The sequence below is a fragment of the Acanthopagrus latus genome, chromosome 7 (genome assembly GCF_904848185.1).
Source record: "Acanthopagrus latus isolate v.2019 chromosome 7, fAcaLat1.1, whole genome shotgun sequence".
Classification (NCBI taxonomy): Eukaryota; Metazoa; Chordata; class Actinopteri; order Spariformes; family Sparidae; genus Acanthopagrus; species Acanthopagrus latus.
The window spans coordinates 11784330-12021410 of record NC_051045.1 but is presented as its reverse complement, the minus strand read 5'-3'; the positions used below and the strand labels follow the sequence as shown (position 1 = coordinate 12021410).

At 43.3% G+C, this 237081-nt stretch overlaps 6 protein-coding genes across 28 annotated transcripts; 3 read left to right on the top strand and 3 right to left on the bottom strand.

Annotated features, from left to right (window-relative positions):
• The first annotated feature begins 1575 nt into the window (after nucleotides 1–1575).
• LOC119023459 (WAS/WASL-interacting protein family member 1) lies at nucleotides 1576–45233 on the top strand. 7 transcript variants are annotated; one of them, XM_037105399.1, is made up of 9 exons: nucleotides 1576–2112; nucleotides 31594–31799; nucleotides 33402–33456; nucleotides 33611–33701; nucleotides 33799–34241; nucleotides 34600–34752; nucleotides 36038–36199; nucleotides 38804–38938; nucleotides 41435–45233. In XM_037105399.1, the coding sequence occupies exons 2-9, from the start codon at nucleotides 31675–31677 to the stop codon at nucleotides 41939–41941; spliced, it is 1671 nt and encodes a 556-aa protein (XP_036961294.1). In that variant the 5' UTR covers nucleotides 1576–2112; nucleotides 31594–31674; the 3' UTR covers nucleotides 41942–45233. The 7 variants fall into 7 exon arrangements, with proteins under 7 accessions (XP_036961294.1, XP_036961298.1, XP_036961297.1 ...); XM_037105403.1 differs by having other exon boundaries at nucleotides 1578–2112; nucleotides 33614–33701; XM_037105402.1 differs by lacking the exon at nucleotides 1576–2112 and adding an exon at nucleotides 13446–13463.
• Nucleotides 45234–46191: 958 nt separating this feature from the next.
• si:rp71-79p20.2 (SLC2A4 regulator) lies at nucleotides 46192–89089 on the top strand. Of its 2 annotated transcripts, XM_037104485.1 has the most exons (9): nucleotides 46192–46679; nucleotides 48102–48337; nucleotides 69815–69915; nucleotides 72479–72717; nucleotides 76394–76494; nucleotides 78191–78464; nucleotides 79542–79682; nucleotides 81608–81735; nucleotides 82876–89089. In XM_037104485.1, exons 1-9 carry the CDS (start codon nucleotides 46422–46424, stop codon nucleotides 82985–82987), a joined length of 1590 nt encoding a protein of 529 aa, XP_036960380.1. In that variant the 5' UTR covers nucleotides 46192–46421; the 3' UTR covers nucleotides 82988–89089. The 2 variants fall into 2 exon arrangements, with proteins under 2 accessions (XP_036960380.1, XP_036960382.1); XM_037104487.1 differs by lacking the exon at nucleotides 79542–79682.
• Nucleotides 89090–92818: 3729 nt separating this feature from the next.
• On the bottom strand, nucleotides 92819–161566 carry zbtb46 (zinc finger and BTB domain containing 46). 8 transcript variants are annotated; one of them, XM_037105319.1, is made up of 9 exons: nucleotides 161270–161557; nucleotides 139858–140081; nucleotides 138470–139397; nucleotides 106086–106367; nucleotides 101019–101341; nucleotides 99558–99600; nucleotides 99320–99436; nucleotides 95480–95655; nucleotides 92819–93791 (listed from the first exon to the last, which is right to left on the bottom strand). In XM_037105319.1, exons 2-9 carry the CDS (start codon nucleotides 140041–140043, stop codon nucleotides 93351–93353), a joined length of 2496 nt encoding a protein of 831 aa, XP_036961214.1. In that variant the 5' UTR covers nucleotides 140044–140081; nucleotides 161270–161557; the 3' UTR covers nucleotides 92819–93350. The 8 variants fall into 8 exon arrangements, with proteins under 8 accessions (XP_036961214.1, XP_036961213.1, XP_036961209.1 ...); XM_037105314.1 differs by lacking the exons at nucleotides 92819–93791; nucleotides 95480–95655 and adding an exon at nucleotides 150744–150849 and having other exon boundaries at nucleotides 97408–99436; nucleotides 161270–161566; XM_037105316.1 differs by lacking the exons at nucleotides 92819–93791; nucleotides 95480–95655 and adding an exon at nucleotides 150744–150849 and having other exon boundaries at nucleotides 97408–99436; nucleotides 139858–140078; nucleotides 161270–161566.
• On the top strand, nucleotides 107724–110822 carry LOC119023409 (piggyBac transposable element-derived protein 4-like). 2 transcript variants are annotated; one of them, XM_037105321.1, is made up of 3 exons: nucleotides 107724–107821; nucleotides 108297–109284; nucleotides 109512–110822. In XM_037105321.1, the coding sequence occupies exons 2-3, from the start codon at nucleotides 108300–108302 to the stop codon at nucleotides 110297–110299; spliced, it is 1773 nt and encodes a 590-aa protein (XP_036961216.1). In that variant the 5' UTR covers nucleotides 107724–107821; nucleotides 108297–108299; the 3' UTR covers nucleotides 110300–110822. The 2 variants fall into 2 exon arrangements, with proteins under 2 accessions (XP_036961216.1, XP_036961215.1); XM_037105320.1 differs by lacking the exon at nucleotides 107724–107821 and having other exon boundaries at nucleotides 108266–109284.
• Nucleotides 161567–183479: 21913 nt separating the features above from the next.
• uckl1b (uridine-cytidine kinase 1-like 1b) lies at nucleotides 183480–202247 on the bottom strand. Of its 4 annotated transcripts, none has more exons than XM_037103011.1 (15): nucleotides 199084–199151; nucleotides 195464–195660; nucleotides 194869–194975; nucleotides 193528–193698; nucleotides 193117–193188; nucleotides 191972–192161; nucleotides 190693–190754; nucleotides 187891–187910; nucleotides 187067–187165; nucleotides 186870–186963; nucleotides 186330–186392; nucleotides 186058–186180; nucleotides 185437–185544; nucleotides 185187–185343; nucleotides 183480–185092 (listed from the first exon to the last, which is right to left on the bottom strand). In XM_037103011.1, the coding sequence occupies exons 1-15, from the start codon at nucleotides 199149–199151 to the stop codon at nucleotides 185013–185015; spliced, it is 1611 nt and encodes a 536-aa protein (XP_036958906.1). In that variant the 3' UTR covers nucleotides 183480–185012. The 4 variants fall into 4 exon arrangements, with proteins under 4 accessions (XP_036958906.1, XP_036958910.1, XP_036958907.1 ...); XM_037103015.1 differs by lacking the exon at nucleotides 199084–199151 and adding an exon at nucleotides 202107–202247 and having other exon boundaries at nucleotides 184952–185092; XM_037103012.1 differs by lacking the exon at nucleotides 187891–187910 and adding an exon at nucleotides 189048–189064 and having other exon boundaries at nucleotides 184952–185092.
• A 693-nt stretch (nucleotides 202248–202940) lies between these two features.
• Nucleotides 202941–233561, bottom strand: znf512b (zinc finger protein 512B). Of its 5 annotated transcripts, none has more exons than XM_037103007.1 (17): nucleotides 232158–233561; nucleotides 230488–230634; nucleotides 218939–219018; nucleotides 218654–218782; nucleotides 218137–218312; nucleotides 217739–218022; nucleotides 217563–217634; nucleotides 216247–216381; nucleotides 214537–214664; nucleotides 213311–213403; nucleotides 210936–211034; nucleotides 210101–210250; nucleotides 209659–210000; nucleotides 209307–209408; nucleotides 209089–209151; nucleotides 207615–207713; nucleotides 202941–206895 (listed from the first exon to the last, which is right to left on the bottom strand). In XM_037103007.1, the coding sequence occupies exons 2-17, from the start codon at nucleotides 230618–230620 to the stop codon at nucleotides 206551–206553; spliced, it is 2430 nt and encodes an 809-aa protein (XP_036958902.1). In that variant the 5' UTR covers nucleotides 230621–230634; nucleotides 232158–233561; the 3' UTR covers nucleotides 202941–206550. The 5 variants fall into 5 exon arrangements, with proteins under 5 accessions (XP_036958902.1, XP_036958901.1, XP_036958904.1 ...); XM_037103006.1 differs by having other exon boundaries at nucleotides 210101–210352; nucleotides 232158–233560; XM_037103009.1 differs by lacking the exon at nucleotides 218654–218782 and having other exon boundaries at nucleotides 210101–210352; nucleotides 232158–233558.
• Nucleotides 233562–237081: the final 3520 nt, after the last annotated feature.

Sequence of the window (237081 nt, the reverse complement as noted above, 5' to 3'; positions counted from 1 at the left end):
GCTTTCTTTATTTAGGCCCACGCTCATAAAAGTTTAAGATTATGCGCGTGCCCTTGGAGGCAGAGTCTGATCGGACGTTTCCTCGCCGTTTTTTGCCAAGAGGAAAGTTCCAGACTCAATGGAGAGTAAATACAGAGGCTATTATGAGGAGCATGTCAATAATTCATCATGGGATTATGCTTTGGTGAGGAAATGATGGTCCCCAAAATCATATTGCTGAACAGTTGGTGTCACTCTGATGCTGGCCGCCTGGGGGCGCTCGCCTGTGAGGTCGGATTTAATTTAATGGGTGCTTTCACGAGGTGCGTCAAGCCGGACACAAGATGGAAAGGACACGGGAAGTTGAGCAGCTCTCCTTAAAAATAAAAGCGTACTATTGTGTCCACGCTGTGGAAAATGAAACCATCGGTCAGGCTTTCTTCTGTGCTGTATTTAACCAATATAATATCATAATCTCAACTATATCAAGATTATATACAGGCTTTGGTCTAGATGCATCAATTGGATTGGTAAAAAGGACCAGAAAACTCCCAACCTAAAGAAAGATGGGAAAAAGGGCAGATCAATATGTATCAGTCAGTCACTGACCTGACATACATCCACATTAAGCCAGTTTATGAGACAAACACAACCACATCTGATTCAAAATCTACTTTCTTCATATCAAATATGTTCTATACATTCATGAAAGCTAGGATCATAATGTGCCAATACATTTCGATTTTAATTTGTAGACCTAATAAGATACAGTGGTTACATATCCTGTACTTAGAATTCTGCAGAAAGTAGTTCATACTGTATATTAGCACATTTCTTCGCCATTCTATCCTCAAAAAGGGTTCTGAGGACCTGGTTTTCCTCTGAGAACAGTTTGTTTATTCAGTTACAGAAAAATCATTCATATTAATAGTTTGAAAGTCTTCTCCAAAACTACATTGGGCCCCTTTAAAATATATACAGTGCATATGCACAGAGGGAATGTACGAGGCTCCATAGTCCACCTAAAACCAACCTAAAAACAGATTAACACACATTCTTCAATCATCTCTCCTCACATGTGAAAACAAAGCAAAAAGTTGAATTAGTTCAACAAATAAGCAGGATAAAATGAGAGAGTATGTTACAAAGTATATTCTATTGACAAACTTTAATACGCCCATCGAACTGCACAATTCAATGTGCTTTATGTACAATTAACATATAAAAATATAAATAATTATTAACATTAATTAATAATAACATTCACACATGCATATACACATGTGCTTGACCACACGTACATATACCTACATACAAATCTATAATACTTACATAACCTATTGTATAATGTAACATAATATACATAATATATATATACAATCTTATTATATAAGTAAAGTTATTACCCCATATTTATATTTTGTACACACAAATATCTATGGTATCTTTAGGTTGTTCATATAATATTGTAAATATTAATCACACTTACAAAGTTCATTGTGCATATTTGTGTGTGTGTGTGTGTATATATATATATATATATATATATATATACACACACACACACACACACACACACACACACACACACACATATAGTATTTAATGTATTTTTGTTGTCACGTGGCCTGTCAGGCACTATCTCGTGTGGATTTTTTGTCTTATTTTGAAATCCTTCACCGGAAACCCTCTCTGCCACACTTCGTGTCGTTCACGGCGGTTTCAGTCACATGGTGCTGCCTTAGCGGAGAGCTGATGGAGCCAGATGAGAGAGGCAGGAGGAGGCGAGCCCCTCCGGTTGCGCGTCAGCATCCCCTCAAATAGGAATCCGCCGCTGTCACTTCTCGTGCTCCACATACAGAGAGACGGACGGCTGTGGCCCCGAAACAGCAACTACAAAAAAAAGAGAAAAAAAAGAAGAAAGAATAGGCGATCACCACCTGGCGTACAGCTGTTTTTTTTTTTCTTTTTCCGTGTGATGTCAAAGAAGAAGAGTAAGGTGAGGCTGTGAGGAGGTGCTGGAAGCTCGGCAAAGAATGATAGTGAGGATCGAGGCGCGCTGTCCCAGGAGAAGTCATCTGAAGAGCTGGCCCCGAGAGACCGGGATGCTCCTCTAACGCACCGGCGGGGCGAGTGAGTACCACACACCCGATCCAACCCCCCAACCCCCCCTTCCATTTCTCCCACCCTGCCCCTCCACTTTAGGCTTGACAATCCGTGCAGTTTCGGTCGGACCGCTCAGCGTTTTGCCTGCTTCCTCTTTTACCGCCCCGCTGAATTATTCCATAACTCGATCCCACCTGTCTGATCAATCATTCATAGGCTTCTGGGTAAAGTGCAGCATAACCCGGGTCGGTCAGCGATGTGTGAAAGTTGCCTCGCTAATTTGGGGGAATGGTGCACTTCCCTCCTCCTCCTCCTCCTCTTCTTCTTCCTCCTCCTCCCTCTTGCACACACACCTAATGCATGCACGCATCAAGGTTTAATAGCATGCATGCGGTGCAGTTACAGCTGGTGATTGTGGAGGTCGATCGTGCAGGCCCCCCATCCCCCCCCTTTTTTTTAAGTTTTTGGATTGGAGGGAGCATGTGTTGCACGCTGCGGCCACACGGTCAGTGCGAGGGGCTAATTAATAATGTTAATTTTAAAAAAAAAAAAGCCTTTGTGATGGGCTCCTCCTATCAGGGGCACTCATCATTAATCCGCTGATGGCCCAGAGGGCGTGGGTTGCTGTACGTGACGATAAGGAGGAAGACACAAGTCCCACTTACACAGCAGGGTTTGATTAATTATGGACTCAGGACTGATGAAACTCAGAAGAGATGCACACACACACACACACACACACACACACACAGACACACACGTGGAATAGAAACTAAGGTTCTTAATGACAGTTTGACATTTGATTTCCATCTTTGATCTGTGACACTGAAGATTATTACTATTATTATTATTATCTTGTTTACTTGTTTACACAATTTCTGTTTGTTTGGGCTCCAGTTAAGGCTGTCTATCATCATGTGAGCTGCCAGCTGCATCAATCCTTTCTCCACAACCGCACGTCTAAATCAGGCAGTGGTGATGCTCTCACCTGTAATAAGCTCACGGCTGGCTGTGCTGCCGAGTGTGTGGGTGTGAGCAGAACTTCTACAGCGGGCTCGGTGCATGTAGATGAATGAAATCCACTTACTATGCAGCAAGGGTTCCCATATCCAAAGAGTGTGTGTGTGTGTGTGTGCGCGTGTCTATGTGTGCATCTCACCTCATTACACTCATTGTGTTGACTTAAGCAGGAGGGTCACCCCTGAGGCCCCCCCACCCCTCCATTCTCTACCCATATCGAGGAGCGATGCCCTGAATTACACCACACTCAGGTTCACCGCTGTTATTTTGACCCCAAGCATCATATGTGAACGTGATGTATGTATCGTTACACAATCACCAGAGCGATAAAAAAGCGGTCCCCAGCAGCACCACCACCACCACCACTCACCACGAGTGCGCTCCATTGAGAGGTGCTTAAACTCTGGGATCCTCGTACATTTCAAATTTGCGATGGAGCTCCGGCGCCGGTTCGAAAAATTCCGGGCAATTATGTTGACAAGCCTGCCCACGCGCACTTTGTACGGGAGCTCCTCTAACAATATTCCTGGTTGATTCTACAAACTGACACACACACACACACACACACACACATACACAAAATTTGGCTCCCCTTACATCCTGTGCACTGCTTTTTCTCCCGAGGCGTTCTCAATAGTCTCCCCGTGTGTGTATTAAACATCAGGCATGTCGTACTGCAGGCGGAGGGGCCGAGCACTTTAAGGCAGAGTCAGCCTTCTGTGGAGGGTGACAGAACAGTCAGATGGCCCCCACAGGGCAGAGAACAATTCCTGCTGCTGATGCACCCAAGGCGACAGGACTGGGGCGCTCCTTATCCTCCCCTCCCTCCCTCCCCTCTCATCCAACCACCATCCCCTTTCCCACCTTCATCTCGGAGAAACAAACACACTCTCTCGGGTTCGCACCTGGACCTCGGCTCTCTCCGCTCCAACAGCTACCTCCCCCTCCCGTCTCCTACACGCGCACACGCCCGCAAGCGCTCCCTCCGTCGTAAACACACATGCAGACGTGCTCGAAGAGTAATAAGCCTGCGAGGCCATTAGGTCATTACAGCTGATCCCACACTCAGCAACACTGTGCTAACCCATGCACACTAGCCTCTTACTTTTCCAGCATCCATAATCACCATCATGATCTACGTACGCTGCTGTTTTCCACTCACTTGCCACTTTAGCACCTACACCTGTGCAAAGCAAGCGATGACGCCGTTCCGCCTTTTATGGTATCTGCACTGTTCTCTTTCTTGGGACTGAATTCAATCAATAGTGGTGTTGTCGTAAACAACTGCATTGTTCTGTATGGTTTTTCATGTATGTACATATGGAGGGCAAAAAAACTAGAAAAACACCTCAGAATAATGTTGTAAAGTACCGTAATTCATTATAACGTCAGTTATAAACTTGCATCAGAATTTATCTCAGAGATTGAACATTATGAGATTTGCAGAAGTTGAATTTATGTCAAAGTTATTGTATTGAATGTGTGGCCTGTGTGGACTCCTTTTTTAGAAGGCCCAGATTTGGAAAAAAAAAAAATTTGAAGCTTGGAATTAAAAATTCTTTGGATGTTAAAACAAGGCACTTTTTAAAATATTTCTTTCTTTCTTTGTATTGTTTATTAGTTTTAGCGTTTGGAGGAGAAACATACAGTATGTACAAAAGAACAGGAAGAATAATGCAGCTTTTAAAACCTCTCTTAGCGCTCCCCACCTGCCCTCTGCTCAAACAGCCTTGGTTAAAACTTTTGAATGGAATAAATGTATTAATTCTGCATAGCAACAGACACAACTAATGAGGCGGCTAATTATCCTCCTAACAAAACGATCAAAGGAGTCGGAACGAGGTTGTCGGGACGCCAGTTTGAACAGGTCTGGCCCTGTGCTGTCTTCACAATGTCTTCAAGTTGATTTATACTCTGTATGATACGTGTTTAGACTTTTCCAGAACTTTCGTGTTGGTGCCATCTCATGAAGACACGAGACGCCAATTATAAATGTACTTCCTTCATAAAGAACTCTGCGGACACGTTGCGCATGTTGCTAGCTAGCATATGTACAGCCGCTACACCTGCTGGTTTTGTGCAAGTAACCAGACATCAAGGCAATATATGTCATATATATAATGTATGTACTCAGTAGGTGATCAGAGGAAGGATGCTATCCGCCTTTTGTTAGCAAAATGACCAAAATACACCCCTCCTGTGAGCCTGCCATTAAGGCTGGGCAATACATACGATATTGCCATGTTGCCGTGATACGAGACTGTATGTCATCTTCATTTTTTGGATGTTATTATGTCGTGATGTGGCATAAGTGTTGTCTTTTCTTGGTTTTTAAGGCTGCATTCACGCTGAAGTGATGTCATCTGCTGAACATTACATCCACATTATTTATCATTCATTGTATATCGGAAACCTTCTTGGGTTTATATTTTGTTCAAGTACCGGTAGTCATACCAACAATATAGTTGCAACACTGATAGCTTTAAAGGGCCTGTTTGGTCAAAAACATTGTGAAGATTAATGAAGCACTTCTTTGAAAGTATAAAGTTACGTATTGTTTACATGGCTTAAAAATCTTGTGATATTATTTTGAGGTCATATCGCCCCGGCCTCATCCACCATCCCTCCTCTTCATCCCCTAGAGGCAGAGGGAGTGCAGGGACAGGGTGGGTGTTTTGTCCGCCTGACTCATTGATCCCGTTATCTGACTGAGGTTAGCGCATGTTAGAAATCTATAGACCCGACAATGAGAGAAACCAAAAGAGTGAAACAAAGCCCGTCCATTCACCTGTTAGGGATGAACAAATCACCTAGCAACTGTAGTACTGGGAAAGTGTGTAGTGTAATGTGTGCAACTGAAAATAGTAGTATAGTAGTAGTAGAATAACATTAATGAAGTGTAAATGATATTTGCACTTCAGTTCCTGGTTGGATTGCAGCTAAAGGTAAATAATCAGACATATCATAGTTCTGTTGATGTTGTTAGGGTTAGGGTTAGGGTTAGCTCTGAGACTTGATTTAGATTCTTCTTGAAGCTTAAAACACTGGTAGAACTGCCGCGTACTGTAGCAGGTACAGGCTTTTTTTTTTTTCCCAACAAGGCTGTAAGCCAATCAGAAACCGAGCATTTAAACTGTCCTGTTTAATGAATCCACCCTTCTTTAAGAAAAAACCCCCACCATTTCCCACCACAGTCTGTTTTTTTCTCACATGCAGTTACGCCCTCTTTCTCACAGGTTAACGTACTCTCTTTCTCTCTCTCTCACACGCACAAACACACAATTCACACACAATTATAGTCTCTCTCTCACACACACACACACACCACTATTTTCGACAAAACACACCTTCAGTCTCACTTGCACGCCATTGTTCTTCCCTACAGTGTAATTCCTCATACTGTCTTCCGTTCTATCATTATAAAGAGAGAGTGCATGATGGTGCGTCTGAGGGAGAATTATAGTGTTTATGAGAGAGAACAGAGGACACAGTGCCTCGCAGACATTTAGGGGTTTTGAAAATGTCAGTCATTGTCCGTGGCCTTTGGTTCGCCAGAAAAAGGTGCAAACGTGCGATGCGAGCTTCTCCGATCACAAGGGGTAAATGGTCCGTGAATCCTCTAAGTGTGCGTGTGCACACGTGTGTGTGCATGTCAGCTGTGTGTGCATAATAGCTCAGGGATCGGGGGTGCCGTAGATTGGCCAGTCAGCCAGACAGATGTGCCCTCGGCTGGACTTGGAGTGCGGGGCCTCAAACTGGCCTGCCACCCAGCATTAGTGCCATGGATCCGTGACCAAAGAGCTCAGGGCACCAAAACTCACTGTCTGCATAAAATGCACTCAATTATTAATGCTGTGTATAGGGCAATAAGAGGCAGTGCAGAGGCCAAGGAAGGAAACAAGGAAATGGGCACTGAAGAGAGAAAGAGAGAGTGAGAATGAGTCAACGAGGGATGACAAGCAAAAAGTGGGATAAATGACTTTGAATCCTTTTTTTGTTGTTGTTAAACTTCTGTGTCACCCAGTGGTGAACTGAACCTGAACAATGAGCTCACATTTGAGCAAAAAAAAAGATCAGCAGAGATTTCAGATGCAAGGACTATTCGATGAATCGATTAGTCAGTCGCAAGAAAAATGAATCACAGACTGTTTTGTCAGTCGATTCATCGTTTCACACATTTTGCAAGCAAACATCACTAACATTAGCTGTTCCCAGTTTCTTTAATGTAAGGATTGCACGCTTTTCATTGTCATATATCATCGTAAATGAGTTTTTTTGGGTTCATGACTGTTGGTTGGATAAAAGAAGCAATCTGAAGATGTCCTTTTTGAAAATTTGACGATAAACAACTGATCGATTGTAACATTTCCTGGCAAATCAGTCGATAATGAAAATCGTCATCATGTGATGCAGCTCTGCCAGAGATCAAGAAAGCATCTATATAACACCTGAGTTCCTGAGTTGCTCTCCTCTTAGAAACACGAGAAGAAGAAGGACTTGGTTAGACCTTCATCTCTTTCACACCACGGCACATTTTATTCATTAATTCACACCCGTTACTGTGTCACACGTGCTCAACTTTCAATCCATTTCATGGATAATTACACAGAATCCTGTTAGGCGCACGGGATAGTTTAGTATCTGTCATCTCAGCGCGCACTAAATACATTTCAGGCTAGGTGCAGCACTGCAGTAGCTCGCCATTAGAGTTAGGAGCACTGTAATTCACAAGTATTGATTCATGTCTCAGCAGTATTACAGCATAATGTCCCTGAACATCACTATATACAAGAGCAAGCACAATAAATAAAGCAGCGAAGGATAACGTGACACAGACGTGTGATCAGCTCGTTGCGTCTAATGTGACACAATCACATGAAACATGAAATGATGTTCTTGTATTGTATTCTTTATTACATGTACAAAATGTCCTCCATCCTCTGTTCCCTTTTGAGCGGAGTGAAAAGGAGTTCCCCTCCTAAAGCTTGCGCATTACACTCCATCAGCAGTTTGGAAACCTTTCAAGGTCTCAGAAGCTGATGAAGTTAGAGAGCAGAATCATAGTTTTCACTCAATTTTTTTTTTTTTTTTCCTCAGGCCCTCGGCTCATATGTTGTATTAGCAGTGCTCTTTGATTCATCAGCCCTCTGGTGATGGTGTGTAAAAACCTTTTCAGCACATGCATTTTTGTCTTTTCACTTATCATTTATCACGGCCACCTGTGTACCTTCCCCGAGCAATTGCAGGTGAAGTGCAGTGCCAGTTTGTGCCTCTCGTGTGTTACCATTCTATTTGAGACACAGAGCCAAGTCTCAAATGTGTCCCCGCCAGCCTCTGAATTAAAGGTGGACTCTTGCCTCTCTTCCAGAGGTATTTATTTCCAAAACTAGGGCTCTAGGGTGTGACTATCAGGGTCGAACAGGCATCCAGAAACCAAATGTGACTGAACATTTTCATTGGTCACACCGCTGTCCCTGAAATTTTGCAGTTTATTTATTTTTTTTAATTATTATTATCACACGTAACTGTGTGTGATTCAAATGAAGAAATTACAGTTAGAAGTTGAATTCAGCCTTAAGATCTTTTCAGACAATCTGTTGATGTTTGATTAATAGAAGATGGTGAGGATAAAACAACCATGCTTAAGCGGGTTCTAAGTATCCCATGTGTAACTTACGCGCCAGTGATCTATAAATCTTCAAGTGAACCTTAATTAACGCCACCTGCCTTCCCTCTTATGTAACGGCGCCAAGAATAAGGGCTTATTCAACAATAGCCGCAGTCCAAAAGAAAACAATCTTTGTAAAAACTTTTTAGAAGACGAGATTGCTGTGATTCTGAAGAGTTGGCAGTTTTAAGCTCCTGCAAAGTTCCCTGAAGGTTCGGACGCATGTGTTCCAAAGTAAAACACCCCGACGTCACCAGCTGGGAAAATCACTTAGGCCAAGTCTCAGCTTTGCTGTGATAAGATCAATTCCACATCAAAGTAAGGTTTATAAATAAAAACATTCATACAGTCTCAAGCCATACTTGAGACCGTTTTATTAATGAGGCCCCAGGTATTCATTAGTTTGGAAAAATCTTATATTTATCCATTTGGCTAAAATGTAATGGCACAAACCGGAGCTAGCATGCCACTGTGTAAGGATCAGTGAGGACGTGCAGATGGAGACATCCAGCACAGCAAAGCTGCTTCCTTTTCCTTCTGCCCCGACTGTGGTGTAAAGATGTGTGCTGTAAGTGTGCAAAGACACAAAGTAATGAAAGTAATGTCAAAATGAATGCCTTTTCGTCTTTATTGACCTAAGGAAATTCAACCTCAGTGTGACCTTTTTTTTTTTGCTCCGTGGACACGCAACCCCCGTGACCTCAGTTTTTCTGCTGCCGGCAGTCGGACCTTTCCAGTTTCCAGTATTCGGCTCTTCGCTGAAAAAGCCTCACAGCCAAGACGGTGCAGCAGGATGCTCTGTGTTTGCACTGAGGAAAAAAAGAAGAGACGGTGTTGTTTTTCATTCTTAAAATTTGTCATTTTCTTCTGGGCGGAGAAGTGTTTTTATACCAACAGTAGTTTAATCTGCGCAAACAGAGCAAATCATCTGGGTCTCATTAGCGGAGACAGGATGCTCTTCTCCATTTCACTCCTGCTTTGTGTTTTTAATGCCGTAAGATCGGCGTTCTTAAACATAAATATATTGCCTGCTCTTGCTTTAAAGGGGGGGGGGAACTGTTACATAACCACCTTTCATGCTCAGATTGTGGCTGAGCGTCAACCCCAGCGACTCGCCGGCTACAGGTGTGTTTCATCAGACTCCGCTTTGCACTTCTTCTCAGGAAATTTAATATTAGACTCTGACTAACTGCGAGGAGCAGCGACAACCCGGAGCAGCAGCATGAGTGTGCACTAGTCATGACAAAACTCCCCTCCGCCGGCTCGCGAACGCGACTGCAGTCAGTGATGGGCTGTTGCATCAGCACACGGAGATAATTCGATGATGCCATCGTGTGAAGCGTCTAGGTCGCCGTATGAAAAACCCTCCTGTGAGCGAATATGTCAGCGAGAATAAGATAACTGTGACCAGAACACAGTCGGGAAGTTACACGTTCAAATGCAGTCCGTTGTATCTTATTGTATGTTAATGAACTGATAATATATTCATACATTCAGAATGGGCTGACTTGTTGTTGAGCAGGGCAGGATGTGTTGTAGTGCTTACAGTAAGACTGTGTGTGTCTGAGTAATTGTGAGTGTTTTCTGCACCTTTCCTGAGCAATCTGTCCGCATTCGCACGTTAATGGTGCGCCTATTTTTGTGTGGGTTTTTTTTTCCTCCAACTGACAAAACTGTCATGGCACCGCCATGAGTGCACGGCGTGCCATCACCCCGCCATCAGTGCCTCTTCCTGTTTGAGCCGCAGACAGACAGCCGGTGGGCGAGTTCACCTTTGCAACAGTAGCTGTTCATCGATCCCTCTGACAGTCACACAGGTGTTGGCGATGGAAGATCAGCCTCTGCACTCAGAGAGGCGCGAGGACAGCGGGGCATTCATGCCGACTGCTGTGTTTATTTATTCATTAACAGGCGGTTTGCTCCTCAGCTCAGCCTCGGAGGACTCGTTCTCACCTGTTCCCCAACCCCGTCATCTTGCCCCCCCGAGGTTTGAAATAGCAATGCGTCTGATTTCAGATCTGTCTCGAGCACGTTTAGGATCACACGAAATGCACACACACACATATACACACACAGCAGCATCCGCCTCACTCTCCTTTGCCAGCCATGAATGAGCGAGACTGGAGGGACAGTGAAAGCCAGAGGAAGAATGAAGGGTGGAGTCGAGGGGCTCCAGGGAACGTGGCAAGGCAGATCCTATTGATTGGTTTAGTAAGAGAATCCTCCGGCTTTTAGTGGTGCTGCTTAATAAGAGTGGCTTGTGGAAAGAGAGATCACATCGGCTGAACTTCACTCCAGAGGTTGTCTTTTTTAGCTTTGAAGAATAGTTCCCAGGGAAAAAAAAAAAAATCAAAACATAAGCGAGACGGTGGTTAGATCGGTTAAGGTTTTTGAGTTGTCGTTTTTTTTGTCTTTTAACAACTTTCGAGATCTGGAAATGTTTCTTAATGTGACATTTTCTCTGCGGGGTCAGTTAACTGCTCCAAAAGTGATTCAAAGGTCATAAACTTTATGTCACAAGGCCTTAAATGTTGAACACGCTGTCACAGGTGTGTGATCTCTCTCGAAAAGCCTAAGCAGCCAAAAGTGGTATCACGCAGCACACCAGCAGGATCACACAAAATCAGTTTCTGGATCTCGCAGCGGGTTTGTGCGCTCATCGCAGGGTGGATGTTGTGGGTTTTTTTTCACATTGACATCGTTTTTTTTTTTTTTTTTTTGCTGCTACATGCACCGTATCTGTCTATCTTGGTGTTAAGTGAGGAGCCCGGCTTCAGAGAAACACTGAGCTATTTCGGGAGGCAGCAGATTGTGTTAAGCAAGGAAGTGAAGTGACACAACTTGGGTTGAGATGTCTTGGTGCCTCAAAACCTTGAAAATGTCTTTATTTAGTACCTCGCTCCCCCGACACCCTGCAGAATGCACCTAGCTACCATCAGATAACGGCGGCTTCAGACGCAAGCAGCATAATCAAAGCCTGAAGTTACACAACCGCGTTCCTGATGATTCTTTTTTTTTTTTCTTTTTTATTGTAAAATGACATTTTTAATCAGGGAGACTGCTATCTCCACACCTAGGTTCTTTTTAATTCTTGTTTCACTGGCACAAAAAAAGAAGATGTTTTTTGTCATCACTTTGACATTTTAATATATAGATTATTAAATATGAGCTAATGTAACTTTGAAGAATGCGGGGGGTGTGTGTTTCTTTGTGTGTGTGTGTTATTGAGAGAGGAGTTGGGACTATTTTGGGCTGTTTTTGATGATTTAATTTTATTATTTATGTATTCACCTCAACATGAAAGGGAGCTGCGGTCCCAAGTGGTCTCTGTCTTTTTTTTTTTTCTCTCCTTCACACACACTTTTCCTTTCTCTTTCATGCAAAAAACACGCACTCACACAAATCGGTATTTATTCAGCCGTTTGCTGCCGTTCTTGTAAAATCACTTTCAGCACTTTTTTTTTGCGTTTTATTTGACGGGATCCATACCCCTTCCATCCTCCCTCTCTGCCGGAGCTGAGCAGACGCCGCGAGGTTCCCGCGTAATCCGACACGTTCGGCGTGGGTGTGCATGCGCAGTTCGCCGTGCTCGCATGTGCTCGCGCTCTTGTTTAATGAAAGCACCTGCTGTGTTTGTCCCCTTCACTCACCCATCGGATCGATGGCAAGCTGGCTCTGTCAGCGTGGTAGCTGTCATGGAATCTCTGCTAACCCAATTAACCAAACCGTGCACTAACCTAATTAGCTGAGGCCCTGCACTATATTAACCCGATACACAGCGCAGCACACATACGTCTCGCTGTCGTCAGATGTGCAAGGCCAGCGGGTCAAACGCAGAGTGAAATCACTGCTGATGTGATTTGCTTCTTTCACACTGGGCAGCAATCACTGTAAAATATTAATGTGATGTTATTTTTGGTCCCTTTTATGTTTTTTTTTTTTTTTCCTCATCGGAATCAAAAGTACTGTTGAGAAACTCACATTCACGGGAAAAAAAACAACAAAAAAACACATGCTCAACCAAACTAACTGTACCCAAGCACCAGACACAGATATACACTAGTTTTATCATCAACTAATCATTTTAAGTTCATTTTCAGGCAAAAAAAAACCCCCCAACCATTGGCTGGTTCCGGCTTATCAAATGTGAGGATGTGAAGCTTCCGTTACATGTGATAAGAAATAAAGATCAGCAGATTATTCTACTGATTATTGGCATATTGGCAGATCCAATATGTAGCATTTTTCAGATCAACAGGGATTGATTTTTGTCAGAAAAACCCTAACCCTAAACCCTAAAATCACATTTTTCTCCATTTCAAAATGCCCCACTTTGGCTCAGATGCCAAATAACCATAAACAACTAATAGTGATATATGATAGAAATTAATATTTTTGGTTAACTGAATTGAATAGAGCTGATAATCTGAAGCCAAGCTGCTTACATGGATTTCACCAGCACAGCATCGCCACACTGAAGGCCACACTTAGGTTAGATATGCCAGTGAACACTAAGAAGAAAAAGTAGACTAGGACAAGAAGAAGAGCATGTGATTGTTAGTGTGGAAGGGTTTTACAGTTTAAAGCAATATGCAATACACGTCCTTTACGGGTTTAGAGAGGAGGGGGAAAGTCTACAAGTTCTAATATAAGCAGAGCTGTGGAATATCATCAGGTTCGCATACTAAAGGTAAGGAGCGCCTTTTGAATTGATAAATGTTTAGTTATTATCCATACAAAGCAGGTCCCAAACTACTAATAATCTGAACATGCAAAATAACTAGCAACTAAAGTTTTCAAATAAATGCAGGGGACAAAATTATGGTAAAGTAGTAAAAGTACACTACTGGAGTGAATTGTAAAAATAGAATTTCCATCGTAAATGTTTATCATTTCCAGATATCAGTTATTGTTCTCACTGATTACTAACAATTGCTGTTGGTGTTGGCCTTAAAAAATCGTACCGGTTGATCAGTAGGAGGAAACTGAAAATCCTTTTGGACTGTTGGTTGACATGTCGGGGTTAGCCCTATGTTCCCACATTTCTAGGACATTTTCAAAATAAGGTCTTGTGTTCTTACATTTCCCTTCAATTTAAGGGTTAGGGTTAGGGGTTAAGGAAAGGGTTATAGTTAGCCCTAACCCTAACCCCTAAGGAAATGTGGGACCATAGGACCTAATTTTGGAAAACAAATCTTGGGAACATAGGCATGCTCCCAAGATGTCAACTTGTGCTATGGGAGATTATAAAGTGCATGTTTTTGACATTTTACGCTCAAAAAGTAGAGTCGAGAGAATAAGATCAATCAGTAATAAACGTCATGATATTCAGTAGTTGGTAACTCTAAATCCAAGTATGTAGCTGTACAGCACATGCGTACGCCATGAACATATAGCTGATGAAAGATTGTTGGTATCAACAGCTGGATATTAGCTTGTTTTGGACCTGACAACAAAACAAGCAGCAGGATTTTGAATTACAATTGTTATTACTCCGGCTCTGGTTGAAACCTGTGATTCAGCTGAATTAATCACTAAAGGCATCCAACATTCATGCTCTGCTGTTGAGTGCTACAGTGGTGGGAAAAAAAAAAAAACGGCGTCTTTCTCTGCTTTGTGAACAGTTCTGAATCGGGGGGGCCGCTGCGAGCTGCAGCGAATATACCCGGAGCAACGACACTGAATAGAGTCACGTTGACAGACAGTCCGACCGCAGTAAATATGCCATTCTTTGCGTCTAACATCACTCAACCAGGGAAGTAACGTAAAATAATAATGTCCTAACTAATGCGGCTTTCAGCTTCAAACAGTACGGATCATTTTCAGTGCAGCAGCAGGCGTTTTTCGGGCTGGATCACATTAGTCATCTGCGACTTTTTTCACCATGTCAGAGGCTGTGCGTAGTGTAATGGATGAGCAGGCGTAGTAACTTGGCAGTTTCTGCGCTAGAGTGGAGGTGTAAGGTAGGTGGCCTTGGACAAGAAGTGTAAAGAAAGGCAGCATGAGTCACCCGGAGAAGAGCCTGCATACTCCCATTGAGAAGCAACCCACAGAGCTCTCCCCGCTGTCTGCTCTCCATCTGCGCTGCCGTGTAGGACGGCCAGAGAAAAGAGAGAAGGGGAAAGGGCGGAGAGATGGCGAACATGCATGTAGGTTAACATTTTATTGCAGAATCCACCTGGGGTAATGGCTTTTCCACGAGCCGCCATTGTTGAGGCTGACCCCGGCTTTTAAGACTGAATCAAATCGATGGCTCCCTCCGTCTGTGGCTGGGAGGAGCGGGGCAGCCTCGCTCTGTCTGCACGGCCACGATAACACTGCTCAATGGGCGCTAACCACCTTTCAAATGGAAATGGAATATCCAGTGAAAATTGGACACAGCCATCTGGATGGTGCTTAGTGCGGTGGGATCCTGAATGGCAGATAGTAGCGTGACTGTCGGAGGGTGTGTCGCTCTTTGGCTTTGTTGTGTCAAGAGAAAAGAAAAAAAAATCGAGGTTCACATTGTGCTTTTCCTGAAGGGGTTCGCTCAAACTGATGCTCTAACAGTAAATGTGTTGCATGTAGTCACGTAAGGCTGGATGCAAGCTTGCAAGTGCACAGAGTGACTCACCCAAAACTACGGGGGCGTGAGCCACAGACTGTATGCTAACTTACAGTATACACTCATCCCAGTGCCAGTTCCTTCTTCCAGTGTCTCCCCCAATCTCTCTCTCCCTTCCATGTCTGCTGCCCCACCCCACCTCTCTATCCCTCATTAGCTTGCCTGCAAACACACATGCACACCCTGACAAACCCAGGCTGAAAGGGGGGGAGGAAGGCGGGGGGGGGGGGAGATTCATAAATTGCTGACACAGAAAGCGAATGCTGTGATCAGATTGAGTACCGGCTCTGTCCCGTAAAACCCCCCAGGGGATTGGTTTAAAATAAATCACTCGCGGATTCTGCCTGCCCTAAAGATTAAAGTGGAGGGAAGTGCGTGCGGATGCATGCGTGCGTCTTAAATGGGATAGCTAAGTTTGTCTGCACTGAATGCGTGGGTGTGGGGTACAGTTATACGCGCTTGTCTGTGTGAGAGTTACAGACTGTAAAGCTAATGAAAAGAGCAAACGGGGGCGGGTGTGCGCCATGGTAAACGGATGCATGGAAGTGTTGACATGTGTAACTGCTCCAATCGGCTCAGCCGGAGTTGTCCTCGGGGAAATAAGGGGCAGCGGCACGAGCAGAGATAGACTGCCGCTGACAGAAGAGTTATGTGTCTGTCTTACATGTGCACAGTTTCACTTGTTTTAAGTGAAAGATTGATGTTATGGGACGCAACAAATGTGCTAAATGTGCAGATATAGAGAAATTGCTCTTATAAATTCTGTTGCGTGCAGAGATGCACCAATTATCGAGGATCCAGCATCCTGTTTCTGTCTGTAGCATGGATGTGTAATGAGACCTGGTCACAGCATTCATCATTCCTTTGAAAGCTCAGTGTTGCGTGAAGCTAAAACAGCTAGACTTCCGAGGTGTGAAAATACCCGGATCTTCCGAGCTGTGTGGTCCTTGGAGCGCGCTCACTGGAGATGTCGCTGACTGGGCCGGTTAACTTGAACCGGGATAAAACAGTTTAATCGTACAGCTCTTCTAGACCGTCCAAATTTTATTGGACCCAGTGGCTTCAACTTTTATAGTGAAGCGAGTCATTTCGCTGGGGTTGAGAAGCTCCAAAAAAAATAAATAAATAAGGTGTCTACCGTTCTTTCACAATGAAAAGCTTGAGGGGGAAAGGGTGTTTTTGGGTCCCAGTGCCTCACATGATGCTGCTAGATCACGGTTTGGCCACTGACTTCAAACACTGGCGCTCTTCCAGGAGGGCTTGGTCAGTAGTCACCGACTTCCCGCCCACAACACCATCTGATTGGTTGGTATTGGCCTGTACACACTGAAATCTGAATCTTCAAAGTACCTAGTAACAAAAGCTCAATGGAGTGGATATACAGAGTAGCAGTATATGTTGTATATTATATGTTACTGCAAATACCAGCTCCGAATATTGGTTATCAGTTTCCAGTATTACTAATAATCTGTATTGGCACTGGTATCGGACCTGAACAAAACATATAGGTCAGTCACTGGTTGTGCACATGTATCATTCTGTGTGTATTTATGTGTGTGTGACCAGATTTAAATCTTCCCTGTCGGAATACTTTGCAAAGAGCTGTCTGTGTACATGTACTCGTCTTTACTCACATGTAGCACGTGTGCATATGTGGACAGGTGTTTGTGTCCGTAGGCCGTGTTTGTGTGCAGCGTGTTTGCTCGGGACCTCCCAGGACTCCATATGGTGTCAGGGGTGATGAATGTGCTCTAGGGGCAGCCCTCGGCAGCTGTTTGCAGACAAACGGCAATGCACACGGAGCCGTGGCCTTTATACTCTGCTGAGTAAAGGTCTGTGGGTAAGTGGGCATCTACCCACAAACCCGACACGTACTGATAAGTCCACACACTCTGTGGGTTTAAATCCACCCGGGTCACCACCTTATTCACACATCTCGCTGACTCTCCCTCCTCAACCGTCGTGTCTCGTGTGTCTGTGCTCGTTGTTGAAACAATGTCTGGCTGAACGGTAATGAAAAAAACGTGTGAGATACTGTGTGTGTGTGTGTGTGTGTGTGTGTGTGTGTATGAGAGAGAGAATAATGACAAGTACACCACGTCAATAACTGACTTGCGCTTTAGCGTCAGACCACAGGAGCACGACTGCACAAGGTGCATGAAAGGTCCTCCTTGTGCAGGAAGGTTGGTGCCACGGTAGCTGAGTTTCAGTTTTGCTGGTAATTCAAAAAGTATTTTTTTCTTTGTAACAGTTTATTGAGCTGGAGAGGATTGTAAAGGTGCACAGCTGGCTTAGAGAGAAGATAAGGGAACTAATTCCTTCCCTCTTCTCCCTCTGCTCTTTGATCCTCACCTCCCGCTTCATATCTCTTTGATTGCCATGTTTATGACAGCTCCTTTGCCTTTTCTCCCTCTTTTCCTTTCCCGCTGTGTGGCCTGGCATGTCAGCAGTTCATCTGCTGTTGGAGGGTCTTCTCGCACGCACAGCACGCGCACATACAGATGCATACAAACTGTAGACACGCACACATGGAAAACACACCATGAGCACGACACCGCGCCCCCCCCCTTATAGAGGTAAAGTGAGTGCACCAGCATCCGCAATGAATAATTGAGTTATCTGGCTCCGCGCAGAAATAGCAATCTCCCCACACAAGTGTGAAAACATCATTCGCCACCCGAGACCTGGGAACTGCCATGTGGGTCTGCATGTGCGTGTGTGTTTCTGTTTTGTGCCATCTTGTTGGACTTCTGTGTTTTTGTTTTAGGTGAACATTTAATCCTGAGCTCATTGGTCACTGTGCTGAGATGGTGGATCTTGGCTAAAAACAGAAACCTAACAAGGCCACAATGCAAAAATACCCCTGAAAACGGAAAGAGCGAAATATTTGCGAATTAAAAAAAGAAAGAAAAGAGGACATAAACGAGTCCCCCGTTGCATCTTTTTTTCATCCACTCGGGTTGTGATTTCGAGTCCTGCGGGCTGACATGAATGATTTGTGGGAGCGTGTGACTGCGACATGCTTTTGAGTGCATCTTGAGCGAAAGAAATGTACTAGTTTATGATCGCAAAACAACTGTTCACACAACTTGGAGCATAGAAAACATGTCCTATATGTATTTACGTAATTTATCTGGTACAGCTGTACAATCCAACACAATTGTGAAGCCTATAGTGGACCCAATGAGAATAGTTTGATGCTGTGATCATTTTAAGGGGGGCATGTTGTGCTGCATTAAATGTGTTTCTAATAATTTGTCCATCTCCAGTTATATTAGATTAGAATTTGCAGTAACAGCAAACAGTAAGAGCACAGTTACATTACTGTTGCTATTACATTACTGATATTTCTCAATTACAACTAAAACTACAGATAAAAAGAGTCCTTCAGTTGCAGTGCCAAAGTATTCTTCTCCAACTCTCAAACTACTCAGAGTATTAGTTGTTTTTTTAACCGTTAGTGCAGATGAAAGGTTGCCCCTTACTCAATTTTAATTAAGTAACTAACTAGATTACATGTTGTAATGCATACCTAAGTACTAGTAAAATTACAGACTTGGAAAAAATACACAAGCACCCCCCCAAAATGACTTAATTACATTAATATGAGTAGATGTAATTAGTTACTTCCACCCTGCAGGGAAGTACGTGCAGTTGTTCTGCTGATCTAATTGTACAGTTTGTTCATATGCACTGCCAATGCTACGAAGAGTGAGGCCTATTTTTACAGCCCCGTTCGAGTGTGGTGATGGCACCTCGGGAGATTATCATAGCTGCTTAAATCCTCCTAACTAGTGTTATTCGCCGAGCTTAGGAATCCTGTCTGTCTCCGCAAAGGACTGACCTGATGTAAATCAGCTACGAGGCCTGCCACACACTCTCCGTGCGAGCGACTCCCAGGAGCCCTGTGGAGCGATCCGAACGGTGACACGACAAAGCTGAGGGAGCAGAATCACAGCAAACTGACAAATAAGGCCAAATCTGACAGGCATATCCTCAGAGCGGCTCCGCGGTTTGACAGATCCTTCAGCAGGAGGAGCGCGAGCCAACGCCCTGCGCAGCGGCGCCGTTCATTAATGCTATTTCATAACACTACAGTGGAAACCTCTCGCATGGTAGCAAGGCTGCGTGGAGTAATGAACCAATGTTCAAGTGCCCGATATGTTACAGGAAGATATTACTGTACGGCAACAACTGTAAAGTGAGGTTGGTGGTGTGTCCACAGCCCAGAGGTAGCCTGCCAGTCCTCTGTTTAGTGCAGTATAACGTGGGCTCGGTGGTGGATGCAACCAGCTGTTAGGTCTAAAAGCTCCGTTGTGGGGAGACGGTAGCAGATTAAACAGCAATCCCACTGATCCAGCCCACACACTTACCCCTCCCCACACCCCTTCCCCTCCCTCGTACACACACACACACACACACATCCCTCATGGCAAGGAGGTGCTTCTGTGAGTGACCATTGCTGGGCTGTGATGTTTAAGAGGATCTGGTCTGTACGCGTGTGACAGCCTGCTGCCATAATAGGTAGCGAACCTGGAAAAGCGGGTGAGGATGAGACAGAGGCTGAATGTGTGGGGTTAAATCCGGGGCATGCTGTCCTGCGACGGACAGCGTCAACAGATGCCAGCGTGGATGCGGTGGTACGGGAAAGGGATGATCCTGACATTGTAAAGACCCCTCAGAGATGCTCGTAAAAAAAGATGAGGACGGAGCGTGCTATGAGCAAAAATGGTAGTCCCCCCCCCCCCGTCACCATGCAGTTATGAAAGTGTTTGTCTGACAGCATTCACACTGCTGCATGTTTCGCTGAGATTTAGCAACAGTGCACAGTTTCAGGCGAAGGGAAGCGAGCCTCAGGCCTGTGGTCTCTTGCTCCCTCTGTGTCTCTGACAGGGTTAGGAGTCTTTAGCGTGGAAATCGTCATTAATCTGCTCCGCGCAGACGAGTCAGGCAAAGCTGGGAATATCAAAAACATATAGGGAGAAGTCTCCCTGGATCATTTGAAATCCTGTTTGGATGTTTCACCACATTGCAGCTGAGAGTTTGAGCCATTCCTGCGCCCCGCTTTTCCTGCGTCTGTCTCCCTCGTTCTTTTGTTCTGGTGTTTTCCTCTCTCCTCTCCCTTTCTCTGTCTTTTCTCCTTCTCCGACGCTCTCGCTGTGACTTCTTTCTCTCTAGTCCGCCTGTCTCTTTCTTGCTTCTCTCCTCTTTTTGGTGCTGGCTGGGGGATTGGGAGGGTTCCTCCAAATTGGCACACAGATGAATAATGCATCTAAAGCGAAAGCACAGAGCTGGGGTTGGATATATCTGTCTGTCAGACTCTTTCTCTGTATTACAGTTATGTCGGGAGTTAGGCTGATACTTCAGAGGAGACAAAAGATGCTCATCGCTCGTCACCCGGCTTCCCATTTACTTTTCCCTCTGTCATTAGCTCATTTTCAGCAAACCTGCTTGTGCATGGTAACTTTGCACTGCGGGTGCCGTGTAACTTGCACACGCATGCTGTGCGAGATTCTCGGATTTTTGGAAGTTTTTCAAGAAGGCTAACGGTTGTTTTTGGCTACGACACACATACATAATGCATGTGTGGGATTTTGATTTCATTTGATTCTCTGTCGCTGCATGCATGAATTTCTGTGTGTGTGTGTGTGCGTGCGCGTGTGTGTGTGTGTTGTGTATGTTTCTTGCTATTCCCAAACTGCAGCGTTAAAAAGCAAACTGCACTCGTGAGCATAAGCTCACAGTAGCACCATCATTAAAGTAATGAGCAGGAAGTTAGCACTGAAGTCAACCATAAACAGAGGGATAGAGAGAGAGCGGGCGTGGACGAGGGAGAGAGAGAGAGATCCCCAATCCCATAAGGATAAATCTTAAATCCTGAATGTTGCTTCTGACTCATTCTGGTTAATTAAGTCGAGTCAAGTGAGAGGAAAATGGGGTCTCGCCTCGCTTCAGTCTGTGGGATCAGCACTATACTGTATGTGCGGCTTATGAAGTCTCTCACTGGAACTGTCCTCCGTGCACTCAGAAAGCGGCGATAGAACAAACTGTTTCCAGTCTGTTCCTCCTATTTTTTTATTAGCTTGACCCGCGCAGCCTCTTTACACATGGAAATCTCTCACTTCCCCCTCAGGTTTTTAAATTTACATACACGCTAAGAGTAAATGTGCCCATTCACAGTTGGTTTTTCAGGATGTGCACGCTAACAGTTTTTTATTTGTCACACTTCATCATTTCGCCTCCATTTATGGTAGACGTTATTTTTTTCGCTTTGCGCATCCTGCACTCGGCGGTTTAAAACACACACACACACACACGCACACATCCACCCCGAATCTCAGAGAAACAAAGAAAATCTGTCGAGCAACCTTTGGGATCGTCTTTGTTGTTGTTATGGTGGAAAGATTTCGCCATGCGACACAGGATGAGGCAAACGGGTGAAATGTCAAAAAAATCCTGTGTAACTCTAAAAATAACACGGCACAAGGGTTTGCCATTTGAGGAGATCACAGGAGCTCGATTGGGTGTGGAACAGATAAAACAAACAGCGCTCTATACCCAACAGCAACCGGAGTGGAGCTGCCAACTGTCCTCTGCTGAGAATAGCAGCGAGTGGATTTTACAAATGTTTATGTATTTAACATTTTAAGATTATGAATCTTTTTTTCTTTTTTTCCCTCCCAGTCTTCATGCCAGATATGAACGTGGCAGACGAACAGCAGGAGTCTGTGCGTTTGCTAAAATAGCACCACGGCTACACTGCAGCTCCACGTGTAGTCGTATGCAATACAAAGCCTGTAATTTATTTATGTACAAATTACATAATACTCTCTGATGATGCAGTGCAAGTGAAAGTTACCAAAATGTCAGTCTTAAAGGGGCACTGCGTAGCTTTGTGGAAGAGATTCAAACTCAGAACGTTGACATTTTACAGTATTAATGAGGTGATAATAGAAACGGTTCTCGGAGGAAAATAAGGGCCCAGGGACGCTGTTTGAAGCTAGAAAGGTGGCAGGGTCCGCCGGATATAAACAAAGTTAAACAGAGTGTAATTGTGTTGTCCTTTAAGGTCAGTTTGTTATTCAGTTTATTCAGTCATGAAAACAAAGAGAGTTTATTATTATTCGGTTTGTTCAGCATTAAAAAAAAAAAAAAAAAAAAAACCTCAGTCAAGTGGAGGGAGTTGATTCAGGTGAGGAGAACCTATGGCCACTGGATGAAGAGCTGGAGGAGGATCAAATGAAGGCCTGAAATGATAGCTGACAGCAGGGAGGAGACGGTTTTAAGTTTGACAGCAGAGACATGATCAGCTGACAGCGTTCAAGGCAGAATCTGGTTGGCTAAACGGATAGATAACGCATGAAGAAACGCCCAGTTCAGGTGAATGAAGGGAGCAGGGAGAGGGGCGAATGAAAAGATAGTGTTCCCGATTGAGTTCACGCTGAGCTTCATTTGTATTCAAGGAGGTAAAAATGGTTTTATTTTCAGATGCCGTGCCTTCACTATGAACATGCAGCTATCAGTTGGCAGTGAGAGAATGTAACGTACCAAGTACATATACTCACTTACAATATTGAGGTTATGTGCTGTACTTGAGTATTTCCATTTTCTGCTCCGTTATACCTCTGCCTTTGGAGTCAGTGCGTTTGTGTCGACAAAAGACAAAAACCCCATATATTTGGCGTGAAGTCGGGACACTCTTCAGCTGTGATTGTTGTGACAAAAACTAGTATTTTTATCCAAAATGTGATCTTTTCTTAGCCCCAACCCAAGTGTTTTTGTTGGGCCTAAACCTAACCACAGCATAAGCACAGCATTGTCACAACACTGAACCTAAAGAAAAGTACACTGCCATCATTTATTCTGGTGATTTGATGGGTACTTTTGACACAAAAGTACACTTGATATCAGATACTTTTAAGACTTTCACACAAGTTCAAGTCGTAGGGCTTATTTGCATGTTTTAACAAAGTGATATTTTAACGCGATATCTTTACTTTTAAGTTCTGACTCTGGTCATTTTGTCCAACTGGATATATGGGGCCATACATTTGAAGCATCTGGCAAATCAGGTGAAGCCCCATTTAGCTGTCAGCTACGCTCAGATTAATTAGCGTCAACTTGGATTTTGGCTGTGAGGTTAGCTAACACAACGGCTGGAGAAAAGAAGACAAGAGCAAATACTTTATTCATTTATTTATTTATTTATTTATTTATCACAAGCCATACCATCGTAGCAATATTAAAAAAATAAAAAAATAAAAATTCACAGATCCTCGCAGATATTCCTCGTGTCTTCCAGCCACAGAGGCCACGATCGTGTGTAATACTACTTGTTTGGAGATAACCCCTCACTCGTCACTTAATACTCCGCCTCATTAAGAGAAGGATGTTGCCACGAGCTTTGAGCAGACGCCAAATCATATTTTGCTTATGAGATTAGAATGTTAGGCCGGGACAAATAGCTGAGCAGGTTGTGTTATCTGGATGTGTTATATGACCGCCTCTAACAGGTCACTTTGGGATAGGCACTAAATCGCAAACTGAATTTCCAAGTGGCGGTACAAGGTCTTAGTCCTCAGTGTGTGTGCGTGTGTGAGGCTTAGAGATAGGCATTGCCGCTGATGGCTAAAATGTCAGAGGGTTAAGCTGTAACCCCCCCACACACACACACACCGCTACCACCACCGCTGCCGCCCTCTCTCTCTCTCTCTTTTTCCCCCTCTGTCTCCCCCATCACTCCGTGTTGTTATGCACAGTGCAGTGGTGTCCCGCGGGGCCGGAGATTGCCATGGACATGATGTGATTTCTCGTCTCCTCTCAGATGTAATGCGCTGTAGCCTGGGCCTCTGATGAACTTGGCTCGCAGTGTTTGGAACACAAGTCGTCCTCTGCGCTCACCATCTTTTTTCCTTCCATCATCGCCATTTATTTCCGTCCATCACAGATTACGCGCGCATCGACGCCTGATCTTCGGCTATAGCGTGATAGATGGAGGGCAGGGTGCCTCAAAGGTTCATATCCAGTGACAGGTCAGCGCTGAAGAGGTGATAATTGAAAATATGTCATACCGCCTGATGAGGATTTTTAAGCCTGTAACTGATGAGCTTGCGTCGGGCTCAGTTAATTTAATCTATTGAGCGAGAGTTGTGCTTCACACTGCCTCACGCACGCAGTAGTCTTCGTATCTCGGCCGCTCGCTCCATTGTTGCCCTTGATAATAATCACTTAGTTGGATTTGTCCTAATGTGATGACAGAGACTGAAAGCTGCGCTCAGGAACATGACGGGAACTTATCGGCCTTGTGAATCTCCGGCTACAATTAGGAAAATTGCATGGATGCCGGCTTTGTTAATCCTAAGTGGAGATGGGAAAAGGAAGCCTTTTTTCGGGTGAATCTTTACGCGGCATCACATGCGGGCAACTTTGGGGTGGGACGTACACAAAAGGGCAGTGACCAGTGGAGTGTGAAGATGAACCAGAGTTTTCTGTTCTCAGGTGAGGAGGAGCGCGAGGTCACACGGGTCACGTTCTGACAGTGGACAGGTAGGAGGCGGTCGTGGTGTTGTCAGCAGAGATGGAGAAAGTGCTCGGGTCTTCTGCTTAAGTAGAGGTGCTGACACGCCTGACAATAATCATATCATCATTATTTTGACAGATACTACCATTGGGATATGATTCACAATCACTGGGGATGATTAATGTTACGATGGTGTGATTTTGGCTGGGGGTCCGCACCAAACAAGCGTTTTCCCCCTAACATCTGGAGAAACGTGATTTACAGGCAGTGACATCTCTGAAGCCCCACAATGGCTCTTTAATAAAAGTGACACATTTTGCCTTTATCAACATTTTTTTTTAGCTGATTTGATAATATTTAATGAATCATGAGGCTCTTGTAGAAATGCCACTAGCAGAAAATTCTGCATTTGAAATGTCATTTGAGTACAGATGTAATCAAGAAAATGTACTCAACATGTTGAAAGTTAACCTCCCCACACGGTCTCGCTCACTGCTAAATTATTTATTTACACGTTTCGATCCGTCAAACCTTCATCAGGTAACATACGCACGTGTTGGAAGTTTTTATGAAAATAGTGAGAAATTCCGATCACAAGTTCTCGCCGCCCTCGCAGTGCTTGTTTTCTCCAAGCACCACTCCCAAGTCAAAATAATTGAAAATAAAATCAATTAAATTCATTAGATGCGTTATTTAGACAAATCCTAATTTGCGAAGTGAGCTGTAAATGAAACTGTGAAGCTGTTAGTTGGTGTGGGGCAGAAGTGGAAAGTTTTCATTTATATAGCACCTTTCAAAAACAATGTTACAAAGTGTTTTACAATAAAAGCATATGGTAACAGCAGTCCCAGCACTTATAATTAAGAAGGTATTTAAAGGAGGGTGGAGGAGGAAGACTGTCCAACACGTGATACAGCTTTTTACTGAAGTGGTCCCTCCCCTCTGTGAGCTGTGTACATTTTGACTTGTGGAGTACTGCGCATATGTTTTGGCAAAATGTCCCCATGAAATACTGTCTGTATGCAAATGAACACCTCCACAACAGTGACACCATAAAACTCTCCTCAGTCATGAGATGTGACCCCGCTACAGCTGAGAAAACACTTACTTCTCTGGAAAGTGAAATGCTAAAAATACATTTCTGAAGAACGGGTTTTACATTAGAATCCATCAACCCCTTAAGTACTTCCGAAACCCGCTGAGCAGTTGTCAGTTCACCCGAATCACACGTAAACACACGTTTTCTCTGACTCTACCTCGTGGCCATGTTGCAGACATTTTCACTTATCCGTGCTGAGGTTTTGAGATACCCATCTCTGCAAGTTCTGTCACTAATACAAAGGAATGAATGAAGGTTCGTTCTTGCTGTTCAAGGCTGTGAAGAACAGAAGCGTGGCTTTCAAGCTCTGACTGTCAACAGTTTTCACAGGGACTTGTTTCTTAGGTTGAAAGTAAATTCCAATTAAAACCGCTCTCAACAAGGCTTGCGGGTTATGTAAGTGAACAACTGGGGCCAAACTTCAGAAAAGAGACGGAAAAAAGTTGGAGATTTTTCGAAGTTGGTCTTTGTCTTGAGCACAAAAAAAAAAAATTCTCAATCAGCGCTGGAGTGTGCGATATTTTTTTTTCCTGATCACATAACAGAAACAAATGATCTTCACAGGGATGTCTTAGATATTTTGTGGGACGTTTAAAGCAACATTTTGTAGAAATTGGCATTTTGTGCAATGTTTTGGATCTACGGCTCTCATAATTTGGGTGCGTTGGAGAATGCAAACAGGAAGCACAATGTAGCAATGCAGTTAAAAGATAGCGATCTTTGGCTTACTTAAAACTGAAGAAAAAGACCTAAAAACGTGATGATGATTCTCCCCCCCACCCACCCACACACACACACACACACACACACACACACACACACACACACACACCTTCCTCTGCCAGTGCCAAAATAATTTTAAAAAAAGATATTCTTTTGTGTCCACTTGGAGCTCATGTGCACGCAGCATTTGAAAAAGACTGACTACAGTCTAATTCAGGGCAAATTATGTCACTGGTACAGGCAATGTAATATAACAAGTATTTGACCATCTGGCGACCCTTGGAAATGTAACTTTCAGCCCCCTGGTTGAGAACCAATGTGCTGGATGATGAAAGTCTGTCAGTCTGCATATTGTTCATCCATATTTAAAGGGAATCTTGTAACAGTGCTTATAATTATACCTTAAAAGCGGTTTTCTATAAAGTTAAAATGTACTGACAACCAATTACTTGATGTTGAGTTATTCAGATAAGTCAATCGATACTAATTAAATGATCAAAAAAAGTATCTTTTGACTCCATCAATTCCCTGATTGACCCTAATTCCTCTCTTCCTTATGCTTCTTCACTTGCTGCTCGGATTATTCTTTGCTGCTTGCTGATCAGACGTCAGAGTACCTGTTACCGTGGACTGCTTGAAGAGAGCCTCCCGGTACACAGAAATGAGAACGGCAGCTGCACAGATTCCTTTAATTTCAGATGACTGTAGGGAATCACCTAAGAAATGCTGAGGTTAACCTCAATATGCTTTATATAAACTCAGCCTCCCCAAAAGCTGCCCAGGTTATTCTTTGTGCAGCGTGCGGCTCCGTCGTTATTACACTCAGCTCTGACGTTCGCAGACAGAGAGAGAGAGAGAGAGAGAAAAAAAAAAAAGCCAAACCGACATCTTTTGTCTACTGAAGGCATAAAAAATTGATAACAGCTCATGATGTAATTGAAAAAAATGTTACTGTAAATGCAGCTGAAATCAGGTTACGCTGCTTATTTTTAAACCTCAGAGAAATGTCCCACTTTTGAAGATGCGCCGCGATCCGAGAGACCCCGGTAAGAAAATCTTCACAGTCAAAACGCATTCGTTGTTCGTAGAACAGCTTCTTGGTAAATAACGAACTCATTTAAATACCTAATTAAACAGATGACACGTTGAAACGCCGTGACGTATGCGTTCATTTTGCACGGGGAAAAACTCGGCGTTACGTTACCAGGGCTCGGTTGAATCCTGCTGCTGGAAAAATCCTTTTGGAGTTAACTGACATGTGGTGAGATCAGACGGAATGGGGAATGATAGACTACTTTAAGAAACTGTTACAGGCGCGCACACACACACACACACACACACACACACACACAAAAATCAAATGAAATGGGGGTCTGTTTGAGCTGAGAGCTGGAAATTAAGGATAAAAACTGACTATCTCAACAAAAAAAACCAAAAAAAACAAACAAAAAAAAGTTTTAGGGCGCATCAGATTGAGCTGATTTCTTTCCAACAATGCATTTTGAGTAAATAACTGGGTGTGGGAGCAGCAAGTGCAGGCCTGGCTTTTGTTCAGTATAATGTTGCATAATGAAGAGGCCTGTCAAACCCCCCTCTGTGGGTTAAAAGTACCGTCGGGTTTGACTTTTGTCGTCGCACGGTGATTGTCGTCAGTTTCGCAGCACAGCAGCCGCGTGCTGGCGCGCATGTGTCTGCGCTCTGTGATCTCAGAGGCGCGCAGAGGAAACCTTCCACCCTGTGGTTGCGCTGCACTGCTGCATCCTGCGCGCTGCTCTCGCCAGCTCTGCTGCTCGCATCCGCCCCTCGACGCCGTCTTCGCAGCTCTCAGTTTGACCTCATTATCGCCATCATTACCATCGGTATTAGTAGCTGCACCCTTCATCGTCTTCACCCCCCCCCCGACATCTTTATTATAATCACCAGCAGCAGTGGCGGCAGGGCTATCACCACCAGTCGTCATCATTCTCAATATGCTGCTATTATTGTTGTCATCAGTTTGCTCCTAATGTTCTGAAAACGGAGGCAGACGCTGGAATGAACACTCTCGCACCCTGGCTGTGTGTCACTGCTGTCGAGCGTGCTGCAGGGGCGTCGCGCAAAAGAGGTGGTGTGTGTGTGGGGGGGGGGGGGCAACAAAAAAAGCCTCTTCTCCTCCTCCTCCACGGGCTTGTTCGACACTTGTGAGCTTCACATACTGTTAAGTGCTCTGCTAGACATGTGCTCCCCGTCCCTCATTGTGTTGTGTTTTTGCTGGCGGTTTCTGAAGCGCGCCCCCTCCTTGTATGTTGTTTCTCCTCTGAATATTTCAGAAAGGGGGGGCTGACAAAATGCAGGCAGAAAACAGACCGCTGATGACCTCCTTCTCATCGCCTCCTCCTCCTCCTCTTTTTTTTTTTTTTACCCCCCTCCTTCTCCTTTCCCCTCCCTGCGCTCATCGCACATTCTCCCAGGCTTCCCCGCTATTTCTCTCACTGTCTTCATCTTCTTCGTCTCATCACTCTCTTTTTCTCTCTTCCCTCCCCCGCTGTTTATCGCAGCCTCCCCTCCCTTGCTCCTCCTTCGCTTTTTTTTTTTTTTTAAGTGCGCTCCCCTTCTTCCTCTCTCGTCTTCCCCCTCGGCGTCTTGCATCTTTTTTCCCACCTGTCTGTCCTTTCATCCCACTCGTTTTGCTCCTGTGTCTCATCACCCGTCCCTTACCCCTTCGCTTTCATTCACTCTCTCTCTTGCTCCACACCGTTGTACTCTGCCTGCCTGCCTGTCTGTCTATTCCATAAAGGGCTGTCTGAGGCCTCTGCTCTGCTAATTCATTCGCTGTGCATCGCCTCACATATCTGCAGGGTCAGGCAGACAGACAGAGAGGGAGAGAGAGAGAGAGGGGAGGAGGAGGAGGAGGAGGAGATCTGGTGGAAGAGAGAGGGAGAGGGACCAAGAAAAGAGGACATGGAAGGGAAAAAAAAAAAAAAAGAGATGCAGTTTTATCTCCAAGAAACAGAAAGCCAGAGCCAGATCCTGTGGTGGTGTATTCCACAATCTCGTATACAGTAGCTTGCCATGACCTCCTTCTGCTCACTGCCTGCTTTGTCATTTCAGATCCCCGATGTTCAGCTTTCTCTCTCTAATCTAATACTTTAACCACATTGCTGCCATTGTCTGTGTTTATAAAGGAATGTATGTCGCGTCTGTGTGTGTGTGTGTGTGTGTGTGTGTGTGTGTGTGTGTGTGTGTGCATGCATGTGTGTGTTGTTGTGCCCCTGGGATGTGTGCAGAGGCAGTGAGTGCAGGTATTGTCGGCCGTTTTTAAAAAAAAATTCCAAATGTCTCGCGCTGATAAGTCAGAAATCATGAACACATTCGTACCTCAGTCTGAGCGTGCTCTCCTGTTCAAGTGAGGCCCTACCTCAGGAGCCGACCGCGGAGAGCTCAGAGTTAGCCTACTTACAAAAGGGAATGTTTTCATGCTGTATCATGGAGATTTACACATCACTAATGAAAACAGGGGCGCACAACACAACACTTACGAGGTAAGGACGCGCGATGTGGATATTTTTCCAGCCGACACCGATAACTGTTAATTACCTGTACCACCTGTACCTGTACCATCACATCCAGTTTCTAAACTGTAGTAATATTCCAAAGCTCTACTTAGATACGTTCTTCTTTTTTTTCCTTCTTTGTCTTTGTCTTTTTCTTCTACTTCTTTTTCTTCTTCTTCCATGTCTCCTTCTTTATCGTCTTCTTCTTCCTTTTGTTCTTCTACACCTTCCTTTTCTTCCCCTTCGTCTTCTCCTCCTACTTCTTTTAGCATCTTTGTCTACTTCTGTGTTCATCGGATTGTCAACTAAAAGTATCGCTGCACTTGCTAAGTCCATAAAAAGCAATTTGTCTTCACATTATCATCTCTATCGGCTCTGAGTTCACATCCATAAAACTAATCCTTATGTCGAGATTAGGTGTAACTTAATATTTACACTCAGTGGATGCCAACTAGCTGACGAAACTCACATTGACTTTGCTAATATATGACCTGCTTATTTTGCAGAAATATACAGTATGTCAACTGCAACTGTCATATAAATCCAGCTGAGTAGAAATGCATGCAAATCCCCCTCAGTGATAATTGTGTCTGAAATGAGTCGAGTGTGTGTGTGTGTGTGTGTGTGTGTGTGTGTGTGTGTGTGTGTGTGGAGTGGCTGTGGATGGGTTTTCTCTGCCCTTGTGTTTCAGAGCGGTAGAAGAGAAGAGGTGTAAGAGAGGGTGAAAGCGCTACCTTGTTTGTAGCACAACAACTCACTACAATATGTACCACTGTTTAAAAAATTGAAAATCTTGTTTTTTGAGGCGTTTGAACCGCTGTTAATTGGAGGGAAAAAGGCAACGCTCTGCCAGGAAATGTGTAGCAGCAGTGGATCTGGTCCTTCTGTCAGTGAGACACTACTCTGGGGAGCTCAGTAGGTTTTTTCCTGTTTTGAAAAAGAAAAAAGAAAAAAAAACTAACACAAGAAGTCTCTCTGGCTAGTCAAACGAATGTTACGGTTATCATTTTGATCTTTTTTTAACAACAGAAAACGAAAAGGAGTGTGATGAAACCTTTTTTGGTGCGCTCGTGCTAGGCTGCCTTGTAAGGTGTTCTATTTTCTGTGCATTATCCTCCCAGTGAGTCAAAAATAGAAACTGATATGTCAGAAAGAGACAGTGACAAAAAGCCAGAGGCAAAAACCGAGCACACACACACTCAAACACACACCGTTTCACACCTCGCTCTGCTGCCGCATTTCTCCCAGTTTGCTCTTATCTTTCATGTCACTCATATGTTGCACTTTTTCTTTCCCTCTTCTCTTTCTCTTCTCTTCCTCCCACCGCTCACATGTCTGCAGGTTTTCCTGAGCAGACGGTCTGTGTGGCAGAGTTCGAGCTCGAAGTGGAAGTGAGTGAGTAAGCGAGAGGGAGTGGGTGTCATGGATGACGGAGCAAATGTCGAGGACCCGACCTATCAGAACTTGCTGCTCCTGGGAGCCATCGCAGCAGCGTCCGCCTTCGTGGTCACCATCCTGATCGTCCTCGTCTGCGTCGGCTGCCAAAGGTGAGAGCAACGGAGAGGGCGGGCTGAAATTTTAAAACAGCCGAAGGTTTATCAACTCTTGCTGTCAGCGTTCCGTGCCCTCCCGGATCACTCTCATCATGCACTCCTCCTTTTATGTGTCGTTACTTCTTCTGAACTCTTCTCCTCCCTTCCTACTCCTCCCTTCACCCGTCCTCTCCGTCTCTTTTATCCCCCACCTTGAGTGGAGTGGCAGTAATGAATGTTAATGGCTGCGAGTGTCAGATCAGATGAAATGATGTTTACAGGACACGGAGGAGACAGGCCGGGCTGAGGAGTCAGAGCAGCCTCACGTCACCCCTCTTAAGCTGACTCCTCAGCAGGCAAAAGCAATGGAGCACCCCGCGGTTTAAAGAGGATCAGACTCCCAGCCAGGCAAGAGCAATAGAACAGCCCAGGGTTTTTGTTTTTTTTTTCTTCTTCTTCTTCCTTTTCAGAACCCTCAGGGACCAATCAGAGGCTGCACTGTGGCTTTGTTGCCATGGGATACACAGATAAGGATGTAGAGAAATGTCAAAGCAGCTCATGTCATGGAAGTAAAATCACACAATTGTTAAGATCTAAAGAATGAAACATGTGCCCCCCCCGACCAGATGTCGGTAATGTGGAGGAGCCGAGCGTTCGGTAGTTCACCAGTTCATTCTCACTTTGTCATCTACAAATGCCATGAATTCTTCATTACTATTGATTTTCCTCTATTGATTCAAAAAGCACCCTCCTGCTCCGGTTATCTTAGATTCAGAGGATTACGGGAGATATCTTATTAGATTATGATCTAAAATAGAATACTTGTTTCAACTCCTATTTCTTCATGCCGTTTTTTACCTTCAGCCCCCTCCTGTGCCATGTTATTATGAACTCTCAGAGGGGGGCTCTCTCCTCGCCTTCTCGCGGTCCCCTTGGGGTACGACGGCCATATGTTTGTACGAATGAGTTCGAGCTCACTGGAGGAGACGAACGGCGAGCTCCAGCGGCATGGATCTCGCACAGCCGACCGCGGCACTTCTTTCATTGTCAGGCAGCTTGTGTGATTAGATGGCACACGTGTAGGGTTGCCTGCACCTGTTTGCAAACCAGAGATGCTATTTTCTGCAACATTGTGTCTTTGCAGCTTGCGTTGCTTGAGAGGTGGAGAAAAGAGGTGTGGCGGGGGGGTAGAGCAATTCTCACGTTCGCACCTGCACTCAAGAGCTTCTTACTTCATCTCTCTCTCTCTCTCTCACCATATCAACCGTTTCCTATAGCTACCAGCAGCTCCAGGGATCCGCGTAACACACCGCGCTACATGCATTTGTTGAACGTGGTGGCAAGTGCACAACAACTACAAAGTGTGAGTTTGCTCGGCCTTATCTCTAAGAGAAAAGGGAAAGCGAAGGACATCCTCCGCCTTGGCAAAAATCCTGAGTCACGCTCCGCCCGCTGTTTCACTGTGCTCTTGTTATTAACCAAGGACTTTTATGCCCCAACCAGGGTTGGATGCTGATAGTATCTATCTGCTCTGAGCGTGTCTATGTTCTCTCTCTCTCTCTCTCTCTCTGTCCACCGGCTCTCATTGACCTTCCCCACTTTGATGTTTGATGTCAGAAAAAGCAAGAGCAAGCACCCCCCAGCCGGAGAGAAAGGGACGTCTGTAAATATGGTGAGACATGCTTTCATTTTACTCCCCCGCCCCCCCGACAAGTCCTCATCTTCTTCTGCTCTTTGCCATGTGAGCTTTCTCTCTGGTCGAACACAGATGCACATACATGTTGTGCTGGCATGCCTGTATTAACCTGTCCACACGTCTGTGACAGCAGGGCACCCTTCGACATCCTAAACTGAACTCCATGAGCAAATCTGACACCAAGCTGCATGAGATCAATCGCTTCCCCTGCAATGGAAACTGTAAGTTATGAGTGACAGTCTGTGTGGGACAATTTGTGATATACAACCCAGAGCTGTTACTATTTCAGTCCTCCTCCTCCTCCTCTTTTCTGTGCAGCTGTTAGCAAGAGCCGTCCAGCCAGCATGGACCTCCTGCTCCTCCACAGTCGGCGCTCCCAGACAGACCTGAGGCCCTCCCATGGGCGCCAGCTACCCCAGATCCCCACCAGTCCCCAAGGATCTGGCCAAGGGGGAGGAGGGGAAGCAGGAGGAGATGGGGGAGGAGGCGTTGGCGGAGGAGGAGGAGGGGGAGGAGGGGGTGGGGGAGGAGGAGGGGAGGCTAGAGACCACACCTACACAGAGGTGGGCATACGGAACAACCCCACCCCGACCCACTGCCTGGACGACGGGCTGTATGAAAGCGTAGGTGTCCGCGAAGGTGACGCAGGCCCCAAGGTTCCCTCCGCCCCTCCGCCAACGTCACAGAACACTCCGGCTACAATCAGAGCGGCCCAAAGCCCCCCAGCCCAGGCCAGCGGGGATCGCAACGGGAACGGAAATGTACGTACATGCAGACTCTCTACAAGGGAGCACCACACTGTCGTTACTCAACAGGTCCCACACACATGCCAAGCTGTGCCAAGCTGTACCTGCAGATGTAGACGTGTTACCTCGCAGGCAATCAGTGTAACAGCTGTGACAGAATTTTTTTTCTTTTGCGTGTAGTTTGCATGAAGATGGCACGCGTCCTCAGCTTGTTTATGTAGGTAAGAAGTGCTGGAGCCCCAGATGTGCAGTTTCAATGACATTAGCTCCAGGCCCTGTTTAGAGTGCGTCGCATCAAGTTCTGTGTCTTTGCGTCTGTAACTGACTGTTAATACAAAACCTGATTTCGTATCCTTGTCTTTATTCCTCACAGGGTAGCAGAGGGAACGGCGCCATTAACGGGCCGATAACAGGAAGAGGTAATGGTGCGGGTGGGGTCAACAGGTCCCCTCTGTCTTCTGTCAACTCCCTGGCCATCCAAGATCCAACTGCAGCTGAGTATGCTTCCATACGGAAGTTCAGAAAGGTACAATTTTACCGAACTAACATTTTTATCAAGGTTATCCAGACGGTGACTTAAGATGAAAAAAGAATACACACATGGGAGAAGTTATCCTTTAAAACGTGCATTGAATGTTGTAAAAGGGTTTACGTCAATCCAAAACATTCTTTCCTAAACCCCCAAATTTTAGTTACTTAAAAGTGCAAAAACAATAATAAGTGAACAGTGTAAGAATATGCTCCAAAATGAAGGCACACCAATGTTTGCTGAGTGTCCTGTACTTAACACACTTAGCCACGTCGGCTTGCTGCAGGTGCTGACCTTACAAGTTGAAATGAAGGTCCCGGAGCAACATTAATTATGATGTTCCAGGACAAAACATTATTATGAGTCACAAAGCCGTGACATTACAACAGCGTGATTCGTCAGCTGCAATGATGGTCCTGGAACAGCGTTAATCACGGTGTTACAAGAACACCAACATGGCGATATCAGATACACCCACATTACATCATCTAACACACAATGAGAGACTCAATCACTGGTGTTTTGGCATTTCTGAAAGTTGTGTGATTTGATTTGATTGGATATCATTTACTACAGTGGTTTTGGAAGCGCATATGTCAACCACATTTGCAGGCCCTTCTAAAATACAAGGATTTGCTCCTTTTCTTTCTTTTTGATGATATTAAAAGTAATTCTCTGGGTTGTTGAACAGTTGGACAGACGGCTGGACAAAAAAGTGTGATGAGCCTTTTCCACAGTTGAGTAGCGAATAGGTTAATCATGAAAATATGGCTTCCAAAGTAGGTGTTAGTGTGATGTTGATCAGCCTGTAGCAGCGTGCTCTGATAGATACGATCAGCTGTGGTTAGCAGATATTGCAACATACACAGCCTGTCAGTGGCACAGTGTGGTGGCATCAGACCGCACTGAATCAAAAACGGCAACAACTTAAGTCTTGTGTAATTAACCTTTGCAGGTTTTGTCCATACCTTCCATACATCTTAGGAAGAATTGTTCAAGTTAGGATCACGTGTGCACTGAGTGGAGCGGTTTGTTGATTGCTAAACCTTCAAACTGCACACAGATTTATCTGGCTCCAAAAAAAAAATATAATATAATATATAAAAAGTAACATTCAAGTGCCCACGTTTGCTTTTAGGTAAAATATATGGCAGAGAAAAAGGAAAAGTCAGCTCACATCAAGCGGAGAGTCCAAATTTGACTTAATTATGTGGATTTCTTGCTATGTTCTTTGACTGACAGTGTTGTATGTAATGCTTTCACTGGTGACTCAACACATCAGGTCGACAAGACAAACAGGAAGGAAAATAACGGGGCCGACAGCCAGTCAGACAGCCAGTCGAGTGTGAGTGATTCACCCTCCACGGCTCCGCCTCCGCTCCATCGCAGTCAGGAGTTTCCACGCAAACCCCTGGAGCCGTTTCACCTGCACTCCTTCCCAAAGGTACAGAAATCATTGGATCGATGCGGTTCGCCAAACATCCTCGTGGTTCGTGTTGCCCAACCAGCCATTTTGGCAAACTGTAGGTCTGAGTGTTTGCCACCAGAGGGCGCTGTCCACAAACAAACAACTCTTTACAGTCACACTCGAGGATGGATATTAATTTAGTGTCATAATTTCTTCTCACTGTTTTTACCACACTTTTTATGGTAATCATTGTTGGTGTCAGTTATGTGTATGAGCAAAATGACAAACAGTAAAAGTCTTTTAAGATTTTGTCTTCTATTTGAATGTTTCAAACTAGGCCTGAACCATGTGCAAAAACAATAATGTTGGGATTATATTGACATGTATCGAGATCGCACTGTGAGTCACGATTTTGTGTCCCTGTGATGCCACAATGCTTCACACATAATACAAATGCTGTGACACATTTTACCTTTACTGAAACAAACTGCTGCTCCTGTGATTTGAATTTTGCTCTTGGCCATCCTACGATTTCAATTTAATTTCAATTATTATTTCCAGCTCCATTATAACCACATAATAGAGCTGTATTTGCCGGCTGGGACGTGTTTATAAACAGTCAAGGCCGCAGTTTGGGGAAATAGAAGGACAATGATCGGATAGTACTCAGCCTTTCCTGTGGGTTAGCTGGCACACATATCCATTTTTCATGAATGTGTGTAAGGTTATGTGTGTTAGTGTGTGTGTTAGTGTGTGTGTGTGTGTGTGTGTGTGTGTGTGTGTGCGTGTATATGTGTGTGTTTGGCCGAGCATTAAACAGGTGACTTTGCCTTTGTATTTGTGATTCAAGCAGAGTGATAATGGTGTTAAAACAGTTTTGTCTTAGCGTGGACATCAGCCCAGTTGTTGACCTGCACTTTTAATCTGTTCTTGCTAAATCCTTGTTACTGTGTGTACATGTTTGCGTGTGTGTGTGTGTGTGTGTGTGTGTCTTCCTTCCCTGTGCTTCGCACCACACGAGAGTGGCCAGAGTAAAGAGTGGAAGGATGGATTATGTAAGAGCTTGGCAGACTGCCAAGCTGCCTGTGTGTGTGTGTGTGTGTGTGTGTGTGTGTGTGTGTGTGTGTGGTGTGTGTGTGTGTGTGTGTGTGTGTGTGTGTGTGTGTGTGTGTGTGTGTGTGTGTGTGTGTGTGTGTGTGTGTGTGTTCCCGTTGAAGCTATCAGCAAGTCTATCTAGAAACGGCTAACAGGTAGCCGGCAGCCAGTGTGGGGATAAATAATGTCCACATATTGAAGCCATTTACTCTGCCCCAGCTTCTATTACTCACCCCCGCTGCACAGGAGGAGCATATAAAAGCTTAATCATCCTCGGTCGCATGTGCACACACCACCACACTCATTCTAATTGGTTGCTAATTGGTTTTGATCACCAGCAGTGATAAAAAAAAAAAAAGAAAAAAATTCAACAAGAGCACTTACTTGTTTGGTTATTGTTTTAATATGAAGTCCATTTTATATAAAGCAGGCATTTATTTCTCTTTTTTTCAGAAAAGGAGCACATATGCCTACTTCATAACAGAGGAATTACCTCTGCTAGAAGGGTTAAATAGGGGTTATGTCTCTGCAGCGTCGGTCTGTCACCAGGATATGTTTGACTGAATATATTTGCATAAGAGCAACTGATTAACTGTTGCTGAAAATAACAGCCGAGCAGGCGTTCCTTGACACAAAATGGCTCGTACAATCCAACAAGCCATCTAATAATTAGTTTGAACGTATTTTTCAAGCATCATTGTTTTTGAAAAGATACGGACTCAGGGATCATTTCCAACACCCACTCACTTTTTGACTGAGTCGTTTGTTTGTTTTGGATCACCACATGAAAGCTGGAGAGCAAAAAAGAAGTAAAAACGCCAGATTGGTATTGTGGAATACAAAAAAACCCAAACTTTTATGAATATAAGCTTAACTCCATAATTCTGGTTCCAGCAGTATTGATCAAATTTGGTAGTAGCTGTCCACATTAATCCCACAGTGCAAGTGTGACATCCATATATCTGACCTTCAAAACAAATGGACTCTCTCTCTCTCTCTCTCTCTCTCTCTCTCTCTCTCTCTCTCTCTCACACACACACACATGCACAGTTCGCCCATGCTGTGCAGCATGGTCACTATTTACCCGCTGAGCAAACACAGCAAATGAAAACTTCCACAAGTCACACAGACAAACACACACATGGAAAAAGAAAAAAAGAAGAAACGAAGAAAAACCCACACTCACTGTCAGGCACAACACAGCTCACCTCAACTTACAATAACATATCAATATGTTGGCAAAGAAAATGAAGGTAGCTATGAAACTCCATGTCTTAACTTCTGTTCACTTTCCCCTCATCATCCCCTCAACGCCACCAGAAGGAGTCATAAAGTTGTAAAAAGAAAAAAAAGCTTAAAAATACTAGTAAAAATATCAGTATTTGGCGCCAGTGCATCACAAGAGGAAGTGAAACGACGCATTCCGGATTTTATATTTTGCCTCCTCTCTAATGTAACAATGTGTATAACTGTGTGATTTATTTTTGCACAGTGATCGCAGTCAACAATACTTTCCTGAGCTCACCAATTGATTTTGTTTACCAGGAGGCAGTGTTCATGGGCAACGGAGAGCAGTACATCTGGAAGCCCCCAGAGGAAGAGGACATCATCACCTTACACCCGCCTCCACTCCGCGGAGAGAATGGACAGGGGCACCCGTCACCCCCAACCGCAAAGGAGGTAATGTGTAAATGTGTGTGTGGGACCACTGTACAGGGGACTGGATCTTACAGACAGATGGACAGATGGACAGGTCCCTGATTTGTGACTGCTGTGTTTACTGACAGGGGCGCCCATTTGATTCATAACACCGTTGCCCTGTGACCCACCTGTCATACAAGGTTTCTGCTTACAGCCCAGGGGTTGCGTTACACGGATCACAAATGTTACACAGTACACAAACTGACCTCTATACACACAAACACACACACACAGATAGATAGAAAGATAGATATAGATATTCTCTTTATATATATATATATATATATATATATATATATATATATATATATATATATATATAAAGACTCTAAGCCACTGCGGTAAGCATTATGTGGAGATTAACGGGTTAAATCTGCTGTTTGGCTTGTGAGTTTAACTCCTCCTCTGCAAATCTGACTGGTACACAGAGCAGCTGGCCTTGACTGTGTTTCTGCATTCTCTCTCTTAGACTCTTTCAAACTTTCATTCCTGACTTTTTTTTTCTTTTCCAAACTTTTTCTCTCCCTTAGTTGCTGTGTTTTTCCATTTGAGAGTTTGTTGTTGCCCTAACATGCCCCTATACTCTGTATCCTCTGGAGTTTGTCAGTTGCAGCCGTCAGAAGGCGTTGAGTTTCCACTCCCACCTCAATCTCTTTCTCGTCTCACCCTCCCTCTGCTCCACTCCCTTCGTGGCTATTAGGAGGCGCTGCCTTCCTCAACCAATCACGTTGCAAGGAGCATGTCTCACCAGATGAATATCAACTGCTTGCCGACCGTTTGGAAATGTCTGCCATATTTGCTATTCATAAAGTTGATCACACACAGATGCATCAGTCATGCATACTGTTGTGTTTCCATGGATAATCATTGCATGCTGAAGCAAAATGGGACTTCTCAGAGCTTAGCTCAGAGCAGAGAGCTAAAGAAGTTTGATAGGAGATGTAACAGAAAGGAGTGCAGGCGAGAGGGGAGGAGAAAAGACAACATACAATGCACTGGCTTCCTCAACAGCTGCAGCCCAGTTTTGAAATCCCCATCATCTTGTGACTTCCTTCCTCTGCTGCACAGAGTTGCAGATTCTGTGTGCACAAACGCACACACACACACACACACACACACACACACACACACACACACACACACAGCACGTTGTGTGCACACATTTGTAGCATACGCCAGGGTCTTTGTTTATCCAGAAAGGTCACACAAGAGATTTGTGGGGGCAGGGTGTGAATGTTACAGAGAAGGAGAGATGTGCATTATATTCCCCAAGCTCAACTAATGTTTCTTTTTTCTCCTATATAAGGCATGTAAAGTAATGGCACTGTGAAAGTAAAGGCCAGGTGAGTGCACACAGAGAACAGTCCAGCCCGTTGTCTCTGTGCTCTCAGGTTTCAGTTTTTTCAGGGGCAGAACAAAAACAAGGCCAATCTGTGAGTGTGTTTGGGAGGGAGAGAGTTTGCATAGCCAGTGTTTCTCAGGGCCACTAGAGCAGAGCTGCTGGTCTGGGTGTGAACACGGAAGGTAAACATTACCATGTCCCACAATCCTCTGGTCTTCTGCTCCCCCGGTGGAATTTTGACACAGAAATGCCAAAGGTCACTGCACTGGTTTATCAGAATCCTCTACAAGACATTGTGCACGTCACCCAGCTAGGAGTCGAGCAATCAAACAGGCTTCACTGGGAGCACACACTGCTCAGATACTGTACATGAATGCCTTTACAGACACATGTATACTCTTAACTCATAAACTGAACATGCACGCCTCATTTAAAACTAATAAAATGTAGGCAAAGTCCATCAGTGAACACTGCTTAGCAGTTGTTGTTTTTTTCCCAGTCAGTTGGCTGATCTCCAGATCTTTCACACCATACCCCGTTGTTCTGTTGCCAAAGCAGTTGTGGTGAAATTTTAACAGGTCCATCCACTGCAAAGCTAGCTCTGCCTCACTGCATAGACCTCAACAGACTGATAACACAGTTTACTCTGTCTTATCCTACCGTCAAAATAGGTCAGGTTACAGCACAGAGCGAGCTCTGTCAACACATGCGCACACTGCCACACACACCCACCAACCCACCCACACAGTACGCGCTCACATTCATTTGCACACACCGAATTAGCTGCATTATATGTTTACTCTCATTCTGACAGATTGAACCTTTATGTCTGGCACACATGCAGACGGACATACAGAAATAGAGGAAGTCAGCCTGTGCTCATAGCTGCTCATAAACTTGAGACTTAAATATGGGAACATGCAACACAGTGACTATTAATTTAAATCCCATCAGGATTTGAATCAGTCGAGGTTATTGACATTCACTCAGGGAGACGACGTTGTGAAAGAAGGGAATAACAGTCACCTTATATTTCAGGAGCTGCCACCCATAGACTGTTGGATGGAGCTGTACTGTAGTTCTGTGTCATTAACTGACACCATACTCTGCTTTCTTCTTGTGTGTGCGCTCAGATTGCAGACACCTACTCTATCGTGTGTAAAAACCAGAAGAAGAAACCTATGGAAAACAACGGATCAAAGACCCTCCCGCGCTCCTTTGGTGGAGACCGAAATGCTTCCCGGGGCCGAGGCCGAGGAGTCCAGGGCCAGGCGCGTTCCCAGGAGGAGCCCTGCTATGAGCCGGTAGGAGATAGGTCCTGGTCCACATGTGCCATGGCCGAGCCTGACCATGCGTACGCTACTATTGACCCCCATCGGAAACGTGAGCAGGCGGCAACCAATAACAGCACAGCTGGGGGTACTGCCACGCTGAAGAGGAAGAAGCAGACGCCGCAGCAGCAGGCAGCACCAGTGGCACCTCAGGGCTCAGGACCCGCCAGCCTTCCTGCCAGAGGCCTTCCCGGTGGGGAAAACTTCTATGAGACCATCAGCGATGTGAAACAAGGGGCCAACAGCTCCAGCACCACCACCATCTTCACCTTCAACGATGGGATGGAGATGTATGTAACTGGCCTGTAGCTGGCTGAGGGCCCACTGGTACAGAGTCATGAAAGGGACCCTCCTGTTCACTGGCCAACAGGTTGTTGTACATAGATACAAGGCCCTATACAGACAAACAACATGAGAATCCATTTTGTGATGACATCAGGTACAAACAGGGTCTTAATCCAGGTTCAGACTTCCTTTGATTGGTCTGTACTTCAGAACCAGCCTAAGCCTAGTCCACCCCAAATATGGACCAAATACATTTTATCTAAAAAAAAAAAAAAGAAAAAAAGAAATCTGGAATATACATCTTCACCTGTGTCACTGACCATACTCACCTGTTTGTGCATCATTTTCCATAATATCTTTATTTTTATATGAACACTGTACTCTTTAAAGAGTATGTGGTGTAACTCACAACTTTTAATATATATGGAAAAAAATAATGTGCATGTATTGTGCAAACTCACCTGAAAAAAAAAAAAACAGTAGTGGCAAGGAAACTGGGTGTGTTAGGAGTATGAGGCACACTGTTAGCTATTGTCACCCATATACACAGACACACACACACACACACACACACACACACACGAGCCTCATCTTCAGGAGACCTATGTAATATAAGCAGATGGATGTCACAGAGATTTGCGGTACTTAGCTCTCCCTCAGCAAACATCTGAAACAGGTTCTCTGTGCGCGCTGGCTGGATGCCCGGCAGACAGAATGGTGGTGCTTTGTTCAAACATGGGCCTAGAATTTGTAGGCCTGCTACACAGAAGTAATTGAAGGCTCTAGCCCCCCATTTCACAATAAACCATCGATGTGTCTTAAGCTTATCGGCAGTTATCAGCCCTCGTGATGACTATAAACGCTGACTTTTGATAATATCACCTTCGCATAAATTATTAGATTAGTCAACAAACCATGCTCAGATTCGACAGACATCTGCAGCCAGAGGCACAATGACACATCCCGACACACACCCCCATATCCCCCCACACACACAGATACACTCATACTTGGCACAGTCATGCAAGGTAAAGCAATCAGGTCAGGGACATCGAGTGGGTTGTACAAGAATTCCCCAAGAGTGATATGGGTGGCCAATTTCACAATGCAAGACCTTTACTGTATTACTATTAACAAATATATTATACATATGATTAATAAGAGGAAGTGTGTTCCTTTATATTCTAAAAAAAAAATAGGGAGTGAAAGAGTGTTGAAACAAATATGGGATGCTTCATCCTGTGCAGTTACTATGTCATGTCCTTTGGGCACTGTAAACATGTGATTTTATGACCATTGTAATTTTGCACTGGACAGCTGCAGGGTTGGCTTAATTACGCATTAACATGCTGTATAGGGCGTTTCTGAGCACAGTTCTGATTCGCTCTCAGGTCTCAAGTCAAAGCCAGAGCGCCGCGCAGCTCGTCAGACTTACGTCTGGTGGTTGAAATAGCAACAGAGGGCTCGGACTCCAAGGAAAATAAAGAGCTGGGCATAAAAATTACTAGCGAGTGTCTTTTGGAAGGTTGCCTCTCACCCGTTCCCCACCCTTGTCTCCAGCCTCTGCTCCGAGTTCTCTTCCATTACAAACAACATCTTTCCCATGTAGCTTTGGGAACAAAAAGGAGAGGAAGAAACGAAAAACATTAGATGCTTAATAAATGGGCATAAAGATAAGAGGCGAAGAGGGATGCAAACTGCTCACAGGCCGAGAGATGAAGGGTGCATTACAATGATCTCACTGTGAGACAACCATGCAAAGAGAAGACGGGTTTAGAAAGGTTAGTATCAAAAAATGTATAAATGCTACTGTGTCAGGAAGTATGTAAAAACAAATGCACTCTGTATTTTAATGCACTGTTTATTTTTTCTTACCTACTGACAATACCATTGGTTTAAAAAGCTCATGCCACTGCCATGAAAAACGAATATGTTTATGTTGTTGGTGCAATTTTTTCCTGCTTGATCAAAAAAAAGTGCATGCTTTAATATATGGAGATGAAAACAAATATTGTGGTACTTAATTGATCTCTTGTTAATCTTTTCTGTTGTACTTTTTTTTTCTTTCTTCCATGTGATGCAAAGCAGCAGTCAGTTTTTCCAAAGTCACAACTTGGAGGAGGAGGAGGAGGAGGAGGAGGAGGAGGAGGAGGAAAGAGAAGTAGAAAATAGAGAGAGAAGCCGCTGGGAGTTTTAAGGCAGAGCGTTGTTTATCCTCGGCTCTGGGGGAGAGAGAGAGCGATGGAGGTGAGGGGGAAGAGGAGGAACAGCTAGTATAAAGCTCGACGGGGATCACTGCGAATGGACACAGACCCAAAGGACCCTCCTCCTTCTGATCTGTTTTTACGTGCGCGAGCACACACACACACACACACACAACACACAACATCGAGCAATGTGCATTTAGGGGATGGAGCACACTTTGCTTCCACTTGGTCAGCCCTTGCTTATACTCCCTCCCCCAGCTGTGTTCATCCTCTAATAACCGACACAGACTTCTCTTTTCTCTGCTTCACCTCTCTCCCTCGCAGTTCAGGGGAGGGGCCTTTGATGTCCAGTTCTGAGGGGCTCAGGGAGTGATATGAAGGGGCTGGGGCGGCGGGGGTGGGGGGCTGGAGGGGGCGGGGGTCAGGCCAACCCCAGGCTGATATCAACAATGCACCAACGGCTCAACTACTGCCCGATATGAAAAATGGCTAACAGCTGAGGTGCTTAACAAGCTCTGTTGAGGCTTCCCTTAGACAATGCTGGCTGGAAATCGCTATCACACTTAATCCTTTTTCTCTGGCTGTCACTTTATGTGTCACATTTTCTTTATCCTTAGAGAAAAGCACTGATCTGATATATTTTGTCGAACACTGTTACACACTGAATCGAGACAGATGTTCATCGCACAAACAAATACAGTATGATGATGTAAATGTGTAAAATATTCAAATGTTGCTGTTCTGATGTTGTTCCAATGTAACATACAGTATACAGTATATTTGTTGCAAAAAAAAAAGAAAAAAGATGGTTATCACAGACACATTGTACTTTGTGGATGCAAAAAATGTTTTCATGCTTTCCATGCAGATACAGATGCTGTTTGTTAATTGTCTTCAGATATAATTATGGGCCAATACTGCTGTGACAGCTGTAGCTAATGTTGTATGTTCTTAAAGCACAGGGTTTAGTTTAAAAAATAAATAAATAAATATAATAAAATATAGTGTGAAAGTGCAGATATGCAAAAGATTGTAATGTTTTATATTAACCTTCATAAAATATTAAAGTGAGTTTTTACTTTTCTAATAAAGTGGCACATTATAACGTGTGTTTGTCTTTTGCCTGAAGTCTTATTGCTCTGTACACTCTACACAGCACTGCGGCTCTGTAGCAACCTCACAGTAATAACTGTAGCTTGCAATAAATGCCACTTGCGATAAAATCTGTATGTGTAAAATTAAGCAATAAAGCTGCCTCTGCAGGCATTTTAGCAAAGGTAGCATAAGGAGGCCATTGGGTGCCTCCAACTACTGGAATAAAAAGAAAATGTGTTCATATATCTTTCAGTAATCGCAGTTTGAAAACAGAGGGATGTGAAAAATATTACATTTGTTTTGTATATTAGGTATTATTAACCAAATGTAACACACAAAAGCACAGTGTCTCTGTTATCTTGTCCACCATATAATGCAATAAAATCAACATAACCAGCTGACCATCTGAAAATAGGCTGGATTTAAATCAAGCAAACCTGAGAGACTTGCTTCATGAACCACAGTATTTGCAGGGCTGTATTTTTGCATTGCATTATTCTGCATGCAGGACAATATGTCGACAAATAAGGGGGGTTTCTAACTTTTATGAGCAGTATTATTCTGACCGAAGTTGTTCATTTCAGCCACGACGAAACGCTTGCGAAGTAAGGTGGGTGAAGCGTCAACGTGAAGCGCCCAAATCACCGTTTGATTAGCGACAAACGTAAGTGCGCAGTTTCCTACTGAAGCCTGCAGACTGCTTCCTTTCCTCTCTCCAGCTCGCCTCGCAGACCGGCTCTCAGTCGACAGACACCGGCCGGTAAACTGCATGACACGCCCCCTCCCCTCTTCCACCCACATTACTTGGATTAAAAAAAAAAATGATTGACGCTCTGGAGCCGACCAATCAGAGGCCGCCTCGACGTGGAAGCGTGCCAGAGTGTAATGTTTATGTACGCGGCGGACCAATGGGAGTGAGGTACAGGGGGCGTGGCATTCTTTTGGAGGAAAGAGGCAAAACAATATCCTCCTGACCGGGCGGCTTTTTGGATATCCTGGGTAGTGTTGGTGGCGGCGGAGGCGGTGGTGGAAAAAAAAAAAAAAAAACTTTACATGTAGACTAGAATAGAAGTTTAAAGATACAGACGGCACCTATCAACTCGCGACAATCCTGATAAATGTATCTAACTCCAGCAATTTGCACTAAAATCTATAGAAAGCTGGTCTTCTTTCTTTAGTCTCCACTCGCCCCCTGTCTGAATATGGATGCCAGATATATTTTGGAGAAGTCGTCGGTTGGGACGAGGGTCGGCGGTGCGGACTTCAACTGCCGGGCAGGCCGCTCCGTGCTCCGCGACAACCACGAGAAGAACGGCCCCGTGCCGGCGTTCACAAACGGGCCCGTCCTCTACAAATTCGTAATGGACGGCGGCTCGGCGGCGGAGGTTAAAGGCGAGGGAACCTATTCAAAAGGGAACGGATTTTCACCGGTTGGTCGAATATTGCACGACGTGGAAAAAGTAAGTGCCGTTCATTCGTGTTTACGTGTACGCAACGTGACTCTGTGAGCCGGTAAAGTCAACTGCGCAGCCAAGTTAGAGCAGGACATAAAGTCGAGCGTGTGGCGCTAACCTGTCATTAGGCGGTGTACTGTGGAGTCTGACAGCTCCTCAGACCGCCGTTATTACATATTAACGGTCGCGGTGCTCGACCGTGAAGCTCACACGAGACCACAACTACTGTACATTGTGTGTGTGGTAGGCAGCACAGTTGCAACTTTCGAGCCCACCTTTCCCCCCCCCCCCAAGTGTCATCAGCTGCTGTCGACGCTTGCTTGTAATCGCGTCGTATTAAAAACCGCTTTAAATGGCGGCTCGTTTTGTGTGCAAAGTTTAGCAGAAAAAAGGGGGGCTGGGACTTCAAAACTACTAGCCATACCCCCTCCCCCATAACTCCAGGGTGGAGCTACAGCCCAGGCTTCCTGCCCGGCTTCCCTCAACACACTGCTGAACTAGTGACTGTACTTGTATGTCGTCGTCTGTCGTGTGTGTGTATATATATATATATATATATATATATATATATATATATATATATATATATATATATATATATATATATATATACTTGTGCAGAATTGCAGTGCATGCTTTATAACATTTTGTGGCCTGTCTGTGTTTTATCTGTTCAAACTCAGTTATTGAATCATGTCATATAGTTACTAATTAACCCTGCTGCATCAAGTATCCTTACATGGATAATTACCTCACCTACTTGTGGAAGTGGATCCTATGGCATCTTACTCAAATAATGAACTGGATGGCTATGTGTGTCCATTGGAACATGTTAATGGAAGTTGGGCATGATCCAGGGCTTCATTGTCCGTTTTTCTGACTTGAATAATTACATGATATTCTTTTTTGCTGCAACAATTATAAATTCTCACAGCCAGACATACATGAATTATACTTTAGATGAGCCGATAATGATTATATATCCTCATTTCTTCTTTTTTACGATCAAGTGTCTCATCTAGGTTGCTTTCTTATTTTAAGTTGCCATAAAACATAGTTTATCATAGTTTATCATATCAAGCAAGTCAAAATCAGAATAGAGGACAGCAGCTTTGACCTCAACCACAAGTTTTGCATTTATTTATTAAGTGCCCAAGTGTTTACACATACTTCTTGCATCTTTTGGAAACATATCAAAACAATCTGAAGAGGGCGACGAAAGCAGGAACAGGTTTTTTGACCTGGGATAGCCCTCGCTGTGGTTGGCTCCTGAAGGTTCATAAGGTGCCATAGTTAAAAACAGTTAAGGAAGAGGAAGATGGTTGTCAACAAAATGGTTAGTTTGTCACACAAAGCCTCTGATGGAGGCATGCTGATTATTGGCACACCAATAATTGACTTTACTGTTTTACTGCTTCATTTTTCTAGAATGGCCTGGGGGACCAAAAAGACACAGGTTCCTCTGGGATCCTGAAGAGGGGCAGTCCTACCCACTGCCCAGGCTTAAACGGGCACTTGCCAGGCGGCTTCATGCACTTGGACATCAGGAACCCAGGGAAACAGGCAGAGCTGGCCAACAACTACAGGGCAGCACAAGGGCGAAACATACCACCGACAGATAGACAGCCCCTCTCCTCCTCCCACATCCCGGTCCCTAGACACAGGTACAGAGAGGCTGATGACAGCCGGAGTCATGAACCCCTGCTGTGTCTACATTTTTGCATTGATTCAAGGTTGCATAATGTGTGAAAAGGGACATCATTTTCAAGCAATGCAGTCATTTTATGGGATTAAACTTGTGGCTGGGCAATACATCATTGTTATATTGTCTTAGATTATTAATATCATTTCTTAGGTGTTATCTTTCCCTAGTTTTAAAGGCTGCATTACATTAACGTGATCTAATAGTCTGAACTAATTCAAAACTAATATTTGCCTTAGCTGTCTTCATCATATCCACATTACTGATGATTGTTTATCAATAATCTCATCAAAGTGTTTTGCACTCATAGTCACACCTACAATATTGTCACATTATTGATATCGAGGTGTTTGGCCAAAAGTAAGCCAGAAAATATCACATTATTTTAAGGCCATACCGCCCAGGCCTCACTTGGCTTGACATTTAAACACAAAATTTGGGTGGATGTAAGATTGAGTTCATTGGATTCTGACCATTTTTGTGTGCACAGCTTTTGTTTCTATTCAGCCAAGTCAAAGTGCTAATTTGACACTGACTTAAGGGTGATGCAAATAATCAATAACTTCCATACTTAACTCCAAACCTGTGTTCAGTGTCTTGAATAAAAGTGGAATTCTCCCTCTGGCTACAACCGTACAGTGGTTTGGGCATGAATGTTGTGGGGGCGCACTGGTCAACTGACCACATGTTTGGTGTTCCATCCAGAACAGTTTCGAAATATGCCCTCAGAGAGCCAGAGCCGGAGATGAGGGCCGGGATTGCCCAATCACTTGACGGATGGAAAAAGGGGAGAAGGAATAGGATAGATACAGTATGTTGGTGTTGTTTACTGGTAAATCAGTTAAATGCTTTGAGTTTTCACAAATGAATCGTCTCACTGTCTCTGCAATACATTGGTAGTACAATCCACCATTGACCCTCTTTTGACAGGCCATGCTGGTGGATCTGCCAGTGTGCTGTGCTCTGTGTGTGTAAGGCAGGAGAAAAAGCTTCATTGTGTATGACTGTGTTTGATTCGATGTTAAATGTGCAGTTCAGTGAGTTTTTGCTGCCGTTGTTTCACATCATTTTGGTTCACACATGCTCATTTGTGTTCAGGACATTCTTTGATAGACCTTTAAGACAAACTTACGTGGGCATACTGATTGTTTCACTCAGAGGAAGGAGAAAATGCATCCAGGGACAAGCCTAGTGCACTGATGAGTGATTATGTAACAGCAGAGAGCACTGGGAGAGGCTGTGGGCGGTGCCTAGGCACCCTTTAGTTCATTTTACACAGCTATTGGTTACTGTCTCTGTCAAGTTGTTGTCTGTCTGCTAGACAGCAAATGTCTGGTGGCAGTATAGTACAGTCCAAAAACTGAGCAGCTCTTCATCAAATCGGCATAGAAACATCAGAACATTTCTTTCCAAGCCTATCTACCATAATTGTAAACTGATTATTTAGTCCATCAACAACTGCTGAGAGTCGTCTTGATAGTAGGTGTGGTGCGTACACAAACTATTTTTCATCCATCTCTCTTTATCACGTGAACTTCATGTGCTTCTTGTCATGTATGATCTGAGGGAGTGGCTGTGGGGAGCATGCAAGACTGAACGTGCTTTTAAACCAGTGTGATGCTCTGCCTTCCTCTTTGTGAGTGCCTGTACGAGAGTGTATGGCCACCACAGACAAGTTCTCCCCTCTCGATCCGGCTCTTAGCCAGATTTTAAACATCTCTTTTCCACAGTATGTTGGCAGTTATCTCAGAAAACTGCCACCACAATAACAAACTCTGAGTTGACACCACACAGCCGCTGATAGAGGTTGCATAACATTATATAACTGTGTGGTCTATTAGCCAGGCCTCTTTGTTGTTGCATTGCCCTTTTAGATTAAGTCCACATCTTTACCCTGCTAAAGTTGGCTTTTGTGTTGCAGTCAGTGATGAGAGGCTTTGCTCTCCTCTCTCACAACCAAACAATCCATTATTCATATTTTTGTTGAAAACATTGTATCTGTTTGGTGAATTGATAGTGCTTATCCCACCATTCTCTAGCCAGATGTACATACATGTGGCTGTGATCGCAGATTTATAAGAGCAGTTTGAAAATGCACAATAGTTGCATTGTTATTCTGTGTGAGCAACCATTTCACCAAGTTACATAGTTACACTACACTCATTCACACTAGTGGTTCGCAGTGGCAGCTATTTTTCTCCATGTAGTGGTCACAGTGGGGAGTTTGTGCTTGACATTAGTATGTGTGTGCAGTTTTGTGTCTGTGGGTGTATCCCTGATTGTGCATTAGCTGCACACAGTGCCCTGCTTTTGGATAATGTCAACAATACCATTTATTTCCATTTGCTCCCCACTAGCTATGGTAATACTGCCATTGTGTTACAGGATTAAATATGTTTAAATAGACCTTGGCTCCAAAGCTGTCTTCTCCTCCACACCTGTGTGTGTTCTACATTCACCACTGTATCAGTGGCGTGGTCTTTCTCCCGGACAATGTTGCGCTTTCACACCTTGTCCTGTCAGTTTGCATATGCTGCAAAATAGGTTAAAACCCTTTTAGACAAGCCCAGGCAAAGATCTCTCAGGAGTGGAAGGAGGAGGGAACCAATACACTCTCTGACTCACACATGTGCATATTCATATGAAAACATTCAAACATATACATATATTTAAACAGTTCGACCTGTCTTGTCACTCTATATGTGTGTGTCTCTTTCTTTCCCTTGTTCTGTCTCTGATTAAGTCACGCACACCCCAAAGCAGACCTTGTTCTACCTGTCAATACTCATCAGCAAAAGATCCAGTGCACTGATAACGGAACAAAGATGAGGACTGCTTAAGAGAGGAGGGGGCATTTGTTTTGATGAGAGAAAAAGCTTTTCTTTCTTATCTGTCCTTGGTCAGGTACACTATTACCACAGCAGGAGGATAACATGAATAGAAAACACTGAGCCCGCATAAACAGGACACCAGAGCAACCTACTGCAGTGAGGGGGGTCAGTGGTGGAGGGAAAAAGACGGCTCTGTTTTTAACATAATTACCGACCAGTCTCTGAAAGTCACCAGGAGGGTTTAGACTAAGCAGACAGGCAGGCTGGAGCAGAGTCCCCCACATCTCCATCCCCTTCTAACCACCCCACCACCAATCTTGTTCTCCCAAAGGAGACATTACAGCCGGTTGTTGAAGGTCAGAGTCAGAGGAGCAGCTACCTGCCCCCACTCTAGCCTGGGATGTCTAACCCACATCCCGACTGCTGACATGGCATCCCAAGTTGAGCACTTCTTCTCAGGTGGTTGTTTTCTTTTTATATTTTCCGTATAACGCAGAGTTGGTGTTAAGCATGTCAGTATTATCATTAGTTGCACAAAAATCCCTCTGAATGTGATGCTACATTAGCCTTGTGTCTTGCTTCCAGACCATAAGAGGTTAAAGCTCTTGCACTGACACAGGCAGGGGTGAAAGGTCGCCCTCAATGAATGGAGTCATGCAAGAGGGGAGGGTCAGACCAGGACACGAGCAGGCATCTGGCATGTCCGCTAGGTCAGGCTAAGCATCTGGGTTATGTGCTGCATAGACAATTTATTACCACGTAAGATTGTATCAGACAGCTCATCATCTAACGCTGCAGTGTTACTGTCTCCTGACTTGAAGGTGTGTGGAGGAGTGAGCATATAATATCAGAGATTTTTTTAAATTTAATTTGTGTTTTCAGGGTTCAGCTCTGCGGCTGGCTCTGAATCATTCATTCCTTCACTCGAATAAGATGCTCCAGCTAATGGTTGAAATATGTGCTCTGTGTGTGTGTGTGTGTGTGTGTGTGTGTGTGTGTGTGTGTGTGTGTGTGTGTGTGTGTGTGTGTGTGTGTGTGTGTGTGTGTGTAAAATGCCCTAACGAGACGTTAATCATCAGCTGTTATGCAGTAAAGAAGAAAGGCTAAATCGATTTCATAAGTGTGGAGAAGAGTAGGAGACTTGAAGGAATGCTTTCTGCAAACAGTCTGCTCTGCTGCAACAGTACTGTCAAGTACACAAAGTTAGGAATGGTACTAATACATTGACGTGGTTGTAGGGGTGCTGGAAATCCTTGAAAACGTTTGAATCTTAATACAATGCTTTCAAGGTTTGAAAAAGTGCTTGGATTTTAAATAAATCCCGGTGGATGAATAATTTGCTTTTTAGATAAATGTCACGTTGCCCTCTGTTTCAGTCACCCTGTTCTGCTTCAGTCTCAGTTTATTTTATGGTTTGTGGTTATTTTGAGACTTGGTTTGTAAAGTTAACAGCCCGTCGTGCTGTTGCGGCTGCCTTGCTCTGTGTACAGTCACTCGGCTACAAAACAAAAGTGTGATGAATGGTGAGCTTTTCTCCTCTCTCTCTGCCAGAAATCTATTTATGATACAGGATATGTAGTTAAATGGAAAAATGTGGGGTTTCAAACCAAAACACTTGGATGCTACAGTTTGATTGTGGATAACTTGTATTAAGTGGCAACTATACATTTCAAATATCAGAAATCGTTCATGTTAAATAGTGTATACTCCAGCAACGTTCCTTATGGACACAGAGAGAAAGAAACACTTATCAAGCGGGTGGGAAACTCTTGTGGAGCGGCTCTGGCACCGCTGCAGTGAAATGCTTTATCACTTGCTCACCCACACTAATAGACACTCACATAAGGCCTCCTGTTCTTAGAGATGCCATAGTCAACTGCCTTGCCTCTGTCTTCAATCAGTCTTTCTGTCCCTCTACTCTCTACACTGTTCTCCCCTTACCAACCAGCAGCTGCTGTGTGGCTTTCCCCCTCAGTCTACTCATCATATCCCTCCCAACGTTTTTTAATCTTTCTTGCAACTACTATCAAGAAATTGCTGTTCATGGTCCTAATATTTTACTTTGCTAGTTGTGTTGAAGCTGCATCTGTATGGAAGTTATCATTTTTAGCCTAAACATTGATTTTCCAGAGTATACGGCAGATAATGATAAAAAAAGGTCCTTGGTGATAAGGTTTGTGTCTAAGATGTTTCAGTTCTCTCTGCTTTGTAGAAATGTCCCCACCTCCCTTCTTTATCTCTTCCATGTTTTTTTTTTCCTTCTCTCTTGGGCTTTTGCCCTCTGCCCCTTTGTCTGAAGTACGACCGTCTAAATCCTACTCAAATCCAGAGGAGATGAAGCCCTCTGAACAATGCCGAGTCTCTCTCTTCCAGGAAAGATTATTCCATTCTCTTATAGACAATTCTGGTTCTAATCTGTCTGTCATGGTCACGTCTCTCTCTTTTCTGTCTCTTTGAGGCACTCATAAACACATGTCTGCAGCACGTAGGTGATACTGTTTAATTTTTACAAATTTTTCAGTGACTGTGTCCATTCAAAAGGTAGGAAAATTATAACATCCTAATGTCTGGAATGATCACAATATGTCTATTGGCACTGAAATTGCAGACTTGCAAACATTATATTCATAAGCCATAGAGGCAATTCTCCTCTGTTTGGCGTTAAAAGCTTCTTTTTTTTCCTTAAAATCACACTGACTAATCAGATGATGTCATTTTACATTCAAACAGTAGATTACAGCGATAAAGCTAATCCTACCGATTGTGTTATGTCTCACTGTGGCAGATTAATTTGCACAATGTGGTAGGAAAATTCTCTGAATGTACTGAGTAATGCTCCAGTGGATATGCAAATTGGTTCCAAAACCAGATCCGTGGTGGCAGAGAGTAAGGCTGAAGTAACTGTCTTCAAAATGTTCTGTAAGCCCTTAGTTTCACGGGGTTCGCTCTCTCCTGCTTGCAATTACTTATAAATATCCTCAAATACAAACACACACACACACACACACACACACACACACACACACACACACACACACACACACACACATACATACACAGTCTTGCGCAACTCAATCATAAGTCATCCCAGTCTGCTGATGACAAGCAGTGAAATTCAGCCCAGACTGCAAACAAGAGAAGTCTGAGAAACGCCTAACACTTTGTACTGTGCGGTGCTGAATGGCCTACATCTGCTTTCATGTTTTTGCTTTTTAATTAGTGTTCAGCATGTAGTTAAATATGCTCTCTCTTCTCTGTCAGGAAACGCTTTTTTCATTTAGGCAGCTTTTTTCCGATAAACATTAAGCCATTGTTTAGTTGTCTGTAGTTTATATGTTTATAGTTTTCAAATATTACCACAATTAAAGCACCCCCAGTCCTCTCTCTCCTCCACCATCCCCTCTTTCCCTCCCTTCTTGCTTTGTCAGTAACCAGTGAAACATCAAGGCTACCTTGACTTCACAGTGGCAGCATGTAGGATGTAAAAAACACAGTGCTGGCTGTGGTTTCTGACTGTATGCTGAGGAACGTCAGATGTCCTTGATCTCACTTATGATTAAAGGATTATCGAAAGCCCTGTCTTTTAGTTAAGTTATGGAAGAGAGCTGTTCTGAACTTCTGGCATCCCAATCGATTTTGTGTTGACACAGTTAAGCAAAGTGAGCATTGACCTTTCAAAATGCCTGAGCCTGGGCGCGGGATTGGATAAATCAAGCAGGAAAGGCACTGTTGAGATTAAATGGCTGCTCTACAGCTAGAAACTTGACTTAAGTACGTTTCAAAGATCTGGCTTAAATAAACAGTTGTGCGTGCCACACCCAGGCTGCTGGAACCCGTGGGCCCAGTTCTTCATAACCTCCTAGAAACCCCCTTTTTTACGCATCTGTCCTTAAGTGTGTGTGTGTGTGTGTGTGTGTAGACATGCATGTCCTTAACAATAGAGCTGTGTGAGCCTGGGTAATGTCCTTTACCGCCCTCAAAGGAATAGTGCTGTGGGACAAAACAATTGATCATGCAGCTTTACAAGTGAGCACTTGTTGTGGTTTTTATCCAGATTTTCCTCCTCAATCATACAGTGCACATACACACACATACATACACCATAATGGTGTACCCACAGTGAGGTAGTGAGGTTTCATTTAACACAGATCTGCTAGTTACACTGTCCCCCTGTCACCTCCTTGATATTGCACAAAAGTCCTCGTCCTGCTGAGTCAGCCAGCAGTATTCACACGTGTCGACACATCCACAAGTACATACTTTAAGTGACTCCTTATGTGCATGGCTACATATGATATTCACAAGCCGTCTGTGTAGAGCAATACAGAGAGAGAAGGAGGGAGAGAGGGGAGGGGGCAAGGATGATGACAGATTCTTGCTTTATGTGCACAGTGTTTGTTTTTTCACCCATTAGCTTGGGATCTGTGGTCTCTCTTGTTTAGAAAGATAAAGATAGATTTTTCACACAACTTCTCTCTTTTGGTTAGCTAAACCTCACAGATCCTGTTTTTTGTATCTGTGCTGGGTATTCACAGATCCTTAAAAAAGAGGAAAAGACATAAGTTGAAATTTGAATTATATAAAAATCTGACTGTGAAAAGGTGTTTGACGGAAGAGAAGCTTTTTGAGCCTAGACGTCTCTTTAAACAGGAGCAGTCACACACCCCCGGACTCCTTTGACTGCTGCCAAGATAACGTGGAGATTTCCGGCCTGGGGGGAGGTAGAAAGTATCCCCGCTTAATCTTAGTGATGGCGGCTTCCAGCACCAACATGCCACTGCACAAAGCATTGAGTGTACAAGGCCATCCAGCCAGGTGCATAGTAGAGCCTCGATCACTGCCCACATGAGCTCAGAAAGTCAGCTGTTCCAGGGTTTTGGCACAAGCAAATGATTATTATCATTGTCAATCAATCTGTTGGTAATTTTCTGGAATATTTAATGGGTTGTTCTGTGTATAAAATGTCAAAAAATTGTGAAAAATGTTGATCAGTGTTTCCCCAAGGCGACGATGATGACCTGAAATATCTTGTTTTGTCCACAACCCAAAGACATTCAGTTTATCATAGCAGAGTAAAGACACTAGGAGAAACTAGGAGATATTCACTCTGAAGAACCTGTACTCATCACTTCACACACACTGAATAAATGGATGTTAAAATAGCTGGTGATTAATTTGATAGTTGAAAAAGACTTGATTCAGTTTTGCCGCTCTAGAGATTTTCACAATGTAATCATTCTCACCCACACTTGATTTTTATCTGAAGGCGCAAGTGTCAACATTTCTTTCCCTGCTGTTTGGTTGATAAACCATAGGCATTCATTGGTGTGGTTCTTTCAAGCCTGACATATTTCATGGGGTTTGAATTGTCGAGATTGATGCAGAGGGTAAGGCTGGTCTCCAGTCTCTTGTCCAACAGCATTTGCTCTTTCCTCTTTCCTGTCCGATCTGCCCCGATCCGGTTTGGACCAAGAATCAACACCATGGTCACGATATATATACGAGCTGGTGTTTACGCTATGTTTTGTTCACCATAATTACACCATGAGGAAACGATGGAAGAGTGAGGGCGGGAGTGACACAGAGGCAAATAGAGAAAAAGGGAAGGGCATGGGATAATGCCACTACGTTCAAAAACAATTTGACATCTCATCATCTCCGTTGAATTATTGCAGCTGGTGCAGCATTAAGATGTCAAACCTCACTATCCGACTTTCAGAAGAATCCATTTGCTGCCTGATCCAGACTTGGAAATTGCCTGTTTTAGACAGATATACTATTTGTCTAGATAGTTTTCTACTGTGGATGAGTCAGCTATGTTGTAAAATGGTTTTATTTGTCTGTGTTAAGTGTGTTTATTGTTAATATTTCAAAATTCCTTTTGCTGTATATCCCAAGGTGCTTTATTTTGAAAGTTGCCTGGATGAACTATGCAGTTTTGCTGTCTGACTTCCTGTCTGGTTCAATCTGCTCTGTGCAGATTGGTGCAACTGCAGTCTGCTTCCATCAGAAATAGGCTTGGCAAGCATTATCTGCGGAGCAGAAAGGAGAGCTGCTTCTGGGACGGCGCAGTTGTTGGAAACAGGAGCATTGTCTAGAACAGCTGCAGTCAGCTCAGGCGAGTGCATTGTAGCCGTAACATGCCAGAGACAGACCCGGTGGAATCTGGGGGTTGTTCGATCAATTGCTTAGCCTGCTAGCAGAAATTTTATTGGCAGGTATTTTAAGAATCAATTTATTGTTCGTTTTTTTTTTTTTTTTAAAGCTGGCAGATAATGCTGTTCCAGTCTCTGAAATACTTTAATCTGATCTTTTCTCTGTTTCACATCATATTAAACTAAATATCTTTGGGTTTAGGACTTGCGATATTCAATGGCATTACAACAGATTGACTTTATTCGTCATTTCCTAACATTTGATACACCCAATGATTACTTGATTAATCTAGAGAATAATCTCCAGGTTCACTGATAATGAAAATTATCGTCATAGTGATATGAATTCATCACTTTTTTGCCCTGCTATCAGTCATGTGAGATCCCCAGGAGGACATGAAGAAATCCCTCACAAGCATGTTGACAAGATTTGATTGTACCATCCATTTTTTCTTCCATATTTTCTTCATTTTGAGTCTACTACAGTGAATTAATCTTAGGTATAAACATGTAAAGATTTTTTCTTTTGTATTTCTCAATAACTTGGTTCTACTGCCTAAACAGTACCTATAATTACATGGCATTCATTGTACGAAATATAACTGGGCTGTAACTAGGTGACAACAATACTGCTGTCAAATTAAGAAAAAGAAGAAGTGAAACAGGGAAAAGTAAGGGCATCTCTATACTTATATAGAGAGTGTTATTCATTTTATTGGTATGTTGAGCAGCTGTTTCTGTCTCTGGTTTCACTTCAGCTCTCCTTAACGGGGGCGGAAGGTCTCATGTCAGCTTCTTAACATTTGACCAGATTCACCAGAGAATGTAGATACACCAATGGGGACTCAAGGTGCCAAGTACGTGCATGTCTGCATGTCTTTTGTGTGTGTGTGTGTGTGTGTGTGTGTGTGTGTGTGTGTGTGTGTGTGTGTGTGTGTGTGTGTGTGTGTGTGTGTGTGTGTGTGTGTGTGTGTGTGTGAGAGAATGAATAAGGTGTAGTGGCATGTTGGTATATCTGAAACTGGATCTGTTATAAGCCTCTGAATCCTCACTAGCTTAACACAAGGCTCCTCTCTACTGTCCAAACAACATCATTATCCATCCTAAACCGTGGCTGCCCTAATTGGCTACCTCCTATCTGCCGATGTTTATGTAAATCTAATTTAGATATACTTTGCCATTCCAAGATTGACAGCTTGTTTTGTACTTTTGAACTGCAGAAGAAAATCCCATCTCAACTGAAGGTCCAATTACTCACTTGTTCCAGAGCTTTTGACCTTATCATGCAGCCGTCATCAGCAGATTAAATTTGCTCAGTTGCCATGGAACTGTAGATGTTCAACATTTCATGCTTCAAACCTTGCCAGTGTGTCTTTTCATATACCATTCTTAAGTCAGCAATTCAAGATTTTGCAGTAGTCAGTGTTCTGAATCTGTGTGTATCTGACAGTGAAGAGTTTTGGCTGTAGAGAGGCCTGACTGTTTGACAGAAAAACAGTTCAGTCTCACAAGGCATGACTTTCCCCGGGCCAGGGCGGCTTGCTGTGTCTGGCAAGCGCTCCCATCTGTCTGCTTGTCTGTTCGGGAGCCCTAATCTGTCCATTTGCCGGGTTTGGCCTTGATAGCAAATGCACAGTTCTCACACTGAGACTCATCATTTGCATCCAACTTGCAGTCATTCTCATCCTGCTTTGTGAGCCTCAGCCGTTATATTTTAACGTGTTTGTAAAGGATGTAGTCGGGTCCAGAGTCAGGGATTAATATCCTCAGATGTCTCACAAAGGAGCAACTCTCTGTCTCTTCAGAGCTGACTAGGTAGATGCTCAGTCTTATCATCATCATTATCTCTCCAGTGTTTCCATGATGTGCTTTAATTGCCTCCATTCGTCTTATTAATTATCCCATTGCTAGCATTGCAGGGTGGAAGAGGGGCCATTTTCCTTTGCTAATTCCCAGAAGTGTCACAGCCTCCACTTGCAGGATGTTGAAATACTGATAATTTGCAGAGAGGTGAATGGCTTTTGTTGGCACAGAACCAGACAATCCACTGGGAGACTTAAAATTTTAAAGGTGTGGTTTTTGTGGCATTTTTTTCTGCTTCCTTTATTAGTTAGTGTCCAAAACAGTCTGAATGGGACACTAAAGGCTTTGAGCCACATCCTGAATTTTAAGGCTCATCACTAGATGATGTTTAAAAATAAAATGACAAATGTGTTAATTATATATGGTCCACATAAAAAAATGCCTCCTTACCTGACCAGTGCACACAATAAGCACAAACTACCAGTGAAATGATGGTTAATAATATGCAAGTAACTGACATGTGGATTTGCTTCACTTATCGGCCATAAAAACGATGGTTATCAATTGAGTGTCTGGTGAAATCTGTACATACACTAGTCATTTTGCCATTGGACAATAAAGTTCATTTTGCTCCTTGCCAAAGCTGATTAGTTCTTCGTTACAGAGTAAACTCACAGGCTTTGACCCAATAGGCAAACACTGTTTACTACACTCACTTGTTAATTCCTCTTTTTCAACAGTTAGAGAAGATTGCATCACTTTAACAACCTAGTCTAGGTTTGTTTGGAAGAGTAAAAGAAAGTGGACATTGGACTTCACCATAGCCTGTATGTAAAATGCATTGCAATTTGACAAGTTATCGTGATCCCTGCCATGTCACCTTTGCATTGAAAGTAACATCATTAAGCATGACTGACCACATTACAGCAGTCATAAACATTCATAGAATGTAGTTTATACATTTGTTTTAATGACAACAAGTACATAAAGTATTACAGCATATATATTATTTATGATATATTAATATTTATTTTTATATCATTATTATCTAGTTTTGCATTTATTTTACCAGGAATATTGACATTAAGATTAGAAATCTTCCTTTATTAGTACAATAACCCATAATTTCCTAAGTACAAGTTAGTACAAGTTATTAACTAAGATGTCTATGCTTGCCAGTCACTGGTGTGGCTTGATGGCTCTCCCCCAACCCCCTCCTACTAGTTTAGCCTACTTTTTTCTCTTGGAGAACCATTATTGAGTAATATGAAAATATAAATGATTATCCGTTCAACCCTACTCATCACACTTACTCAAAGCATGCAGCCATCCATCCACTTACTGTACTTTTTTTATTTTAAGCGCTTTCTTCCTCTGAGATTCAGTGCCCTCACTTTCTCTTTCTAGAAAAAGATAGTGATCAGTTTATTTTACTAACTGGAGTCTTTGTCTGATGCTGCCCTGCAGACATTTGGCTTCGTGAGAGTAAGCAGAGCAGAGTGGCTTTGGAACAGCATTAGTTTGCTTTCGCAAAACACAGGAAACCAGGCAAAGGCTTGCTCTGGCTTGTGATGGCAGAAGGGCAAATCTCAAGAGCAGGCAAGAGAGGGAGTGGGAAGTAAAGAATGAGGAACAAAATAAGAGTATGAGTACTGCAGAGAGAGAACTGACCGCTCTGTTCAGGGCTTTCCGACATTTTAATCTGCTCTCCAAGTTTCAAGACATGTTTTCTTTGTGTTGGAACTATGGTTGTGATCCGTCCTTTCCTGCGCTGAATTTCACATCTATGTTTGTAATGTGAATTCCTCCCCAACTTGTTCTTCCTTATCGTGTTTAAGTCGAAGGAAAACAATCATAGTTGATGACCTGCCAGTTTAGCTTTTGTTACTTTATTTGATCTGGATTTCTTGATTCCATAGAGCGAACAGGCAGCTCAGTTGTCCACAAGAAAAATCCAAAATTTCGGTCTAGTCCATAATTTGAAAATACGATTGTAATTCATCATAGGCTAGGATAACTCTTTTCAGGAAGAATGTTAAAAAACAACCAAAACTTCCGCTCCGTTGACCTCTCTTGCTTACCCCATCGTCTCATGACTCAAATTAAAAATGTTATTAAAGAAACAGTGCTTTCAGCCAGAAGGGCCCATCTTGTTTATTCTCTCTTTGTAGAAGTGATGAACAAAAATCTTAGGTCATCGCTCTAAGAGACTGCCCTTCATTCCCCTGGCAACAATATTGTTAATGGAATGGACTGACAGAAGTTGTGAGGGAAGTTGCTATAGCTACAAGTTAATCTTGTCGCGTTGCCTGAAGGGATACTGGGGCAAAAGAGTAAGGCGGCGCTAGTTTCTCCGGAGACACGAGCATCACTGATGTTGTAAATTAGCATATTATCAAATCAAACAGGTATTTCTTCATCTATAGATAACTTATTATAATTTTCTTTGACATAATGTCACCTTTAAAATACTTTTAAGTCATAAAACTAACATTTTTAAGTTTAAAAGCATGTTTCTGTTCATGATATGAATTGTATGAAAGACAGGGTAATCAATTCAGGAGAAACACTGAATGTTGATAGCATCGGCAATCTATGTTAATTGTTTTTAAGCTCAATACACACATATGATATTTGACTGTAATTTCTCCCATTTTTCAAAGACATTAAAATCTTCCAGTACAAGTGAACTGGTAGCAATTTTCTGTAAATCCTGATTCAAAGGGAGGGAAGGCGATCCTGGAGTAGGACAGTTGAATGACAGCTGAGTCTCATTCCCAGGTCGTCAAATGCAGACAGAAATTCTAACCGAGAGCATTGATATCTGATGACCTGGGAATGACACTCAACATTTATCATCTTTCGCCAGAATTGTCTTCCCTACCTTAGATGTCTCAAAGTAGAAATTGTAGAAAGACTTTTTAAGGGGTAAAACCAGGACATGTCTGTGTGCTAACAATGACACGATTAATGTGCCTGAATGGTGTTTGCCAGCACTGGACGGACTTGTGTAAGGCTCACACTGCAAATGTAATGACACAATATCCCCATGGCTAGCTGTTACCACAAGATGTGGGCATGGCATGCAAGTCAGGTAATGCGTCATCATCTACTCTGTCGTCAGCTGGTTAATTGCTTCTGCTGTGTCAACATTTTCTCTCCGAGGAACGTGCACTACAAGCACGACTCTGAGCTTCGGGGGGGATGTCAGCACAGGTTGCAGCAAACGGAGTGACCCCTTTTCAGCTTGCAAGTTTGCTGGTAAAGTGAACATTTTTTATTGGATCCTGTCTTGTGTAGTTTATGACATAGTGTGCAGACATGGGGAGTCAGACACCGCAGTGGGAATCATGCCTTTTGCTCCGTGTCTATCTTCTATTATTTTGCCCAAACAAAGCTGTCCGTTGTTTGTGCTTGGCCCTAAGGCTACAGATTGCATTCGATGATCAAGAGACAGACAGAGAGGGCTTTTTGTCCTGCCACTGAATAGCCATTACATTCACAGCCCACATTAAAGAGACACGGCTCCTGTCTAACAGCCTCTCCCTCTCCAGGGGACTTGACCCTTGGGGACTTACGTAAGGGGGCAACATGTGTGTAGACTGCACTGCAGATGGTGAATTACCAAGATTAGGGATGTTCTAAATTTCAAGGTATTTGAACTGAAGTTAAAACTTAGACTTCTGTTGGCTCAGAAAACAGTCAAATAATCATAATATTTTTTCCCAAAGAACATTTTTTGTGTATTGTCCCGCTTTCTTCTAAATGCACTATAACAGAGAGCTCAGTACAACATTGGTTTGCACGATCACCATGGATAATATTGACAGTTAGAAATATATTATACAAAAAAAAGAAAAATACAATTCTACAAAACATGACACAAACTCACTTAATCAAAGTGAGCAAATAGGACTTATTGAAAACAATATTCAATGTAGCAAAAACAACATTTAGGAAATGTCCTGATCATAACAACAACGTTTCAGTAGGTTCATTTCATTTTCAATGGCGAACATCCCCTACAAAAATGCTTACCCACATATTTATATTGTATAACAAGATAGAAATACAGAACAGGAAACAGGGAGAATGACCGATGTAAACATGGAGGCTCAGGCTTGTGTTGGGTCGGGGGTTTAGACTGTTTACTGCCAATCACGGCCATCTGCCTGCAGAGCAAGCGAGGAAGTGAGATCGAGTGAGAGGGACTAAGGGCATTACGTAATACACTGGAGAGGAGGCAGGATGATGGGGGACGGAGGGAATGGAGAGCAGTGCGTGTTCTATTTATAGTGGGTATGGATGGGGCAGCTGATGGGGCTGCACAGCAGGCAGACGATCGTCAACACCAGTCTGGTCAGTTACAATGGCTTTAGTTGTCACAATTTTGCCTCATTATACAGGATATATCAGCTTGACAACGTCATACCATGCCCTGCACTGTTTTTACTTAAGATGTGTCACATTTTCGAAAGCTTTCCTCTACATTTTCATCTGTGATTACTGTGCTCTAGGATAACATAATCCAAATTCCCCTTAGAGCCAGCATCAGGATCCCTTTGCGCCTTCAACAGGCTGAAAGGAAAAAAGAGACAGATGCATATCAGATACGTGATGGTAAAATGGTTCACAAGGCATTTGTGGTTTTGTGGTTCCCGTCACTTTCTGTGTTATCCTCCTTCACATTCTCTCCCTCTGAGTATGCGTGAGGACGAGTGATGTGAACATGTGCTTTAAACAAAATCTTCGCCTTAGGAAAAGTCTATCTCATGACTGGGAACATTACTCTTAATTTTGGTCTCCGTATCTACATCACTGTGTGCATTTGCATTTGTTTGTGTTCAAGAGAGATAAAGGGAGAGACATAAAGAGACAGAAAGAAGTATGAAAACAGGGTCACTGTGCAGTGAATTTGCGTCCCTATCACAACCCAGAGTGGTGTTTGAAACTTGGACTTGTTTTCATGTGCTTGTTTGACAGTGTTTTTTCAACTCTCTTACAGCGAAGGTCATATAGCAGTCTCAATGCCAATCTGAGGCACACACAGCTGCTTTGGATATGGAGAAATCGGCCCACTTGCATACAGTACATACAGAGACACACAAATACACCCTGATGCATGTTTTGGGGATCACCTCGATCACATGATCTGGATGCATGAGAGCTATTTAAAGCGATCACCACTGGGGCTAAGAGGAGGATCAGAGCAACTAGTCCTTCCTCACTGAACTCTGCACAGCTTTGAATCATCCTGACATGAATCGGATGAGCTTTGTGGTTAGCCAACTCAAAACAATGAAATCTGCTGATACTGCCCAGCCCTTTCCACTTGGTCTTCCTCTTTTCTCTTGACCTTACGAAAGCAGTTTCTTCCAAGCAATTCACATGATACATATTTCTTCTCCTGGTAAATAAGATAGACCTCCTGTGTTGTCTAGGGGTTTAAATTGATGTCAGCCTTTTGAGAATGAAACCATCACCACATGTACCTGTAGACTAGAAGGCTCCATGCTCTGTAATATTCATAGTTTGCACTTTCACAAACAGTGAAAGCTGAGTGTAGGTAGGAGGTCATGCGAAGTCATGGTCTGGTAAACTAAGTCTTGGCTTTGCCAAACAGGTGGAATACACATGCGGGAGGGAGAGGGATTAGATAAGGTTCGGCAGAAAAACTGAGATGAAAAACACAGTTCAATGCACCACAGATAAACACATCAGGTATTTTATTTTTTTCTGCATTTGTGGCCTGCTAGTTGCCTTTCATAGTTATTGAGTGTGTTTTGTGGCCGTTTGTTGTGAACTGTCAGTGGGCTTGTACTGAGGGCAATATGTGCTATTAACCAGGCACATCCTGGGACTTTCTACCAGGCTGGTAACTGGAGTAGAAGGGCTGTGTTATATATAGAGGGAAGGCCCAGTCTTCTCCCCGACAACAGCAGAGAGCCCTCAGTAGTATTGGATGGGGGTGGTGGGTGGGGGCTGCCAAACGGCAACACGGCAGAATTGTAGCACCATTTGCTATATCAAAGTCCAAGTGTCCTATTAGGACAGTGTGAAAATCCACTGTGCTGTGAGTTTTCTTCCAGGTGTATCCAACTAATAAAAAGTTAAGCTTGAAAATCACCCTATAGAAATACTCAGTCTAATCCTTGAGTCATTGTAACTTAATTATACATTTAAATAGTTTTCCCCTGGGAATTAATAAAGTATTCTGATTCTAATATTGATTACACCTTGTATCAGATGATCTCATCTTCAAATCTTATCCCCTCATTGCACTCATTACAGAGATCAAACTTTAGTGTCGTCATGATACTGGAATTTCTAACCGTGATATGATACCTCAAAATAATTTAGATACGATACCACGGAGAAAAAAACGGAAACTTTAAGTCCATAAAGTTTAAGAGGTTTTTTTGAAATATCAGTTTAACAAAACATCACACCAAGGTACAACCTTCTTTTTAATTGTAGAGAGACAGTTAATTCTACAAAAAATGTTCTAGGTATGTGTCAACTCACTGTTGGAGAGAAGGCTGAGAAAGTGCGCAGCTTGTAGTGGAGTGTCGATACTGCAGAAAATGACAGTACTGTTTTGGCCAAGATTGGCCTCTTACAAATACATTAGTATTGTTGTTAATGTTGTCTGATATCTTTTTTTAAATGATGGAGAAAAAGATGCCAGGATTGATTTGTAATCATTAAATTCCCAGTGAGTTTCCGGTGTTAGTTCACTGACGTCAGTTCAGACAAAAAAGTTTATTGTTGAACTGTAAAATATCCTTCCTCCATTACTTATCTTCGTGACAAGTGTTTGATAACCTTAGTTGAGAGATCATTGCAAATATTGTGTGCATGTCAACCAATACATCAGAGGTGCTGCCCAATATTGTTATCGGCATCCAACTCAAAAATCAAGTAACGGTCAGGTCAGGCTCTAGTCTCACTCATTTATTTCTTTGCACTGATACTTAAAATGTTAATGGTTATCAAACACTTCTGAAAGTGATAGAAGCACAGTATTTTACAACTAAAAATAAACTTTACTGTACAAAATGACAGTGAAACAATAAACTTCACAGGGGATTTAATAATTATAAATTACGCCAAAGACCTTTTCTGTTCTGGAAAAAATATTGGATATATTGAGAACAATACAGCTGCAATAGGCCACTAATAATATAGGCCAAACAATATATTGGTTGGGCTCCACTGTACATTCATTACTCTCCCCCTTTCTGCAGTCTGAGCTTGTTGTTGCTACTTGCGCCTTGGCTCAGAGCAATAGTCTCTCTCTGTCTTTCTCTCTCTCTCTCTCTCTCCCACTCTGTATGTGCCTGGGCCTGGCTTGTTGACTTTAGTCGGCCTGTGTGTTGTGCCACTGCCAGAAGGGATGGTTCTTGGCCTAGGCAAGGCCAATAACAGTTGAGGGGGGAAGGAGGGTAGGAGGGAATGGTGTGGGTGTGAGAGAGTGAGTGTATGGTTTTGTTCGTGCATGTACTCTAGTTTGACAACCAGAATTGCACATACTACACACACACACTCAAACAGGCATGCAGGTACAGTACACGTGTTTGTCAGTGACAGGGCTTGTAAAACTTACGAGTATGAATGGTGTCACTACGCTACATTAATTACCTCAGATACCACATAAGTTTATGTGCCTACACATGTTCATCTGCTTATATGGGGGAGGACTGTTATGTTTATCATGTCATCATTAAATTTACTGCCATCCATAAATGTACCAGGGTTGGACTGAAAGGCTCTTGTAAACATCCAATTCTGGGGAGTGAAAAACCAAAGAGCCCAAACTCCCATCCCACCCCCTAAACACACATACATATCCCAAACGAGTGCACGCACAGAGCCCAACGTTGTTGACAGCGATCTCTGCTCTCCAATCAGCTCTTACTGAGCACTAAATAAAGGCATCCCCAGTTTAACTTCCACCAAAATAAAGCCTCTCCCAAGAAGATGCGGACAGATTTAGTGTTGCGTCAGTGCACTCGCTCTTTAGCCTGTACTTCACTCCCACCAACTTTAATGGCTCCACAGTTATTTCACAGACAGGCGAGAAGTTATACAGAGCGTAGTGGAGTGTGTCATTTGAAGTATCTGCAGGCAGTGATGTGTTCATCAGAGTAAGCAATGAACTGTTATCTGTACAAATTGGCCTTACGATGGCAAAATGTGGCAGCCATCTGCTTCAAACGTGGTGTAAACATTGATATCAAAGTCAGCCTGATAGCAGGATTCGATTAGCATCACTGCCATCAGTGTGAGTAAGAGTCAAACGGAAGTTGGACCTCTGAAAAACAAGTGTCCAAAACATGCTGTGTGCGTTGTTTATTGCCTAACACATGCACACACAGACGCACAGAAACACTTGCAAACAGATGTAGTGAAACTGTGGTGGAGTATCATGGTTCTGCCGGGAAGCAGAGGAAGGATAAAGCTCGATGTCAGGAAATCAGAGGGGGTTGAGGAGGGCGGGGGTATTAATGGGGTCTGGAGTGTGCTAGTATTCCTCCTGTGTGTGTGTGTGTGTGTGTGTGTGTGTGCATCTCTGTGTGTATACGAGAAAGAAAGAGAAATATCAAAGTTTGAATAACCTCAGGAATTGACTAATAGGCTGTCTTTACAGTTTCTTTTCTGGTATGTTTCACTCATGCACGCACACACACACACACACACACACACACACACACACACACACACACACACACACACCAAAAAAAACAGTTCTGCGTGACGTTCAGTGGTATGCTGTTAGTATACCACTTTTCCACACTGTAGACAGGCCAAATCTTAATTTGCCAAGACTTCAGACTTACATTTTGAAGGATAGAAAACAACAACACGTTGTCCATGTTTGCCACAAAATGAGAAAAGCAGCAAAGAAATGTTATTATGAAAGAGACAGAGGGCCATAAATCAAAACATGTCCCTGGTTGGCCCTGTTTAGTGCTGAAAACAAGGCTAATGACTGAAACAGGACACGGCTAATCTTGTTATCTCTTTATCTCCCATCCAGACTCTGTGTGTGTTTATGCATGTGTATGTGTGTAGTGTGCATATGTGTGTTACCCGCCTCTCCTCGGTCTTAGCTGCGGTGTGGACATTATTCTTTGCATGCTGTGATTAGCTCAATCTTGGTATTTTATGTTATAACTGTTTTGCAAACTGCCCGCATTGTATTCTGAACAAACAAACACAGAGGGAGACCAAGCGACAGAGACAGAGCAACAGAGAGAGAGACAATTAACCCATATTTCGATTGTTGGAAAGTAAAAACAATGTGTTTTTGCTCTTCACTGCAGTGTAGCATTCATATGGTCTCTGAGAGATTCCTTCATATCTGGTGCATTCCTCTGCGATTTGTTTGCTCCCCATCCAACATATTCTCATCAGCGTGGGAGCTGAGACGCTATCCAAAGTTTTTTACGTGTCGATAAAGCTTTATAGAAGTCCTGTTGCAACCTCTAAAAGTGTGACTCTGTGTGTTTGTTTGTGTGTGTGTGTGTGTGTCAGTTTACGTACACTTACTGATTTACAGCATACTCCTGTACAAGTTTGTAGACCAGAGTGAAGTTTTTTGCGTGTGTGTGTGTGTGTGTACACTGAGTCTCAAAGTGGATCTCTGCCAACGCTTAGGGCTTGGCTGAGAGAATGCCTCAAACCAGTTTACTCTGGTTGTGTAGTGGAGAAGTATGGGGGCGGGACAAGGACCTCTTAAAGCTGCAGACCATGTGTATTTCTGCTTCTGTCTCTTTTTGTGTATGTATGTGTGTGTCTGTTTTGTATTAATACATTGGTGTATCCAGTTACATTTTACAGCATTTTGGATTTGCATTTTATGGTACAATATAGCGGACATACATTGACCACATTGTCTTTGACAGCTTGCCTATTTCTGCATTTTGAATATGTTTATGTTTGTATGCAAGCTCGTGGGTGATTTCTTGGCCCTGCATTTGGCTTTAAAGGACAGAGGTGAAAAGTGCATAATAGAACAGATTAAGAGAATCTGTGCTTCACTGCAGGATGACACAAAAGACTGTTGTTCTGGTCACATTTTTATGAGAATATTGTGTGCCAAAGCACACTCCCTGGGCTCCCTGTGCATGCATATGTGCGACGCTGCTTGTTCCAGTGGGCAGTATAAATAAGGTTTAAGCTGAGGGTGGACTGCTCAGCATGGGGTGTACTGAGCAGGAAGGGAGGAAGCAGTATCTCTCCCTCTCGCTAAGCGAGGTTGCACAAGCCGTGCAGAAACACACCACAAAACCCCTTCACTGAAGAGGTTCTCCAATACATCCTCATGTGCACACACGTGTTACACATTCAAGCACATACACACAAACAGAATATTGCCCTAGATTTACTGTGTAACTCTCAATGCTCTTGCTATTTGATTTATCAGATTTGTTGGCTGCATTGTACATTTCTATAGTATGGGGGGTAAAGAATAAAATGTCACCAGTTACTTCAATTTCCTAGTTATCCAGTTTCATAGTAGGCCTCTTCTTGTTAAATAATTTTCCTCAAACTTTTTGAGTTTTGCTGAAGTTTGATTTGTTCAAACATATCCTGACAACACATGACTTTTTTTGTGTGGTCAATCTGTATTTGTGTGTTTTGCAGGAAGCCCTCAGGTCATGCTGATAAGGAGGTGATGGCTGCCACCGTCCTGACCTCACTGTCCACATCCCCTTTGGTGCTCAACCCTTCCTCTGCACCCACAGGTAACATTGCTGTGTCAGCGTCAGCTGTGTTCTACATTTAACTCACCTGCCGTGGAAACCACTCCATCAAACACCTAACAGACCTATCCACTGTTAAAATAAAGTGAGGTCACTCACTTTAAATCAGGCTGAGGGTCACTCACTGTCAGGTGACGTGGGGGACAGTGGGAAGAAAACTTATCATAAATCAGTTGATGTTATTTTACCAGGGCACAGGCTGATCTGCCAAGTTTTTAATGTCTAATTGGAGTCAATCTTATAGTATTATTAGCACTACTCCCTTATCTTTGTATATATGCCTGCTTTCCCAAGCCCAGACCTTAGTGCCAAATGTTCAGCCTTGACTCTATCACCACAGCTCATTTTGCTGCTTCCAGTATTCGTGTGGTTGCCATCACCATGCCAACCCTGCCAGACGGTCAAAGTCCTGTTGCCTTTCTTTTTTTTTTTTTTTGTAGCTCAGCTTTAAACCAAAGAAACTGTATTTGCTCTCAGTAAGGCAACATGTAGCAGTTCATTTCCTACACCACCCCATTTAATACTGCTGTGCCAATTCAGTAAAGTAGATGTAGAACTGTAGCAATTCAAGTTTTCATGGTGGAATTCAGCAATAATTAGATTTTGTCAGATGTTGTGGGTATGGGAGGACCTTGATGTTGCAGATAATGTTTTTTGGCTGTTGATTTCAATTTGTCACAGTTTGGTCAAGCCTCATAAAGACATCTGTTTGTCATTTCACATCTCCCTGACAGTCCTTGAAAAGCTAGCTTCAACATTAACATCATCAGTCAGTTTGTATTATTATATTTAACATGCTAGCTTTTTATTTTGTGATCGTACACAATGTTGTGTCTTAGGATGTGAAATAGGACAGACCACGCTGTGATTTGTTTCTTTCTTATGAGGGGGACTTATGGTCCACCCATGGGCTGTAGTAATATTGCCATAGTAATATTGTTGAGTAATCCTTATGCACAGATTGATCTATGCTACATATTCATATAAACTGGGATTTAGCTGCTTACATTTCTATATGAAATAGTTATTAGTTTGTATAGGTTAATCCCCAACATACAGTATGTGATTTTAAGCTTTTTTCTATTTCAGGGTTTAGCTTTATTTATTTGCTATGTTTTGCTAGTGAAAGTCAAACCAAGCCTGTGCGATTATCATTTTTTTATATATGAAGTATTATTGGATTGGTAGCCAGTAGGCCAAAGTGCATAAAGAGGGCTGTGGGCCAATATTTAGAGAAATGATATAGTACCTTGTCCAGAAAATGAAAGCTGTGGTGGGCTTAATAGACAGGGTTCAGTATAGCTGAATGGAAAATATTAGGGCAGTAAAGTCTAGAAGGGGAGACCGGGGATGATTGTAACACTTTCTGTCTCAGCTCCTATAACTTGCAGTATCTTTGTGGTAGGGCATTCAAATTTTGACACCGAGTACCCTCATTTGTTTTCTACAAATAGCAGTGTTCTTAACTTCTCCAACTATATCACACAATTCATTATTTGATGTCAAATGTAAGGAGTGCCATTGTTACAACTTCCCCCACTACCAGGGTTTGTTGTAACACAACTTAGGGTCAACTGTAACAGTAAGATTGAAAAACTAAAGTCTGAGACCACACCACAAAATATGCATCTGTATAGGTTTATTGTGCATGTGCCAATTCTAAAGCATCTTCCTGTGCTTGATTAAGATAAAAAACAACTCAGAAATCTTTAGCAAATGACCTCACTGTTTTACCCTGCCTCACTTCATCTGTTGCGACTTTAAGTACATGTGACGACACACCCCTGTTTGTTTCCCTCACCCACTCTCTTGGCATACTGAAATTGAAAGGGGTAGGATAGAGAAAATATGTGAGTTGTGATTCAGGGATGGTTGTAACATTTTCTTATAAGGTGTTACAACCATCCCCACCCCTGTCAGCCATTGTTTAGCTAGCTGTATGAGCGGGGTTGTTTGAAGTTATCATAGATGAAATTACTCACATTTTATGTAAGAACCTAGTCTTTAAACTAAAACCAATTACCTAATTCAAACATCAACCATATCAGTACTAATCAAAATATAGACTCGGTCCAAAAAATTCCTTTGTTACCTGAAAATGAATGTTTTGGCTGTAAAATCTGCATACCTCCTCTCACAGCCATACAAACTCAAAAGCAAGATCAGGGAGGGAGTGGTTATACATGAAATTGATGACACGACACGATTTTATCCCTTATTGGTTAAAGTGATGCTGTTACAATTTTCCCTTTGTTACAACCATCCCCGGTCTCCCCTATATCTAAGATATGAAAGATGTAAGAGTTTATGCATCAAACAGGCTATCGCGGTTTGGAGATTTTACATTTTCATTTCCATGACAGAGTTTGGATTTGGGTCAGGATTGTTTTGCATACTGCTACAACATGGTGTTCCCAGCATTGTTTTTATTTCAGGACTTTTAATGTAATGAACACAAACACCCCTGTTCACATTTGCCTGCCTTCAAATATCCTCTTTTAAGCCATTAATTAGAAGTTAACGGAGTGAATTCTTTAACTCACAGTCCCAGAACCAGCCGGCAGGGTTTGGAAAGAGGTGCTGTCAGCCAGCTACAGCAGTTCAACCAGTGGCAACTGGAGCTGGGATGCCAGCGACCAATCAGTGCCCTCTACACCGTCCCCACCTCTTTCCAATGACACCAACAAGAACTTCTTACTCTCGTCCCAGTGTGATGATGTCAGTGAGGATGTCACAGAAAGCACACACTTCATGTTTGAGGACCCCATACCTCGGAAGCGAAAGGTAAAGTTGGATGTTTATGTTCTGCTGCATCAGCACGATACAGGAGTTCACACATTTAATGTTGTACCCCATTATGAAATATGTTCAGTTGTTTTTTTGAGTAATATTCCACTTTTCACATTAAATCACAAAGCAGTGTGATACTTGTCATATTGATAAGTGGGACTGTATGAGATACTTATCCATAGTCAGTGTTGGTAGATGTCAGCTGACACACACCCAGTTGGAGAAGCAGCAGGAGCACTGGTATAGGAAACTTTGAAATGGACTACTGTCAGTGTTGAAGCTGCAAAAAGTATTTTACCCCCCTTGAAAAACGACAATAATCAATATCTGATATATATATATATATAGAGACTCAGTATGTAATTTTACAAATCCATCTTGCCATGCTTCAAGCTATACCTTTGAAGATGGTCAAAAAATTATTGAACAAAATTAGAGGTTGAAGCTACGGGCGTGCTTTAGATGTGATAACGGCGAGAAGTGACTGCTAGCCTGTAAACAATGGTGGCCCGCAAAAAGGTTAGCACATATGTTATCATAGCAGCATTTTTTTTCAGAAGTGGACAACCTTTCTTCATTAAAAGAAGAGTAAAGAATGGCACTGAGCACTTTTCTTGATAGAAAAGATGTTTTCGCTTCTCTTCCGACTTGCTGGGGTAAGAGTTTGATTTTGCAAATGGCGCAACTGGTAGATCTCTTCCACTGTTGTTCTGACTGGTTGAAGTTAGCCTGTGGTAGGCAGTTACATACAGATGGTTCATCCAATCACCTTCAAAGTATTTTTTTAAAGCACCTGTTCTTTCCAAACAGTGTATAGCGGCTACTTTCTGGATAGATTTGTGAAATAAATCTTTGCGAGAATCAAACCTTAATTATACAGTAAACTTAACTAAAAATGTAGTAATTCAAAATTATACCAATTAATCTTTCTGCATTGTAATCACTACAAAAACACTACACAACCACTTGTTGCATATCGGGGGACATAGATACAGATACTGATATATATGTGTTAGGGCACTATCAGCCTATAATATCGACATAACAGTTTTGCCCTACTTTTTATCTCTTTACCTTGTGCGACTGAGAGCCCAACCCTACCTTAAAGAATGAGAAAAAAGAAAGGTGAAAAGAATTGACATCTACATTTAAAACAGCTGAACACTGCCTACTTTCATCTTTATGCATTATTGGATTTTATTTGATTCAAAAAGCCACATTAGTTTTTTCGCCTTTGTATTTTGTCCAATGTTGTTTTGGCTAAAGACTTGATTATGACTCCTGAACAGCAGGAATGCTTTTATTGTGAAACATCTGCAGATGTGCAGATTAGGGAGGAGTTTATGGTTTGATGACACAGCACATTGAAGCAGCAGATCAGACAACACATCTGTTTATTATTATGATTGTACTTTATACACATCTGATAAGACAAACAATATGTCATGAAGATCATAAATTAAACCTAAACAAATAAGTTGAGAGCACAGTTTCGTCACACAGCCAATTTCTTGACACAGCTATGGTTTTGTGGTTATTACAGCCGCCCCAGATGCTGTCCAGTCCACTTTTAACTTATACCTAAAATTATTGCATGCTGAGTTACACTTCATGGGTACATTTGTAGAGAGTCAACTCTGATATGCGTTTGTTATTCATACAAAGTAGAAAGAGGGAGAGACCTTTAAAAACCCTTAAATCTAAGCGCCATGCAGTTTAAAAGCCTCTGAGATAAGGCCTGTCATTTTCTGCTTGTATGGATGATCAATTACATTCTCTCTTTTACCTCTCTTCCTCTTCTTGTTATTCTGCCATAGAAACAGTCCAGAACATCAGAACATGTTCAGTGTCAAGAAGCTTTGCATCCCATTTTCTGTCTTTCAGGGATAGAGGTGGGAAGGTTCAGGAAGAATGAAGCAGAGGGGACTGATGAGCAGCAGGAAGTGACAAAAGGTTCAGGGGAATGCATAAAAACGAGGACAGTCAGACTCTGTGGGTGTAAAGGGGGAGAGGAGAAATGAATCTCAATATTTCCTCCAGCCATACAGTGACAGAGGAGAGCTCATATACTGTACAATATGTGGGTGTTTGCAATTCATCCTCCCTGGAGTGGAGCAGCAGTGATGTCTATTGAGTTGCTGAATATATAAACCGTAAAGCCTGTAAAGACGATGCTGCCAGAGAGCCATGCCATACCATAGATAAGCAGACAGGAAATTAAGTGTGATGATGCTGGGTGGAATATGGACACACAAGCTGTGTGGAAAAGGGTCTAAAATACGCTAACCTGCTGGCTAGCTTTGTGTTGTATGCAGCTAAAGCTAACCCCAGAGGTCTAAAACTTCTGTGAGCAGCTGCCCCTTTGATTGTAGGCTGTTTGAGTTTGTGCAGGCAGTGGCTTAAGAGGATTATTAAACATGGCAATCACTGGTTTCACTATAACAGTGTTAAGATGCAAGAAAAAAACGCTTAGGGAATTAAGTGATTTGTGATTGTTTGTGGGATTAAAGACTTTGCTGTGTCGTGTTTATTAAGAGGGTTGTCTTAAACAGTACGGCGGGAACATGCATTGAGCAGTTTAATGGCTTGTTGCTGTTGAATTGAATTAAACAGAATGGATGTCAATTAGGAGGAAACGTAGTCACAGGTAGTTAACATGGCCATTGACAAAAATCTTCTTCACACTCGATCATCTTGCTCAGTGTTCCCGGCTCTCCCTTATTTTCTTGCCCTTTTTTCTTCAGGGGATGTTGAAAGATAATGAGAGTGCACACCCACTGTCTTTCATTAGCAGTGATGCAGGCCCCTGCCTGCTCATGGGACAGCTGCCAGCCCCCGATATGCGAAAAGAGAAAATGGATTGAAATAGACACACCCACTCCATCTCCTCATGGTCTGCTTATGAGCCAATGAGAGTTAACCTGGGTCTAATGTAGAATCAGATTGGAGAGGTATTAACAAAAGCTCTTTTTGATGATCAGAGGTTAAAAAGAGGTCAGTGTGGGTGTTGCAGGTGTGCAATGGGGAAGTACAAGTGAACATGTATGTATATTTAGCATTTTGTGAGATAATATCAAACTGTTTCCGGTATGATGAATCATGATATTGCATTCATGCAGCTCATCAATCTGTGAGTAGACATGAAAGTACTGTGAGGTGTGTTTCATTGTGCCTGTCTTTATCTGTCTCTCTCCTTCTCTTTTACGCTGTATGTGTCTGAACTTGTCACATATTGGGTTTCTATTTTTATAGGCTCGGTGCTCTAATAATGCTCTAATGAGGTGTAGTGTTTGGCCCCTTGTAGAGTGGCACTCGATCTCCCACGAAGGCCTTTGTATTGCAGCTGCCGATGAGATCCACACAGGGGAACATGACAACATATTGGTCATATAAATCTCTATTTCCCATCCAGACCACGTTAAGTTTCCTCACTGTGACTACTATGGCTGACAGCTGGAGTTTTCCCATCACTGTGAAAATGATTCATGAACCAAGGATGTTAAGTAAAGGATTAAATAGATAAAGGTAGATGTTTTTGCATAAAAGCACAGGCATCAAAGATTATACTATCCCATCACACCAATTCTCTCAAATTATTTTAGTTGTGTTGACATTGACACTTACAGGTTGTCCAAATCAGCCATTTTCTGACTGGTTTTGTCTCTTTCAGAACTCCATGAAGGTGATGTTCAAGTGCTTGTGGAAGAACTGTGAAAAGGTCCTCAGCACCTCCTCAGGGATCCAACGACACATCCGCACTGTCCACCTGGGGTGAGTTGCAAGTCAACACAAGAAAACCAAACACACACACAGCACCCAACCATTGTCTCCGGGGCTTTAACTGCCCCATTAACAGTCCTTTATGACAAAGTGTAATCTCCACATCTCTTGCAGGTCTGCAAAAAACTGGTTAAGAAACTGCTGATAAAAACAAAATATTTCAGGTTCCACTCCTCTCACATGCTGCTTGGTGGTGAGATGCACCCAGCCACAGTTTTTGTTATAGCTGAACCACAACATACACACCCACAGACACATGCACAGTCACCAGGCAGTGTGATGATGTCTGAGTCACAATGATGATCTTCATTGTAACACTGAACGTTGTTTTTTGTTTATATATATATATATATATATATATATATATATATATATATAAAATGTATTTATTTATTGTCAGAATCTGTTGCGTGAATGTCGATGCCTGTTTGATATTATAGAACTGCAGGCTTTGTATTTCACTTCACAAAGACCTTCACTGTGTCGTGTCACCTCAGTAATCCTTTCTCTACAGCTTCAGGGTAGAAGTTGTAAGGTCTGTGCTTTAAGTAATGTGGTCTGACAAGAACAGTGACATACATCTGACTTGTCACAGCTTGGATGCAGTCCAGCAACCTGTCTTTAAAGCTGAGTTCCTGAGCGCTTATATTACTACCAGTGAATACATTTAGATTGAATGGGATCGTATATGAGAATTTAATGTTTATTCATACTAGAAGCAGTGAGACAAAGAGGGTCCTACTTTTAGTTAAAGTGTTAGTTTAAAGTTGTAAGGGTTTTGAGGAAAGAGGCTCACTAACTGTCCTCACATTTATTATAATTTCAGCAGCCTGTTTGTTTTAGGGCATCTGCAGCACCCTGTCTTTTACTGCCCCCTGCTGCTGGGAAGAGGAACAACTTCCTTTTCCTTCCTTCCTCATCCAACGTATTTTTTGGTGACAGCTATGCTTATATTTATGGATATCAGCAGTAGAATTTAAAGTAAAATGTACCTAAATGCTTTCACAATCTCGTCATTATCCTCTTTGTCTTAGCATTGTGTGTTTAGTTTAGTTTATTTAAGAGCTGACAGTGCAAATTAATAAAACATATGGTTATACACAAATAACAATGCCAGAGTTAGTCAAAATCTGTTGTTTCTATCTGTAGTGTTGAAAAAGATAAGCAAAAAAGAAAAAAATGTTAAAACCCATAGTGACATACATACAGTACATATAGAATGACATTTCAAACAATTAGAACCTGTACTTAGCAAGCACGTTTATTACTTACATGTATATGTATAAAGCATCCAGTTAAAATAAAAGCTATCTATAGGTGTTTAGTTGTATGTTTACAGTTAATCATAACAAATAATGAGTATCAGCAAAATTATGCTAGCTGTGTTGAATTAGTTTGTTCAACTGTGGTAAAATTAAAGCTTTATTATTGCCTTTTGACAAAAGGAAAAATGCAAAAAAAACTAATTCAAAACCATTTTACAACTAAGATTAGAAACACCTGGTTACAACCGTTATATAAATGCAAAATTATAGGTAACAGACAATAATGAAGTGAATCATCATACATAGGTAGAATTGTAAAGAATTTTCTAGCACCCTAATGGAAGGGAAAAAAATGACCTTTTCTCAGAATATACCTGTCAAATATATTAATAGAGAGATTGTTCTCTGGTTCTCTCCTGCAGCCGAAATAGCGACTCGGACTACAGTGATGGAGAGGAAGACTTTTACTACTCAGAGATTGAGGTGAACATGGACAGCCTAACAGAGGGTCTGTCCAGCCTCACGCCCACCTCCCCCACCACGGCCGGTCCTCCGCCCGTCTTCCCTCCGCCGCTCACCGATGTCCCTCACTCTGAACACATCAGTATGAACGGTTCGCAGAGCCACGCCCCAACACTGCTCAGTCAGTCAGCTCCCTCCACGCTCTGCCACATCCGCACTGACCACGCCTACCAGGTATTTCACACACACACACACACACACACACACACACACACACACACACACCAAATATGATCTCTGACAAATTGATACGACTGCACACACAAAGCAGTAGTCCGTTTGTTTGCAAGATGCAGAGTTTCAGATCATATGGAATCTGCAGAGGCAGTGCGAAAAAGCTCTGAGGTCAGTTTGAATTACTTAACTCCTACATCAGTGTGGGAGTGTACTGTATATCAGGGAGAGAAAGGGAAAAAAAACTTTCTTGCAAGTATTAACATAAGGTCACATGAAGAATGCAGTCTGGATATTTTTTAAGTCAAAAAGTTTCTGCCATGAGATTTAATTATGCTTAAATTCCTGCTTGCAGCTCTTAATTTGAACTGCTCCGTAGCAACTTTGGGTATCCATGCCTCCTCCCGCCTTCTACTCATCATCCCTCCTCCATCCATTTCCCCTCGTCGTTCTTCTCCTTCTTCTTTTTTCTTCCACTCACTCAACAGATTCATGTGTACTCCCTACTTATATGCCCTTGGATGTAAAAATGAAAAGAGTTTCAGCTGGAAGAACACATTTGGTCAAAGAGTAAATCTTTCAAAATATTCAATATTGAATTCAGTCCATGGCAGTGGTTTGAGGGCGTATTGAACCTTCAGTTGCCATGACAACTCAAAATGCACATAAAAATAGACTTACATTATGCATATGAAACTACAATCACCACTTCACAAGTTCTGTTGTCTCAGTATTGCATTATTCTCATTCTCTCCTATTCAGTTGTGCGATCGTCATCTCTCTGCTGTTCTTTATGCTTTCCTAAAAACTGCTATGTGCAAGATTCTTTCTACAAGTGCCTGCCAGCTCACATTTTGTGCTTGTGTAAAATACACAGTTTTTGTGGTAGGCAATTGTAGCCCGAGGAGCATTGATATGAGGGCACAATTCAAGTTTTGGAGAAATGCCTTTCCTACTCCTTATATAATATTATTTTTCTGTACTCTCCCCTGCTCTATTTTTCTATCTGCACTTTCCCCTCCTCATCCTCCTTTCTGTCCTCTCCTTGCTATGGCGGGGTGGTTGTTCATGTTCCAGGCCACTGCTCCAGTGAGCATCCCAGTGGGTCCTGAGCTGGCTGGGTTAGGCAGTGGTAGAGGAACCGGGCCTGGAATTGGGACTGAGAATGGCATCAGTGTGTCGTGGCAGTCCCCTCCTGTCATTTTCAAAGGCGTCCCGGTGAGTGAGGCTCTGTCTCACGCCTTTTTATCTTAATCTGAACTCCTCTCCTGCTGTTTCCACTTATCGCCCTTCATGTAGTAGCATTTTGTAGCTATTTTTTCACCCTCCCTGCCTCTTTAAACCATCCTCTTAAGGCTTTCTTTGTGTAGCAACATTCATCCAAATAATCTATTAAAAGTGTGGAAAATATAATCTAGATAAGGACACAAAATCAAACGTGCATTCAGGTGCAAACGTTATAATCTTTGTCTCTGCCTCATTTATGTAAGATTTAGTAAACTAAATAGTAATAAAAAATGTATTAAAACATTAGGATTAAAGATAAAATGTGACAACAATACAGGTCACAGCTTTCAAATGTACTCTCCTACATTCTCAAGGCCACCGGTAGGCTTTTTCAAAGGCTGCGGCCATAATGGCTTAATGCTACAGCACCATGAATCAGAGTGTTGGATCATGGGGCAGCCAGGAGACAGTCGAAGGACCTGAGGGATCTAGGGGCCACATATTGTATCTTAAAAGCACATCAGGCGTCCTCAGGCGCAGAACTGTTTAAAGATTTACAAACCAATAAAAGGGCCTTAAAATCAATAATAAAACTGAGTGACAACCACTGGAGCCAGGGACAAAAGAAAATGTATGTAATGTGAGCTTTCCCTGTTATAGATAACAATGTACAGATTAATTTTGTATGAACTGATCTGTGGCTTTTTTTTCCGTTTTTGGGGGAGGTTGGCAGAACAGATAAGTTTGCTCAGATTTGGCAACCTTGGTCTTAGATGTGAACAATGCCTGTCTTGGAATAGTTTTTAAATGGTAAAAACAGTCTTGTATATGTGTAAAAATTAAGATTACAGCTCAGGATGACACACAAAACTTACTTGGAGGCCATCTGTGTGATGACTTTTGTTGTTGCCTGATGTCATGTGAAGTTTACAGAAGTTGCACAGTAACTCTGCTCCAAAAGATGTATTTGTGGCTTGCGTTGATCAAAGGAAATCGAGATTTATCTGCCTAAAGAACAGGATGTAAAACTGCATTGATATTGATAACAGACAAACAACATTGATACTCAACTTGTTCACAACTATCGTCTGGCTTCCCCTTGTGCTGTCAACCCCTCGGGTCCTGTTTTAATCACGTAACAACAAATGCAAAGCAGTATGTATAGGGTGCACAGACTGTGTTCTACTCTACCTGTAAATCTTTCTATTTCTGTTCATGTATGTACAGCAGTGCAAAGTGCAAAATGGGGGGGAGTTGACATGGGGATTAATCAACATATGTGTCTTGCTGCCTTCAGATTACTTAAGAAATGTAATGAAGTGAACTGAAAGAGAAGTGTTTCATCAGAGTAAAACAGTTCCAGGCAGCAAGATACCAGAAGAATGAGTCATTAATTACCTGATGAATGCAGACTGATTTACACACTTTCCGTTCCTTGATGCCAATTTCAACACATAAGCTACTGAAAACTGATTTATTCACAAAGTGCTTTGTTTGGTTGTTGACAAATTTGCCAGTGTGGCATCATTAATGAACTCACATTTCCCACCAAAATACAAAAACTCGCCTTGTGCTGCCTCATTTGAATGGACCCTCTCTTTTTGTTTATGCCTCTTCGTACACCCCTGCCCCATACACTGGGCACCCCAGTAGCAACAAAACAGGCAAAATGTCATTTTCATGTATTATATGAAAAATTCATTGCTCACCACAGAACGGCTTGGTGGTGGGTGCAGGAACAATGAGATAATGTATAATAAAGGAGGAAAAGGATCTGCACATACCTTGGTTGTACTATTGTAATTTTTTTAACTTTATTGTGACAGGGACAGAATCATTGGTGTGTCTTTCTGTATATCTGTGATCATCTTATGTAATTAAAAAAAAAAAAAAATGTAATCTCTCTACTCTTGCAGGGGCCTGTGACTCATGTCCGGACAGTTAGCATTGGCGAGAAGCGGCAGCCGGCAGCAAGCACACACACCACTGTTAACAAGAACCATGCTTTAATAACACCAGCTCCTAAAGCGACACCAGGAACCAGGTATGCATGTGACTGTGTGAGTCGGGGTTTTTTTAGATCATTCTGCTAGTTTTGCTTCAGTTATCTCTACTGATTTACAATTATGGAACAACGAGTTAAAGATAAAAACATTTCATCATCCTTTATTCATCTGTCTTGCCCTCTAAATCACAGTTGCTTCAAATGAGCTGCATGATTTTGTGACTATGGTGGTAGTTTGAGTGCAAATGCAAACTAGAAACATGCAGTGAATTGTAAGTGGCCTATGGCTGAAACAGTTGTTTCATCAAAGTTATTTTATAGTCTGAATTCCCAAATATTTACTGGATTCAGCTTCTCCAACTTCTCCAATGTGGTTCTTTTCTTGGTCCACCCATTTTACACATAAATGTGTGAAAAAACGTAGCTTTTTGTGGCTCCAGACGAAGCTGAATAATCTGATGAATGATGATGTCCCTCAGTTTCTGCGTTGCATTGGGGGTTATGTATGCTCTGGGTTTTGATAAGAAAGAAGAATGCATGGAATCAAAAAAGGTGGATTAACTTTGGTTTGCTGTATCGATTTCAACATTCCATAATGAGTTTAACATTGTTGTAGGAGTACGGTGTCAGACTAGTGGACTGTTTTTTATATTGTGGTGCCTAAATTACCCACAGTGCAACTCAGCTACTTGAAGCAATCCATTAGATAACATGCAACTTCCTTTGGTGTCAGCAAATTATTTTTATGATGCAGAAGTACTTCTCCAGAATGTAAACACACTTTAATGTATAAAATCAGAACTGCCCTTTAATAGCAGGAATTAGCCACTCTTGGGACACTGCACTGCTAAAACACTGAGTTTCTGTTCAGGTGCTGAATCCTATTATATTAGATCTATGATATCAGGTCACATAAAAATTACTAAACAATTCAAATTTAGTTCCATCAAATCATTGACTTCTTCACAGATGGCTGCCCTGTTTTAAATTCAGTGTATCTCTTGACTTTCAAAGGAAAGACGTATGATATATGTGTATGTGCGCCTGACCCTGCCCCTACATGTGCATGTTTATATATGCCTCCAAGTGCACTGCACACGTATGTGTGTTTTTATGCCTGCGTGGGCGTCTGGATGTCTGTGTCTATGTCCTTATGCTGTCACATCTGCTGTTACCAAGGAAACCCCGTGGGGAGGCGAAGAAGTGCCGCAAGGTGTACGGCATGGAGAAGAGAGACATGTGGTGCACAGCCTGTCGCTGGAAAAAAGCCTGTCAGAGATTCACCGACTAATCTGGTCCCCTTCCCGCATCCGCGAGATGAGCTCTTCCTTAGCTGAGAGCGACAGCTGGATGGACTCGTCCACCAGAGGAGACAGGGGGTGATTTCTTCACAGCGGAGCTCTCGGTGCTGCTTCCTTCAGCCCAACATAGGGATCGCCTTCTCTGTTTTACGTTTTCCAAGTACAAAGAGAAAAAAAAAAACTGGTGGGTAAAAACAATCAAAAAAAAAAAAAAAAAAAAATCAGCAAGAAAAAAGAACTTTGCGCAGGTTTTAAGACTTTTTTTCTAAGACTGAAACATTTTCACTTCTTTGATGAATGACGAAAAGCGAAACATTTTGAATTGGATTCTGAACCTTCTGATTTGATCTTTTGTTTTCTCACTCTACATTTTTCAAGGCCTCAACTCAAGACTACAGATAAGCTTTTTGGTATACTCTGTTGTTCATTATAGGATCATCATCTACTGTTTATTGGGTGGATCATGACTCTTTTTGGAAGTTCAAGGGTTAACACCAGATTTGCTTGGTAAGACCTCTGTAGCATATCTGTTTTTCGTGTCACTGTTCAAGGGAGTTCAAACCTACCAAAGGCAAAAAAAACAAAAAAAAAGCAGCCTGTTCACTTAATCCTGAATCTTGCATCACTGTCCCCTGCAGCCTTACTGGATATTGACTGTATGTTTAAATGCATATTGTCAAATTCAGCACAACCAGCTATACTTCTTGTACTTTTGTAAAGTTACACAAACCGTCACACAAAGAGGTACAAAAAAGTTTCCCCTTGACTTTCCAAAATGTTTTTGAGAGATGTACACAACAAATGAAATGTGTTTCCCTCTGTTCTTCTCTATACTTAGTACCCTTAGTAATATGCACCTTGAAGAAATTAGTTGTCTTTTAGAGTATCACTGTAACCACAGCGTTTGTCTGAGAGAGTTGGTATCTCTTCTTTATATAGAGTTTATATTCAGCAATGACTTGCTGAAGCAACTAGCAGTTGCACTGTGCAATCAGCAGAATTTCTTGCTTTGTGGTTGTCATTGTTATTATGGTGAGTCATGGCAGAAAGGCTCAGTTTCTTCCTGTTTTTTCCCTCTTCAAGGTTTCTGACAGTTTTAAGTGAAGAATGAACCCAATCTTTAGTCTTTCTGAATAACTGAATCATTAACCAGCATTACAGCATTTGTAGATACCAGACCTAATTTCACAGGAACCAAGCACTTTTTCCTAGATTTCTAGGTTTTTAGTTGATGTTGTGTTTTAGTCCTCACTAATAAGATCTCTCCCTATGGTCTAACATTAGAGAATGAAAGTGAGAATCAAATCAAGTCACTTCAGAACAGCGCTGTTTCAAAGTGTTTAACCAAAGTGCTTGTTTTTGGAGCTGACCTGTAATAAAAAATGGCAGGTCTGCTTTCCCAAGTTTTGGATTAAATATAGTAGGTTGGAACTCTACTTTTTAGTACACATCCAAAACAATCTTCTTCAGCATTAGTGAACCAAGGAAATGCACCCATTGATTTTAAAGCCCAATATTTTTGGCTAATAATTTCTAATAATTTTCCTACAATTACAGCAAGGAATAGAAAATACAAAGATGTTTGTGACCTGATTGCTCTTTATTAGAAATATTTCAAGAAAAGATAATCTCCTGCAACTCAGTGTTCCTGAGTGTTCCTGCAAAAGACAAGTTCCAACCTAAAGCCTCATTCGGACAGGGCTGGTATTACCTGTGGACTGCTAGTGATTTATAATAATTAATTTGGAATGTCTGTGGTCTTAAGGAAGTACAAATCTACCATGTCCTTCATTTGTAAAGTAAAAATTCTACTGCATATTATCTACCATATTTCGCCAGACACAGGGGTCATGTGATGATGTTTGCGTGCAAATCGGCATATTGGTGATTTGGGGTTGTACTTCTTTTAAAATCGCTGTTTGTGGTTGCCAGACAACTGGAAAATCATGAAATGTGAGCGTGGCTCATAATATGTTTAACGGCAGCCGACAGCTGTGCTGTGAGATCAGCTGTATTGATGTTTAAAAGTGATGACAGAGTAGGTCAGGAGCATCCACAACATCTGTTCCTTGATCTAAATCAGCTACAAATGTTTATCTATGCTTGTAACACGCGCAGAAAGTGGGCAGATCATCTGTAAACTGTATCAATAATGTGACTGCTAAAGAACAGATGCTCCGCTTATGAAACAATGTTACATGGAGGCTTGTCATCATATCCCGGAAATAATGTCTGTAAACACGAGTGAAGTACAGACTGCGCTTATTCCTGTGCGAATGTGCTACACGAAGCACAAACATGAGGTGGTAATTTCTAAATCACACAGGGTCCCCTGGTAATACTAGTCCTGTGCGAATAGGGCTTAAAACTGTACACCTGCAGGCTGAAGTGTATTTGTAATTGGCTGTATGACATGGATGGACAACTTAGTGATGATGTCTTATTGTTGACAATAATTCCAATTATAAGACAGAATTACAATATTTAAAAGTAATTCCTGCATTCAGAGATTCCCTGGAAGAGTTAAACTTCTTTTATAAAGTATTATGTTGTAAACACTAGTCAAACAGTTTATTTTTCACTAGTCACATTCATTTAATTTTGTTGCCCAAAATCACAAATGTTGCCTCAAAGGGCTTTACAATCTGTAAATGTGACACCCTCTACGCTTTGAGCCTCCATTTAGATCAAGAAAAAAAACTCATGTTAAACAAAAACTAACAAAAAAAATAGGGGTTTTCTGATCTGCTCTCAGAGGCAGAGTCATGACAGTAGATGTTTTCTTTAGAACAGATTCACTTGTGTATGTTTTCTTAGCTGTTTTTTGAATGTAGATTCTGCTGTGTGTCCTCTGCTCTCTAAGCGCTCCTGACACTGACCTGACCTAATCACCATGGCAGCGTATGATAAACACACACACACACACACACACACACAGTGCCTTTTCTCTCCTGTATGAGCAGACAGTATGACTTCAGACCTCTGCCGCCATAGGGTCACTCGTGCCGCCTGCTGCCGGTTGATAGCATGTAAAAGGCGACCAGTTCTCACTTCTTAATGAAAGCTGGGAGGCTTGACTGTTAATTGGTGTGCAAAAAAACACATTATAGTCATTACAGAATTCAATATCTTAATCACTTCCCGTTACAAACTACCATTTTGTTTTGAAAATGAATGATCCTGCCTGTAAGTTGTTAAGACATCCCAGATAAGCTAGGCCTCCGCCTCTCTCTCTCAGCTCTTCAGCGCGTTCTGCGGGCCTCCTTCGGTCAGAAACGTCACAAAGTGCCAATGAAAAGAACATTAAAAAAAAGGAAACTGACCTAGTGAAATTGCACTACGCTACACTGCGCAAAGACATGTTTTTATACATGGGTATTTTATACACACATTTTGAAGTGAGGATTTTATTCGATGGGGGTGGGAGGGATGTCGTCACTGCCCGGTTGGAATGAATGGGGTGTCAGGGACAGGGGTTCTGTACCTCTGGTTGTCCCCCATTCTTCATTAGTGATCTTGACAGTTGTGTGTCAGATTTATTGTGCTAAACATAGTAGTGCTGGCCATTTTTTAAAAGTGTGGTACTGCAAAGTACGGTGTGGTACATAGACAGTCACTTGGAGGGTTGCCAGGGGCTGAAAGCAGCACCTGCCTTGTCTCAGTGATGGGAAAACATCGGTCTCAGTCAGTGGCTACACATTATGGTCTTAATAACGGACGCTTTTACACTTTTTTATTGCCTTGAGGTTTTTTTCTCACAATACTCACACACTTTTTTTTATCTCTAAATTTCATCTTTGTGCTTCCTTTACTTCTATAAAAACAAGTTCCTGCTTCTTTACATTTTGCTGAGCTGAGGTAGTCACTGTGTAGATACTGTTGTTAGTGCTGGATACCACTTTTAGTCTGGTCGTTGGTCAAGTGTCAGATGCAACCCATCAGGTCTCTCTCCATCCTCAGTGTAAAGCGCTGTCCACCAGCATGGTTAGGGGGCTGATGCTTTTGTTGGCAGTGAATCAAACTGTTAGCGCGCGCTAAGTGCTAATGTTTGCTGGCCACTATTCCAGCTTTTCTCGAGTTGCACTAAACAGGCCTGTGACGAATACGGCCCAAGCGCTCCACTAGGGCCGGAAAGAAGTGGGGACAAAGTTGCTCTCGCGAACAGATCTCACACCAGAGAACTTCCTCGGTGAACTAGATCAAGAGCTACAGCTGTCACCTAGAATCGTGGGAGATGGAAGTTGAAGTTGACTGTTAATGGGTGTGATTTGCAGACACAAGACACGCAGTGACGATGCGGATGGATTTGCAGTTTCAGGGCAATCTTGTACATATGCAACATAAAGAGAACCGTGAGGCTTTTTTTTCATATATTGTTGTCGTTTTTCTTTGTTGTTATATCTTGTTATATGAAAAGTAAACTTTTTTTTTTTTTTTACATTATAGTTGCTCGGAATATTTTCTTTCTTTTTTTTAAGTCGATTGAGAAGCTATAGTGAACATAACACATAAAGATACAATGTATATTGTAGCTTAGAGGCAAAGGGGAGAAAAACAAAACATGTTGAATGTAAAAACCTACAAAAGTCTTTTTTGTCGTTGTTATATTTGCTGGCTAGTTTGTATTGCCTGTAGTGAACCTGTTGCACGTCCTGATTTCGGTATCCAAATCTCTTAACACCCACATACAGCTGTCGCTACACTGCTAAATCATATCAGATAACAAAACCATGCAGTATTGCTTTACTATCTCACTTTGTGCAATGAGACGCTTTATAATGGAACAAGAACTAACTCGAGCTTTTGGTGACACCTAAGCTTTCTCGCTCGCACCATTGCTGTCGTCTTTTGTCTTTCTCCCTGCCAAATAGTCTTTTTTTTTTTTTTTTCAGAACATGTGTGGTTGTCGTGGATGTTGTTTGTGGTCGTGACGTCAAGTTGTTGTTAGGCAGGATAACCTTTGACCTTTTTTGTCACGATGAATTTAAAACGTTGTGGGAATCTTTATCCTGCCCCGCACATTCCAACAGACAGCGCGCTTTTTTAGTGTCTTCCACTCGTGTCCTAATAGACATATCCTTCCCATTTCCTTCTCACTACAGTGATCGCCTTTCGATTTTCCTGTTCTTGTGCTATCCAGCTTTACTGTGGTCCCACCCAAGCCTTTACCCAGTATATTAAGCTAAACGAAAACCCTTGAAATGTGCATAAAAAAAGCCTTCATTTATTTTTCCACATATGTCAAAAGTGTATGTGCTGCGTTTTTTCTTGAATGTCAGTTTTCATTTGTGTGTAAACCAGCAGCAGCAAAGCCAATAGATCTCCTTCCAAATCAAATGTAATGTAATGCATTGCAATGGCAGCTCCACTCAATTCTCCGCTTCTTCTACTGTGTTCTCTTATTGTTTGTCCAGGCTTTTTACCCTGCGTCTGTCAGAATCTCTCATTGGATGACCTTTTTTTTTTTCTCCTGTCGTGTTTTTACCGAGCCTTACACTGGCTAGTGTGAAAACTGACTTTTGCTTTTTTTTTTTTTTTCCTTATCGATTGATTGATTGATTGTCCGTTTGAGTTTGAGGTTGTTTTGCATGTCTAGCATCGCTCTTTATTTTTTCCCTGTTCCTTTTACGTTGTTAGGAGAAATAACACTGAAGGGTTTTATGTGTTAGATTTCCCCTTTCAGTAACTGATAACCCAAGGCTGATGTAGTTTGTTTTCCTCTAAATGTTAAAAAAAAAGAAAATGCTCTTTACACACACACACACACACACACACACACACACAAACACACACAAACACATACGTGCACACACACAGCTTAAAGCATTTTGAAGGAAACGTGACGTCAGCCTCGGGTCTTCACTGGAGGGCAAGATTTTCTCCTGTGTGTGTGGGCTCGGCCTCTGGTCTTCATCAGCAGGCCCACGCACATGGAGGAAGCACTTTCTGAGGAGTGGTGCACTCAAGGAGTATTTGTGTGAATGTCAAGCCTATGACTAGTGCTTGAAAAGATGGATGACCATGTATGATGCTGATAATGTGATCTATGTGATGTAATGTGATGGAAAGAAAATAAACCTGAATGGAAGAAGCCTGAATTCTTTATGTTTCCTATCGATGTAATGGCGGTGAAAATGTGGCTGCAGGCAACAAATTGTTAAAAGAAGGCGACGTCTAATCGATCGACAGTCTTTATTCCTTTGTCTCTACTCTCTTTGACTTGTCTATTCCGCCCCCTTGTGGACAGAGGGTGGTGGTGGTTATGACCGCACAGGACAAGAAAAAAGGCACAGCACACAGTGGTCACTTCTTTACAGCAGCAATTTCAAAATTTATTGAGACTGATTGGTTTTTGCAAATAATAGTCAAGCTAATTTCTTCCACTAAACATGAAGTTAGAAAGAGGCTCAGACGGCCGACGGGCCAGCCCCAACATCAAAACAGGAGGCTCATGGTTGGCTGTAAAAATGTTTCGTGATCAGTACTATCAACCGAAAAAATATCTGCACAAGAGCACTTAAATCTGCCCGAAAACAAAACAGGTGTAAAAACAGGACAGTTTTTTTTGATTATTTAACACATTTTGTTACAAACACAGGTTTATGATAATCATCAATATAAAGTCAGTATCATATTGAACAATATTCCCAATGAAAATAAACAAACCTCAAGCTTCAAGTGCGACCTTTTACAAATTAAAGACCCTCTGAAACTTGAGAGAAAATAAATAATATATAATAGTAATATAAATTCATATATATGAAGGTATACACACATCACTCTTAGTAGAAGAACAAAATCTAAAGTAAAAAGCGCCAATTTGAAATATAGTATAATATAGATATACCCATATCTATGGCTTCATGATTTTGCACGTGTGAATCAAGCTATACAGGCTAAATGAGGATTGCAATTTGTACACGTCTAAGAATACCCATATTCATCTGCAGTAGAGCAAACAGTTCCAGTTTTGCATCGTGTGGAATGAGACAGTTGTGTGCAGATGCCGAAGACGTCGCTTTGGTATGACAAAATGAGCACAGGCATGCAGTTAAGACCACGAAATCAGGGCACAGAAGGTCATCAACACACGGTGGGAAGGAGAATCTATAGTCGCCCATCATGATTCGTCTCTTTGAAGTTTTACCCTCAAACAAACATTTTTCTGCACCTCTAATCTGATCAGTCGCTTTTTTTTTTTCCTTTTCTTTGTTTAAGTATCTCTATCCGTCGACACAGACACGCATTCGCCAGACACTCTCGCAAGCACACGGGTGAAATGTCATTGAGGCACATATTGAGGGGTTGATGGCAGACGTTTTTTTTCCTGAAGTACAACCCAGTATGAGGAAGAAGACATACAGTACAGGTCGTGAAAAGAGCGCAGGGTCCGGGGGAGTCACACATACATCCAGATGTCTCTCAGTGGCCCACAAGAGCACCACCGGACAGAGATTTGTCGCCGATCATGGGTTCCTTCCATACCCACCTTTGACATTCATAAAAATCCTAACCCCCATTGTCTTTCTTCTTTTTTTTTCCCACCCAAAAACTTACAACTATTCGATAAATGGGTCGAAAAAAAACAAAAAAAAACCCACAATAAATAATACAAATAAAATAAAGACATTTGCCAGACATGAAGAAAGCATCACAAAATCGCATTGCACTGAGAGTCTTTTTCTCAGCGGGGGTTGATGGGAGTGCACGGCACCTGTAGCTGAGAGGGCCTGATGTGTGCAACCTGCACTGGCAACGAAATGTTTCCCAGAGTTACTGCTGCAGCGCTCGCCTTCCCTTTATGTAAAATGAACTAAAGAGTTGAGGCCAGTAAAACACCGGCAGACAGAAATAAAGCATGTAGACTCCACTCTCCAGGTTTTTCTGTCTGCATGCCATGTTTCTCCTTGATTGTGTGTCATGCAAGGCGTGAGACAGTAGAAACTAGTTCGCTTTTTAAGATGCAGTCCTCTAAAAATCTAGCCGGTCCTTTCACACAGCCCTTCATATTCACAATAATACCATGACGTGTGCACTTTTTTTCTTCTTCTTTTTTTTTTTTTTTCCAAAACTGTGACAAATAGTGACAGGTTCCAAAAAAAAATAAAAACAACCCAACAACAAAAAACTGTTAACCACAACGATAAAATCCAAAAAAGCACCTGCACACACGGACTGTGAAACAAAAGCACTTCATGTATACAAGGTACTAGATTGTTTTTGGTTCGATATAATCAATTAGTGTACATTAGTGATGCAAAAAAGCGTGTGCTGAATATATGTTTTTTTTCAATCAATATCTAACAGAGAAGTTTTGACGGTGAAGTTGTTTTTTTCCCCTCGGTAAAAAAAGCAAATACGACAGAAAAAGCGTAAACTGGCACAATAAAAGGTTTGATAAAAGCCCCATGGCTTGCTGTCCACAACAAGGCAAAGTATAAAAGCTTTTTTTTTTTCTTATACAAGATATAAAATATCAAAAAAAGAACACACAATAAAGCTTAGCATCCAGCACTTAATAATAATTAATAGTAACATCAACAACAGTAATCATAGTTCTGATAATCATAATAATAAGACATGTCATCTGCCTCACTTGAATTGTCAATAACATGGAAATAATCTTAAGAAAATCAATATAGACTTTTTTTTTTTCCCCGACACTGGACACTCAAACATTCTTGCATACGAAACACTCATCCTGTTCTACCCAACACACACAGAGCGAGAGGAGGGAAATGACTTCTCAAAAAAATTAAAGGAATCCACAAACAAGGTTTCTCAATAAATAGCTGTTAAACAAAAACAAATTAACATTACACTCTCTACGAATATCAAACTCGGAACTTTCAAGAACATTTTCTGATCCTCTTCTTTTTAACCTCACAAAAGCCGGAGAAAGTATATCACCGAAAAAAAAAAAGCTAAGCCGTGGAAAGAGTCTGCATATTCTGTACTTGAAGAAACTGGAATTACGTGACTGACCAAGACATGAACAGAAGTAGAAAAAAAAAAAGGAAAGAAAACGTTTTCAAACAAAAGGCAGCTCCTCCTTCGGTTGTGAGAGGCGGGGCTCTCAGGTCCTAACGTCACATCCTCCAGAGACAGCGAGAGAGACGGAAAGAGTTAATTAGTGAAGGTCGCGAGGATCCCTTTGTGTGCTTGTGTTGAGTCGTCCAGACAGAGGACGCAGAAGATGGTGTCCACTTTCTTCATATAAAGACGGTCAAAACACTGTGAAAGTCTCTTTCTATCTCTCTCTGTCTCACAGACACGCGCGCACACGTCACTCTCCTTTTAAACCCCAAAAAGAAATCGTATGTACATTAGTCAAATCTCCAGAATTGGTCGGAATGGGTTGATAGAAACCGTGTGGTAAACTTAAGCCGAGAAAAAGATTAAGGACCCCACTGAAAAGGCAAAGGCTATGTATGAACAGCGATCTGCGCGAAGATTCAGTGATTCTTTTATATCGTGATAACAGTCAGGAGGACATGAAGTATATCCTTAAAGGTAGGTGCGGTCACCGAGTTGTTTAGGTAAGTAAAGATCAGATCAAAAATGTAAACCACGGGTTCAGGGCTTTGATAGGAGTCAGTTGTCATTAAAGTGCAAGTCTGTGGCAGTAGGACTCTGCATCAACGGTGTGCCATCGGGCTGCCCCGGTCCTCCGACACACGTAGCTTTGCAATAGATTTAGACTCTCCCTTCACTTTGCAGAGAGACGCTTCCCCCCCCCGAGGAACATTACAGCCGAGGTGGGACCAAAACACCCGCCCCAAAACCCCAACCCCCAACCCTCGGCCCCGCCACCCCCACCCTCCAGGCTATTTTCCCTACACTGTCAGTGATCCTTGGTTTCCATGGTGATTGTGATGGCAAACACACAAAGTCGCAGTCTAGCATTGGCCGTGTCCTTGGCAGCGTCCTCGTTGATTCCTGTTGTGACAGAGTAAAAAACTACTGGACTCTGGCCTGAACCCTCAAGAAAAAGAAACACAAAAAACACTGCATCAGAAGTAAAGGAGGTAAGCAGAAAAAGCCTTGCACTCGAGCCATCCCTTGACCGCCCTTCTTCTACTACGGCAGTCAAGGTTGAGAATAGCCTAAGTGTGTCTGTATGTGTGTGTGTGTGTGTGTGTGTGTGTGTGTGTGTGTGTGTGTGTGTCTGTGTGTGCGTTTTTGAGTGTGTTTACATCATTGTCGTGTGTCACCCTATAGCGTTTCCGTTCAAAGGAAGGCCTGCCCACGGTGGGACGAATGGGTAAAAGGAGCAGAGGATTCTGCCCCAAAAGATCGCAAGAGATCTTCAGAGATTGGTTTGACGAGCCACTAACGGGAGCAGGACAGATTCTAGGAGATCCAGGCGAAGTCCCTCTCGCTCCCGTTCTGCTGCTCCCCTTCCTGTGCCGAGGAGTCGCTCTCCTCCTTCTCATTGTCCAGTGCTCCGTGTGCCTCAGCGGTCATCCCTGAGTCCTTCCACTTGCCCCCGTCTTCCTCCCCTTCTCCCATCATCTCCCCATCCCCTTCGACCATCATCTCCTCCTCCCCCTCTCCGTCGCCGTCGCACTCCGCCTGGTCGTCGTGGAAGCGATCGCCGGGATACAGCTCCTCCTCCGGAGAGATGTCTCCTCCAGCCTCCCCGTTGTGGTCCAGCAGGGCGGCCATGCCCCGGCCTGAGCAGTCGGCGCAGACTCCGTGACGCCTCGAGCCGTGTTTGATTCCGACGCTGGCTGCTGACATGAAGACTCGGCTGCACACCTTACACACATACTTCTTGTCTTTGCTGTGGACCTGTGAACACAGAAAATTCAACACCTTAGTTGGCGCCCAAGTTGCATCGACCCAACATGGCATCACCCACTGGACGACTGGATTTGAAGCCTCGAGTTTGGCATTATGGTCGTCAGAAGTAGCAACATTTGGATGAGAGGGTAGAGCTCAGGAGGATACGCATCGCTTCGCTTTGGCCCTGACTGGATCTGGCCAAGCCGAGGATTGAAATCTGTCGGGTGTTGATCACAGGCCAAAAGATACTTTTTCACATCAGCTTACACTGGGAAAGAACCATCAGCCTTTATGTAATGACTTGTTTCGCTGACAGAATTCAAATGATTGAGCCAGATAACATCTTGAACGTATAAAAGAGCCACATGATTAAAATATTTTATCCCTATTGAGGTCAACAGAGTGCTAAATCGGAATTTAGCTGGTGGAAATCTCTTGTGAGTGTGATGTATGGATCCCAGAAGCCATGCAGAAGATCTAGATAATTGTATACCCGTATAGTTAATGTGTCACTGACCAACTTTGATTTGAGGGATCAGGGCTATGTCCAGATTTTACTCAATACATCCATGAATCGGACCAATGTCTGCTCTCCATTCACTTTACTTAATACTAGGAAAAAATAACGACATTCGACAAAAAAGTGCAATGGAACACTCATCCAGGTAGGGGTGACCAAGCCTGACTTCACCAACATACAACCACGTGACGTCACAGCAGTATGATGTCACTCAAACTTTTTACAGATGCAGTGTTTGTGTTGTGAAATGTACCGAAACAAAAACTTTTGTAGGTGCCATTTTCATTTCTATTCAGCTGATGTATGCTTGATAGAACTCTTTGCGAGCACATAGTACAAGGCCTCTCCTCCTCTCTTTTTGCAAGTCTGCTAAGCTGTTAAATCAGCTGCTGTAGTTGCTTGTGAAGTTCAGCAACTAATCATTAAAACATCCGTTTGCTGCAGGCGTCCACTTTTCCTGAGCAGATGCACTAGGGCACACCACGTACAAAAAAAACGTTTCTCTAACTGGGAAAATTCACATGAACGACAACTCAGAGAATCTGAGAAAAATGTTGGTGCCCGATTTGCCGGGCCAAAACATAGCAGATGAACGTAAACATTGGGTTAGTGGGAAGAAACTTGTATCAAAGTCAGGCATTGCACATCAAGTTGTGGCTCGCGTGATCTGCAACAACTTTTTTTTTCCTCATTCTACATTGATGCCCATGAACACATTGGAGGACAGCAGCATTTTGAGTGGAAGTTAGGAATACCGACTCAGACATACCGACTTCCGGCTTGCAGCCTAAGAACCTGAGGACATGCTGTGGTGGTGACAAGGCTATCTCAGGGTAGCTACGCCCTAAAACATATGTAGCTTTATCTGCATTTTTCTCCAAATTGGACCATAATTTACTGGAACAAATGTCATGCTGTGTTGAAGAAGACTTCAAACTATCAATCAAGACCATAAGCTAGTCAGGAAATTGTTTGGTGCAGTAACAAATCAAATAAGAAGTGGGGTTATTTTCTCATAAGCTTACAATTGCACACTTTTTTTGCAACCAGTGCTTGCCATTAGGTTTTTAGCACATTTGACTGACTTCACTTTTTTTTTTTTTTTTTTTTTACACGTTAAACTTTTGTTGTGTGTTTTACTGCCCCCTGCTGGTGGTCACATGGCTGCACTCACCAGCGTGTGCCGCTTCATGTGCTCCCTTCTGGTGAACTTCTTGCCACAGATTTCACAGGGGTAGGGCCTCTCGCCGGTGTGGGAGCGCATGTGCCTCTTCAGGATGCACTGGTGCATAGCAGAGAAACTGCAGTAGGGGCACTTGAACTTTTTACGGATCACCGTGAAGTCATTCACTGGAAAAACAGGGAGGGAGGGAGAGAAAAGAAAAAGAAAATGAGATTAGCGTTGAATGTAGCTCGTTTAAATAAACCGAGACGTCACTTTTCTGTTATTACATTTAATTAGCGGCATGGTCTAGAAGTGTACCATCAATTCCCATGGCCACCCCAATCCCAGTCAAAGCTACAGTTGCCCTGGCAACAGCTCTTCCTCCATACTAAAGCAATAAAGGCAAAGAGATACTATAAACACGACACAACAGTCAGTCTGCCTTAGTTGCTCTAGAAGGTCTCTGCTATGGACAGCAAAAACACAGACGGAAACACAAACACAGACAATGACAAGAGGGCTGAAGGCTGGGAAATAAAATCACACACACAAAGGGAGGCTTCAGCACAAAAAAATATAAATAAGAAATAAAAAAAAAGAAGAAAAAAAAAGAACTAATGCCATGTCCCCCCATCTTTGTGTAGAGGTCTGGTAAGCCAATTATCTCAAGGTCTAGACTTAAATGGTAGTTAAGCCAGGTGAAGGGCATCCAAGTAAACAGATTGCGCGTGTGTGTGTCTTTGTGCGTAATGTGTAAGTGTGTGTGTGCAAAGAAGAAGCTCTACAGTCAAGGCATAGAGCACACGACCATGAGAGATCAGGGACTGGGTTTTATGAGCAGACAGGCATGACAACACACACGCTACTGTACACATCTACTGCTCATAAAGGAGAGGTGGGTCAAACACACGGTTCAGGGTTAGAAGCTTTAAGTGATACAGTATAATTACCTCCGTCTGCAAATTGACTTCTGCTCTGATTAAACACTCGACAGCACAAAAACATGCAAGTAAACGTCAACTGCACAACACATCCGAGCGTCTTATTCAAAGAGCGGCAGAATAAAGACAAACAGAGGAACATAGCGACCGTGTGAATATGAGGCATATATAAATGGATTTTAAAAAAACTGCAGAGAAGTTTTCACATTTGTTCCATCACAGTTTAATTACAGCATAAAAACTACAAGCAACAATGTCACTCTGTTTAGAAAAGTACATATCTTTGTACAGTACATGGGTTTTTGTTTTCTTTTGTTCAATGAGAAAAGAAGTCACGATCTAGAGCGCAAAATATCTTTCAATATTTACAGCAACACATATTCAAACTAAAAAAAAACCCCAAAAAAACAGCTAGACGATTTTTGCCATTTCTTCCTCGATGGCTGGCTCCGCGGAGTTCCTGATTAGTTCCCGACTTCTCTGAGCCTGCCAGTCTGTTGCAGCCGCTGCCAGGACAGAGTGTGCTACCTGAGAAATGGGATTTTGTCTTAGGAGGAATTTGGCATTTTCCCATGTCGTACACATATAACGAACAGCAGCGGGACATATTTCCCGACAGACACCAGCTCTGATTTAATGGAGCACGCAGAAATTATAGCTCTTTATGTTGGGTGTATTAAAAGGAAGAAAAAAAACACAACAAAAAAAACAGGTGGAGTCTTCCCTTTGGGTTTCACAGTATGGGTGCGCACAATAAATCTTTATTAGTTGGCTGTATCAAGAAAATATCTTGGGTTTTATAGTTGCAGGGTTTGAGAAATTTGGCAGAAATTGGTGTGAATTTACATTAGCAATGATTTTGAAGCCAGTGTTCATGCTGATTCCAATATCCTGCGGCTCTGTAACACCCTCCACCTAACTCCCTCACCATCTCCCTTATTCATCTCCACTTGTCTTGCCTTGATCACCCCCCCCCCCCCCCCAACACACACACACACACACACACACACACACACACACACACACACACACACATTTTCTTCTACCTCATACTCACGGCCGCACCATTTTCTGTCTGCGGCGGTGACATCACTAAGCTGGCCCTTTGTCCCCACACTTCCTCTTCAGAGGCAGGGTCGGGGGTTAAGGAGGGCCGGAGCCGTGAAGGACCAATTACTGTCCAGCTCCAGCCACTAGAAGACTTACAGATCTGGGACAGAGGAGATGGACACAGAGAAAGAGGGAGAAAATGACACCACCCAACCCCCATCTGAGCTGCTACCCAACCATTGTTTTAGCTGGCTTTGTCTTGTTGGGCGCATCCCCTCCATCTGCACTGGTCTGACTCTAGGTAATCACGTCGGACTGAGGACTAAGGACACACTCCTTCCTGTCCACTGAAGGTGGATCTGTGGTAGAAATACTTTGTTTGTCGTCATTCTCTAAATTAAAAATAACCACAGTCTTCGCACATATACTACAATAAGTTTTCTGCTTTTTCTAATATCAAGTGAAAAAAGGAGAAATAATCTGCTTTGGGTCTTAAATCTACTCTCATGCTGCAATGCCGCAAAGTTCCTGCAGGTGGTGTGGTTGTGTGTGCTGTGAGCCACACAGACGACTGGCAGATAGGAACTGGGTCTAAGTGTCTTTGTGCCCGTAATGCAGGGGTGGACATGAAGATAAAGATCTCTCTGCCTAAAAAGGAGAGGAGAGTTTAGTCAGACTGGTGACTGGCTGGCGACGGAGAGCCAGACAAGTGGTTTAGGTCTGGGAGGCGTAAAAAAAAAAAAAACCTGCCTCCCCGTCTCTCCACCCGACACCACAGCGGAAAGTGATTCACCTGTTCATGGGTCCAGTAAGTGCGCACACACGCAAACCTAAAGATACTTTTAAAAAACTGCATATATTTTCAGTCGGTTATTCAAACAGGACAGCTTTGCATAGCAGTTGTGCATTATTGACATCTGAGCTGTCAGTTCCTGTTAAATCGCCTATTAAAAAATAATGGAACGACATAAAATTTGTTGTAAAAAAAAAAAAGAAGAAAAAGAGTCCCTCAGTGCTTATAATCATCTCTCGAGACGTTTGATTCTAAAAGGAACTCTTCCCTTCTCAGTGCAACGACACCACAGAGCATTTTTGGCATGAACGTACAACTCATGTGACAATACACCGCTAATTGATGGGCATGAATGGCTGTGTACATGAGCCTGCAGCCTCTAGATCCAGTTTTAATTCTCCACATTGATGCTGAGATTATGATTGTCAACTTTCATCTCCTGAGAGAGCCTCCACAGTGAATCAATAACCCCGCCCTGAGACATTTCCATTCCAGTGCTGCCTCCCAGTAGAGCCCCTGGCACAGACCCCACCTGGCAGCACACTTTAACATGTGTCGCCAGGTTCTTCTGGGTGCTAAAAGCCTTGGCACAGGCAGGGCAGGTGTGCCCTCTCTCTTTGGAGTGCACGGAGGACAGGTGCCTGTGCAGGTCTGTGCGGTCTCTGAAGTGTTTCAGACAGTACACGCACTGCATCAGCTTCTTCTTGAAGTGGATGGTCTTCTCGTGCCGGTCGGCGTTGGATTTGAGGGTGAAGCTGGCGGGGCACTGGGAGCAGAGGTAGCGCGCCGGCGTGGGCTCGGCCACTGCGGGGCGGTAGAGAGACTGGTGGAGGTGGAGAGGCTGGGATTGCGGCTGGTGATGGGGCTGGGCCGGTTGGCGGTGCGGGCCCTGCATGCCTGGCCAGTCCAGGGACAAGGCCATCAGAGAGAGGGTGTGGCGGTACTCGTGTTCCCTGAGATGCTCCAGGCTGCTGAACAGCCGTTTGCACAGGGAGCAGGCGAACCCCTGCGATGGCCAGGCACCGGGCTCTGGCAGGAATCTTTTCCCTGACCCAACCTCTTCGCCCAGTCCCCTAAGCCCTTTATTCCCTCTACCAGCCACGGACACTGACGCAGGCACAGTCAAGCCACCAGCACAGCTCTCCTCGCCCATCTGATCCCTCTCGACAGGAGACTGGTCACCTTCCAAGGCCAAGACAGCGAGAAGGAGAGTGAGAGTGGAAGTGAGAGAAACAGATAAGGTGCAAAAGGTACTCTGTGTGAACTTATCTCGACGTGACAACCTTTAAAGCCAAAGCCATACCTGTGCCGTGCCCTCTCGCGTCATCTTTGTCTTTCTCGCACTCCTGTAAGCACAAAACACCCAGTTATGTCACGCACGCACACACACGCACACATCTGTATGGAAATGTCTGGGCATGCAGGAGGCAGGCAGGTGAGACAAGCTGCAAAGACAAGCTCTTTTTTTTTTCGTTCACACATGTGAGAGAAACAAAGAAAAGAAGAGAAACAACAGATCAGAATGATGTAAAGACACAAATAAATTGTTAGAGATCAGCAAGCAAACAAAGAGAACGTCAAGTAAATAGCCGACAGCTCCTGGATGCTGTCCTACGAGACACAGAATGAGCTGTTAGGTTGATCTACAGTCTTCATAATATCTTCCTCCTGACACTTATACACTCACCCCCCCCACCCCCCCACCCCCCACCCCGGGTGTCAGCGAGGTGCACCGAACACCTGTCCCCCTCTCTTTTTTCTCTCATCTACATCCCATCTACACTCTAATCTTCCCAACCATCCACTCCGCGCAATTCCCTCACCCCCACCCATTTCTTACACTGCCCTTCCACCACCACCACCACCTCCTCCTCCTCTTCCTCCTCCTCCTCCTCCTCCTCCTCTCTAAGAACAGAACACCATGCACTGGGCAAACAGATGGCTTGTCCGTAGAGATGGGGAGGCTTGTTGGGAGGCAGGTCCACTGAAATCAAATGCTACTCCTTAAACGCTCACCACCACCACCATCACCAAACACACACGGACTGGCACAAAACTCACATCCACACATGCTCACACTGCCATGCTCACACACACGCCCACACTCACTCACACACACACACACACACACACACACACACACACACACACACACACCGAACAGAACAAACAATTTCCTGGGCTGCGAGAGCAAACCTCTCATTGTCTACTTGTATTGATTCTACTCAGTCTCATCTCACTGCCTTGCCCGTTATCTGCCATCTCGAAGCACACGCTGGCATTGTGACTAGATGTGTCATCTCTAATGTAACTACTACAAACTACCTTTGCAGCTAATGCTGCTCAAAGACTCCTGGCATGACGGCGAATTTCGGGGTCTAGCTATATTAAAAAAATATTTGATGAAGAGTGAAGAACTGGAAATCTGAAAGGAAGAGAAATCAAACACGGGAAAAAAGAAAAAAGAAAGACAGGGAGAGAAAACAGCTTTTTCAGTGTTGGAGGAAATCCACACAGAGAGGGGTTGAGAGATTAATCTCCAAAAAAAAAAAAAAACCCCTACCCCACCCTCCCACCATAGTGCTGGTCATTTTCTATTCTCCATCACCTCGACCCCCCTCAGTGTGTGTGCAGAAAAACAGGGTGAAGCTGCCCCCTGGATGCTTCTCTCCACTCGCTCGCACAAACTTTTTTATCTGACTGGAGAAGCGCTACCCAGAGAACAGCCTCCGCCCTGGAGATGAGCCAGGCTCTGTGCGCTTACCTCAGGCGGGGTGGAGGGCTCCGGGCCCTCGGGGGCCTCTTCCACTTCCATGTCCAACCCTTCTGAGCGCAGTGGGGGTGCCCCAGCCCGCAGACCGGGGGACTCCAGGGGCCGAGGCTCAGAGGGGTGCAATGGCGTGGGTGGAGTGGGTGGGCAGTATGCTGATGTTGATGATGGCGGTAGTGGTGGTGATGGTGGAAGATGAGGAAGAAGAAGAGGAAGAGGAGGAGGAGGAGGAGAGGAGCCAGCCCCCTGTTTGTTATGAATAGTGGCCCCCGTGGCCCCTGGCCGGAGCGTGCTGCAGTAGTTGTTGGAGCGGAGCCCTGAGGAGCACAGGAAACGAGTCTCACCCACCCACTCACGTACAACTGCAACTCTGCTAGCAGCTGGCCACCAGAACACAACGGGAGAGAGTGGGCAGGGGGGCACACAGAGGCTGCCAGTGCTACACTATCAAACACTATGGAGAGGGGGAGGAAGAAAAACTCTGAAGTTTCACTTTCCACCAGCCGAGGGGAAAGGGTTAGGGCTTCTCTCTTTCTCTCTCTTTTTCTTTTCGCTCCTCTGCTCTCCTTCTCCTTCCACCCACATGCGTGCGCAGAGGATGGCAGCGTGTGTGTATGTTCCGTGTGAGAGAGTGTGTGCATGTGCTGTGTGAGCGAGTAAAATGCATATAAGGAGAAGGGCTTGAGGATCCTCTGGAGCGTGGAGGGAGATTGTTTTGGAGAGGAGCCATCTTGCAGCTCAAGTGAAGACTTTTTGTGCACGCAGGGTAAAGGACGGCTACATCGACCATGTAGGATGTTTACCAGCAACAAGTTAAGGCACGCCGGATAAAGAATTTCACATTTCTTCTTTCACTCTCCATTACTATTCACAGACAGGCTCCTTTTTCTGCAGCATTAATATCAACACCCGCTGCCACTCGGGGTGCATCTCGTTTTCTTGTGAATCAAAGTTTAATGTGCAGGTTATTCTGGATGGTGTGTGTGTGTGTGTGTGTGTGTGTGTGTGTGCGTACGCGAGTATGTGCGAGTGTGGGCAGTTTTTTTTGGGGAATGTCTCCAGAGATATGCAGTGGGTTAGCCATTCATTGCCCTCCTCTGCACAACGGACAGAATCACACAACCATGAGGCTCGACCATGGACGGATTCCTGGAATGTTAAACTACCGCGCCCGACACTCCCCACTCCCACTTACTGAGAACACACACAAATGCTTCACTCCCCATCTCCTCTTCTCTACCCCCCCCACCCGCCAGTGATGGGAGGAACAACAGTCAGAGGGAAAATGGAGACAGAGAGCGAAGTGATGAGCTACAGGTGAAACGGAGCCGCTCATTAGCAAATGGTGTTCTGGCTGCAGAAAACTCCCCCACCACCACCACCACCACCACCACCATCACCACCACCACCAACAACTATGTCGACTGGGTTAAACAGTCTCTTCCCAACGAATTCCAACATATGAGTTAGGATTTTTGCAATCTTGTCAAGCCGAGTTTAATATTGCAGCCATGTCTGGCAGGCTGTAAAGAACACAAATAACAGCCGGCTGACTCAGTGCACAGCGACAAGAGTAAAAGAGGTAGAAAGGAAGGAAAAATACACGAAGGCAGAGACACTGAATCATCGCGTCCTGTCCTCCACCTGCCATCAGAGAGCGGTCAAGAACAATTAGGACTGTTTTGGCTTTAGGGGAAGCAATTACTGTAAGGTGATTGACCGGGTGCCAATAGCTAATCAACCGAAACTTGGTAAGTCTATCTGGAGGAAATGGTCAGATAGGATTGGTGTTTTCCGTGGCCGCTTGGTTAATAGGTCCCGTTAGCAGTTTAATTCCACTTCTATTGTTATACAGATATGATGAAGGGAGGCGAAACAATTCTAAAAGTGGATCAAGGCTGTGTGATATATCAATGTGATATCTTTACCCTGATTTTGGATATCGTACAACATGGAACGGTGTCTTTTCCTGCTCTAAAAGGCTTCATTATAGTGAATATAACTTTTGTCTTACGGATTGTTCTAATACTTTGTCATTACATTGACAGTACTACATTTGAGCATTCATCAGAAAGCTCACTGTACCCACAGTATTGTCACAACATCAGTATCAAGGTGCAAATATTGTGAGACTGAATTTTGTCACTAGAGTTTATCAAGCGCCTTTAAGGAGATGTCACAATATCGAGATGTACAATCGAGATTGTTCATTATGACAGAGCCACCAGGAGCTACAGTACAGTACGGTGCGAGTCACTTTTCAATAGTAGCTGTGAAGTGATGAGAGCAGCCGGTGAAGAGAAAAGTTCAATAATGTCAGTATGAACCTTATAGTTAATTGGATGTTCTTTACAGCCGGTGCACGGTGGCGGTGTGGACAGGTGCGCGCTCACGCGGGGATGGTCCAGCAAAATCCAATGTCTGGCATTGATTGTCTGACGCACAAAAGGGGGTAGTGGGGCCAAATCCCAATGATCTTAATTGGATTCAGGCTGATTGACACACGGACTGGTTCCACTGTATTTTGGCATTGGACGTGACAGGAGGATGTAGATGAAGCATCTGAATCATGAGCCCCGTCAACAAGGTGAGGAGCCGGACCAGAATGCAACGGGAGAGCGAGAGAGGCGTTCAGCGCTTTAAACTGTAACATCGATTCTCAGTTTGGTCTGATTTTGGATGTATGACTCTTTAGGAGAAACATGTTTTATTAAAGAGTCAATTATACAGGAATGAGAGAATGAGAAACAGAGGAAGACGGAGGGAGGGAGAGAGGGAGGGAGGGGGAGACAGAAGCTCTAAGTCGAGGCCTTTTTGCTGATACCCAGTGGTCTCCCTTGAATTGGGCCAGGTGACCTTGCTCTACCTCGTCTCGGCCTAGATCAATACTTTCCCAGGATTTTAAAACCAACATACTTTGATGCTCCACAGTCGAAGTAAAAGAGGGGGAAAGAGACAGGAGTGAGACAAATAAGGAGGAGCTGCAGGAGCCGGCCGGAATGGGAGGGAGCGAGGGAGAGTGTGAGGGATGAGTGTTAAGGAGGGGTGAAGGAGAAATGGATGAAGGGAGGGAGGGAGGGATGGATGGCGTGAGGGGGAGTACAGGAGGGAGAAAAGGACAGGAAGGATGTTAAGCAGGGGTGAAGGAGAAGCAGGGGAGGAGGGGGAAACAGGGCTGAATGGAGGAAGGGAGGGAGGCAGGGAGCAGCGATCTGTCAAACCATGCAGACTTATCCTCCGCCCAGTAATCTGAGGTACAGTGTTTGTTTATCTTCTGTCCTCATTTAGACACAGGGACAGACCCGGGGAGGGAGGGGAGCTTGTTGGCCATCTCGACAAGCCCATTTCCCCAACCCCTATTGTGTAGAGAATTCAAAATAGGGTTTGGCTAACCAAAAAAACCACCTCCTTGGTGACGGCTGAAACACAGCTAAAAGAGTCATTCAACGTGTGTTTTTTTTTTTTTTTTCTCACCATGCAGGGAGCAAACGATTAACATTCTCTGAATTCTCTAAATTTCCTATTCATATAGTCAAGGCTGGGTGTATCTGTGCAGCGTGAGCACGTATCAAAAAGCCTCTCCTCTCTTCTTTTCTGGAGCTTGCGAGGCTGTCTATCTGTGCTGTGACAGCATCTGATTCCGCTCTTTAAGCCAACAGAAACATCTCAATCCCACACACTTAACACTTGCACAAAAGGGGTGATGCGATGTGACGTGCGTTCGCGAGCGCCAATGTGCAACAGCGAACGCGCGTTTTGGTCTATTCAGTCTCGGCCCCGTCTTTTATTTTGTAGGTGAGTGGGGCTCAGCTCAAAAGGCGCGACTATGCTCCGAGTTGTACCCTTCCTTTGCTTTTCTTCCGCTCACAAAAAACAGGCAGAACTCAGGACAAAAGATCCAATTACTAGCCGGTAAAAGCAAAGAAACACAAACACACAAATTGCACACACACACACACACACAAATGTGCCCACGCGGACATGGACTCGAGCAAATATACGCTCGCGCTGGCACACACACACACATGTAGACACACTGACAGTTTAACACCCTCACTGAAGGCAAAAAAAAAAAAAAAAAAATGGAGCGAACGCAAAAGAAATCTCTTGTTAACGTGGGCAAATTAAGCACAAACAAGGAATTTTTGATATTATCGTGATCAGAAAATGGCTCATTCTAAAGGAACTAGTGGCGATAAAAAAGAGTTGTTCTAGTTCTTGTGCGGTGAGATATTCAGACACTCACAAAGGGGAGAACAGTCGTCGATGGCTAAACACACCTGAGCATCAAACTATCACAGATACTCACAAAAAATGAATAAGGTTGAATTTATATTGTTTGCTGTAATTTGCAATCATCACATTTGACCATCACATGTTTTTACGGGACACAATTTTCAAAACGCTCACTTATTTTGAAGGTGCTTTCGACAGGATGCGGAGGATTGTGCCTGTCGATGAGGAGAGGCAAATTGCCAGCTAGTTATTGGCGCTGAAGTACAAGGAGGTAAATAATATGTGAACAGTTGCTGCGGTCCTATTGAGTTATTTTGCTGCTGTGAAATGCAGCCGTGGACCCACTGATACGCACAAAGAAACTGTCACATAAAAAAAAACAAAAAAAAAACCAAACAACAAATTTTCTCACGACAGCGAGAGCGATCCCAGCAAAATGTTCTCTCACTGAGTCACCGCTGAGTAGTCATCACTGGCATCACCACACAAACCTTTTACACACTCAAGTGGCATCACACACGCGCACATGCACATGTGTGCGCACACACACACACGCATTCAGAGTTATCCAAATACAGTGGCTGATGAGGGAAAATACTCTGCAGAGGAAGAGGATACTCATGTCAAAAGCGGTCAAGCCTGTATGTTTTATGTCTCACAGGTGATCACATGAGCAGGTACTCAAAAAATACGCTAGTAGAGTCAAAGCAGTTTGTGTTGGAAGTCATGATGAGGCGTGTGGCTGGCTGTGTGTGTGTGTGTGTGTGTGTGTGTGTGAGTGCGTAACAATCAGTGTGAGCACAGTGTTAGTAAACAGTGACTTACAAGAAAGGGAGTGTCCTCCTTTGGGCAGGTACTCATACAGCAAGGGGTTATCATCTCCCATCATCTCCGCCCGCAGTGACAGCAGGCTGTTCTTACTCATCAGCGCCGCCTTCAGATTGGCTACAGACGAGATCGCTCCACCCCCAGCTCCTCCCCCGGCCTCCTCCGATTCGTTGGGACCCAGGTAGCTGGGCTCTGTGGTCAGAGCCTCTTCCTGTTTGAGGAAGAAGTCGAGGCGTTCACCGCGGCTGTCTGAGCTGTTGGGTTCGGTCACGTCTGCCCCTGAAGAGAGATGAAGTAAGAGAGTGTGGGTTAGGCTCCTCTGTCCCTCTGCAGCCACCAACCCAAAATTTTTTTTTGTTGTTTTTTTTTGTGACACAACACAAATTAAAGCGGAGGAATTGAAGTAGGTGGTGAGGGACAAAACATTTCACACAGCCAGTGTTTCAACCTCATTTGAGGGATTACATGCGAGGCTGAAAATCCGGCCCCTCTTGGATTTGAAGCGGATAAAGAGGACGGTGGTCAAACTAATAAACCCTGACTCTGCACTTGAATAGTTGTGGGTTTTGTCAATGCAAAGATTTCACCTCACAGCGATCGCAGCTCGAGTGAGAAATACAATAAAAAAACATCACATTAAAACCAGCTCTTTCCACTCAGCCGAGTCATCGCTTACACCCAGTGTTTTTCGGTAGCAACTACCAGCGCGTCACCGCTCTGAATCATCTCCCTCTCTCCTCAACTCCCTAACATACCTCATCATCACCAGTCAACAAAAATACAGGGAGATCATAAGGAGACAGAGAGAGAGGCAGCAGACACAGACGCGGTGTGTGTGTGCGCGCGCGCCATGTCTGCGCGAGTGTGTTTAGCCGTCAGCGTCGTTGAAAGCGGAGTGTGTAGAGAAGCTGTCAGCAGCAGACATGTCGCTGGAGGTTCCACTGTAGATCTACAAGACTGTCAGACCACACTGCTGACGACAGCTTCGCTCAACACGCACACAAGCGCGGGCGCACACACACACGCACACACACAAAAAAATACCAAAAAAACACACACATTCATTGCCTCCTAATTGACATTTAACTGATGACAGGTTGCTTTCTCCAACAAAGACGCAGACAAAAATACACACCACGCACATCACAGGCTCAGAGGCTTTGAAAGAATGGCTTGTCTACACCTAAAACAAACACGACTTCGGAGCGCTAATGCAGACTTGTGCGTTGCCTTAACCCTTTGATGCACAGCATGGGTCAAAAGTGACCCGGCTGAGTTTTTATTTTCTATATCTTTGCAATGAATTACTTTCATCATTCAGTATTCAAGGTATTCCTCAATTAGTTTGTTTTTGATCATCATACATCCTTATTTAATTTTTTCCTTTCTTATTTTTTGAATAAAAACACCTTTTGTATCAATACCCCTCTAATGCACAACATGGGTCGAAAATGACCCATATTCATTTTCTATGCTATTTCATCTATTGCTGAGTGTTTCTATGATATATCTTTGAAATAAAAAATAATTTTATCATTTATTATTCAAAGTATGCAGTAAATATCTTGTTTTTGTTTCACAGAAATCATCATTTTTTGTTTTTCTTTCTTACTATACGAACAAGCACAGCTTTTATATTTCTACATCAACTTCACACACATGGGTCAGAAACGACCCACACAAATTTGCTGAATCATTTGGTGTCAACTGCGTCTGTGACATTTGCTCCCTGTGTAAGTACCATAAGTATTTTTCAACTGTTTGAAAATATTTGACAACAATTGTGAAAGATAACTGTACATGATATTTGATTGGGTTTAGGTTACCTTGAGTGAGTACATTACTTCTCAGAAAGTTAAAAGTAATTACTATGAGCTAGTTAGCTAGCTGTTGACATATTCTATGTCAGTTAGCTAATTCTACCATAGTTAGCTAACTGTTGTAGTTAGTCCAGCTAACTACTGTTTTTGTTTGTTTTTTTGTCCAGGTAACTACTTAGCAAAGGAGATTGCTAGGCTACTTATCAACGACGTTAGCTTAGCTAACTACTTAGCTTAGCTAACTACTTGGCTTAGCAGATTACAAGGCTACTTAGCAGAGTAGTTAGCTAAATAATTAGTTAAGATACTTAGCCAAGTCACCAAAATAAAGCTGTGTATTAATGTGTATCTGAAAATATTATGTGTGCTTTTTATTTTCTTTATCCAGAGTATGGCTGTTCGCAGATTTACTGCTGAGATGGTTGCAGCAATGATTCAGGAAGAATTAAATGAGGAAGATGAAGAGGCAATTTGTTCTGAATCCGAGTCAGAAAATTCTGACGATGATGACCCAGAATATGGAGTTGTGGGTGTGTCTGGGGATCCAGCACTCCTACATGAAGACTCCTCTGATAGAAAAGACGACTCATCTGGTGACTCCTCAGAGGAGGAAACTCAGACTCAGTCCAGTAGACTGAGTAAAAATGGGTCTTACTGGAATGAGAACCCCCCCACTCATGGCAGAACAAGAAGCCATAATATCCTGAGGAGCTGCCCAGGACCTACACCTGGATCAACAGCTGTCTCACCTAAAGATGCCTGGGATATGTTCATTACTGACAATATCATTGAAGAGATTTTGAAATGCACCAATTTAGAGGGACGAAGAATAGCCACAGCAAAAGGGAAAGAGTGGAGAAGCATCAATAAAGAGGAATTCATGGCCTTTATTGGTTTGACCCTCCTTGCAGGAGGGGAGAAGAGCTGGGATGTGGCCTTGCGGGAGCTGTTTATGGATCCGCTCCAAAATCCCATTTACAAAGCCACCATGAGCACTGGGAGATATGAAGATATCCGCCGTGTCATACGGTTTGACGACAAGAGGACCAGGGCTCTGCGACAGGAAACAGACCACATGGCGGCATTTAGGTACGTGTGGGGCTGTTTCCTGGACAACTGCAGAAGACGGTTCATCCCCAGTGACTGTGTCACCATAGATGAGCAGCTTGTGCCATTCCGAGGCAGGTGTAAGTTCAGGCAATACATGCCCAGCAAGCCCGCAAAGTACGGGATAAAAATCTTCTGGATGTGCGATGCAAGGGTACCCTATGCAATAGATGGAACTGTCTATACAGGGAGACAGCCAGGACAGGAAGTTCAGAGGAACCTTGGGGAGAGTGTCGTCCAACAATTGTGTAGCGGAATAAGGCAGACAGGTGAATATACAGAGATATACAGATATAATAGATAATATATAGATATAATAGAGAAATTAAGGTATACATTTCATCAAAATACACAATTTTTCCCAATCTCCCAATCCAATTTTTTCTATAAACAAAATAGTAGAACAGAACAGAATGCAATGCAATTCAATGCAACAGATGTTGTTAGAATTTAGAGAAATTTAGAGTAAATTTACAATCTTTCCCCCCTCTCATAGGTCGCAACATCACAATGGACAACTTTTTCACTAGTGTCCCTCTGGCTAAGAAGCTCCTCGAGAAGAACCTGACCATTGTTGGGACTCTTCGCCAGAACAAGCCAGACATACCACCTGTCATGAAGCCATCCAAATCACGGGAGATTCATAGCTCAGAATTTGGATTCAGTGGCAACATGACCATGGTGAGCTATGTGCAGAAGAAGGGAAAGGCTGTTGTCCTCCTGAGCACCATGCATGATGACAAGGCAGTGGATGACAGTCGAAAGAAGAAACCAGAAATGATCCAGTACTACAACAAGACAAAAGGAGGAGTGGACACAATGGATCAGATGGTTAGCAACTATTCATGTAAGCGGAGAACCTCGAGGTGGCCCCTAGTTCTCTGGTACAATATGCTGGATGTTGCCACCCTCAATGCCTACACCAACTTCACCACACAACACCCTGATTACATGGGTGGTGTGAACAATGCACGTCGGCTATTCATCAAGGAGCTGGGCAAAGAGCTTGTTATGCCACATATGAAGAGGCGCATGGAGGGCACACCCAAACTCCAGAGGCATATCGTTGAAGCAATGGAAAGATGTGGGGTAAAAAAAAAAAACCCAGCCACCACCCAGTCACAAGAAGCCATCCGGCAAGAGGGCCAAAGGAAGAGGAAGAGGTGCTCGATCTGCCCTGTCTCCAAGGACAGAAAGGTCAGCAGCTGGTGTTCCCAGTGCACCAGGCCTGTTTGCAAGGAGCACAAACATGTGGTTGTCATTTGTGAGCAATGTAAATATTGAGGTGGCAATTATTGGTCTTGTTATGTGGTCTTGTTAAGTTGTATTGTATTTTGTTAGGTCACATTTCACCAGTTTACAGTTCAGTTCAGTTATCTGTTACCAGAGTTATGTGTCATGGTTGTCATGGTTGATTCCTGCTTCCTAGTTTCCTACCCACCAATCTGTGTTCTCCTCACTCCCCCTCACACCTGTCCCTCCCCCTTTTGGATTTTTCCTGTAATCTTTTTTTGTTTATATAAAAGATGCTTTGGTCAACCCGTCTCAGCCTATATCTTCAAAATTGAATGACTTCATGCTGTAATAATCATAATAATACTTATTATGATTATTATTATTATTATTATTAGTAGTAGTAGTAGTAGTAGTAGTAGTAGTATGAAGTAATTTAATTTTAAATCACACCGGGATGAATGGGTCATTTTTGACCCATGTGTGTAAATTTGATGTCGTAATATAAAATCAATTTTTGTTCATTAAGTATGAAAGGAAAAATGGAAGAATGATCAGTGGTAATCAAAAACAAGATATTTAAAGAATATTTGGAATATTAAATCATAAAATGAATGAATTTCAAAAGATGGAGAAAAGAAAAACTCACCCAGCATGAAATAACCTGGGAAATGAATGCGGGTCATATTTGACCCATGTTGTGCATTAGAGGGGGTGTGCATATGTTATGCATCAAAGGGTTAAGGGGAGGTGTGTGCACATAATTACGCGCGATTGTTCCGGACAGAAACCTTCTGACATCCTAATATATAAGGCTACCGTCACACAAAGCGCATGCGGTGACAGCTGAAATCACACTTAAGGGCTAATGGGGAATAAACAAAGTGGAGACAAGAAACAGGGGTGACGCGGGGGCACGGCGAGAGCAGGGGAGGGTGGAGAGGCACAATGGAAGCCGGAGAACAAAAATCGCCCTGTTGTCCATTTTAACTACAGTCAGGTAGTGCTAAGTGTTCCCTGTGCAGCCCGGCGCTCGTCTGCTGCAGGGGGAGTCAAGGTGACAGAGACAGTAGTTTGCCTCCACGTCTGGAATACCGATGGGTGCGCAGCCTCTTCGCTGCCATCCTGGGTCAATGTTGACCACTCTGTCTCGCACACACACACACACACACACACACACACACACACCGTCAGTCATTTTTCTTGCTCGGTATAGATAAATGATCACAGGCCAGATGGATGGACACGCGCTCTGTATGCATGGTCGCACGCGTGGCCGTTGAGCTGCACGGCGCGGAGATACGAGCGAGATACCGCGGATGGAGGGATGGAGATGGGACGTGGCAGATAAGAGTGACACACATATGAAATAATCAGCGGCCATCAAAACTACTCACGGAGGAAGATATAAAAAGAGGGAGATAAAGTGGGAGGAATGAAGAAAGAGGAGAGGAGGCACGGACGGAGAGAGAGAGAAAGAGAAATATATAAAGGCAGGGGAGTGTAGAAGCGGGGGTGTTGAGCTGTGGAGGAAGATACACACAAAACACACACGCACGCATCCACGCACACCCACGCCCCAGCCGCAAAAAAAACACCCTCACACTCACACACACACAAACACACACACACACAAAGTTAATTAAGGTGGGGGTGTAGGGGTTGGCGCAAGGGGCATGAGGTGCAGGAATTCATTAGAGCTCTGCCCCCTCCTTCAGTGGGCAGCCCAGCAGCCACAGGAGTCAATCAATAACATAGATCTGCTGTGGGCCAACAACAAACACGCACACACACACACACACACACGCAAAGACACACACCCATGCACACGTATATGGAGAAAGGAGAGGCAGACAAATGGAAGGAGAGGAGGCGAAGGGGAGAGAGAGAAAAGAGGGTCACCTCTGACCCCCATCTCCCTCCACTCATCTGTTCATTGGACGAGTGAACGACCCTTGACCACTTTTCCCAGCATCCCCTGGACACGTGCATCCACAGATGGAACATGTCCGCCCTCCTCACAGTCATACAGTAACAATGCTTCAGTCACACGCCGCGGATTCAGCAGGCAGAGTTGTGGGAAAGCTTTTTTTTTTTTTTTTTTTTGCAATTTTCCTCGCACATGACAGTAAGAATTCTGGGGGAAAAAAAAAGCGTGTAATTAATATCTGTGTTTTTACTCATTAGCGAAAGGACGCGCTCAGACAACGTGCAGTCTCCTGCTCTCCGAGGATTCATCACTCAGACCGTGCGTGAGATATTAGATATTAGTATTCGGCTGACCACAAACAGGCTTCTGCGCCAAATAATCGGAATATACCACATAATCCCCCTTCACTTATGTAAGCTTTATCGGGCCATGCATAGCTGGTGTCTTACTTAAACCTCATCCTGTTCCGACAGATAAAATCATTTACCACACCAGAAACAGTCACACCTAATCCCATGCACGCAGCTTATGGATTTCATCATACGTGCGCCGGGTTTTGCTGAGGATTTGTAGACACACATATTGTGGTGTCTTTCAAAGGCAATAGGTTTATGTGGAGTTTTAGAGACACAGCGGTTACATCACTCTTTTGTGCACATATGCTGAGTGTTAACGTACCGGTTGTCATGAGACAACCTATGAATTTCAATAGCGTGGGGAACATGGCTTTGAATTGCATGGTCAGACACGAGAAACAATAGCATTTTCCTCATCTTTTTTTTACCCCCATCCCTTTCTTCTGCCTTTACAATGCAGTGGTCTCTGTACAGTGAAGGGAATTTTCATTTTCCCCTTCATAAAAGAGTCCGAATAATTTAGATTTCTGCTTTCTGAAGAGATACTCCGTTTAATTTGGTTGCCATGGTAGCCCGGCACCCTTGGCTTCAACATTTATGCTAAATAAAACCCCCTTTTAAAAAGGAGAGACAAATATGTGGAAATGGTGGTTCTCTTTGTTCGTGTGTGTGTTTGCCTCTCGTGTGTGTATGTGTGTGTGCGTGCACGCGCGTGAGCGATGCTGCGAGCTATGTGGGGGCTTGAGTGGGAAAAAGGCAAAGGCAGAATAAGACTTGCCGCGGAATAAAAGATGTGTGTGTTGAACTATACTTCAAATGTGTCGTGAGGGATACTGCATTTATCATCCATTGAGAGAGTTACAGCTAATGGATAGAAGATACAGTTTTATGTGCTGTGGTTGGAGGCTGCACTGTATATCTGAGTGAAGTGTGTGTGTGCGTGCGTGCATGTGTGTGTGTGTGTTTCAAAAGGGGAGTTGTGTTATTAGAGAGCGCACTTTGACGCAGCAAAGAGGGAGGAGAGAGAAGGGCCTGAAAAGGGAGGGAGGGGTCAGCTGACCCGGTCTGACCCCTGATCTTCTGTTCTGATTGTGCTCAAGGAGTGTGTCTGTGTGTGTGTGTGTGTGTGTGTGTGTGTGTGTGTGTGTGTGTGTGTTCGCCTCTAAATGAAGTCAAACGCTCTTCTGTGAGGGACTTTCCATTTCAACAAACAAACATAAAAAATATATTTTTGCATAAATAAATAGATGGATCAACATAATTTACTCCAGTTGTGTACGCGCACACGACCTGGCCGCTGACGGACACACTCCCCTGACACCTCCAGTTGCACAAACACACACACACACACACACACACACACACACACCCCACACACACACACACCTTCAAATCAACAGAGACAGTAGCCAAACACAATGGAGAGAAAAAAGTCCAGGGTGGTTAAGCAACGAGTTACTGAGGCTTGTCGACCACAAGAGAGCTGTCAGAGAAGAAAGTAGGGCTTGTGTGCATGTTTGAGTATGGGTGTGCAAACAAAGGAGAAAGACTCTCTCACTGTGTATCTTTGTGTGTGCATGTGTGTGTGTGAGCATGTGTGTGTGCATGCGTGTGTGTGACAGAGAAAGACACAGAGATAAGTCATGCCACAAGTCAGCCTTGGTTAATGGCTCGTCCAGCCCCGGGTTGAAGAGGACAAGGCAATACAAGAGCCGCGTCGCCGCATGACTCCTGTCTTTTGCGTGACGTTGCGGCGACATGTTTCCAAACAAGAGCGGACAAAAAAAAAACCCCTCTGCTTCACCTTTATTTCCACAAACAGCGCCGCGCACCGTACATGTGATTAGTGTGTGTGTGTGTTTGTCCTGGAGTGGACAAAGAGGGGAGGGAAGGTGGAACTTGCTTCCTCAGCATGCCAGAGTTTGAGAGGGTAAAAAAGTAATTTCAGCCGAGAAGGGGGAGTGAGGCACTAAAACAGCTCAAGAATTCAGAGGCAATTTAAAAAGCAGTGTGGGAGAGGGGAATGAAAAAAATGCTGGGTTAAAAAGGAGGGAGGATGGAAAGTAAAAGAGGTTGTTATTCTCTCTCCCTCTCTCTTTTCTCTCTGTCTTCTTCTCTCTCGCTTGCTCACTCTCTCCCTCTGTTGTTTTTAGGGACTAGCCGGGCCACAACCTCTAGGAGAGATAGGGAAGGGTGGGTGGTGGTGGTGGTGGTGGTGGGGTGTGTGTGGATAGGGAGGGCAAGCATAAATCAAGCAGAGCCTGAAGGCTTTAGAGGAGGGAGGGATGGAGGGGAAGAGAGTGGTAAAAGACAGGGAGGAGAGAGAGAGAGAGAGAGAGAGAGAGAGAGAGAGAGAGATGATGGTGCTGGTGGTGATGGTGGTACTGCTGGGGGCTTGGAGAAAAAGAGAGAGTGTGGGTGGAGGGGAGGAGAGGGAGAGACGAGAAGAGGAGCACAGCGATTGCAAGAGTGGTGGGGTGAGAGGTGGACGGTGGGGTGATGGAGTGTGGGTGGGTGGGTGAGTGAAGGGGGGAGCGAGGAGAGGTGAGGGGGAGGTTACAGAGGCTGTGGGAAGGAGGGGAGGGATGGGTGACTATTGATGGTGGGGGTGAGTGAGTGTGTAAGAGTGCATCTACAGTTATAAGCCTGCTAAATTTGATTTTTGAGGTTTTTTTTTTCCGCTACGTTTTTGGCCCGTTGACAACAACCGCACTGCTGCTTCTGACACCTAAAACGAAGCTTTATTTCAAAAAAGCAGCATCGGAACAATGTGAGGGTGCTCGAAAAAAAAAGGGCGCCGCACCTCAGAGATATACTATTACACACATGTGCATGAGGGGCTGCACACATGAGGCTCTGAAGACTTGCTGCTGCGCCATCTCATTAACAATATCATAACCTGCCGCCATGTTTTTTGTTGTTGTTGTTGTTGGTTTTTTTTTACATTCACACATTGCAAAATTGGAAGATACTGCGGTGTCAACCAGAGTCTTATCTGGCACGCATCTGCTGCCTGGTGGATGTACTGGAGGCCTTCAGAGGCCTGGTCACACTAGAAAGTGGCCCCCCAGTTTGAAGGCTAGCTGACGAGCTAACCGCTAGCGCTTTAGTCAGTCACTATATCTCCTCTCAGTTCTCTCTCCATCTGCTATAGTGGGTCGTTCACTCTCCTCCTGGCATTTCCTCCTCGGAATTGTGCCTTTTTTCTTTTTAAAGCAGCAAAACAGAACTTACATTTTTTCGTTGATTATTGTGGCAAATGTGGTTTTGATTTTTGGACAAATGTGGTTTTGATTTGGACGTTGGACGTTCACTGCCTTTGCTCGGAAAGGTGATGAGTAGAACTCACAGCTTGTTTTCTTTTTAAACACAACTTTGTGCAGGATGCGAATGTCTCCTTTCATTTTGTTGATGATTACTTTAATTATCATTTATTGTGTATGTACTTTGAATTAGCGATTTTACAAATCATTGTTCTCAAATTCATGTTTACTTCCTGCATTGGTATTGTACTGTTTCTTTTTTAAAAAAAATGACAATAAACAGGTCATTGTCACAAAACTTAAAAAATAACTTTAATATGACTGTGGTGAAACGAAGTGAAGCTCTACCAGTCATACACCGAGGTTACATGTAATCTGACTGAGTGTGTTGCTTGATAACAGTAATTTTGTTGAGCTAGAGCTGAAGTTATCAACATTCCCTGGTGATGTCTTCGAAATAATAAGTGAACAGCAAGATACAGGCATTACAGCTGCACCCGTTGCTGTACCACCTGACTACAGAGCGCCTTCTTTCATCAAGCTGTGGGACACCTCAACTCTTCCTCATCAAAAAAATAGTAATTTTCCAAATCCGCCCCAGCGACAGAGCAACTTGCTGATGGTCTTATTTTCTTATGTATGTCATATTCATAGAAGCATATTAAATGCAAACTGTTTCATAATCAGTTTAATCATTGTGGTATGTTTATTAAAGAATCACGTGTGGTAGAAAAAGGTGAATTAGAAGGCCTGCAAGTGACCTCCATCGTTTTGTTCCTCTTTTTGTAAAACAGTTTTTTACCTTGACAGAGAAGGTTAAATGCAAGTGGACTTTGCTTCAACTTGCTGTTAAATCCTTCTCATTTTTAAATGTCAATATCACGCTATCAGACGACACGTCATCTCAGCACATCTGGTTGGCTTTCATGACCGGCCATCCAATTATAATCTTATGCTCATTCTGACAACAGAAGCAGAAAAAATATGTCAAAGAACAGAATTAATCATGAGCCCTGCTGTACTGGAACACGTCAGGTGATCAAGTGGAGCAGGAGGTGACGGATTTAACCTGGCTGTGTTCGTGCCGCTGTTAACCAGATGTTGGCAGCAATGCACTGCAAAAAAAAAAAAAGGACATCGGGCAACAGATTTGTCAAGTTTCTGATTGTCGCTTTTCTGCCTGGACGGAGATCCCCGTAAAAATACCATGAAAATGCTAGCATGGTCACGAGTCGCCCTTTTTTGAAATTAGCCGCCTTGGTGGCGGACGTAGTCTGAGTGAGCAAGTGAATGAGTGAAGGAAGGGAGGGAAAGAGGGAGCGGTGAGTGCGTGGGGGATGGAGGATTGCAGGGCTCAAGGTAATCTGGGGAGTTAATGCAGCTTAGAGGGACTGAGAGGAGTGGGAGGGAGGTAGAGAGAGAGAGAGAGATAGAGGGAGAGGGGGAGTGATGGCAGAGAGAGGAGAGAGAATATAAAAATAATAGGGTCAGCAGGGAAAGAGAGGGAGAGAGGAATAAATGAAGATGTATCAGAAACAAAAGCCGGAGCAACTGAGGGGGGGAGAAAGAGAGAAAGCGAGTACGGGGAGTGTAAAAGCTGGCGAGATAGGAGAGTGGAAAGGGGGATGGTGGGGTCGGGGGGTGGGTGGGTGGGGGGAGAGCGAGCCGAGTGTGAGATAAAGAGTGGGCTAATGAAAGGTAGGGTGAGGCTGAGCGAGTTGGCGGGTAGGAGGGAAGTCAACAGCGAGAGAGAAAAGAGAGCGGGGGAGAGGTCTGCATGGGGAAAGAATGCTGGGTGGGGAAGGAAGGCAGACACGCAGGGCTTTGTGCTAAAAGCAAAGAGAGAGAGAGATGGAGAGATTGGGAGGGAGAGAGAGAGAGGTTATGTCTTGGCTTTATGCACAGGGGAGGAACTGGTGAGCGGGCACGTGCCCAAAAGCCTCGTCCAGCCTTGTCCAGGGTCGTGTTTGAAGGGTGAGGTGGGAGAGAAAGAGAGAGGTTGAGAGGAGGGATAATGGAAAGTGGAGGAGGGAAAATGACAAAGACTCTGGGTGGGGATGCTGGACAGAGCCTGTGGGTTATTTGGTGTGTGGGTTAACACACTCTCTCCGACTCACACTGACCAGCTCACAAGCTCCAGGCAACTAACAAGCCATAATTACTTCTTTACTGCTCCCTGGAAATGAATTAAGGACGAGTTTAACAACCAGTCGAAGTTGGCAAAATCAACTTGTTTCCAGCTGGACATTCTGGAGCGGACTACTAAACTATTAATGAGGACAGGAAGCTAAATGCTACGACACGTGAAATTTGAATTTCTTCAGTAAAGATACACGACGAGGGTGACTCAGCCCAGTTGACATTTTATGTTTCTGCAAACTCCCGCTACCTTCAAATTCATTTTCACATGACATACATGTCATATCAACATTTTTACAACACACGTCATGTTCAGATTACATGCATATGAGCTCTCATATGATCTCGTATGATGCTCGTGTGACTGCGAGGCGAGATGGCGGTCAAACTGTTAACGTCAACATTTGTAGGGTTAAACCCACTGGATATTTTTAATGCCGCTCCTCTTCTGGGCAATTTTTGCTTCCTGTTTGTGGCGACACAACAAGGCCAGCCAAGGCCAAAACATGATCTGTCCCTAACCAGAACCAAGTGGATTTTGTGCCTATACCTAACCAGACCATAAACACAATGTCGTCACATCATGTATTGAAAATTGATCGCAAACGGAAGCTCCTCTCTCCAACAGAAAACACTGGTCCTGAAATGTGTCATCAGTTGTTTAGCCTTTAATTCTTTGTGGCATCACATTACATCACTGAGTCACACATTTGCATAATTTTTGTCTGGCTGCTAGTTTGGCACTTAAGAAATTATCTAACACGCTGCTCTGTAGATGTTAACGGTGCTGGCTCGGGCATGTGTGAGCTGACCAATCAGAAGATTGGTATTTGTGAAACTGAGCGTTTCAGACAGAGGGGGAATAAAGTGTTGCAGCGCTGGACAGTATGAGAAAACAGATGTGTTTTTTGAGCACTAATGCATGTAAAGCTATTCTAGTTTATATTATACTGCATTACGGTCTTAATAAAATTAGGAAACTGAAAATGAGCAAAATGCATCTCCTTCATGCCTTCGACTGTCATGCAAAGTGCACCTTCAAGTTGCCAATTGCATGTGAAACTGATCCAATACAGGAAACCAGTCTGGGCTGACCTGATGTTTGAATGGACAAGGTGCATTTCACATAACCTCAGTGGCCCGATTTGGTTCCACTTGTTGAATACATCCCCCCTCTCTCTCTCCTCTTGGTTCCTGTGTGCCGCCACACTGCGGTGTCACTGTGGAGTCAAAATGCCAAAAATGACCATGGAATGAATCAGCTGGACCCAACGCACCAGCAGATTCTTCCCTTTTAGGAACGCAAGACTTCCAATTAGGCGACTTGCTTTGCTGTGCAGCGTGAGACCTCTAATAACTCCAGCGTCCTCAATAATGTTTCACTTTTGACTTTTTTTCAGTCTTGTTAAGATGAACAAATGCTGTGCGGACCAACCACTCAAGAGCCCCCCTATCAAGTGGCTTGCCTGACAAATGTACAAAAGGACAACACGTGAGGACGTACACCACAAACACATCCCGAGCCACACCAGGCAAGCAGAGCGCAGATGAACAGCACAAGAGGTCCCTCCACAAACAGTCGATGTCACTGTGCTCCCTCCACAGGGCGGGGAGCATTGGGTGTTTCGTGTTCTCTGTAGAGCATTAGTGTGTTGTCAGGCCGCCCAGTGACCAGAGAGTACGAGAGCTATTGCCCCTCTCCCCTCTCCCCACTCATCTCTCCCATCTTATAACATTAAGACTGTGCCTCTCTGTGCTTGTATCCTTGGCAACCTGCCTCCAACAATGGAGAGAGCTCTGGCCTCAGCATGGGAGGAGGATGGTGCCATGGAGAGGAAAAGCAAGGGCGAGGGAGATAGAGGGAGATGGAAAACTGGCAGACAGGCTGGGCTGAAAGGGAGAGCGAAGGAACAAGTCGCAGGGTTTGTCGTGCACAGACGCGGCAGGTCGAAATGAGGTAACAGAGCGAAGGGTTAAACGGGGGAAGGAAACGAGACAGATGAGACGTGGATGAGGGAGCCAAACCTGTGCAAGCTGCGAGCTTAGTGTTAGTAGATCAGTGGTGATCTGTGTCACTCTTGAGCTGATAGAAGTTGGATGAATATCAAGATCAAGACAGGACAGATCTGGACATTGAACTCCAACTCCAACTCCACGAGCCTCCTGGCAGCCAGTGAGGATGCCATGGAAATACATGCAGTTCGACGCAGATCATTCCATAAATCAGAGTTCTGGCACTGCAGCCATCACAGAACTGATTATGCGCACTGATCCTGTACATCCAACTTTGTATGAGTTTTGTTATTTCAAAACTTTACAAATCCCTACAAGTGATAAAAATCGTTAAAAACCTCATTTAAGGACAAGTGCACACAAAAATAAAACTTAAGTCATTATCTACCTTCTCTGATGCTGATAGAAAAGTCGGGGGAAGTTTAATACGTGCCAAAAACATTTCTGAAGCTTCACAGAAAAATACAGCATTGCAGCATTCTCCTTAACAACTGAAGAAGATGGGGACTTGTTTTGAAATATAAGAAAACAACTTAAAATGGATCCGTACGGCTCATTGGCAAGAATCAAGTTCTGAGATACCAAGTTGATTTGAAAAGACCACAGGGTGCAAGGATATGTACACGCTCGACGCATGGCCAAGCTCCTGCACCCTTAGACGGTGTGCGCTAACGCTTTTAGCAGCTACAGTCAAGATTTCAGCCTTCAAAAGGTTCTAAATAATTTATTCTCAAATCAGTTTTGTATCTCAGGGCTTCCAGAGACTGAGGATTACAATGGATGGAGTCATTTAGCTGACTAGATATGGATTGAATTTTCATTTTGGGGTGAACTTATCCTTTTTAAAACACACTTTTTGGAGATATTTGTCTGCAAACCCATAATTTGCTCGGGGAACCACACTGTTCTGCAGGGGGAAAGCATGAGTGACAAGAGAAAACAAATGCCACAACAAGCTTCTTCTATGACTATGATACAAAGTATAAGAGGTACGAGCAGAAATCACGCTGTGCGGACAAGAGGGGAAAGCCACAGCGAGGGAGGCGAGCATATAGTGGCACAGTGTTCATCCTCTCTTCCCCCACTGCAGCCTGGCTGAGCCATTGAGATTAATTGCTTATGATCAAATCAGCTGAAGCTGTGCAAATTAAAGAGCGGGCTGCAGCCCCACCCCTCCTTCCTCACCTCCACAACATCTCCCACCCACCCCCGAGCCAGCCAGGCCCAGTGGACAGTGCGTGTGATGAGCCCCAGCGCTTATTCAAAGCTACAAACGTGTCATTTCCTCTTTCCCCTGGAGAGGAACATAGAGCGCAGAAAGGGCTCGAAATGGACTGAGGGGTCACTCGAAAAAAGTGAAGGAGTGCGCACACGCATACAGTGCATGGACACACACACGTGCACGCACAAAGAGCGAGAGCTATAGACAGAGAGAGGGAGAGAGAGAGTCAGCGCCCTGAGCAGAGCTACTGATATCTCACCCCGCTTCTCAAAACTGCTCCTCTCTCTCCCTCCCTGACTCTCTCATTAAGAAGCCATTAGAGAGAAGGGCAGTGTGAGACCACATGACCCCTTCCTAACCCCTGTTACACACCCCTGGAAGGGAGGGAGGAGTAGGATGGAGGAGGGGGTGAGGGAGGGATAGCGAAAGGGGAGGTAGAGAAGGTTAAGAGGGTGAAAGGGAGAGATGGGGTAAAGAGGAAAAGTTGAACATGTAGGAGTTTGGGCAATGTGCAAAACATTTTTTAAAAAGGGTGAGCTGCGTAAGATCAAACAAAAAAAACCCCCACAGGGACAGAAGGACAGACACGCAGCAGAAATATCTGAAATTACGTTTTTTGGAATTTAATTCTTTCTTAAATATCCGTCGGTGCAACGAATTCCGACGCCTCCAAGCGCAGTTCCTGGTGTCCTTCTATGCCTGCCTTTCATGAAAATTATACACGGGCGTGTGTTTGCGCTGGCAACAAGGTGACATTATGTCGGATCTTCCTCGCTAATAGAATAGAACATTTTTACGAATCACCACCGCCGGATGATTAGATGCGCTGTTTGCACGGAGCGCGGTGGAAGCACAGCGAGGACTGGGAACGCGATAGATAGAGGAGGTATGCATGAGTCAGAATGGAGGAGAGAGGTAGAGAGGCGTGTGATAAGTATGCAGTGACTTTAGGAGAAGGGGATAATTTGGGAGTGGAGGGGAAGACGGCTAGGCTGCTTCCTTAGTCGGACACAGGAATGTAAGAGCGGGCGGATCCCAGTGTGTGCGTGCGTGCATGCATGTCTATTTGTATGTGTGTGTTTGTGCCAGACAGGAATCCCTAACCCCCACAGACTCCGGCTCCACTTATCAAGGCCTGAACACAGGGGTATGGAGGGGGGAGAGCGTGGAGAGATGGTGCCCTGCGCTATCAAATCCACCTCTTACCCCCAATGCTCCCTGTCTGCTCTCCTATACAACACACACACACACACGGCTACACATCTCTACACACAGAGACACACACTTAAACCTTGAAGCTAGATGTCTCTGAGGCCAGAGGAACTATGGGAAGGCCAAACAGTCTAACCACGAAAAAAAAAAAAAAGAAAACAAAATGCCAGGGTCACAGACAATTACACCATGTGCACATGCAAACACACACACACTGTCTTTCTCTACATCTCTATCTATCTCACACGCTTTCCCACACTCACACACACGCACAGACACAGTTAGCAGAAACTCTGTCACCCTCTTTTACTTTTCTCAACCTTCAAACGCACCATCTCTCATTCACTCTAAATTCACACGAGGGCCCCTTAAAGTTTGTTTTTTTTCCCCTCAGGTCACATCTATCCTCAACTGGGGAGTTACTGTTAATACCAAAAACTACGGGTTGCTCTGTTGTGGGAGGTCCCACCTGAAGCAAGCTAGATTCAAAGATACCGAATTACGAGGAACAGGGATGGGGGCAGTGGAGGGAGATAGAGGTAGTGGGGAGGATATCAGACAGATCAGGTGGAGCTATTCTTTGCATGCTGCTGCTGGTGGTGTGTGAGGGAGGTTGACGATGGTGGAAACAATGAGCAATGTGGGTTGGCAGGTGATCTGGGGCAAAGGGGTTGAGGGAGAGAAGAGGCGGGGGGCTGAGGTTTGGCCTCTTTTTGTAAACCTAGCATTACGTTTAAAGAAGGCGAGCAGAGGATATAGGAGACAAAGACCTGACATTACTTCTCGGCTAGCTGGCTGGAAGCGTGAATCGTGTTTTGAGTTTAGCTGCTGCGATAAGAATCTAAACACACTGTGATTTTATCAATCAGTCACACAGTGTCAGAAACCCTGAAACACCAAAACATCCACTCACTTCCACTGCATGTTTTTACAATCTAAAATGCTTCATTTGAATATGTTCATTTCATCATACACTCACCACCCTGTCATATCCAGCTCACTGAACACAGTTCACAGGCTAAACCCAAAAATCAGTCGTTAGTGTTTCAACAAGTTTTCACATAAATCTAATATATCTAAATCCCCATGTAATGAAATGTGTTTTACTCTAAAATAATGCAGATAGAACAGAAGAAAAATGAAAGTCACCGCCAGACTGGGTGCAAAAGTTTTTCTCAGCACAGGAGAGTGAATATGATCGGAGGCGTGTTTGTGAGTTTTACTGTGCAGAAAGCTGAAAAAGTGATTTAAAAAGATGTATTTCTATTGCTGGGGTTGAGTTATAGAATAAATGAATTTAAGAATTTATAATCTTCCTTTTGTTTTTTTTTTGTGAATTACTTTTTTAATTTTCATTTTTGGATATTGTTTTGGACGTTCTTTCACATTTCTGGATGGATCGCTCACAAAGAATATTAATGTAGACATATATGGGTGATTTGCTCTCCTGCCTGAGCCTGCACAGTCACTACTCAATACACTCTCTGTACTGTTCATGTTGTGTGTGATAAGGCTCTATATAATGTACGCTCTTTAATAGTAAGTATGATGTATATATATGATATAATGTGTGTGATCCATTCACCCCACGTACACATATTCATTCAGTATTTATGTCTTCGAACTACTTCTATTGCTTCATTGGACCACTTTATACATATACAGACTTATATGGTGTATACTGTTGGCCACTGGTGATTTTAATCTGCACCGACCTTCTTCTACCTGCTGTTGTACAGAACACTTTCTTATTTCTTTGGCCTTTATCATTGTTTAAACCTTGTCTTTAGATCTTATCAGTCGAGGTGATTTCTCTGTTGTCTCTTCGGGGCTGCTCCATTTGGCTGTGTGCCCTCACTACTATTGTTATTACTGCTGTTGTCACTGTTAATGGTGCTGTTACGATATGGTGGCAATATATTATCAGCAACTGTTGTTATTATTAGTGCCGTTATAATGACAGTAATGATTTCAGATTATTGATTATTGTGTCTTCATGCCAATTTCCTTTTTCTCTCTTGTGTTTGTCTCCTTCTTATGTTTTATTTTAGTTTTCTTCTGTGGGGCCATAAAGCACTTTGGATCAACTGTGTTATGTGTTATATGTGCTATATATATAAATAAGGTTGAGTTGGGTTCTTGTTGTCCACGTTCCTCACTATATGTCTATTTCTGTGGCATAAATTCCTTGTGTGCATGAATGTACTTGGCAAATATGGCTGATTTTGATCTGACTATGATTTGCATAAAAAAAACACTACGGCTCCCATGGTGTTGGTGTGTATTTGTTTACATGTCATCATAACTGTTTCTCACTTCTCTTTCCTTGTCTACCTATTTGTCTCTTTCTGTGCTTTACGGCTGGTATTTAAAAGAGAAAAAACACTGAAGTTATTTAAAGGTGATATGGCAAATAGTTGCATATATTTACATACCCAGACATGAAACAATGTGTTTCCAATATTAAGTCCAATATTCACTGTCTCGCCGCTCTATTTTTGGACTCCACTTACTTTTGAACCATGCGGCTCTTTAGTTGCTAAGTTCTCTGCTGTGTTCACCCGCTAGACGCTAAATGTGTCTACAGGTTGGTGCTGTTAAAAGAATCTGAAAAGTTCCACAGGGAGCTTTTTCGGCAAGTCTGTCGCTGACTCGTTTCTGATTACACCTGAACACAACCTGGAAGTTCCAGTTTTAAACAAACAAACAGGAGCTCACACATCGTGAGAAGGAAGTGTGACCCACAGCCCTGTCTTTATTTGAAGCCCATAGACTCAATGTGAAACCAAACACACACACACACACACACACACACACAGGTGCACGCGCATACACGCAAACACACAAACACACCTCACACAAACACGCACACACACGGCTGATGAGTTAAAATAGAAGTGACAGCGTGAATTGACGGGATGGCGAGAAAGGTCTAAACAGACGGAGGGAAGGAGGGATAGAGGAGAGAAGGAGGGGACAAATAGTTGTGAAGGACAGATAGTGGCTTCCAGGACTGTCTCAACGCCTCGACAACTATCAAACCCGAAAAGAAGCACGTGTGTGCGCACACACAAACACACACACACACACACACACAGGCACACACAGGCACACACACACACACACTCTTGTATGTACACAGCCCAAGCCATAATTGTCCCCTGTGGTGATTTTGGCCTCTCCCTCCTGGTTTCTCATTGCTGTTGGCCAACTCTTCTGTATCTTTAACACTTTCTTTTTTTCCTCTTTTCAAAAGGGAGGAGGGGCGTTTTTTTATTTTTTTTTTTCTTGTCACAAGAGAAGGAATGAGGGATGAAGGAGACAGAGAGGTCTAAAGGAAGGAGGTGTGGAGGGGTGTGACGGCGGAAAGGGGGAACGAAGGGAAGGAGGGAAAAGGAGAGAATGAATGTGTAAGAGGAAGGGAGACTTTGCCCTCCAGCGGGAACACTCCCACGATTGTGTGTATGTGTGTGTGTGTGCGAGCTGTGCCTCGGCCAAACCGACACACCCACAGGCTGCAGACCTCTATATCCTGTTCGGGTTGTCCGTTTGTCCAAACATCATGCGCCCCTCCTCCCCCCCCCCCAACCTCCACCTCCTCCTCCTCTTCCCCGTCGCTCCCCTTTTTCTAACTGGTCTGACGGGGGTAGAGGCTGCCGAGGGAATGGGTACAGTAAATAGAACAAAGCCACCTTTCTAAAATAAACAGACCGGGGAAAGAGGAACTTCAGGTTGACTGAAAATGAGAGAGAAACAGGGGCCAGAGTCCAGCCACAGGTTTTTACTGTAAAGCGCCCTTTTTTCTAAAAACTCTGTAGGAAAGTTACAGTTTCTACTTCTTCCTGTCAATCAGTCTGACACTGTATCTATCTGTCTCGCTCTCTTTCCCTTTCTTTCTCACACACACACTTTACCAAGCTCAATATCCCGGCTGCTTGCGCTCGACTAACTCTTAGTGAATGCTGGGTACAGTGTGACACATAAGCCACAGTGAGCAGTGCTGCCAGGCTCACGGCTACAGGGCCCATTACTGGCTATCAGATCACTGGAGAAGAGAGGAGAGAGGCATCCCAGCTCGCATCACATCATATCTCCATCTCGTATCTCCAAAAGAGGAGCCTCGTCATGGATCTCCGACCGAAGAGGAAGAGGAGGAGGAGGAGAAGGAGGAGGCCTTGCTCATGTGTAACGCTTGGTGGTTTTTAATTTCTAAAGGACATTCCATGAGAAATACCTCGATTTTTTTAAATATGCAGGTGGGTTTAACAACAATGCTTGGTTTTCAGGGGGCTTTAACCTCCTGGTTCAATTAAAATGTACCCTGGTGTGTTTTTTTTCTGGTAAATGTGCCATCGGGGAGCCGTCAGTTGAACCTCAAAGTGGGCCAAAGAACCGGAGTGAGATCGCTTTAAATGGTCGTGCCTGGTCCGCTTCCAAGCGACCTCTGGTGCAGGTTGTTTGAAGTGCGATAATAGATATGGGATTTTAGAATGATTTTGAAAAGCTAAATTACTAATAAATCCAACTGCTGATCGTGAATTATTCAGAAAGCATTCTTAAGCCCTGTATTTCAAGGTAACATGTTCATTCTGCATGTAAGCGTAGGTATTTCCTTGACTAATAAACCAAAAGCTGCTTGTATCCTACTTGTCGTAGGCTGTACATTCATTAAATCCATCAAAACACGTGTGACAGTAATCCCTCAGCACACACTACTGAACGACATGCCTCCTGTGCGTCCCGTCTCCACCTCTTACTCATCATTCATTATTCATACCATGAGATTAGCAGTCTCGTAATACTAATAATGCTAATAATCACTTATTTCTTCGTGAGCTCTTGAGAACAGAGCTCACACGCACATTGGAAGCAAGTGGCGCACAAACTGCTGTGGAGTTTGCTCCCTCACTTGGTCCTTGTCAGTCTGTATAACTTCATATTCCTCCCCTTGCTTTGTTTATATAAACATAGTGTGAACAGAAAACGGAACCAGAATAAAAATGCAACAATGCACGATTTTTTCCCTTCCTCTCGGCCTGGACCAAAATGTACCAAACTACAGGTGTGAAAACACCCCGAGGCTACAAGGCACAAGAAAGTTATATTTCATGCTGCAAGAGGACACTGATCGCCACAGTTTACAGTAAACAAGCTCCTCCTGTGACAACAGAGGTTCACGACCATTTTGGCTTGTGTTATGACCTGGCTCAAAACAAAAAGGGAAAAACACACCAACGCAAATATTTTATGAGATCAAGTGGAATAGTTTTGCTTTATCATTTAATATCAGAGGTGCTCACAGCTCATCACCACATAAAAGCAAGTTATTTGAATACGTGTGACAGCTAGCATACCTCACCCATTGACAATTGTTTGGATGCTGGAATAGGGTACTCATAAAGTGAGTCACGTGCAAACAAATATAGGCAAATAAATGGGTCTAAACATGTGGCACACAGGTACCTAACTGACGCCATGGCAACATACTTACTGCTTTCAGCTCCCACAGCATTCTGGGAACCATAGTTACAAACGCTGGAGCGTGGTCATCCCAGAAATCAAGACAAAGAATACTGAGAGGGGTGACGAAGTCCATTCATATCATCTTTGTTCATGATGCACCATCAATATTTTTTGACATTAGAGCAGAGGGGGGTGTTTCAGAGGGGAGAGGCGACAGCGTCAGACTTAAAATCACTTGCTTGGACGAAGCTTCCAAGCAACAGAATACGGGAGAAAAAAACAAAATCCCTGCTGATCATTGTTGTGAATTTTGTGAATGTTTTGTTTAAAGGAAACAGATTATTTGGGGTGAGCTGAACTGAACTGATTCAAGGATCCATTCATTAGTTAGTTCAGTTGTGCCTGCAGTCGTGAATGTGAGAGGGGATACGCTCACTCATTGATTCATGTCATTTGTTGTTTTGTCATTGAATGGGCTCTGTTCAAGACAGCAAATCTATATAAATATGACAATATCCAGAGCGACATTGTACACGTAGGCTCACAGTTAACTAGTCTGCACACAGGAAAAGGCACAGTGCCGCACACGTGACATTACAATGCACGAGGACACCTGCCTTGCATTATGAAAAAACAGGTGGCTGAGCTGACAACTGCGTCAGGTCCTTTCACTGTCAGTGAACACTTAAGTTCAGCACGTTCACTGAAGGTACAACACAGTGAGCGATTGCCCAGAGTGAGACGGACCCTGAATCGCCCAAGCCCGTCAACCTCCCCCGCCCCTCTATTCATGTCTAAAGCAGGAAGTAGTACCAAATGTTTCATTTAATAATTAGGCATTGCCAAAATATACATGCTGTGCATACCAGGGGAGGAGTTTGCTATAGCAGCTTTGAGTTTGCAAACTGTTATATTCTCAGCTCACCTATCTTAAAGAATGACCATTATGTGAACATTATGTGAAATGGTGCACATTCAGAACATTCACTGAATTGTAGCAAGTCCCTGAAGCCAACTCCTGTTCCCTCTCATTAGGTCTGGAAGCACTACCAAATATTTTGTTTATATGTTCTGTACATGATAGGGCAGGACTGGCAGTTTATTGGGACCGGTATTTTACATTTTTCTGCATGTTGTTTTTTTGTTTGCTAATAAAAGAAATTCAAAAGTATTTAAAATGCTCTACTTTGGCTCTGATGTAGTATTCTTTGTCTATAGTCACCACTTTGTTTTCTCTCTTAATGTCCCACCCCACAACAATATCTGACTTGCTATGGGTCAAAGGTAATAGTCAATTAACACTGAATTATCTGAACTGACAAAGTAATAAGGAATTATAGTTATCAAATAATGTCATGGAGAGGAAGTAGCAGAAAGACTCAAGTAAAGTACCTAAAAATGTACTTAATTACAACTTCAGTACATTTGAGTTGGTACTGGTTATTTAAAAATTTGACATTTTTATTATTTTGACATTTTATTTTTATTTTTATTTTCAAATGCATTTTGGTTCCAAATATCGGTTTTTGGTCTCCTTGATTACTAATAATTGGTTTCTGTATCAGCCCTGGAAAAAAAAAAAAAAAAAACATGGGTCAACCACAAACTAGGGCTTTAGCCTTGAGTTTGCAAATCTTATTTTTATCAAAACAAATTCTCTGTTCTCAGTTGACTAGTTACCGAGCTGTGTTTCAGTTTACTGAGTGGGGCTACGCACTTTGGTGAACTTATCTTTTTCACTTGTCTGTTTTAATGAGCGGATTCTAGTCATTTGGTACGCAAAAAACAGCTTATTTTCCCATCACGACTGCTGATAAATTCCCCACTTATCATTCAGACCCTCTAAGAGACTAACATATTATAGTTTAATGGCTGAATTACAGTGTTTGTGAGTGAGGCTTGTGATAACTGTTGATTTTTTAAAGACACAGAACAATTGATGGAAATAAGCTAAATCACACAGTACTCCATCCTGGGCATGAAAGGAAAAGTGTGTTTTGAAAGTGAGCGGGGAAGCGAGGGGGAAATGACCCAATGCCCCTCAGGTATCATCAAGACTGAAACTAGCTTTACAATAAATAACTTTGTGTGTGATCCACAACCTCATGTATTAACATAGGTGTGCACAGACATGTGGGGTAAGTGACGGATTCAAAGCGTGTGTGTATGTTGATTTGTGAGGGTGGGGAGTTAACTGTGGGGGTACTGCTGTGAATGTTCAACCACAAAAACCCCCTGACCCACCCACTCTGCACTGTGCCAACAGGACATCCTGTTTCGGGATGCATTCTGGGTAGTTTAATTCTTAGACCTGAGCGATCAATGCCTAGAGATGTGTGTGAGTGTGTGTGTGTGTGTGTGTAGACGGCTTTTGAAGTGAAATGTAGGTGCTGTGCGCACATTTTACAGAACACATGCAGGTGTGATGAATGCATGTGTTTATATACTTGCGTGTAAGTTAGTGGGTGAGTGTGTACAGTATGTGTGTGGGCCGCGGCTGACTAAAACACACGCATGGGCCCAACCCAGGTGCACTCAGGGTGGGATGGCTAATCTTTAACCCCCACCATACATACACACACACACGCGCACACACACACTCCTCCTCTTCTCCACCTAGCAATTCTTCTCTGGCCTGTTCCAGGGGCAGGAGGTGGAGAAGTAGGGGGTGCTGACGTTTTGGAAAAAAGCCACGGTTGGGAGTGGGGAGGGGGCAGCTTCCTGTCCAAAATGGCTCTCTTAAAGCCAGAGAATTATAAATAGAGCAGGTGTCAGTATTGAGAACTGAGAGAGAGAGAGAGAAGGAGAGAGAGAGAGAGAGACAGAGAGAGAGGGAAAGAGAGTGCTGCGAGAGAAAAAGACAGACAGCATGAGTGTGAAAAATTGTGCGAATGTGTGTGTGGTGTGGTGCGATGGCGTGGTGGAGTAGGAGAAGGGGCTTTTAGCTGGTGGACTGCCCATAATGTCCAGCAGGATGTGAGGTCATATGACAAAGATGGCTGGTGGGTGGTGAGAAATGATTGGTTACCACAGTGATAATGGAACTTTTTTTTTTTCAATATAGCGGGGGGGACCGAGCAGGAGGCTGACATGAGACCGAAAGAGGGAAAAAAAGGGGAAAGGAGAGTACTTTAGTCATCTGTCAAAAAAAGAAAAAAGCGCACTCAACCCTCTACTGAGAGATGAGGGGTAGAAGAGTGTGAATACGTGTGGTGGCAGGGCACAAAATAAGGGGAAGGATAGGATGGAGGGAGCAGGGGAAACTGAGGGGAGGTGGGGGGTGCGCATACAGGCCGCAAAAGTCAATAGGGTGGGAGGAAAAGGGCTGAAATCATCTGTGCAGTCAGAGGACAAAGAGGGAGAGCAAAATGGGGGGGGGGGGAGTCAAAGTGAGACACAGAGAGAGGCTTGGAGTACAAAGACTGCGAGAGACAGAAGCGATAATACACTGAGTGAGGGTAGAGTGAGAAAGATGAACCAGAAAGACAGGAGGAAATACAGGGGGAGAGGCCTCAACACGATGTCGTTATCTAACCCGTGGCGTGTCAAGCACCGGGCTGCGAAGAAAGGGGTTAAAAATTAAGTCAGCACCGTCTGAAATATTAAATCTATTTTGGTTTTTAATGAAGAAGGAGTGAATTAGGGAGGAAATATGAGAGTAGATTATAAAAACCGAGAGTGTGGAGGAAGGGAGAGGAAAAAGTGGAGAGGTGTGCGAGGGGTGAGAGGGTTGATATCTGTTCAGGTGTTTTAAATATTAAACCTATTTCAAGTTTAATGAAGTGCAAATACTATGGGGAGAGTCTTAACTGGAATACAGAGAGGAAGGGGGCGAAAGGGGGATCCGATTCATTATTTCAAGTGTTCACCTTTAGACTGCCGAGACTTGGGGAGACGAGCGCAGGGAGGGAGGGGAAAAAAAAAGAGAGAGAGAGAAACTTTGTGCGGAAGTGCAAACTAGAGGGCAGTTTGTGCCAGCGCCTGTCTGCGGGCCCCAGGTGAGTCCAGGAGCTCCAGAGGATGATGGTCTGAACTCAAACAAGCCAAAACATGCAGCGCTAACTGCAGCACTCCCAAGCTCGCAGGAATAAACAGGAAAAGGTTCTTCAGAAAAATGATTTCACTTTTATTTTTTTGTTTGGTTTGTGTGTGTGTGTCTCCGTGGGCATGTGTATGTATGTCAGTGTGTGTGTGTGTGTGTGTGTGTGTGTGTGTGTGTGTGTGTGTGTGTGTGTGTGTATTAGTGGTTGAGGAGGGGAACTCTGAAGCCACAGAGAGGAGAGGAAGACAGTCAGATAAAGATGTTGGATTTCAAAAAAGATTCTCGATGTAATCAATGTGCAACAGCTAGAGGGAAATGGAAAGAACAGCCCACGAGTGATTGAACTCTTCACGTCTACATAATCAGATGCTCTAAGCTGTGTGTGCATGTGTGTGTGAGCGCGTGTGTGTGTGTATACATCACACCGGCCATGTACCGGATTGCCAAAATCCCCCAAGCTGCCACTAAAGGTCACCATTTGTGTGTGTGTGTGTTTTTTAATACCAGCGAAAATAAAACCAAACAAAAAGTATTTCCAGTGCTGTTATTATGTGGGATAGAGATCAAGCTGGTGTTTGCCCCAAGTATAAAGGAAGTAGGAAAGAAATCAATTGTTCATTCGTGTTTTCACTATAGCTTCTTCACAATCTAAGAGTAGGTGTCACAGAGCGAATGAGTTTTGCGTCCGACGCGACATGTCTTTAGAAGAGACGACACTTACTTGAATAAAAGAAATAGTGACAATAGTGACACAATGAATATAAAGAAAAAAAACTGACAATGTCACATGGTAGAAGGTTGGGCCTTCGAGGACAAAATGACTCTTCTAAAAACTGAAAGAGCTGTATTTTATAAAATCCCCATCAAGTCTTTCATGTGATTATTTCCTTACGTTACTCTTAAGCAAAGACCTCTCCATGATGTGTGTGAAAGGAAGTGGATTTCAAGTCAATTCTAACTTATGTAGCCCACTCTCATCAATCACATTGCCACAGGGGCTTTAAGACACCCTCCATCCTGTGCAGAGCTGTAAGAAGCACCCCAAATTCTTACAGGAGTAAATGTAAGGCTAGGGTTAGGGTAAGATATCAAAATATTACTTTGTTAAAAGTAATATTTTGATATCAAGGTCTGACACCAAGCTACTAACGAGACAGTGCCGTTTTAGGAACGAGCTCTTGGCTCGCTGCATGTTGTTGTGTTTGTTTCTCTGTGGAAAGCCCATGAAGGACCAAATACACTACCAGTTTTATGCAGTTTATCTTTTCCAAAACATGAGCTATGCCTAAATTAATAATAATCATCATTGTTGTTACTTCTGCTTCTCTGTTAATTGACATTTAGCAGACTGAACGTATGCCAAATACACACTAAAAAAAGTATAAAAATCAGTTTATGTTTCAAAAATGTGACATTTAGTTCACCTCTATGTAAGTTTATCAAAATGTTACATACAGATGTCCAATAAGCAGACAAAACAGAGGATTAAGCCTAACCCTCTCTCTAAATTGTTAATGTAGTAACCGACTGTAGTTGAAACCCACGCATGTGTAGGTCTGTAAGAGTGGGTTTGGAACTGCTTTGCCTGTAACTGCGGGGACTCTGCAGCTCTGCAGGGTGATGTTTTTTGCTTGCAGTTTTCTCAACAAAAGCTCGTCCAAACGACTTCACACTCGACACTGCACTTTCTTGGGTCCTCAGCAGAACACCCACTAAGTGTGAAGTCAATCGGATGAATGGTTGTTGAGAAAATCGAAGGACAGACAAACTAACAGACAGAGATTCCATCCGTTTTAATAAGACGATTATCTCAAGTTTCTTAAGCTTGCATTGCACCACCAACAGCCCCGAGGTAGATAATATTCCATTCACAGTCAAACAAATCTGGAAAAAAAAAAAAAAAATCCACCCCGTCCTTACAAGTTGGAGAGCTGGAACCAGTAAATGTTTGATAATTTTGCTTGATAAATGGTTAATCAATTAGTCAAAATGTTTCATATTATTGTTCAACTTATTAATTAATCGGCGTGTTTCAGCATTACACGAATTACAAGAAGAGTGGCTGATACGAGGCATCAAAGACGAACATACTGAATAATTTTTAAAAAGCTTTATGTTTGATTTTCATAACACTCTGTCTTTGATTTGCAGATACTTTTTAATCCAGGTCTGGAAGAAGCAGCGAGGGCCAAACTAAAAATAATTTCAGGTAATTATTTAAAGGTTGACGACATAAGCAGGAGAAGTAGAGGCTATTTAAAACTCCCCTCCTCAAAAAATTGTCACCTCCAATATAGTATTGTGCAGAAAAATTAATGCACGTGATCAGATGACTGCAGTGCAAGTCGTGCTGATTTCCTTTCTCCCAATTCAAGATTTTCAAATATTTGTATCAGCAGACAAGGTGAGTAGAAGAAAGAGGGAGATCAAGCGTTAGAAAGATAGAGAAAAGGAAGTTGAGCGCATAGCAGCCTCAGTAATGACATCAAGTGAACACAGCAGATGTTTGCAAGGGAAGGGGATCTAAAGAAAACAAATCCTAATTCCTGCAGCTGTTTATGTCAACACAGGCACACGGCATTTCAAAAAAAAAGAGAAAACACTTTGACTCAGCTCTGCTAATACAGTGAGCCTTTACACAGCCATATATTATCCTTATATTACAGAGTAATCCATCTAAAATCCTCAGTAAAGCAGCCACTGTGCTGTATGTAATATAAGTGTCTCTAATAATAAAGCATGAGCACCAATCACACATGAATGAGAGAGAGAGAGAGAGAGTGTGTCGAGGCACTTCTCATCAATAAAGAATGAAGCAATTAAGCTAATCTCAGACTGAAGGTGCCCTTTCTCCTTTATACCGACCATATTCCTTCATGGAAACCAACAACTGGACTCCATGAAACAACAGCCCTGACATATAAATACACACAAACACACTCACATGCCTCTGTGAGGAACCTGACTGACGTTTGATTAACAAGTTTTACGAATCGGCCAAAATGTCCTCACAAAGCGGAAAAGCCCTCACGAAGCAGTTCCAATTACAGGTCCGCATAAAGATAGCAATACAGGAACACACCTACACATGCATCGACAGAAAGACACACACACAGAGTTACACACATTTGTTCTCTCATCAAAAATGTCTCACTTGTAGCAGGAAACAAATAGATGTAAATTAGCAACATTAGTAAGAGTTGCATTTTATTCAGGTGCGTCACATTCAGGGTCCTGACATGAGCCTGCTGTACCAAAACAGCGCCATCGTTAGTTTCATGAATCAAGTCTGTGGCTCAGAATACCGGCTGTGAAAATGGTCCATTATTTTGATCAACAATAACTGAATTGATGATTTTTATAAGGGTTAGGGTTAATATTAGCAATCAAACATTGCTTGATATGTCAAACTTTTCATATCTTTTTTTGAAATTATTGTTTAACAGCAATGAATACATTTTAAATTACTGTGGGATTACTTTGATGTAACTTATCACTTAAAGATACATCTGCTGTGGTATACATCATTGAAACAATGCAGAGTTAACCCGCTCTTCGGCGAGATAATCAAACAAACATGATGATATTTGTACAGTTTTATATATGTAAATATAAATCATGATTACATAAAAACTACAGAATAGATTCCCACAAAACTTGCATGGAGGATCAGGTGCGGATTTATATAAAGAGACGTTTTCTCACTTTTATTAATATTGCAATATAGTGTGTTTTTAGACATTTTCATTAATTTCTCGTGGAATGATGAATTGATTTTGATGAGCTGGAATTAATGTACTCAGGCGGTTGTATGCACCACTCAAGTTGCTCTTCCAAAAGTTGACATTTGACCTTTGAAACTTCATCATTATCAAAATCTAAAATCTAAAATGTTGTCCTAATTTTTATATGAATTCTTGATTAATGGCCTAAACATGTTTTGTGAGGTTACAGTGACCTTAACATTTCAAAGCTAAATCTAATCAGTTCATCCTTGAGTCGAGGTGGACCAAATTTGAATTCTTTCAGCATTCTTGAGATATTGCATTCACAAGAATGGCTATAGTTGGCGCAGCGCATACAAAATGCAAAATGCAAAAAAATAATAATAAACTATGAGTAGGAAACTGGGTCTTTGGCAGAGGCATGCACTCCACTGAGTGGAGCTCTAGTTGTTAATATTATTTTACTTTAGTTACTGTTTCGTTTAGACAGAGGTTTTCTTTTGAGCGTCAAGCATAGCGACAATCCAAACCGTGCCATTCCAAGTATGTGATAGTTATTTTCTGTCTACTTTACCTGCATTGCTGTGCTGTGCAATGTTGTAATTAGAAACTTTTAAATAGAACCGTACATCACTTTCTATATGGCCAGACATCTAAATCAGATCTTCTGCTGCAGGTGAGAAAATCCAGACTTAAGGAGATTTAAGACTTAAGTCGACAATAAGCCCAGAGAGAGTGTGTGTATTTTTGACTCCGACTTTGTCAAAACCAACAAACCAAAAAACTCTTCACATTAAAGCCTTGTGTGAACTTATGGACATCACAGAACAGCACTCCAGTAAACAAAAATCACACCATCCCACGTTCATCATCATTAAACCTGTTCAGCAATCCTCCAAACTTCCGCTGAACACACAGAAACCACCTCCTGCAAACTAAATGAACACACAATGGTGAAACACATCCTGCCTGCCATACACTACCACACTTACACACCATGTAAGCCCACTGGTAACATGATATTTTACTGCTAAATGGTGGGGTCAGCCCTCTGAAGGAGACCCAAACACCTGATAACCTCATGATGCCTCTCGTTTCCTCCTTCCCCCACTCTCTCTCTTCCACTGTGAGCCCAGTCCCAGAAACCCAGTTGAAAGCTGGGATACATGGTTGTCTTTTGGCTAACACCAGGAGAGTCTACACCAACAGCAACACTAGACTTCCTCTAACCTTTAGGTGAGAAAACACTCTCTCTCAGTAATGGCTGCTTCACCATAGCCAGACTAAAACCCTACCCTCTACCACAGCACAGAACCATGAAACTGGCCAGCGGGCTAAATGGTGGCATTTAGTTTGTGGGTGTGTGTGGGTAGGCATGCATGTGTGTGACTCTGAAGCTCAAGAGAAGATGTACTTAGGCGGCGTAATAAGGTCTGACCGCAGGTCAGAAAATCTGGGACTTAGGACACTTAGATCTAAGAAGACAAACCCTCATAAGCTCGTATGGATGCTCTCTTTCTTTTTTTGCCTCTGTTTCTCTTCTCTCTCTCTCATTACCCCTCTCATCTGCCTCCATTTCTCTCTCTTTTCCCTCCTCTTGCCCTTTCCAGAAGGTCCTTCCCTAAACCCCAGAGAGAGGGGGAGGAGCCTGGGATGGCGAGGACGCGCTGGTAATCCGTGCAGTGACCCAGGTCAATTCAATTATCCTGTTTTCTTTTGCTGCGCGACGCGTGTGCCCATTTCACAGCCAACTCCCTTAATGCGCCCAGGATTAGCTTCTCTTACTTTTAATGATCTACCTATCGACGCCTTGGGCCCACCAGTGCACACACACAGAGACACACAAATACACACTCACATATACACACGCACACAGTTAAGTGTTTTTCATGTATTAGTTTTTAGTGTAAAGGAATTCGTGAAACAATTGAGAAAGCCTGAGGATCAAGAGAGGCTCTCTCAAAATAAACATGTGTGTGCTTGTGTGTGTATGTGTTGTGCTTGCATTTGCATGTTTATGTGGGAGTGTGTGTTACATAAACTGCAGTAAGAAGAGGATTGTATTATCCATCTGCATTTACCCAGGCTTCACCTCACACCTCCAAGATTTGAGATAATCATCTTAGGCCTAACACGTTAGTGTCGAAGCTAATCTCAACCCGGAGGAGGAAAACAGGATGTTTCATGCTAGTAAACTGAGTGGATGGCTGACATGCACTGAAATATCCATGCAGGATTCAAAGTATTAAGTGCATAATGTACTGTAAAGCACCATGAAGACTCTGTTGAACTTGAGTTCAACAAAAATCAACAAAGCAGCTTGGATGCTTACACATCACTGCTGCCCTATCAGTTAGAAAATAAAAAAAACATGCACAGATAAATTAGATTCTACTGTAGTTAAGTGTTGAGACAACACTCTCATCTAATTATCTAACCTAATCTTATTATCTCACCAGTCATTTACTAATTACATGACTGGATAACTAACTAAGTAGCTGCCAACATTACCAAACTGCAGCAACTCCATATAAGTCTAAAGCCTCAGATTCATCAAATCAGCACCGCAAAGTCCTTCCTTTCCAAGAGAAGTGCTGGTCTGCTTTCTTTTGGCCTGTGTCCACCCTTCCAATATTGAGAGCAATTTCAAGTTAATTCCAGCTGTTGCTGTGACACTAAACTAATAACCTTACCATCAAATCCACTATAAAACAGTATTTGGACCTGACAATGCAAGCCTTGCTGTCATTATTACTGTGAGATGACCCAAATCTACAGCACTGCCATTTTTGTCAGATAGAAATATGCAGTAGCACTTTCTAAAAACACACTAAGATGCAGGTTTGAAAGCCTTACCTGGGATTTCCTGTCCATTGTAGTTCCATCCAGCCACGGCCAGCATGGAGGGCAGAGGAGATCCGGGCCTACTGTCCCTGTCTCGCTCCCTGTCCCGCTCTCTGTCCCAGTTCCTCTCAGCCTGCTGGGTAATATGTCTGACTGTGTCCTTGTTCTTCCTGTTCTTTCTCCGCCCTGATCCTGATAGGGGTTGCCAGGGTCCCTCGCCACCTCCCCCAGCAGCCCCTCCAGCTCCTTGTTCCCCCTGGCTCTGGGCTGCCCCCCTGGGAGTGTCCCGTGGATGAGAGGACGACGCGGGGGACACCTGTTCCTCTTTGACGGTGACAGGCCTGTAGTCGTGCGGCCAGGCGGGCTGGGAGTCGTGGCAGGCTTCCTCCTGGCTCTCATGGCTCTTGGGGGGTTCTTGGTCCTCCTTGCCATACGTGCTGCCTCCCTCATGGCAGCTGGCGATGGCCGAGTCCCCAGAAGAGTTGGCTGGACTAGTGCGGCGCGCCAGCCAAGGGGAGGTGCTGCGACCAGACATGATGGAGGCCAGAGCTTCAGATGCCATGCCCACTATACCCCCTCCTCCTCCTAAACCTGCTCCGGCAACACCTCCTGTTCCTGTTATACCTACTGCACCGCCACCTCCTCCACCTCCACCTATGCCTGCAGCAGCAACAGCTCCCATCTCAAAGTCAGCCAGTTCGTCAGCCATCTCAGAGCGGATGCTGATGTCCAGTGCAGCCTTGATGAAGCTGTGGCAGGCCTGGACAATGTCTGTCATCTGCAGGTAGCTGGCGGCTGACATGACTTCGATCACATTCTTACTGGTGAGGGCAAGGTGTGCAGAGTACATGAAGTCCAGGATGGCTTTGAAGCCAGTCGCTGTGACGATGTCCAGGTGAGTGACAGTAGTCTGGTGGTGAGGCTCGGCCCCTTTTTTAACCTGAGAAAGAAGAAGAATCTTTATTCTTATTACATATCATGGAAAGCCAACGCACAGTGCCCGGGGACCAACTTCAGGTAAAGCCAGTGCCTTGATCAAGGCACTGAAAGAAGAATTAACCTAATGTACATGTATTGATGGTGAGGGAAATCAGAGTAGCTAGAGGAAATGTATGCAACCACAGGGTGAACATGCAATCTCCAAACAGAAAGGCTCCAGCTGGGATTGAGACCCAGGACCTTCTTGCTATGAGGGAATAGTACAAACCACTGCAAGCTACCAAGCTAAAACAGCTTTCATATCAGTGTTTAGTTATCCATTTTATCTCTTGCAGGATATAACAATTTCATCACTTTATCAGCGGTAAAACACATAGCACCAAAACGACTATGATCTGAGAGAAAAACAAGCACTTAACAGACTCCCTTGACCCATCCTCCCAAGTGTAGCAGTCCCTTACCTGGCAGTAAAGAGTCTTGAAGTAGCGTGAGGAGCCCAGGAGGACGTTCTTATGGGCCTTGAAGATCTTTCCGTCCACGATGACACAGGCGTCGCAGAGGATGCCGTGCTGCCTCTGCTCATTGAGCTCTCTGAGGAGCTGACGGTAGTGAGAGGCGATCTCCATGTCCTCCTTCCTGTTGTTCATCTGTGTAGCTGAACAAAAGCCTCTCCTCCAAATGTCTGCTGGGAAACAAAAGAAGGCACGCAAGAAATTCACTTCAGATGTCACGTCATGTAATATCGAAAGTGTTGTCATGAAATTCACAGCACGGAAATTTGACTTGAGAAAACAAGATCTCTGCTATTTCAGTTAGTCCATATATATTTATTTATGGCCGTATTCAAACCCTTGGTTTCTTTTTCATGTACGGAGGGGGAAAAAAGCAAATTTAACTGAACCACTCCTTTAAAGACGAGCCAGCAGGGTAAGGATATCTCAGTAATGACTGTGACATAAAAAAAACAATGACATCAATAGAGCCCACATCTCAACTGCTGTAGTTTGATGTCTAAAAACAGCCCAGTAACAAATAGTCAAAAATCTCTGTGTTTTAAGCGTGTCTGACAGGTTCATTTGTGTGTGTGTGTGTGCGTGGGAGTGTGTGTGAGTGTGTGAGTGTGTGTAAGCTCATTAAAAATGTCAGTTAAAAAGCGTAACACTTCCACAAAAACAGTTGAGAGGGAGAAAAACACCTCATTTAGTACGGACCACTTTACCATTAAATTTATCAATAAACACACTCTCAGTTCCTTGTTATTTTTGTTCCCATCTCGCCTTCGACTATGAATATTCAATCAACTGTCTAGTTAAGAGGAAAATTCACTCTTGAACCTTCACCTCGGTGTTTCTGATCTTGCACAGTTCACTCTAGGGTTGTGAACACAAAGTTTTTCTGAGAACTACAGAGAAAAAGAGCCTTAATGACAATTTGTGGAGCTGCTCATCTGTCAGTGGATGAACATTCAACTTTTTTTGTATTAATTGACAGGATTTATGGCAGTCTGACAGGAATGATGGCATATTTTCTTGTCACTCTAACGGAATAGAAGCCACAGAAAGAGCTCAAATTAAAATTTTTACAATCCATTTGCTGAAAAAGACTCTTCGGGTATTTGAGGTCACGAACATTGATCTAAGGTGTAACATGTTCTTTTCTTGAGTGTGGATAAGAACATTATCGCCTGTGTTTTTTTCTCCTGTGTGCAGGTTATAGATGACATCAAGGAGGCATTTCTGAGCCCACGCAACAAAGTGGATGCAGTTGAAGGCCACAGAGAGACGAGAGCAGGAGACAAAGGGAGACGGGTGCATCGCTATGTCGAACCATTCGATGAGGTGGCGACAAAACAAAGAGAAAGCACATAAGCCCGAGCAAACACAAATATACCCACACACAAGGAAAGAAGAAGAAGAAGATCAGCACACACAGACACACACATTCAGGCAGTGCATTAGCCAGAGCATTAGCAGCCGCCGCTCCCGCTCTCGTCTTGGTGAGGGCTAAATCGCGGGGACGCAGAGTGTTACCAAACGCAGCAGTGATTTGTTTTGGGAACGCCACAGCTGTCAGCTCTCATGGGCCATCCTGAGAGATGACAGCTCGGGTTGGCCAAGGTGACAGCAGCGTTTGCTCGGGGGCCGGCACACTTCAGGTCATGTTTAGCAAAGCTCTGCTCAACCTGATGGCTTGTAAGATCAGATAAATCCACAGTGTCTCCCACGTCCACTTGGACAAGCACACCTCCTATGAACGGCAGTGGACGGGCGGATGGAGTGAGGTGACAACTGCTGAAGCCTCTCTTTCTCAAAAAAAGATAGGTAAAAAAAAAAAAAAAAGTTGTTGGTCTAATCAATGCACTGCTAGCTCACAACCTTCACTTTGAGTGGCGTTCCTTAAAGTCAGAAATAAAGGACTGTGAGGAGGAAGAAACTTGGATGTGAATACATAGAAACCGTGTCCCTCAGAGCCTCAAAAGGCAAGTTTTGACGCAATTGTTGTGTTTTTTATCCTCCAGCTCTCACAGAAAAAAATCTATTGCCGTTCTAACCTTGAGATATTCTTTCCTTACAGTGTTGCCCTGATGGAGGTATTGAGAGTATCCACCTCTCACCTCTGGAGACAAACCTCCTCTTTCCACTCTTCTTCTCTCAGGGCCACTGGCACATTCAATTGTATAGCCCAGTCTATAAGATAGGCTCCCTCCAAGCGCCACACACACACACACACACACACAACACAGAAGAAGTCAATTATTCACTGAGAAATACCTCAATGCCCTGCTATTCCTCGTTTCTTTCCAGCCAATGTAGATGGTGAAATACAAGGTCACTGTACAGCAATCGTCGGTCAGCTCCATTTGAAACATTTATCTATTGGAAGCTGAGAGGAATTAGTGAAAGAAAGCTAGTGATCCCAAATCAACAGCTGGAACAAGAATGCCATCGCTCAAGTGTTGCATAGGTCAGGGTCCTTCAGTTCTCCATTTCCATCTTTGTTACAGTTTTTAAAGTTCTAAAATCAATGAGCGATTACAATGGCAAGCACTTGACTCGAGCAAACAGGAAACATGCTAATGACAGAAGCTGAACAGGCGTCTTAAAGGAGAGAGTTCATCCAAATTCCAAACAAATTATTCATGTTATGGCCATTTAGATGGCACACGAGTCTCAGAGATATCAGCCTCCACTCCGATGATATGGACGCAAAAAAGGAATCTCTTGCCATTGAAGATGTGCATTTAAGGAATTTAAGAACAAAATCTCCATCCAGGAAAAAACGTCTGTTCAAAGAAAGTAGCTCATGAAAATCTCAAAGGGTTAATCTTAAAAGACCAAAATGAAAAGAGAAAAAAATGTCTCTTTTTTTGTATCGAAACAGCCCTAATGTAGTGAGGCACAAACCTAACCCCATTTTTTTTTTTTTTTTTCCATTTTCGGAAATTCAACCCAACAAAAGTGTGTGTGTGTGTGTGTGTGTGTGTGTGTGTGTGTGTGTGTGTGTGTGTGTGTGTGTTAATGAAGAAAGCCTCATAACTGGGACTCTAAAGTTCATTGGAGCAACTTTTTAAAATCTGTGTGGTAAGGCAATGCAAAAATGCACAATGATCATGTCAGTGTGGTGCTGCACTCTGACACAAGAGGCCATGTTTCTATAAGGCAGTGCTCAAGTTCTGCGAGTGCGAATTAAGATGAATGCGGCGTGAATGTGTGGCTGGGATTGCGCCCAGCGTCGTGCTAAATGGTGCCTCAAATTTGAACAAAAACAGTGATCAGTGGAGGGAAAACAACAGCAAAGGACTGAGAGAAGGAGAAGGAGAGGGAGAGGTCTAATCAGATTTATTGCTTCAACAGACTCGGAGACATACTGAGTTAGTAGTTAGGCAGAGAAGAGGAACTTTAATGGAGTGCGCTTTGACCTCTAAACTCTCTGCTCGCCTAATTGGCTTGTTTAATTTCAGCATGTCCAAATCCCTCCAGTCAAAGACCCCTTTTCCAGAGGAGCCAATCCCAGCCCTACCCCTCGTACAGTACATAAACACCCACATAAACCTCTCCAGTGTTCATCCTGGCTTTTTCATTCCCTCAGAGAGCCACTCCATCTTTCCCCCTCCCATGAGCTTAGACCATCAACAGGACCAAAAGCCGCTCCCTCTACTGTGTGAGCATAGCCTTGATTTACAGTTTTTTTTTTCCTAATATACACTTGACACACGATGGGAAAGTAAGATAAAATGAACTTGTCACACAATCAAGCTAAGAGAGAGAGACTTTTGTGTCTCATCCAAAGCATTAGCAGTCTCACCAAGGCTACGCAGAAACTAAAGCTAAACTAAAAGCTTTTCATCTCTCCATGAAATTTCGCAGGGGGGGGAAAAAAAGAAAAAGCAAGGAAAAAGTCATCAGGAGGCAGGCTGACAGTCTGTGAGCGCTTATTTGTGGTCAGCGACGATTGTTTCAGCTAAAGCATGCCACCAGAGCTCCGAGTCCCTGTCACCCTTCTGAGGCCAAATCAAAAGTGAATGTCCTCCTTAACTCCCCCCCTTCACCCCTCTCACAAAAACACACACGATCAAAAGCCCCTTTCCCTTCATAACACACACACACACACACACACACACACACACACACACACACACACACACACACACACACACATCCAGCCCCTGCTCCTGCTAAATACACAAACACATGCAAGGACTAAAAACACACACACACACACACACGCTCACATGCGTAGCAGAGCCGTCATGGCATCACAGCCGGTTTGTCCTGGTCACATCAAAGCAAAGTCACTTTAGGCCCCAGCCAGACGACTAAAGAGATGAGACGTGTGATGGAGTGAGAGAATGGGGCTTCCTCCTTCTTGTGTTTCTCTTAATGCAGCCTGTCGCTCCAAGCCACTTCTCTGCCTCCTTGACCGCACAGGACTGTGGGGAGACAGGGCGCAAGGTCCTTCTGGATCTGAGGCAGAGCGATACTCTGTTTTGTTTTGTTTTTTTTCACAAAGGGGTTTAACGTAGACAGATTTCCGCAGCAATATTCACATGTCGCACTGGATGAAGATGTTACAACCAGGGGAAATTCTTTCACGAGCGGTGCTGATACACGATAAGCGCAACATATTTTAGCAAATAACACTCACGTGAAGCACACTTTTTCCTCAGGTAAATCCCGTTTGTTGATTCACTCCTAATTGGCACTCTCGCAGGTTCGGGTTTAAACCGGCTGCAGGTTCCTGCATGCGTGTGTTAGCACTATCCAAGCAGTTTTTGTATTTATTTTTGAATTAAGGGATTTCCAGTTGGTCAGGGCAAATTATCATTTAGTGGCCAGTTTGCTGCATGCGAAAATTGCCACCCTCAGCTAATCACTCAGCATTCAAGTTACAGCCCTCTGCTCAACTAATTTAACAGTTCTGCTCATTATTTGATAACATGACTTTTGTGGGACGAGCATGTCAAACTGAATGAACACAGAGTTTACAGAGCCTTGGAGTGGTTAAAAAATAAAAACTCCTACATGAAGAAAGAGAGAAAAGTCAGACTGACACCATCTGAAAAGAGAAAAACATATGATGTGCAGACTGAACAAAAAAAAAGCACATTTGCATTTTTCTTAGAAAATTTAGGATCATTAACAACATTTTTCTGTCTCATCCATGTTCTTAATAAGAGGATGCGGAAAAGGTTCGCCTGTAGTGAGAAAACAAAGAAAAGTTATCGCCAGTCCGTCTCAGCTCTGTTGATGTTTTAGCACCTTTCAGCTCATTGTTTTGGTTTTTGATTCTCTCTCACTGATCTCACCAATGTTTTTAGTTTTTTGATCATTTTGATACAGACTGCATGCACAGTCTGTCTATTTGGCAAAATTTTCAATGATGAGGTTAATGAGGGAAAAGTAAGTAAGCTAGCTACCTCACTTAGAAGTTGGACGGGCTAACAGCTCACTTGCATCCAGTGTGAAGGATATAACCTGTTGACATGGGCGCCGAAATGAAAAGCGAGAGGTGACACATCCAGTGTGTCCACCTGATACTCCAACAGACTGATTGAAACTACCTCCTGACACATTTAAAATTAATTTGCTGTCAACAGATTCCAAAAATGACCACTATTTTACTCTAGAGACACGTTTTTTGATGAAGGACAGCAATAAATGATGCAGACATCCCTGAACACAGTGCACTTCCAGTGTCTTACCCATCATATGTGCGATTCACCGCACAACTCTCACAACAATGGGATCCAGAATGTATTTGCCTCTCCCAACTGTCCACTGTCCACTGAAAAAATAGGCGTGAAATAGGCACTCTATGGAGACGATAATATGTGAATATTAATTTTCAGAGATTGTGCCCAAAAAACAGTCAGTGGAGGACTGAATGGATATGTCTTAAACAGGCTGGGAAAAAAAACTTAACATCTGTCTTAACACTAATATTTTGTTGTGCAGATGACACCTATGAGGCTACAGTTTGTCAGTTGACTGTGCTGTTGTGCAGAGTTTGACTCATCTAAGCGCGGCGTGCAAGAGATCTCCAATCTTCATGTACCGACACATTTCTGGTTCATCTCGTTTCTACTTTTAAGGACCAGCTATTAGCAGCAAAATCCCTTCCTGCTCACATCCCTACTTTTATCTTGGCTCTGTCGTTTAAAATCAGTGGGGAGGACACGCTAGAAGTGAATGAATGTGAGGAAGGAGGAGGAGTGGATATCAAGTAAGGATTTAGTAGCCAAGACTTGGCATGTATGTTGTCAACCATCCCAGCCTCATGCCTCAGCCTCGCAATTTTTATCAGTTCGTCTAAAAAAGAAATGCGTTCCTCTTTGCATATTTTCCAGTAGTAACTTGCACCGGCACACTCCCCTGTGATAGCAGGCAGCTTCTCTGGAAAAGACATACAGGTTTTGGGCTGTGAATGAATTATAGATCATGTGAGGCTTTCCAAACAAAGAGAAATAAACGATGTTAGGCGCAGGAAAAAAAGATATTAAGACAATCTCTGACTTGATATGCTAATACATATGAAAAATTAAAAGGGCACAGGAAGAAAGAGTCGGTTTGCTCGCTCGTGGTCTGAGAAAGTAATGCTGAAAAAAAAATGACAACATGCATAAGCGGAATTAAAATGATATTCTGCTGGACAATGGAGCCACTGTTTCTTCGAACACATGACAGCATGATTGAGGACAGCCATTACTTTACAGAGCAAAATCTACTAGTTCTGCAGCTTAAGTGAAAAATTAAAATTGCATTAGATCTCAAAGTTTACTGCTATCATTTTTAATCCACGCTAAATTCCTGAATGTGTGATGAATGATGTTAGCCGAGACCGAATTTGCAAATATGAGGCCCCGTGAAAGGTCATTACGAACATGTGGTGAGGTTGCACGGTGGAGAGAACTGGAGAGAAAAGGGAACAAGGCGAAGAGCTGAAGCACGGGACCGATAGAAAAAGAGTGAAAAACAGAGAGAAAAGAGATAGAGGCGGTGAGGCCGGAGAGATGGAGACAGGAGATAGAAAGACGGGGGAGACAGGAAGAGAAGGGAGAGTGACTCGAGCAGCCAATATTTTTTAAACAGCTTTGCTTCCACTCAACTGGGCATCAAGGCCATTATCCTGGGGTTAATCCCCAATCCGACGGAGCTGGCAGCCTTCCGGGACAAGCCAGGGTGGCAGCCCATCAACAAGGCAGGCACAGACAAAAATAAAACACACACACACACACACACAAGCACGCATATGACACACAAGCACACACAGCTAGACACAGACAGGCATGGAGGCTACAATTAGAAAAAATAACACAACAAAGCCATTTGCTGTGAAAGGCTTGTTCTTAGCTTCTTTGTCCTTTATTTTCTGTTGAGAATCAGTCGCCGCTCATGTTTGTCTCTCATTCCATCTCTGACTCCTTTTCTGTCTCGCTGCACGTGTTTGTGTTGTCTCTTTTATCACTGTCCCTCCATCTGTCCACCTTTATTTCCTCCACCTTCCCCACCAGCTCTGATCATGCCACGTTTTGCGCCTCTACCGCGCTCTCCCTTCCCCTCCGTCCGCTCTTGGCCGGAGTCCAGGGAGTCAAGGTGGAGGAAGAGATTGACTCAAAGAAGGATAGCCATGTCATGTGGAGAGGGACCAAAGAGGATCCAGGAGGCTTAGGGAGACTTAGCGCCACTCGCTTCATCCTTCACCCCCCCAACCCTTCCTACACTCACCACCTGTAAACAATACCTGGGCACTCTGCATCCTCTCCTGAAGACCTACATGCTGCTAATCATGCATTTTTTCTGCAAAATTCAGTGCAACCCTGCCAATATGTCTGCCTCCGCAAGCCTCCGGTTCCAGCTTATGATACCAGTCGAAAAAGCTCCCAATCTTCTCCGCCTCGTTGTCCTCTCACCTTCGGCCACACAGGTGTTAAGCTTTGACTTATCTTTTGAGCCAAGGTAAGCCAAGAATGACCGTAAAAAGTGTTGCGGCTCTCAAGTGTCAGTGTTGTGTCAACTTCATCTCAAGCTCCTCCAGTGACCCACAAAGTGTCAGTGTCCCTATTTGACATGTCAAGAGCTTCACGAGGCTAGGGTGAGAAATGCTGTTTTGCATCATCTACCTATCTCCCTGTTTGTCTTTTTTATCCGTCTCTTCCTCTGTTGCACTTGTGCATGTGCGAGTGTGTATGTGTGTGTAGTTTCTGGGCTATCTTTCTCTCTAGGCCCCTAAGCCTGCGATGTCTCCCATGGTAACTCCCTGACTGACGACCCGGGGCTTAGCCTAAATTCTCTCTCTATTAAAAGCTGTGAAATGCAAATAATGAAACATCTCATTACCACTGTCGGAGAACCCAAAATGAAAAGGGGGGGAGAGCGGGAGGGGAGGGAGGAGCGGAGAGAGGGGCGGACGAGGAGGACTGTAAGACAACGAAAGCGGCAGGAGAAAGAGGGCTGGCACGGGCGGGAGGGAGGGTGGGAGGACAGGGAGAAACAGAGCCTGAAATAAAGGAGGAAAGGATGGGAGACGAAAAAAAAAAGGGAATGGAGGATGTGAAAGGGAGGAGAGAACAGGTGACAGGACGGGAGCAGATAGGCAGACAGTGAGGCTTTTGTTTCGCATGTGCTGCTGTTAGTAGGCAGCCACCTATGCAAAATGGGTTGGAGCCCCAATGAACTAAGGTGAGAGTTCAGAGGTGTCATTCACCAACATGCCGCAGGACTCAACTTATACTTCACACTAAAGTTTAGTGTCTGCAGCAGAGCAATCACAGGTAATGTGTGTGCAAATAATGTGTGAGCTTCTCAAAAAGAGTATGTGGTCAGTGTAAATGTGTGTTGATTGATCATTTTATCATTCCCCAAGAGGATTATTACTGAGCTTGATTTTTTTATCTGGTAGAAAAGGCAGGAAAGGGCTACTTCTGTGTAGCACAGGGAAGTGAAAGCACCTACAGGATGTGACTGTATCTGACTCTGTCAGTAGGAGATAGGTGGTGCTGGTGCTGGTGGAGAGGAGGGGGGTTTCATGTGACAAGAACCGCATCACCTTGTGTGGTCTCCTGGCGCAAAACCCAGTTTCGACGCTGCAAGACTTTGGAGACTCATCTGCCGATGCACAAACACCCTGATATCAGAGCGGAATTAGACGGTGTCTAATAGCAGGATTAGGTGTAGACTTCTGGGAACTCTGTGCGTTGTGTAAGGGGTTTTTCTTTGGGTCAGCGTCTTATTTATATATATATTTTTTTCCTACGAGCAAGGGATAGTAACTAACTGACTGGTCTTACGCTGCACAATTTTTCCTTTTAAGATGGAAATTCATCCTTTTTTCCAAATCTGGGTGGTGATGAAAACATTCTTTGAAGATTTCATTTGATCCAGAGTCTTATCAACCAAAGACCATCACATGATCTGTAAAGAAACTGTGCTTGTTTTGTTCTTGTTTGAAAGGGAAAAATGAAGACAAACTATGCAACTTTTTTTGGATACTGACTTTCAAGTCTCAAATCTGTACTTTTACACCATGTACACACAAAAATATACGGACACCCGAGTTACACTAGATGTACCTCAGGTGTGTGCTTTCTCAACTTCCTGTATGTGTTGCTGCCTTTGTCCTGATGGTAGGGCTGCATTGAGATTAACATATCAAGAGAGGGAGGAAATATTTTAGGCTTAATATTATTTCCTGTTTTTGTTTGTTTACCTGTCTACTATGTTCAAGATTGGGAAGGTGAAAAAAAAATTGAATGTCATCAGTAAACTAATCCAAGTACCACAATAGTAAACTAATCTAACTTGATTCCGTTCTGTTACTTTTGGAGTACCTCAATAGCAAACAAATGTGCATAAATACAAGAGAGTAATAAGATGACTGTGTCTGGTCACTTGAGACCAGAGTGTTGCTGTGGGAGACTTGTGAAGTCATGTGTGCGCATGTGCATGGTACATTTGTTTTAAATTGTAATCCTGTTAGTAATCCTCTGTGATATAATTACATTTTCTTTTTTAACGTAATTTCACCTAATTGCCTTTTTTTGTATCCTTATTATGTAATCCCATCACATGTATTCTCTTGCGCCCCAAGCCTGTCTATATTATGCTATTGACAGAAGTTACCTGTTGACATATACATTCAAATGCAGAAAATCAATTGAAAAAAAAAAATTGGTCACCAAAAAAAGATATATTAATATGCTGCTCTAACGGCCTTCTGGGAAGCTCCTCCGCAGACGTTTAGAGCCTGGTTGCAGGGATGTCAGACGATAAGATCTGGCTCGCTGTCTGTGTGCCAGTTCATGCCAAAGGTGTATGATGTGGTTGACTTCAGTGCTCTGCAACAAGCCAGTCAAGTTCTCCCAATGCTGAAACAGGGCCATCGCAAAATTGGAAGCACACTAACGGAAATGTCAAAGTAGGCTACAGATTTCCCATAATTGGAAAGAGGCGACCCAACTCTCGGCATCATAGCACAGGGCCACAAAGTGTTAGACAGGAGTGTCCACATACTTTTGGACATATAGCATACTATTATGGAATTATGGTACTATACATATAATTGTTCGCATTTTTATAACTCACATTTGGGTGAGCCTCGGGTGCCCCCCATTTTCAGTTTCACAACTCAACTGGCTGCTCATGTTCCGTATACTGAAACAGACAAATCAGAACTTTCTTTAAATTCTCCCCTCCAGCTGACTTTTACATCCCTGCGCCGTTTCTCCTCCAGTTTCACTCCGTTTTCGTCATTCGTCGCATCTCAGTTCTGTTTAGAAAAAGCGCCAAATGGCTTTGTGGCTAAAGTGACGATGACAATGTAGAGGCTACGGAGCGTCTCAAAAACTCACATTTAAACACCCGCCGTGATCTCTCGCTCTGCCAGCGATACCACTCAGAGTGCGTCTCTGCTTGTGTGCGGCTGTCCAGACTCTTCCGTAGGTCTTAACACAAAACCTGTCACGGCAAAAAAAGCAACCTGTCACGACTCAGCTAGACACGACTGTACATGACTGTAGCGCACAGAACGCAGGCAGCCTGTTCCCGAGCTGTTAAAAAGAGTCACCGCAGCCACCAGCGACACACACACACACACACACACACACACAAGGAGCAAGCATGGAGGAAATGAAACGCAGGGTTAGCAGGAGGAAGTAAATGTAAAAAAGAAAAAAAAAATGAGCATATGGTAGAACAATACCCATCCTAAAGGAATAAATGTCTGAGGACCGGAAAAGCTAATTGTTTGTTCTTGAATGTACGGGTGAATGACTGAACGCCGGTGACTCACTGCTGGTGGCCGGTCGCTATCTGGTGCCGAGGCGGATTGTCCAGAGAGTGTGTGTGTGTCTGTATGTGTGTGTGTGTGTGTGTGTGTGTGTGTGTGTGAGTGAGAGAAAGAGGGTAACTTTGTGTGACTGTCGCTCTGTCAGACGGCAAACAGAGGCATCTTTCTCAAATCCACGCCTGGGCCACGGCTTACAATGAGCTCATGCAAAGAGGGGAGCGAAAAAGCCGCAGCTTAAGTGTGTACTCGCAAGGACAACAGGCACACCCTCCATCCCCCCTCTGAGCAAATATTAAAAGAGACTTCACTCCCAGCTAATCTAATTCACAAACACTCCGGAGCATGCACAAACAAGGAAAACACATCATTTTACTATATTAACTTAGCCCTTGACATGCAACATTCACTAATAACTTCCTAACTAACGTACCCGCAGCCCACCGTACAGCAACTGAGCAGCACGGTAATTTACATATAGATAGAGCGAGTGTTTATAAAAACACATTTGTATATAATAGCCCGAGGCTGCGTTGTCACTCATCAAGCTGATCAAAAAGCAGCTACTATACAACACTGATGAATCTTGGAGCGCTTTTGCGAATCTGTCCTTCAACGGCAAGGGAAAAAAAAAAAAAAAGGAGGTGAGATAAAGGGAGAGAAATCAAGGGGAGAGGAGAGGAGCATCTAAATATAGAGAGCCTCACATTTTGGAGTCAGAAAAGAGACAGTGAAGGGTAAGAAAGAGGGAGGGAGATGCGAGAAGAAGAAGAAGAAAAAAAGAGCGAGGGAAAGGAAAAGTGAAGAGCGATGGCAAAAAAATAACAGAGATGGAAGAAGCAGGAAAGAGAAGACTAGAAGGTGGTTGTGAAGCGCGCTGGGGTATGCTTCGCGGACTGGACTGGAGAGCTGGATGTGGACGACGCTTGGTTTCATCTGCGAGACTCGAGAGTTCAATACAGCGCACAGTGTATCACCGCAGATGTTCATCACCATCAATACGCAGCGTCGATACTGAGGGTCTGCCCCTTCACAGTGCTCTTTGCAACAGATTGGCTGCAGCCCCCCCTTCGCTGAGTAAACTCTAATAGTAATCAGTGAAGATGCAAAATCATTACAGTCCTTTGTCTTCTTTGTTTCCGCGCTGCGCCGCGATTGGCTGTTCGTGGATTCGCTGCTGAGGCCACTGCCAAAAAGATTTCAGGTGGAGATTTTCCTTTCGCTTAAAACAAGCAACTTTCTTACGGCGTTCTGCGCGGACAGCGGTGTCGCTTGAGGCTACCACGTCCACTGTGATTGACAAAGAGCGAGGCTCAACCAGACAAACGCCTCACCTGGATCTTCACCCCTCTGTCGTCCCTTTTTCCCCTCTCCTTATCTGTCCATCTTTTCACTCAGAGCCTGTTTACTCCAACGCAGTTTGACGTTTGACTGTCACCTGTTGACTAACATGAGCGGCTGCCATGGCTCGCAGGCTTTTGGAACTCTTGCAGCTCTCTCCCACACCCCCCTCTCCTCTGACAGCGATGGAAAGAACTGAAAATTCATGTACAGAAGTGTCAAAGCCAGACATAAGAGACACAAAGGAGAGAGGGAGAGACAAAAGGACCACTGTGTAAACTCTCACGATCGAGCTCGCCATCGCCGAGGACAACACCCACCTAATTTTGAGCAAGTTACACATTCCCACATTGTGAGGCAGTGCCAGTATCAGGTGTCCGTCCAAACCACCAACCACCAGTCAACAGCCACCCCCTTCGTGACACACCAGCGCACTCACCAAAACAACCGGGAGGGGGGAGGTGAGACAGAAGACAGGAGGGAATGGGTGCGGGGGTGAGAAAGTGAGAGTAAAAAAAAAAAAAAAAAAAAAAAAAAGGAGAGGGCAGCCGGAGACAAAGGCGGAGGGAATGACAATGAGTGAAAAGAGGAAGAGTGAGGGGGGAGAAAAAAAAGAAAGAAAATAGAGAGGATGAGATAAGGTGAAAAGCGCACTGCCAGCTCACACAGAACAAAAAGGCATCAACAATGAGACTCCCATGCATGTGCTCGTTCTGGTTTCTGCTCTTTGGATAGAGAGAGACAAGGCCATTGGTGGGGGGGGGGGGGAGTTTTGCCCCTCGCCACTGAAAAGGGGATCTGAACCTTTCTCACTTCTGTTCACATCTGGACCGGCTTCGCCTCTCTTGTTCGTAAAGGGAACTACACTGACACAGGAGAGCTCGTAAAAACTGTCCAGCAGCAGCGACGGAACTCCACTTTAATCACCGATTTGTAAAGTTCACAAAATATTACGCCCGGGATCTGTTTTTAAGTGCTGAAAATTCCCCTATAAATCAGAATAATCCAACTTCCCCTCCGAGACCTCACCTTCGAACCTACGGGGACGAGTTATTCTGACTCGGACGGCTCACCTTGGCAGCCAAAGCCGCGTTCGGCCAGAAGAAACGTTTGTGTTTGAGCGGAAAACCTGGAGCCTGCGTCCATTGTTGCTTCACTGTTGCGTTAAGGGGATGTATAAATATGAGCGAGGGTCAGGGGGAAGGATAAAAATGAGAAAGAGAGCAGGGAGAGGGTAAAAATGAGAAAGGGAGTAGAGGAAGGGTAAAAATGAGAAATGGAGTAGGGGAGGCCACAGGAGGCACCTGGCCCACTTACAGCAGAGGAGGGGGTGGAGGAGGATGAGGAGGAGGAGGAGGAGGAGGAGGAGAGGTGGAAGATTAAGGAGTGGGAGGGAAAAAGAAAAAGAAGACAGCGGAGGAGGAGGAAAAAGGAGGGAGGAGGAGATCTGGAGGAAGCGAGGGAGATGCAGCTGGGACGGAGCAGAGGGCACGGGGAGGATGGGGGGCTAGGGTGAATGTGAAGGAGCGGTAAAAAAGAAAAAAAAGGTGAGGTGAGTCGAGGAGGCAGGAGGAAAAGAAAAAAAAAGGAGAGATGAAATAATGGGAAGGGGGAGGAGGGCAGAGGGGGAGGTGAGAGCAGAGAGAGAGAGAGAGAGAGAGAGAGAGAGAGAGGAGGTGGGGGCTGGAGAAGAAGAGGTGGCCTTGTGATGCTGAGAATGGTGGTGGTGGAGGTGGTGTGCGCTTGTGCGAGCGGGATGAATGTGTGTGTGTGTGTGCACGCACGTCTCTTTGTGTGTGTGTGGGTGTCTAAAATTATGACGAAAAACTAACACCTCACCCAAAGTATGAATAAGCGACCACAACAGGCCAATGTAGGTTCAATCTCTTCTCCCATGCAGCACGTTGGAACAGGCTGCCTATACCACTAATATCCCACTAATACCACCCACAGTCCTCGCTCCACCTCACATCAATGAATATTTCATGTCCTGATGGCACTTTTAAAGCAAAAACTAATTAGCAAATCCAAGTTGATCTGGCATTAGTCATATCAGGCCAATTAAAAGCCCAGTCCTACTGTACATGTTAATGGCAGCGAAGTGGAATAATTGTATGTTGAGCAGGGGAGAGAATGTTAAACAGGCCTTGTTAGCAGCACTTTAGCACTCTAGCCAGAGTCCATGGCTGGATTACAAAACTCTACAAAGCGGGATAATGTTCGTCACACACGCACACACACAGTTCAGAGGCACACACACACGCACACACATCTTTGAAAGCGGCAAACGAAAACTCCATCCATTAATTAGAGTGTCGCCATCAATTCCATGGGGTCAGGTCTGATACTTATAGCTGAAGAAGAGAAATATTTCCAGGGAAAATGATGGTTTTATGCTTTAGTAATAATATTAAACAGGGATCCAAATATTGGCAGGAGCTCACAGGTCAGATGTTAGGCAGCGGGCCGGGAGAAAACCATTTTCTGCTTTCCTGCGGTCAGCGCCAGGAGACATGAGGTTGTAGAGACAGCGTTTCGTGTGGTATCGAGTCGAGAAGAAAGGTGTTGGTTTGTATTTTTCCAGCCTGCCCCTCTGTGTGTGTGTGTGTGTTTTTTTTAATGCAGGAGTTTAGATTGAGACAGACAGCGCTGACACACGCAGACTAAACTGTGCTGCACAAAAAAAAGCGACAGAATAACAAGGGCTAGAACTCTTTTGGAGTGGATGTCTGTTTCATCACCCCCTTCTCCTCCTCCCTCCCCCCCAATATACTCTCTCCTTCACATTCCCTCTTTTCCTTCCTCGCTCTGCCTTCCCTGTCTCCCTCTCTCACCTGAGCTTTGATATGGAAATCTCTCACCAGCCACAGCCCGGGGCTAGTTGACTGTTTCTAAAGATGTATTTGCTCAAAGCTGCTCAATTTCTAATCAAATGCTCACACTGTGTGCATAAACGACAAACTCTTTCACGGGGAAAATAACAACTAACAACCACGTACTTATACAAGGCTTTCAGCAGTCTGCAAAACCCCCAGACTTCAACAGAGAGGCTCAAACGATCAAGTTCTTAATAGCTTTTATACATTTGCCTAAAAAAGGGAGATCTTCCTGCAAAGTGGAGAGCTTTGAGGACACTAACTATCTTGTCAATAGAGAGCTTTGAATACGTGTTTGTGTGGACAGTTGGTTTCCCACTGGTTTACCAGTCCTGTCCTGCTACTGTAGGTAATTACACTGCATTCAGGATGCCCAACCCGCACGCGTGAGCCAAATAAATTGGAGCCATTCAAGGACAAACACAACAATTTGCCACAAGATTTCAAAAAATTGGTGAATAATTTAGCATCAAGTCTTTGTGAGGAGGCAAAATATTTAGTGAGTTGCTGGTAAAAGAAAATGCAAATCAAACGGCGGTAATCGGTCCCATGTCAGCTCATTACCAGGGAGCGGTGACATCAGCGGCTGATGTTTAAAAACATGCTTGTTTGTGAGCGCAAATCAGCGCCATCTTTTAACTTAACACACCTTCTGTCTTAATTCCTGCAGAAATATTAAAGGCGCACTGTGCGGTTCTGGGTAAGATGAGAAAGATCTTCACTGACTGATTCTTTCACACCTAAACCAACTCAATAATCAAACTCTCTTCAGCGTCACGACTGAATCAACTGGATAAACGACAACTGAATTTCATACTGTTTAATCTGTTTACATGTGGCGGACCCTGCCACCTTTATTTTCGTCTGAGAACAGCTTACTTATTCAGTTGTGGAAAAAAATATATATTTCTAAGTCCGTATTATTACCTTATTAATCATGTGAATATCAGAATTCTGAATTTAAATTTCTTCTCCAAAACTACACAGAGCCGCTCCAGTGTTTCACTCAGAGAATCATTACCCTGAGGTTTTTCTTAGTTTCCAACATCACAGGAGTCGATAGAAAATGCAAAGCTATGAATATATATATGGAACTGTTGCTGAGGAAAATTAGCACAAAATAAGAAACATATCTAATTTTCTATCCCTTCCATTGTTCTCTCTAATGCCAGACAGAAACCTAATTGAAAGGATAATATGTGCATGTTCTCTATCTGGCTTTCATCACCTGACATGCAAAAAATAGCTGCCTCCATCACTTCACTTGTTGCAATATGTTTCTGACAGCCCTGAACAAATGAAAACGCACAGCATATAAAACCCAACAATTAGGAGTGCGTCAAGGAGGAGAAGCGGCTGATTAGATTTCAAGGCTGGCTCCACTTTGGACATTGAAGCAATTGATAACCGATGTTCGAGAAAAAACGTCAAGAATTCAAGAAAATTCAACAAAATATCTCATGACGCTGATAAGCATTGTGTGATCACAAGGCTCCCGTTGGAAAGAGCCGATCTGCTCCGCATTCCTAAATAAAAGAAAAACACACCCTGATGAAAGCACACAAGCTGAAATCCCTCATCTGCTTCCTCAGGAATGTGTGATCCAAAAAGGTGTTTTGCAATATCAACAACTCCTAAGAAAAAAAAAAAAAAAAAAGGAAAAAAAGAAAAGGAAATTGACGTCTTGCCTTTTTTTTCCCCTGCGCAAAACTCCCTCCTGCGCTTATTTTTAGCAACAATCAAATTTATAATTTTTTGGCTTTTTGACTTTTAAATTCTTACGCGTAGATGAGAAAACAAAAATAAATGCAAAACGAGAGCGGAAAATGACCTTCCAATTTAAACATTTGCCGACAAAAGGAATGAAAGGAAAGAATGAGAGCTTATTGCTTTCATTGACATCCTTTCTTTCTCTCTCACACACACACACACACACACACACACACACATACAGCTATGAAATATTAACACCTACGTGAAAAGACAAGTGTGGTGGTAGAGTGTGTGTGTGTCTGTGTGTGTGTGTGTGTGTGTGTGTGTGTGTGTGTGTGTGTGTGTGTATATACAATGGGTGGGGATGGCTTATACTCACCTGTTCTCTGTGCCGGTGCGGGATCGTGGGGGGGGGGCATGTCAGATAGGTGGTATGGGTAAGACAGCTGCTCCACACACACACATACACACACACATGCAAGCAAACACACAAATCCCCCCACAGCTTCCATGTAACCCCACGGGGATTAGGCACACCTGTATTCAGAACTGCACAAAGAGCTATAGAAGCAGTTAAGCTAAAAAAGCCCTGGGAGCTATTGGGGGGGGGGGGGCGCGCTGGTGGAGCTGGTTTGGATGATTCAGGGGGGTTAATGTGAGCCAAACTGTCTCGACACCCAATCAGACTCGAGAAATGATAACATTCGCGACCTGACAGATAGAAAAGACAGAGTTGTCAGGAAACTCCGGGGAGACGTGTCGTGGAAAGATGTGTACATGCAAGTGTAAACGGTTCACTTTACTGCGTGTTAGCTGAGCAGGTGTTCCCATTAACAAGTGAGCTCCGAGGGGGGATCGGGACGAGCAGAGAAACTGGCAGAGAGAGATCGAGACGGAGGAAATGAATGGAGTACAGGGGGGGGTTTGCTAACAGGGAGCAAAATGTGTCTTTATGGAGCGTTTGCCCTCGTCTGTGTGTTTTCTGGAGGGTGTGCTCCAGATGAGATAACTTACTGTATGCTTTATTGTCATGCTGTCATAAATACACACACACACACACACACACACACACACGAGGGAGTAGTACGCTCCTTCCCCCGAGCAGTCTAACCTGCTACCACACGGATCAGCCCACAACTTGCATGGGAGGACTGAACACCACCTACATACCAGCAGGCTTACACACACACACACACACACACACACACACACAGCAAAGAAGCAAGTGTCACGAGCAGCCGAACCCGACTACCACAAAAAAAGAAAAACTCCTCTGTTTGTTTTTCTCACCCTCTTTTTTTGTTTTTGCACCTTTACCACACCTCCAAACTCACACACCGGTGTACGTGTGGACGAAAATTCTGCGTTACAACCTCAGACACCCTCGACAAACACGGCACGCAAAAGTTTGGCTTTGAGCGATAGAAGAAGAAGAAGAAGAAGAAAAAAAAACCTAAAGGTAAATTTAACTCGCTGATCCTGTTTAATCAATTCTAAAAGGGCTCCATTCATGAGAGATAACACGAGTGGAAAAGTGCTTTCGAAAATCCTCTCCGTTGCAATCCCACGAGCGCACGAGCAGCTAATATTTTTTCCATCTTTCGGCCGATCTCGCCTACACTCCCTCCTCCACTCATCCTTGTGGCTGTTGTCTTGGTCTGTATTATATTTTCCCCGCGGAACACGCAGATGGAGAAGGTGCTGACACACACACACACACACAGACACACACTCATCCACACATTCATGTCCACTGCTCCTCTTAACTGTAATAACTACACATCCGCACACCTCGGGGAAGCGACCTCAGTGGGGGCCGCACCCCGCAGACACAAAGCATCCTGGGAGATAATCCACGCCAAGTTTATTTGTTTTAATGCTATGGTTGATAGATAAGCCATCTTCTGCTCGTGAGGACACAATGCGCGCAGATGGATGAGCATGCAAAGGCGCACGCACAACAACTAATTGAATTACTGAATAAAAGACTTTGGAGGGGTTTACTCTGTGGTAGGAAGGACAAAACAACCAGACAAATCCAGCGAGGCCTATAAGACAATTTGGAGAAGGAGGGGAAAAAAAAAAAATCACTAGATGGTCTCTTAATCCCAAAGATCCAGTTAGCTAACAAAGGAAAATGTCTTCAAGAGATCTCGCTGGCTGTCGAAGTTACAACCGAAAGACGAGGTTCCTGCCAGGTTCTGTGATGCTCCTCAAAAAAAAAAAAAAAAAAAAAAAAACTAACTTAATACAAACACTCATTAGCAGATTCCAACCTAAGCCTCCTGCAAACCGGCTAGCACTTTCATTAAAGTTAGTACAACAATGGCTGAGTGTCTTCTCCAGCGAACAGCAGGGCTATAATAAGGTGCAACAATTAAAAAGAGCCTTACATACAAAATAAAAAAAAGAGCTCCCTTTGTCAATCTGAAGTTTGTGAGAAAGTTTGGAAACCCCTCCCCCTCCCTCCACAGCACCAACACCACCAGTGCAAAGATGATGATTGGAGGAGGGAGACACAGGTGAGATCTCTGGTCACCTGATGCAGTGCATCAAGTGGGGTGGGGGGTTGTCCCCCCCTCCTCCTGGCACGGTTAAAGCATGGGCAGAAAATGGAGGAAGACGGAACTGACCGGTTTGAGAGGGCAGACGGCAGACACACACACACACACACACACACACACAGAAAGAGAGCGCTCAGGAGGAGACAGACAGAGAAGCGGCGGAGGGAGAGACGCTTTCAGCTCCATTCGCCAGCGAACAGGGGGGGGGGGGGAAACACTTGACGCCACACTTTTTTCAACTCCCAATACAGATCGGATGATGATCAACAACTACTCCTACAACACACGCAAGACATAATAATGACCCGAGAGCACCATCTGCAAACAAAATCAACCCCCCCACACCACCAACCTCCTCTCTATCTCTCGCTCTCTCTCTGTCTGTCTTGTCTGGTCCTCCTCGGGTTGGGTGTTGACGCAGCAGAAAAATTTCCAGCTGGAGAAATCCCCCTTTTGGAGGTTAAACGAGGGGAGAAGGAGGGAGGGTTTAAGCCCTTGTCTCTCAGCTCCCTGCGAGCGCTTTCATTTTGAATCCCCTCCAGACGGCTGCGCGGCGCGTCAGCCCCCGTGTTTCAGTGTGGCACGATATCTGTGCATGGCAATCCCCCCCGCACACACACACACACCGCCAACACCAACACCTCGGGCAGATGTGGCAATGAGGTTGTCATGCTGTCCAATAAAGAATTAAAAAAAAAAAACTTTAACCAGGAGGATCCGCCGGTGGGTTTCATTAAACCGGGATGAACCCCGGCAGAAGAATGACTCATGTGTCTGCAAGTGTCACACAAATCCACCTGAGCGTGCGGGAAGGAGAGGGGGGTCTCCTCTGGAACAAAAAAAAAAAAAAGTGTGTTCATTCATTCGAGGAGGACATTCTGCCAACTTGGGAGTGTTTTCTCAACAATTGAAACACACGGAGAAAAATTACCAGTCGTTAAAAAAAAATGTTGTCATTAGTATCATTAATATTATTATTTTATATATACACACACATATATATACACATATATATATTAAATTGTCCGTGTTCCCTCGTCGGCTCCCTAATTTGTGAAATGTACAAATGTGCGAAATTGCGATGACAGCTTCTCCAAAATATCAACAAGCGCAATAGACAGCTGGCTGTCACGTATGGAACAGGTAGGCGTACTTTCAGACTGTCGCCTGCTCCACTCGGCCGGGTATTTAGCTGTCAAAATACGCTCGCGCCGCGGCCAACATGATGCCAATGGAGTGGAATCAGAAGAAGAAGACAGACAGACAGAGACACAGGCCTTCGTACAGTATCTTCTTTTTTTTTTTTGTCTCCCACCGCCACCTCGATGGCCAAACGATAGCGAAGAGTTGCATTGTGTCATGTCTCCAACCTGTGTGCGCCCACCAAACTATCAGCTGGAGACGCGACGGCTCCGCGAGGACGCGGAGAAAACTAATTGTTGACATGATGTGAGGAAAAAAAAATTAAAAGGCATGTGGAAACCCTGCCGTGTCCACCCGCCTTCATCTCAGTTGAGAACCCCACACGGCCGAAAACCGCTGTATGATTGGAAAAAAAAAAAAAAATACTACTAATGTAACGAGGAAGTCGGACATACCTGTTACCCCATGGGGTCTGGGGCTGGACGCGGTGTCGGTCCTTCGGAGTCCAATCTGCCTGTGACAGCTCCGAGAGAAGAAAAAAAGGAGGGGGGATGTCCAAAAGCGCTAGGTACTGTCCTTCCTCTCCTCTGTGTGCTTTTTCTTGAAGTGTTATTCCCCCTGTTTTCTCCCACTCCCCGCTCTTCTTCCTCCACCAGCCCCTTTTCTCTCTCTCTCTCTCTCTCTCTCTCTCTCTCTCTCTCTCTCTCTCTCTCTCCCCTGCTTTTCCGTGTCTTGGTATCAGGAGCCTCCCCCTCCTCCTCCTCCTCCCCCTCCTCTTCCTCCTCTTCTGTGCATGTCTCTCTCTCTCTATCTCTCTCTCTCCGTCTCTCTCTATCTCACTCTCCCCCCTACACACTCTCTCTCCGTGTCCCCGTATCTCCCCTCTCTCTCTCTCTCTCTCTCTCTCTCTCTCTCTCTCTGGGCAGAGTCAGGAAATGAGACAACGTGAACGCACACACCGCGCGTATCCATCTGATCTAGGACGAGTCCCACTCTCATCAGAGACACTCACATTTTATACAGTTGTAGTAAAACGAAACAAAAAAAAATATATTAATAGTATAAATCCTAAATGTAATATCAATAATAAAGATGTGTGTGTTGAGATAGGAGGGGGGTCATGAGTCCTGTGTTGGCTCATGGGGGGGCTTCTGGCTTGTGCGTCTGTTGCCATCGGGCTCAGTGAGGACCAGGGGCTAACTGTAACTAACCCCCTCTTGTGGCAACAACAAGAAAACACCTCAGTCAGTCAGTCACACACACACACAGAGGGAGAGAGACTGACATTTAGGGTTTTGACACTTGTGCGGCTGGAAAACACCTTTTGAGAGGCATGTGATGTGCAGGCCAATTTTTGGCAAAAACTCTGGGGTAATTCCACTTAAAAAGCCAGATCTCTCCCTCTGACGCTGGATGGATTTTTCTTTTCTTCTTTAACACTTTGTTTTGAAGTTATTGGGGGGTGGGGGGTGGGGGGAATCAGGAGGCGACAAAACTGTTTTTGAAGCTCGTGAAAGAGCATAAAGGGAGGAAGATGTGGGAAGTGGTGCGGTGTTTCTTAAACAGATAGAAAAACACGTCTATTGTGATCGAACTTCCTGATATTATACGTCCTGGACTCTACCTGAAGCAAAGTGCATGTGAGATATTTGAAGTAAAAGTACCCTCTGACTCATGTGTTTTTAATGGAGACATTTCAGGAGGTTATCTACACGTGTGCATCGACTGAAGCAGCGTCCTCTGGTTGTAGCTGATCACGGCGGTGCTGTTTTAACCACTTTGTAGAAAGTTTAGCCTGGTGGCGTTCAACCCAGGGGTTGCGACCCTCTACAGGGTCAGAAAGTACACACCCACACCAGACGTGGTGTTCGCTAATGCTTTTAGCTCGGCAGCTACAGTGAAGACTATGGTTTATAAGAGGATGCAAGTAATATATTTTCAAACCGATCTGGGCTTCTGGAGACTTGGATGACAGTAGATGAGCTGGATGGAGCCACTTTCAGCTTTTTTCAGTTGCTTTTCTTTAAAAAAAAAAGGTGTTAAAAACAAATCACCATCTTCTTCAGTTTGTTTGGGAGAAATGTTGCAACGCTGGTCTGCTGGGAAGCTCCGGGAAACTTAACCCAGTTTGCCATCAGCATGGATAGATAGTGAATGACTGAGTTTTCTTTCCTGGGTGAAACGTATCATTTAAATGTCTGGGAGGTTTTGCAGGGGGAAAAAACAACTCTTTGTGTCATTATGGGGTGTCTTTGTTGACAATCTTGTGTATTTGATTAGTTTGTTTGTCACAGCAGAGTAACTAGCGAGTTCGTCGGTTAGATAAATGTATAATATCTCCCTCTGAAATGTAGCATCACAAAATGTATATCTTCACATACTTGAATTTAGCACTTCAGCACGGCCCTCGAGTAAATGTGTTTTGTTCGTAAGTGAGTGTGAGCCTGAGTTCATATAGTTCCTCCTTGTGTGTGAACGTCTGCAGTAATGAGGAACTGTGGGGGGGCTTGTTTCTTAGGAAATGAGAGCACCAGCGCTGTGACCAGGAATCGTTGTAGGTTTGAGGAAGTGGGAAAAAAGTTAATGCGGAAGAGAGCAGGCGGCACAGCAAAACATGTAGTGTGTGTGTGTGTGTGTGTGTGTGTGTGTGTGTGTGTGTGTGTGTGTGTGTGTTGGGAGAGAGAGAGTGATGTGTGGCATGACGCAGCAGGGGGTAGAGCCGTGCCTCCATCAGTCTGGGAAGTTGGCCGCCGAGGGCTGGATAACGGAGAATGTCAGGCCATGTGGATTAAGGCTGTAGGTCTGTAATGCCCAGGCACAGATCTGTCTCTCTCTCTCTCTCTCTCTCTCTCTCTCTCTCTCTCTCTCCCTCTCACACACACACACACACACACACGCACATACACACACACACACACACACACACACTCCCTCCCTCTCTCTCTCTCTCTCTCTCGCTCTCTCTCGGAGTAGGGTCCGCAAACACAATCCCCGCCTGAAACAAGCTGCTTTACTCAAAGCTGTGCTCCCTCACGCCAACGTGGCCTTCCAATCCGCCTGACACGACAAGCCTGACCCCGGCCTACCCTACTACACTTCCCCAAACCCTCCCCTCCCTCACTCACTCCCCTCCCCCTCCCCTGTCTGCTCATGGATGGGTTTAGGCATCATTAGGCCACTTACACATGTATTCAGTCCCAGGAACACTCATCACAGCAATCCACTCAGGAGGGAGAGAAGAGGTATGAGGGGAAAGCGAGAATTCTGTACGGTGGTGCCACTGTGTGTGTGTGTGTGTGTGTGTGTGTGTGTGTCTGTGGCACTTGTGTTCACAAAGAGTCCTTGAAACACAAGGTGATGGGTGTGTTGCAGCGTGTTTGCATTGACGAGGGGGGTCAGTGAATCAGGCTGAATTGCTGCCGCGTACCCAATGGGACAGTCGCTCATCCGGCGGTTCCCCCACTTGAGTGTGACTCGATGAAAGCAAGCATGTTAATTTCATTTATTTATTTATTTTTTTAAAGTTTGTCACAGCGGCCAGAGAGACTGCAATAAAAAGAAAACAAACACAGACAATAGAGAAACGCGTGCACGTCTTTTTTTTCTTCTTGTGCTCGGCGCAGGAAGCGAGACCGGGTCCGTTCATGACGGCTCGTGTTTGAGCGGCGACAAACGGACGAGGTATGTAAACGCACTTTAGGAAAAACTTTTTGAAGTCGAGCGTCAATGTGCTCTCACGGAGTGGCCCCCTGCTGAGGAACGCAGCGGCGTAATTGGTCACATCGAATTAAACAGCAAAAAAAATCTACAACTGTCATAAAAATAGCACAAGGTGCTTTCAAAGCCCCATCCACTACCCTTCACTATCAATTTACCAAGGGGAACAGCTGTGTGCTGCTTGTGCCATCCTAGCCCTGCTTGTATAGAAAGCAGAGCCTGCAGCTGAAAGCACCCTATCTCTACCAGGTGCAGGCAGGGGATGGGGGAAGGCTTTACAAAGGAATATTTGGCACAAGGTGTGTGGCAACAATATGTGTGTGAAGGTGCAGCTTAGTGATACTCAAATCAGTATCGGGAAACGACAAGGCTTTTTATAAAGAGTCCTCCCTCGGAGAGAAAGAGCAAATTAAGAGTATGGGAGGCAATGGTAGGGAATGAGGAGAGGACGGGAAGAGAAATCGAGGGGCAAGAGGGAAGGAAGGAAGGGAGGACGGCGTTAATAAAGGAGGAGAGGAATCCAAAGAATGAGCATATTTCTCAAAGAAAGTGCAAATGAATGAATTCCAATGAAGAATGTCACCGGGAGAAGCAGAATGAATCGAGGTTATTGGATTTAAAGGATGTATAATCATCTGGAGGATAGAGAAAATGTGTTTGTGCTTGCTGCCCACACATTTTGTTCCTGTGTGAAGGCGACATGCAAAAGGGGGGGGGGGGGGGTGAGGAAGAGGAGAGGGAGGGTGGGGAGCGGGTGGGCCGGGGCTGTTCACGCCGCTGCCTGTCCTCGTGTCACCCATAGGACTTCCTGTCCTCCCTACAGCGGCGGGGGGCTTTGTGTCCATTGTATGCATATGATGGAGAGATGCCTCTGGACGAGGATGCAGATAGTGCGCTAGTCATCCCTCAAGTCGTTGTGTTTTTTTGATAAGGACGACTCCTGGCTGACCTCTCCGCGTCCATCTGAACGTGCGCTGAAAACACATGTATTTCCCCCCAGTTCAGGGCAGGAATAATCTTCCTGGCAAATGAAAAATGGGCAGACTTAAAATCGGGCTTTTTTCATGGCCTGGATTTCTGAGGTTTCAGCCCCCCGTCTGCTGCGCTCTAACCCTCCGAGCCACTTTACTTCAGGGGAATTCAGATCTTTCCCTGTTTATCATACACTAGCTCTCAGTGCTATGAGTCTTACATTAGGCCGCCCTCTCTCCCTTCTACATCTCGCTATCTCCGTCTCTCTTTCTGCATGTCTACCCTCTTGATCCCTTCCTCCACTATCCTACCCCCCTCCAAATCTCATTTACTCTATTGGAAGTAGTAGGAGAAAGAGAGGGAGAGGGAGAGAGAGAGAGAGAGAGAGAGAGAGAGAGAGAGAGAGGAGTACAAAACAACCTTCTCTTCCCCGAAGCAAGAACATCTTCTTATTGTGGAGGTCACCGTCTCAGTGCAGCCCCACGCTCTGAACACTACTCTGCTTGTTTTAATGATGCACAGAGCGGAGGGAGAGGGAGGGAGGAAAAGAAAGAGAGAGAGAGAAGGAGACTTACAGAGAAGGAGAGAGAGAGAGAGAGAAAGAGAGAGAGAGAAGAGGGGAGTAGATGGAGATGGGCGGATTGGGCTTTTTTTTTTTTTTTTTACCGACTCGGTTCACCCCCACCCCCTCTCCTACCTTCCCTCCCTCTCTTCAGCACAGAAAGTGCACCTCTCTTTCCACATCCATCTTGAAAGGTTCTTCTAAGCTGTCTAACCTCTCAGCAATATTATATATTATTGCTTGCCTCAACCCACACTGAAACCTGGGTTGCTATGCTACAATAATATGACCTCTCATCTCTTCTCCTCCACTACATTTCCTTCCCATTGCTTCCTCTCATTTTTGCGGGGAGGCAGGGGGAAGGGGTTAACAGCATTCCCCGTTCAGCCTCTCCCCCATCAGGCCTCTCTGTCTCTTTAATGACCTCCTTGGGCTCAGTGCCGTGGTTTGATTTGACCCCGCTGACCGTGTGGGGTCGTGACCCCATTCCATACCACAACAAATTATCTTTGACCTTTATGGAGGGGCTAGAACTTATTTGTGCCATTCACCATCTCTCTATGCTATTATGAACAGTATGTCCAGCACCTACCTATCTATCTATCTATCTATCTATCTATCTATCTATCTATCTATCTATCTATCTATCTATCTATCTATCTATCTATCTATCCATCCATCCATCCATCCATCCATCCATCACGATGAGCCTTTAGAGAATTATCATCTGATCCTGCAGCTCCATGCATCTTTACAGAGCTTCAGTTTCAACTCACTGTTTAGCTCTCCGGACCCAAAATTACTGTTTAGGTTCTCTTTCATCGCTCTAGTAACAATGTTTATGGTCAAAGCTCGCTGCTGTTTTCAGTGAAAAATCTTGCCGAACTGCAGACAAACACAGTAGGTGCATTTAGCAGCTATAAGGGGGCCATTTTTTTAAAACTTTAACTATGGAGTTGGTAGAGACCAAACACAGAGCTAAAAATGGGTAAACACTGGACTTACTTTTGCTAGTTGGCCAGAAATACCGCTCCAAAGTAATGATAATCTTGTCTTATAACACCTAAAAAGTAAAAAAAAAAAGTAGTAGTTAGCAGGTAGTGAGATTAATTCCCCAAACCGATAGCTACTGATGCAGCAGTGCCACAGGTTTCATATGTAAAAACTCCAGTAGTATGTCTAATAAAGAGAGATTTACCTGGAAGCTTGGAGGTGCAATATGTCAGGACTGGACAGCAGTTGAGTTCATACTCCAACAAATACTCAGCATATGGCCAGAGTTACTGCTAACTGTACTCTGTTTATACATCCATGACTGTAGCTACTGTTAGCTTGTTAGCTCAGCTAGCCAGACGTCCAGGTGAGTGTTGACATGTACACTCCTATCTGGTCGAAAGAGGTTTTCAGGCTCTGTGGCTAGCAGGATAGCATGCTAACTCTAAAGATGGCGCATTTCTTCACATTCTGTTGATAATTTCAGTCAATTTTAGAATGTTTTAAATTGAAATTCCTACATGGTGCACCCTAAATCAGCATTTGGTAAGTGCTTCAATGTAACGTTCAGTTACATCTAAAAGTCATGCACTGCAGTTTTCAAGTTGAACTGCGCAGATATTAGCAACAATATGCACTTAAAGTATTAAAAGAAAAGAAAAGCCCATCTCTCCCTTTTTTTTAAATGTAAAACCGTTCCAAGATAATGAGTCACTAAAGCTGTTAGATAACTAAAGTGGAGAAAAAAGTCCAACATTTTCCTCTGAAATATGAAGTTTCAGTATAAAGTGGCATAAAATGGAAATACTCAAGTCTAGTACAAGTACCTCAAAATCTACAGTGTAGTAACACAATCTCAAAGATACTCGATTACTCTGCACCGCTGCTACCCACCTACCATCACTGTCCTCTTTCTCTCCGCAGAAAATAATGTGAGAATGATGGCGATAGAGATATAGATAGATACGGACTGATATGAACTGCTGGTTTTGAAACTCTCAACCCAAATCATAACGCACGGCCAAAATTCCCTGTTACATCATCCAATCCCTTCCTCCTCCTCCTCGTTCTCTCCCTCCACCATCCTCTTCTTTCTGTCTTATCTCTGCTGGCCCCGTCTCTTGGGGGTCGTTCGTTTTTGTCATAATCACCTTGGAGATTGGGGACCGGTGCCCATGGCAGAGCTGAGCCGAGCGGAGGAGAGGAGAGGAGGAAAAGAGGATGAGGAAGAGAGAGAGAGAGAGAGAAAGAGTCGGGGGTGGGTTGGGGGGGTAGGTGCGGAGATGAGCAGTTGAGGACAGTCTTGTGTTTCGGGGGTGGGTGGGTGGGGGGGGGGGGCGGCAGGGGTTGGCGGTTGACGGCTTGTCTGGCTCAGCCCTGGCTAATGTGAGGGGACAGCCTTGGCTTTGCCTTAACCACACTCGCGCCGCCGATGCCAGGCGGAGTGGGGTTGGAGAGAATAGACGGATGAAACGCTCTCCTTTTCAGCGCTGCCTTCTCCCGCCCGCACTGACTGCATTTGGAGGCGCGTGGGGCCCCAATGTCACACCCTGTAGGTGTTTAAGCTGCTTACTTACACCAACAAGAGAAAAGAGATGAGGCAACAGAAGACAGGGAGACAGAAAGGGAGAAGGAGCTGCAGAGAGGATGAGAGAGAGAGGGAGAATGGGAGAGAGAGTTAGAAGAGGACGGGGGCGGAGGTCACGGTTGTGGGAGGTTGTAATGTGTAAGTATACCAGTTCGACTGTCTTCGCACCGAGGAAGGGTTGTCTTATGTGGGGGATTTTTCGTCACTCATTATGCCGGAGTGTCTGTCATGTTTCCGAGCGTGACGATTGTACTGTACTGACAAACCGGTGGGAAGCCGAGTCACCGGGACGATAATGCGATAAGTGTTTTTCCTCCAGCTCCACCCTTTGCTGACTCTTCTCCCCTCCGACTTGAAAACATTTTCAAGATTTTTTTTTCTTTTGAGGAGGAGAGACTGACTGGGAAGGCGTGGGATGCGCCAGTCAGGAGATGGTTTTTCATCGGGGGACGGAGGAGTGGGGGGAGGGGGGTCGCGGCGTGTTGCGAGCGCCTTCCAAAAAATCCTATCTCGCTGTCAGGCCTATGTGTGCTCAGGGCCTCGTCTCGCTGAGGTGTGAGGGGGTGATGATGACGCATGCCTGGCGGGGGCAGGGTGTGATAAGGGCGGACACAAGAAAAAAAAAAGGCTTTTGTTGAGATCATTTAGGCCCGCCGTGGAAGAATAGACACTCGCAAACAAGGGAAGGGTCAGAGGGCGACGGCCGGACAAAGACGACTCACAGCGGCACACGCGTTCGACATTGTGGCGCTCGCCGGCTTTTCTCTGCGAGCTGCCCCTCGCTTGTTTTAACTCTGATATTCTGTCCTCTCAGCAGCCTCGGTGTTGATGCATGCTGGGTAGGTTCTCAGACACTCCCTCCTCAGGTCACTGGCTCTGTTTGTCCTAGCCCTTCTTTTCCTTCAAGCCTCCCTCCCCTCCAACTCCTCTCTGCCTCTCCTCCTCGCCTGACCAGTTCCTCTAATTTGGTTTCTAATTTTTTTTTTCTCCCTGCACCTCATCTCCTCTCCCTTCAGCTATGTGGGGGTAAAGTACGGCCCCTCCCCTTGGCGCTGTTTGTGTTTGCTCTGCGAGCGTGTGTGTGTGTGTGTGCCTGTGTATCTGCACTGTACACACCCGCTTGTATGTAAATCCCCTAAAGTGCTCTCTTTTATTTATTTATCTTTTTTTAGCTGCGAAATGATGATTTAACACTAAAAACGAGCATCACACATGCGACTCGTGGTTAACGTGCAGGGAAACATGTGGGCTTATGTCATGTGTGGACACGCACACACACACATTCACACACATAGAAGTGAAACAGAGACAAGCGCAGGCAAGTGTTTCAAAAGCAAGTCAGACTCCGGTCGTATTTCGTTATACATCTGAGGCCGACTGATATTTATTTTTCAAACATCAACCTGACATTGTCTGCTGCCGTGTGTGTGTTTGTGTGTGTGCGTGCGTGTGTGTGTGTGTGTGTGTGTCAGAGAGAGAGAGAGAAATTGAGCTCAGTGTGGTGGTAGAGCTTACAGTAAATGGAGACATTTAGGAAAGCAGTAGATAGACAGACACAAACACACAGATCAAAGAGGTTCGAGCATTACAGTACACAGGGGAACGAAGGGAATAGAGAGAGAGAGAGAGAGAGAGAGAGAGAGAGACTATGAGACGGAGAGAGAGGGAGCGAGGATGTAAGTGAAGGTGAATAGAAAACCCCAATCAATACGGCCATCCAAGAACAGCTTGAGCCGGCGAAGGAGCAGGAGACACTGGAAGAAGGGGAGAGAGAGGGAAAAAAAGTGGGTCAAATAGTGAGACGGGAGGATAGAGCGTTTGCATGGAGGACGGCGAGGGAGAGGGGATGGATGGAGATGCGATGGAGTGAGAGCAGGAGGTCAGGAGAGAGGGAGAACAAGGGGGTCACGAGCTCCCGACCCCGGCTGACCCCCTCAGCCAGGAGGGCCCGAGGTGCTCAGGGCAGAAGGGAAGGGATGGGAGGGAAGGTCTTGGGGGAGGTTATATTGATGTGGGTGGAGGGTGGAGGGTAGTGGGATGTAATGTGTTGAAGGGGGTGAGGGTCGGGGGGGTTGGGGGGGGTCAGCTGATGATCCAAGGACATTATGGAGGCCTTTTCCCTTCTCTTAAAAAACAACAACCTGAGAACGTGCAGCTCGTCACTGTAAAACATCTGTCTCACACAACTGTTTATCTGTTTACACACAAAACACGCTCTGATAGCTGACTGTCTTTTAGCATCTTGTGTACATCATGCACACACACACACACACACACACACACACACACACACACACACACACTTGGCTGGAGTACAGTTGGTGCTGTTTTTCATTGAGAGGCAATTTACGCCGAACGGCAGTCATTCACTTTTTAAATGAAGGAACACACAATCCGTTTCGTGGTCACGTCCGATTCTCTCCAGAGACTTCATATGATCCCACAATGCAACATAATTAGAAGATTAGTCATCATTAATCGAGTGCCAACACTCACGATCCACTGATAAGGCTGGGCAACTGCCCCATGAAAAGGACCCCTGAAAGCTCCAGGCCTGCTGTGTCAACTAAAGAGTTAATTTCTTTCTTCTTCTTTTTTTTTTTTAATGTTTTGCGATCTAATCACGCGGTCCTGTCTCGAAGAGGGTACCGCTTCCCATTCGGCACACACGGCAAAATCAGGGGCCAACTTGTATTCAGGCACCGAAGAGGTTTACGAGGGTGGGAGGAGCAGAGGGGTTGATAGGTGCCCCCGTGCACATTAATCCACCCAGTAGGCAAATCACAGGTGTAAATAATAGAATTAATGATGGCTGAATTTCATTTCGCTGCTGCAGTTTCAGGGTGCTTTATTGCATATGCTGTCTCTCTGTCACTTTTTTTCCGAGACGCTTAAATAGAACAGTGAACGGAGTCACACTAAATGTTATTAGTAACACCTGTGCTTTTCTTTATGACAAGGCGGAATGTCGACCGTGAAAAAAAAGGTCCGCTGCGGTTTCACAGACAGAAAAAGTGGTTATTTGTGGTACAGAACAGGTATAACCAACCGAAAACAAGCAGTGTGGGATATTGTCTTTGATTTTTTCCCGCATGACTCACTGCATTAATCCGACTCTGCCAGACTACACGTAGTCGGGTATGTATGGTACCAATCGGTGAATGTTTCGCCTCTCCAATGCTGAGCATTGTTAACTGGCGTTGAAATCTAGCATGAGGTCTGTGGTTTAAACTCACAGCATGTTCTTTTAATGTAATCTTCTTCATGGTGGCGAGGGACCTTTGTTGTGTGTCACAGCCTCTCTCTCTCTCTGTCTATACACTCACTGTTAGCTGTCCAAGTAAGGTAAAATGGCCAAAAAATATATATATCTGCAGTTAAAAGGGAATGCAGTGCTGCGGTACTGTTTGAAAAGGTGCAATATGTTAGAATTAGACTCCTTGAATTTATACTCCCAACAAATAGGGGCAGCATATTACCAGAGTTACTAGTTGCTACTGCCGAATGTACTCCATTTATACATCTATGACTGTAGCCACTGTTAGCTTGTTGGCTCAGTTAGCCACACAGCTAGTCAGATAATGAGGGACGCATTGGTGGCCTGTGGCTAGCTGGTTAGCATGCTAACTTCAGTAGATATCCCTGCAACACAACACACAGATGTCTTTGACATGTCGTCAGAATGGGGATTTCTTTACATTCTATTGATGGTTTGAGTTCCTGTTTGACTGTTTTGCAACTGGAAATCTTACATATTGCACCTAAAATTAAATAATTTATTGTTGTGGTTTATGAAAGATTAGATAGAGAGAAGGCCCTTTTAGATAGAAATGGTGGCACATTTGCAACAAGGTAAATGCTGCAATGTGCCGCCTTGTCTGTCTAAAAGGGAGGTGTAATATTCCTTTTTCTCCAAAAAGCCGCCACTTGGCCACCACTGAGGTAGGTGTAAATATGTGCTGGACATGAAGCACGAAGTTGGGCGTGAACAGTGAAGCAGGTCGAATTTGTCTTCCAAATAAGAGCTTTACATTGCACCCCATTGGAGTTTAGAATTGGGTTCTTGGCGGGAGGCTTTTAATTTGAAAGTAGCGACCGTTAGTAGCTTGCCCCTACAGCAACAAGCAGACAACGAGGACAGCTACAGAAGCCGAAGCGATGCTAGCAACTCCTTGATCTCAGCGGCTTTCCAGTTACTCATCTTGATGTCCATAGATGAAGTGATGGACTGACTGCTGTGATCAGCTGTTTCCTGGTTTTAAAACTCCCGGCTGTGGGTCGCACAACAGTGCAGGTCATCGACACCTCCGCCCATCTCATTGCAATTGACCTATCGATGGCTTGGATTTAAATAGCAATGGAGGTGGAAAAAAGTGTACTCTCCGAGGCGACAAATTGGCAGACCAAAACAGACCCCCAATTTACCGCCCTCTGTCTAAATCCGCGGACCTAGCCACAAAAAGAACGACCAAATTGGCGGCTTGTTGCCTAGTATAAAAATGGCTAGTTTTGTCTTTTTTCCTATTGATGAAATTATCTCTCAGTGTAGTTCTTACTAGATTTTATTATCTTATATTATTCAGATCTTTAACTGGGGCTCCTAACCAATGTGCATATTTTGTTGTGATGGCTAAATGATATATAGCTGCAAGCAGCAACTTGTGGATCAAACCTTTTTGTGCTCAACAGAAGGAGGCAGCTCAGTAAGACAAAATCAAAACTCTGGCCAGCAGTAGGTTGTCTTCAGGCTTCACAAAGCTAAGTAAAGTCACTTCAGCTAGTTTAAATCATTTCCAAAGCAGTGAGAGAGGACGGCCATGTACTGAGGCTGTGTCCTCGCTGCAGTGACCCGGGGTTTGAATCTGACTTGTTGCTGTTAGCTGTATGTCATCCCCTATCATCCCTCGACATCACTCTTCAGCTGTACTTTCCAACAAAGCCATGAAAAAGGCGAAACACAAGACAAGAAACAAAAGGAGGGAGACAAATCACGCACTATTATCATCAATAAGCTTGCAGCATTTCAGTGCGCTCAGTTCTGCCTTTTGGCCCTTCCCACTTTGGCAGATGCAAATGAAACTCCAGAACTTCCAGATTGCTCTAAGACAACTTGATTTACCGCCAGTTTCCTGCTGAGCTCCACCTTTTGCAAAACTTTTTGATTGATTTCGATCACTTATTTTTTGACCGATCTTGATCTTTATTGTAGAATTGTCTGGCTCAGTCGTCAAAGACTGCATACCAAATTTGATGGTCATATGGTCAAAAATCCCCCAAATTAGATGTCATATTATTGTTTTTCAGACTATTCAAATTTCAAAAAATTGCACACTTTTAAGGCCCAACTGTCTGGAGCTGGACCTGCATGTCAGAATTCAAGCCAATCATACTCAGTAGGTGGGTGTCTCTGCGTTTCGATTTTCGCATCTAGGAATGTGAACTGTCAATCGTGGTCGTGTTCCCTCTGAGGCTCACGCGCACAATCTCCAGGTTAAGATTGCTATCGTCACAGCAACGAAATGTGACTTCCTGGAGAAAGATAGTTGACTGGGAGGAGTCTCATCCCCGGATTCTTCAAATATTTATGCTTTGAGTTGGCAGCCCGGGGTTGGACGCAACCCAAAACGTCATGTGATGACCTGCGGATGAGACTCAACAATCAACCATATTTCTGTGGGAAGTCACATTTTGTTGTTTTAAGTAGGGTTATTAAAACACCTGAGGCTTGTCAGTGTCTGTCCCATCAAAAAGATACAGTAAATACACTAAGGATAGACATCCTGCTGTAACAGAAATCACCTGAGCTTACAGGATCTTATCTTCTCTCAAATATGTGTCATATAGTAAATACTGCTGTATTTGAAAATAATTTACACACAAGTTAATACGTTTGTTTATTGACTTAAACATCACAATACATACATAACTTTACATGACCAAATAAGAACATTATTCCATGTACGGTTCTGTCAGAGTGTAAAAACAACAGTCATGGAACACCTTCAGGCAACTGTGTCATGTAACCAAGATTCTCCTGTCTCGCCCTTTAGATAAATAAGATCAGGTGAGTTATACTCAGATTTGAACTTGGCTGTAAGTCTGAGGACATGCGTTTCACTCTGTATGTTGGTATCAGCACAAAGAGCCGAGTAAAAGTTATGCTTTGGCAGGCTAATGCTAGGCATGAAATACAGAGTAGAAATAAAACTGTCGATGATATTGACTGAAATGTCTTTTCGTTCGCCCGCGTGCACTTTTCTCTCTATCAATCCAAATCAATACGCGTAGCAGGATGTCGAGTATTACTGTACGAGTGTTTAGCGTAATGACCACGGGCAACATTCCTCCCTCTGTTGCACTTCACGTACCTCCATCCTTTTTTTTTTCTCCCACATCCTTTAATTTCAACTCCCTCTTCCCATCTCTCCTCTCATCCCTACTCCCTCCTCCTCCTTCTCTCTCTCTCTCTCACACACACACACACACACACACACACACACACACACACTCCCTTTTCTTCAGCCTCCTCACAGTCCAGATGGCCTAGCTGCCCCCACACTCACTCCCCCACATACACTCACTCCATGCACTCCACCCCACTCCTCCTCTCCCCGACGGGAACAGCACTCCCTTTAGAGGAGTGGACCTCAACCACCAACCCGACACCCCCCCCCACCCCCAAAACACCACTACCACTGTGCGCACGCATTCACAATGTATACACACACCTCTCCACACAGACACACACACACACATACACACACACACACTCTCTTCAACACATCTCTACTGTCCCTCCACAGACCACAGGCTTATATACGCCCACTCGCGTACACACTGACACAGAAGATCTCGTTCAGAATTCTGCTCCTCTGCAGCTTAATGTCTGATCAGAGCGTAGTAGGAGCGCTGGTACGGTACAGTAAGAAGTGGCTTTTGATGTGCCTTGAATTTGTTGTTTTATTGTTTTAGCCATTTCATTCATCCACACACCAACACACCATAAAAGATCATTCAATCGCCTCTGATTAAGGGGAATTCGGGGAAATCCAACCCAGTTGTCAGGACAAAATGTTGGCGCTTGACGCTCCTGCAGACCGCTGACCATATTTACATTTGTCATATCAGATCACATTCACGTTAGATGTTTGCGACCTGACGTTCATATCCGGGGCTGGAGAAGCTGGTGATGGAGTTACTGGACAGACGAGGAGGCTGCCAACCAGTGACCACAGTTTGAGACAGGATGAAACCACTGGATATTTTTCGAGGAGGGATTACAACATATCGGCATTTGCAAGTGTGATATTTTGAATGAGACCTAGGGGTGACAAAAAATATATTTAGGGCGACAAAAAATATATATTTTTTTACACAAAATCAGGACATCTTCAACCCTACATATGGAGACAAAGAACTGATATATTTCTATGCAAAGTCGGAACATCTCCAGCTGTGCTTGTCGAATCCAAAATAGGTATTTTAAGCCACAACGTGACCTTTCCCGACCCTGTCTGGGGGTATTTTGTGCCTAAACCTAGCCAGAACAAATACAAAGTCGAACACAAAGAAATGTAAAGTTTCACAACAGATCCATGGCCTGCAGAAAGATACAATGCCAACATTCATTCTGGAGATTAGTTTGGGGAAATATCACAGACATCATTCAGCAGTGACTCAGCTGTTGCCTGGCAGAGACAAGATCTTCAGGGTGTCTTTCACTGAGATGTACGTTACTGGCGATATGATGAGAAACTGGCACCGGGGGAGGGATGACGAGTGCAGACCTACCTGCGTAGCCACGATGGCGTAAGCACAAAAGCATGCCTACGTACAGCTGCGCTAACTTCTCTTTGTGACTGGAGCTCCTGAGAGAAACTGAGAGTTTGTTGTGAGGGCAGAGAGAGGTGAAACTGCTACAATGTGAGGGAAGAGGACTATTGTTGGAGTGTGTGTGTGTGTGTGTGTGTGTGTGAGTGTGTCGGTTGGCCAGGGAATAAAGGAGAAAGCGGGAGAGTTGGCGTAGGAGCAGTGTTTTCTAGGGCTCCGTGTGATATGGTGGGGGTGGTGGTGTGAGGGGGTGTAGGCCAGGGGAGGAGGGTGTGGTTAACGGTTATAGCGCTCACAGGAAGCCGTGAGGCAGGGAAAGGGGAAGTGAACCACCCCCACACTGTTCCAAGGCCGCGGCGGCGCTCTCCTCGGGGCTGGAACTAACTGACCTCAGCTCACAGCTCCCACCACACCTTTTAACCCTCGCACACACACACACACACACACACACACAGACACATGATGCATGGTCACTTGCTCGCATTAAGAGCGGTTACCAAAGTAGATGTCAGACATCACACACCTATTTGTCACACTCAGATACGGAACAGCCCACACTACGATAGCTAGTTAGTGACATCACTTTGAAGATGATTAAATATTTATTGCGATGTATCTTTATTATCTCAAGTCACTTTCATGTCTCTTAGATATTGAGTTTAATTTTTTGGCAAACGGAAAGGCAGAGAGTCTTTGAATTTTCAAATTTCCCATGAATTTGTTTGAAATTGGCTAAAATGTGCCAGAAACCCTGGTATGTGATTATCTGATAATGTGCTTTCCTTTAGAACTTCACAAGAAATTTGACGAAAATTCTCCACGCGAACATGCATTGAAGCACCTTTCCCTTTTCTCCCGTGACAGGGGGTCGACCTGAACTTCCTCTCTGAGCCTCTGACTGCGCTGTGTGCCAGCCACCCTGGATCAGACTTGGCCACCCCCGATCTGGCTTCTCCGGACCGCGCGCATGCTCGCTCAACTCGCTCATTCACCGGCCAACTGACCCCCAAGGCGACGTGGCTCAAAACGCCTCAACCCCCGGCCGGCTGACTCACAAACACGGCGCTGTGGGGCAGCAAAGGTTAATGCCCGGGAGAGCTAGCATGAAAAGGCACACACAGACACACACACATAAAACACACACATACACACACTCGTGGTGCTTTACTTCAATCCGAGCGTTTATTAATAATTGAGATAAACAAGAAAACAGTTGACAGAGATAAACCTTCCTCCTTCCATTAGATAAAAGTCAGTGTGCGATATAATATAAGAGTCAGCGTTCACCCATGTGACCCTGGTCATCCTGCTCGCACATAATGTTACCGTGGTGACGGGGTTTAATCTCTCCGCAGAGAGCTGCATCCCAATCTGACCCTTGACCCTGATGAAAGGAAGGTCACGAGGGTCACACACTCCTCTGGTCCATTTTCTACACGAGCACTTTCCCTCTGAAAGGCTGTTTGTAAAATGTTTTTTTTCACGGGCAACAGGAGGCTGATGTGAATGCGTGTATTCGTAACAAAGTTGTCTTGATTCAATTACTGCAAACCGCGACTGAAGACACTGTGAGGTTGCGGCTGGAGGGGAAAACTAAACCGACAAAGCTTGCGACACTCCATTGTCCTCTGAATGTCGGCACGGTGCACCTGCTGTCACTTTAGACCCTTTTCAGCATCAAACACAGACTTTATGAAGGAGGATTTGCCGGGACAATACCTTAAAAAATCTAAACCAATAAACTAAGACTTTTATAGTACACAAAATCACAAGCACATGTCGTACATCTGTGCAACAGCTTACATCCATTCAGTTTTTAATCAGAGTCATGTAATCATACAAAAAATATGTCCTCACATTTGCTCCACAAACATAAAAAAATAACAGCACAAAAGCAACGTGAAGTAATAATACAGCGCAAAAATATGTAAATCTAGACTCTATTTACATGCAGTTTGTTTACAGTCTGGAGACAGTAACTCTTTTTGCAAAAATGATAGTTTTGAGATCGGATATACAAGCTTGAATGAGGTGGACCGTGCTGCAGAGATTTACAACCTAGATGAAAGTGGCAAGAGCAAAACTGGATGACATGTGCACGGATAATAAAAGCAATGATTAAATTGAATGACAGCACAGTTGGAATATCTAACGCTGAGTCCATTGAATTATGTGAAATATATGACAGTAATGAGGGATGAGACAATCATATATTTAAGGTCACATCAGTATTTACGCTGGGATGCCTCAACTTTGCATCACGAAAATGCCAAAGACGCCAACATATATTTAGAGGTTGCACCAGGTTCCCTACGTTCCTGCTGTACAAACTCTGAGGTGGAAAATCTTTTTTTATTTTTTTTAAAATCGTGAAGTGTTTTCACATCTTGTATGGAAACATTTGCAGAATGGGAAATGATCGCGCTTGAAATCAAATTTAATATAGCAGAGATCAAACCGTATATATCAAGGTTCTTTCCATTCCATTTTGCATTTTATTTTACACCCGTGATTTTTAGACTGAATTATACATCAATCTGAGTGAGAGGTGGGAGTGTAAAACGAAATTGCGTTTTGTCCACTTGAATGGGTTTGCACATGCCACTGTGCTGACCTCATAAGAAATAACTTTTTAAAAAATGTCCTTCCTGGAGTTGAATGCCCGCCGGCTCTCTGTTACATTCAATTTATTTGTAAAAAAAAAAATAAAATAAAATAATTCACACAACTTTTGATTTTAATAAAAACTTCAGAAAAACGCAAAGAGAGAAAGAGTGACGACTCTTCTGAACTGACATGCCGAGCAACCAGAAATGTCTAAATGTCTTTCAGAGAATAAAAAAGGACACAGAAGAGACACATCTGTACAAGAACGCGCGTCTGAAAGTGTTTTCTTTGGGACATTTTCAAGAAAAAAGAGCTGCCTTCAAGTAGCCAAAAAACACATATCATTTTCATTTCATCTTGTTTTATTGTATTTTCAAGAGCATAACATTTCCAGTGGTTTTGTAATCTTTACATATACAAAGATTCAATAAATGCTTGAGCTTCCTTTATGCAAAAAAGACAATGAATTAATAAATAACTGGTCGGTTTCCAAACTCTGATTGACGGACAGATTTTTAGATTTTTACATTTTTAGATTTTTACGGCACTCACTGTGAAACCTGCTGTAAAGCCAAATAAAATCACAGGTGCGTACCAAAGCTGTGAAACTGAAATACTTTATTTGTACTTGATTTGAGAAGTTTGAAGACAGAATTTGGTCAAATAGTTTGTAGTATGTTTGTAAAGTAAGAAAACAATAGAATATTTCTCACCCTGCCTTTGTAGGTTTGTGTCCCACGCACACATTGTAACTATTGATAAATCCTAATATATAATGTAATGTATGTATAAATATATGAATACAATTTTTTTTTAAATTCTGCAGCTCGTCCTTTCTTGCGAAGGCATTTTTTTTTGTAGTGTGAAACAATATGACTGTGTACAGACATATTCAGCAGATGTTGAAAAAAAACAGCAGAGCATGTGATTAAATAACGTCCCTCACAACAGTGCTGGAAGGTTCATCACTGACAAAAATAGTCGTTTGTCTCAGTGCTTGAAAATAACGTCACATTTTTACCTCTGACAGGTGTTTTTTGCCAGTTTGTCACATTATGAAATAAGTGCGCAAGGCGAGCTCCAACGCTTCTGTTTCTCTCCTGTTTGCAGGAATCAAGTCGTTCTTTTCAGTCTGACATCAGAACAGAGTCACTGAATTGAGGCGATTGAGCTCTGAGGTTTAAATGAAAAATTACCAAAGTGATGTCCTCAAGCAGCAGCAGCTCTCTGCGCTCTGGTAAGTGTGTGCGTTGCTCCCTCTGCTGGTAAAGACGCAGCTCTCTGTGAGTGGAATAGTGTTGCTGTCTACAGTGCGTCTCATCATTAAAACATCAGACCTCTGAGTGAGGAGAGGAGATGCTGTCAGAGCTCATTTATTATGAACATTGTTATTTATTATAAGTGAAATAAAAAAATATTCTCCATAACTCTGATGTACAATACTCAAGCTGATTCGATACATTAAAGAGGAACCAGATATAATCTGAAATGCAGATTTCAATGATAATGTCAGGCAATTTTAAACCATAAAGTGAAGTATTGATGAGTTAAACAATAAAGTATATATATATATAAAAAAGTATTCTAGTTGTCGGTCTGATGAGCAGATCATTCAACACCTTTGCTTTCTGAACATCAAAACACATTGCAGCACAGTCCAGACAGGGTTTTTCAGGGCTTTTTTCTTTCCTTTTTTTTTTTTGCTGTTCCTCCTCATAATCTGCAGAGGTGAGTTTGCGTTTCATGGGCTGACGAACCTGAGATTGAGCCTGAAATCACCATTCTCAGGTTGGACAGTCCTAGAAAGAGCCACTCAAGAGTTTAAGCGGGACTCGGTTCATTGATGAGCCCTCAGCAGCTGTGTCCACGCTGGGGAAACTCGTACTTTGACCAAAAAACAAAAAACACCTGATGGAAAAGTCAGAAAAATATGTCTGTTTTAGGATGATTTTAGTCAAGATGTATTTACGCATCTGCATAATGTGCACCTCGTGGTCGGTACGCTGGTGGATGTCACTGTTCTCTATATGATATAAAAAATCCAGATGCACAAATGTCCACTGTAAAGACTTCTGAAAAGTTGCTTTTGTTGGTCACTAACATTTCTAATCACCATCATCAAAAAGTTGTTGTTTTTTTAAAACAAATTACCTGAAAAATGTAAAAACACTATGTGTTCAAATAAGCTGCACGGTAGGTTTCTGGTATATGTGACCAAAATGGGCTATTTTATTGTTGCTGTGTTGTTAACTTATTAAAAGACATAGTATGAATATTAAAAAACTAATCCGGCATCCTTTATGTTAAGTATTTTAGATTGCGCGCTCACAGACATTCAAGGAATTTGGCGCCAGCAAAAATACTTATCCGGCTGGAGTAAAAGAAAATAAAAATATGAGAAAAGGCTCTCGGAATCACAGTGAACTACTTTTAAAAAATTCAGTGAGTAACAGTGATTTTCATTTAATTCTGGTACTATAATTTCACTTCCCCCTGTAAAAAAAAAAAAAAAAAAAGGATTTGGATGCGATGTATAAAGGAAGATACAAACACAAATATAACATCTCACGTCAGTAAATTTAGGTCTTCATTGTAATGACATGCTCCAATAGCCACAATCAACTGCATTTCGGTAACACACCTGGCTCATATTTGTGCGAATGCTCCCATTCAGAAAACTCTCTGAGCACAATGTAAGAAGGTTAACACCGCGTCTGGCTCTCTGTTGTTAGCTAACCTGCACTGAAACCACTCAGAGAGCAATTAAACACTCAGCCAAACGGAGACCTAATGCACACACTGCATCTCATACTAAAAAACATCTAAATCACCCCCGGCCCTGACTTTATGAGGACGGTCCGGTCTCTTAGAAAATGTTCCCCTCATGATAAACTATGCAGATGGAGAGAGAGAGAGACAGAGAGAGAGAGAGCAGGAGGGGAAGGAGGGAGAGAAAGGAAAAAAGACAATGCTGTGCCCTCTTCAAACCGACTAATCCAAAACCCTCTTCACATGATTCAGAAATACTCCACCGTCTGAATAATTCATCCTTGACTATCTGCATTAAAGCCACTGGATTGTGTTGGCCCTACTCACACCATCACTTCACATTTACAACCTAGACACTCCCTGCCAGATAGGACATTAACCCAGCAAATAACAACCGTAAATACACAGTTGCTCTCCATGTTTCCTCCCTTTCATCTCACAAAAAACAAAAAGCAAAAAAAAACAAAAAACAACACTCACTGAGAAAGTGTGTGGAAAGCCTCCCGTCTTACCCACACGATGTGGCAGGACCCCTGTGACTCCTCAAGAAGACCCAGGCCTGAGCAGTCGACTTCATCACATCAGAGTCGAGACCCAAAAGAAGGCGCACAGGAAGAGAGCAGAGCAACAACCTGGAGCTGAGCTTGTGACATGAGGATGTAAAAGAAACACAGGTCGCTGAGTTACAAAAAAAAAAAAAAAAGGCCACTCCTGCTGACTCTACTAGGCTGTGACCTCATCATGCTCTGTACTACCAGACGCACCACCTTCCTGTTTGTCAGCGCTGGTGGTAAACTTTCCATTAACATCTTCCATTCAAGAGGCAATATGAACACTTGATGTTTGCTGTGAAATACGTAAATATATATATATATATATATATAAACATCTGCATTAAATTCTCTGTTTTGCTTGTGTGTGTGTGAGAAAGAAAGGGACTAATACAAAAATGCTTTGACTTGATAATCAATAGCAGGCAGACTTTTGGCATGTATTGCATATTTAAGCCAACCTCAAAAATGTAATAAATTCATAACATTTTAATCAACTGACAAAAAAAAAGTTCAAGCTTTAATAATCCATACCAGCTGCATACTTAACATAGGACAAACTAGAGTAGGCTGAGAATTAAAATGCTGCTTCTGAGCCTGCTGATATTCTTAGCCCTTGCACGTCTTTTGCCCGTCCTTCTCACACCTCCTCCCCCTGAAAAAAAAAAAAAAAAAAAGAAAAAGAAAAAAAAAAAGATGCCTCTTGTGGGTCAATATCTGCCTAATAGGCTGCCGGTTTGTAATTGTCCATCAGCCTCATCAAATGAGTGTCAATCATACTTTGCCGCGGCTGGTGTCTTGACAGCTGTCAGAGTGATAATTATGGAAAGTGATGGAAGATATCAAGGTTCCTTTCCATGAGAAGAGGACAACCACAATATCCTTCCTGTTCAGTTTCAAAGTGAAGGTAATGCGTTTCGGTCTTGAAAAGGTTGATAAAAGAAAAAAAAAAACAAATCACATGTCAGTTTTACTTTAAATGCTGTGTACGTGTTCTAATGCCACGGTCGCACTGTCCGCTATGACCCAGACCAACAATTTACACTCGACATAAATGAAATAAAGAGCTGAATGCATTTTTAAAAGCTGTATTGCACTTTTATTAAATATATACTTTTATATATAAAAAGGAACATGCAGCAGAAATGGCAAACACAAAACAGCACACAGTCAGACACCGAGGCTGCAAACACAATTGATGGATTCTCAGCACAGAATGACTCACTAACAGTTGTACTCAGCAGAAAGCACACGCTGTACAATAGAAGGTGACTGAATGGAAGTGTAATGGTGAGTAGCAACAGTACTTGTAACTAATGTCACAACAAGTTTGCAGTTATATTTTCAATTCAGTTTTTTTATCCTCCCCTTAATTGTTAGAATAAATAAAGGTTTATTTCACAAATAACCTGTTGAATACTTTATGACACCGTAACCCAGAGAACACAATGACATCAAAATGAACTTGATATGCAAAGCTACTTCCCATGTCTTAATCAAACGCAGGAATATTGAGAAGGATCTGGCAAACTGTCAACATTTCTCTACAAAGAACAAGGCAATATTTAACAGGCACAGACTTTAGCAGACAGATCTCATTTCATCTCAGTACTGAAACCAAATTAAAAGATCAGGCACGGGACAGGACTGCGGCATTTCCACCTGCTCTGACTTTTTACACATCCTCGACTCAACAGCCCTTTAATGGTTAAAAACAAACAATCCCCTGCAAGGCATAACTCAGGGTGTCTGAAATCAACACTTAATCTGTGCTGGTTCTACTCAGACGACCCATTTTCACAGCAGCAAAAAAAGACGTACGACTTGCCTGCCGACTGGTCAGGTCTATCCATATCCAAATATGTAAATGAAGGATGTGCTGCATAAATATACACGAGTGCATACTCTTAGCTGTATAATGAAAAAATGGTTTTCAACACCCATTTCGACTGGTTAGGTCAGCATCCACAGAGAAGGAAAAGAGTGAACCAGAGAGCTAAAAAAAAAAAAAAAAAAAAAAAAAAAAGACAGATCCACCTACACATTTTCCGATTGAATGGTCCTTCAGAAAGTGCTCATGGCGATAGAAGTTGAGCAACACGAGTTCGTGTTCTGATTTAACTTTTGTGAAAGTTGCGAGGAAGGTAAAAATAACCTTAGAAGTTTTTTTGTTTTCTTTTCTTTTCTTTTACTGCATGTGCAAAATTCACATTCAGTTGTGTCGTCCACAGTTTTAGGCATAAGGCGAGATATATCCTTCAAAACGACGAGCCTGCAGATTTCAAAAGAGATTGTCACAGTTTAAACACTCACAACATTTGGACTTACAGTAGTCGCATACTGTACATATAAAAATATTTCAGACTTTATAACACAACCATCCACAACAGCATTTGCAGAAGGTAAAATAATATAATTTAACATGTCAACAAGTTGGCTGTATGCTCTGTCCGTCGTCAGTTTCTGTTCCAGGGCACCTGGACGGATGCACTTTACGCCAAAACAGACGCAAAGAATATGTCCTCACATTGTCCTCTGATAGGCTCAGCCCTGATTCACTCCATGAAAAAAAAAGAATTATAATCATAGTCCATAAAACAACAGTTGGATCAGTAACTGGGCTCATCCATCTCTTCGTCGCTCCAGTCAGGTGGTGCATCTGTTCCGAAGTATCGATCCCCGAAGTTTCCTATGATGACAAAAAATTTGTGTCAACATCATTTTAAACATGAAATAATAGCTGACATCATGTATAAACAAAGCATCTTTTCTCCATTGCTCACCTATGCCAGGTATGATGTGAAAGAGGTCATTGACCTTCTTGTCCACAGCTGTGGTGATGATTTTGACCTGTGGGAATGCGTAGGCCACCGAATGGACTCCCATTTCTGCCATGAGCAATGAAACCAGCAGGATCTTGTCCTCCTGGACGTCATGGTCCTGAAGATAAAAACACATCCACGAAAATAAGCTACAAGAGGACAGCAATTTGTTGCAGATAACATGGACTTGAAGTCGATCGGGTGCACCCACCAGCAGGACTCTAACAGCCATCATGGCAGCAGCTCCAGTCGACACAGTACAGTCCATCAGAATCACATGATCCTCGCCAATGTCTTTTGGTAGACGCAGGTAATGAAGCTGAGAATGTTTAGAGAGAGGGTGTGGGTTATCACCGTCACGTAACCTACATGACCAGTACCATCATGTAACACGGGTGGCACAATGCAGAAATCCTTAAACCGGAGAATTTCCAAGTTAGGACATAGAGACTCTTAAGAAGTATGAAAATAACAAACTACAAAACCTATACTCTGAGATATTATGAAAAAAACATCTTAAAGGTCCAGTGTGTAGGATTTAAGGGCTTCTAGTGTTGTATTCCTGGCTATTGTAGCAACAATGCAACATGGTGGACTCTGTGGAAGAGGGCCTGCTCCCTCTGTAGACATAAAACGCTCATTCAAAGGTAACAAAAACCCAACATTTCTAAGTCCTTGGTGATTACACACCAACATCAACCTAATTGTATTCATATTATTTTCAATTTCTGCCACTAAATTCTACATACTGGACATTTGATGTCATCAAGCACATTTCTTTTGACTTTAAGAGTGTTTATAGTAAAATATATTCCTATAGTTAAATCTGTACCTCTGGTTCTCCCGTGTCCTGGTTGGTCTGAATGAGGATCTTGCCGATGCGGACGTCTTTACAGACGGCCCTCAGAGCCGGCTCCATGGTCTCCCCGGCTCGAAGGATGGACACGCCTGTTATCTGAAGAAAAACAAAGAGAGGAAAGAAAAAATAATAGAGGTTAATTGCATCAATTTGGGTAGCGACAAACACTTCTAGATGGTCTTTAAAATAAAATAGAAAAATGTAAGGGTTGTGGAGACGTCAGGCTGTAAATGGAGTTCACTCACCCTCTTTCCGTGGAAAGTCTTGCCTTCATAATCCTCTCCCTGGGGGGTCTGGACTACGTGGATCTGAGATAATATTAAAAATCAGAATGGTGTGAGTGCAATGCTGATTGCTATAGTGTGCTATTGGAGTCAAGGAAATAGTCTGTGATCAATTGTGGTGAATTTCAAACTCTGTCACGCGTGTTTGTGTAATACAACCCTGTAATTATGGTTAAGGTATGGAAACTTTCCATTGTGGCGACTTGATAAGTTTCCATTCTCGTGTGTTCGTCTATCTCATTGTCTTTTTTAGAAAATAGGCACTTATTCTTTTTCCACCAATCTTTCTATATTTCAGAGCTACAAAATAAACTGTATTGCTGTGTCTTGTCAGCTTTTCTCGATCATTCAGTTATCTTGGGCTTTCTTTCTCCTACACATGTCTCTGTCTACGCTCTGGTATCTAATGTTTCCGTAATAATGTTCTACTTATTACAAAGGATTACCGAACCTTCATGCAGTGCTGTGAATTAATTAACAGTGGATGTCAGTATTAAACACCTGTGAGGGGAGGAAGGAGAGCGCCCGCTCGATCAACAGACGCATCAGCCTCTTGGAGTAGAAGATGAACTCATCGCGGCTGGTTTCCTTGTTTCTGAACATGGGTGATTAGGAGAGGAACAGTACAAGATTTAGCTGCTTGCTCACTGCACAGGGTTTAGCTGTTCTTGTAACAAATGAGATCTCTCAGCTTTTACCTGATAATGGTGTGCATACCCCTGACCTGGGGTGTGCTCTCCAGAACACTGAGGGTCTGGGGGAGGGGTTGGGCCTGGTGTGCAGAAGCCAGGGCTGCCCTGTAACCACGGCAACAAATAGTAGAGCGGGGGTGGTGCAGGGTGAGACGAGTGGGAAGAGGGAAGATGGGCAGACACATGAATACAACACACGTAAAAACAATAAGTGCAACTGACGCTTCTCGGCAAGCGTGTACAATACGTGTGCATAGTCAGAAAACACACACAAACAGACAAACACGCATAAGTGTAAGTACATGCAAAACCTTTCACATGTATTTCTGAAGTAGTTAAAGCACAGTTGATCATGGTAGTGTGTAACCACTGTAACAGGATTACTTGGGCAAACGCACAACATTACAAAGCACACAGTGCCAGTGTTGAGTGTTCAGTGGAAAATTACAACAGCACAGAGACCATGATGATGGAAAAGAAGTTAGACAGATTCTTAGACAGAATGGTCAAGAAATAAAGAGACCTGTTTAAAAATTATGCATAATATATAAAAACAATTCTGTCTCACATAAATAAAAGCATGACGATTATTTTCCATGATAGGTCTCTACTACTTGCAATAATTTCCCCAGACTCCACACACTAAATCATTAGATTTGAAAATCTAGTTGGCCGAGGTCTACCCTGGGCTCTATAGAGGAACAGACACACTCAGTGATGCAGTCATGTTGACACTACATGTATCCACGATGTCACTGAGATAAACATTAGCCAGATGCAAAAAAAAATAAAAAAAATTAGAAGAGAGAAATCATATCAAATCTGCTCACATATCCCAGCGAAGTTTCCTCTATGGGGAGAGTTTTGGGTTTTTTTGACAGACAACAACAAACACAACAGAGTGGGACACAGACACAGAAACAACAAAAACACATAAGAGGAGGAAAAAATGAGAAGAGACACAACATCAGGTGGATGGAGGGATTATCACACACAGTGAAAAGTGTGACAGCCGAGACTTGAAAATGTCAAGTGTCTCGGAAGTACTCTAAGCACAGAGGTAAACCGCTGTTTCAATTAAATTTTTAAACATTATGGTCCAGAGAGGAGGCTATGCTTTAAAATATCTTATTACAGATGCTAGAGTAAAAGACAGAGCAATTTCTGAACAGATTTTGAGATCTATACATGTGCACGATGCATCCATTGTGTGTTTGCGTGGGAGGTGCGCAAGCTATCGTGTGGCTGTCACTCTTTCACCGTGTAGAACAGTAAAGGTTGGTATTTCAGCTCACAGGCCCCAGCACATCCTGTGTCTAAAGACAGACACCAAGCTCACTTCCTCTCTCTCTCTGTCTCAGATACTGTGGCCGACATTCAATGGAAAAACTCAGCACTTTGTAGTAGGGTATTGGAAACTTTCTCTGTGGCTGAGGTAGATAATAGTCAACAATAGCTGCAGCAAGAGCTTCCTCCCTCTCGCTTTCTGTTGTAGTCATTCTCTCTCTTATTCTTGTTGCCCCTGAAAGGAGGGGTCAGTGACTTGACTCATTGGTGTATTTTTAGACACAGAAGGCAGGAAGAGCGTGAGTTGTCATTTCTCTAGAATGTAGAGACAAGGAAAACCGACATCTTTGCATCAAATGCTGGCTGCACCACACCAAATCAAACTTTTTTGTCTTGATTCGACTTCCAAATGTTGCAATTTATGCAGTTTTATATATTCATTAAGTGCAGTTGTGGAGACAGTCTTTACAACATTTTGGCACAGTGTCATACTCATATGACTGATCACTAATTCAGTATATTTGCTCTACAGGGACAACAGTGCCGCCTGCTGATGTGCCACGGCAACCAGCAGATCAGCGGAAAGTAGAGGTTGGTTTTGCTGGCCTCTTTTCCTCTCTCTCCCAGTAAGAAGCAGAACAAGTGGGGAACTGGACAGATGGTGAGGAGAGAATGATAGACAGGATAAAGGCCACTCTACCTGACGCTGAGCTCGCGCTGTGAGCCGTGGAGGGGATTTGGGGTGGAGGGGAAGTGGTGGGGGAGAGAGTGAGAGAGCAGTCCATCAGCAGCATGTGTGTTAATGTGTATGTGTGTGTGTGTGTGAGTGTATGTCTGTGTTTGTGTGTGTGTGTGTGTGTAAGTGGGGCGGGAACAAAGCAAACTGCATGGTGGCACAAAGTGCTCCCCACGAGCAAAAGTGTGCCTTCGGTGACATTTAGTGCATGTTGCACAACCAATCCAAAAGTGGAAACAGCACACTCGGGTTCAGTATTCAAAAGAGCTTATTCTGACAAGGATGCAGAATGAACCGTTGAGACAGGTTTTCAAATAATTATGTATCAGGATTAACTCTTCCATGTTAATACATTTTATATTACTAATTCACCAAAATGAAGTTTTAATCCCTTATCACAAAAAGAAATGTCTTAAAATGTGTTTGATATGGATAAAGATCAATCGGGGTAAATGCTTCAACCATCTACGCACCCTTAAAGAAGTATAGCCAAATACAAAAATCCAGTCATTATTTATTAAGTTGGGAAGTCATGTGAAGTGTTGTAGTCCACAAAACATTTTTGGAGCTTCACAGCAAAACAGCTCTACAGTGTTCTCCTAAACAACTGAAGTAGCAGGGGACTTGTCTTAAAACGATCGAAAACATTCATTGTCATCCAAGTCTATGACAGCAGGGGTCGAGACTGTTTGAAAATACGTCATTTACATGCTTTTAAGCTAAAAATCTTCATTGTACTTGACTGTACTATTGAGTGTGTAGAAGGTCTTTCCAAATCGATTAGGAATGTCTGGAGACTTTTGGCTTTGTGAGACAACAAACCTTCATCCCACTCTCCATCTCGCAAGTATATAATGACTGCATTCTCATTTTTGGATATTCGCTCTTGATTTTTGTCAGCCACCCCCTCATAAGAACCTGTAAACCATGTACTTAATTGTGTCCTGAATGAGTAATAAAATAGAAAAATTCACATTCATAACAGTTGGACTTGTACGACATATTAATATCGGAAGCACAGAAACATAACCTTCAGATTCAGACTATTATCAGATAATCGCTACCAAGTATTGATTCTGTGTCTTACCAGAGCTGTTACTGTGATCGGAATTAATAAAGTATTAATTTGCTAAATGTAGACCCCAGTAAGACTCAGAAAGCACAAAGGGACCCTGTAGTTGTCATATCACACCAAACTAATAAAAAAATTGAGGACATTATTATATTGGTCCAAACTGCAAAATCTTCCCCTGATACAAATTTTAGTGACTACGCATATTATCTGCTATCAAAATGCTTAACAAAATAATGTATTTATCTGTCAAACTGTCTGGAGCAATCATCCTCACATTTCTATCCACTAGAGGGAGTGATGGAGCTTGTAATTACTGACAAATAATCAGGGCTGGTTGCAACAACACTCAGCAAATCATCTCAACAGTTGCTTAATATCTTTTCAGCTTTAAATTAAGATGAACTTAGTCCGAAACAAACAAAATCACCCCACGTTGTTTTGCTGAAGGGCTAGTTTGACACATTCTGTGTGTGTGTGTGTGTGTGTGTGTGTGTGACAGTAAGCATGTAGGTCTCTAAGCGTGATTTCTCTTACCTCCTCCAACTGACTGTGGACATGCTGCACGATCAAATCGATGGCCACCATGTTGCCACCACCTGACAGAGAGACAAACAGAAACATAAAGGGAATTCTCTAGTTTAACAGCAGTGAAATATTGCCTAAATTACAAACAAAATAAATTACTGTACTGTTGCGCAGTGATCAGCCATTTCCCTCTGAAACTGCACTTAGTGCTGTGTTCTTGGTCCTACAAATGTAAGTAATCTGACAAATAATTATACTTTCACCGTTCCTGATTGATCAGAAAACTAAAAAGACAATGGATAGTGAAAATCTGGAGAGACATCAGGCCATATTTTCCACTGTTTACAAGAGATCATTTTTCACAACATTTTCAGTGATGATCTAGCTGGTATAAAACACAGGGGTGGAGGCCATATACTTAACTGGTAACTGGTAGCTACTAAGTGGTTTCCTGTTTAGCCAGCAGTGCAAAATAATCACATTTGAAACATAATTTAACTTACATTTTTTCTTGGCTTTCAGCCATTTAAATTGTCATGTTACATTAATGTCACCCAGCCTGTGGTGCTACTGTGTGAAGTGACTTGGGGGTGTGTTCACAGTCGACAGCCTACTCTTGTCTATTACTAGTGTCACCATTTCAATGTTAATATGATTCTTAAGATAACTTTGCCCTTTCAGATGACAATGTCATGTATTTTGTGGACCTGTGAGAATAGGAAAATGTTTCAATAATTTTCCAGGTCAACAAAAAGACATTTTGCTTTTTCTCCAGTTTTCCATGACTGGAAAATTGGCCAACTGTTTTCCAGGTTTTCCAGGATAAATGGGAACCCTGTTCTGTTAGATAACAGCTAACATCAGCTGTCAACCTCAACTTCCTGGCTAACATAACAGTTCGGTACACTTGGGAAGGAAGGAAGTGGTTGAATGCCAACTTTTTCTAACTGGCTCTCAAGTGTTGTTTTCCCTGAAATATAGCCCAATCATCCTCCACTTTTCACTATCCACCATCTTCTCAGTCTCTAATTAACTGTCTAGTGTGAAAGAAATAACAATGTGGCAGGTTCCTGATGTTTATACCACTTGCAACCTGGAACACAGCAGCAAGACATTATCCCAGCTTTTGAGATTCCCACCCTGAGTGTGACATCAGAGAAAAATTGCTGCCATGTGAATGTAGTCTACTGAGTTCATTCCTTTCTATATTGAGAGTATGAAAGTATTTGTAAATTGATATTAAACCTGTATACATATGTAAATGTGTGTGGATGTTATTTGCACGCACCACGTGGCACCACAATATCAGCCAGGCGCATGGTGGGTTCAATGTACTGCTCAAATGCCGGCTTGACAAACTTATTGTACTGCTTGATGACGCCTTCAATGTCTCTGCCTCTCTCTGTAATATCCCTCCTCAGCCGACGCACCAGCCGGATGTCAGAGTCTGTGTCAACAAAAATCTTCATGTCCAGTAGCTGACAAGAGAATATGAACAGGTAAAGATGAAGGAAAGGTTCCTAACACACAGTAAGGATCAAGCTAAATATACCTTCTTCAATCTATTTAACTCATTCTCAGCATAATTGTGCTTACATTTATGTCATGATATAATATTAATGTTAAGATATTTGTTTACTGTGTCTTGAATGAGTCTGATATGAATTAATACCAAGACTGTCCCTGACAAGGAAAATACTTTGATACACAGTTTTCTTTCAAAATGAAGGATCTCATTAGAGCTATGTGTGGTGTCTCCTAATTAATCTCTATAATGTATTCTGTTCATTTTTGTTCACAGTCACCTCATTTTAACACGTTTAACCTAAGTCTGTCCCGAAAGCAAGATTAAAAGAACCAACATGTTTTTAATTACATAAATTGTATCTTCACTCACATTTAAAAACACAGTTTCTTATCAAATAAGTAGTAGATGGAAAAGCGTTTATGACTTGAATAAATAACTCTGATATCAATAAACATTTAAGAGCAGCTGAAAGAAACAACCTTGTTGCATTAGTTTGTACATTAAAATACTTATCAATCAAGTAAGAAGTAATAAACTAGGGTAGAGGATAAATCGATTAAAAATGTGACGTTTTGCAGTGAAAAATAAACTGGTGGCTATGGTATGTGAAGTATGTGGTGCAGACACTGTTTCTCAGTCACTTTAAACATATCTTTGACAGCTCTGCGCAGCAAGGTGTTGCCCCATATCCATATATATGTATATAAATATCGATATGTATACACTTATAAGCTAGTTTTTGCATAAACGGCACAGGTTTTATTGAATACAATGGTAAAAAAAAGGCCCCTCCCAGAAAAGCACAGAAAAATATGGCCATCCACGTGTACAGATAAAAATAAACCTGACACCAGCACCTTTCACTGACCAGCTGAACATGTCAAAGGACAATAACCTTACTCTACCTGCAGGAGCTTTTTATCTGCAAAGGCCATGATTCCTTCAAAGATGATAACACTGGCTCCATATACGGTTTTCTGTGGGGGACACACGTGCATGTAGTATTACAGGACAATGTACGTACACAGTACATGGACATACAGACAATACAAGCATTTTGTAACAGATGAATAAACATCTAACTGTACTAAATGGATACTTAAGTATAAAAACCGGTAGACAGAATTCACAATAATGGTTTGTCAGTGACCATCTGGGGTAGCAGATTTGCAATGTGACTCTAAACCTCTAGCAAGGGAGATTAAAACCCTCTTAGGTAATCGAGAAACTGAGATTATATTCAGTATTTCTGACATGCTACTCATTAATTTACGAAGTTCAATGCCATGTGTTTGGACGTGTGCATTCATCCTTACCCACTCCTTCTGTCTCCCGTGAGTGGTAAAGTCATACACAGGGATTTTCACGCTCTTGCCCTGTTTAAGCTTGCGCAGGGTGTGTGTCAGCAAATCAAAGTCAAAGGCATCAGGGTGGTCAAAGTTGTAGTCGTTACTGGCAGCCAGAATCTGCTCTTCTTGGGACAGGACCTGGGGATTGCAACTATTTGTAATAACATACTTTACAGTAAACTTCCCTTAATAATTATTTCCAAGCTCAACAAAAATGATTTCCCACAATAACATATGTGTAGTAAGAAAAGAGAAGAAAAACACCTATAAAACAATATTACATGGATGCATTTAAAGTACACATGCTTTATGGGTTGTAAAACATAATTCACATGAGCTTGTGCAAAAACACAGATCGCCTTCAAGAGCAGTTGAAGTTAGGAGGCCTAAATTTAGGAGATCATCATGCGCCACTGTGACGTCTGTACCAGGTGGTGTGTGTGTCTGTGTGTGTGCCCTTAGGGTAGTTGAGTATTAAAGCTCCAGATCTGGTATTTGGCAGTTTCAGAACTGCAACACCCCCTTCTCAAGTGAACCCATTACACATTTAATATGATAAACCGGTGTAGCTTGCTCTCTGGGGACTGTGTTCAAACATGAGATACCCCCAAAAGAAACGCATAAGATATTCATTTTAAAAAGACATAAATACTAGATGAAATATTTTGGATGCCAACCTCTGGTATCACAGCGTGGTGAGAGCTATACTGCCACTGACCAGTGGTAAATCCCTCTTTCTCTGCACAGTCTAAACCACTGCTGTCAGATTGTGACAGGATTACATAACCGCAGAGTGGGTGGAGGTATAGAGGGGCAAGAATGATGGCTCTTGCTTGATTGCTCTCCACCACTCTTTTTCTCTCCCCATTCCACTCACCACTGTGCTTCTCTTTTAACTCATCCGCCTTCTAATATTATCCTGTCTCCTTTTTCTCCAGTCACTCATCTTATCCCCATTTTCCCTCTGGGATCCAAAAGGCAATCCTATTTTCTCTCTTTCACTCTTCTCTTCTGCACTCAGTCTCACTCTTTCGAACATTTCCTTCAGGCCACTGGGAGGTTAGCAGCCATAGAAGACAGAGATGAAGTAATAATCATATGGAAAATTACTTCTTGGATTCATTTCATGTCAAGTTTGTATCTGAGAGCATTTTGATTGACATAAAGATGTGGAAAAACATGTCAAAATTCACTTAACCTAAATCCAGTGTCTTACCCTCTCATTACAACATCTGCATACAGGTTTGTGTCCATACACACCTGTATCAATACATACTGTACTGAACAAAATCACACATACACACACACCTTGTAAAAGGAGTCCATTGACAGCAGTACCACCCATGGAACATCCAAAGCTTCAATTATTTTCCTCGCCACGGTTGTCTTTCCTGAAGCACTTCCGCCACACAGACCTGTGACAGCACATTGACATGAAGGCATTAAGTAAGTAACAGTAGTTTGCAAACATGCTGAAAGGCACAACGGTTCTGAAATACCTTTGCTTTTTGGGAATTTGCCGTACAAGTGCTAGCTTGACAGGACACCCTCTTGTATTTGCTTTAGGCTACCACATACAGAGAGGCAGCAAGAAAACAGAGACCAGGACTTCAGAATATCTTATTCCCTATGTTCAATACTTGTCGGTGGCAAAAGAGCCACCTCCAGCTCAGTTAAAATGTCAATAATGACAGTGAAAGGGCTTGTCAATACCCATTACCAGTAAAGATGGTGATTGCTTAGTTCAAGGGCTGCTTTTTCCTTCAGTTTTGAGAACTTAGATTTATTGGCACTATGTGTGTTTATATAGATTCAGGTGTACAGTAGGTCATTGCAAAGTTACGTGGGGAATGTACTTTAAAGAAAACTAAAAGATATAACAGGATATCTTTGGGTGTCCTACCAATGACGAAGGCATCTTTGGACTGTGTTCCATGCTCGTTGTACCAGGGTGGGCGACCAGCTGTGTAGATGGTTCGCTTGGAGGTACGTAGAAGAGGAGGCTCAGATTTGCACTGGCTGGTGGTCCTTTTCCTGGGTGAAAGGCCTGTGCTGCTTACTGAGGGGAGAAGCCGATCCAAGGATCCTTCACCACCTCCACTGTAAAACAACAACAACAAAAGATGACATTAATATTGACAATTCTGTTGGTGTATATTTGACAGAACTGTTACGAAGTACGGCTGCACAACGTTTGAACAAAACTGACAATATGATATTTTGGTTTTCTGCAATATTTATTGCGATAGGAAAAATGCATAAACTTCCTCAAAATAACCCGAGGAGCTCTATTTGGAAAAAAAAAAAAAAACATTTGAGAATGACAGGGGTGTGTTGTAGCGGAGTGCATTTTATCAACCAACCAGTGCAAGCCATGTTTTGCTGGATAAACCGATCAAGAATGATTAAGGCTCACAACCATGTATGCAAGATCAAAGATGCAACTGGACTAAATCATGCAATGTTAAACAGGCGTCTGTTTTAAAGTAGTCATGTAAAATGTGAGCGGTGCAAGTTGTAGCATGAACAGTTTGAGTTAATTTGCCTACTTGACACTGCACACCCTGTGATGTGCCAATTGCACATACGCACATTGTGATGCCGATGCTGAAATGATATATTGTGCAGCCCTAGTTAAAAGTCACTGGTCTGCAGCTCTGTACACACCAAAAAGAGCAATTTCTTGTTTGTGGTTTTGACTTGAATACAGTACCATCCTCATAAACAGTTACATCATATCAAGTGGTATATAACTGAGGAGATTTGGTCACAGTATGATGGTTGTTTTCATTAACAATGAAATGAAAGACAGCACACAGCCACAAACCCGATTAGTTTGTTAGTGCCCTTGTGTCAAGAGTATAATCTGAACAGTGGTGAAACTAGCAATAAAAACATCCTGAGAAATAGTCATGACAATAAGACACAAATGTAATATACAGGATCATCTTTAATTAAATAAAATGATAAATAAATAAAAAAGCTTCCACATTGTCTTATTACTGTGTGGTGAATGATTGCTGACACACAAACAGACTTCAGTTTGGACACCTAACTGTGGGATGGACTTACAAGAACAGTGGCCCAGTTACCTGACAGTAAACAAGACTGACCTAGAGTCACGTTGCCTCCTGTCATGGGTTAATGTTCAGATTTTATATTTTTCTACAGGTGAGCTTTGTTCACTCTACAGAAAGACTGCTGAAATCCAAAGTTCAAGTCACAGTATGTTGACTATGTGGAAAAATGCAAACTCAATTACATGACTACAGAGGCTTTTGCAAATGAATGATGTATTCGTGCAGTGTAGATATATGTAAAATGTGTTATGAAAACATAAGAAGATAAAAAAAAGAGCCTCATATACAAATGACATGAAGCTCATTCAAAACAGGTTTGAGACTCTTGTGGGAACCAGGTACAGAGATTTGCGTGGATTATTCAAACTAGAAACAAAGGTAAAAACACTTCTGCACAACACAACATTACTTAAATTCCATTAAGAGAAGCTGATGTAACACATTAAGCAAGTGTCTTGACGCTTTTCAAAATTGTCACCATATTTGGAAATATAGTTACTCATCGCTTCACAAAGAGAAAAAAAAGTTGTTTTTTGTGTTACTTTCTAAGACAAAAGTAAAGAAGTGCGAGCCTGAACAATCAACAAATGCTTGTAGCTAATTGAGATTCAGAGCAGAGGACAGCTGCACAAAGAACTAGTCTAACCCAATGCTGAGTAACCCGTTTAGAATTCAACTTCACAACTCAACTACTTCTGCAAAACCAGCTTTACCTCTCTTACAAAAGCCTGGAGGCTTCTGTGCCACATTAACTATGCAAAATTATAACCTGAAGAAAAAACACAAACACTTGCACAATGTCAGTGAAGCAATCACTTTTAATTTACTGATGCCATAAACCATGAATCGCACAGTGAATATAACCAAGCAAGAAGCATCACCAAAGCAAAAAAAAAAAAAAAAAAAGGTCTGTTTAACAAGTCTAACCTGGTAACAGTTGCTAGCAACACTTACTTCAGTATCCGAGACATCCACACTTCACCCAGTGACGACTGTAAAAATCCAGATGCCATATCTATAGTAGTCAGCTTGAGAGAACAATCCTAGATAGTCCTCTGTCTACTTCTCTGTTATTCATTCATCTCTTGGCTCTCCCATCTTTATATGGGCCATACACCTCCCCAGGTGGAGTCTCAAGAGGTCAGAGGTGAAGCAAACAAGAGAGAGCAAAGATTTATCTTATCACAGCAGGGTCACCTGAGCTATGGAGCAGGCTAAGGCTGAGAGAACACATATACGTTACATGAGGCACAGCACACTCCAGCAGTGTTATCAGCTAAAACCAAACCAGGGTGCCATAAAAGATTAGCCTAGTAGACGGTGCTGAATCATACCCTTGTTCAGTGGTTAAAGTGCTGATAAACATTACATAAACGCATCTATGAATGCAACTTTGTGAAAAGAAAATGTTGTAAAGAGGCCACAGAAGGTACCTAAGACCAGATGACCAGAGCAGACATGGGGACCATAAGCCCCAATGGTCTGCAGGAGTCAGTGAAAAGGTAAACAAGACAAAGCATCATAACTTACGGGACTTGTTCTTTCTTTTGCCCACTTAGCTTTGTGAAGGATCTTTGCAAAGAGGATTTTAAAAAAAATATGTAATGGCATTGATTTGACAAACGCCATCCTTAGATCAACGAAGTACGACTTCTCAACCTGCATGAACTTGCAACTCCCAGATGTATAACAGATGGGTGATACAGTTGAAATCAATATTAAAGCCTGACTGGAGACCTACTTTTGTTGGATGATACATTGTCTCAGAACTACTAGTAACAAACTAAAATCTGTCATTTTATGATAATTTATGCATAAAATTATTATTTCAGTCTAACACAATGCAAGTAAACCCTTTCAAAAAGCAACAAAGTTGTACTATAAGATCTGTATGATAAATCTATTGCGAAAATTTCCTGTCAGGTCGAGTACTAATATGAATATTTTAATAAATATATACTATATATACTGATATGGCATATTCCTAAAAAACATGGATTAAGTAATAAATTGTTTATGTAAATGATCTTTATTCCACTGCAATATTGCATCAGACAAAACCTCTCAGACACCTAAAACAAACTCACCCAACTACTTTGTTACAATTCATGTTAAATCATTTATCCTATCAACACAGTATTATACTACACCGAAAACTTGTGGTATCAGCACAAAAGCATGATTACAGTCAGGGACAAAATGATGTGTGTTACTAAGTGACAGATGCAAACTTTCCCAAAGCATGTCAACAAAAACTGATATACTCCACAGACCTATAGGCTGAAGTTGCTATTCTGTCTGTCCACATTCTGAAGAGAAAACATTTAACTCTCTCACAGGGTCAAATAAACAAACAATCAAATGATAACTGCACTTTGGAATACAAGAATTAAAGAATTAATCCAAATAAATTTAAATATTTAAATAAATAAAATTCACTTACCTGCCATCAGATCTAAGAGTCCAACAGCCGGATATTCTAGCTCCTGAGTAAGCCGGTAGCGAGTTCATAATCAAAGAAAAGTATAAGGGAGGTTCCCACTGTGTGCACGGACCTATATTATTGCCAGTAGTTGTAGTCTGTATTTATATATACACTCAGTTACAATATGGCTTGACAGTACTGCCCTCTGGTATAACCCAAGAGAGACAGAGAGAGCAAGAGGTTGGGCAATATTAAAGGGATTCGGCTTAGATGAGAAACGAAACTTTAGACATCTGTTTAGCTTTCTGTTTCTGCCATTCACTGGAGTAATGGAGGGAGAGAGAAGACACTGCAGCTTGGTAGAGTGAGAGCACACTCGGTGTGAAACTACAGCACAGCGTTTCCCTCCTCTTTCACTCGCACTCCACTCCTCCCCTCAGTCGTCCGGCCAACAAATGTAAGAGGATAACCACCCCTCTAGATTATGTTCATTAGGTGATATTAATAGCATCAGGTTTGAGCCAGACCTTCCCACTCCAGGCACACACACACACACACACACACATGCCAAGCTTGGGTCAACTGTCTTTGACAGTCAGTGTCGCAATATGTGACTGGAGGTGAAAGAGGGACCAGAAGAGAGCGACAGAGACGCCAAGAGACAAACTGGTGGGGGAGAAAACAGGAAAAAAAGAGAAGGGATAGACAAACAGTAAGCTATTATTCTCCTCTGATGTTGACGCAGTTGACTGAATTTACAAGAGAGACGCTTCAGGCGGTGTTAGGGAGGTGAAGATAGGGAGAAATGGAGAGGGGAAGGGCAGAGGGGAGGCAATGTGCTTTTTCCCCTGCAGGGACTTGCCATGTCTCTATGTGCCTTACACCAGAGTCTGGAGACGTCAGCAAGACAGCAAACACATACAAACACACACACACAGACACACACGCACACTCAGCGATGTCACCTCCCCAACTTCACTCACAGTGAAGACTGGGGAATAAACAGCATGATGAAACCCAACACCACCTCTGCTGCTCTGTCAGCTGACAGTTGGAGGAACAGCCCAAGTCAATGCACACACACAACACAAAAAACACACACATGCAAACACTGACACTCCCAGACCACATCTTTTACAGACAAACAAATCACTATTCCCAGAGATCAGAGGAGACGTACTCTTTGTTTTGCAGCGTAGCAAAAAACAAACTAAAGAATGAAGCAGGCCAAAGCTTCAGAACCACACTGCTTAGAGATGCAACTAGATACGATTTACACCGACAAGTAAGGCGTTTGCAAATATTTGGAGTTTGGACTTGCCAAGATTTAATTTCTGTTTACTTCCTTGTTAAAACCACAGGGGACAGACACAAGGGATTCCAGTGTTTATCTCTAATCTTCAATGTAGTTTTGGAAGTGCTGCTGTTGCTTTAAACTGCAGTCAGAAGACAGCTGCGAAGCAAGAAAGCACCATCGAAACAAGAAGCCCGAACTGGTTGCTATGCCAAACATTCAGCTGTCTGTCTATGGCTACAGAGACGTCCAGAAGGGTTACAAGCCTGAGCTGAAGTAGAAATTACTTATATTATAAGTACAATAAGAGAGATAATATTAAACACATCACAGAATGTGGAATAAATACTTCTTATGACTCATTTAAGCTTTCAGAATTTATAATTTAGACATTACATAAACTGAATGTCTTAAATGACAAATGAAAGTGACATAACTCAGACGCCAGACACTAAAAAAAATATTCTCATCTATTTTAGAAGCTAGGACAGAGTTATGTAAGTAGCTATATATACATAGGATGGACAAAAACAAAAAGAATATGCTAAATAAAATCTTTGCAAAGCTGCAACTAACGTTTACTTTCTTTGCTGATTAATCTGTTGAATGTTTTTTTGATTAATCGATGAGCTGTTTGGTCTATGACATGTCAAAAACTGTCTTGTGTGTCCACAACACAAAGATTAGTAGTTTCATGTGGAAGGGGAGTAAAGATACCAGAAAAATATTAGCATTTAAAAAGGTGGAAATATTACTTATCTGAATTAATCGATTATAATCTGATCCAACAAGAGCTACAGCAATTAATCAGTTGGATGCCAACTGTTAATTTAATCACCAACTTTTTTTGATATACACCTGTTGTGCTCACAGATTTCACATCTTCAAAATATATTTCTAAGCTTTGCTCACATCATTTTGAGGGTACATTCAGGTTCTGAAGTGTTAGTAAGTACAGCTTTAATTCCTGCGCTACCGGTCTGGTGAGTCCTTATGAAACAGGAACTAACCCTCAGTGGGAAGACCAGTGCAGTAACACCCTCTTGCGGCTCAACGGGGTACCAGGCTGAAGGCTGGTTTAAGTGTGGGTGGATACAGAGACAGCTGAATATCTGGGTGAATATGACAGTGTGACAGCGCTATGTATTATCCTGCTACAGTATTAGTCATCTTATGCAAATGCTTAAGACAACTTCCCCATGAGGGCAGGACTTATGTCTGTGAATGATGAGCACGTTGCTGTGCCAGCAAGAAAACGCCATGCCATGCTTGTCACTTCTGCGGACCTGAAAGCTGTCTTTTTCTCCTCTTTTCATGCAAATTATTTCTGTCTAGCTAGCTACATGCGATACGCGCTAGCTTAGCATGTTTGGGGTACCGTTAGGGTTTGTTAAATATTCTTATTCTGTTTGAGAAAAATGACAATGGAGTTGTGTTAGGAGGACACCTCGTGTAAATTGACAACTGTTATGACAAAGTGAGAGTGGACAAAGCGACGAACTAAGAGCAGGCCGAGCTTGTCCGACATATGTAATAAACTAGCAGCTACACAGCGGCGACATGTTACTTTATATATGGGCCTAACATAACGATTCACTGACTGTATCCATTAAGTCACACAGTGTGATAGTCAGGTCGTGTTTCCTTAAAGATGCTTAACCAGACAACCGGTAAAATTGTTCGCAAAAGTCACCAAAAAAATCGTCTTGTGATGCCAGCGGTTTACGGATAGCACCAAAAATGTTACCTGCTCGACACAGAAGAAGTTTTCTCTTCGTTCTCCATCTTTGCGAGCCCTTTTCTTCCCTGCTAACGCCAGACTTCGCTATTCTGTTGACAATCAGGTGTAGGGAGTACAGTTAGAGCTGAGGCATCACGGGGCTTGTAGGCGTGTCCTAGCTCACCATCATCGGGCTACCGTGGTATCGTTCCCGCGGATGGACTTCAAGCCCCAGAATGCATCTGTTCTGTTCGGTCGCTCTACGGCGAACAGCATGTACAGTATCACAAGCAGGCATAAAAGGCCTTTTCCTCAAGCTGGCAGTGGGTGAGGTTCAACAGACCACGTGTGAGATTTTTGATCTAAGCACTTTTTATATAATTTAAGTGTTATTTTACTACATAAATATACATTTTGTTTTGTCACACTTTGTGTATTATGTCATGAATATATATCATAATAATACAATAATGTATAAGATACAATAGACTTAAAATTCAAGTACAACTAATGTAGTATATTAAATGTGCAGATACAGGAATAAGCTGATGTCAAATCTGAGTCATAATAAAGCCCACATAATGATACAAGCCTGCACGTAAATGTGAAATACTTGGCACACTCTTAACACCATGAGACCCGCATGTAGGTATGAAAGCCTAATTATTCAGTTTTATAATCACATTTTAGCAATAAGCCAAAACTGGCAAAGAGGAGTTCTGCCATTATTACTCTTATTAGGTGCACCTATGTGTAAGTCAGAGAAAAGAATATTACATTCTAACTATACATCCATTGTAACTTTGCTATAAATAGCAGTTATCTTGAACTGACTTCAGAGTTGACACAGTTAACACAAAATTAGTCAACAAACTTTTTATTAATTAGTTGAGGGATACTAATGCACAGGTAATACAACAAGTTTGGGAGAAAAACTGTAACAGTTCAGACTCAAAGGAGGTGTTGAGGCCTCCTATGTTAGGTTCTATACAGCTTAATTTCAGATATGGAAATCTTTAATACATCATTAGTCACCTGTTACCTATATATCATAACCAGTTATAAGCTACAACATCATCTCTTAAAACTCTCAACAGTTTCATCACGATGGCCCTGACAACAGGGGCGGATGCCATTTTCCTGCTTTTGAAGTAGGTAGCATACAAACCCAACCACTGTTGTCCAAATAAAAAGGTTAAATTCTCAGGCTGTCTAATGGGGATTTTCCAAGGATTAACCTTGGGTTTTGGAAATAACATTGCTGACAAAGGGAAGACACTTGAGCCTGCTGTTTCCCCAGGTACAAAAGTCACACCACACACAGTCAGGGTAACTAGAAAGCTCCAACGACACTCCTAATTCAAGCCTATTTCATGGTATAGTAAGTGCACTAAATACAGAAACAAACACACATACATATGCCTTGTTGTCCCATATTGAGTAGGTAATAATAAAGGACTCTCTCAATGTGTTTGTCATCGTGTACTGAAAAAGCTCAATTTATGTGCATCATCAAAATGGATAAAATAACAGTGTATGCCGACACATAGGCCTACAATGTTCTCCTGTGGTCTACAAATTCTTCAACCTTTTTTTTTATTTGTTTTAGATTTCATAATATGTAAAAAGCATTTTTTTAAAGCAACAAATAAAAGAAGGGGGAGTGAAAAAAGCCATACAATTTTGAGAAGACACATCAATATCAAAATATCAGCAAGCCAACAAAACCAGCTAAATATGGTGTATTGCTGTACTCTCTAAACATGTTGCAGTTAGCTCACACTGCGGGATAGATATGTGTTGTCCACATCGTAGGAAGACAGATAGTAAAGGGTGTGATAAAATATAAAATACCCACTGTTAAAAGCAGTGCCTAACTATCATATTGCAACACCAAAGCTTGTCAGGTAAACACGGTCAATGTGACGTTATTAATGAAACGAGTAACAAGCAGCTGATGAACTGATTCTGTGCCACAGCATAACACTCAACGTAAAGTGTTACCATTTCTGACATCCAGTCATTACAAAGGTGCTAACTGTTTTATACACACACGCGCACAGACAGACACACACGCACGCACACACACACACACACAAGGTCCGGACAACTCATATTGAAAAGGTCCGAGGACCGATCAGTGCTTGTCTAACTTATCTCCATCAGTTTAACCTGGATAGATAAAGGTCCATCCCGTTAACAGAGACAGACACATGCATAATCATCCCCACCTGAATAAACTCCATCAGCTGATTAATGACGGAGGAATTCAGCTCAAATCTTTGCTTTACAATATAAAAGGTCACGGCGCAGGGATGACACCACCTGGGACACATAAACTTCAAATTTCCTTGAAAATGTTCCGCTGACATCAGTGCTTGATTCAAAATGATGACATTGACATTTTGTTGGTGCAAAAAATTCAGAGGACTTGCCAGAAAAAGGAGGAAATGGCAGGATGGATTAAACGGACCCACTGATGTATCAGGTCCTTAAGGTAGAGTGGCAAGTAAAGCACCCTTATTATCTCACCAGAATATCCTCACATCACAACTTTATCCAAAGCTATCAGATTGCTATCTAGGTAATACACATAAGAGAATATAAAATAGATTTATGATCTGTCTTTTTTTTCTTAAGCAAGCTAGTCTGTACTTTTATGGACATAGACTGCAAATATAAATCAAATATTTATGTTTTTTTTTTTCATTAGCTCAAATCATTAATATATAATTGTGGATTCAAGTATCTACTTTAAATGTGTTAAAGTGAAAATATTCTGATTGCACACATTTTAGATTTGAAAAGATGTGTAATAATATTGGATTATTGTTGTTTGTTTTGATTTTTTTTTTTAATCTGAAGCTAAACTAACATTAGAGCAGCCTCAACAAGACCTGTTATGGCTTTATGTGGTGAGTCATAATTATACGGTCAGGTTGGATTACACAAACTATCTAGAAAGAGTTAACCATGCTGCTCATTACCCATGTAAAGACAAATTAAAAGTTTATTTTTTCCTCTAGTCTCAGTAAAATATTCCCGCTCCTGTAGCCTAACAGACAGTAGGTTAGGAGTGCAAAAATACAAGAGGGGAGCGAGAGGGGTTAAGGGTTAAAGTGCAAGGCAATAACTTTGAGCATCCAGGAATTTATTCATATACATCATTATAAGTGAATCTTCATTTGCAATTTTTTTTTTCTGTTTAATAAAAGATCATTTTCCTCAACCTCTCTATAAAAGATAGTATTTTTTATTCTCTCCTCAGCTCTTTGATTCAAGCTAAAGCAGTAGCCAAAATACGGCCTCTTTTTAAAATGGTGTCACATCATTTGATTGTGCTGCAATGGTGCAACAAGCTTCACACAAAATTCATCCTTCTGTCCAACATTTAGCTTTTCCAGTCCTATTTTAGACAGGATACTTCAAGTTTTTCTTTTTGTCGAGTGTTTAAAATCAATTAAACAATGCCATCTCAAGTGTTATTGTGACTAACTTAAATCTCAAACAATCACTTTTTTGGGTCATTCTGCTTATTAACTTCAGTGTAAAAGAACTGTGGAAAATAATCATTTGACACTTAATTTGGGTCATCAAAGCAGACACCTTTCATCCTTGTGTGATTGGGATTAAAATTAAAAAACAAACAAACAAATGTCTCTGAAATGATAGCCACACAGCTGTATGAAAAACAGAGTGAGATATGGTTAATGACTGACCAACATTTTAGCTTATATGACATTTGCCAACTTGAAACATGAAAGGAAAAAAAAACGAAAACAAGGACTAAAAGTAAAACTGGAAAGAAATTTAAAAAATCAACTTTGAAAACATTGCACACTACAACACACTGCAAAAATTGTGATTGCTCATGATCTTATTGGACGTGTCAGGCTTGAAAATGACAGATGGCATCATTGCTTTGAGTATATAGATATATAGATATTGATAATGTTTATGTACACAGTACAGTATATCTGTGAAAAAAAAATGTGAAAACACTAGCTATCATTAAATGACTTCACCATGCTAATAGAATATCCTTTTTCAAACCTCTTAAACACAACATGAATCTTGTAGAGAGAATTACTCTGGATTTGTTTGGAATAACAAAAAAAAACAAACAAAAAACGCTATCCACATGGAAGTCAGGATTTCATCCGGGCTGACCACTGACACCCCTGCTGTGAGTACAGAAGCTGAAACGTGTGCCTTAAAAGGGGGACAAAAAGTGGAATGGAGAAATAAAACACTACTGTCACATGAGTATTGTTAATAACAGTAGACATGTCAACTCTGGGGGGGTTCAAACCAAGGTTGAAGTCTCTAGTAAAAGTTTTACTTCCTAATGGTTGATTCATCTTTCTTCTCAGTGCCAAGTCCTCATGTTGAGTTAGAAAGGTCCTTTAGCTTCCTGGCGCAACATTTACAGTAAGCATCCTCTGTGGCTCCTGGGTCGACAAATGTAGAGCTACTCTGACAACAACAGCCTCTTGGGTTTGCTTCTTCTAGCGGCGGAGGATGTGGGCTGTCTGTTTTGGGCTGAATTAGCACTGTCCGTTGGGTCGGGGATCAGGTTTGGGGACTGTGTTGGGCCCGAGGAAGGGCTCGCAGCAGGGGTTGAGTTTTGAGTGGTGGTGGGTGCTTCAGTTTTTGTTTGGAGGGGGGCCGCCACAGGAGGGCGCTCTTTGGGCTTGCGGCCCCTTTTCTTACCAGTTGTGGCACCATTCCTCACCTCGGCTTTGATCCCATTGTTCTCCGGTACTTTACTCTTGCTACTGGAGACCACCTGACTGGCTGCTGCACGAAACCAGTTCTAAGTAATTAAAACACACCATTAATGCTCAGCTCAATCTCTGAAGAAGAAACAGGAGCATATTTCTACTGTAGTCAGCAGGGTAAACAACCATATTTGAGTACAGTCATATGGAGCCCCTCAAAAAATGGGAATTACTCAAGAAGGTGTTAAATTGTGGGAAAGTATTGTTGCTATTTACTGGGATTCAATTTTTTCCACAAATGAGGCACTTGTTTGGACAACATAGGCATCTTGTTTTTCCACAAGTAACACTTGACGTAGGGTCAGTATACACTTGGTGTATGTGATTTCGAGGTGTTGGTGTCGTTTCTAGAACATCATAACCAATGCTGCTCCAGGAACATCATTTAGACTTACAAAACAGTGAAGAATACTGCATATTGTTCTCTCACTCAAGGTTGAGTACAATTTGAAACTTATTATTATACTGTTCAGTGATTATGTTCTGTTTTTGCGTGTCAGTTTTCTGTCACTGTTTGCTTAGGTTTTGGGAACTAAAATACAACAGAAATGACTTGATTAGGTTTAGGGAAACATAATTTGGGTAAAAGACCCTTTAATAATGTTCAACATGTGTTTGAAAAGATAACTTCCCCCTCATTTCCAGTCCTTTTTTCCCCAAGTTGCTAAATTGTGACATTGCAAAAACTTGTTATTTTAATGTATATTAATAGATTTCAGTGAAACAAAAAAGTTTTGAGCTAAGACTGACCCACCTGTGAGTGTGTCTTGCTGATGTGGTACTTCACACCGCTCTCCGAGCTGAACTCCTTCTGACAGATCAGACACTTGTACTTCCCCAGTTCTCCACCACCCTGCAACACACAGACACACACACACACACACACACACACACACACACACACACACACACACACACAGAGTGTACATGTAATTCAGATTAAAACAATCTCCACAGCAACGCATGCTTGGTGATTCTGCAGCCATTATTATTAACACCACAGCATTTCACTTGCTACACAGCAGATTACCTTAAGATATGAGTTACCAGCAGGGGCCAGATGTGTAAATAATGTGTACCATGTAAAACAAATGTGTACACTTTACTCGAACATAAATTGGTAATTATGAAGGAAGAATATATGGTAAGAACAATGTGTTTTTTTTTTAGAGTGAATATTCCAATGTCATTTTGGAGCAATTTTGACAGCTCTACTGTGTACACATGTTTTTCAAGAGATAGCTACAGTTGAACTGATGAAGTGGACATGAAATATGGGGGGAGAGATGTAACCTCAGAGTAAAACGTTGTTTGTTTACGTTACTTGACAATTTGATTGTGTTACTATTTCGCTGTGTGCACAGCATTCAGTAAAAGCGCATTTATGAAGTAAATTTAAAATTATTGAAGAGTGATGAAAACTATGATTATTGTGTTTAGATTTGATTGATTACCTCCATGTTAATGATTGTTTCATTTCACTCTGAACTGCAAGGCACTTGTTAGGTTTGTTTCAATATGAGCTCTGTATATAAATCATTGCTCATCAATGTGAAGTTTAATAATGATGACTGAGTTATCACCGAGATGATGGTTTACAGGCACATGTGCGTGCACAGCATTAATTATATCCAAAGTTGTGTCAGGGTTGTGCTTAATGGCAGCTGCTCTGGTGCAAACGTGGTCGTTTAAATGTGTTATTCTATGTTCCTCTAGTGCTAATGACAAGTCCATGATTTAGAAATGAAGCCTGTGCATCTGCGCCTATTTCCACAATGACTCAGATTCATAAAAAAGATTCAGGTCAGACGGCGTTGAGTGTTTTATATGTTTGGCTACTAAAGTTAGGTCACGTTGTTTAGGTCTCGTTGCTATAATGTGTTTGTCAGCCTCACAATGTTTTCAAATCAAAGGTTAGCCTTTACGACTTAATTACATTGTCTTTGAAATTTCTCTTTTGCCATCATGTTTATTGTCATGCTGTCTTGTATTTTATTGTGGAGTAGATTGTAGAGTCGAGGTAGACTGCAGAGGCCAAGTACACAGGCAGAAAAATGATTTACCAAAAATAGAAGTCATGATGAGAACAACAATCGTGACCTGCCTATGAACTACAGTACGAATCTAGGTTAAAATTCTGCGGGAATTCCACTTGTGTGCATGTGTGTGTTGCTGAAGAGACAAACGTAATCAGGTCAGTGGCTGTGCTGCAGGTGAGTGTTTTGTACCTGGCTGCAGTTGGCGAGGTGAGCTTTCAGTCCTGATACACTGGAATACACAGCTTCACAGTTCTGTGATGAAAGAGAAACAAACATCCATGTGAAATTGACAGCCTTTTATTTGTGAAGCCACTGTTCAAGTCTCTGAATCAACATTTTGTTAAGTTCAAATATGGAAAGTGATTTTGTATAGATGGTGACACACTGAACCAGTCAATGCTCTTTACTTCATTGGTGCAGCAGATGAAGCCCTTCTCCTTGACTTGGTTCTTCCACGTCTCTAATAGCTCTGGGCTGAAGTTGGGGAGACCAGGTCGGGTGTAGTTTAACTATGTAAAAGAGAACATTTACATATTTACATCAGTAAAAGACATTCCAGTATTCTTGGAGGTGTTCTAGTTTTCAAGTAAGTGTATAAAAAAGAAAGACTGAGGAACAGATTCATTCGCAGCACTTGCACCTGAAATGTTGGCTTTGATGTGTGTCAGTCTGATCTGATTTGTACTTGTGCAAATGTGTTTATGTCTGCTAGGAATGTGGATCATAATGTGACCGGTGCACCTGCTCTCTTGTCCTCACCCTCTTGCTATCAGGCACCAGGTCATCCTTGATGCGGCGCTTGGTGCCCCAATCTTTAGCCAGCTCATCCTCGGCTATCTCCTGCAGGTGGAACACCGCCACCTGAGCTGACCGGCGCCTCACTCTGCCACTGGGGGTTCGTTCAAAGTCATCCCCCTGGCTCTGGTTCTGTGCTGCTTTTTCTTTGCCTCGCCCCCTCTCCTTCTCCTTTTCCCTGTCATTGTCCCTGGCTTCTCTTTCTTTCTCCTTGAGCTGGACGGATGGTGCTTTCTCCTGCCAGTCCTTCTTCTCAGGCTGGCTTTGCTCCTTCTTGCCTCCTGATGGAAGTTCCTCAGAGACAATCTGGGGGAGCAGTAGTGGAAAATGTCGACAAACTTAGAAACTTATCACAGTAAAACAAAGCAGGAAACAGAAAAAAGCACAGCTATAACTACGATCTTACCCTCTCTTTGCCGGTGTTGTTGTTGGTGTCAGTGATATTGTCCTTGTTGTTGTTGGTCGTGGCTGTCATGGTGGTTGTAACAGTTGGGGAGTGTTCGGTGCGCACATGATAGTCTCTGCCGGCCTTGGAGCGGTAGGTTTTTCCACAGCGCTGGCACAGAAACACAGGCTTCTCATCGTCAGAGAACTCTCCCCCACAACGTTTCTGGTGATACTGGTAGCCCATCAGACTGGAAAAGTGGGCTGAACAGCCCTGTATATGTATATGTATATGTGTGTGTGTGTGTTGTGTGATCGTGTGAGGCCGGTGACAGAAATGAGACAGAATGAAAACACAGATTAAGCAGGAAATTGGGTAAGCGGAACAAAGTGTAGGTTTAATGGCACAATATTACAGCAGTTGGTCAATATTTTGCGGCTACTGTTAAAACGACAGAGATAACAGGAGGAAACTGCTCATTTTTCAGTGTGAGGACATGTCACAGCAGAGAGTCTATTTTTTGCAGCTCTCTCTGCCTTTTTGCACTCTAGTGTGAGTAATGGGAAGCAGAGTGTTGATGTGGTTTTGGGCAACATGTCAAGAACAAGGCATAAAGGAAAAAGGAGAGAGAGAGAGAGAGAGAGGGAGAGGTATAAGGAGGCAGACGCAAAAAAGAGGAGCCTGAGGAAAAGGGAGAAACCAAATCGAAACTGGCAGATGTGGAGAGAGGAAAATGTGACATGAAAAGACAGGAAAGTCAGGCAATGGAAATGAAGGACACCAGAAAGCAGAAGTAGTGAAGAATGAGAGAAAGGAAAAGAGAAAAGGGACACAGGAAGAAAGAGGGGGTGCATACCTCAGTAGGACACTTGATTCGTCCCATCTGTTTGAGCACTAGGCGCAGCCTTTCTCTCTCCTTGTGCGTGTCGCCCGTCTGGCCTTCGCTCCCCGAGGGCTGAAGGGGAACAAACACAACGTCGCGTAAGCGTGTCCCACCACGTCAACTCCCCCTCCCTCCTGACTTGGGAAAAAAAATGGTGATGAAAATGTGTTTTCCATCTCATGTGTTCACACTGTGCCAGGATCATTAAATGGTTTCATGGTGAGGCTGTTACTCAAGGCATGTTTATGACAACTGTCAGACTCGTGTTTTCACTCGACCGTGGGCTTGTGCCAAACCCCAGCCAAGACCAGAACAACAGATGGCGGGGCTGCCAGGGAGGAGAAAGAAGAGAAGTGCAGGGGACTGGAGAGAGTCTGGACTTAGTGAGGAATCCCAGTGGAGCGGACTTCATGTGTTTTCTCATGTGTTAACACGAAGAGAAAGGGCTGAGATGACTGAGACACAACCTAAGTTTTTCTGTAAAGGTAAGAAGCGGATGGGAAACTGTGACAGAGCTTAACTCCTTCGAGTAAATCATCCTCAGGCCAGCGGGCAAGAGAACAGACACCAGCTCAGCCACTGATTTACACTGGGGGCATGAAACAGCATCAGCATGTATTCTTAATGCCTCTATCAGAGACAGAATGAGTGCAAAAGAGCAAGCACAGGAGAAAGAGAGTGAGACAATAGGTGGCAGCATCACAGTAGCAACAGCAACATCAAGGTCAAGCTCAGTGGGTGACCCCTGTCCTTCTGTCGGCCCTCTGTGTTTTCCCTACACTGCACTCGGGCTGTGCCACGTGACCACACTGAGCACATGATGGTCCTGAGGTGAGTGGAAACGCCAAGTCAAATCATATACAACAAGCAAGTAACTTCGTAACTCATAAACAAGAGAAGACTCAATGAAGATTCAACAAAAGGTAACACGACCAGCAACATTAACAAAAACTAATGAAAAAATTAGCAGAAAAAGTAGTACATAATCACATTCTCTATATCATTATAAAGATCAACTACCATTGGACAATACAATACTGTATCTGAGTGCATTTACAAAAACAACATATCTGACAACAATATAAAAAAAAAAAACGCAAAAAAAAAAAAAAAAATCTCTTTAAACATGTATATGAATACATATAAAAAGGCCTCAATGACCTGCTTGCTCGAAAACCCGACCCAAAACACACTTAAAAATTTTAAAAAATAATACGCTTCTGACACCGGTCACACCTGCGAATGATAAAAGCCTTCTTTGATCGGCACAATCACAGGCGCCAACACAGAAACACAGGATGAACACAGTGACGGCTCTCAGCCTGTCACAAATGTTTTCACTAATTAAAAAAAAAAAAAGGTTCGGTATTTTGCTGAGAAAAACTACCTTCGAGCATCTCACTTTTAAGACACACACACACAAAGCTGGTGGCTTCTTGCTCCGTTAGACTGGAATGCTCTCAGTAAAGTCGGAGTACAACAGGTCCAAACTGAAGACAAATGGCTGTATCAAACAGTTAAACCAGGCTGACACAGACCGCGCAGCCATCTGTCATCACTTTTAAACTGACGGTGACACCTAAAGCCCTTCACACACGTATCCATGCATGTTCACACACTATATACTGTCATATACTGCTGGAAAGAAAGCTCACGTAAACACAAACTCTAATGCCGCATGTTGCAAGGGTTGATGCACGTACGTTCATTAATCTTTCATGATACTTTTTGAAACAGGCAGTGTTGAATTATTCAGCAAACTTCATAGCGGTACCATTGCTCTAATGCAGGAGTGTCGTGATAATATCTTAATGAAGCTATCTGCTGTCAGAGTTAAGACAGCTGCAGGGAGAAATGTGAGTACTTCAAGGACAAGAATACAAGTTCAAATGTTTGATCCTTTACGAACCCCCGAGATCAGATTTTTTTAAGAGAAGGGCACAGCAGCTGACGATGAATATTCACAAGATAAAACGCAGTATAGCTCATGGGAAACTAAATGTATGTGTATGTGTACATGCACAACATCCTTCACCAAATACAGTGAAAGCTGACACCAGCAGTAGGGTATGGTGGATGTCCATACATGGAGTCACAAGTGCAAGTTTGACCTCATACTGAACGGGAGCAGTGCTTCGGTGTGGTGTCCAGTAACTAACCACCCTGGTCAGTAGGTCAGTGTGACAGTGAGGAAACATAAGACCGCTGTGTTCCAAAAGCATCCTCATCTGGACTACTGAGTGATGGATGAGGGAGCAGATCGGGTCAAAAATAAAGCTTAAGGGACCCGTTATTAAACCGAACTTTGGAATATGACTAGCTCATATGTATGCATGCGTGTGATGTACCTTGGTGCTGTGTTCAGCCATGGTGTGGTAGTTGAGGCCGGCCTTGGACCTAAATTGTTTGTGGCACTGCTGGCACTTCAGAGCATCCTGGAGCTGCAGGGGTTGAAGGCCAGATAGAGGATCAGATAACATTTTCTATGAAAGGAAACTTACAAGTCACACTCTCTTTGTAATGATATACTCCCTACGCATGTTCCCTTTTCACATATTTTCAAGATACATTTTTAAGCTTTTTCCAGAACCTCACAGCATAACATAACATCTTATCATGAACGTCATGACAATACAGTTTCAAGCAATTTATCCAAAATTCAAGCACCTTTCACGCCTTGAAAAGGCTACATGAAAATTACCCTTTGGCTACACTCTTTATTGGATCTATAAAAAATGGCAACCTTCATCTATAACCTAATATAGTTTGTTACTTTTGGTCAACATAAAGCACAAAGGACCAGGAAAGCCAATTTAACACAAAGTGTTCTTTCTCGTAGATTTCGCTCCACACCTCAGTATTGATCTGGAGGTGTTTTGATGGTGAGTGACCCAGTGGTAATGTGGTGATTCTGTCATTGCTTAATGGCAGACTGTCACTTTAATAGAGTCATACGGGCCACTGGGCCAAAGAGCCATTAAAACGGCTGTAGGAACACGTCTCTCTGAGGGCCTCCAGGCTGCTGCACCAGTCCTGCTGGGCTGCTCTCGGGGAAAAGCTCAATATAATGCAGCTGGATTAACTTCTTCTGCACTTCACTTCTCTTCCATCTTTTACGATTGACCACAATTGAGTGCAATGCAAATGAACCACATGCTTATACAGTGTCCAGCCCCATGTTTCATTTCACTGACATTAGCTTTCCTATCAGAGCAGATGAGTACAGATTATTACAAGAGAAAACTGGTTGGGATTACTGTACTGAGATACTGCCTAATGGTATTTCTGAGGACTTCCAATCAATATGATTACAGTAAAGGCTCCCTTGACTCTGCACAATAGGGTCCTCGGGGACAGGTATCTAATAACACTGCAGTCAAAGTTATAATCTCTAGCGTAAACTATCCTATCGGTTGAGAAAGCTTTATTTTATAATCAGGAAAAAAAGCACTTCTGGCTCACAAAAGTTTTGTCAGTATGTAAACTGATATTACATGATGGTTTCACAGAGAGCTCTGCTAGACAGCACACTCACTCACTCCCAGTTTGATGGACAGCGTTATTGCCTACTGACCTTCTGGCAAATCTCCATGTGTTTCTTGAGGCCGTGGATTGTTTTCCGGGTGACGATGGAGCAGGTTGGACACACCACTTCACCTCGCTCTGAGATCGCTCGCTGCCATTGAGTGTCAGGAACAGCACCTTAGAAACATGCAAAAGCGGTGTTACTCTCAGTTAGCCAATCGAACATTACTGGGGTGCTTTTTTGTTGGGTCAGATAACTTTGAAAAACAGTCAGTTGATGAATAGAAATGACATGGTGCATTTAAGTAACATTTTTCTTGTAATTGTAATCTGATCTGAATACCTTTAGATTCCTTAAAATTAAATATTGAAAATGTTACACTTTAAACTAAAAAAATGTATGCAGCGAGTACCACAAATATCATTTTTCTCTTTAAAAATTTAAAAATATTTACCTCTATTAAAAAAAAGGTAATACGCATATTTTTAAAGATATTTTGGGCTGATCATACTTCTTTATTTTTTTTGTCATCTGGATCCTTAAAACCAACTGTTCTATAATATATTACTATCCAACCCTGCTGGCATGGTTTTGTACATGATTCCTGTTTCCTTCTTTTACCTCTTAATTTTATGCGAGTGTTGTGCAGTTAGTGAGTCGCTGATGTAAATAATCTCTGATTGATTCCCTGCCAGATATTACAGTAGAGCTGTGTCGGTTAGTCAATTAACCAATCAGCTGATAGGAAAATATCAGCAACAATTTTGATGATCAGTTCATAATTAAGTTATTTAAATCAGCAAACATTCATTAGTCCCAAAGAGTATTTGGTGCTATTATCTGTTTTATATTGTTATTGACTGAACAACAACAACCTGAAGGCTTCACATTCCCTTCTGGGAAACTGTGAGGGGAATTTTTCATAATTCTCTGACATTTTTTACATTAAATGGACAGAATAACTGACACAATCAATGATTAAAATAATCACTAGCTGTAGCCCTGAATCACTATTTTGTAATAGTTATAATGTGTCTTATTTTCCGGCCAAGAGTTGAAAAATTCCAGGAATATTCAAAGTGGAATTATCAGGAATTTATGGAAATGTGTAGAAAATAACAGGAATAAAATAAGACTCTGTCATAAGAGAGAGAAAAAAAAGACTTTTTACCACATTATAAGCAGAACTGTTTATAATCCATTGTTATAAAAAAATAAAATAATCAACAATTCAGTTGAGTTCAACTTTAATTAAATGCAGCTCACTCCAGTAATATAATCAAGTGATTGGAAGCCTGTAGTTCTTGGCTCAGACTGTGCAAAAGTGTTGGCAGTAGTGGTGGATGCACACTTGATGGGAGAATGCACTGTGCATGCAGAGGGTTGTAATTTTACTGACTTCCTCTTGAACGGGTAGTGAAAAAATATCTGTATGTGTGATGAAAGAGTACTTTTAAAATTCAGTGAAGCATACTTTTGACCAAAGTCTTGCCTTTTTATGTGTATTCCGCCCCCCCACAATTAATAAATATATTTGCTGTTAAATGGCACAATGTTAATACTGAAATTATTGGAAACCATCCAGAAGATTACCAAGAATTTTAATTGGAAATGTATCAACCCTTTTACAGCCCTATTTAGACCTAAGAAAAGTTATATAAGGTAATATTGTTTGAGCCTTTGTTGACTTCAAAACTGGGTCACGTCCTAAATTGTTATGAACAAACTGACTTATTAAAATACTGAGAAGATGTTCACCAGAGCTCGTTGTGGCTGGGTCTTTCTTCGACGACTGACTCGGCGTAGGTCTTCTCTGGGGCTCCTCGCTAAACGCGCTCCCCTCCGGTCTCTTCGCGCGGCCTGCCTTCAGCTTCTCCTCCACCTTAGTCATACCTACAACAAACACACGGAAACATAGTCATGGTAGTATAATTAATACTCTCATTGAAAGTATTCACAGTAAAGTGAGAGATACGGGCATGGAGGATAGATGGAGGACAATGCTGTACAAGAGAAGTACTAAATAAAGGAAAGTTGATACTGGGTGATAAAAAATAGAAAACAGAGAGAGAGAGAGAGAGAGAGAGAGAGAGAGAGAGAGAGAGAGAGAGAGAGAGAGAGAGAGAAACGAGACAAGGAGGTTGTTTAAGTTGGACTGAATCGGTGACAGGCAGACTGAAGAGCAAGAGAGAGCAGCGAATCCTGCAATCTGTGGATGAAGTGTTTGATAAGTAGTTTGCAGCCCTGTGTAGGCTATATGAGTCACTGAGCATTTTCATATGAATGAGACAGAAAGAGAGAGAGAGAGTGAGAGAGAGAGACACACAGAGAGAGAGAGAGAGAGAGAGAGAGAGAGAGAGAGAGAGAGACAGATACAGGAAAGGCTCTGTGTGACTGTGTGACTGTGCGAGTGCGACGTGTGCTTGGTGTGTGTGAGTCGCTGATTCATTTAGCCGGATATGAAACACCTCTGCAGTTGCCACATTAGCACTGTTAAACGACCAGTACCATTGATCAGCAGCAGTGGGGAGCGTTCACAATCACTCGAGCAGTCAATCTAGTTGAAGTTCCTCTGAATGAGGCTCGCAAACCCACAATTCTCGTAACTATCTTCAATCAGTGGTACATATGTCCTCCCATTGTATTTCATTATTCAGTAAATTATGATATGGATCCTGTGACTTGCTGTATTGTCAGTAAACAATGATGAATCAGCTGGTACGTAGTAACAAACTCTACTTCTACCCGCCACATAGTTGTTTGATTGTTGTGGTAATGTGTAGAAAATGTTTCAGTGTTTCCCACACCCCCAGGTATATTCGGTGGCCCAATTTGTGGGCTTGTTTTTACTGTTGTCAAAACTGTTGTGATAACAGAATTGGGGTGAGAAATTACAAACATGACGTGCGTTTTTTGGACAATATTTTAAAACATTTTGCAAAAGAGCAGACACAGACTGAAAGAGCAACAGGAAGGCGAGGAAAGCCCATTGTGTGCAATAAGGTGGACAATTAATTCTGAAAAAGATTTTCATTCTCGGGTCATTAAATACTAAAGCTTTACACAGTTTTTACCTTTCAGTCCAAATGTTCCAGATATAGAGGGCTGCTCTCCCGTGAATTTCTTAGGCGTTTTCTGCTTCCGTCCTAGCTCAAGAGAAAAACACGGAGCAAGGACGGGTCAAACACATACAAGCGTTTAACGAGGACATGAGAGCTGCGACACAAAGAGTAGTAAACTGTAATCTTACTGTGCCTCATTCGCTCCGGGTCTTCGTCAGGGTATGGAGGGGGAAGGCTGCCCCCCTCGCTCTCGCTGCCGCCCGCATCTGACGACGTGCTGTGGGACTGCGACTGCTGGGACTGAGACTGGACCGGCTGCGACTGGTGAATCTGCTGTGAAGGCTGGCTGTGGCTGTGCTGTTTCCTCTCACTCCTCTGGTGGGCCAGCTCCCCATTCTGAGAGGGCGTGGACACCTCGTGGGTCTTTTTCACTTTGAAGAACACCGGAGAGGGAGAACTGTTCTCCATGGGCCTGAAATCACAGAGCGAGGGAGGACAATATTTCGGGGCAGTCAGCATTGTGACGTTATGAACACGCTTGTGTGGCTCAGTGTGGGTGGGAATTTGAGCTCTAAATCCCAGTCACCTTTTCTTGGTGTTGAACTTGATGGGGCTCTTTTGAAGCTTAGACTGCTCGTCCTTGGGCTCCACACTGACCCTGTCTGGGTGGTTCCAGAGCTTGTGCTTCTGCAGGCGCACCTTTGTGGCAAACACTGCCTCGCAGTAGGGGCAGCCGTGACTCAGCTTTTCAGCTATGGGGGCCTGAAGCAAACACAGACATGAGGAGAGGGGATTTAAACTGAGCTCCCTCCCTAGGCACAACAAAATGACACTGGGCAGCTTTTACTGGAAGACTTCAGCTGACTAATCAGAGGTTCCTGAAACAACAGCTCATGTAATTATCACTTAATATTTGGGGTGTGAGCGTTATAAAGTCCCTGGAGGTTTTAAACTCGGATTTAACTTTACAGCTAATTCATCACCAACTGCAATTGCCCCTCTTTTGGTGCTTTTCTCCAATAGCTTTATTGTGATGAAGTCTATACTGAATCATGAATTGGAAATAGCCGCATAGCGGGAAATAACAGAGGTAAGTGACTCACCCCCTGGCAACGTTGATAGTGGTACTTGAGGCCATAGATGCTGGGAAACTCTAACCAGCAGCCTGAACACGGACACTTAACCCTGGTGCGACGCTTAAACTCTTCCTTCCATTGTACTATCATATGGGCCTGCTCAGGGGTCAGGAAGAGAGAGTTCAATACAGGCAAAGATTATTGCTATACTGTGCTTTGTATATTGTGCATAATCATGGGGAGCTGCCTACTCTGAGCAGGAGGAAAATGAAGCCCACTTCAAACACCCAGTCAGTTCAAAGAGATACTCACAGGGATGCTTCTTAGTTCCTGCACTTCTGCTTTGGGACGACCTTTCCTCTTCCCCTCTGCTGGCTCATCACATACCGGACCTGGTAAAATGAGAGGCAAAGCCATATGTTAGTGCAGATACCGCCAGGGCTTTACATTCACTGAATGGAACACTTTAATTACAAGCAGGACAGAAAGTAATTGGAAAGAATATCATATTGTGATTATTTGGACAGATATGACAAATGCTGTAAGAGTCAGGATTTTGCTGGAAAGAGTCCTTTTTTGCACCACATTTTCACTGAAAAATGTATTGAAATTGTGTGTTTTTTGCAGTGGTCTGAACAGAACAAGCTTGTCCCTTTATAAAAGACTGTGATCATAGGTCGGTGCATCTCTGTAGCACCACAATGCTTTATTCATGATAGCATTTTCTTCTCACAAGAAGCTGACTCAAAGTGCTTGACTCAAGAGGTCGGTGTGTTTACCTGCAAAATTATAGCTCAAAAACAGCAGATAACAGACAGTACTAGAGTTGCTGTGTGAGTTAACAGTTTGAGTTAAGCATCGAGAACACTACCAACAAAGCCAACCGATCATAGGGTTGCTCTTGGAAGAAGTTCAGTGGGATCTATAACAATGCTATTATGGCACATTTTACTTTAATGAAAAAATTGCAGCTCCTCCAATTTGGATATATTTGGATGCAATTAATTGTGAAGCTCTAATTACAATGGCCAACGTTACGATCTAGAATCACAAAAGCTTCAGTGTGCCATGTTCTTGATCCCAAGTGGGGAAACTTTGCCTTAGGCTTAGCACTTCTAGTTATATTCAAGATATTTCACAAAGCTCCACAAGTAACCAACATGAATAACCCTCTAAAACCTTGACAATGCTTGACACCAAATATGGACATAAACACATACAACCAAAACAAATACTCTATACACAGGTAGTGGGCAAGCTTTAGGATGTATAAATCATGTTTTGGGGCCTAAAACTTCCTTTTGCAGACAAAACACAAAACTGTTCTATTCTAGACTTGGTTTAAGTTGAGTCAGAAGGGTTAAGGTTAGTTAAGTAGACATTAAAGTTAGGGTTAGTCAATCCCTAGGAATTGTGTAAATCAATGTAACATCTCTGAACTGAACACAAGTGTGTGTGTGTGTGTGTGTGTGTGTGTGTGTGTGTGTGTGTGTGTGTGTGTGTGTGTGTGAGAGAGAGAGAGAGAGAGAGAGAGAGAAAGAGGGCAGTGAAGGCCTTCAGTTGAGCCAAACAGATCAGCTATAAAATGCTAGCGCCTGTGTGAACCACTGACACAGCACCCAGCAGACCGACTGCCTCAGCTCTCTCTCTCTGCTTCCTCCCTCCCTCCCTCCCTCCCTCCATCTCTCCGCTTTTTCTCACCCCGTGTGTGGCTTTCTCACTTTCCCTTCTTTTACCCTCCCCTCCCCTCCCCCTCCCTCCTCTTTCTCCATGTGAACTTCAGGCGGTGCGCCGGCTCATTACTGCTCTCTTCTCTGCTACAATTAGACCTCTGCACTATAAGCCCTGCACTCCTCTATACAGTCCCACTTGAGAATGGGAGGGAAGATGGGGGGGGGGGGGAGATGAGTGTGTGCATGTGGAGGGGAGGGGAGGATAGGAAGTGAAGGGAAGGGAAGAGAGAGAGGGGGAGAGAATTGCAGTGGCAGATGACTTCTTCGTCTGACCAAGCAGAATACTGAATGACAGTGCTGCAGGTAGGAGCTGAGGCTGTATTCTCCACCCTCAGAATGATATATCTTTACATGTGCTCTCATCTCCTCTGCATTGATCTGCCAGGACCAGATAGTCGCAGCAGAGACAAGGCGAGCACTGCTTCTGTAGAGCCTATTCAGTCATATCAGATCTAGAGAGCGTCAAAGGGAGACTACTCGAAGTAGAGATGATAATCCTTTGTTGTGGAGTGGAATGCAGCAGTGTTCTTGCACAGGCTTTCTTTTGAGTCTTTTCGACTCCTCCACACTTAGGTACATGACATTATCTCTGCCTAAGAGAGGATGATTTGGAGGGGAAAATCACTTATCATTATTTGTATTGCTCACACGGTACCTGCAGTTCAGCGTGTCGAGTGTTTGGAGAGGGACGCATCATTTTGTTGTGCTGGCTTTGCTGTGCATCACATTGGATTTGATACGAAGCAATTAAAGTGCCAACTTTCCAGCGATGAGGATGTTTACTGCTTTCTTCTTCTTGCGAGCGGCAACAGGAGGCGCGCATGCCCATTTGTGGCGGGGCCCAAACTGGATCAGAGCACTCTGTGTGCCTTCCAGGATTATCAGAATGGTTGGAGGATTTTTCATCAAATAAATGAATTGACTTCCTGCCATCGCTGCTCATATGAAAACAGGTCATGGTGGCAAAAGGGAAGCCTTAAAACTGAAACAACCATCCCCATGTGTCAGCACTGCTAACGTGCACAAAAAGACACTCTAACCCTAACCCGACGTGACGTGAGGTTTTACTACACAGTAAAAACGTTCCCTTTTTACCTCATTCGTCTTGTTTTTGTTTCTCACTCAAGCGGAGACACAAACACAGGCTGACGGATTATATGTAATCTTTTACCTCAGACTGGCAATAATAAGGTGGAAAAGAAAAAAATACGGCGAGGCTGAGTAAAATCGAATAAGGAGCAGCGCGGCATTGCTGGCTGTGTTTGGGAATAGTTCATGACACAAGGTGTAAACACACGCATAAAAAGCGCACACCAATACACACAAGAAAGTACACAAAACCATTACCAGTGTGTGCGGGTGTGATGTGTGTGCATAGATATGAGTGTATTAATATTCTCCGGGCGACGGCGCATTTCTCTATTAGCTGTCTGGGTAGCAGCTGGAGAGGTGATGCAGTCGGCGGTGCAGCTCTTGTGCTGAGGAGGAAATTGAGCATGCATTCTAATTCCTGTCTTAGAAAATAAAGGTCTTGTAAAAGAAAGGCATAATTAATGAATTCTGCTCTTGGGGAAAGATATGTTCTTGTTGCTATGGGAATAAGATCCACTTGCTTTAGTTACCACTATCAGAGGCCTCTTTTCAGCGAGCAGAACAATTAGGACCTCACGTAGAAGGCTATGATGTAAATAGGCTGGTGTGCACGTGTGAGCCGAGGCAGTGCAGGTGCAAACGCGCAGTGAAAAATGAAATTACAAAGCGGGAGACTTGTATTTCCCGGGGTGAACTATGCAAACACAAGAAAACGTGTTAAGTTTCTTACACTTTGCTTTGCCTGTCTCTGAGAACGGGTAGCACCCTCCGCCACTCCGACGTTCCAGCAATCACAACCATTGTCTTTGTACGAAACAAAGCGGGCCCATTGTGTCAAATCTAAACCCCCGGTTCTCAGGCACAGGCCGCGGGGATAAAACAGCTGTTCGACTAATGTCAGAGCATGACTCGCTCCCAGCTGTCTGCAACTGTTGCTCCACACTGCTTAATCCTCACAGAGGAGAAGACAAGAGGAGAGAGAAGAAGAGAGGAGTCAGGACCCAGGAGTGCAGGCAGCTGCCTAATGATCTCAAATAACCTCTGAGTTCTCCTAGCTACGCCTGCAACTGCTCCCCGAGTGCAAGGGTGCACACATTACCCACGGACACATACACACACACGCAGTAGCACGCGCACAGAACAGTCATTTGTTTTCCTCGACAAACACTCACACAGGAGCCTTTGTCTGTGTCGGCCACAGCGGGGTTTAGATGTACTGTAGCTCAGAAAGACAACGCACACCAAAACAAAAAACAAAAAAAACAAACAGCACTGACACGACTGCATGGACAGAGGAGTCACTATCACTACTTCCTCAATCTCAACAGACAGTAGATGGAGACACTGATACACCTGGAAACACTGCAGGGTAAACACAACAAAGTTTCCTCGTCTCCTGCATGTGCAAAGCTATCCTTGGTTGGACCTGTTATGTCGTCTCTGTCTCTTGCTTCTCTTGCTTCCATTTTCACTTTCACCTCTTCCTATTTTCCTACGCTACATTTCATCCCTCACTCTAATTCCCTCCCTTCTTTTGCTCTCTCTCTCTCTCTCTCTCTGTCTCTCTCTACACACACACATACACACACACAGCAGAAAATCTTTCCATCTTATACGCACCTCTTTTTGGAGACGTCCCCATACGTCCCTCCCAGTCAGGCCTGATTCCAGACAGTGAGTAAGAAGAAGAAGGAGAAGAGAGGTGGAGCAGCACCAGAACAGTCTTGCTACCCAGACACTGACTAACTGAAAGAAAACCAGACTCTCTCAGTGAGTGGGGCTCTCACCCTCTGTCTTTGTTTTTTTTTTCCCTTTCTCTCTCTCTCTCTCTCTCTCTCCCTCGCTCTCTCTCTTCCTGCCCTCTCTCTCACTCGAATTATGCATAACTGTGCATCTGTTGTTATTTCTGACACAGATACTTATTGACACATTCAAACAAACATGTTTTTCTTGAAAAAACTGCAAAGTACAAACTACCTTTTTCCCTATCTCCAGCAGTAAAATGAAATCACTCTGCTACCGAAGACAAATCAATGAACACCGTCATCTGCTGGGATTATACGGTATCATACAGAGTGAAATGAGCTACTTGCATCACGCTACTTTCGATGATCTTTACTGGTTCTGTGAGTTGGCCAGTGGCACTTTGGGGCTCAATATTAACAACAAGTGCAACAATTAATCAATTAGTTGTGTTATATTAATCTAAAACTATCATGATTATCTATTATTCATTTACTTGATTTAAAATAAGGAAAAAAAGGGGAAAAAATAAAATGTGAAGATTTTCTGGTTTCATTAGTCGTCCGTGACTGAAAACTTAATATCCTGGGATTGTGGAGTGTGACATTTGAGGACTTCATCTTGGGTTTTCTGACATTTTACAGAGCAAACAACTAATCAGTGAATAAAGAAAAAGATCAAACTGATTAATTGACAATGAAACTGATAGTTGCAGCCATGGACAACACATTTTCCAGTATGTTGATTATTTCTTTGTTTTCAGTCAAATTGAAATCACATTTAATCATCCCTTTTTGTGGTCAAACAACATTATGGTATTTTTTTTTTAAAATTACTACAAAGGTGCTAACATCATTTAAGAACTGTTAACCGTTTTTTTTTTTTTTTTTTTTTTTTTGATTACCAAAAGGATCAAAATATCAGAGATGCTTCTTTAGTCTCAGCCGGCTGGGTATGTGTGTCAGTGTATTTGAGCAGCTGGCAGGCTGACTGCTGGTGTAAGTTCTCGACCTATGCTTTTTCCTCTCATTTGTCTCAGATTTTTTTTCTCGGAGCACAGAGAGGGCACACAATTAGCACCAGCTAATTGTATACAGTACACAAGCTGCTGGTTGATTTGCTGCCCAGACTAAAAATAACGGCTATAATCTATTGAACAATAAAATTTTACATGCTGCTCAATGATAAAATGTTAATGGTCACTGAAAAGTACCAAATTGTATTTTATTTTTACAGCCCAATATCACAATCACAAATCTGCTTCATTTGTCTGTGGAGTCCTGTCATTGTGATGAGGAAAAACTCCCCAAAACCAGTTCAGCAGAGAGAACACAGAAAGAACCCTCAGGAGGATCAACAGAGCAGGATCAACAATATGCAACAGATATCGTACAGGCTCTGCATGCCACTGGACATATAGTTATTCAAGTCATCTGGAGGATATTCATGTATTTTTTAATAGCACTGCATAAATCCCAGGAAACCAAAACATCACATTTCGTCACATCGCCAGTCTTTACCAATATCATGCAGCCCTACCAAACAGGCCCGCCTCCTCCGGCAGTAATCTGACTTGGATTGTACTGTGTGTGCGCACAGGCCCTGTTATATCTATCTTTCTGTTTAATTTCCTCGATGTTGTGTCGATTTTTCCCTGTTGTATCTAATATCAGATATTTTCAAATTATGGCATTGAGGTTTAAAATCCCAGAATCATGACAACGCTGAACCACACAGACCAGTGGTAGACTATCAGTTTACTAGCGCCACTTAAGCACACTTACAGCAGCCAAATGAAAGAAATGAGCCCTGGCTTGAGAATCCAGCTACATATTCTGGTGACTCAGAGCACCTTGACAGCCTCTTCAGACCTGCATTGATTTTTACAGCCTTCCACATCAGCTGCATGCTTCATATTATTGGAAACCTAATCTATCACCTGATGCCCATTTGGCTCGGGGCCAATAGTGTGTTTAGTGACATCCAATCACAACAGCTTTGGATGACTGGCCACATGTGGTATGTGGTCAGTGAATTCCCAGTGGGGTAGATGCATTTTAAATATAAGACTGACTGAACAGAAAAAAAAACATATATCATGGCGGAATTTTGCGTGTATGTACTGAGGCATGTTGCAGTGCACACATTGTGCGTATACCAGCAGCCATGACAAAAAGGGCCTATGTTTATGCAACAGCACATACAGTATAAGCGAGCCAGACAGACAATGCCTGCTCCAGACTGTTTGCAGTGGCCTCCTTATGGACAGTGACTCACCAACTCAATCTCTCTCCTCTCCCATTTCCCTGTACTCCTTCTCATCTGCCATCCTCAAGCCTGCCAAATAAAGGTGTGACAAAAATGACGAAGGACTCTCCTCAAAACAAGATGCAGCGTCAGGCTGAGAAAAAGCACCAGAATTGAATCGCATCCCAAAACAAACATTCTCCGATCTATAGCTCTTTATCGATTCCATCTTTTGGTATTGGGAGACTCAAGGCATCAGCAGACGAGGACTATGAAAAATAAGAAATACGAGACGTGAGGAGAGTGAGGATGGGAAGTGGGTGAGAGCAGGGTGAAGAAGAGGGTTGCAAAGACTGGATAGAAGGTGGCGGGGATGGTGCGGATGGAGGCCCCGGTGAATCACTGCGGCTGATAATGCTGCCTAATAAGAGAGACATGACATAATAAGAGGATGAAATGGAGAGGAGCGACGGTTATGTGTGCAGAACGGGACAACAAACGAGCGGGAGGAAGCGCGAGAAAGCAATAGTTGGAGGGAGAAGAGCGCGAGATTGCCGCTGAGGCAAATATGCAGGGTCAGCAGATGGCGTCTGCGGGCTGAAATGAAGGTCCTGCAGTCAGAGTGGTGGACTGTCATTTTTCAGAGCACACATGCCAGAGTGCGCGTGCACAAACACACACACACACACACACACACACACACACACACACACACACACACACACAGACATGCAAACACAAACAAAAGATTTCACATTCGTGCACAGCTACAATCATATGAACCTATGCCCCCCGACCCATAGTTATAGAGACAGCACACTGCACATAGTACACTCAATGGAAAGACTGTGTCCTGAGATCAGGTAGAGTACTGCACCACTCTCCAACAAAGCCAGAGGATGGTCAAACCCTCACACACACACACACACACACACACACACACACACACACACACACACACACACACACACACACACACTCGCGAGCCTAGACTCATTTATGCTTGCATTAATGTTTGCATAAAGGGCTTGCCTAAAGCATTTGGCAGGGCAGCATTAGCTCTGTCCAAACACTTTCACTTTAGGTTGTTAAACAGCTCGACTCGCTGCTGGAGAAGCAGAAAATGACAAAAGTAGTGGGCTCTAATAAGATGTTAATGTGAAAAAAATGCGAGAGCAAGGAAAAGAATGACAGAGCGAAAGAGAGCGAGAGCAAGTCACCCTCAAGGACCACATCCGTTGCTGCAAAGTTGTCTGGTGTGGCAAGGTGACAGCTCAACCACACCGCTCTAGGAAAGCACACAAACCCCATTTGCAGCCTTTTGTTTCCATGTGTAAAAAAGCATGGAGGGATTTCAGGAAACCACGAGTACAAAAAAATAACCCGCCCGGCCAGACAGGATTTCTTCATTGTTACATCATGCAAAGTTTCCGACAAGGACGTTTACCGATCAACATGAGGTTGGATAACTCAACGAGGTGCAAGAGCCTAAACTTTGCCTGGACACGGAACAAGGGCGCAGGCTGGGGTAGCTGGTTATATGATGAGCACATTGTGGACTATGTGCATAGACAGAGCACTGCAAAAAATAAAAAATAAAACATCCACAGGGAGCCTTAGATATTGATGCCTTTGTTTCCCAAAACTGAGGCTCACAGCCCCCCTGGGAAAGACAAGCTAGCACCAGGCTCATTATGATTAGTAGCATAGCATCCCTCTTCATAATTAGCGACAGAAAGCTCGAGCCAGTCACTGGTGAGTGATGAGATAAGGAGGCCGGTTTTGTCGTTAAAAAAAAAAAGGTAAAGCGTTTTGATAAAGAAAGTGTTTTGCTGGAGGAACAACACAAAGTCCAATCACAGTGAATGAATACCTTTCTGCTTTCGCCTCAGCTACATCTGAGTGAATCATAACATGCTCCAGGTTTAGCAGAGTGGATACGGGAATACAAATGCCACTGTAATTGAGTGCCTTTTTTGAAATGAAAATGTAAAAAATCCCCAGCCATTCCCTATACTCTGCTTCATGTGTAAATCGATCCCGTCTGCTGCACCAGGTTCTGCATGTTTTCCACGAAAACCTTGCTTTTTTTCTCCCCCCCAAGGTTGCTGCTGGATGTTCTTAGAGAATCTTCAAACCTCATAATCACATAAAAACTCAGTCCACTAATAACAGCTAAGCCTCTCTAAAGGCGAGGGAAACCCCTGGTAGGGTTCCAGATAAGAGCAACTTTCCAGCCAAACAGGACAATTTTTTCGACTACAACGTGGTGGAATGTAGATTTTTATCTTGTGCAATCAAACTGTGCTGGAAGCTGTCCTCAGAACAGACTTAACAAACACAGGCTCTTTAGCACAGACTTGCAGTCCCAAAACTGATATAATTACTGTACTGGTATTTTTTGAAAGGCTTTACTTTAATGAGAGTCTAGGGCTGCAAAATTAATCCCAATATGGCCATGTGCAATATCCAAATCTGTAATGAGGAGCTGCAATTTTATGATAAAGGCAAAATGTGTCACAACATACTATAACAAACGAAGCACTGTAGTGCCACGGAGGTGCCCCAGCCTTTGGATCATGTTCTCCAAATGTAAGGAAACATTCTTGTTGGGTACAAATGAGCATTCCCACAAAAGGTTTTGGCTCGTACAGCGATCACAATATCTGTCAAAAGACCTCACAAGTCAAGGCAGATCAACTGTGAAAAAATGAAAATGAAACAGGCAGCCTGCAGAAGTCGAGTCTAAAGTTACCAACAAAAAAAAGTCCCATAAAGAGCGGGACCAAGCCACCGCCATCTGTGATAGCATTAACTGACGCACACACGCGCATACACGCTGCTCGCGCGCACACACAATCATCGGCAGTACTCTCATTAGTGAACCTAAGCCGAGCTTGTTTCTCTCAATTCACAGCCCTCAGCCTCCATCCTCCCTGCCTCCTCTGCGCTGATTGATTTATAAACACGTCCTCTTTATTGAGTCATAAAGTATAAAAGAAATCTATAAAACATAAAACTCTTGAGAGGCTGCTAAAGGAAAAAAAAGCTGTCATTCAAAAAACACTGCGTTGTGTTACAATGAATTCTTTAGAGCCAAAAGCAGCAGGCAGCCTGTATACAATGAGGAGCCGGAGACGGGACTGTGAGCCCGTGCTACACTGCTAACTATCAGACAATCAGGCGGATAAAGACACCAAATTAAGACGGTTTAAGAAATGTATTCACAATTAAGTGAGAATGAACTGTTACATGCTTTCCTACACTCTCTCGGTTGTATTACTATCCACAGCGAAGCAGCCACACTCACGCGGACAAATGCACGCACCCACACAGACATGCAAATCCAGCCCACAGGGTTGAACATTAACACGGAGAGAAAACAAATTGAAGCACCTAGTCCACTGTTCGTTGTTGCTGTGTGTGTGTGTCTGGGAATGAGAGGCTATTTCGTAGCAACCAAAACAACTGGGTCATATTAGACCGGCCTCAGTTTTCCAACTCTGCTGTACTCCATTAACAAAGTCATGATGATGTGCTGGTTATTGGATTGAAACATAATTCCCCCAGTCCGGCTCGGCTCTTTCCAAAATCTTCCATCTCCATCCAGATGGCTCTGGGTTTCACTCATGTCAATGCTTGGCACTACTTGTTTGTTTGGTTTCCTCACTGTAAGGCAGGCGGAGGAAAAATGTTGTCGTTTTCCAGGCCCTTCTGTGGCGAGAGGGGTAGGATTACATTGAGGCTGGGGGGACCGCGGATTCTTTGTAAAAACACAACCCATTCAAAAAAAGCAGCAGGGACAGTTATTTGTTTAGTACGGTGACCAAATCCTTGAAAAGCAACACTGAAGTTGCGAGCAGCTAGTGCAGAATCTCAAAAAGTTTAGCCACTGGAAAGTCAACTGGGTTTGGGGATAAATGTGTTAGCGTGTCCTGTTGTATACAAACAACATTCATTACACTTCTTCACCGTGTAAAATTCCCCCTGGAGGCAGTCCATGAGCAGACCTGGATCACACAAACAAAATCTCTCCTCATTCACGCATTTTTGAACAACTTGTAAAGAACATTGCACCACGATCTGATGTTGGTGTGTTGGTGTTTTCAACTCCAACGTCATAATTAAGTGGAAACAGACACCCGCCAGTTAGCGTTTTTTAAGTGCTATTATAGTTTGCGCTGCTGTGGCAAAGATATCTGGATCACTTTCTGTTTTCCTCATAGTAGAAACTACCATCGACACAGGACAAAACATGTAGTTTATTCCTTCATCAGTCTATAAGGGAGACAGATAGAAATGGTGCCAGGCTGCCACCGCGAAGCTTCTGTGTCAGAGATTTTGTGCCCAATAGCAGAAGTTTACAGGGAACCAAGCTAACCGCAGATGGTGTTTCTACTCAATAGCCATTTTATTATGCAACTCAAGCCGCTAGCCGCGCAACTCAAAAAAACGTAAAAACATGCACAAGCGAGACAAAATTTGTGTTTATCTATCAGTCTATAAGGGCTGCCAGCCTGCCTTTGGAAACAATTGTATAGTGATAGTTGAGTTTATAGTGTGAACCAGTCTAAATGCTGATGGTGTCATTAGCCAATGATAACTTTATCAATAACAATAGCCATCGTATTGGACAATCTAGCTCAAGCAAAAGACGTGTTAGATGTCGCTCCGGTACCTTAACTGGAACTGACAAGTTGTTGTTTTTTGGGGGGGGGTGAGGGTTATGTTATACCTTTGCGAGTCGGGGAAAGGGCCAGAAAAGTACATACATGGGGAAAGTTACCCTTAACATTAGTTGTAATTGTGGAAGGTTCTTTCACTTAACCAAAAACCAGATAGTCTTGTTGACTAAACCTAACCAGACTATAAACAAATAAAAAATAATATTAAGTCAACAATACAATAATAAGATGGGGGGGTGATGATGGTACTGGAGCAGCATTAATTATCCTGTTGTTATGATGTGGAACAGAGTGATAGCAGTTAGACCCCGAGGGCACCACGCTGTTTCTATTTCACGACGAACGGTGACTCGTCACTTACTGTGTCTGTTGTTGTTCTCTGGGCCCGGTGCGGTTCTGACAGACTCCTGAGGATGTCCATGCTTGGGGGTCCGGCCCCTTGGCAGCCCTGACGAGGACAGCTTCCCGAGCCTGGGGCCACTTGGGCTCTCCATGCCTGCGACGGCAGCTGAGGGGGCAGAGAGACACACACAGGAGAAACACTGTGGATAGCTGGAGGCAACATCGGGATGCTTCCTGCTGCTCATTAATCCTGTTCCGTTGCTCGTCAAAACATTATTATTAGCAACATCCACCGCATCGATACCCCGTAATAATGCCGTCTCCTCATTCCGCGGTGCACGTTCTTCGCGACAGCCATCGGTGCTGCCGGAGTGAAGGTTATCTGAGTGGAGAGCGCACACATCATCACTGGTGGTAATGAGGGTGTGACCTTCCATGTTTCATTTCAAAATCAATATTCCCACTTACACGCTAACTCCATGCTCTGGCCATGAAACAAAAGGTGAGTCAAAGAGAGGGAGGGGGGGGGGACACACGAAGCTCCCTTTTTTTCTTGAGCAAACCTCTCTCCATCAGGTCACAAAGTTTTCTGAGTTTCACGTGAGGGCCGATCCTCGTTTGTTGACTGCTAGATCGATTACACAGCACAGGCCGCCGACCCGTTACAAACGCCACGCTACTATTAGGCATAGTAAGCCTTGGTTGTCAGTTTTAAGGGCTCTGCGTGCTCAACCCCAAGTTCCCCGAGACCAGCATGGGACAGTCTAATGGATGAAGGCTGACAATCGCTAATTACGCTAAGTGGGACTGATTGGGATCCAACATGCTTTCTCTTAGCACACATTCGTGTCACTCTCCTAATGAATTACAACAGCACACAAAGGGGTCACCCAGCGGGGGGTCACTCAGTGTCTGTTTACACGCCATGCTATTCACTTTACATTGAGCGCCGACGGCTCATCCATCACGGCGATAATGTGGTTGCAAGTTTTTTTTTTTCTTTAGTTCTTCGGTCGCTGATAGATTTTTTCACTTTTGAAAAGAAAAAAAAAGAGGCACGTTGAGCTCGCTGCACGATTGCAAAGCTGCAGAAATATCACACACACACACACACACACGGAGACATGCAGACACCTTCCTTTTCCTGTATAATGTGTGAAGATATCTACACACGAGCATTTTAGAACAGGGCTTAAAATAAACAAACGTGAGAGAGACAGAGAGAGAGGCGAAGAAGTGTGCACTGAAGAGAGACGCTTGTAACAGTCTCTGACCTCTGTGTGCATTTTCCAGCTTGACTGTAATATTCCTTAGGATATAGCACTCTTTTTTTTTGGGGGGGGGGGGCTGTTACATGCCTACAGTAAACAAAACAAACGCTGCAGCTTAGGAAGAAGAAAAAGAATTCTACTAAACGACAGCCCTACATTACCATACATTCAGCTAGACACAACAAAACCCGGTGACACCCACTCACATCTCCTCCTCACACAATCCGCTGACAAACTCCAACCTGGAAATAAGTATTTTAGCTCCGCACGTGGCACACTGCCATGCTCTGTGTGTCTATGAGAGTGTGCGTGTGTGCGTGTGTGTGTGTGTCAACTACAACAAGGTTACTGAGTTTGCCTCTCATGTGGTAGAGAAGAAAACACACAGCTACACTTTCTTCTGGTCGGCCACACCTACCTGAACTGTCGGGCAGTCACCCAGCACCAGGGGCCGGGTGGCCCCGGGTCACCCACGTGAGGAGGGAGGAGGAGGTGGGGGTCAGGAGACAGGCACCTAAAAGTGGGCGTTTTTCTCCACCAATGTTACGTTACATGGCAAATCACACCTGCCGTGCGTCAAGGACCGGCCACACAAGGGGCTGGGGGGCCTGAAAGGAAGCGGACGGTCGTCACCGTCGTCCGGCGTCTCCCCCCCCTCCACCCACCCACCCTCTCTGCAGACGACGACGAGGTGGAAGAGGAAGAAAAAAAACACAGAGCCGGGCAGGAGAAGAGAAATGACAAATCTCGTGCGTACATGAAAAAAAGGGGAAAAATCCCGGATACTTTCACCTTATTCCCAGTTTCCAACAGCCTTGCCCCCCTCCTCCTCCTCCCTCCTCCTCCTCCTCCTTTCCTGCATTAATATGTAAAACCACGAGGACACTTCTTCAACCTCTTGTCTTCTCGTCAAACGCTTCCAGAAATATTAGAAAATAAGCCCCGGAAAGATTGGTAGGGTCCGCGACTCCTCGGAGGGGGAAAAATATTAGAATACAGGATGGTTTATATAGGCAGTGAAGCAAAATGGCGACTTTATTACGAAGGAGGAGTAAAAAAAAAAAAAAAAAAAAAAAAAAAAAGATCCTTGCGCTGGCTGGAGCTAAAGGGAGGCACAAAAATATGTTTAGTGCAGTAATTTCGACGGCAGCGACACAGTTGGTGAGAGTGAAAGAAGACGAAGCGAAGGAAAAAAAACGAGCCCGAAAAAAGACGCCAAAATCTCGGTCGCCGTGGGTTCACTCCTCGGCTCCTTACCTCGGGATTATTTCGGTGTTTTTTTCTTTTTTTTTCTTTTTTTTATACGGATATTATCTCGGCGGCGGCGGCCGTGTACAGTATTACAGTAATGTGTGTTAGGTCATGCGCGTATCCCACTCCACCTTTTGACAGTTTGCAACTACAGTCTTGAAAGCAACTTGCGAACTCTCGCGTTATTATTATCGCCGCCGTCGATATCGAAGCACGTTAATGTTTCTGTCTTAATAAAAAAAAAAAAAAAAGAAAAGAAGAAGAAGAAACACCCCGTCGCGATACCGACTCGTGCTGCTTCTCGCGACGTAACGGCGCTCGTTCCCTGACGAAGAAGAAGAAGAAGAAGGGAAAAAAGGGGTCAGGGCTTAAATTCCGTTAAATGAATCTTCGCCAAGTATTTTAATCTAGTTGCTTGCTAAATGATCTCCCCGTGCGTCCGCTTCCAGCCCCCCTGTAGCAGATCAGTCAGGGGGAAAAAAATGATCATAGTCCAGGCAGTGGCAGGCTATTCTTTGTCAATGTAGGCCGGTCACTGCAAGTAGATGTCTCCCAAATAAAAAACCCACTGGAATAATAAAATATGTCCCAAATTTTGCCTAAAGCTGGTGAGTTTGAAGCGAGGACCCCCCCTCCTCCATATAAAACCAGACCTTCATAATGATCTATGCCCCCCAGTCCCCCAAAATTCAAGGTCAATATTTATGCATGAGACACAATCCTATTCGTGTTAAAACGCATCTAATAATTAGGACGACACTCCACAATAGTGGATTTTTTTTTTAATTGCGACAGGCAGTCTCCTGGCATTGAAGTGGGCTAATAATAAATGTTTAACATATGGTGTGGAGCCACGTCTTCACCGTGCCACAGCTCACTGCATGAATCATTCATGGTGTCACTGCCACCTCACTCGGGCCTGAGCAAGGAAAACAAGAGAGGGGTCTCTCTTAGTGTTTGATTGGTGCCAGTCATCATGACCTAATATTTCCCTATTAGAGGGAAATATCGTCTGAAACCATGATGTAATGTGCGTGTGTGTTTAAAAACAATTCCCAGTGTCACTTCTGGGGGGCGGCAGAGCCTTATTTATTGTACTGGGGTTGTGTGAGCCCACAGTGTGTCAGTAACTTTAAATACATTTTCGTAATTATCACCCTTAAATAAAAGAGATTGTGATGTTTGTATTTTTTCAGACTGAAATGCACAAAATAACAGATGAGTGTGAAATATGAGATTTTTTATATAAAGGAATCTTATTATGCTTATTTTCAGGTTCATATTTCTATTTTGGCTTGCTGCTAGATTAGGTTTACATGCTTATTCTGTCCAATGCTGCAGCTCCGGTCTCTTTAAGGCCTGCCTCCAGACTACCCAGTCTCCTCTGATTGGTCAGCTCACACATGCCTGAAGCAGCGCCGCTAACGACAACAGCAAAGCTGTGTTAAAATCAGTTCTTTCATGGCAGACGAGCTGCTAGACAAACATTATGCAAATGTGTGACACTGTGACGTAGTGTGATGTCACCAAGTCACAGGATTAAAGGCAGGATGATTGACGAGGCGTTTCAGGAGCAGTGTTTTCTTGACTTTTGAGATCTTGAACCTACACAAAACACTGAAGTAAAGGAATAAATGAAAATGCATCATAGCTCTCCTTTAATAGCATTTTTACACTATACATAAACAAGATAGTGTTTAATTTTATTGCTGATTTCAAGACTTTTAATGACTGGTCAATAGGTGGCGTTAATCCTCCACTAGGGGGCAGTGCTGTCTTGTGATCAGGAGCAGCTTTAACATGAATCATGGCCCCCTGTAGCACATTTGTCACTTTTTAAATGTGGTATTTGATTTTCAAGGCATTGTCATGTGCACATCTTGGGAACTGCTTTAACCTCAGGGTAGTCAAGGTGATGCTCAGCTGGATCCTGACACACCGAGCCCGAGGGGTGCCTCGCTCTGGACCCAAGTGACGACTGTCATTCTCCTGCACGGCGTGTCCACCTGATAAAGTTTTAATCTTCCTCCTTGCTCTCTTTAATGGCCGCTGATGAATAGTTCACGCGGGGCCTTGCTTGACCCGTGATTAATCCTCTTACTGGAGGTTGGTGATTTATGTTCCCGCTCGTCCTCTGCTGAGCGAGCAAAAAGGCTATTTAATGGTTTTTAAAACTGGCCAGGTGGAGTGGTCTGTGCCCTGAAAGGCACTTGAGGAGTCCATCCAGCAGCTGATTGTGTTATTTATCTTTTGACCTTTTCAGTGAAATTTGAGCAAGCACACATGCCCTTTTTTTTCCTCCCCGTATTGACTAGCTTTGTAATACTGTATATTAACGCTTGGGCGCCGGCCAGAAAAATTACAGTCTTCAGCTGTTTGTGTCAATGAGCAGCTCACTGGCAGCTGCTCAAGGGCTCCTCAAAACAGGCTGATGGGTGCGGACGGAGCGTTTCTCATTCTACGTCAGTGCTGTCAGCAGACTGAGATCCAGCTGATCAAAGGCACGGGCAGATAACGCTAAACAAGCTGAGTGGAGAGTCTTGGCATTTGGTTGTGTGCTTTTTTTTTTTTAGAGAGAATAATGATGGAAGACAAGCTTTCAAAAAAGGAAGACACCTCGTAATAAACAGTAACCAATTAACTGCACCATCCAACCATCTGCTCTGTGGATTTATTCGGGGTTGAGAAGGGCCACTGTTCACTGGATCTGTTTATCATGCATGTGCCTTGTTATCAACTGGTGAGATGCTTCATGTCTCCCAGTAATTGGGTCCCAGTGTGTGTGTGTGTGTGTGTGTGTGTGTGTGTGTGTGTGTGTGTGTGTGTGTGTGTGTGTGTGTGTGACAAAGCATGTGCGCCTCTTTAGACAGGCGGCACTGTTTTGCATTCAGAGTTGTACATGATTTAACTTGTGTTTCCTGGGTGACAAGTCAGAGCCCAGGTGCAAGTTGGAGACATATTCACATGTTCTTTTCTTTCTTTCTTTCTTTCTTTCTTTCTTTCTTTCTTTCTTTCTTTCTTTCTTTCTTTCTTTTTTGTAAACGTGCACTATTTAAGGTAATAACAGTTCAATGAAGGAAGGAATTACTGGTCAAAAAAAAAAAGAAAACAGCAAGGAAACAAAAAGTCGGGGGAAGGTGAGCAGAGCATGAAGGCTAAAGAGAGAACAAAGAAAGAGAAAACAAGTATCCACAAGAGCTGTGCGGCGTTTCTTCCTTATGGCCAGAACACAGGCAGATCTCCGGACACCTGTGGGACCTGTGGAGAGGACCACTGAGGGGAATCACTTTTGTGCCACTTAAATGGCAGCAGATGGGTTTCTGTGTGTGTTGCTGGATGTGTGTGTGTGTGTGTGTGTGTGTGTGTGTGTGTGTGTGTGTGTGTGTGTGTGTGTGAAAAGAACACAGGGGAAAGATTGTTCTTGTGTTTTTTTTTTCTAAACTTGTGAATTGTTTTCATTAAATGGTTGTGCTCCCACTAAGAGTGTCAGAGAAGAATGGGAAGCAGAGACAAATGTGGCAGAGGTTATCACAGTTGAACGTACACAGGTTCCATTATTCAAAAGTCTAATTCTGCTCATTTTATCCCTCGCAGTCTCAGTGTTGTTACTGCTGCTGCTGTTTACTTTGGGAAAGTCGAACGCTACATTTATTTTCGGTCTATTTTTGAATTTCCCAAGTATATAAACCAGCTATCCTTCCCCACAGAGACGTGGCTATTTTCAGATGACAGATGACTCTATCACTCCCCTCTCTCGTCAGCTGTGAGGATGGGGAAAAAAACTGACTCTCTAAAAAACAACAATTTAAACACGTTTCCAAAGATGGTAAGAAGAAGCGATTTCTGACGCAGAAAAAAAACTTTGGTTTAAAAATGGGTGAGACGGATGGTTCACTTTTGGTTTTAAGGGTCCAGTGCGTAGGATTTAGGGAGAAGTACTTGCAGAAATGAAATATAATGTTCATATCTGGGATTTCATTCATGTGTAGTCACCCGAAATTAAGAATTGGTGTGTTTTTGTTACCCTACAATGAGACTTTTGTAACTACAGACGGAGCTGGTCCTCTTTTGTGGGTCCGCCATGTTGCATT

Bases quoted from the DNA above. Each gene is read 5' to 3' on its own strand.
- LOC119023459 (XM_037105399.1), top strand. From the start codon at position 31,675: ATGGATGACGGAGCAAATGTCGAGGACCCGACCTATCAGAACTTGCTG. The intron at 33,702-33,798 runs GTAAGTTATGAG...TTTTCTGTGCAG, and splicing joins CTTCCCCTGCAATGGAAACT to CTGTTAGCAAGAGCCGTCCA. The intron at 34,242-34,599 runs GTACGTACATGC...TATTCCTCACAG, and splicing joins ATCGCAACGGGAACGGAAAT to GGTAGCAGAGGGAACGGCGC.
- si:rp71-79p20.2 (XM_037104485.1), top strand. From the start codon at position 46,422: ATGGATGCCAGATATATTTTGGAGAAGTCGTCGGTTGGGACGAGGGTC. The intron at 46,680-48,101 runs GTAAGTGCCGTT...TCATTTTTCTAG, and splicing joins TATTGCACGACGTGGAAAAA to AATGGCCTGGGGGACCAAAA. The intron at 76,495-78,190 runs GTGAGTTGCAAG...TCTCTCCTGCAG, and splicing joins ATCCGCACTGTCCACCTGGG to CCGAAATAGCGACTCGGACT.
- LOC119023409 (XM_037105321.1), top strand. From the start codon at position 108,300: ATGGCTGTTCGCAGATTTACTGCTGAGATGGTTGCAGCAATGATTCAG. The intron at 109,285-109,511 runs GTGAATATACAG...CCCCTCTCATAG, and splicing joins TAGCGGAATAAGGCAGACAG to GTCGCAACATCACAATGGAC.
- zbtb46 (XM_037105314.1), bottom strand. From the start codon at position 140,043: ATGAACAACAGGAAGGAGGACATGGAGATCGCCTCTCACTACCGTCAG. The intron at 106,368-138,469 runs GTAAGGCTTTCA...ATCTCTCTTCAG, and splicing joins CAATGGACAGGAAATCCCAG to GGGCAGACGTGACCGAACCC. The intron at 99,437-99,557 runs GTATGGCTTTGG...TGGCCTTGGAAG, and splicing joins CGCGAGAGGGCACGGCACAG to GTGACCAGTCTCCTGTCGAG.
- uckl1b (XM_037103011.1), bottom strand. From the start codon at position 199,151: ATGAACTCGCTACCGGCTTACTCAGGAGCTAGAATATCCGGCTGTTGG. The intron at 187,166-187,890 runs GTGAGCAGATTT...CCGTGGTTACAG, and splicing joins AGGAAACTTCGCTGGGATAT to GGCAGCCCTGGCTTCTGCAC. The intron at 186,181-186,329 runs GTGAGTGAACTC...GTTTTTCTTCAG, and splicing joins AGACTTTCCACGGAAAGAGG to ATAACAGGCGTGTCCATCCT.
- znf512b (XM_037103006.1), bottom strand. From the start codon at position 230,620: ATGGAGAGCCCAAGTGGCCCCAGGCTCGGGAAGCTGTCCTCGTCAGGG. The intron at 211,035-213,310 runs GTACATCACACG...GTTCCCCTTCAG, and splicing joins TGGCTGAACACAGCACCAAG to CCCTCGGGGAGCGAAGGCCA. The intron at 209,152-209,306 runs GTAAAGAGCATT...CTTTCATCACAG, and splicing joins TCATCTGCTGCACCAATGAA to AACTGTGAAGCTGTGTATTC.